Source organism: Amblyomma maculatum, chromosome 10 (genome assembly GCF_055883805.1).
Source record: "Amblyomma maculatum isolate TAMU_Amacu chromosome 10, ASM5588380v1, whole genome shotgun sequence".
NCBI classification, from domain to species: domain Eukaryota; kingdom Metazoa; phylum Arthropoda; class Arachnida; order Ixodida; family Ixodidae; genus Amblyomma; species Amblyomma maculatum.
Genome location: NC_139353.1, coordinates 144,217,407 through 144,470,798, shown reverse-complemented (window position 1 = coordinate 144,470,798; position 253,392 = coordinate 144,217,407). Strand labels below are relative to the sequence as shown.

Sequence of the window (253,392 nt, the reverse complement as noted above, 5' to 3'; positions counted from 1 at the left end):
GAGGTTTGTGTCCTTGCAGCGCAGTGCTCTCCTCCCGGTGGAGGTTGAGTGCGCGCTGCGGTGTTTCAGTGTGCGCGTGGTGACGGCTGATCGGGGCTTCGGCTCGCGCGACGCTTGAACCCGCGGTGGTTGGTGGCCTATGTCCAAGTAGAAACCACAAGGTGCGTCTGAACTGTTAGAATTTGTAATCTACATATCAAGGGAGGAATCCGGGCTTCAAGATACAGCACATTGTTGGCAACACATTTTGGAAGACCAAGACACAACCGAAGCGCTTCTCTCTCCAAGAGAACAAGCGGTCGAATTTTATAAGCTGCTGAACCAGAAAACCAGACTGAACCGAATTCTAATATTGGAAGCACATACATAACATAAACCATTAAAAGCACATCTCTCCGTATTCCAGTCCGGGGACGACTAATTCGGCGCAACATTCCCACGGCCCAAGCCATTTTTGTAGCAATATGGTTAATGTGGGGCTGCCATGAAAGATTATCATCATAAGTGACCCCTAAATACTTTATTGATTTAACATGTGGTATTATTTGCTGTCAACGTTCTGTATACATTATGTCAGCAAATTTGAACAACCATGCAGTGGCCACAGGATTGGAGGAGGTCAGTTTACATCCCCATTCCAAAGAAAGGCAGTGCCAAAGATTGTTCCAACTACCGTACGGTCACGCTTATTTCGCATGCTAGCAAGGTGATGTTGAAAACCTCTAAGGTAGGCTGCAGCAGTATGTGGATCGGAAGCTTCCGGACGTGCAAGCTGGGTTTCGCAAGGGCAGATGAACTAGAGACCAGATTTCCAACCTTCGCTGGATCATGGAAAAAGCAAGAGAGTTCCAAAAACCCATCTACTTCTGCTTTATTGATTATGCGAAAGCGTTTGACTGCGTAGATCACAGCAGATTGTGGCAAGCTCTCCAAGAGAGGGGAGTTCCAATTCACCTCATCTGTCTCCCCAGGAACCTGTATGAAGGACAAGAGGCCACAGTCAGAACTGGGCATGGTCTTACTGATTGGTTTCCGATTGAGAAAGGAGTGAGACAAGGCTGCATACTGTCGCCCTGCCTATTTAACCTATATGCTGAGTGCATCATGAGGAAGGCCGGTCTGGACGAGTCTTCAGCTGGAGTGAAGATTGCTGGGAAACGTATCAACAACCTTAGATATGCGGATGATACCACTTTAATGGCAGAAAGTGAAGTGGAACTCAAGAGACTTCTGATGCGCGTACAAGAAGAGAGTGAGAAGTTTGGGCTTAAACTGAACATTAAAAAGACAAAGATCATGGCGTCGTGCCCTATCAAGTCCTGGAGCATCAAGGGACAAGAAGTGGAAGTTGTGACAGATTTTCTCTTCTTGTGCTCTAAGATTAACCCGGAAGGAGACTGCAGCCATGAAATCAGGAGACGCCTGCTTCTGGGAAAGAGAGCCATGGCTAGCCTTGACCACCTAGTAAAGAGCAGAGGCATTAGTCTGCGGACCAAGATCTGTATAACTCGTACTATGGTCTTTCCAGTTGTGATGTATGGAGGCAAGAGTTGGACTGTGAAGAAGGCTGACCGCCGAAGAATTGACGCGTTTGAATTGTGGTGCTGGCGGAGACTCTTGAGAGTTCCTTGGACGGCCAGAAGGTCAAATCAGTCGATATTGTCGACCATAAACCCTGACTGCTCATTGGAGGGTCAAATTTTAAAGTTAAAGCTCAGCTACTTTGGTCATCTGATGAGAAGAGAGGAGTCTCTGGAGAAAGATTTGATGTTGGGAAAGATTGAGGGTCACTGGAGAAGGGGTAGGCAGCGAACGCGATGGTTAGATGGCATCCTCGAGGCCAATGGATAACTTTTTTTTTGTGCACTAAGTTAAATCTACGTATGTCCTGTGCCACATATATTCATCAAATTTGTAATTTCAAATGTGACAACTCATTTAAGAGCTTGGGTAAGCTTACCATTGTGAAACTATTTTCTTTTTCACCCCTTCAACAGCAATTCTAAGCACAAATCTAAGCACCGGGTCGGGCTGGGCTTGGGTTTGTAGCATTGGGACAGGCTCAGGCTGAAAATTTCGGCTCGTGCACACCTTTAGCAGGAACACGGCCAGCATGAATTTGTAAACAAAACAGCACCAATAACTAGTCAATACCAAAATTAGTAGTTGTGAAAAAATGTTTCGCCATTTCTACTCAGCTGTCATGTGTATGCATATGTGAGTCCAGCAAGCATCCGCTGTCAAGTCTATAGTCTCAGTTCACTGTCGGCCACCTCACTGCATGCAAGGAGCTGAAAAGCTGGGTTAGTTGCATTGAAGTCAATCTGGTTGAGGAATGTTACTGAAGTAACATTAAGCTATTTGAAGGAGCTAACATTTAAATCGTAACAACTTGAAGCGACAATCCTTGGCGATGCGTCGTGCCATGACTACGCTAACGCCTGTCGTTGCCACTGGTGCACACCGCACAAACGACGGGACTCTGCAACAGAGCGGCGCGTTTTCAGCTTTGCTCTGTTACTGTTGCCTCGCCGTTTGGTCTAGGGAAGTACAGTTAGGCTAATACTCCATGTCTAACACTTAACAGCGTGAAGTATGATATAACACTGATGAAATTTCATGTAACACATCGGGTTTCTAATGGAAACACCACATTGGTGCGTGGTGTGCTCCTACGCATCGATGCAGACTTGCATTGAAAGCAGTAACTTCCTCCGGTTGCTTTCGAAAGTTAATATGTCTAGGCACTCTGTAACCTTCATTTTCCATTATTACCCTACCAATCAACCGACTCGATGCCCTCGTATATGCTTGGACGAAGTGAAGTGATTGTCTGCAGGATCTTCCTTCGTCCAAACTGGATTATAGAAAAACTTCACTTGCAAAAATAGCCAGAACGGAAGTTGAATACCCCAAAGCCTTCTGCAATTGGCTGTCTCGCGATCTGATTCCGGGCAACATGCAAAATTTACTAAAAACCCAGAACCTGAACAACAGCAATGAGCGGCATTGGTTGGCGGCCCCCAGCCCACTGTGCAATGCTTTCGCACAGCGTATCGCCGCGAATTGCAGCCTCATGCGGTTACTGCTTAAAGGGCCACTGTCCAGGGAAGGCCCCTTTAAGCAAAGGAGCCCAGTGTTTCGATCAGGTACCGGAGATAGTCTGTGCAAAACGCTACAGTGACACGACGCTGCAAAGCATCGAAAATACAATTCAAAGCTCTCTCATGCTCTCCTTTAGGAAGCCAGCTTCCCCGTTTCCTGCGCTGGCCCGACGGGCCACAGTAATGACGTACGTACCGCGATCGACGTCCATTGGTCCGTCTCGCTGACTGACGGGAGAAGGATGGGTGTCTACCGCTCGCTGCGCGCTTTTCCCTCGCCACGGCCAGACTGAATCAAGCGGCGCGCGCTCCCTTGGCCGTTTTTTCTTTTTTTCGCGCTCGCGGAGTGCCACGCCCCACCTCCGCGGAGGAGGAAGGGGAATTTGTCTTGCGGAGGCTAGACGACCTCGGGCAGGAGAGTGAAAAACCTTTGCGAGGGAACGGAAGGAGAGAAGCATGACAGAATCGGGTGATTGCTGTGGCTGTAACTGCGTTATTAGTTACTCTTTTCAAAAACATTTTGCGGCCTTGCGTTCTAGGAGCGAAGTCTCACAGTCACCGGGAAAGAAAATATTTTCGACCGGAGGGTGGACAGTGGGCCTTTAAGGGGGGTGGCCACCCTTGAACACTAACTTTTTTATTTCTTGAGATATATGAATGAAATTTTCAGGGTATACGCTCATAGTACAGACATTTGAAGAACTACCAAGTTTCATGGAGCTGGGCTGATTTATTCTCAAGTTAGAGGAGTAGAAGATGGTTTACATAGGCCCCTTGGGGCAGGCCTGGAGAATTTGCAAAACCTGCTAGAACTATGAAATTTATTATGGTCATTCCTGGATAGTTACCCCAGGGCAAGACAATTCCCTTTTTCCAAATTTTCTCGCTGAAAAAGTTTAGCACAGTACCAAAGTCAGTACTAAAGTACCGAATCAGACTTGCATTAACCAAATTTTATTTTTTGTCATTAATTCCAGACACAATATCTTAAAAAAAAATGGTCTTGCCCTCTGATTTATTGAGGTATGGAATAAAAGAAACCTCATGAAAATCTGATAAGCGGTTCTCGATATACGGCTGTCCTACGCAGCCACACTAGGCAAAAAAGTGATTTTGAGAAAACTGCCCTAGAAGGCTGGGAGAACGCCAACTTTTTTGTTTGTCAAGATATCTCAATAAAATTACTAGGGCAGGCTCATAGCAAGACATTTGAATAATAAGTTTCATAAAGCTGTGTACGTTGGTTCTCAAGTTACAGAAGTATATAATATGGGTCACATGGGTACAGGCCTGTAGAATTTGCGGAATGTGTTGGCATTGCGAAATTCATTGAGGTAATTTCTGGATAGGTACCGTGGGGTAAGACTAGGGGCTTTTTTCTTTTTTTCCCTTGTTTTCTAAGTTCCACTGTAACAGATGCGAGGACGCTGCAGGCGTCGATGCAGTCATCGTCGGCGCGCCTCACCGTGAGGACAGCATTCGCTTCCGTGCACTGAACGCGTGTCGCATCTCGAGGCACCGCGAGCGACAACACAACGTTTAGCACGCTGCTCGAAACCGTTCCGAGGCGAGAGATCGTAAATCCGGCGAGCGAAAGGCGAACAGAACACACGAAGTACGACAGCAAAGAGCCGGAGCAGACGATGCGGTGAGGTAGTAGGCGGAGACAGACGCGTCGCCGGGCGCAGCAGCCAATAGCAGTCGCCCGATCTCCCGCGTTTTCGCAGAGCGCGCGCTTTGCCCAATTGCAGCTTTGAATTTCAGCGCGGAAAATTCAAAAGCCGCCGCGAGGCTCCCAATCGGAAGCAAGCCCCGCCTCGACCGCGCCAGCGTCGCCGAGGGTGGCAGAAGAAAGCGCAAGAATTCACAAACAAAACAAGACCAAGATGGTGGCACTCAGTTCGGCGGGAGAGGAATGGCGCGCACGCAAAGTTTGGGAATTTTCGGCGCTTGCTCGCTGCTCCGCGGCTGCCGCCGCTTGTTGTATAATTAATTTCGAGTATTTCTACGCAGAGTTGGGCATTGATGAGTGATACGTGGTAGCAGCGGTGGCGTAGCGGTAGAACATGCGCCTCGCATGCAAGAGGACCGGGGTTCAAATCCCGGCGCCGCGCAATTCTCCACCGAATAAAAAAAAAAAAAAAAAAAAAAAAAAACAAAAGAAAAAAAAACCGCGTGTTGTAGGAATCGCATAAACAGGTTTGGGGTGCGACCTGATGCCGGTGAACACATCCGGCAACGCACGCCCTCACCGGAACAGGAGTTGGCCACCCTGGTGCCGTAATTGGCCGCAACCTCTCATGATTAGCTCCAAAAAACCCCTGCCCTCATGCAGTCACCAGCGGCTGCGGAACAACTGACCACGGCGGCGGTGAGACCTGTGACGCAGCAGGGGGTGCTAAGAACTTCTGGCTCCGCTGGACAGGCCGCCATTGGAAACTGACCCTGGCAACGTTTAACGCTAGAACCTTAGCCAGTGAAGCTAGTTTAGCAGTGCTGTTAGAGGAACTAGAGGGCATGAAATGGGATGTCACAGGGCTTAGTGAGGTTAGGAAGAACTAGGATTTCGTTGTCAATAAGTATATAGCGGGTAATATAGATGAATTCTATACTATTAATGAGAGGGTGGCAGGCATCGTAATTCGGCTTAATAAGCGGTATAAACTGGAGGTTGTACAGGCCTATGCACACACATGTAGTTATGATTTGTTGATCGATTCACTGGTCACTGACCATGGTCAATGTTAAAACAAATGACGTTTCGGGAGCGCTACGGCTCCCTTGTTCACTAACTGCTACAAAAAGCCAGGCACGTCCGGCCGGTTGTTCATTGTGAACAAGGGAGCCGTAGCGCTCCCGAAACGTCATTTGTTTTAACATTGACCATGGTCAGTGACCAGTGAATCGATCAACAAACCATGATTCCTGACCAGACGGTATGCCGTCGAACCCTCGACTACATGTAGTTATGATGACCAGGCAGTTGAAAGCTTCTACAAAGATGTAGAAACGGCAATGCGAAAAGTAAAGACGCAGTATACTGTACTAATAGGCGATTTCAATGCGAAGGTAGGGAAAAAGCAGGCTGGAGGCCGCGGGCAGTAGGTGACTATGGCACAATTAGCTTTAGGAATAGCAGGGGGGAGTTACTATAGTTGAGTTTGCAGACCGTAATAGGTTACGAATCATGAATACCTTCTTCAGCAAACGGAAGAACCGGAAATGGGGATGGAAAAGTCCTGACGGGGAGACTAAAAATGGAATTCACTTCATACTGTGTTCAACCCCCGCCATTATGCAAGATGTATAGAGGTAATCGGGAAAGTGCGAAGCAGTGACCACAGGATGGTGAGGTCCTGAATTAGCCTGAATCTGCAGAAGGAACGCTACAGATTAGTAAGAAAGAAACCCATCAGCGAATTAGCGGTGAGGGGTAGGGCATAAGAGTTCAGGATCTCGCTACAGAATAGATATTCAGCTCTAACCGAGGATGGCGACATTACCATAGAAGCAATGAACAACATTTTCAGAGATATCGTTATTGAGTGCGCTGTAGAAGTAGGCGGTAGGATAGTTAGAGAGGATACCGGTAAGCTGCCCAAGGAGACGAAAGATTTGATCAAGAAACGTCAGAGTATGAAAGCTTCCAATCCAACAGGCCAGATAAAATTGGCCGAGATATCAAAGCTGATCAATAAGCGCAAGGTGGCCGATATATGGAAATTTAACATGGAGAAAATTGATCATGCTGTAAAGAACGGGGGAAGTCTTAAAGCGGTACAAAAGAAATTAGCCATAAGGCGGGCAACGTCATCACGAATATGGACAAGATAGTCAAAGTAGCCGAGGAGTTCTACACTGATCTCTACAGTAGCCGAAGTAGTCAGGACCGTAATGAGATTGGCGGTAGGAAAAAACAGTCAGACATTCCACCAGTGACGAAGGACGAGGTCAAGAAAGCATTAGAATCTATGAAAATGGGGAAATCAGCTGGAGAGGATCAGATAACTACACATTTGTTAAAGGACGAGGGGGGGGGGGGGGGGGATATCGTGCTAGAAAAACTGGCCATCCTGTATACGCAGTGCCTGGTGTCATCGATGGTACCGGAACCATGGAAGAATGCAAACATTATCCTCATTCATAAGAAAGGGGACTCTAAGGACCTTAAAAATTACAGACCAATCAGCTTACTGTCTGTTACGTATAAGGTATTTACTAACGTAATCGCTAATAGAATCAGGACAACCTTAGACTGCAATCAAGCTAAGGATCAAGCAGGTTTTCGGAAATCGTACTCTACTATCGATCATATCCATACCATCAACCAGGTGATAGAAAAATGCTCGGAATATAACCAGCCCTTATACATAGCATTCATTGATTACAAAAAAGCATTTGACTCAGTTGAAACCTCGGCGGTGATGCAGGCATTGCGAAATCAGGGGGTAGACGAGCAGTACGTGAAAGTGCTGGAAGATATATATATATATATATATATATATATATATATATATATATATATATATATATATATAGTGGCTGCACAGCACCATAGTTCTGCATAAAGAAAGTAACAAAATTCCTATAAAGAAAGGTGTTAGGCACGCCGGAGACACGATCTCCCCAATACTATTCACAGCCTGCTTAGAGGAAGTATTCAGAGACTTGGAATGGGAGCAGTTAGGGATAAGGGTAGATAGAGAATACCTCAGTAATCTGCGATTTGCTGATGACATTGTTTTACTAAGTAACTCGGGAGATGAACTGCAAATAATGATTGATGACCTATAGAGTCCTAGACAGGAAAAGTAGAAAGGTAGGCTTAAAAATCAATATGCAGAAAACTAAGGTAATGTTCAACAGCCTCGGGAAGGAACAACAGTTTACGTTAGGTAGCGAAACACTGGAAGTAGTAGGCGAATATGTCTACTTAGGACAGGTAGTAACCGTAGATCCGGACCATGAAAAGGAAATAACAAGAAGAATAAGATTGGGTTGGAGCCCATTTGGTAATTTGGTAAGCACTCACAGATTATGACAGCTTACCAGTATCGCTCAAGAGGAAAGTATACAAGAGTTGCATCTCACCTGTACTCACCTATGAGGCTGAAACGTGGAGGCTAACCAAGAGAGTTCTACTTAAGTTGAGGACAACCCAGAGGGCTATGGAACGAAAAATGGTAAGGGTAACATTAAGAGATAGGGAACCTGCAGAGCGGGTCAGAGAAATAACTAAGTTACCGACCATCTAGTGGAAATTAAGAAGAAATGGGCATGGGCAGGACATGTAGTGCAAAGAGAGGATAACCGATGGTCGCTTAGGGTAACAAAGTGGATTCCAAGGGAAGGAAAGCATAGCAGGGGGCGGCAGAAAGTTAGGTGGGCGGATGAGATTAAGAAGTTCGCAAGGGTCAAGTGGATGCAGCTAGCACAGAACCGGGTTAATTGGAGAAATATGGGAGAGGCCTTTGCCCTGCAGTGGGTATATTCAGGCTGATGCTGACGATGATGATGATGATGACAAGGACAGCGCTTTTGTTCACATTTAATGTGAGACGCAAGCCACACAACCAATTCTCAATAGAGTTTAGGTACGTTTCCAAGCGGAGATAAAGGAATTGAATATCTGATGCAGTTGCAAAAAACGCAATATCATCTGCATATACGTAAGTGCGAACGTCATGATTAACTGGTATTGAGCTGAGTAGTATGTTCAAAAGGACTGGTGAGAGGACTGCTCCTTGCGGCACTCCCCTGGCTTGCTTATATCTGCCAGAATGAACACCATTTAATGCACAGTAAAACTCTCGGTTTTGGAGAAATTCAGATATCCAGGCTGCTAAATAATGTGCAAACTGAAGAGCTTTTAATTTTTGCAATAGAATGCTATGTTCAACGCTATCATAGGCTTTGGCTATATCTAGCGTTATCAAGGCACCGTGCATTTTTTATCGCCGCGCTAAAAGAACTCGACTCTCGAGGTCAGCAAGCGCATTCCAGATGGAACACTTTTGATGGAAACCAATTTGACAAGGGCTGAGGATATTTTCTTTATTCATGAAGTCCGAAATACGTATAAGTATTACTCTTTCAATTAATTTTACAATGTTTGATGTTAATTCAATTGGTCTAACATTATCTATGGAAAAGGCACCGCCTTTATTCTTAAGTAAAGGAATCATTTTGGCAAGTTTCCATTCTGGGCGTATCCAAGCATGTTCGATGGAATGTAGATTTTGTGACTGCGGAATCTTTTTCCTCGAACGTAAGAAACCAAAAAGAGCAGTTCGGTTGCCAGATATGGCCAGGAAATCAAAATGCTTAACATCATACTCATCCTTCGCTTTTGCAACTGTACCTATATTGTGAGCGCGGTGCCAGAACTTTCACCTCTTTCACCTGTACATACGCAGCATCGTCATCATTTACCGGTGTTCGCAAGATCACGCGCAGCGTTCAAGACTGTGGCTGGAATAAAGACGTTTATTCGAGCGCTGGCTCCCAACATATACATTTATTCTTTTCTTTTTTTTTTTTTTGTTGAAGGCTTATGCTCATCCGCAACAGTGGTAATGAGCACATTTCGCTTTAGAGAAGTGCTCGAACGTTTGAAAAACAAATCTTTCCAGTACCTGTTACACTAAATATTACAAATACACGTAGATCAATGTACACTGGTAGCGCATTAGAATCATTAGAACCCCTTTTCGTCTGTACTCTTTTTTTGAGCGAACTGGTTGTTTCTGACAATGGGAGTAAAATAGCTTCATACGGCTTAACCATCGGTATTTATTTCGGGGATAAATACATATTTATAGTCACATGATAAGATGAACTCTATTTCTTTCAGGATAGTTTTATATGCGGCACCTGTTTTGGAAGTAAATGACAGAACCGCCCCGAGAGACTGTTCAGCAATAATTACAATGATAAGAAATCTTCAGCCTTCAAAATTCCTTGTCAGAACATGACAGCGACCAAGCGCAGTTTTCCTTTATTTTCAGCTACTGATTCGTAGCTTGCACTTTAACGTTACTGAACATTAATCGCTGATAGTCCTAAACTTTATCAAGTGTGTAAAAGTTCAATCACATGGTGAAATTCGTTGAAAAAAAAAAAGATAATAATTACACTACTAATTTACCATTTATAAGCATCACACACATCAGAAATTCTTTATACTTCTCTCGGTTTCAGAAAATCATTTAGAGTTATGTCACTAGTGCAACACTACCAGATTATTTGCCGCAAGAAGCATCCGCCTTGTTGTGAGCTCGGCACACTCAACCCACTCACTGCTCTACACGGGAGCAGTCAGCTATCATGTACGGCGAGATTTCCTGTACAGTGTCGGCGTAATCTCATATTTGGGAATATACTTGTGCCTGGTTGTCTAGACAGAGTAGATGTCCACTCAGTCTACGTCAATCCGCCGGGCAGTACGCTGCCAGTGCTGCATTTCACCTGCTTAATCCTAGAGTCAAGTACGATATAATAAACCAGACTGCCTCGATTCATTCTAAAGTATTGCAAGTCAGAGCACGAACCTTGTATCTCCGTGGGTGTAAGGTATCGCTAGGCGCCCCCGGATTGGCGGCTATGTCCTCAGTGCCGCGTGGTAGTTTTGCTGGTAGCATGAATTGATGCTAGCTGCGTGCAGACAAGAAGGCGCCGCGAGTGGCGAGTGTCACCGAGCGGCTGACGGGCAATCGAGTCCCCAAAGGGGGGAAGTTAAGCTGCCTTGTGTGTACCTCTTCATACGAGCCGACACGACAGCGCCGTCGCGGTTGAAACGTCCGTTCACAGACACGCCGCGTCTGTGAACGGACGCCTGTGAAAGCCCGAATTCCGGCAGGTGCAATCAAGCGTAAAGTCACCCCCGAGGTGCTACCTCTGCGGAAAACTAGGCCGTTATGCACCTAACTGCCGCAAACTAGCGACCAGTAATCCGTCCGCGTGTTGGAAATGCGGACAGAAGGGCCATAAAGCGATGTCGTGTCCCGACGCCGACAAAACAGCCCCGCAGGCGGCATGCGCGAGGGTTCTGTCAGAGCCTGGAGGAAGAAGATGCCGATGGCTTTGTTGAGCTCAAAAACGGCAAGAAAGTCCGCATGGTGCACGGCCAAGATGAAGAGGAAGCAGAGAGGGTTGTTGCTCCGAAGAAGGGCAAGTATATCTGGGTCTTTTTCTGTCCGGCTTCCGGACTTCACCCCAATTTTTGAGGCAGAGTTTCTGGCCGTGCTACTCGCTTTACGAAAATTAGACTCCTCTTTTTCTAAAGTGGCAGTAATTTCCGACTCTCTATCCTTGTGTTCATCTCTCTCTTCGTCGGTGGATTCTGCAATAGTAAAAACCTTTGTCTCCCTGATCCCTAGACATTTGAAAATTGTACATATGGTATGGGTTCCAGGCCACAGCAATGTGACTTTAAATGAATATGCTGACAATTTGGCAAAAGAGTCCCTTAATGGCCCCGTATTATCTATCCTTCCGGCGACCGCGTACATCACCGCAGCGAGGTTTCGAAGAAACGTCCTATTAAATATGAAAAATGGACATCTTTTAAGATCTGATGACTACCTGCATCTAAATTATTCTTGGAATAGAAAATTATGTCATTCACGGCAACTTGAGATTTCACTAACAAGGCTGCGATGCCGTATCCCACCTTTAAATTTCTATCTTTACAGGTCTGGTTTGGCACTGTCTCCCGTCTGCGCATTTTGCGGTGAACAAGAAACATTAGATCACTTTTTATTGTTTTGCCGCCGCTTTACTACGCTGAGAAAGCAGTTGATGGAAAGGCCATTGCAACAGCTTGGCCTTAGTTTAAGCAGCCCGACATTGTTATCACTTGGCGCCACAATCCTTGGGCACAGTCACAGGTCTGTGTTTACCGCCATGCAAAATTTTTTACTGGACTCAAATCGTTTACCTTGCTAAATATTTAAACATCACTTGTTCTAAAATTGTAGTGTCAATCTCCCGTGAGTGTTACCACTTTTCATTTTATATTTCACTTATTTCCCGTTTTGTTTCCTTTGCTCTACCCCTCAAATCATTTTTTTTTTATGTAAGTATATTAAAAAAAAAAGAAAAAAAAATCTTTGCTACCCAATTCTTGGCCGATCCCCCTCTGTGGGTATGTGCCATAAGTTATTTGGACAACAACAACAACAACAACATCTGGGTCTCCATCTCCATCACCTCAGTAACGAGCCTCTCCTTCTGCACCTGATTACCAACACCTCAGATGGCCTTGGCGTGGCCGCATGTGTGTTTCAAGGCTATGTGAAGGGTCTATGCGCTGCAGATTACCGAAACTAAATCTGCATTTATGTCGTTCGGGGCTATCCGCTACTAACCTCTGTGAGTCTTGCAAAGAAATTGAATCCATATATCATTTTTTTTTCTCTTCTGCCGGAGGTTCGCACCTCTCCGCAAAATTTACTTAGCAACTCCCCTTCCGAGAAATTAGGCCTTCCAATAACTAGTCAAGTTCTCCTCTAATTCGGGGCTAGCGTCAAGGGATATGCCTTAAAACCAGTGTGCGATTTTATTCATAATTACATAATTTCAACAGGTAGATTCCTATGATAGGTACGATTTCATTATCTTTTCTTTTCCTTTTTATTTTTTTCCAAATTCTGGTTAAACATCCATATTTATCTGAATACTCCAGTCCTTGAACATAAAATTTACAATCTACAATGCACCCTGGCCAATCCCCCGCCGTGGGTATGTGCCATTTTGCCTCAGGTCATCATCATCATCATCATCATCTGGGTGGTGAACGCCGTAGTACAAGCGCAGCCTGGATCTGCGATGAATCGCATGCTAGTTTCGAGGGGAAAGATAGGAGGAAAATCAGTCTCTGTGCTACGAGACACAGGTAGCAGTGCCGTTATTGTTAAACGAAGCTTACTTCAGGAGAGCGATCTGACTGGTGAGAATACCCTGTGAGGCTGATTGACGGCTCAATTCAGCTGCTACCGGAGGTTGAACTGTATTTGGAGGTGCCATACTACGAAGGAAAACTGACAGCACTTTGCACGGAACGCCCTATCTATGATTTGTGTGTTGGCCAACATCAAGGGGGCAAAATTTCCTGACGAGACGACCCATACGAAGTTCCGCGCCTGCGCGCTACAGTGAACCTAGAAAGAAAAAAAAGAAGGCGAGGAAAGCAAGGCCCCGAGAAGCCGGATGGAAAGCTCCGAGAAAACAATAAGGAAAAGGAAACACGTCAGGACGAAGCCCAAAAGAAAGGGACGAAACAGAAAATTGAGTCGGGAATGTCTATGCAGAATTTGGTGCAGGTGGCACATGCATTTTTTGTACTCGTGCATGCTCTGTTAGGAATATTCAACCTTCGAACGAAGGAATAATGGTGCCTAGGAAAGAGTACCACTACAGTGGTTCTTCTTGTGGATCTTGCGCGTTGGCATAGGTTCCCGCGTATCCGTGGACGCTACTGGTTGTAGGCGAATCTATCGGCACACATTGGCTGTGTGATCTCAAGGTGACTCTCAGTCATGCCTTAAGGAATATGCAGTAGCCTGATTTAAGAACATGGAAGCGCCCCAAATGCTAGAGCCTAGAGCGAAGACAGAATCCTTGACAGACAGAAGCGTTTCACGCACTGATAGCAAGTTGGAATAACGTTCGGAAACCTGATTTAGGTTGGGCTGGAACCCACGAATGAGTAACTGTGAAAATCTTTTATTTTATATATATTGTACGCTGCCGCATGACACGTGTAGTGTGAATCAAAGTGCAATGATCTGTACTTGAAGCTTTTCATGGTTGAGTTCGTGCGACTCTTGTAAAAGTGCGTCGCAGTGTTGCCGAGTAGCGGCATATGTTGGATGTATTTGGAGTTCAAGTGCCATGTTTATGGCTGGTATGTCACTGTGTTATGTGGTGGAAATTCAGTTGAGTTTTTGACGCTTATGTTTGAACATGAATATATGTGTGTTACGTGGACATTTGCCCGTGAAGTTTGTTAGCGCATGCATTTGCGCGCGATGTTCGTGTGTATTGAGAATATTGTAGAACAATATTCTTTAAGGCAGGGCAGTGTCACAAAATCGGCGCACATCTTATTAAGCCGGCGCGGCGTTATAGCGGTGTGAAGCCCGCGCGGCGCCGCATCCAAAGTTCGACGTCTTTCGAGAAAGCGTCCCTCTCCGCGCGAGAGAGCACGTAGCCTTGTAAGTTCGGCGTTACCCTCTTTCTCATCACTCGGCGATGGCGGTGACTCAACCGGCCGGAATGTGCTCGTCCTATCTAGAGTTTTCGACGGCGCCTGGCCAATGACGGCGCGCGGCTCGACGGGAGGAAAAGGGAACGCTTCAACAAGCGAAGCTGACTGTGTGTGCGCGCTAGCCCAACACCCTCTAGCTAGTCTAGAGGGTGTTGGCTAGCCTTGGCGCGCTGGAACAGAGACGCGGCGCGCCCTATTTATGGAGGCCGCGTCGCATGAGGGCTTGAGTCAGTAAGTCAGTGGCGTGTTCGCAAGTGCTACAGCAGGACTGTCGGGGATCACCCGCTGCTGGCATGCCCATAGACCTGCGAGGGAGCGGCGCTCGTCTTACATGGTGGCCACATCGTGACTCTCGAGTCGTCGGACTGCAACAGTGCCCGGTGAACATATGCTGTTGTGTTATTTCACTGTCTCGTGTATTGCTTTGTGTTGTAAAGCCTCTGTGTTATTGAATGCCTCTTTATTTGCATGCTTAGCGTTGTTTTCTGTGAATCTCTCGTTCGTGCATTTTTAGTGCTCGACTGTATCCTCTGTATCGTCTCTTGCTGTGTATAAAGTTTGTTATGTTTGCTACTTCTGACTCCGATCTTTACTCTGGCTTGAACCGGCGAAAGCTGGGCACCAAACGGCCACCCCCTTCTGTCACTACTAGGTAGTTGAATTCCGGCTGAGCTTGCCACGCAGGTCGAGGGCATCTCCTTTGCGACTGGAACAGCTACCCCCACTCACTCTGAGGGTGTCTGGGAGTGTGAAACTATTAAGGGCGCATCGTTAATAATTCCTTATAATTATTAACGGGTGACAGAGTAAACGACGGATCTTTGATCTATGCTCTATTACACAAGCTGTTAGGTAAGGGCCAATAAGGATGGCGAGTACAAAATCATTGTGCGCGTAATCTCCCATGCCCCGTCAGCGACAGAAGTGAAGGAATGAGCGGTGTGTCGCAAGCAACAAATACACTTCTTGCATTCATCCCACATGGATAAAAGCTATTCCGGCATAAAGCGACTGAACACAAAAGAAGACTGTTTCCACCCTCATGATACGACGTCATTACAGTCCACATTCTGAGAGAAACCCCCCTGCGTCTGTCCCGAAAATCCGATTGGTTGAGCGAGATCACATGTGCTCGTAACTTTACACCCCACCGACAAATGAGCGACGCAGCGCTCGATCATCTCACCTGACAGTGTAACTTCGTCATCCTGTCAGTTTCGTAACCGAGTTGGCAGATGCTGTGTCATGTGGAAGCATATCTGAGCGCTTTGGCGGAGTGTCTTTCTTCGCGATACCAAATGGCCGAGCCGACAAATGCTAGCCGGCAGGTCCTTTTGCAGAGTTGTGAAGTCATCCATAAGTCCGCAAAGTCAGCCAGACAGCATTACAAAGTGTTTCTGAAGAAGGAAAAGCATTTTCACCGAAAAGAAAAATGGTTATAGCGGAATTGCTCGGGTCGGGTCGCTAGTTTGGTATGCTACTTTTACACCAATGACCACCGGTAGTTTAGAAGCCTTACCCGAAGGCTTCACACCGTAGACAACAGCCACGAGTTAAGTTGCAGAAACGCATAGCTGGAATTATAAGTGGCGCCCTTCTAAATAGCACTAATACTCAACACTACTAAGTATACTTTTCTTCACTTTTTAGTACAGCTAATCAACGCTACTAATGAGGACTACTATGCGACCAATTAATACCGGCACTTATTAGCAAGAGCGCATAACGTGCCTACGCAAATGTTATCGCATCGACTTTAAAAGGCCACTTAAGTGCCCCTTGTCTGCTTTGTTGAAGTCGATATATAACGACGTATAATTACGTCTTTATATACCGACTCCGCTTTTCTCAGATAGTTCAGGCTTTGTTTCCCATTGCTTTGCCCCTTCCCCATGTCAAAACCCCAAGTATTCAGGCTAGTTGACAGCGCTCCCATGCAAGCCCGCAAAAACCCTTGGCAGTAATCATTGCCTGACTTTCCCATGGCCTACACAGAATACGGCTATATTCAATTCAATTCAATTTATTTTCAACTCAAGGTTGAAGGCCCTCAGGCGAAAAAAGCTGTTCTAGAACAGCTTGAAGAGTGCCTGAGGGCCCATACACGGCAGCAGTTGTCCCACAGTAAATTACAGTGTAGACTCACATCAATTTAACATCCGTTCAAACAAACTCTAACAAAAAATCAAAGTACAGTAGTTAACAAAACAGTAGTTATTCACGGAAAGTATAAGAAATTTGCGTTAGGCCTCAATTCACAATAAAAATTATAAAGCCCTACAGAATTCTAACACGTCAGTACAACTCTAATCACAAAGTGAGCATGGTTATTGAAACATAAGATATTGTTAGGGTATGCTCAAGTTCATACTTCACGTGACTGCAGTGGTTAAATCACTTGCGAGAACATCCCTGGAAAAAGATTCGATATATATACCGAAGTGTTATGTGCCATACTGGAGCACAAACGTCGGATCAGTCCTGGTGGAGGGCGCACGCATGGCGTACAGAATGTACAATACTAGATTGACCGTGAACAAAGTATTTTAGCGACATGATACTGGTTCAACGTTCAGTGCGGCAGTAGTTTCAACTGTCGACTACACCATACCGATGCATTAAACAGCAGGACTGGGATATACATAAGTACATTTCTATTTTATGCCCACCTAGGTATTTTTAGTTGCACATCAGGTTTCGAAGTGAGAGACCACGGCTCTCGTTCTAACGTTTACGACTTCTTAGCATGGAGGTTGCTGCCTTATATCAAGACTTGCCACTAATTCGCAGATGCCTATTGGGCGCCAGCGCCACCACTGTAGCGAATGGCGCTAGTGTCGACCTACGAGAGAAAGTGGGATCACGTGACTCCTCTTACTGCAGCTGAAGCAGACGCTTGATTGAATTTGTGCGTTTTAAAAGCTAATAGTCGCGTTTGTTTCTGTAGTTTGGGTTTATATAGAGTTCCAGCCTTGCACGTTTCGATCTTGTATCATTACTGAGGCTGCTGAAGTTTATTTAGGCTGTGGGGTCCGTTACTGCTCTGTATCCGGACGTAAGCGAGGGAACCCGGCTCAAGCTCCCATTGCTACCCGAAACATAAGCTTACAGAATTCTCCTTCCTTAATTAAAATTTGAATGGCAAATCAGCGAGTGTTCAATCTTATGATGTGCGCTGCAGACATTTCAGCGAGCGAGATTTTGTCCATATTGGTGGCGATAAAAGTTCGGTGAGCGGCAAAAGAAACGGCGCACGCGTTTTAATTTGCGCTTATCACTTGTGAATTCGAAAGATACTATTGCGGGAAGGATGGAAAAGTTGCTGGCTTCTTCATGGAGCAGTAACCTCCCAAAGAAAGGAGGGATAGTGCGAAGGCCAGGAGGTCTCAAATTATTCTGAATGAACACGTTGACATGGAAGTTTCACTGAAGTAAACTAGAAGATTCTGCCGCCTCGGGCAGCGGTATGCATGGTGAGTAGTCTCACGCAGCGTCTCCAGTACTGTAGTAATTTCAAATGACAGAGTCCGTGAATAAACGATAGATTAAGCATTGCATGCATGTTGTGATGTGCTGATCGAGATATGCTTGAAAAAATAATTAAAAAAACCTACTGTGCGCGGGCAAAACAAATATCCGCTCTAAAAAAGAGTGCCAATGACAGTAGTCAGTGCGGAAGAATTCGCTGTGTGAAACACGTCTTCACATTTGCTAAAAAAATAATCCATGTCATCCCTGTAGGTAAACTTGCTTGCTCTATACTACGTTCAAGGGACCAAGCGAACGGTGCCGCTTCCGCCGGCGCTATGCGAAGGCGCTCGACAATCTGTCAGGCTCCTGACAGTCTTCTGCTCTTGCACAGGAATCCCATTACCTGTGCACTGACTCCTTACATCTGACTGGTTGTGTGGTAGATTCAGTGTTCTTTTATTTTTTCATAACAGCGGAAATGCTGCAGCTGGTGCACGTCATCGTAGCAGTAAAGCTCGTCAACTTCAATAACACTGACTCGGTGAAGTGCTTTTTTGCCGAATGACTGGGTCTCATAACCTCAAAATAAGCTTATAGAAACTTAGACCGAGGTATACCTTAAGTAAATAAATAAACGTAATGCTAACGTGCAACTGAACTGCCTAGGAAAGCATCCTGCAGCAGCCGTTCAACGTGCGTTATCTCACTTACTTCGTCATGCGGGCGCTTCCGAGAGGTGGCGCCACGGTATGTCCTCACGCCCAATATTGTGCATTGAAAATATTTCAACATGCGAAATTTCACAGTGCGTTAATTATTTTGACGAGGCCGGCTGCTCTGCCACCGCGGACGTAATAAGCGGCAAACGGAGCAGCGAAAACACTATTTAACTGTAACTAAATCTTCGTTGCATGTAAACGCTTCAGGAAACACTGCGATGTCCGAGGGCTCAAAAGCAGAGAAGCACGCAATGTATTGTACATTACAAGCCGCTGTATGTGCTTTCTTTTTCTCCCTGGAGCCCACCACTCGGTAGGCTACTCTTTTCCTCGTGTTATTCATTTCATTCTGCTGTTTATATCTTGGCAGGTGCGGGTTACTTTCGCCAATGTTTAGGCTCTGTTTTGGGCATACGTTTGAGCCAGCAGTAAATATTTTATCAGTAATCACTGTGTAGAGTGCCGTCAAGGAAAACTGTGAAGTTTGTGATAGTAGCCTATACATTATTAAATTCATTTTTGCGTTTTACGTTGCTAGCCAGTGGGGGATGTGAGGATTAGAGCTGCCTAAGGAAGACCCCGAAAAGAAGAAGCCGCCTTTGTTTTCTATACAGGTGTGCAATCAGTTCCACGAAAACAGCGCTTAATGAGACAATAAATTCATTTGCACTCGGCTTCCAGTTTTCGGACTTGTTTTTTCAGAAAATAAGCTCCGCCGGTAAGGGTAAGACGCGGTGCTTATTCCTTTCTATTTTTATTTGTTTCATATTTTTGCTTATAGGTGACCAGGCGATGACGTCAGTGGTAAGCTCGGACGCATCGCTTCTTGAAACGTGATGCCTCACAGTGCGCTTTCAGCGAGACGCACTGTTTGCGTTCGATGCAACGCCGGAGGACTCCATGACCAATAGCGTTTCACACGCACGGACAATGTTTTTCACTTTTTTGCGTTTTAAATTCTTTTATACACCGATACTTAGCATCAGCAAACATTGTCTTCCCATTCTGAGCATTTTGTCCCCTTTGTACAGTCACAAGATTTATGGGCGTGAACAAGGCAAAGCGTGCCGCACTGTACAATCAGCATAGCACATCGAGAGATGGCAGGGAGTTCGCGTGCGAGATACCCCTCGTATCTTTTTCGCAAAGTCGCTTTCAGCGTACGCTAGCGCTAGGTCGCGCTGATTGCACAGCGCGACTTGCTTTATCGTGTTCACACTCATAGATTTCATGGCACTACACCTTCATTTTTCTAATGTTTAACTTTTCCCATTATTTCGATTAATTGATCAAATGTTTTTGATTAGCATTATCAAGCATTGTGTTTGCATTCCCGAGCATTTTACACCTTTGATTCCCCCTTTTTTCAATTTTTCATTTGAGTTATTTCAATTAATTAAGTGATCTATTACATGCTCTAAATTTTTTTATTTACAATCACTTTTCATTTTGAGGATTCTGACAACTTTGAACCCCCTTTTCCGGTTTTCATTTTTTTAAAGTTCAATAATTGATCAGTTGCACATTCACTACATTTTCTAATTAGTATCAGCAAGCATTGGCTCTTCATTCGGAGGAATTTGACACCTTTGAAGCCCCTGTTTTCTATTTTTGATCTTCTAGTTATTTCAATTAATTATTTCTTCAATTACACACCCTAAAATTTTAAATGATGTCATGGAGTATTGCCTTTTCATTTTTAGCATTTTGACACTTTTGAACCTCGTCGCTCCGATTTTTCGTTTTTAGTTTAATTAATCAATTAAAATTATTTCATTTCACGTCAATCAATCACCAATAACTAGGACCCCAAATTCCAATGATACGAATTTTTCATAGCACCCAATTATTTAAGACACGCGGTGCCGACAACTGCTGCTACTACGACGATGCCGACGAGGTTCCAGCGCAACGAGCTGCATAAGCTATCGCATAAAATGATACAGGGACCAGTGCGGCCAGAGCGCACATACAAGCGGCACGCCCAGTGTAAAAAAATTAGATTGTCTCTTAGATGTCTTAAGAGGAGTCTGGCGAAAGCCTATACCTTTCATCTATCATTTGTCGGCCATCTTTTGCCTTTCATCGGCGTTCGTCGAAGTGCTACGTATGACTATAATTGGTTTGCAAGAAAGGAAAAATGCAGTATATCTGTCGCTGTTTCTCCGGCAAGTATGTTTGGACGGTATACCATCGCTCCTGTCGCTCGCTGAAGTGTGACACTGCAGATGGCAGGAACGCTAGACAAGAACACATCTCGCGGAATCTCGCGGAAAATGACAGATCTCGCGCACAAATCTCGCTCACAACTCTCTCTCGCGGGATTTCGTTCCATGAGCCTAGAAAGGCTTTCACCTTAAAATGTTTTCAAGGCACTTTGGACCAAAAAGTGCGATGAGGCGAAAGCCTTTGTATGAAACGCCGTCGATGCCTGCTGCACTGCGTCTGTGCGGCGTTCGAGGCAGCACCAAATGAAAGGCGCCGCACGGACGTCTTGTTGGGATACCCGGCTGGGTCAACGAATCCTTGGCTGTGTCAGCTTCATCATCACCATCATCAGCCTGATTATACCCACTGCAGGGCGAAGACCTCTCCCATATTTCTCCACTTAACCCGGTTCTGTGCTAGCTGCATCCACCCTGCGAATGTCTTAATCTCATCCGCCCACCTAACTTTCTGCGCCCCCTGCTACGCTTTCCTTCCCTCGGAATCCAGTTGGTTACTCTAAGCGACCGTCGGTTATCCTCTCTTCGCACTACATGTGCTGCCCATGTCCATTTCTTCTTCCTAATTTCCACTAGAATGTCGGTAACTTGAGTTATTTCTCTGACCCACTCTGCACGCTTCCTATCTCTTAATGTTACCCCTACCATTTTTCGTTTCATAGCCCTCTTGGTTGTCCTCAACTTAAGTAGAACTCTCTTGGTTAGCCTCCACGTTTCAGCCCCATAGGTGAGTACAGGCAAGATGCAACTGTTGTATACTTTCCTCTTGAGCGATACCGGTAAGCTGCTAGTCATAACCTGCGAGTGCTTGCCAAATGCGCTCCACCCCAATCTTATTTTTCTTGTTATTTCCTTTTCATGGTCCGGATCTGCGGTTACTACCTGTCCTAAGTAGACATATTCGCCTACTACTTCCAGTATTTCGCTACCTAATGTAAACTGCTGTTCCTTCCCGAGGCTGTTGAACATTACCTTAGTCTTCTGCATATTGATTTTCAAGCCTACCTTTCTACTTTTCCTGTCTAGGTCATCAATCATTATTTGAAGTTCATCCCCCGAGTTGCTTAGCAAGGCAATGTCATCAGCAAATCGCAGATTACTGAAGTATTCTCCATCTACCCTTATCCCTAACTGCTCCCATTCCAAGTCTCTGAATACTTGTCTCTGTGTCAGCTTACTGGGGATGTAAACGGTCATGACATCATGTCCGGTCATGACCGATGACTTCACAAACTCGTAGTAGCCCGCGGAATCTCGCGAAGTCTGACACTTCCCGTGACCGGACAGTCATGACCTTAGCAAGGATTTTGTCTTAAAGGGAATCCTGCAGCGTTTCTCTCCCATCGTACCAATGCAACCAGTGTCTTTCAGTAAATCTCCCAGAAAGCCAGCGTCGCCTCATCGCAGCGTCAGCACTATAAGACGGGTTAGGGTCATAACACAGCTCCTACTTTTCTCACAGGATTACGCTCGCTGACACTCGCCGAATCAAAGGACGTTCCACGTCCTCAGCAGTGGAGGATGATGGCGCTGGCGAACACTCTCATGGATAGGTTACACCAGGAACGTTATATATAGAAGTTGTATATAGAAGATTTATATAACCCCCTTGGGTTGCATACAACCTAAATACATTTGGAAAGGAGGGGGCGAAACAGCCGTCTCCGTAGCTCAGTTGGCAGAGCCCCGGATGCGAAATTCAGAAGTCGTGGCCGAGTTCGGATCACACCGGCGGCATGTGGTTGTTTTTCTTCTACTGTCTAGGCAATTTTCTCCACGTTTAATTATTGCTTCACATTAGAAAAAAAAAATCCTCTTTGCTTTCCTTTGAGTCAGTGGCCATGCGTTCCCTTCATATATGTATGTCATAATGGCGCCCGTCATTTTCCCTACACTAGTTTAGATAAACAGAAAAAGGAAGCTCTTGCGCCAGTGCACAGCCACTGTCCGAAATCAAACTAGGGGAACAGTAAACATATTTTTACAAAATACACTGCCATTAATACCGAGAAAAATGAGCGCCAGCGGTACCCTTTCCCTTTTCCGGCTACATGCAGATGGGGGTCGATTAGCGTTTTATTAATGCGATAGCGTTGTAACTTATCGGGACGAAAATCCGGCGCTGACAAAGTTCCCCACTGCTCGGCTATGTGGTGACGTCATCTGATCTGATACTCAGGTCAATCGAGGCAGCGTCTATGTATTTCGCGGTGGTGAGTCACCCACGGAGTTGTGTCAGCCAAACCCAACTGCAGAGCGGTTGTGGAGAAAGAACGGCGATTGGTTCTCTTCAAAGAAAAAAAAAAGTGGTCCAACGGAGAAATAGACCTTTGTCCTTCGGGAGGTAGGTGACCAGCGCGGTTGTACCAGAACCACCGGTGGTTCTGGTTGTACACGCCGCCATCGTGAAGGGGGCGCCGATCAGGACTGGGGATGTTGCGGTACCTTCACCATTTTATATCATCCCTGCACTTCTCCATCTGCGATCCTGCACGCCAAAAATGATGAATGAGTGTTTCCAGAGGCGTCCAGCACGTGGCAAGTTCGCACTGTATATGACAGTTTGCCGTTAATACGCTGTATTTTTATTTTCTTTTTTTTTTTGCATCTCGTCAAGCTTTTACTAAGAAATAAAATGATGCATTCAAATGGTATAGTTGTAAACATGCCACACTGGTGGTTCCAACAGGAACTGCATGGTACACCTTCATATTGCTAGCTTCTATCGGTATATTGCCTCTTCGAAACATTTTCGTTAGTGTTATTTTTGCAGTCATAATTCATAACATATTTTTTTCTTAGCTCATTTCATCAGAACATGACGCATAATCAGGTCCTTTTTCGCTCTCTAAAAGACTAATTCAAAAATTTCTCTTTGAGCGGCACCAATTTTTTCTATATTTACTGCATCATATGAATTTCAATGTATACGATGCACTGTAACCAAATAACTAAAGTTGATACTTCCTCTTTGCCCCTAATATAGTCATTAATTCCGGGGATAGGATAGCATAAACTTTACTGCTCTATTTTAGAGGTATTGCCGACAGAGTTCCTCCATCTTCTTTGCGTCGATGGCGTGGCTCCGTCTCACAGGGTTGGCGCCCCTATTCCAGGGCACCACTGAGTTTTGCTGCTCGCTGGGCATGAATGACCAGTCCTCTTTACGGGAATTATGAGTAATTTGCAGTACGCCGGCACTCGTCCTTGGGCACTGAATGCAATACCATGTGCGATCTAATACTGCTTCTGATTTTTTTTTTTTCTCGAGCTACTTGTGCAACAGCTTTGGAATGATACAGTGGACCTACTCCGCTGAATAATCAGGGTGCTCTCTTTTTGTAAGTGTTCCTAACTTTATAAATAGAGCCATAATTGGTGCTTTCATTGCTATTCCAGGTGCTGTTACCTCTCTTTAAGTTGCTTTCAGTGACCCCAGAACTTCTTAGTAAGTGTCTGCGTCGCTTTGATGTCCGTCTTGTCATGACTCAAGTAATTGTAGGTTTCTTCTATGTTTAAATCGCGTAGTCACTATTTAACTCTTGCGCAATAACTTCTTCAAGAAAAAATGAAATTGTATGACAATTTCGGTTAATGCAAACTAAACTGATCTTTCGGTGGCAAGGCTGATTGCTTTTGTATATTTTAAGCTGTAATACCTGTCTAAAAAGGCGATGGTCCATTACCTTTTGTGATGCCTTGGTGGTGACCACTTTTTAGCACTATTGATTCACTTTATCTTTTCGGGCTCCAGCCATTTAAATTAGAGACGTAATATATAATGCAGTTTGAAGACACGTTAGAAAAAAGTATTTTCCCACCTTATTTTCCAGAAAACGTATTTTGAAAAGGAGGAAAAATTCGATTGCGCACAGCTTTTATACAACTGATCTATTTTTCCTTCAACGCCAAATAAATATCGTTCTCTTATAATTGCATCTATTAAGTCCCAATAAATCTCCGGTTTAAGAACCTACGCAAGATTTCTTGTCAATATGTCTGACGGACGTTCATTTGCATCAGTCTCCTCGATTCATTGCTCAACCCTTCGGTGCGCAACTGGACGCGAGCGCTCTCCTGTAACCCGTCGAGTACATCAGTGTCGAAATTCCCAAATCTAGGCCAATTTCTTTCACAGGCCGCACAAGACAGGGAACCTGAGGTACGCGACAGGATGCGGAACGCAGAGGCTGAATGGAGCAAACTACTTTTGCAACACCCGTAAAAATATTTCCAAAAGTGAATCACGGCCAAACCACAGCGAAAAATTGACTAATCACTGTAGAGTGAAGAAAAAGCCAATAGTCAAACCCAAAGCTTCGATATATGTCGAAACATGAAAAGCAAAGTGCGTAATTCGAAAGTTAGGATGGGAAGCCTTTACCAGTTCCGTCTGAAGGCATACTATCGCGATCAGACAGCGAAACCAAAGCTCGCGATCAAGTATTAGCCGCCTTGCAAACTAAATAACTATGTCAGGAAGGAGTCGTTTTTTAAAGGTTTTCCTAAATCGAAGAAACTGAAAAAGAAGACAAGAGCTGTTTCCTTTATTTTGGGTGTTTTTATTCGACCGAATACATCCATCTGCGAGCTCAGTATATCGCTTGCTCCCCAATGAAATGTCCAAGAATTTTGTTGCACTTCTCTTTCCGTGGAAATTTGCAGGCAAAAATTCAGTCGCAGAAATTTGAATAAGAGGAGGAAAAAGAATGGGGGGGGGGGGGGGGGGGCTTCGGCCGTGGGCTCTCTCAGGGTGTGAAGAAGATATAAAGAATATAGAAAGAAGTAGCGGAAATCACGATTTTCTTTTCTTTACTCCATCACTGATTTATTAAGTCCATCCAGCATATGCAGTACTTATGGCTGTTCTCACTGAATCCTGGCCAATCCCCCTCGAGGGTTTGTGCAATGAGCCAAGCAAGAAGAAGAAGAAAAAAAAGAATACATTGAGGACGGCCACAACGTCCTCATTCTCACAGGGGGCAACATGCCGGCGCAAGAGACACAGGACGCTCTCCCGCCGCCCGAAGATTGGGGAGTCCACGGTGAGTTGGCAGAAGCCTAGCGGCGGCCTTTGGGAACATAGCGTAGAAACAGCGCTGTTCGGTCATGTGATAAGGCATGCGAAGCAACGCCGAGGGAGAATCGGGTTCGAAGGAGGCCTATTTCATGACGTCGGTGTTCATTCGACTCTCTTGTGAAGCGGTACAAGTGGTCGGATGCTAGAGTATTGACCACCGTCATGAAAATGAGCAGACGGCATTGGCGCGACATAAGGGCCGCTTGCTTTTCCTTTCTGCCACTTAGGCATCTATGTATACCGCACAGTTTCAGCGGCACGAGCCGAGCCTTGTACCGAGGCTTCATTATATGGGCCACTTGCATGACTTGCCAGCATACCACCTTTGTTAGAGCACCCACTGCCGAAGGGAAGGTGGTTGTCTCATAGCTACCCTCAGCAGGGGGCGCTATTTCGGTTTTATGCAGGTCGCATGCTTGTAGATTCAATGCACATGGCGCTAAAGACAGGGACAGAGGAGAAGTGTCCGCTTCTCCTCTGTCCCTGTCTTTAGCGCCATGTGCATTGAATCTAAAGATCATCAACTAGCCCAACTGTCCGCTTTAAATGCTTGTACGGCGCTTACCATTCATTCGCATGCGCCTCTTGGAAACCTAGGATCCCGTGACAAGTTTTGGACGGCGTCCTGTTGGCTCATGTTTTGGCCCGTGTCTTCCAAAAAGCCATGCATGCATGTACTCTGACTGTTGCTGCAGGAGGCCGATAGTAATTATTGCCTTCACATTAAGCTGCGCTCATACTGTGCAAACAGCTTATCCAGGATTAAAATACAAAAAAGGCGACCGGGCAAATAACAATTAAGGCTGCGCGGCCACCTAGACACGAACACGCTCTGCTTCATAGCGACTAGCAAAAAGCGCGTCTCTGTCTTCGCTGCATCGTAAAGCTGCGGCTTTAAGTAGTGACACTTACGCTGACTCTGTCTAATACCTCAAAATTTTCGTCCAATTTTTCTTTACAGTGCCGTAAGTACGGGCATCTTTCCATATAAAAAGAGCGGTGATGGACATAATAGCAGCTTTGGCACTGAACTTGTGAACATTAGGAAGCGTTCTCTGTCTCTCTAGAAATGCCCCCCTCCCCGCCTCCGTCCATCAATAACACCCTTCGGGTCCTTTCAGAGGTTAAAAATATATAAAAGATATCGAAACAAATAATGTGACCTTTCCCTGAATATCAACGAGTATCCCAGGCATTTACGCGATTAGTTAAGTAATTAAGTCCGGCTCAGTTATACGCAAAGCGTCATCAGAGTGGCTTAATGAGAAGTTTTCCTTTGCACTCAATATTGTTACTGCAACATCAAATGCAACTAGCTCGTTTTAGCAGTCGCTGCGGCGATGTTATCAATGTTATAACTGCAGAAACCAGCCGATTGCTGTTCGTCCCGAAGGCACGTTATTCATCTCATCAAGGATCCTCAGTGAATTCCTTCTAATTACCTGGCTAGATAATGGGGGACGCTCTGTTCCTGCCGCATATGCCGCGGCAAGTTTGGCAGCGAAGTTTTTTTGAGACAGGCAGCACTGAAGGATAATCGCCTGGCCCGCTACTCTACAACTAGAAGATTATCTCGTATTAGGATGTGGTCATAAAGGAGAGATGAGAATGTAGTTAGCCACCTTTAGGATGTACGGCGCCTAACGACAACCACGACCCGTGTTAGCTAACTGTTCACGTTGGCTGCAGAGCTTTAATTCCAACCCTTTCTGGCTCCGATACAAAGTCCTCCTGCCCTCGAAACGCATTTGAGGAAGCGGCTAACGCCAGTTTCTCACCCACAAATACGGGTCGCATGGCAAGCGCACTGATCGGCAGCCTCAATGGCTGCACAAGCCAAAAGAGAGCAGAGATTACGTCAATCTGTTGTGTAAACATCGGCATCCGTCTTGGTGCATTATCTGCCTTTCTTCCAATGCCTTTACAAGTTTTGCTTTGATTCACAGTATGTAAAGGGGGTAAACAAATATTTTCACATTGCATGTTTTTCCCGACTGTTGATGCAGTTTTGTGCAAAAATGTTATTTGCGGACATTCTGTAGACGTCCATTACACTGAGGCGATAGGCCAGGACATCTGTTAGACAAAGCACACATATACTAAATGAGGTCATTCAAAACATCGTCCGCCCTGCCGGGGTGGCATAGTGTTACGGCGCTCGACTACTGTTCCCAAGGCCGCGGGATCGTATCCTGGCCTCGGTGGCCGCTTTTCCATGGAGGCGAAACGTAAGGCGCCCGTGTGCTGTGCGATGTCAGTGCACGTTAAAGAACTCCAGGTGGTCGAAATTTCCGGAGTCCTCCACTCAGCGGCGTCTTCATAGCCTGACTCGCTTCGGGACGTTAAACCCCACAAACCAAACCAAAAACATCGTCTATATCAAGAGGTACATCCACACAGTGATGAGCAGCCTTGAGAGCGTGCCGACGGCGCTCTGCGGAGCAAGTCAGCGGCATCTAACGTTATGCCCTGGGTTTGAGTTATGCGTCCAGCGTGCGTGCGCGGCTAATTAGATTGATTAATTGAAAACTTTACTACCACCGATATAGGAGGTTCCCCTACCTAGGTACGCAGACCCGAATATAGGGCTGGGACTCCACGGCGCGCAAGAATGCACTGATTCCTCGCGGCCTCAGCCGCCAGGCGGACGACTTCTTCTAGGGTCTCAATGTTTTCGCTTTGCAGAAGGGACTCCTAAGCTTCCGAATTTGGAATGTTTGTCATTGCTCCATGTGAAAAGGGGCATTACGAGATTGTGGTCTAGTGTACCTCTCTGTCCGGAAAATTAGAGGGATGCCTTCTCATTACTTCCTTGACCAGCCCCCGCCTTGCGAGTACTACCTTTCGTGCCGCTAGGGCCGCGCTACCTGCTTTTGTGATTTTGTGGTGGTCGCTAGGGCGTCGCGATGCCGCCGTGTTTCTCCAGTTTAACGAGACGGCCAGGCAAGCAAGCGGGAGTGATAGCGGATTAACGCGCGTTCCCGCATACGCCCACTCGCCGGCCCTGCGCTTTCGCGAGGAGCAAGTCAACTTCCCAGCTCTGTACGGATGTTAAATACGGTGTCCCTTGTAGCTGATCATCATCATCATCATCATCATCATCATCATCGTCGTCGTCGTCGTCGTCGTCGTCCTGGCTATACCATACCCACTGCAGGGCGAAAGCCTCTCCCATAATCCTCCAATTAATCCGGTCCTGTGCTAGCTGCATCCACTTGACCCCTGCGAACTCCTTAACCTCATCCGCCCACCTAACTTTCTGCCGCCCCCTGCTACGTTTTGTAGCTAATAACCCAGCGCAAAGACACGCCATCAAACAATACTCCTTCAACACAAAGTACCAGGCCCAATTCTCGCATTTTTTATCCTGGTGCGTGTTTGGAACGCGCGATCATCCGCTATCACTTGTACTTGCTTTTGAACCGAGCGATCCCATATATAGGTATATCACTTTCGCTTGCTTGCCTAGCCGCTTCGTGGTCCGCTCAAAATGCTTAGGTTTTCCGGCCGCTGTTACATGCGTACCTGGCGGCATGAAGCGCAAGCACTGATCTGAAATGAGGCAGAGAATCCACGAACAGGTACCGCTTTATTTTGGCCGCGCGTGCTCACGAGACGCGTAACTAACCTTTCATGCCGTTGACTTGCTACGCGGAGCACTGTCGGCGCGCTCTAGACAAGGCTGCTCACCCCTGTACAAAGGATGTAAAGCAGTTGTATGGAAGTGGCAGGGAGCCAAGTGAGGATACGAAATTAAGGTGCTTGCTGGGTCACATAGACCGTAAATTACCTCTGTTTAGCAAGGTACGGTTAATTATTGTATCAGAAATGCCATGGGGGCTCTGCTGCCCCCGATGCGCTGGAAAGTGCGTTTTTTTTTTAACGCAAGGAAAACAGCAGTTCTATCAAAGGAACACAGTAGAGGAAACAAAATTAGAACGTTGTAATGTGTAGTTCAATCAAAGGCTGCCTTTTTATTCTCGCGTTACATTAAACTGAAACAGCGTACGAACGGCATGGAATAGGAAAATTTGGTTTGGTTTCAGGGAGTTGAACGTCTCAAAGCGACTCAGGCTATGATGACGCCGTAGTAGAGGGTTCTAGGAAATTTCAACGCCCCTGGGGTTCTTCAAAGTGCAGTGACATCACACAGCACACATGCGCTTTGCTTTCCTCCTCCACCGAAAAGCGGCCGCTGCGGCCGCGATTTCATCCCGTATCCTTAGGACACAATAGTCGAGCTCCTTAACCACTGCACCACTACCGCGGGGAGGAATAGGAAGAAAGAATGCAAATCTCTACCTAGGCTTTTGTTCATCCTCCACCCCGTCTGCATTGGGCTGTATTTCATCAAACTTCATGCTTTTCAATTTTATACGTGTGCCGTTCTCTAATGAGGCCCAACGTATATATTCTCCTTAACTGAGCTTGCGAAGCAACGCACGAAGACAAAGCCAACTTCATCGATGGCGGCGTCCATAGCCTTCACCGAGGGTTGTCAAAGACGTCAAATGAATGAAGTTCATGGCGCCGTTCGTGGTTAGATTTGACGCGATGAATATGTTTGCATGTTCTGCCGCGCGGTGGCGCCTGGCACGTTTTCTTCGCGTACAACCCGAAAAATAGCGCTGAGTCTGCCCCCCGGTGGCGCAGCTTCACCAATCGAGCATCAACGACGCGAGAGTACATGGCCCTGTGCGCCTTCACCTATTGCCTGCCCGTGGCCGCCCTGTGCGCAGCCGTGCTCATCATATACGTCTTCATCGGTGAGTCTTCAACCCTTGCTCAAATATCCCTTACAAGTATACCTGCACGAAGCACATAGGCGAGGCAGTATGTAGATCGACAGCCGAACGGCCAATCCACGTACCATGCAGGGCGCTTGAGGTCCCAACTTCGTGGCTCAGCTACTTCTTTTCTGCTTTGCCAATTGTTATCTGATCGCTGGCATTCGGAATTTTTATATGCAATTCGCGTGCAAGTCGCATCCTCTGATCTAAATCTTTGACCAATTAACAAAATCTAAAGAAGTAAGCTGGCGCGCCCGAGAACTCACCCGCCAAACTACTAAAGGCTTTACTTGCAGCGGGCCAAAGACGGCAAGGGGAAATCTATTCGTCGTTTTGTTAGCCCGGAGAGTCACTTTTCGCGAACAAAGCTGGTGTGTGCTTAATTCAGGTTTTGCGCCGGCTCTTTGGATCACCTGACGAAAAGCGTCACTTCACAAATCAGCGCATATTGACAGCTGCCCGCAAGCAATAGCACTATAGCCCAAGGATGTATCTGCCAGGCGTTTCGTGTTACTTCCCATTGCTAATGTAAAATAAAATTGGGGTCTTGGAGTAAAAAAGAAAAGGTATACCCTTTGCCAAAATGATAATCGAGCTGGTAGACACCATGAAAATATCGAATCAGGTTAATTGGCAAGTATATTAACCACGTTCTTAACATTTTTCATCTATTCGAGATAGGTGCCCCGAGTTGTATCGGAAATTTGTAGCTGGCCTTCAGTAACGGCCCCAAATCTGTTATTAAATTTCGAGAACGATAACCCTTGGCGCTGCCACGAAACAAATATTGGCAATTTTTCGTTTGGTTCGAAAATCTCGCACCTTGCTGCGTGCGCGTCCCGATGTCTACCAAATCTCGTCTCTCTTGGTCACGTGACACCGTGGAGTGCCGTGCACTGGTGGGCGCTGCAGTGTGGGAAATGCGGAGGCGGAACTTTTGGACTGTGCGAGGCGCCAAAATTTAGTGAGCCGTGACACCCGGTATAATCGCGTTTTGGTAATAGTAAACGCTGATATGAATATGTGATAGTCATCACACAGCTTTAGTTGCAACTAGCTGCTGTGGTGGTTGACATCCTGTCTAAACTTGTGTGACGCGTGATAACCACAGTTGCTTTGAGCCTTGAAACTCAACGTTTCATCATCATCAGCCTGACTATACCCACTGCAGAGCGAAGGCCTCTCCCATATTTCTCCACTTAACCCGGTTCTGTGCTAGCTGCATCCACTTGACCCCTGCGAACTTCTTAACCTCATCCGCCCACCTAACTTTCTGCCGCCCCCTGCTACGCTTTCCTTCCCTTGGAATCCAGTTTGTTACCCTCAGCGACCATCGGTTATCCTCTCTTCGCACTACATGTCCTGCCCATGTTCATTTCTTCTTCTTGATTTCAATGTCAGTAACTTGAGTTATTTCTCAACTCGTTTATTCAACGTTTATTGGCACCAAAAGCGGGGTCAGGTCAGGAGGGTGGAAGGAACATGGAGTGAACTACGTGGGTCCTCGCGGTCTCACGATCCCTTGTGCTTCGGCGACCTAAGCGACCCAGCGCACCCGCCAGAGTTCAGCCTCCAGCTATGAGCATGAGTAGTGCGGCCTCTCGCTGATCTGCAACAGGGGTCCCAGACATGATGGTGCATAAAGCCTGTTAATGCATAGTGGCTACAAAAATAATGCCGCATGGGTTTGCTCCGCAGATGTGATAGGTGTGGGTAAAGTCAGCTTTAGGGTAGCCGCATAAGGAGCACTTTTAATCGTGGTTCCTTGCTCGAGGGAATGATTGAGTTTAGGGGTAGTGTGTGTAGGAACAGTTTCGGTTGCTGTGGACTCGAGCGAACAGCTTTCCCTATACTTTAGAGTGTGATGAGCTGGAGATTGTTGCTTTTTGCTCGGTTGACGGGTACTCAGGCGTAGTCGTTAGCGGTTGTGTTGCCCGTGTGGCCACAGTACGTAAAACCAAGAGGGGAGCGATTTGTTGCGGGATGAGGGGAATTGTACAGAATAGGCAGGGGCGTCAATCTGCCTGGTTGCGAAATTTTGTATGACGTGCATAATTCAGGCTCCTCATTTCCAAGTAATAGTTATAAAGTTAACTATTAAAATGCATTGAACGTTCTTTTCTATTTAACGGGATTACCCGTTTTCTTACTGACGTCCGCCAACGCTGGTATTTCTTTATCAAAAAGTAATATTCTTACCTCAAAACTTTTTTTAACATTAGTGGGGGGGCTTCTCAGAAAAGCCTCGTATACCGGCTGTCCCTCCGAATATGAACCAAGGCCTCGAAAATCCCTTCAACACTTGGAGTGATATCGGCTGCACATTGTTGGTAGACATCATGCGAACCCCATGCGATTTCTTATTTTGCAACTATTTGAATGGTTCATTACAATTATTGGACGAAATGATGACACTTTAATTTAAGACAGTAAAGATGTTTCGCAAGAAGAACATTCAGAAACTCCCGATTCCATATTTGCGATAGATACCACATGTGTATATTTTTCGCCACCTGTAAGGAAACCCCGCACAATGCACATAAACCTATGGATTAACGCATTCGCGTGTCGCTATTGTGCTATCCTCAGTGGTGGCATACGTCGACATAACCTGCCTCTGCAGCGGTTCGGTTGCTCCGTTGCATCTATTGGCCGATGTGTTGACGGTGCATGGTTGCTCCGCCAGTCAGTGCACTGAATATTTGAACGATACAGAGAGCGAAGCTGGACAGATAGAAACGCGACCGTTGTATGTCATGTCAAGGTAATGCAAGGAATTGTGGGCACATGTTATTTGAGCACGCAGCTAGAGAAGGCAATGCTGCTCTGTCTGCCCTTAGTTTCGGGAGGTTTCGTTTCGGGGACAGGGATAATTGGACCCTCTATCGCGAGAACAGCAGCTGAGCCCCAAAGCCACTGACCCATCGCGACTGGTCTCTACGACTGGGCTCTCGAGAAGGCAATGACGGTTTTCCTGGTTCCAATAGATAGTTTTTCGCATTTACTTGGGGATCCGAAGATATTAACAGCGACAGAATATTCCTGTTGGAATTCTGAGTCAAGGTAGCAATTATGTTGAGCGTAAAAGCTGCCCGAATGTCGCAGGATAATTTCCGCGATTAGAATAAGACTTGGCCGCGTCCCATGGGTGGCATCGTCGCAGAATTTCTTCAGCACTCCTTTCCTTCACATCTATATATGAAATGCTCGGAAAGTTACGGACACGAGTACTGTTTCCTAATTAAAGAAACATAACTGATAAGCAAGAAAGAGAGAAAATTGTAAGTAAATTAACTTTATTCTCGCACGTGTGTCTATAGGATCACGAGAGCTCATGACAAGCTATGCGTGCCTGACAACTACGTCCCGCGTTCAGAATACACCTAATGACGCGACAATGACAGCATCCTGTACATACCCAGTCATGCATTTTATATCTCCTTAGCCTCTTGTACTGAAAAGAAAAAAAAAGAATCCCCGTATTGGTGTAGATTTCCGGCATCGGTTTCTGTATCATTCCAGGAAGCGCGGCGCACTCGCAGCATGCAGGTGCGAACTGTGGCACGGGCTCACAAACCACTGTCAATATGTCAGCCTATCAACGGGGCCTGTCGAAATGTCAGCCTATCAAAATAACACTTGATTATTTACTTTATCCTCCAAGGACTGATGAGCAGCTCGATCGCTTCGCGCGAAAGCGCTAATCACGTGGGTGAGCTCTGCATTTTGCAGGCTTTGCTTGCAGCTTTGAAAAGCGGTGCACGTGAGATCGAAAATTATGAAATCGTGGGTAACATTACTAAAGTCAATATTTTTAAAATTTACGTAATTGCTATGAAGTCGCCAAATAAAGAGAACCCCTTAGGGTGTGCAAAGCAAATACCACCAACATAAAACCCGTTTCTTTTTTCTATTAGCAATGTTTTAATTTTCACTGCTTAAATAATCTTATTCGAGACACCCTGTGTAGCTCCAATGATAGTGGCACAAGAGGCTAGTCTCGTCTTATCAGCCGAGAAATTACGATGCGTTAGCGATCAGTTTGCTCGACCCAAATCTTCATCATTCGCAGCGAGGAAAACCATTTGGTTCGGTATGACCTATACTATATGTTCGGGATGTTTTCTTCCAAAGTATACATAATGGACAGCCTTAATAGGTTATCTATGGAGCAATGCTTATACGCTACACATTAGTTTATTGTTGAATTCCTTCTAATAATAAGGCTTACTATACACCACGCCGCCTAAGCTCTTAAACTTGGTGATTAACGCGAGTTTCGTGGAATGTATAATCGAATGGAAATGTTTAACCTCGTCGTTGCGGCAGGAATGAATTATACTTTCACATTACACCTTTAAATGTGACGTCTTCAGCGCATGAGTCTCGAGCCCTCAGTACGAAATGATCAACGACTGAATGGAAACGTTTTAACGCATCCTTCTCATTTTAAACGCTTCACCAGACCAACGTTAACCCGCTAACCGGTGTTCCTCCTTCGTTGCAGAAGAGACGCGCATATTCACGCCTTTCCACGACCGTAAGTGCACTCGCAGTTTGCGGCCGTCGCGCAATGGCGATCTTTTCTGACTTTCACTCTCGCCCTCCACGTTTCAGCAACGACGAAAACGGGTCAGTGCTGCATCCTTTTGCATTTGCGTCACTGGTGCCCGATTGCTCGCCAATCTGCTCGAGCCATCTTTCAATTAAGGCTCAGCCTCATTTCCAAAACCTTATTCGCCTAACACAATGAACTTTTTTTTTGTATCTTGCTGTTTTGTTTTACTTTTTCCTAGGTTACTCTATACTTCAAGGACGTTCTCCGAGTTCAAAATCACCTGCCTTTTAGGAAGAGGCCATTGACGGTGTCGCATGTGCCCATTGGAGCACGTGCAGAAACGCACGATTCGACGAATTGCCGCGGTGGCGCAGTGGTTAATACGACCGACTACTGAAGGGGGGTACCCGGGTTCGAACCCGACCGCCAGCGGCTGCGTTTCGATGAAGGCGAAACGGAGAAGCGTCCGTGTGCTGTGCGATGTCAGTGCACGCTTTTAGATATCACCAAGTGGTCGAAATTACTCCGAAGCGCCCTTCTCTACGGGGACATCAAACCCCGCATAAAATAAAAATGCCGATAAATCAAGCTGTCCTTTTTACCGGTTGCCTTCTATAAATACTGGTATGCGCTCCGAGACCATTTCCAGTTAGCTGCTAATGGCAACGCCTATCGAACAATGCATTTAATGATGGTTTCAGCAGCTCTGCATAGGCCCAAGTAAATGATACTTCTGTAGAAAGTGTTCAAATGTTGCCTCAAATTATTTCGTCAGCATTGTCTTCCTGCGCAGCATACATATATTGAAGCCTCGATCATCTCGATGTCCAAGTTGAACGGCTAAAGCGAGTATGTAACTGCATCATCGCGTTTTATTTTTCTCTTTTTTTTTTCAGTCCCGACAGTAAAGGAAGGTAAGCGCTATAGACCACTGAGTCGTTTGCCGCTCGTGACAACTATGCCTTGGGATCCTGGTGGCTGTAACCAGATCGATATAGGTGGCGGGTCGTAGCAACGTCTAGCTCCCTGATGCGACGGCGTTTTATTCAGCATAATGCGTTTACGGATCGCTTTATAAACTATTACTGCATGAATGCGTGGCCCTAATTTCTAGCTTCGAAGTCGACAGCAATGCAGACACATATTCTCTTCGACTGAGCCTGTTTGTGAGATAGCCTACTCGCGTTTTCGCGGACTTGAAATTTCAGACACCTCAACGGTTTCTCAAACGGCAGACTCCCAGTGTATGGATGAACCCCGGTGGGCGCAGTGCCTCTCCTCCTCCGCGGCGCCCTCTGGAGCCCCTAGTAGCACCTTCTACTTCGACCGGAAGCAGCAGCTGTGCTCGTCCCGGGAGCAGCTGCCCATGCCGTGCCTGCGCCAGGCAGCCGCCGTGTTCGCCACCAAAAGGGAATGCACTTACTCCTGTCCCCCCACCACTCCAAATTGTACGTATGTTGATGAACACAGCTGTTTTTGCCACCGCAGTAGCGGAGTGCATGGTACTGGTAATGTATTATCCTGTGCGAACCGAAGGCAGCTTGTGCATGCACTCTTTGGCCCAGCTGTCGTCGCTATTCATGCATTACGCTGCTACTGTATACGGAGTGTATGGAGAGCGACGAGAACCCGTCTGCGGCTACAGCGAACCGCAGACCGCGTCATACGCTTGAAGGCGGAGCATACGTGTCCCCCATAATTTTTTTATCTGGAAAACGGGTCCGGGCGGCACAAACCATTGGTGCAATATTCGCACTGTGTTGGCAATGAATTGGTCCTATGTTGGGCTGGTCATTTCTGGCACGGTGTCAATATTGGACCCATGGATTGTGCTGCTTGGGGGTCCTTTAACACTATCGCGTTATAACTGGACACTTCAGGGCTTTACGCAGTAACATTAGAGCGTCCCTTCCTGCTTACTTACGTAAATGCCGCACATGTATATTGCAATGTCTGGACTTTTGATTACGCACACGTTCAAGAACTCGTGTCGTCCTCAACCATGCAAGTTTAAGTACAGAATGCGAAGTCCTGGTACAATACCTGCGATGTGTCCACACTAAAAGAACATGTCTAGGTGATGTAGAGGCAATGTGCCTGGCTCAAGGGTTAAAGTTTCGATTCACAACCTAGCCACCCATATTTTTTTTTAAAAACAAATCGCTTTTTGAAGCCGCAGTATAGGCCAAGACCATTTTCGAACAATGATACTTTTTTTTTTGCACCAACGCGCAACGGCCACCCCAACATTTCGCCAGAATGGGATTTTAAACCTATATCTCTGGGGTGGCTAGATGTGTAGATGTGACGACTGGTAATCATCAGAGCGTAGTTGCGCGCGTCTCCGCATCATGACAAAAATGGCGCTCGCCTGGCGCCCAGATGCGGGTTGCCTGCTGCTCGTCACGATTGCATTAGACCTTTTGCTCACATGAATATCATCCCGCAACGTTATCCATTGTGTTGGCTACCAATAGACACGACCGATGAAGTATAGGATCGCTTATTTGGCAATGGAAGCGCAAAGTAGGAGACAGCAGCTGCTCTGTTTTGGTCTGTTTCGTCACCTCTATAGCGAAGCGCAGTTTGGTACAGGCATAGTGATTTATGCAAGTAAGCTTGAAGGAAACTGCTTATCCCCGGCTTAAACATGCCGATTAAGAGACGTAATTTTTCAATGCCGTGGTGCAGCGGTACTGGGAATAGTTTTGGAAATAGGAGTTGCTCTCCACCGAGCAGACATTTTAGAAACTACCACACCTCGCAGCTTTGTGTGTGTGAATGCCAGTACGAAAAAGTTCATCGAACACGTTTGTCACAGAAGGTGATGCTGTCAGCCTATCGAAATAATTTTCTATGCAGCACTCTATGTAGTATTAATCTTATAGGCTTAGTGCTAGTGTTTTTAATGGCTTAAAATGACACACTATTTTTATTTTAACCCGCGCTTTCCGAAGCTTCGCAATCGCATGCACTAGGATGTAAGGATGTACGAGCCTGCCTGACTTCCGATATAGTTTCGCCGCGTCCAAGGTGTCTTTAAAAGTCACTTTAATTAGATCAAATTGAACGAATGCAAGACTAGATCACGAACCATATCACAAACCTTCAATATATCGCCAGCTTTCATGTTTTTTTTTTTCTTGTTCAATATATATATATATATATATATATATATATAATCTGTTTAGGGGAAATATAATTAAACACAATGTAGAAGAAAAAACAACGTGCCGATGGTGGGAACCGAACCCACGACCTCCGAATATCGCGTCCGGTGCTCTTCCAACTGAGCTACATCGGCCGCTGTCCCCCCTGCTACTTGCTTGGGTATTTATGTTGTCTGTATACGAACCTTGAGGGTGTTCACCAGCGCCACCCTCAGCCATAGCGGCGGACGTGGAACGTCCTTGGTTACCGCCAGCGTCACGTAGAACGTGATCAAGAGCGAGGGCGAAAGCTGTGCTAGAACCCTCTTACGCTACCTATGGCTTCAAGACTGCCAGAACCGAGACCCCCGTAAGCTACAAGCAGATCAATTAAGGGGAAATGAGGGTGCTCGTTATAACACATGAAGGAAAGAAGCCAACAGTCGGCGAGGTCAAGGAAAGCGTCGGGGATGGTACTTTATGTCTTTTTTTAAATGTTTTCTTGGATAGTGATTATCGAAGATTATCCACACACACACACACACACACACACACACACACACACACACACACACACACACACACACACACACACACACACACACACACACACACACACACACACACACACACACACACACACACACACACACACACACACACACACACACATACATATATATATATATATATATATATATATATATATATATATATATATATACATATATATATATATATATATATATATATATATACCGTGCTCACGAAGGAAGTCGATGCCAAGAATAACATCACGAGAGCATTCGCGTAGAACGAGAAAAGTCGCAACAAATGTGCAGCCTCGCACCGTAACCCGGGCTGTACACATACCCAGTGGTGCAACCACATGTCCGCCTGCCGTACGTATGTCTGGTCCGTTCCATGGCGTCATCACCTTTTTCAGTGTCCTTGTAAGCCGCCCGCTAAGGATGGAATAATCGGCTCCCGTATCAACTAAAGCGCTGACCTCCTTCGTGTCGACGATAATAGGGATGTCCAGGGAGACCCGGCCAAGACCAGGGCCTGTTGACGACGGTTCGGAGTGAAGTGAGCGGTGTGGTGGCGGAAGCTGGACGGCGGTTGGGTGGTCTGCGTCGGGGCAATTTAAGCGACACGGCGGTGATAACTGGTCGGCGATGCGGACGACGTCGGGGCGATCTGGTCTGTGCGGCGAAAACTGGACAGGAATTCGGCGTTCAACGTCAGGGCGAATCGAGCGGTGCGGCGGTGGAAGCTTTACGGCGAATCAGTGTGCGGCGGCCTCGCCCCCAAAGGTCGCCGGAGCTAGTTTTCCCGATGAGGACTCGAGGAACCATGGCGTCCAGCGGTATACCGTGACCCAGAGGGTGAAGAGCGACGAGGCGAAGGCGAGCGCGACTCGCGACGAGGAGAATGTGGCAGACTGGCGGGTGACGTACGCTGGCGGGTTACGTACTCGGCGATGTCCTGAGGCCGCTGACCAGGCCGTGGACGAGGGCTGTCGGGGGAAAATCCCCTAAGGCCCATCTGACGATAAGGGCACTGCCGGTACAGGTGACCTGCCTCGCCACAGTGGTAGCAGAGAGGGCGGTTATCTGGAGCGCGCCAGAGATCAGTTTTCCGGGGCGCCTGGCGCCGATCTTCCCAAAGGGGCAGCGGTGCCGCAGCGTGCACAGCGACCTGAGGTTGCGTGTAAGGCGAAGGGGTGGGTAGCAGGGCTGGGCGGCGTGTGACATCAGCATAAGTCATCCGCTCGGTGGGGCCCGGGGGTGGTGGTGGAACGACTGTACTTGTTGGTGGCGTGAGTGCATTCTGGACCTCTTCGCGGATGATGCTGGCCAGGGAAGCTGCGCCAGGAGCTCCATGAACTTTCTGGAGCTCCTCGCGAACCACGGTGCGAATGAGGTCGCGAAGGGAGCTCATATCTGCCCCGGGATTGTAGTCGGTTCGGTCAGACGGCGGTAGTGTGGATATGGAATTCAGCGGCCGACCGTACTGGCTGCATCGCTGCTGTAACAGTTTCTCCATGGTCACAGCTTCAGCCAGAAACGCCGCGACGGTGGTGGGCGGGTTCCGCACGAGGCCGGAAAAAAGCTGTTCTTTGACGCCGTGCATCAGGTGCCGAACCTTCTCCTCACTCATGGACGGGTCGGCGCGATGGCAAAGGCGCATGACGTCTTCAACGTACATTGCGACCCCCTCGTTCTGACGCTGAACTCGAGAGGTCAGGGCACGCTCGGCATTCTCTCGGCGGTCACTGTTGGCGTACGTACCGAGGAGCTGACTTCGGAAGGTCGGCCACGTAGAGAATGTGGCCTCGCGGTTCTCGAACCATGTCCGAGCAGCGTCTTCAAGGCTGAAGTAGACGTTCCGCATTTTCGCAGCGTCGTCCCAGCCGTTAAACGTCGCGACCCTTTCATAGTGAGCTAGCCAGTCCTCGGCGTCTTCAAACTGCTCACCGTGAAATGGTTTAGGGGTACGTGGGGTCTGAAGGATGAGACAGGACGAAGGGGTGGAAGGGACAGTCATGGTACGGGCGGGCGGTGTCGTTGCCACAGCCAGAGTCTCTTCGTCAAGAGGGAAGGCCTCGGGGGACAAGCCTCGGAGCCGTCGGCTGGTACGATGAACCGGAGTGGTCACGAGAGGCGGCCGCGTAGGGTCGTCCGCAGGAGAAGGGATCATCGATCGCACCTCCACCAGTGTCACGACTGAAGTCAGAGGGAGCCGTGAAAGTACCACGTAGCCAAGGACCCGAGAATGAGGTCGGCTTGTCGTTTCGAACACAGAGTCACAGCGTCCAGCACCAGCGCGCTGCTCGTGCCAACCACCGCTTCGTTGTCGTCGGCACCAAACACGGCTGTCGCGCGGCGCTAGGCACGTGGCAATATTAAGAGATAGGAAGCTTGCAGAGTGGGTCAGAGAAATAACTCAAGTTACTGATATTCTAGTGGAAATCAAGAAGAGCAAATGGGCATGGGCAGGACATGTAGTGCGAAGAGAGGAAAGAGAGAGAGAGAGAGTCCGTCCGCCTGCTCGTCCCTTTGCCTGTAAGTAGACTGCAACGGCGCGCTGCGCATGGTTTTCACCTTTCGGTTGAGCCTCGCACGTTGCTTGACGTCCTTCTCTTTCGTTTTCTTGTTCTTCGTTCTCTTCCCATTTTTTTATCTCTCATATCTATTTCTGAGCACAAATAAAGATTACCATTATTATTAACTCTTGACTGAGGTTACCACTCATGAAAAGGATATAATGCACAATATAAGTTTTTTTCTCTTCCTTCTCCCCTTGACATGAAACTTATGCCTTCTTCACTGAGACTCATCAGATCATTGGCGATGGGTGGACACAAGTGACAAACGTCATGTAGGAACACATTAAATTGATTATATTGTGAGTTGACGCCAGTTGTACTGAAGTGCAAGAGCTCCTCGACGTTTGGCTCATGTCTGCGCAATGCGTGGCGCAGTGCACCTGCCGGCGGGCTGCCGCACTCTGACGCTGGTTCCGTGCAACATCAGTGACATCCTGCCGACGTACGTGCCGGTTACCGCGAACCAGTGCGAAGAGACGCAGGAATGCAGGGGCTCCCGGTTTGTCTATGCTTCGCTCGCGGAATGCGAGCAGGCTTGCGTCGGTGAGTGGACCGTCTTTCTTACGGCGGCCTCTTAAACACATTATGGGGAGGTTTTTCCTTGTCATAGGATGCACAGGGCAGTAACGTTGCTACAGGGAATATACCAGGTGTTTCAGCGAACATTTTCAATGGATGGATGGATGGATGGAAAAACTTTAGTTTCGTCAGAGAGCATGTGTGGACGATTCCGTGTTAGATGGCCATCATCCCATGGCTGACGGCGACCTGGGGGGCCCACTCCACGGCCCTGGTCTGTATGACCGGGTCTGAGCTGGCCAACACGGCCTCCCACTGCTCGATCGAGGGAAGGATCACGCATAATATCCGCCGGTGGCGGTGCTATGCTGCAGCTCCATAATATGTGGTCATAGGTTGCCAATTCCTGACACCATTTGCACTCCGGCTGAATGTCCGGGTAGATTTTGCTCAACACGTATGGGTTGAAGAAACATCTAGTCTGCAATCGTCGCCAGACGCATTTCTGCGCCTTCACCAATTGCTTGTCCGGGGGTGGGTAAATCCTCCGCTCAAGTTTGAAATGATTAGTAATGTCATGAAAGGATACCAGCCCATCTCTCGTGGACCTTCCCGGAACGTCCGGCTCACCTACTAGGCTGACGAAACCTCGAGCATTCATGTGAGCCGTCTCGTTCCCAGAGTTCCCAGAGTGTGCAGGTACCCAGACAATTTCCGCCTCCGTAGTCCCTCGCCCCGTGGCCCGATTCAGCACTCGCGCCGCTGTGACAGATATTCTGCCCCTCGCCAAATTTCGGATGGTTGTTTTTGAATCGCTGAAGATAAAGTCAGCATTACTACTAGTAATAGGTAGTGCTATCGCCGCTTCCTCTGCATTTCTGGGGAGTGGGTTTTGACTGATGCGGAGGCGATCAAGCGTCCCCGCCCGTCCACCACCGCAATTGCAAATGCGTTGTTGTCCTTATACTCGGCGACATCTACACAGACTGCCCCGTTGTACAGTACTCACGGATTGAAATAGGACACTCGGAGCGCGTGGCCGTCGCTGCATGCAGCGCCGCCCGTGGATGCTCATGGAACCAAGGTGCTGCATTGTGGTATAGCGCGAGGGGGAGGACATGTAAAAAGCAGAACTGCTCCTTCCGATCGCCAATAAACCGGCCTGTTGTTTACCACACTGCCTGCGTGGCGCTGCAAGGCTTGCGCTCCGAGTGTCCTATTTCAATCCGTGAGTACTGTACTTCCCGTACTTAGCATGTAAAGCTTTGGCTCTTGCCTTCCTGCGGTCCTCGTGATGTATTGGATGCATGTTCTTGGGCAAAGGTTTTATGTACAAGCCCTTGTGCATTTCCCGCCTAATCTGAATTTTAGTGTCACCAGCTGGAGCGTCAACTCCAATGCCGATCCTTTCCAATATGTCCCTTTCTGCAATATGTTCCTGCTTTTGTTTTTGAAAGCCTACCGAGCTGCATCACCAAGTGCGCCTCCCGTAGTTCTTCTAGGGTGTTGTGCACCCCCAATCCCAGCAGGCTTTCGGTAGACGCATTGTGAGGCAACCCAAGGGCCGCTTTATACGCCTGCCTAATCATAGCCTCCACCTCGCCTTTTTCCGTCGCGTCCAACTTCAAATAAGGCGTCGCATACACTATTCTACTGAGCACAAACGCCTGCACCAGCTTACAGAAGTCCTTTTCCTTAACACCTCTCTAACGATTGGTGATTCTCCTTATTAGCCTCACGGTAGCATTGACCGTATTTTTAAGCCGTTTCAAGGACTTGCTATTCTTACTGTTAGTCTGCAGATACATACCCAGGATGCTGATCGTTTGGACCTCAGCGACCGGTACTCCCCCCACTTTGACCTCTAAAGGCGGTGGCGGCGCATAGTGCCTCGCATGTATTCCTCTTGGTTTGTCCCTCAGCACAAAAAGCTCGGACTTGGGCTGAGAGCACGAGAGTCCTGCTGCCCCTGCTAGCTCCTCCACAATATCCACCGCGTGCTGTAGAGTTTCTTCCAATTGTGCGTCACTGCCTCTTGTTACCCAAAGAGTGATGTCATCAGCATAAAATGTATGTTTAAGTCCCGATATCCCTTGCAGCCTGGGTGGTATCTTGATCAAGGCGAGATTAAATAGGAACGGCGATAATACCGACCCTTGCGGTGTTTCCTCGTACTGCCTCATCTGTAGTTTTGCCGTGGGCCCCAGGTGCCAATTTTCTCACAACTCGCTGATTTATTTCTAACGCCGACTGGACTTCTGCCCTTAAAGGGGCTCTGAAACGTTACATTCTCCAACATTCCAGTGAAAGAAATGCATGGACGTGGTCTTTGTGAGTACTCGAGCCAAATTTAAAAGTCTTCCGTGGAGCCGGTAATTTACAAACAATGTTTTTTAAAGTATTCCTGGCGATCATTCGCAACCAATTAGGGCGACACGTCTCCCTCGTGAAAAACTCCCATGTGACGTCATCGGGGCTGCTGCTGGGTGCGCCCACTCATTGGACGCTCCCAGGTGACGTGGCGAAACGGAGCGCGGTGGGGCGCCATCACGACTTGTTTTACTTGTTTTCGACATTTTTTTTCTTCGCACCGGCGTGCATTGAGTCAAGGGGAGATCAAGGGGAATTTTTGATCGCCAATATTTTCGGTGTTAGTGACGCTAGCTCAAGAATTTTTGCATTGAGCAGAGAACTTATAAGAGACCTATTACTCGTATGCGTTTTCTAGTTTTAGTAAATAGCTTTTCAGGTGCGCTTTAAGTACGAAACAGCGTTTCCGCAGGTAAAAACTAGCACCATTCATCATCATCATCAGTCGGACTATGCCCACTGCAGGGCGAAGGCCTCTCCCATTTTGCTCCAATTAACCCGGTCCTGTGCTAGCAGCATCCACTTGATCCCTGTGAACTTCTTAACCGCATCCGCCCACCTAACCTTCCGCCGCCCCCTGCTACGCTTTCCTTCGCTTGGAATCCAATTTGTTACCCTAAGCGACCATCGGTTATCCGCTCTTCGCAAAACATGTCCTGCCCATTTCTTCTTCTTGATTTCCACTAGAATGTCAGTAACGTGAATTATTTCTCAGACCCACTCTGCATGCTTCCTATATCTCTTAATGTTACACCCACCATTTGCCGTTCCATTGCCCTCTGCGTTGTCCTCAACATAAACAGAACCCTTTTTGTTAGCCTCCCCGTTTCAGCCCCATAGGTGAGTACAGGCAAGATGCAATTGTTGTATACTTTCCTCTTGAACGATACCGGTAAGCTGCTAGTCATAATCTGCGAGTGCTTGCCAAATGCGCTCCATCCCAATCTTATTCTTCTTGTTATTTCCTTTTCATGGTCCGGATCTGCGGTTACTACCTGCCCTAAGTAGACATATTCGACTAACACTTCCACTGCGTCGCTACCTATTGTAAAGTGCGCTCCGTTCCAGAAGCTGTTGGGCATTACACTATCGATATATTGTTACGACCAAGCATCCGCATTTGCGCGCTCTATTGTTCGCCTGTGGGCATGGAAAAGTTTTGTGAATATGTGGTGATGGTCCATTGGCTCTAAGTGAGCCTGTTTCCAGGAATCCTGTTTTGTAAGCATGTTTTGCTTTGTGGACAACCTGCAAATGCCAAATTGGCCCTGTCAAGAGAACGTCTGGAAAAACACAAAGAAACGTCCCCCTGCGGGAAATAGCAGGAAGTGCTTTCTTTTGTTCACCCTTCCAGTCGAGAAGTGCTATCCTCCAGTGATGAATGCCTCCTATCCAAAGGAGACGACAGAGTGACATGTCCGCTGACGTGCAGGACAAGAGAAGAGCATGACTCATACGGCCATTAAGTGATTTCCCGGGAATGCAGGAAAGATTTGCAATTGTCGAAAAGGGACCATGTTGGGAGCCCTATGCGGCGCCACGTGCACTCGGGTTTCTGAGAAGTAAAACCCCCAGAACCAGCCTGTGGTTTCTTTGCTGAAGAATAGAAATGTACCTCCTCTCCTCGCCGTTCCCAAGCTTTTCCCGCCAACAAGTGATCACGCCCAACGAATGAATGCCGGACCAGTCAGTGCTTCAGACCATCAGTGCAGTGATGTGTTCGATTGGATGCCGATACCTGAGGGGCGTGCCCTGGATTTGGTTGGTCAGCATCTTCAGAGAGGGGCTGGACATAGGGGGTTTTTAAGGACGCTGCAGAGCACGAAATGTCGCTCTGGGCCCTGGGTAAACGGCTCATCCAGTCGCTTCTCGCTATGAACTCTTAACGCTTGTCATTTTGCTGATGTACCCTTCTTCTTCATGTAAATATTCTTGTAAATACGTTTTCTCAAAGTGCCAGTAAACCTGCTTGTACATATTTTACCAACTTCAAAGATTCAGTCCTTCTTCAACCCGGAGTCTCTGCACGCTACCAAGTGAAGGCCGGGTCGCCATAGCCCCAGCGTCACGACAACTGGTGATCAGCGTTGGGATCTGAATCTGCAAGCACAACGACTGGTGACCAGCGGTGGGATCTGAATCTACAAGCCACAACATCTGGTGATTGGAGGTGGATCTGAAGCTACAAGCCACAACACCTTGTGATCGGAGGTGGCATCTCAAGCAACAAGCAGGAGCAACAATCGGCCAACAAGAGGGCAGCTCGGAACATCGATCGCATGTGTGGGTGAGTGCTTGGCTTTTCTTCTGATGTGGACCAGGTTCTAGAACAGGGTTAGATTTTAGAACTGGTAAAGAGAGTGTGGAAACGCCTTTAGGTTTGGTAGTTTGCACTGTTGTTTTGGAAGTAGCCGACACTCGGAGCGATCATGGACCTACAAAAGCTGCAGAAACCGGAACTGTTGCAATTGTGTGAGGAATTGGGAATTGATACAAGTGGTTTGGCACGAAAACCTTTGATTATAAAGGCAATCACAGATTTGGGAGCCGATGATGAGGAGCTCAGTGAAGCATGGAACCTCATCGGTCAAAAAAAGGAACAGCTCAGACAGCAGAAGGAGCGGGAAAAAGAGCAGAAAGAGCGGGAAAAAGAGGAAAAGAGGCGTGAGCGTGAACTTGAGAGGGAAAAAGAGGAAAGGGAGCGCGAACGTGAGTGGGAAAAAGAGGAAAAGAAGCGTGAAAGAGAAGCAAAAAAGCTGGACCAAGAAATTGAGCTCCGGAAATTAGAACTAGAGTTGAGCAAGAGGTCGGGCAATTGTCCCCAGCTAGCGGTACCTCTTCTCAACAAGGAGGCAGATTTCAAGATGTCAAAGTACATGCAGCCATATGTGATATCAGGGGATATCGGTCTGTATCTGGCTAACTTTGAGCGAACCTGCGAAAAACTGTCCTTCCAGCGAGACACTTGGTCTCAGAGATTATTGACGGTTCTGCCCTGCGAGGCAGCGGAGGTTGTCGCGCGGCTAAGCAAGGAGGACGCGGACAACTACGAGAAGGTCAAAGCTTGCCTTCTGAGAAAGTATAGGCTTAGCGCCGAGGCGTTCAGACAACGTTTTCGGAAAGCTACTAAGTCCAGGGACGAGAGTTACCCTGAATTCCTGTACAATTTAAGAGTTAATTTGGGCGAGTGGCTAAAGAGCACAGATTCCTACAGTGATAGGGACGCTGTAGTCGAGCAAATTCTTTTGGAGCAGTTTTATAACTGCCTCCCAGAAAAAGAAAGAAATTGGTTACAGGACCGAGGCGAAATTAAGTCGGCAACTGAAGCTGCCGAACTTATTGAGGAGTATGCTTCGCGCCGACAATTCAGCAACCCAGCAGTGGATAGGCCCCGCAATCCCAAGTTCAGTATGAAAAACCGTCAGGAAAGGCACTTTGCTAGAGTTGGAAACGAAGAAATGAAGGTTTCTTCAGGCAAATTCCCTAGAAAGGACGGCAGTGAGAAAAGTGGGGAAGTGACCAACGTGCAGAACACAAAGAATAAGCTTGAGGCTAGGAAGCCGCTCACATGCTTTAGGTGTAATGAGCAGGGTCACATTGCCGTCAACTGCCGGAAAGAAAAGATTGCTTTCTCGTATGTCAGGGACTGCGATGAAAATATGCAGCTTTTAGAACCCTACCTGCATGACCTAGTAGTCAACGGGAAGCCTTGCAAGGTACTGCGCGATTCGGCCGCAACGATGGATGTTGTCCATCCGGCGTATGTATCGCCTTCCGACTATACAGGGCAGTGTGCATGGATCCGACAGGTAGTTGAGGAACAGAGTGTGTGCTTGCCGATCGCGAACGTGGTCATCGAGGGCCCTTTCGGCGAATTAACAACCGAGGCTGCCGTTTCAGGAAAGCTTCCTAAGTGCTATCCGTATTTGTTCTCCAACAAATCGGACATGCTGCTGCGAAAGAGGGGCATCCTTTTCGGAGACAGAGTTGTGCAAGCCTTAACACGTTCAAAGGCGCGAGAACTAGCTACACTGCTCATTCCAGAAAAATCCACAGCGGAGGAAACGGCAGTTAAAACAGTGGTAAATGCGGAAGATAGCAGGTCAGAAAACTTTGAGAGCGAGGCATCTCAGATAAGTCAACTTGAAAGTGAGCTTGATGAGACGCGGAATGAGGACGTTCTTGAGAGTAACCTCTTGCCGCCAGTGTCTAGTAATCTCACGAGACTTTTAAGTGGAACCCGAGAGGACTTAGCTATAGAGCAAGCCAATGATCCCAATATACAGGAGATAAGGGAGCGCCACCGCGCCACTAAGACAGCAAACAATATTTCTTTCGAGATGAGAAAGGGAGTGCTGTATCGCTTATTCAAGGATAAGCGCGGAGTAGAGCGGGACCAATTAGTCGTTCCCCAAAAGTACCGCGGAGACTTACTGCGACTTTCCCATGGCAGCTCGTGGTCATGTCACCTTGGAATAAAGAAAACAAAGCAGAGGCTGTTGCAAGAATACTATTGGCCTGGATGTTTTAAGGACACGGAAAATTTTGTACGGTCATGCGACACGTGCCAGCGGGTTGGAAAGGCGCAAGATAAGTGGAAAGCTCCGATGGTGTTAGTACCAATCATTACCGAGCCGTTTCACCGGTTAGTAATAGATATAGTTGGGCCACTTCCTGTGACCGAGTCAGGGTACCGTTATATCCTCACTATGTTATGCCCAGCCACAAAGTTTCCAGAGGCTGTTCCGCTGCGCGAGGTGACGTCCGAGAGTGTAGTGGATTCGCTGCTGTCAGTGTTTGCACGAGTTGGATTCCCTTCCGAGGTACAAAGTGATCAGGGTAGCGTTTTCACGAGTGTCCTCACCACCTCATTTCTCGAGCGATGCGGCATTAAGGTAGTGCATAGCTCGATCCATCATCCGCAGAGCAACAGCGTAGAAAGATGGCACTCTGTTCTCAAACGAGTCCTGAGGGGACTGTGCTATGAAAACAAGCGCGAATGGGATACCTGCCTGCCTGCAGCGCTTTTCGCTTTGCGGTCAGTGCCGCACGAATCCACTGGATTTAGCCCAGCCGAGTTGGTGTACGGAAGGTCACTGCGCTCACCTTTGCGAATGGTGCGCGAAGCCTGGGAGGGGCGCGGAGAAGACCCAACAGTAGTAGAATTCATTCTGAACCTCTTGAATCGCTTACATAACACTAAGGAACTCGTTGAGGCCAGCATGAAGTCAGCCCAGGCTCGTTCCAAGGTGTACTATGATAAGTCAGCCCGTCAAAGGACGTTTTGTATCGGGGACCAGGTGATGTTGCTGAGAAGTTCAAGGCAGAATAAGCTCGAAGTACAGTGGGAAGGACCGGCTGAAGTCGTTGCAAAGCTTTCTAACACTAACTACGCAGTGAAAATTCCCGGTAGGCGTAAAGAAGTGCGCATTTATCATTGCAATCTTATGAAGCCTTATGTGCAGAGGGAAGCCGTGGTAAATCTAACGTTAAACCTTCCCGAGGAGATGGGGGACAACTTGATTTGCCTCAGCGGAAAAGGAAGCAACGCTCAGGAGCTTCTCAAAAAGACGGAGCAGAGAGGAGAACTAAAGAAATCCCAGCTGTCCGATCTGGGCGAGATAATAACAGAGTTTGAGGCCTGCTTCGTGGACAGGCCAGGCAGAACTGATTTGACTGAGCACGATATTGAGCTGACTTCAGACGTGCCAGTGCGATCAAGGTGCTACCGATTTTCTCCAAGGCAAAGAGAAATTCTGGATAGGGAAGTAACTCGCATGCTGGAATTGGGAGTAATAAAACCCTCGGAAAGCGATTATGCTTCGCCTATGATCTTAGTAGAAGCTCCAGGTAAAGACCCTAGGCCTGTGGTAGACTACCGAAAGCTAAATTCTCTCACCAGGGATCAAGTGTATCCTATTCCGAATATTGAGGAGAGAGTAGAACAGGTCAGTAGAGCGGCATATGTGACTACGCTGGACCTTACTCGAGGATACTGGCAAGTACCGCTCACTGAACGCGCCAGCAGATACGCGGCTTTCGTCACTCCGACGGGCAGCTACCAGCCAACAATGATGAGTTTCGGGCTCAAAAATGCTCCATTTTGTTTTTCCCGACTCATGGATAGGGTTTTAAAGGGGTGTGAAACATTCGCGGTGCCTTATTTAGACGACATTGCGGTTTTTTCCGACTCATGGGCGGACCATATGGTACATCTAAGAGCTGTACTGAGCCTTTTGCGTCAAGCTGGACTAACCGTAAAGGCCGAGAAATGTTGCCTGGCAAGGGCGACCGTGGACTACTTGGGTCACAATGTAGGTCAAGGTTTCAGGAAACCCAGCGAGATTAAGATTTCTGCGGTAGCAGACTACCCGCGGCCGAGCACGAAGACGGAAATTCGAGCATTCCTGGGTCTGACTGGGTACTACAATCACTACATCCCTAACTATTCAGCTTTGGCTAGCCCTCTGACCGACGCTCTCCGCAAGACAGAACCGACAAATGTAGTCTGGGACGAACAAAAGGAAGCCTCCTTCGTAAACCTGAAGGCTGTGCTGATTAGCCGTCCGGTATTGCGAGCTCCAGACTATGGCCGAGAATTCACGGTCCAGTGTGATGCCAGTGATCGAGGGTTAGGTGCTGTTCTCTGCCAGAGAGATGACGACGGTAATGAGCACCCCGTGCTCTACTTGAGCAGAAAACTGAGTTCTAGAGAGAGGGCTTATTGCGCGTCAGAGAAGGAATGCGCTTGCATTGTATGGGCCATTCAAAAATTGCAGTGCTATCTTGGAGGGGCCAAATTCACCGTAGAGACGGACCATTGTCCCCTGGCTTGGCTGCAAACTGCGACATCGAAGAACAGTCGCCTTCTTAGGTGGAGCTTGATTTTACAGCAGTACAATTTTGAAATAAGATACAAAAAGGGGAAGTTAAATGGGAATGCGGACGCGCTTAGCCGCTCTTTCTAAGCGGTCCGAGATGTTCCTCACCATGTATCCAAATTGATAATCAGGTTTTTTTTTTTTTCGTGCGCTTGAATATAGATGACTATGTAAAGCAGCACGTTTGGTTTTCGAGGCATACGTGGGTCCTGAACGTCTTGAGAGTGGGCTTTTCTCGAACAACAATGGCAGTTTTCTTTTGACCTGGTCTCTTCAGACGGGAGCCGAGTGCTTGCTTCGACATGTGGTTGAGTTTCAGACAGCTCGAGCAATTTGGCCTACAACAATCAAGACAACGCGACAAGCAACAGCGAGCTTCAAGCGTTCACGTGCAGGCCATTAAGTCGTCTCTTCATGCAGCAGCTGCGGCTGCTGCCCTCCGAGTCTCTTCTGGCGGGGGAGGAGGCTGTTACGACCAAGCATCCGCATTTGCGCGCTCTATTGTTCGCCTGTGGGCATGGAAAAGTTTTGTGAATATGTGGTGATGGTCCATTGGCTCTAAGTGAGCCTGTTTCCAGGAATCCTGTTTTGTAAGCATGTTTTGCTTTGTGGACAACCTGCAAATGCCAAATTGGCCCTGTCAAGAGAACGTCTGGAAAAACACAAAGAAACGTCCCCCTGCGGGAAATAGCAGGAAGTGCTTTCTTTTGTTCACCCTTCCAGTCGAGAAGTGCTATCCTCCAGTGATGAATGCCTCCTATCCAAAGGAGACGACAGAGTGACATGTCCGCTGACGTGCAGGACAAGAGAAGAGCATGACTCATACGGCCATTAAGTGATTTCCCGGGAATGCAGGAAAGATTTGCAATTGTCGAAAAGGGACCATGTTGGGAGCCCTATGCGGCGCCACGTGCACTCGGGTTTCTGAGAAGTAAAACCCCCAGAACCAGCCTGTGGTTTCTTTGCTGAAGAATAGAAATGTACCTCCTCTCCTCGCCGTTCCCAAGCTTTTCCCGCCAACAAGTGATCACGCCCAACGAATGAATGCCGGACCAGTCAGTGCTTCAGACCATCAGTGCAGTGATGTGTTCGATTGGATGCCGATACCTGAGGGGCGTGCCCTGGATTTGGTTGGTCAGCATCTTCAGAGAGGGGCTGGACATAGGGGGTTTTTAAGGACGCTGCAGAGCACGAAATGTCGCTCTGGGCCCTGGGTAAACGGCTCATCCAGTCGCTTCTCGCTATGAACTCTTAACGCTTGTCATTTTGCTGATGTACCCTTCTTCTTCATGTAAATATTCTTGTAAATACGTTTTCTCAAAGTGCCAGTAAACCTGCTTGTACATATTTTACCAACTTCAAAGATTCAGTCCTTCTTCAACCCGGAGTCTCTGCACGCTACCAAGTGAAGGCCGGGTCGCCATAGCCCCAGCGTCACGACAATATATTGATTTTTAGGCCCAGTTTCTGCCTTTCCTGTCTATGTCATTATTGCTCTTCAAATGCATTTCAGCCCTCTTATCAGCTGTATTCCCTCAAAAAGCTCTGTGTATCATTATCGTGGCATCCCTTTGTCCCTTCGCCCTGGTGGCTTGTTCATGTTTTTCCATGTATACCTCTCCTTCGTTTGTCCATACCCCGAGATACTTATTTCCTGTCAGTCTTTGTATTTCACTTGTGAGCTTTTTATCAGGGAAATCGTTGAATACCATCAGACTCGACCTAATAGCGTTGAAAATTAAAAGAGCATCTCCTTCCTATTCACCAATACCAATGCTTGTGAATCTTCCTGGCTATCAAAAAAGCCGTTAAACCTTTATTCTACGTTCATACCGCCTATTTTACACGAGATATTAAAACTAAGATTGCTCTCTTGCAACGTACTTTCTATGGTCTTCATATAAATCATAAGCAGCAGCCGTGATAGTCGACAACCTTGTTTAAGTCCTCTGCACACCGCTAGAGTAGACGTACTTATTAAACCTCCCATGCAATTTCAACTTATCTCGGTTGGTTGGTTGGTTCATAGGAAGGGAAAGGCGCAGTATCTGTCACACTTGCTCTGTGGACACTTGAACCGCGCCGTAAGAAAAGGGAGGGAGGGTGGGAGTGACAATAGAAAGAGAGAAAGGGGAGCCGTAGTTGAGGGCTACGGAGTAATTTCGACCACCTGGGGATAGGGGTGGCTGTTTCTGGCCCTCTTATTATCTCGGTATATTTCTTTTGGTAACTGATTTTGGTGTGGATCGATGCCTTCAGATTTTAGCATGTTCCACAGAAGTTTCGTGCTTACACTGGCTTACGCATCGCTTACGCCCAGGAGGGCTAGATAACTACGGTTTGCTTTCCTCCTTGGCTCCTACCACTTCTGCAGTTATCCCAGTGCGTTATTACCTTGTATCTTTGCTCGAATTATCGATTTAGTGCCTGCATTGCCAGCCTGTAAGTAAATGACGGCATCGTTATCGGTCTAAATGATCTTCCTATCTTGATTCTACTAATTGATTCAAGTCTGTAACCGGCTGCCGTGATTTTGTTTATTTTTATGGTGGTTTCCAATTGCTTTACTAACGTATTCTTGATCCCTGGAACAAGTTCATTAAACAGTGATTACAGTTTCGTACATCCCTATTGCTGTACACAGGAACATTTGTCTCCGCCTTCTTGGAGTTAAGATTAGTGAGTTCTAAGCTCCCTTCTGTTATGGTTTCTGATACTGCTTCTGGATTAGACGAGGTTAGTTCATCATCGCACCTCATAGCTATATAGCTGATGTAATGTATCTTAGAGCGTCGTCCCCTTCTAGAAACTTTCCCTTGGGGTCCTGAATCTGTCCCTGCGCCTTTTGACTCTTTTTACACAGACAGCTTATATGGTTCCAAAATTTCTTCACAGCCCCCTCCCCCCTCCCGTTTATTTCTTTGCTTGGTAGCACACTTCAGTCATCTATGGATCGGTGTGCTGTTTTGTTTTATCCTGCACTGGGGATCTGCACTTCTAGTCTTATAGTTTCTTTTTCCAATATCGAATTCCCATTTTCTGCCTATTTCATATTTAAAAAACTGCGCCCTTGCTTCTCCGTGTTCTCTGGAAGCCATCGGTTTTCGTTTGATTGTCTGTTTAATTTCAACATTTCACAGCTTAGAGGCTTCCTCTCTATTTTGCAGTCATTTTACAATTGTCTTTTCTTATGCGGACGAGTTGGACAAACTTATTATATAATAACTCTTATACACGGCATTTATAATTTCCCCAAAGCTCTTGTTGCTTGTTGGTTAAAACTGAGTTTGATTTTTGAGCTTCCTGATTTTTTTTCCCTTTTGATCAGGCGTCCCATATGCAGGCTGATGCATTCATGGTCACTTCCTAGGCTGTACACCCATTCCTCATCTATTTCCGTTTTTGTGAGGACTGCAGATTATTGATGACATTAAGCAGTAATCAACGGTTGTTTGCCTGTTCCGGAATTCTTACGTGATCTATCGTTCACACATCGTTTGACAATTCATAGTAACTAAGTTGAGCTGCTCACAGAGTTCTAGAATTCATTTCCCGTTGCCGTAGGTGTATCCATCCTCGATGTGTCCATTCATGATCCTTGTAGGATTATCTCGGTCTCTTCTCGAAACCATTTGATACCTTTAACCAGATCCAAATGTTCCTGCTTGTATTTGTCCTCTGTCCATAAAAGGCTACCCATAGTCATGTATTTTTACTGCCGCTGTTCTTGAATCCCCGACATGTCCTTTACGAACCGGTTTTATGCTGTTCCGATTGGTCCTTTGGTATATCTGCGTAACAAAACCACTCCCTTCTTCTCCGTTGTTCTGTTGCACCCTTCCCAAACATATTTATCTATAAAGGGTGGTTCTCCTCGGTCCCTGAGGTGTGTCTCTCACAAACCATATGAAGTTACTTCACCATCTTTTGACTGCTGCACTATTTAATCATTTGGCTCTCCTCCTGCAATCTTGCACGTTTATGTAATTGATACCGGTCTTAAATTTACTTGTTTTCTTCAGTTCCCTTCCCCAACCTTTTCTTTTTTTTTTTTACCTATTGGTTGGGCTCGGTGTCCATTATGACTTTATTTTCTGCACTATTCAACAAGTCTGCCCCGTCACGTATTCGGAAATTTAAACATTTCTGAAAGAGTTTAGAATTTATGATCGCAGTCAGTAGCGATCAGCACCGTTGGTGTTGTGGCGCACTAGATTAGCACCCTCCTTTTGAATGCGGAAGATAGCATTTCGACCCTGGTGTTAGTTTAGCATTTTATCTCGTCCATTTTTATATAGATTTGAACAAAACAAATTATTATTCAGTTCTTTATGTCTTCAGTCTTTGTATGAAGACGTGTTACATTTTACTCTGCATTGTGAGATGATTATGTGCAAAAATCCAACCACTCTTTGTAATCCATTTGAATCTAATTACCAGACCCCAAACGGTTCACAATATTTTTTTTTCTCTCGAAGTGTACGTTGAAATTTCGTTTCTATCTAGAGGTCACCGCAGTGAATTTTTTAAAATCGTTCTTATGAATCTGGAGACTACAGCAATTTGGTGCACTCTGCTCTTGGCGGAATATAAATACGCGGCACAAGTCTTCATGTGTGTCCGTTGTTGCATCGTACGTGTTCAGATGAACAATCACAAACTAGAAACGATAGAGGGAAATGCAGCTATCGCTCAGTTAATCAGGCACCACACTCAACATTTCAGTCTCCACCGGTGTTGGCGGAATTTCAGTGCTGACGCTCACTGCTTGTCGCAGCGAACTACGCGGTGAACCGATGTGTGCCGCCTCCGGTGTCGCAGCACTGCGGAAACCTGTCTCGCTTGGTGCTGTGGTTCTACAACGCATTCACCAACGCGTGCGAGTACTACGACCAGCTGTGCCTGGCCGGTCGGAACCGGTTCGACACGCTCGACGACTGCATCAACGCCTGCCTGGTCACATGACGAACCCAGCGACCGGCGCACGTCCAGCTCAGCGCTGCACGACGTCGGCGAATCGGCGTCCTCTGCTCGCCGTAGAGCTACGCATTCTTTTTTTGCCAGAAGTTGGTCGCCTGCAGATGCGGTAGATAAAGACTGAAATCTCGGACTTATCTTGTTGCTTGACAAATGTCATTACAGTAAACGTTATTCGTCCAAGTCTTGGTATCCAGTACTGTCTGTGCGCGTTTATTGCTTCTCGCGGACAAAGGTTACATTCCGGCAAGCGATAATGAAATAGCACGAGGTATCATCGTGTTTTCTGCTTCTTGCACTACCTTTCGTACAGTCGTATACGTGACTGCCGAGGAAACCAGATGGCCAGAATAAATACGTCTCGAATGGTCGGTCGCAGCTCTATAGTCATTGAACGCGCCTTTCACCGGCACTGCCAGTCATGGCGTCTTCGCAACTTCGGGATTATTGATAAGGGCTTCACGTGAAGGTTCGATCCGAAAGCCTTGCACGGAAAGGTCTTGTGCCCGATGAAAGCAGGGCCCCATCCATCTTATATTTCTCGTTCCGGTAAGCTGCTTGTATTTTGTGTTGATAGCGGCCATTGACGCTAACATTGATTAGACTGCACTCGAAAGGGAACGAACGCGCGTCGTAAGAAAGCGGGACACAGATCAGAAGACAGCGAACAAGTGCAGTGTGTCAGACAGGTCGGTGACAGTAGAGCCAGTCGTTCGTTTTAGCTCGATTCTGGGGTCACGCTACTTGATGTTGTCTACTCCGATAAGCCAAATGCAGAATTCAGTCGTTTTAGTAATAATAAAATTGTTTGGGGCGAGGGGCTCATTTTCCAGGTAAATAAATCATTATCTGCTGACTAATTAAATAACACTTACCATTACAAAAGTAGTATCTGGAGTCGGCCGAATGGCTTGTGGTTAAATAATGCACGCACCGTGCTTGCCAAAAGCAAGTAGTCTTGGTCAATATTTAGGGGAAACCCCCAAGGTGAAGTAGATTTCTAATAAGGGAGTAATTACTCATTTACATCCACCCGAGCGCAGCCATAGGGGCTACAAAGGAAAGCTCGTAGTGATGGTTTCCCCTTAATATTTGACCAACACTATTCCCACTTCGAGTTGTAGATCAATTCGCTCTCGCCCTACCGTCTGATCCGCTAGCCGTCCTGGTTAGCTCAGTCGGTAGAGCGACTGCCCCGGAAAGGCGGTGGTGCCGAGTTCGATTCCCGGATCAGGAAGAATTTTTCGTGAACTACGAAGTTTCTGAGAAAGCTGTATAGCTTTCCTTTGTAGCCGTATGGCTGTGCTCGGGTAGATGACAATGAGTAATTACTCCCTTATTAGCAAGTAGTCTGTAAGGTCAGCATCTCAGTTGCAGAGGGGATCATTTATGCCACACATGAAGTGGTACATCGTTCAATATTAAGGCGAGCACATGTTCACATTTAAGACGCTTTAATTTTCTTGGTCATAGGATTTTCTTGGCAGGAAGAAAGACTGGAGTGGGTTGCCATTACCTTCGCCAGTGAATCGCATTTTATCAGAACTCTCTGCCGTGACCTGTCTATCTTGGGTCACGGCAGCCATGAAATTAGGACACGCCTGCTTCTGGGAAAGAGAGCCATGGCTGGCCTTGACCGCCTAGTAAAGAGCAGAGACATTAGACTGCCAACCAAGATCCGTATAACTCGTGCTATGGTCTTTCCAGTTGTGATGTATGGATGCGAGAGTTGGACTGTGAAGAAGGCTGACCGCCGAAGAATTGACGCGTTTGAATTGTGGTACTGGCGGAAACTCTTGAGACTCCCTTGGACTGCCAGAAGAAGATCAAATCAGTCGATATTGTCGGCCATAAACCCTGACTGCTCATTGGAGGGTCAAATTCTAAAGTTAAAGCTCAGCTATTTTGGTCATCTGATGAGAAGAGAGGAGTCGCTGGAGAAAGATTTGATGTTGGGAAAGGTTGAGGGTCACCGGAGAAGGGGTAGGCAGCGAACGCGGTGGTTAGGTGGCATCCTCGAGGCACTGCAGATGAAGGTATGTGATGTTAGGAAGATAGTGAGAGACCGGAAAGCGTGGCGGGATATGGTCCATAGGGTCACGAAGAGTCGGACACGACTGAACTGAACTCTTCTGGGTAGCGTAAAGAAATAGGAAGCGTGCAGAATGCATGATCACAGAAGTAATTCGCGCTAATGACATCCTAGTCTAGAAGAAATTGGCATGGGTAGGACATATGTAGTGCGAAGGGAGGATAAATGATGGTCGCTTGGAGTAACAAACTGGGTTCCAAGGGACGGAAAGCGTAGCAGGGAGCGGCAGAAAGTTAGGTGGGCGGAAGAGGCTAAGAAGTTCGCAGGGGCCAAGTGGATGCAGCTAGCACAGGACCAGGCTAATTGGAGGATAATGGAAGAGGCCTTCGCCCTGCAGTGGGTGTAGTACGGCTGATGATGACGAATCTTCTGAAAAGACTGAAGGGTTCCATAACGCTAAGCGGCAAAACACGAAGAAGCCTTGCTATTCTTGGCGCATACTGTATGTCTATTTCAAGGCAGAAATTAGTGGTGCAGAAACGTTTCGAATTACGAGACAGATTATCGATCTTGCGAGCAACGAATTACTGCTTTTAAGAACTAACTCGCTGTTTCACGCCCGCGAACCGCCGCACGCCCGTTCCAGCGTGGTGTGGCTGCTCCTACCGCGGTGCGCATCAAGAAAAGCCTCGGAAACGATGAAAGAGCAGCTTTGATGCGAGGTGGATTACGTAGAGGAGTGCGGGTGTTCCGCCTACGCTGTCTGTATACATGAGGTCCATTTTACACGTGTAGTATATTGCGCTATCCATCATATCGAGTCACGGTAACGCGAACTATCGGGTTTCATCCTTATCCGACAGTGCACATATGTCTTCACGAAGGGAGACAGAAGAATGAGACTGCAGACATGATAGCTGAGCGAAGAATACACACACAAGACAAAGTACGGGACGAGCGCAAGTCGCACTGCACTTTATTAGAACACAAAGTGCGAGGCAGGCAGCTAAAATGCACCAGGTGTCCACTAAAATGGCACGTAGAAAAAAAATTGCAGTAAAAAGAAAAACACATTCTGAAACTGCTGGTGCAAACAGAAAATGTGTGCAACCTGTTTCGTCATCAAGAGCACAATCGAATTCACCTCACAGCCGCTGCTTCATCTCGGTTCAAGAGAGGAGACACAGATTTCAGTCGATTAAGATCGTTATAGAGGTGACCTCTGCGGTCTTGATTTGGGGTGATCGCGCTCCTTCACCGCATGTTTCCTGCCGCTGAGATAGTTTGCCGATTCCTTCGTACAATCCATGATTCTATTATCAGCCATCAGTCCTCTGAGAGTGTCGTTATCGGTGGACTAACCACGCGGTCCTCTTGTCGACGTGGGGTCGCATGGATACGCGCCGCAGTGGAAAAGCGTAACACGAATACGTCATCTGACGTGTTTGTAAGCGTGCCGAGATGCAGAATGGAGAGGCGCGGGACAAAGGGGTGCTACGCCAGCGACCTGTTGATGGTGGAGAGCAGGACCTTCCAGGCGGCCGCGTTGAAGGGGCACTTGCCGCCGCGGTTGAAGGCGTCGCAGTCACCGCCGGCCTCGCCCACCTGGCGGGCACTGCGTAGGCCCCGGCTCAGCAGAACTTCGTCCATCAGGGTCAGGCTGCGATGGGGCGGACGTACGGGTCAGCACGCTCATTCCATTCTGTGAATCTAGGGCAACTCTAAATAGCTAGAAAATGCCTTGGAACAGCAGACGCTGCTGGGTAAATATTTTTTAAAGGAATCAGATATGCTCTTGAGCAGAAGTGGGCAACCTCACGACGTTTTAACCTAACCGCGTAAGGTTCTCCACGAAGCAAACCAATCATTTCGTCACCTGCAGCAACAGGACGACTCTGGACAAAGTTAGCCTGCTGCTCAACCGTATACCTTCAATGACGATGAATTACTCTTAGAGCTACATTTATAGCTACACAACATGGGGAACAATGGTATACAGAGGTGCGCAACCTCATAAGGTTTCACCCTAACCCCATGAGGTTGCCCATGTTGTGGGAGCTCTATTAAAATCTGCTACTGAAAAAACAAATGCTACAGATACCAGCTGTCCCAGCTACCCAGCCTAGCATCCTGAGAACAACTGAGACCTCCCGATCTTCGACTTTTTTTTTTTTTTTTTCGTTCGGCAAAGGTAACAGGGACTCCCTAAATAACTGTTTAATTATTCGGTTGATGAAGACGTTGTAAATTCAGAATTTTTGTAGATCGTTTTGAAAACAGCAAGCTGCAGATAGTGCGTCAAGGTAAAATTTGAGTATTTTTATTTAACAGCGTTAAAATAAAAATGTCACGTGACCAGCTGCTCGCTCTTATCTGATTGTCTCATCCAGTGCACACATAAAGCCCTGTCGGCGAGAGCGGTCTGAAAAAAAAAAAAGCGCATTTTATTCTCTGAAACGCATCTCGTCACTGTGATCGCGTGAAGGCCTTTTTATATTGTGCGATTATCTTTGATTCTTTGCAAGGGTTAAATGGATGCAGCTCGCACAGGACTTTGTTAATTCTAAGGGTATGGAAGAAGCCTTAGCCCTGCAGTGGGCATACCCAGGCTAGTGATGAAGATCTCTCAAGGCCGGTAAAAAAATTGTTGCATGTAAACGGCTGCCTGATGCAAGCATTTCACTCAGCTGGTTTTTAAAGTCCTCTACAACCTATGCGTCGAAACTTTGTCGCAAATCCAGTAATTAAAAACTTAGTAATTATTACAGTTTGGAGAACAAAAAGTTACTGCTGACTGAGCCATGTAACTGGAAAGAGCTTCACCCCCCCCCCCCCCCCCCCCCTTAGGCGAGGACATATCGGCAATTTTTAAACCTTGGTAGTACCAGGCTCTGCTAGCACATTTAGCTTGGACACACGGTATATAACCATTAACCCCAGCAAGTGTTGTGAAGCTAACCAGTTACACAAGCAATTTTTAATGCGAAAATACTACTACAGTTGAATCCCGCTATAACGAAATTCACGGTGCACGAAAAAAAATTCGTTCTCGCGGAACTTCGTTATCGCAAAAATTTGACGTGAAACGCAGAAAGAATTGCCCAAGCAGCAGCAAAGGCGTTTAATGCCAAAAATCTGTAAGCTTGGTTTGCTTACGCTTCACGGCGAGCAACGCCGTCACGCGATTTTCGCACTCGGTCAGCAAACCCATTGCAACATCGTCGTCTCGGACAGCAACGAAATTCCTGATGACATCAAAAGCGTCCATCACCTGTACGGCGGTTGCCGCAGCCGGCTGTCACCCGTTAATAATTAGGGGGGTATTATTAACGATGCGCCCTTAACGGTGCGCACACTCCCAGACACCCTTTGAGTGAGTGGGGGTAGCTGTTCCGGTCGCAAAGGAGATGCCCTCGACCTGCGTGGCAAGCTCAGCCGGAATTCAACTACCTTGTGGTGACAGAAGGGGGTGGTCGTTTGGTGCCCAGCGGTCGCCGGTTCAAACCAGAGAAAGGATCGGAGTCAGAAGTAACAAACAAAACACAATTTATGCACAGCAAGAGACGATACAAAGGAATACACAAGATCACTTGAAATACATAGACGAGAGGTTCACAGAATACAAACGCTAAGCATGCAATTACACAGGTATCCAATAACGTAGAGGCTTTACAACAGATCAAACACGAGAGAGTTACATAAACAAACACCAAATTGTTCACCGGGCACTGTTGCAGTCCGACGCCTCAAGAGTCACGATGTGGCCGCCATACGAGACGAGCGCCGCTCCCTTGAAAGTCCGTGGGCTTGCCAGCAGCGGGTGATCCCCGGGAGTCCAGTCGAAACACAGGCGAACACGTCGCAAAACACTTGACGAATTGACTGACTGACTGACTGACTGGCTCCTCAAACGGCGCGGTCTCTTTAAATAGGGCGCGCCGCGTCTGTTTGTTAACACGCGTCAAAGCTAGCGCGCACACACACATAGCTTCGCTGGTTATAGCTCCCTCTTCTCCTCCCGTTGAGCCGCGCGTCGTCATTGGCCAGGTCCCATAGAACCTTCTCGAAAGGTCTGGCACATTCCTGGCCGATGAACCACCGTCCTCCCCGGGAAATGGGAAAGAGGGTCACGGCAATGCGTACAAAGCTACGCGCTCTCCCGCGCGGGGAAGGGGCTTTGCTCCCCATGCCTTCCACGCGACGCCGCGCGCGCCTAGCGCTGTACCGGCTTGCTGAAAATGGGCGCCGATTTCGTGACACTGCCCCTCCCTTAAAGAATATTGTCCCACAATATTCACAACAACCACGAAAATCGCGCGCACATGCATGCGCTCACAAATATATGGGGCAAATGACCATATCACACACATTGCACAATTTTCACAAACTGTAATAACACCTTACAAAATTCACACATCAATGCCATGAAATTCACAAACATAGCAACATACTGTCGTTGGATACATGCCAAGGATCAGTAACATAGAAACACACAAATATTCAAATGTGAAGCACCCAAACCTAAGCCATGCTTTCGCCTATATTTCCACACTCGGGATGCACCTTCTTGGAACGTATCAGTTCCTCTCCAACTTTCAGGAAAGCGAATTCTCCTTTTTACTAGACACTGCCGTTTCTTCCTCCCGCGAGTTCGGCTCTTTTTCCGTTTACTATAGAGCCTTTTCCATTGCGAGTTGTTCTCGCTCCGGTCTTTACTCCTGAGTTCTGCTTCCCGATCGGAAGTTAGGCCAGATCTAACGCTACCTTGCCTAGCAGCGCTTCGAGCAGGCCGTCTCATTCTTTCTCGGTCTGGGCGGCTCCGCATGCGATTGCACGTCCAGGCGTTCGGCCGCTTCTTCCTTCCTTTTCTATAGGACATTTCCCTGTCGACTTTGTCTGACTTGGCAGGTTTGGATTCGTTTCTTTTTGTTTCCACTTTTATTCGCACCTTTGGCCGAGGAACGTTTGATCCAGTTTTACCCGCATAATCAGAACCTGGTTGTCTGAAAAGAACGTCCTTTTGAGAACTTCGTTCTCCCTCAATCCCAATTTTCTTTCTTTTCTTTACGATCTTCAGCCGTACCTTCTTGAAGCAGAGCTCAGTTGCAACTGGAGGCTCATTCTCCTCACTTTCAGTTACATCCCGTTTCTTAAAAGTTTCCTTAAAATGTTTCTTGAATCCTTTCATTGCAGTACAGTCTTCGCTTTCTTCCCTTCCTGAATCCTCAAGATTAGGATCTGTACCGTCACCTTTATCCCAGCTTTCGTGCTCACTGCAATTTGAAATCTCCTCATCCCGGTCACTCATGTACTCAGCCATGGTGTCATTTAATGAGGAGCTACAATCCTGCCCTTCTTCATCTTCAAGCTTTGAAAACACCGAGGTTTCTGGCTCGACATCTGCCGTTGCAGCTTCTCTGCAACCTGTCGTCTCGGAGGGCACAGTCTCATTTTTCTGAGAATTCTGAACTCCAATTCGGTCATCTGAAGTTTCTGTTGCAGGAACACGCTGATCCACAACCTCATTCTGGCTGCTGGAGCCAGTTTCTACAGTACCTGTGGCTGTCAATGTATCGCTTGGTTCACTGTACTTTATAATATAAGGAAAGGTAACCTCCGGAGGCTCGGTAATACCTTTCAAACGCCGAACTTCAGCCAGCTTTTTGAGAAGGATCTCTCTCTCTTTTAAGAATTCTTTTTCTTTTTCTGCCTGCCTCCTGAGCCATTCTTTCTCTCTTTCTTTCTCAGCCTCTTCTCTTTCCTTCTTAGCCTGTTCTAGAACCTCTCTTTCTTTTCGGTCCACCCATTCTCGCAGTTCAGCTCCTTTAAGACCCTTCTCTAGGCCTAAGGCAACAATCTCCTTGATATTCATCTTCAATCTGAACTGCCTAATGCTAACAAATAGCACTCTCAATGGACCTTACACAACCGCTTCAGCGCGGTACCTCTCGTTATCGCTCTGCTGTTACACTGTTTACGACCTCTTCGTAAACTCTTCCAACTCTTTCTCCGTCCTCTGAGCTCGAGTGCACCAAACGTCCTGTCGCGGACGCCAGATTAATTGTCACCCGTTAATAATTATGAGGGTATTATTAACGATGCGCCCTTCACGGTGCGCACACTCCCAGACACCCTTAGAGTGAGTGGGGGTAGCTGTTCCGGTCGCAAAGGAGATGCCCTCGACTTGCGTGGCAAGCTCAGCCGGAATTCAACTACCTTGTAGTGACAGAAGGGGGTGGTCGTTTGGTGCCCAGCGGTCGCCGGTTCAAACCAGAGTAAGGATCGGAGTCAGAAGTAACAAACAAAACACAATTTATGCACAGCAAGAGACGATACAAAGGAATACACAAGATCACTTGAAATACACAGACGAGAGGTTCACAGAATACAAACGCTAAGCATGCGACTACAGAATGATTCAATAACACAGGCTTTACAACAGATCAAACACGAGAGAGACATAAACAAACACCAAATTGTTCACCGGGCACTGTTGCAGTCCGACGCCTCAAGAGTCACGATGTGGCCGCCATACGAGACGAGCGCCGCTCCCTTGAAAGTCCGTGGGCTTGCCAGCAGCGGGTGATCCCCGGGAGTCCAGCCGAATCACAGGCGAACACGTCGCAAGACACTGACGAACTCACTGACTGGCTGACTGACTGACTCCTCAAACGGCGCGGTCTCTTTAAATAGGGCGCGCCGCGTCTGTTTGTTAACACGCGTCAAAGCTAGCGCGCACACACACATAGCTTCGCTGGTTATAGCTCCCTCTTCTCCTCCCGTTGAGCCGCGCGTCGTCATTGGCCAGGTCCCATAGAACCTTCTCGAAAGGTCTGGCACATTCCTGGCCGATGAACCACCGTCCTCCCCGGGAAATGGGAAAGAGGGTCACGGCAATGCGTACAAAGCTACGCGCTCTCCCGCGCGGGGAAGGGGCTTTGCTCCCCATGCCTTCCACGCGACGCCGCGCGCGCCTAGCGCTGTACCGGCTTGCTGAAAATGGGCGCCGATTTCGTGACACCGGCGCTTCCTGTACGTCGTCGTCTTCTTCATCGGAAGAGTCCTTATCATTCCGGGCAGCTTTTATGATCTGCTCATCACTCACATCTTCGTGAACAACAACACAAGCGTCAGCGCCGATGTATTCGTCGAGCTCGAGATTAGGCGGCACGGTTCCTATTTCTCCCAGCGTTTTCCAGGCGGCCGCGATCCCCGGAGCCGGTGACGCCTCTTCGTCGTCGTCTGTAACGCCTGGTGTTAGGCCAGCAGAGTGTACGGGTCGACCTTCGGCAAATCCGGCGTGCCTGAAACAGTTCACAATTACTGAGCGCCCCAGTGTGCTCCAGGCAGCAGACATAATCTGCAGTGCCACGTACAAGTCCACCTTCGTGTCTCGGCCGGTTTCAGTGTTAAAAAGCAGCCGCTGAATTAACCTCCCGCGGTAAGCGCGCTTCAGGCTAAGAATCACGCCCTGATCGAGAGGCTGTAAGACAGACGTGCAATTGGGAGGGAAAAACCTCAGCTCCGTGTTAGTGAGCTTGACTTCGTCGGAGTGATGCGCTGAACAATTGTCCAAAAGCAAGCAAACTTTACGGCCCTGCCGCTTCATGTCGCGGTCGAATGCCATCATCCACTCGGTGAAAATAGCGCGGGTCATCCATGACTTGTTGTTCGCCTTGTACTGCACAGGTAGGCTACGAGTTCCCTTAAAACAGCGCGGCTTAGCACTTTTGCCTATGACTAACGGCAGACGCTTGTCCGAGCCATCCATGTTTGTGCAAAGCAGCACTGTGATGCGTTTTTTGCTGTGTTTGCCGCCGTGACAGCGCTGCCCCTTGAAGTCGAGCGTCCTAGCCGGCAACATCTCGTAGAATAGCCCGGTCTCGTCGGCGTTGTAAATGTCTGCAGGCGCGAAGTTGCTTAAAATTCCGGCCATGTTACTCGCCTTCCAAGCAGCTGCTCCGTCCACGTCTGCTGACATTGACTCGCCGCACAACACTTTTCCAACGATGTTATGGCGGGCCTTGAAACGGTTTAGCCAGCCAATGCTGGCTTTAAAATCATCAATGCCAAGTAGGCATGCATAGTTCAAGGCTTTCTGCTGGACGATGCTTCCGGACAGGGGGACGTTGCTGGCTCGTGCTTCCACAAACCACGCATGCACTGCTTTGTCCAACTCTTCATGGAGGGGCCGCGTCACCTTTTTGTGCTTCGAGGATGTGCCTGAAGCAAGTGCCATTCTCACGCTGTCCTTATTGCCTAGAATCGTTGACAGCGAACTTGCAGGAATTCCGAAGTCTTCAGCAATTGCCGCTTTCTTCCTTCCGCTTTCTGCTTGGGCGATTATTTGAGCTTTTTGCTCAAGGGAAAGAGTTTTGCGTTTTTTCACTTGCGTTGCCATCGTGTCCTGCGGATGAAAACTCGTCGTTGTCGAAGAGAAAGGCAGCGAGTGAACAACGCGACCACGACACAAAGCCAAAATGGCGGAACTGCAATCACGTGATTTCATGCTTAATGTGGCTTTGGATTTGACTTGGACTTCTCGCCAATAAAACTAGTTTCGGTTTCGATTTTGAACGCGAAAATTTCGTTGAAGCGGAAACGCTCTGCAAAAATGGTTCGTTGTGCAGAGAAATTTAGGCCATTAATTCTTGTAGGATACTCGCGGGGAATAAAAAATTATTCGTTGTCGCGGAAATTTCGTTGTGGCGGTATTCGTTGTGGCGGGATTCACCTGTACACACATTAAAAGCCAGCTCTGAACCTTTTTGTGTCAAGCCTTTGCTGAGCTCAGGCGGAAAAGAAGAGCCCGTCGGAGCGAAGCCGATTCAAACCCAGAAATTTCTCATCAAACGTGAGTGCGGGGCCGATTAGCACGCAAACGCACTCGCGCTGTCTATTGGACGTCCTCGTCGACTTCCATCTGTGCGTAAAAGCTTTCGCACGCCCTACTCAGTGCGGTAAAATCCCAGTTTCTTAATAGGGAGCCTTTCTTGGCTCATGGGCTACTGAAATGTTCGCAGGAACTTACAATTAGAAAGATATCTGTCTCCACCGGGAATCGACCCCCATCCGAGCGCGAAACCACTACGGCACGCTGGCCTCGAGAGAACTGGACCGTAATTCTCATTGTCTAGGATGAAGACGATATTAGCGATGGCAATGACAATGAGCCCTTCCATTCAGCTGTGCCCACTCTGCGTATGAGCGGGTGATTTGACAACGGATGTTCTAACATGGGCAGCGCGGTATTTACCGCAATTTTTTGCTTTTTGTCTAACAATGTAAACACGTACGTCGACGAACTAGCAACTGACAGTTTATTTTGTTTACAGAGAGTTACTGAGGCCAACCGATGAGCACGAAGATTGTCATTAAATTCGCTCATGTTTTTTCAGCTCACTTTCGGCACATTCGCGTGAAGTAGTGCTTCACCAACTCGCCCAACAGTATGTATCAACGACGTCAAGAGAGCACATTTGCTATTACGTGTGGCTTTCGTCATGTCCCAAATGCCAAACAGTCAACAAACATGATACGGATGTTTGGAAAACAATTGGTCCACATTGAACTAACACACGTACGAAGCATATAGAAAACAAATGAGAAATCAAAATTTGTCACATCCAAAACTAGGCTATACTACACTGTTTCAGAAAGAGAGAATACCGACTGGATTATAAGTGAGTAAAGGTATTTTGAGTCTCTAGCTAAGAAAATTTGATGCATTAATGAGAAAAGCAATTTCCTAAATTCTAAAAAAATATATATTCTGCATGGAGGACCATTTTTATTTGCCTGCTTTAAAGGCCGCTATAACCAGCAGTACGTGGCTGCTAAGGCCTACGTTTATTTGCTCGATCAGCCCCGCGTGCACTCGCTAGCGTCTCCTCTCCAGTGGTATGTACTGTACTGCCAGCTTTGAGAGTTACATGGTGACCTCTGAGGCAAGCGCAGTGCACAAATGAACAGTCAACTTTCGATTAAGGTTTTCTTTTTTAAACAATTGCCGCTTCGCCCACCTGAGCATGGAGTCGAGGACTTCGACGGGCCCGGCCTGGCGTCGCTGCTTGCTCTGCAGTCCGGCGTCAGCGGCCTCCGCGGAGGAGGCCCCCAGGCGCCCCACCGAGCACATGGCAACCTTGAGGCAGGCGTCCGGGTCGATGTTGTAGCGCCTCAGGACGGACTCGAAGCGAGCCGCCACGCTGTCGTCGCTACGGTTGCCCGCCCATCCTGACGAAAGGGAGCACATGCAGCTCACGTCGCGTTCACGACTGAACGCCATACATACAGTCACGTCCAGTACTAAACGGAACAGTTAATTAGCACAAAACAAGCAATTCTCTTGTTGCGTCTATGCACGGAAGGGAAAAATGCCAAATGCACAAGAATTACCACTGTCCAAATGGAAAGAGATAAGAAATATAAAACACATGAAGGCTTGTTTCTCTCTAATATTCATGGAGGGATCATTAGTCAAACGCGAATAATGCGCAAAGTTTTTTACACTGCAGCTAATTGTACCGAGCACCGCTAAAGAAAGGACATGCCGAACATGCCGCTGTTCGTGCTTGACGCTTTCAGCGCTCATCTGACACGGCCATCTTCCGCCATAGTCCGCACTACGAAAAGTAACGTCGATATGGACCAATCTGGGTGGAGCACCACGGCAAAGGTCTTGCAAATTGGTGTGAAGCTAACAGACTCTTTATTACCCAATCGAAAACTTAGGTCAGCCCTTCTTTCTCTTTACACGACATCGCTTGTCATTGCGCCCATTGATCGCATTGTGTTCTTCGGAGTATGCCTCGATTTCCAGCATATCTTGTATAAAAGTTGCGTTCAGAATAAGAGCGTTGCTTCTGGCCCGGCTTTATTTTGACTTCCGGACTCTATCACCTATTTTACGCCAGATTTTGACAAGGTAATCGGGTGGGATAATTTGACCTTGAATACACCAGTTGGTTTAAAGTTAACTAGACCATTTAAATTGTGTTGATCAATTACTCCAACGACTTTGACCTTTTGACACGGAACCAATTCGAACAGAGCTCTCGATCTTTAAGTTTAGAAGGTTAAAGCTCCATAACTTTTTTTTTTTTCAGTTATTAGATACACAGTTATTCATCGGTATTGCATATCGTTCTGAGGCAGCACATAAGCGTCACAAGTTTGGCCACTGTTTCGAATTCAAAAACAGTCCACTGTCCGTATTTTTAATTTTCTTGCATTTCACCGCGTCTTCATATCAGCATTTTGCTCATGACATAGTATCTATACCTGTCGACAAGATATATTTTCTGTCGCCTGCTTATTATTTAGAATATTTAATAGAAAGCTTCAAATGCAAACATTTTTGAACCAACCATAACCAACAGGAACATGAGATTTTCACTGCAAATTTATCTACTCTTTTCAGCAGTTAAAACAAATTACGGAGAATAAATGTTGGCTTTCTGACGGCATATCTATTTGAAACAGGTTCCATTTTCTAGTCTAGCTTCAAAAAAGACAGCTTAAGGAATTCCTCTTTTAAGCGTGCTCTAATATATTCATTAATAATGATTGTTAACATCATGAAACGTTTTTTTTTTTTTAATATACAATATACGTTGAGGTTGTCTGTCCTGCCTGAGAACCAGTTATTTTATTGCCTTCTTTGTGCTATTGGCTGCGTTCTTATTCAATTTGTACGACAATGAGTTTCAATAGCCCCACCGGAGCGGCGCAGTGGTTACGGCGCTCGGCTACTCTACTCAAAGATGCGGGATCGAAACCCGGCCTCGGCGGCCGCTTTTCCATGGAGGCGGAAAAAAAGGCGCCCGTGTGCTGTGCGATGTCAGTGCACGCTAAAGAACCTCAGGTGGTCGAAATTTCTGGAGTCCTGCACTACGACGTCTCTCATAGTCAGATTCGCTTTGGGATGTTAAACCGCATAAGCCATACCAAATGAGCTTTAACATGCACTTTGACCTATTATGGTAATGTTCACGCACTGTATTGTGCTTTGTGACATATAACTTGTTTAATGGGTCTTTCCACTGTTCCACTTTGGAAACCCCCGCTGAATATTTTGGTATATAAATATTTTATTTCAAGCAACAGCAAACCGACTAATATATATATATATATATATATATATATATATATATATATATATATATATATATATATATATATATATATATATATATATATATATATATATATATATATTGTAAGCACTGTGAGTGACCTTCATCTTCATCTCAGCGTAATCATCATCGGTCATCGGGTCGTCGGGATACACATCCTACATTGAGGACGTACTCGCCCTTTGCCGGCGAGTTAACAATGGCATGGTCGAGGCTGAACGTGTCGGACATATTTTAAAAGGAATTGGCTCTTTTGCCTACGCAGCTCTAGCTGCCCAAAATCCCGTCACGGTGGCAGACATTCGTGCCACTTGCCAGCGACTTGACTATCTACAGTCGCGCCGCCTCAACAACACCTGGGATCCGAGCCAAATTCCCGAAACTGATCTGCGCACCATCATACGATCTATAATACGGGAAGAGCTCCACAATGATATTTCGTCGGTTCCTGCCTTCTCACGCCCACCTGCTCAATCTACTGGGTTGCGTGGCATTATCAAGGAGGAGCTTACTTCACTCAATCGTCCCATGGCTACAGAACCACCAGCCCCTCCCTACGTTCCGACGTATGCTGAAGTCACTGCGGCTCCTCCTCCTTGTCCTCCTGTCCATCACGCGCCTGTCCCACCCAGCCTCGCCGCCCTGTCCCCGCGACCACCGGTGTATGGTAATTGGCGGCCTCTCCCACCTCGTCCAGTATGTTTCTACTGCGGAATCCGCGGCCATGTAACACGCGTTTGTCGCCGACGACTGCGAGATGAGCGTGCGAGCTATGGGTACGTTCGACGTGACGACGCCTACCAGCTTCCTCCTCGCCAGTACTACACCGATAATGACCTCCGTCCCTCTTCCTCCCCGTCGACTTCTCCTGACCGGTCTAGGACAGCACGGCCATCGCGTCGTCGCTCCCCGTCACCCTTTCGCCGGACTTCGTCGCCCCTTCGCCCTCCATCTTCAGCTTCTGCCCGCCAAACGGAAAACTAACCTGTGCAGTTTCCGGAGGTAAAACTGCACCGCCTGTCGTCGCTCCAATTCCTCCTCTGCTCCCATCAAACATGTTGACTGTATTCCTTGAGGGACATGAACTGGAAGCTTTAATTGATACCGGCGCCGCTATTTCTATTATGAAACTTGACTTGTGTTTAAAACTGCGAAAAGTGCGCACACCTTATACCGGTCCTCCTTTACGTGCTGCAAATGGACAGAATATTAACCCTTGTGGAGTGTGTACAGCCCGAGTCACCATTGATGGCATCTTGCACTTCATTGAGTTTGCTGTCCTATCCTCCTGTGTCCATCAACTCATCTTCGGCTGGGATTTCCTCCAAAACGCCTCAGCAGTCATTACGTGTTCCCCTCCCACTATTGAAGTCACTGAATGCAACATTCTTGCCGATAGAGAACCACTTTCTTCCCGTGTAGTTATGCTTGCCGATCACGTCCTCTATCCGGGCAACGAAGATATTCTGTCTGTGACTTCTGACGCCGTCACCGATGGCGACGTCCTGATTACACCCAGCCCTCGTCTCCTGTCAAGAGGTATTATCATCATCGTGTCCCTTCTTCGCTTCTCCAGCGGTTCTTCTCTTCTCGCCGCATTCAACACCACATCAGAGCCCATTCTTCTGCGACGCGACTCTACTGTTGCATCAATTGCTTCCGCCCAGCCTGTCACACTTCTTCCCATTTCCACCTCCGATCGCTCTGATTCATCCCCTGCCTCGCTCAGTGCAGCACTTCGCCACACGATCAGCACCGACCTGACAACAGACCAGACAGACGCATTGCTCGCTGTATTGAACAAGCACGCAGACTCGTTCGACGTCAATTCCGGCACACTGGGTCAAACCGCTGCAGCAACGCATCGCATACTCACCGACGGATCAAGCATAGTTAGACGCCGGCCTTATCGTGTTTCTCCAACAGAGCGCAAAGTTATTCAGGAAAATGTTGCTGACATGCTTGCACGCAACATCATACGCCCATCGTCTAGTTCCTGGTCATCGCCTGTTGTGCTAGTGCAAAAAAAAGACGGTTCGGTTCGTTTTTGTGTAGATTACCGTGCTCTAAACAGAATAACTCGTAAGGATGTGTATCCCCTCCCTCGAATTGACGACGCCCTCGATTGTTTGCAAGGTGCCCAATTTTTCTCCAGCCTTGACTTAAGATCAGGCTACTGGCAGATCCCCATGAATGAAGATGATAAAGAGAAGACCGCCTTTGCAACACCGGACGGTTTATACGAATTCAATGTAATGCCTTTTGGACTCTGCAACGCTCCTGCTACATTCGAGCGTATGATTGACACAGTTCTCCGCGGCCTCAAATGGAAAACATGTCTCTGTTACTTAGATGACATCGTCATTTTTTCTTCGTCATTTCCTGATCACCTTACTCGTCTCGATGAAGTTTTGACAGCACTTTCCAGCGCTGGCCTACAGCTAAACACGAAGAAATGCCGTTTTGCATCAAAATCCATTAAAGTTCTTGGCCATCTCGTAAGCAGCGAAGGAATTAAGCCTGACCCTGAAAAAATCGCTGCTGCGCTGCACTTTCCCCGTCCAACTCGGGTCAAAGATCTCCGCAGTTTCCTCGGCTTGGCATCATACTTTCGCAGATTCATCCGCAATTTCGCCTCTATTGCCTCACCTTTACATGCGCTTCTTCACAACGACACGCCTTTCATCTGGTCTCCTGCTTGCGAAGAAGCATTTGAAACTCTGAAGCGTGCTCTGACTTCGGGTCCCGTCCTCTGCCATTTTGATGATAAAGCACCGACAATTTTGCACACCGACGCCAGTAGCCATGGCATTGGCGCTGTCCTTCTGCAACGCCAAAACACCTCTACAGAAAATGTTGTTGCCTATGCGAGCCGAACTCTGACTTCTGCGGAACAAAACTACACTATTACCGAACAAGAATGTCTCGCCGTCGTCTGGGCTGTTCAGAAGTTTCGTCCTTACCTGTACGGCCGTCACTTCACAGTCGTCACTGACCACCACGCCCTATGCTGGTTATCCACTTTGAAAAATCTGTCCGGTCGTCTCGGGCGGTGGATCCTCCGCCTTCAAGAGTACGACTTTACTGTCACTTACAAATCGGGCAAGAAGCACAAGGACGCCGACGCTCTCTCTCGTTGCCCTATTGCTTTGCCGTCGCAACCCATGTCCTCGCATTCCTCTCCTGTCCCAACGGAGTCAAGCCATTTAAACCCTACAGTTATGCAGTCTTTGAGCGCCGCCTCTATTGCTCCCATGCCAGATATACACTGCAATCTTGCTCACCACCAGAGTGCTGACCCTTACTGTCAAAAGCTGATTGATAGTCTCAGCGGTGTTATTAGACCTCCAAATGCCCGTCTCCGTCGTCGGCTCAAAAATTTCAAGTTACAGGATGGCACATTATTTTGGCACAACTACAGCCCACTGGGCCACACATGGGTTCCCGTAATTCCTTCTTCCCTGCGTCCTCAAGTTCTACAAGCCTTTCACGACGACCCCACCCCAGGTCACCTTGGGTACCACAAAACCTACGACCGCATCAAACGTCGTTTCTTCTGGCCTGGCCTTTCAACCTCAGTATTAAAATACGTAGCGTCTTGCATCCCTTGTCAACGACGCAAGCGGTCTACGTCGCCTCCTGCCGGTCTCTTGCAACCTCTCCCATGTCCTTCCACACCTTTCGAAGTCGTCGGAATCGACTTGTATGGACCCCTGCCCTTGACTCCAGCTGGCAACCGCTGGGTCGTTACTGCCGTTGACCACCTCACCCGATACGCTGAAACCGCAGCACTTCCTTCCGGCTCCGCTTCCGAAATCGCCAACTTCTTCCTCCACACCATACTTCTTCGCCACGGCGCCCCTCGCCTCCTCCTTAGCGATCGTGGCAAGTCGTTCCTCTCCACCGTCCTCGCCGCAGTGCTTCATGCTTCAGGCACGGTGCATAAAACTACATCTCCTTACCACCCTCAGACCAATGGCCTCACAGAACGCTTTCATCGCACCCTTTCTGATATGCTATCCACCTACATTCACCCTCAGCACAACAACTGGGACTCTTTACTCCCCTTTGTAACCTTCGCCTACAACACTGCCGTTCAACGAACCACCACCTACTCTCCGTTTTTTCTTGTTTATGCCCGCCATCCTACCTTCTCCCTCGAAGCATCTTTCTTCACAGCTTCTACTCCTTCTGCCGCGCCTTCCCACGAACAGTTCGTGTCTCGTATCGCCCACTGCCGTGATCGTGCCCGCCTTCAAACTGAAGCCACTCAAGCTTCCAGGAAAAGCACGTATGATGCGACTCATCGCTCAGTGTCTTTCCGCCCTGGAGACGAAGTGCTACTCTGGACACCTACTCGCATCCCCGGCCTGTGTGAAAAGTTTCTGAGCCGTTTTATTGGCCCGTACACGGTTCTGGAACAAACTTCCCCTGTAAACTATCTCATCACACCTGCATCGCCTGTTCGCGATCGTCGGTGTCGCGGCACCGAGATTGTGCACGTGTCGCGCTTGAAACCCTTTAACCGCCGACCTTAAGATTTAATTTGCGACCAGGATGGTCGCTTTCGTTCGGGAGGGGGAATGTTGTAAGCACTGTGAGTGACCTTCATCTTCATCTCAGCGTAATCATCATCGGTCATCGGGTCGTGCGAAGAAGACGAAGTGTTGCTAAGCTGTGGCTAGTCGGTAGCTGCTGCTTCGGCCTACCTGAAGTAAAAAGGTGAATTTGCTGGTGCGTTCTTCTGCCTCACAATATATATATATATATATATATTTATTTATTTATTGAAAACGAAAATATTTCTCCCACATTTTTACTATGATCAGACAAGCAGGCCGTACAAGAGCTCTCGTGTTACATTTCACGAGGGCTAGAAGACCTGTTCGTACATCTCAAGAAGGTGCGTGCAAACGATTAGAATTTTTAAGAAAATGGCGATCTCTTCGTCTTTTCTGAGTAGCCAACCCTCAGGTGGAAGCTCAAATATAAATGACGCGCGTACATGCTGCTCTGATCGGCTCGGAGGACTCCTGGATATAACGAATGTATGAGCGCTTTGTACTACACAGTAATAATGCTGCCTAAAAAGTTCAATAATATCACATAGTATAGGAAAAGAGTTTCAGATTGTTCTCATCTTGCCCTTGGCATTATGAGGCGAAAGCGATAACGGCTCGCGTGACAGCACCACTTGCAGATAACTGTTCGCGCATGCGCACTTTTCTACTGGCGTAATCGCTAATTCTTTATTTGTGCTCCTGTTATCTCAACTATACTTACTAGGAACCAGTCATAAGCTGCCTCATTATGCCAAAATAGACAAAGCACAGATTTAAGCAAGCTCTGCGAACGTGTCTGCGTGGCTCACGTGTTTTACGCATGATCAAATTGTCCCAATGGGTTCTATTCCCACCTCGCCGCTTGATCTCAAAGTGAAAGCCCGAGGTGGCAGCTCCTGTAACGTAGTCTGCCACGTGGTTTTGTGACGTCACACAACCCGGTGAACAATCAGTGCGTGACCATGAACGTCCCCTGCCAGATATCGCTTAGTGATTTCTCGCTCCCAATGTGGAATCTGGAGAACGTCCGAATTCCGGCCAATACGGATACCTTAACGTCGTCGCGTTGAAATTTTCAATTTTATGTCAAGCAAGAAGGCACTTTGGACGGACTACAGCGTAACCATTCAAACTGCAACATCATGGCAGTGGTTAGGCACGCGTCGAATTGTTGGTTTGGAGTGAATACGCAAGCTGAAAATGATTTTCTTCCTGGAAACGAGAATTGCTTCGAGGAAACTGCTTGAGCTAGAAGACACTATATGGGACTACCGATATATTCGTGTTTCGTATCTTTAGGCGGAACTCCAACGCATGCAATCTGCAGCTAGAGTTGAGGAAAACTGGTGTTTTTCGCGTAATGCTCCAAACAGTATTATACCTCATGACCCAAATGTGATTTTTTTATTTTTAGTGCAACATCTTGCCAACGCTAACGAATTGTTTATTGAACTTGTAAAGAAATGCTGCTGACGAAATAAATTTGCTACATGGTGTCACTTTTTAGATATTCAAATACATATAAAGTTTGCAGTAAACATATTTTTTTTTTTTGTGCTGGAGTGTAAAGGAGCATGTCAAGATAGAGAAAAAGTGCAATCGTAATTGTAACAGCCATGAATAAAAACAAGTTGAATACCTGGTTTTAATTCTTTTTCTAACACTCGTTTCAAACTGAATCTCAAATTCGAAGACGTGCTCAAACGTTGAAAAAAAAAAAAAGCCTGAAATAATCAAGCAGATTACTTTCTCTAAGCCACAACCACAATGAAAATTCTTAGAGAAATCAGAGGTGGTCGAGCGTCACACGTCGGAAGTTTGAGATGGAATGACCCAAAATTCGATGTACAGGCATCAACAGCTTGTAATGCTATCGCAATGCCAACATATATTGGATTCAGGTGTAACTGTGATTAAAAAAAAAACATAATTAGGCCTGTGATTCAGAGGTATTCGCTTTGATATCTTCCAGTCATCTCATTTCTAGTACTTAAACTAATATCAGCCTCTATGAACAACCACCAACGGTGAGACGAAATTAGTGTCAAAACCACTGTCTGACCGTGGCGGCGCGTTGCGGCCGGAGGATCAAGAAGAGGGGTGGTTTCGGTTTCGGCGGGTGTTTCCACGGCGATGGCGGCCGGAGGCGATGTCAGGAGGCTGACGTTGACTGCAAGTCGCACGTAGGGCAGCGGCCGGAACGAGCTACTCAGCATCACCGCCGGCCACACGACGCCCGCTACGAGACAAGGAGGGGCTCTATAAGGGGCACCGGACTGAAGCGCCGCTCACGCTCTACCACCGCCTTACTGAAGCAGCGGATAACCCTGCCCTTTAGGTCGCCCATAATGCGCGTAGTCGCGTTGAAGACAGGCATCGCTTTCATTGTACAAGTCGTCATCATCATTACCCCAAAAATGTCAGCTGTCTATTGCAGGACACAAACATCTTGTGCTGGTGTTCAGTCAACTTTGTCGCGGGGCCAGTACTACTCACACACTTCCTCATATAATCCGCACGCCATAGTTTCGGGCGCGGGCTGCTAGGCTTGCTTCCTCACCCAGTCTTATCGGTTATCTTAATTGTCTTCACATTACAAGGCCTATTCATAAACATTTCTTCTCATCGCGCCATACAACGTGAAGTAGCTTTATAATCAAGGGCAAAAAGTTATGGAGCGCTTTTGCAATCACCCCGGCTGGGCCTACATGCCACCGAATACCTTTCACGTGTTTTCAGTACAAACAGTGCAATACTTCCCAAACAATCCTTAAAGAAAAAGCGCACTGTTTACTTGTGAGAAATTAAGATGGATTAAAATTAAACGTCTCATTTAATTGACAGAAACTGAGCCGAGCGGCACCCCTGAATGCCTCACCGTCGTTTCAAGATCATCATTGTGCAATATTTTTAGCACGAAATTGTTCCAGAAAACGTGTTGTCTGTTACCACGCAGGGAAAAGAAACAATTATGACAAAGCAGTGAATGGTTCCTATAGCGTAACGTCTGCCGACCTTTGTTGGTGCGGAATACAATTCTGCTCAATAATCTCATTGGAAGACGGTGGCAACACGCTCCAACGAGCTGAGGCCACAAATAAATTTAGAGGCGCGTTATCGGCTAGGGGTTATTTTTACCGCCTAAATGCTGATTGGAATAGTCTGGTACTGCTGTCCACACGGACCACACATTCTTAGATGGATGCGTGACATGACACACCTACACAGATCTGGTCATGCGGCCACGGCTGCGCAGTTGATCACGATTGTGTAGAGTGTTCGAGCGGTATGCGGCGGAGCAAATTAGGTTAAATCTTAACGCAGAAGCTTCGTTAGGAGCAGTGAGTTACTTTGCGGCTGCGCATGAGCTAGTGTATGATAAGGTAAAGTCATTACCAGCCTTAGAGTTTCGCTTTACATCTTCCGCACAGTACCGCTCGAACGTTCAGGAGGTGTGATCGCTTGTACCTTTTCTTTCCGGTGTGAAAGTATTTATGGCGAACGAGCCATGCCTAAAGTCTGCCACCAATCTGTGCTACATTACACAGAAGAAGAGAATAGTGCAAAGAAGAGAATAGTAAGGAAGATCGGTGTGTGGGATTTAACTTTCTGAAAGATGCACGTAGAATATAATGGCGTAGGCCTCAGATTAATGCAGACCATCTGGGGTTCTTATAATTGCATCGGCATTTCTTAGCATAAGGGCACATTTGCATTTCTCTCACAAGGATGTGTGGCTAACGCAGACGGTATTCGATCGAGCCACCGTGGGCTCTGCAGCAGAATGCCACAGCCACGCACTCAACCGCTGTGACTCGTGAAAAACGGTCACCAACGAAACTATGAGTAAATGACTGGGCTGCTTGGTGTGTCATGAAGCAGAAGTGCATCGCACGCACGATGTATAACAGGCAACGTATACCGTACACACACGTGCATAACGCCTGTGCTCGTGCCGGCACCACCGGATCTTCGCTATAATTTCGCGGTGTTAATTGAGCGTCCTTAGTTTTAGAGCTGTGCTTCGCTTTCAGGCGGATCGCTCTCCCCTAGACATTATTAAGCCCAAAAGGGAGAAAAAGCGGAGTAGCAAGCATGTCCTGCCTTGTAGGAACACGGCATTCTCTCCAAGCTACGGGGCAGATTTTTATGGTTAGAAATACAGAATACCTATGGTCGGCAACGGAAAGTGGTACTCACTTCAAAATTTCCGAATCTCGAGCAGTTTACTTTAATGCATCCTCATTGGCAACCCCAAAAGCCTAGTGTAATTGCTAAAGTCTCATGTCATTGCTAATTGCATGAAATAAGTATGATTTGAGGAGGAAATGTATACCTCTGTTGCCAATAGTATAGCATTTTGGTAAATTTAGAGGTTAAAATCTACCTAGGGCTTAGAGAGAATACCGTGCTAGGGAGTGCACTATAGATGACGTTGCACCCTTTTTACGCGTACACCCTTGTAGGTTAAATTATTTTTAGATTACCCCTTCATTTTCTTAGGGACGATTGCTCAGTGACACCATAATCCTGCAATGCGTTTCTGGTGATACCCACACCTTTTGCGGTCACGCTGCTCCATGTCGTAAGTACCATGCAGATGTTTTTGAACAGCGACCAGAGGCAAGTCTTTCACGCAGAAATACCGCTATCGTAACATGTTTTTCAACTATATTTACACGTTGATGTATTAAAACTGCGAGCAGTATCTCTTTGCAGAAGGCCTGCACAGCGAGGCAAAAAATCAGCTAATCAACTTTTTTATTTATTACTTTAAGGGGTAATATTACATTAGGAAGTTGAAGGTCGTCAACATCAAATGTATGTCACCGTTTTAAATTTCCTCAATTGCCCTTGTTCATCAAAATACTGGACGTCAAAAATCGGCATCTCAAAACTCTGAGATAGCTTCCACGCATCGCACGCTTTGTCAACGACGTTGATTAGTGTGGTCACTGTTGTCATGATCATAATACCTTCTTGCACAACAACGAATACGCAAATGGCGCCCATTTTACTCCCATAAACTTCAAACACGTGTGGAAGCATGTCATTAATTAATTAATTAAATAATTAATTCATATTTGACAGTCAAATAATGAGAGCGACGCCAATAATAAATATAAATAGTTGAATAAAATTGAGAAGACTTGATTAGTTAATTTTAGTTAATAATGCGTTCAACCATTAAGCACTGTAACACATGCACATAGCGTGTGCCCTGTTGTACAACCCATCTGCACAGACAGGGGCGAGGCCTGCATCTGTAAGCGGTTAAACAAATCACCCGGAAAATGCCTCTTTTCAAGGAGCCCGGGTTTCATGGCCCACTCCTTTCGAACGTTATACAGAGGCCCCCTGTTCGCCCGTATTGTGGGCTGCGCACCCACCTGGCGTGAATCCCACGTAGCTCAGAGTTCCCGGGAACCAGAATACGAGCGCCGCCGCCGAGCTCAGCAGCACAGCCAGGGCGCCCACCGCGTTGTAGCTGAGGTGCCTCCGCAGCAGGGACAGCGCAGACTGCAGCGCCGGACGCAGCATGCGCCCAAACACCGGCAGTGCCTGGCGAACCTGCGCAGAGGGTGCTGGCTCGTTGATCCGCTCAATAAGGACGCTGGAGTGTGATTTTGTTGGGCACGCGCAGTTGGAAGACAGCAGTGATTGCCTTCTAAAGGGCTACATCACTCCCCGTAATACATTGACCCGCTGACTGGCAGTGAATTCTCCTTCCAGCTTCATCCATATATAGACTGCGTCAGACTCGCCCAGACTGCACCCGTGTTCAGAAATGGTATCTCCCAAACAACTAAAATGGCTGCATTGGAATAGAAACAAGTATTATTCTAGAGTGAATGATCATGATACAATTTTGCCTCAGCCACAGCCGCGGCGACCCTTCTATGGAGGCAAAAACGAGGCGCCAGTCTAGTCTGCGCACGTGCACGTTAAAGAACTGCAGGTGGTCGAAATCTCTGGAAAAGATCATGCGGGCGGTGCCTATATGAGTGCATTTTAGAGCTTTAATATGCCAGGCGTTTGACCCTCGTTTCTGTCTTCCTGCCAACGCTGCTTTAATTCAGCGAGTGTAAAATCTTCTCCGTCAATGCATTTTGGAGATGAATGCGACTCTAGCGAAGGAGTCACTCGGCAGCTGCCGCCGACGGTAGAGCAACGCATGCAACCGGAATGTCCCTACAGATGCGTAGTGTAACAGAGCGCCACTTGGGAAGAAGTGTCGTGCGAGCACGGGCTCGAACGCAGCTTAGAGGGGCAAACGTTTATGTGTCGCAATGCCGATCACCTGCAGTTATTTTTGGTCTTAAATATGCGCACTCCACTGTCGTCATAACTGTACGTTTAAAAAATGTTTCGCTTCAGCGCCTTCACGCACTAAACACTCTCCACATTATTTTAACGCGGGATGGCCCACCTCGCTCACGGCGTCCTGTGCGGCGAGGTCACCGGCAGACGTGGTCTCCTTGCCGGCATCGGCAGCTGGAAGCGCTACAGCAGCGCACAGCAGGCAGCAGGCCAGAGCCCAACGCATGGCCAGGCAGATTTTCGGTGTCGCGATCTGGGCAGGAGGATTCCGGCAGTGTTTCAGAGCGGGAAGTCGCGGAGCAGGCGTCTGCGAGCTGTGGATCGAGATCAGCACGTTACACGGCTTCAGGAAAAAAAAAAAAAAAAGAAGGAAGTACACGCAAAGCAACCTGCTGGCACCACAGGTAAATCAAACAAAGAAGCATTCAATTTACTTGCAGGCTGATTGAATTTGCGAAACATGGCAATAATACGGCAAGTTTCAGATTCAATTCAATTCCATCCAATTCAGTTTATTTACCAGTATATCTGGAAGGATTTCAGGGCTAAAGGCTGCCCTGAGCTGCTTGACGGCGTCATTAGATTGCTTTCCATTCGAGATTCGATTCCTATTGCACGATTCTTTCAAAACTCACACAGTACTCTTACGTGCTGGTATGACTCGTGGCTATACTGATGGTGAAGTTTCCTTACAAATGTTTTCCTCACAATGAAAAATATGAAAGCGGTGTTCGTCAAATGCTGCATTACCCATACGTTTCCTCAAATGTGACTTTCCGAATTGTTGCATACAAAGCTCCGAGAAACATTGGCCCAGTGGTGTAAGTATACAAATATATTCTCCCTTTCGAGCTGTTTATGTATCAACTGAGAGCGCCTTCTTTTACACCCGCTCTGCGCAGCACAAAGCTGCTGTGAGCAGACATGTGCTTGAGCTGAAAAGCTGCACGAGTCCTTCGTGCGTGGGGCCAGGGCCTGCGTGCCCCAAACTCCTCTGTTTAAAGAGGAGAAAGAGGAGATTTTACTTCTATTGTACTAACACGCAGTAATCCAACAGTTTTCGCTTATGATCAGTCCTTGCTGCTCACTTGTGAATGTCGCGCAGACGTTGATTTCCCATTTCCCGCACGCAATTCAGCCGTCCAAAGAGCGCGAGAGTCTATCCAACAGATCATTGACTCTATATGACATGCACATGCTCCGAACGTCACTTTATATTAAATTAAGCGATCTAAAGTAAACACCAATTCTAATCACCATTCGACAAATAGTCAACAATGAAAGGACTCGCCTTGTTTCAAAATCCGAAAACCAAGGGGAGATGATGGGTTTATCGAAGTCTTCTCAACGATCTGTTATTGGGAGGCGTTTCGACACGCTCTTCGGGGCCTTGGTACGAATGCAGGTCGCACAGGGTAGCGTAAACTTCGCGAAAGGTGCTGAGAGTGAGTGAGGCCCCTTTTCATCGCAGTGTCGTGAATGTAAGACCACAGCAGCAAGCCACGTGACCAGCGACGAGCTTTCTTTCATTGGCCAGCAGCTAAATAGTAACTCAGTGTCGTGGGTGGTGCAGCGGATGAGAAAAAAAAAAAAAAAGAACGGCAAGCACGGTGTCAGGCACAGGGTTCTTTCGCATCTGTCTGTACCTTAAGAGAGTTGAACTAAGCGGCTGACGCCGGTGAAGTTCGCCCATTTATCCAGCGTCGTTTCCTGTCGCGCAGCCAGCAGGAGTTCAGCGTAAATCGATGTCTTGTGAACTCCGTTTTCTTTGCTTCCTGAATGCGTCCCAGTGAGCGAGTTCCATCGCTGCGCCGAAGAAAGGTCGCCAGAGACCGCAGCGACACCGTGTCGCCAAAGGACTGTCACGGCGTAGGAAGATAACTGTCTCTATGCCTGTCAGCTGCACGGCGGGCGCCTGCGGTCAATCGGCGACAAAGTATTCGAAAATGGAATGCGCTCAGTGTACAGTCGTTCAGGCAAGCGTCCTTCAAGAGTCATCCGTCTCAGTCGCAGGGCAGACCTCCCACAAGTAGCAAGCTTTCTTTTTTTCTTCAGTCGGGCATTGAAAGAACACAAGCACAAGATCCACGTGCCAGACTGCACGCTGTGGGCGATGCGCGACCTGACCCACCGAGCGGAAGGGGGAAAAAAGGAACGGCGGCACGAGGGAGACAAACAGTTACGCGAGACAAGCAACCCCTTGGCGTGAAAAGACGCCATTGTTCGGCACCAACTCTTCGCAGCAGCCAGCGAGGGCCCACCGCGTAGGGCGGGCATGGGCGGTTCGCTTTCCTGGAACGCCGGAGCGGAAGACCTGTTGACTGGGAAGAAGGCGCGAAGATGGCGCCCCGTCGTCGTCGGGGAGGAGTCGCTGTAGTTCGCCAGTGCTTGTTATCTGTTCTGATCTTTTTCTTTGCTTTGCGCGGAAAGGTAAAAGAAGCTTCTGTCGTCGCCTTCAGAGAGTCGGGTTGCAATGCTTTGCGATCGCCAAACAGAAACCTTCCCAAGTCGCAAGCAGAAGGCATACGCAAGGACGCGGTTGTTTTTGTTGTCTGTGGAGGAAAGGCACACATTTACAGTGGGAGATTGGTCAGGGCTTGGTGAATATCTAAGCAGACAAAAACTTCGCCCTAACTTATTATCGTACGGGATTGAGAGACAGGAAAGGGGAGAGAAACAGAAATCAACCTAATGAAAGGAGAGGTGAAAAGGTCGGCTGGCGGTAAAGAAACCCTGGTTTAGTACTCTTGCTAGTCAGCCTTTACGAGGAAGCTGAATTAAGAATTTGGAAAAACGTGTAAGGAATAGAAATCGAGAAAAAGGAAGATAAAAAAGCTTTGCACAGTAAAACAGAGTAAAAATAACCGCTAATGTAAAAATATCGTATCTACAACAATATAAGACAAACTCACATTCCGGCTTTGGCACGCCCTTCGAGGTTGTACGAGAGGAAGTCGAGAATCGCAAAAGGCAGCCCAGACCGAGCGAGGAGGCTATACAAATACTTGTCTCTGGTTCGCAAGTCGTCTGTAGGGAAAGACGTAATTATCTATTATAAGGATTCAACGTCCCCGCATGATGCACACATTCGACGGAGTGGAACAAGACGGCATAAATATAGAGACGCGGAATTCTGTAGCGCAATAGCTTCGCATAAACCTCGCGCAGTTTTCAGCTCCATAAAATGAAGAGTTAAGCTAGTTGGCACATGTTTAAGGAACATGTTTCATCTCCACTGTACATGTTTCAGCTCCACTCCATAAAAATGTAATTCTCGAAGCTTGCTGTGTAAACATTGACTTATGGTTCAGACTGTAATGCAGTTAAAAACATCCAAAGGCCACAGTCAGCATGATAATACTAAAAAAAAAAAAAAAGAACGAGGAAGTCAACAGGACCACTGAGGTTTGGAGTCGCTAATAAATCGGTCATCACATTGAAGCAATGCCGCAATGCCCTGCAAAAAGGCGTTCAAATCCGATTAGGAAAGCGTGTTGTCGCGAAGCAAGCCGCACGCCAATATATATATATATATATATATATATATATATATATATATATATACGCACTATCCGTGCCTGTCCTTTTAATTTGTAAGCGAGCATTGTTCAATTTTCTCACAGATTCAAGTTGAAAGTGAGAAAACAGAATTTTGTATTTTAGAACACCTCATCTTCCTCCAAAACAGGACCACGGATAGTGCGTATATATATATATATATATATATATATATATATATATATATATATATATATATATATATATATATATATATATATATATATATATATATATATACGCACTATCCGTGGTCCTGTTTTGGAGGAAGATGAGGTGTATACGGAAGAAGCAGAAGAGGAAGAGGGTCGGCAAACTTCGGAACAAAACGCCGGAAATAGGAGCAAACTCCCCCAAAGCTCCCGAGCTGTTTTAACAATTTCGGCAGTTTAAAACAAGTAACAGCTTCAAAGCTTTTCGGATCAGGCCTGACCGCACCCTTGTCTATGAGTTCTTCAAAACGACATTTCTTGGACTTGAGTACCAGGCCAGCTTTCTCAATATACTTCAAGACAATTTCTAATCGACTGTTGTATTCCCGAAAGGTAGTTCCGAATATCCAAATAACGCATAAAAATGTGCCACTTCAGTCCGCGCAAAACTGTATCGATGAATCTTTCGAAGGTGGCTTGAGCGTTACATAATCCAAACGGCATCACAATAAATTCATACAATCCATCTGGGTGATGAACGCCGTCTTTTCTTTATCTTTCGGGTGCACGGGAATCTGCCAATAGCCTCATCGCAGATCAACTGAGGAAAAATAGTAGACGGAATGTAAGCAATCAATGGCGTCATCAATACGTGGCAGAGGATACACGTCTTTCTTGGTAACAGTATTCAGCCGTCGATAATCAACACAAAACCGCCATCTGCCATCTTTCTTTTTGACGAGTATCACAGGGGCAGCCCAAGGACTAGACGATTCCTGAATGATAACCTTACGCAGCATATCACGAACGTGTTCTTCGATTGTTTGGCGCTCTGATGGGGATACACGATAAGGCCTCTGACGGATTGGATAAGCAGTCCAGTATTGATTCGGTGCTGAGTATGGGAAATAGGAATCCGTGGTGGTGAGTCCCGAGAGAAATCGAAAACCGCGGTATGTTTCGGCAGAACTTCCACTAAACTGTGACGGCAACTTGTTGGCAGGGATTTGTTATTCATGGCAAGAAATTTTGTTTTATCTACTTTTGAGCATGCGGTATGCTAAGAATTGTCTGTGCTGAGCACTGCCACTGATCCAAAAGCGTCTTCGTCAAAGTTGGCAAGTTTTAGGCCACGTGATAATAGGACAGGTTCATTAGAGGAGTTAGTCGTCCACAAAGAAGAAATTTCTTCGTCACAAATGTATTATGTAATACGATATGTATAGAAGTTGATTTTACGTGTTTTGTACAAATTTTCATTTGATGAAATGTTTTATAATAGCGGCGGGCAAAATAACAAATAACAAAAACATGATGTAACCACGTACACAACTTCCACATTATGAGTGGTGCGCCACTGCGGCTACGCCATTCTCAGTTAGGGGGCGGTTGTTATTGTTCATGGTGTTCGTTGATAAGGGGTCTATGAATCATGGCCCGGTGTCAAATTTTAAGCATTTTTAAATGTTTTACTACTTTAAAAAGCAGTTCCCTAAACTTCGCGCTTGGAGGTTCCAATTTCTTTTTTAAAACATGTTTTTCAGTTGCTAGTTTCATACCAACGAATGCTTATGCGAGTGCACTTCGCTTTCCCGTTTAGCACTGCGTAGCGTAAAGTCTCTTTCAAGCTGCGAAGTGCACTCCGCGGAAGTGCAGCATTACAACGCGTCAAGAATGTCCTGGGCCAGGGTCACCAAGGCCAGCTGATCTTTCAGCTGGTCGGATGCTAACCAAGCCCGCCACGTTGGGTGAGGAGGGTGTGGAAAATGAGGTGACTCAATTGCAACAGGGCATGAAAACATGCAATGTTCTAAGTTTGCATAGTGTTCGGTTTCGTGAATCTTGTAATCGTCGACCACACATTCCGAACTGAGGAAGTGTACATTAGAGAAACTCTTCGTACACTTCCTCAGTTCGGAATGTGCGGCCGACGATTACAAGATTCACGAAACAGACTCTACGTGGGTTAAGCGGTTCGCCATCAACACCCCACAGTGTCGCCGCTCTATCCCAATCAAACATAACTTTATGACCAAGGCAGTCTTTAAAAGCGAGGCTCAAACAGAAATGGTTGCACCCGTGTCTAACAACTCCATAGCACGTCCACCGTCCACAAACACTTCAATTCGGGTCTTGAACATCGAAACGGGCAGAGGCAAAGGTAAGTTAGAATAACAGCTTGATTGTGTTCGTTGCGCCGCATTTCTGGGCATAGGTAAGCTAGAATAATTTGCGACCTCACCTTCATCCGCCGCACTGACTAGTTTCCCGGAGGTGACGACCGTTGTCGGGGAGAAGGGGAGTGTCGTGAGCGCCGAGATGGTGGTGTCAGGCTGTGGTCGGAGGCCGGTGATTCATTTCGGTTCAGCGCCGTTCTGTGCTCTTGTCGCCTTGGTGTTGCTCTGCACTCATTCCGGTCAGTGTTCTTCTATGTGGATCATCATTGTCAGCCGCAAATCTTGTACGGGAGTTAAGCCACTGTCGGCGATACTGCTGGTATTCATTTTATTATTTATGGATACTGCGATCTTGTACACATTATCATAACAGGTGGGAAACATCGTGTTAAAATATAAAAATACACACACATACAAACAAAACAGAATTGCACACAAAAGGGCAAAAAAAAAAATATATACCGCGGCAAGATCACCAACGACAATCATTTCAAGCATTCTTCAAACAAATGCAATGATGTCTGCCTGTCAACATCGACCGTGAGGTTATTCCAATCAGTGATGGGCCTTGGAAAAAAAGAATATTTAAAACAACTCGCGAATGTAATGGTGTTATAGAAAGAGAATGGCGATTTCTGGTTTGATATCCCCAGGAATAAGTAAGGATATTGGAAATGTTAACGTTTAAATGATTATTAATTAACTGAAAGAAAAACTTTAATCGACATGTGCGATTTCTGTTAAGAATAGAGGGTAAGCCACTTTTTTTGCGGATGTCACAGGCTGATGCTCGCCCGTAAGTGTTGTATATAAACCTTACTGCTTTGTTTTGAATTCTTTCCAGTTTATTTATGTTTACCTTTGTAAAATGGTCCCAGATAACTACTGCACATTCTATGATTGGTCTCATAACGGTGTTGTAGGCAAGGACGCGTGTGCCAGAGGTCGCTAACTTCAGCGAACGTCGTAAGAAAAACAAAGCTTTCGGAGTGCATTTGCTAAAACATAGTCGGTATGCTTGGTCCAAGGGAGGTTATTAGAAATCCATAGGCCTAAGTACTTGTATTCTTTATCTTCACGAAGAAAATTATCATTAGCAGCGTAGAGATACAAAAGAGGATTCTTTTTAAGTGTTATTCTCATAAATACAGTTTTCTCAAAATTAATTGACATTTGCCACTTCTCGCACCAATAAACTATTTTTGCAAAGTCATTACTCAGCCTAATTTGATCTTCAATTGAACTTATTTTCTCATACAGCACGCAATCGTCCGCATAAAATTTAATACTTTACGTCTTTAAAATAGAATTAATAAATATTAGGAACAATAGGGGGCTGAGCACGGATCCCTGGGGAACGCCAAAATCGACAGAAACATGATTTGAGCAGGTTTTATGTAGTTTAACAAACTGACGGCGATCACATAGGTACGATCGTATCCATTTTCCCTCCTAAAACTGCAGTGGTCAGTTTTCCGATAGGCAGGGGGTCGTCAGAGAAGCTTGACGGAGAGGCGAGGTTGAGCGGCGAAAAGGCGAAGGAGAACGGCGTCTTGAAGGCCTGTAACCAGCAGGCGGAGTGGGGCTTTCTGGCGGGGGTGATGAACGTCGGGTATAATCAGGGAATGAACGGTGGTTAGAGCCGGAAAAGCGAGGAGGGTAGTCTTCTTCAAATGTGTCGTAGCCGCGGCGTTCATTCTGGAGCCTGCGACGACAGAAGCGGGAAATGTGGCCTCGGTACCCGCAGTAATAACACACAGGGCGGGCTGGGCGCCAGTTGGGGTAGTATGTCGGCGCCGCGGCAGGCGGTGCCAATGCAGCGACATGAGCAGTGGTAGGCGCCGGTGGTGTAGGCGCTCCTACTGCAGGAGGCAAGGACGTGACCTAGGCGTACGTTGGCACCTGACGGATGGTAGGAGCGACCGATGTCGGGGGGGAAATAGGTCATTGAGGCCAGCTCTTCTTTGACAATGCTACGCAGGCCGGCACTTGAAGGATGTGGCTCAGATGCAGGGCGGCACAAATTACCTTGAGCCGAGAGCTCTTCACGAATTAATTCGCGAATAAGCGCACGGAGGTCAGCGTCGGCAGTGAAACCAAATGAAGTGGGATCAGGCTGCGGGCGTATTGACTGTAGTTCGTCAAGGCGTTGACAAGTCGATATGATGGCGTCGATTGTGGTAGGGTTCTGCACGGTCAGGGCGTTGTAGGCGAGTGGCCCAATACCTTTAAGGACGTGCCGAACCCGCTCGGCCTCTGGCATGGTGTGATTTATGCGCCGACAAAGTGCAAGTACATCTATATAAGAGGTATAGGTCTCATTGGACCGCTGAAGTCGGGCTTCTAGCTTCTTCTTGGCGGACTCCGTGCGAACAGTAGGAGTGCAGAAAATTTGCCGTAACTTTTGTTTCAAGGTAGCCCAGTCCGGAATCGTCGATTCATGATTTAGGAACCACGTTTTGGCCACGTCCGTCAAATAAAAGGACACATTAATTAGTTTAAGAGAATCGTCCCACCGGTTGAAAGCACTGACCCGGTCGTAGCTGTCGAGCCAGTCATCTGCGTCGTCGCCGCGGAGACCGGCGAACATCTGCGGGTCGCGCTGACGGCTGCTGACAGTCCAAGTGGCAAGGGGAGCTGGAGTCGAGTTGGTAGAAGCCGAAGTAGCGGAGTGGCCCTCTTGAGTCATGACGATGGTGGTCGGGGTCAAACGGCGGCCAGAACGAAGCTCCAGGTGGATGTAGGTGACGAAGCAGCGGGGAAATCAAGGCGCACCTCCACCACGTGTAAGGTAACGCGAAGGTCGGACTTGGGGGATCAGGCTTTATTGCAGACCTGAAGCCTTGGTCGCACACTGCAGCCAAACACACTCCGCGATGACGATGGGTATCTACAAGAGGGAGCAGGATGAAGATGAAGCAGCACGTTCAGCGGTGTGGAAGATGAAGCGCCACACAGTGCTCACACTATTAATATTTGCTTATTATTAAGGCATTACTGAGTTTATGAAGTAGTTCCTTGTGCGAAACTTTGTCAAAAGCTTTTCGAAGGTCCATAAAAATAACATCTGTTTGTGTTCCTTCATTTATTGCTCTTGCAAAATTATGAAGTATTTGGACCAGCTGAGTGCATGTTGAATAACCGCGGCTGAACCCATGTTGAACATCTGCTAGTACATTATGCTCTTCGAGGACATTTATTAGATGCTTACGAATGATATGTTCTAATAATTTGCACGTTGTCGAAGTTAACGATATAGGGCGATATTTTTCGATACACGTCCTATCTCCATTTTTATACAAAGGCTTAATTCTAGCAGCTTTTCAAATAACATGGCAAAACACCCTCTTGCAGAGATCGAGTGAATAGGACGCACAAATACTTGGAGAACTACTCTGCATACTGTTTAAGAAAGACATTTGGAATATCAACTGGTCCAGGAGTTTTCTCGACATCTAGTTTTAACGATAAATTTAAAGCACCTTCTTCAGAAATTATAGCATCAGGCATGGAAGAAAGGGGCATGCTAAAGGATGAGAGACGCCCGTAATATTTTGTGAAATCTTTCTTAAAATTGATATTAAATTCTGAGGAAGCCTGGGCATTATCACTTACATGCTGCCCATCTATAATAAATGTATCGTTAAAACGAGAAACTGGTGCAATTTACCGCCAAAACTTTTCAGGTGAGGTTCTTATAAAATCCTGAAGTTACATGTTGCAGTATTTTTGTTATCTTTTAGAATGCACTGTTTCAGTTGCTCTGAAACTTCGTAAATTTTGCCTTTGATTTGGCTCAGCTTGACTTTTTTACTGTTTTCTTTAGTCACTTTAGATTGCGCTGCAATTGCAAAGTTTCTCGTGTAATCCAGGGATTATGATTGTCTGACATTTTACATATGACTGGTACAAAACGCTGAATGCAGTCAGAAACAATGTTTTGGAAACAAGCTACAGGTCACCCACGCTACATGTGCTGTGTATAAAGCTATCATAATGAAGATCCAAGGCACATCAATGATTGATTCATTGTCAGCACGGGAAAAATGGGGAAAATGTGGAATGTCACCCTTTTGGTCCAATAATATTACAAAACATTGCTGCTGATGATCAGATATTCCGGGCACAACACTAAATGAAAATTTTTCTTTGATATTGTCGCGCACCAAGAATAAATCCAGAATTGATGCACAGCCTTGTTGGATTCTAGTAGGGTGCATTACAGTTTGTAAAAGATCAAAATAAAACATAATATCATGCAGTGCATCTCCCACTCCGTGCGGAGATAGAGCAGAAAAGGTAGCCCAGTTTATGTTTGGTAAGTTAAAATCTCCAATTAAAATTAACTTGTCGTCTGGTTTCGTGTAGCAATGAAGGTATTTCTTAATTTCATCCAAGACGGTGAGAGAGGAATCGGGAGGTCTATAAATAGCATCAAGGATATATCGGACATTGTTAGCGTATACTTTACAAAAGACAGCTTCAACTCCAGTGATATTAAGCAGTTCTAAAATTTGAAATGAGCTTTTGAACAGTATGAAGTTGATTTTGAGGACGGCGCGAAAGGGACGAGGACTAAGAAGGAACACGAAAACAAAAGGACAGGGGCCAACTTTCAACTAAGGTTTATTCGCGCGAACCCTTGCTTTTTTATTATGCACTCAATTCGTATCACAAAGGGCTATGACATAGTCATCCACAGGCAGCATTCAGATAACTTGCGCTACTGGTCACAGGCCAGAAAAAACTTCATCACAGCACAGCCTGCCAGTAAAAAAAAAATTATAGGAATTCATCACAGTATAGCACGCCAGGCTTTCTTAAGCAACTAGTTGGAAAGAGTCCCAAGATTATCCGAGCGCACAAAAAAAAAAAAAAAAAAAAAACAAATAACAATCAGGAGCTTGAATTGAACAACACGCCACAGATGCGATCGTCCCCAAGACAAACACGGCGCGGGATTTCTTTCTCCTCGCCCGTATTAACGAAACCAGGTGACAATGATTAACAAAAAGACCAAGAGAAACTCCAAAAAAAAAAAAAAACAGGTGACATTGGTAACAAAATGGCCAACATAAACTCGAAAAAAAAAAAATGCACATGAAAGAGAATCATTCAGCGTCAACGTAAGGCAAAATAAAAGCTTCAAAAGGAGTAATTAACCGAAAAGGCTTATCAAGAGCAAGGACAAAATTAAAGAGTACTGCAGAATCTGCATTGGAGTAATGCGAAAGCACGGATGATGCTGTTGGTTGTTTCTGGTTGCTTCTAGTTGCTTAATTTACTTCTTGTTTACCCATTTTAGTCTTGATACTTTCAAATTGCGCGCCAATCCCTTCCTATGCTTTTTTTCGGCTCTACTTCCGGTTGTGTGGCATCACATCCTTGACTTCAGCCTAACTGACTGCCTTAATTAACTACTTTAGTATTTGGTGCTTTCAAATTGCGCGCCAATCGCTTTCTATGAACTTTTTTGGCTCGACTTCAGATTGCGTGACGTCACATCCTTGACGTCACCTTAATTGACTGATTTAACTATTTTAGTATTTGATCCATACAAATGTGGCGCCAAGCCATTGGCTAATGAGACAATTTTAGCCTTTACTTTTACATTTTTGCATCCAATTATTTCTCTAATTAACTTATTGGCCTAATTATATTTTTCGGACACAACATAACGTCACCCTCTATCGATTGACACCACTCATTAAAGGGCAACTCCGGAGGTTTTTTGACCATTCGAATATTCTAGTAAAAATTTTACCACAGGTTCTCCTCTCCATCCTGACGCATTCTACAAAATTTTGGCGCCGTACGATAATCCGTTCACGCGCAACACGCCTTTAAAATATGCCGTTTTCATGGCTTAAGTTGAGATTATTTCTGCTGGCAACACTGAGTTTCTGACGTCACAAACAGTATATACCGGCGTTACTGTCCACTTCCCGCGTGATTATGAAATTGTGAGGCTTATTGAACTACCTCAGACATTTTATGCAGTGCGTCATGATTTCCATACTTTATTTTCACCATCCAACGCACGTACGAGCGTTTTTCTAATGCTGAGTGGGCAGTCACCATTTCGTCAACTGGGACGTCGTTTCTGGCCGTGAAAGCAGTTTCGGTTTCGATTTGCTGTTTTTTGTTTTTAAAAATACTTCTAATTGGAATTTCGAGAAACGGTTTTTTGTGTTGGAGTCAGGACATTCTAAGGAACGTAATTAAACCAAAAGCACAAAATAGTGAAAAACCACCGGAGTTGTCCTTTAACCTCTACCACTTCTCAATTACTCACAAATGCTGCGGACACAATTTTGCTGACGCGGTCTGCGAACAGAAATATATGAACATAGCGAAGTAATGCTTTCGCATGTAGAAAAGCCGCTTCAGCTTCACTGATCGATATGGACGGCCTGCTAACGCACAAACTTCCGGCCTTCTTAATGAAATAAGCCTCTACAACTTCTCGCTCTACTTTATCTCTACCAGATTTAAAAAAAAAATCGTGTTTTCTAGTTCCGGACGACACCCTTGGCAGGCTTTGCAGTGGTCTGCTAGGAACCTTCCATGTTGATTGCGCACATTCCGCACGTGTTCACTGGCACGCTCATTGAAACACCTACCGGCTTGCCCTATGTAAATCAAACCACAGCTAAAAGGAATCTCGTACACAACTCGTGACTTACATTTGGTGAATTTCTTTTGATGTTTAATAGTGCAAACCGGTCGTTTCTCTGGCTTATTCATGGAGCAAAGTTTATAAAGTTTAGAATGTGCAGAAAACGCAACTTGAACCTGAATTTTACTTGCAACTTTTTTGATGCCATGTGATATTTTATGGATGTAAGGAATGACAGGCACAGGCTTTATTCTTACTTCCGGACTTTTCTCAACATGAAGTCGCTTCAACTTTTGAAGCAACATTTCGGAAACGGCTAAAATCACCGAGGGCGGGTAGCCTGCTTCTTTCAGCCTCTGAACTTCGGCGCCAAAACTCCCAGTCACATGTGATGACATGATTTTTCTAAAGCGTTCTGAAGGAAATTCGCAATTATAGTTCTTTTGACGAGCTTCTAGTGGGAACTGTCAATAGGTAGCAATCCTTTCTTAGACCTGGGATTATACGCCCAGCAAATATGATCATTCTTAAAAAAAAATGCCTGAAGTCTAAGAACTGCAGTTCGTTGGTAACTGGTACTTCCTATGTGTAAAGGTGATGCCCTTGCTATGATTGCAGAAAACGGATAGCGCCTATATTTACAGCCTCAGCTAAATTAGACTGTGGTGGCCCCTTCAGAATAATAAAAAAAAGGCATCAACATATCTAAAAACGGAAGCAACATTCGGGTCATTAAGTTGACTTCTGATTTGATTTCCAACAGCTGACAAGAAAATGTCACAAAAGAACAGGTGCTACAGAAGACCCAATACAAACACCTCTTTTTTGAACAAAGAAGCCACTTTAAAAAAAAATGGCGGTCGAGTTCAAGTGAAATTTTAGCAAGGCTACAAAACTGTCGCTGCAAATATTTGCAAATTAAACAGCCCATGTGTTCATTATCTTGTCTCTGACCGCACTTAGGAGTCCTTGATGAGGAACGGAATAATGTAAATCTTCAATAACGACGGACAAACTATTGTATTTCAGGGGAGGCAAAGATTCAAGTTGTTGTACGATGTTCGAAGAACTGCGCACAAGGAAGGGATCATCGCTCACCAATGTGCCAAGGTGCCTCTGCAGATAGCAACTGACAACAGGTCGCCATGTTCCTCTTTCCGAAACAATCATGCATAGTGGCATTCCAGGCTTGTGGGTTTTTACCGTAAAGAACCCTTCAAGGAAGCCTCTATCTTCGTCGTCTGCCCTTTTCTTGACAGCGTCCAAATGCAAATCATCTAGAATCTTTAAGTGCTTGTCGTTTCCTAGAAAGTGCGTTGAACTTGACGCTTTTGAAGTTCTTGTTGACGGCCGCAGTAGCCTTTCCCGCAACAAACCCGTCGTAAACAAAGCGAATCCATCGTCCTTGTCAGCTTGGGGCGCTAGATCATTTTCCTTGAAAGCTTGCGACACTTTTTCAAGCGGCGGTTGTTTCGGGTGGTTAACCCCAACGCATATCCTCACGCAGGCGATGCCATTACCTATTATCCTTTCTTTTTCTCGCTCCGGTGCATGGCCAGCCACTCTCCCGAGCATAGCCAGCAACTCTTGACGTTTGACGGCGCCTTTGTACACAACGCTACGGCAATTGATATTAGTTATTGTGAATGCCATCCTATTTTCTTTTTGTGGAATTTCTTTCTTCCGAAATCTTGTATCGAGCATTCTTCGCTGAGTCCCAAGCAAACATTTTACCATCCACACACATCATGCTAAAAACAAGCTGGGCCTTAGCTCCGTTCAATCTTTCTCCCGCTGAACTTTTCCATAACTTTTTGTAATATTTCTAATGGCGAAAGAAAAGTCTTCCGTGACCAAAAATTTCGTTTCCTTGAGCTTGTAGCAAGCTTTTAGGAGGGAATTTTTTTCTCGGTAGTCCAAGAAGTTAATGATTACTGGGTTACCATTTTCGCTCGAATTTCTTCCCTGTGACATCTCTATGCCTTTAACAGCAACATCTAATTTTTACCGGAAAACCGTCTTTTGCACCTTCGTGATGAGAGATTCAGCAGTTTAATCGCTCTCCTCTTTCATTCCGAACACAGTCAAGTTATTTCTCCCGCTCCTGTTCTCTAGTTCACCACCCTTGTCTTGCGGGTGCGTCACTTTATCTTTCAGCTCAGCCGTTGTTGATTTTAACTGACAAATTCGCTCTTTTAGTTCATTCAAGGATGCCACCTGAGCTTCTAACAATTTCATCCTTTCATTAAGTCCTGTAATATCTGCTTCAATCTTTCCTTGATTGGTCAAAATGTTGTTGATTGAAGCTGTCATTTCCCTCTGGCCAGAAGGAATCTTCTTCAACATTTCCTGGTCAGTAGGACCTGGATTTGACTCGATGAGGCCAAAGTTCAAAAGGCTCTTCTTGAATGAACACACATCCAAAAGTAAATTTATTATACCAAGTGGGCAAGGCAGCAGCAGTAGGAAACGATGATCACTGCGATAACATTTGACTGGTTAGAATGCACTAACTCGCACGACAGAGTAGAACGGATTGACCATCGCGTCCGATGTGCTGCATGCCGAACCCACTGATTCCGAACGCCAGGCTGCTGCTTCGTATACCCGCTGGCGGATTTTGGTTCGTTGTACAACTTTTAATTCCATCGGAAATGGACTTCCTCTTCCCCGCCCCCGCCACGCGTGCCGGGGAAGACGGAGAGTCGTGCGCCCGCTGGTGGAAGCCTATGATGCGACGTCACTGATGCGGGCGCATGCGTAGTGGCCACGATGAGTGGCTAGAAGATACTGTCTACGGGGCAGTGATTGTCTTGTGCAGATATGCCGATGTCCAGACGCTGCATGGCAATTTCAACTTCTGCACAGGTGCACAGCGCTCGCATTTGCAGCAAGGGAGCTGGGAACTGCACGACAAAGCAGAACGGGTTAACCGTCGTGTCCGATGTGTTGCTGCCGAGCCCATTGTTGTACACCTGATGATGATGATGATGATGATGATGATGATAATAATAATAATAATAATAATAATAATAATAATAATAATAATAATAATAATAATAATAATAATAATAATAATAATAATAATAATAATAATAATAATAATAATAATTGGTACACAGGAAAGGAAAGACAGTATCTGTCACACTTGATTCTGTGGACGCCTGACCCCGCCGTAAAGGAAGGGAGGAAGGTGGGAGTGAAAGTGGAAAGAAAGAGAAACCGTAGTGGAGGGCTACGGAGTAATTTCGACCACCTGGGGGCGATATTCCGTTCTCTCAACGGTGGATGGATGGATGGAATATAGGAGCGTCCCCTTTGAAACGGGGTGGTAGCAGTAGCTATCATGCTCATTTTTCTTCCCATATCTTAATTATTGTTTTAGATTGGTTAACTACGCCATCGTTCTATTTTATAAATTTTTGTTTCTAAATTATTAACATTATGTCACTTTTCTGCTTTTAAGCCACCAATCTTCCAGTCGTTTTTTGCTAGCTTCCACCGCCGTTTTTTTCACCCGGCCACTGGTATCTCTAAACCCCAGAGCTTCAGGAAGAGTGACTGCGCCTACATCGACTTCCGGATGGATACCATTACATTCGAGTGTATAATATGGTCAATTGTTTCACTGGAGTTACCACATACAGCACATGCGTCATCTTCATTGTTAAATTTCGTTTTGTAGCTGCGTGTTCTAAGGCACCCTGATCTAGCTTCAAAAAGTAGGGCACTGCCTCTTGAGTTATCAAAGAAAGCTTCCTTCCTGATCTGCCTTTTCCACTTTTGGTATAATTCCAGACTCTGTTTCTTTTCAATCGAATTTATCCAATTTTTACCTTCTGTGTTTTCACCTGTTGCTTAACGCTCTTTATTTCTTCGTCCTTGTTACCAGCATACGTTTACTGGTTAGTTTCTTAGTTCTTTTCCTCCAATGTGAGTCAACGCTTTTTAGGTATAGCTATTTAAATGGGTCCTCTGAGCAGCTTCACCTGGCGACAGATAGCGGAAATATTTTAAAAATGAATAAGAGCGCATTGAAAGCCTGCTTTCTCGTTGCTTCAGTGGCGCAATGGCTTGACACTACTTACCTTAGCTATGAGCGAATGAAACAACTGTTCGAATCCCGTAACTTTAAACGCAACGTCAAAATAAGCTACCAAGATCTTTCCAGGGGGCTGTTCCCCTTTAGGTTGCATTATATGCTGTTTTTAATTATTAATAGCCGCAAAAACCAGCCGTGAGCAGAACAACGAGGTGACGGCATGACAACGGTAACACTATTCAGTTAGCTTCAACGTAATCATTTCCTGCCTTTAGTGAGTGTATGAACGCAACCTAAAGGTTGCTGTTCAGAGACACCTCTCGGTAACAATCGTCGTTTAACCCGCTCAGAGGCAACCAGTGAGGAGAAAGAGGTTGCGGGGCCCTACCGTTGAGGAGACGGAATTACGCCACCTCGGGAGCTTGTTGTTGTTAAGAACTTTATTTTTCCACCGATGTAGGAGGAGGGAGGTGGTGAAGGGTGGCTGTTACTGGCCCTACGGGGCTGGAACTGGTAGGTCAACGCCGCTTGCGGCCGGGGCTAGCCTGCCACCGAATTTTTATCTGTTGTAGGCCGTCATTGCACCCGTCACCGCTTAGGTGGTGGACGACGGCTGTTACGGCGTGCGTCGTTTTCTCCCTCTTCTTTTTCTTCTCGACTTTCTCTCTTCAGTACGCACGAGGCAGCGGAGGTGGCTCAGCTACAGAGCCAGTAGCAGGCCTGTAAATTTTTGTTTTCCTTCTTCCCACAGCCACAACAGGTGGCTCAGCTACAGAGCCAGTACCAGGCCCGTGCATTTTCGTTTCCTTTTTCCTACAGCCACAAAAACAACACCGATGTAGGAGGCCCCATACTCCCCATCCTCGCACGCAGGCCTATGGGACGAAGGCCGGGGCTTCCGTGACTAAAGACAGGCGGAGCAACAGTGTTTCTTCGCGGCTTCAGCCGCCAGGTGGATAGCTTTCTGCTGTTTGGCGGGGGACTCGTTCCGTAGCAGCAGTTCCCATACTTCTCTACTATTCGTTTTCCTTCGCGCCAGGGGAATCAATAATAATAATAATAATAATAATAATAATAATAATAATAATAATAATAATAATAATAATAATAATAATAATAATAATAATAATAATAATAATAATAATAATAATAATAATAATAATAATTACGCTGTGCCGCGCGGTGTTGCGCATGTGAAAGAAGAAGACGAAGTGGTGGCGCGTAGACTCGTTCGGGAACAAGCTTTACTGAGACAGTGCTTTAGACTTACTCTGCGTAGCTTTGATGCATTCCCCGTGTATTTTGTAAATATTAAACCCCTTTCCCCGTAACAACTTGGTGGAGTGTGCGGGATAGTCCTGGAACCTTTCGAACATCATCGACGAAGCAGACGCTTGGCCATGCTCCCTCCTGACCTCACAGCCATGGCAAGTCACGACCACGACAGAGAAGGTCGCTCTTCCCGCTCAACTGGAGCTGCTTTTAATTCAGGCCAGGAGCACCAAGTACCGTCCAGCTCGTGGCCGCATCAGCGGGAGCCCAGAACATTTTCTGGTCTGGCCGATGAGGATGTCGAGGACTGGCTGACGCACTACAAACGTGTCAGCAAATACAATCGCTGGGATTCGGCCATGCAACTCGCGAACGTGGTATTCTTTCTCGCCGGCACGGAACTACTGTGGTTTGAGAACCACGAAGACATCCTTTCCACCTGGAACAAGTTTGTGGAAGAGATAAGCAACTGTTTTGGAAGCTCCACATCAAAAAGACGTAAGGCTGAGTAAACCCTTTCCCAACGAGCACAGTTACCTGCAGAGACTTGCACGACATATATAGAGGAAGCCCTGAAGCTCTGTCGGTGCCCGGTGACGCATGCCCGAAGAAGACAAAGTTGGCCATCTCTTAAAAGGATTCGCCGTAGATGTTTATAATTTCCTTATCACAGAAACCCTAGCCAGTACTGCTGTACATTTTAAGCTTTAAAAATGCGGCGTATTGTACCCAAATTTGCACGCCTCTCCAACGTCCCAACAGTTGCCTGCGTTGACTACACTGTGCACGACGATCTCGCCTCTCTGGTCCGCAGAGTTGTGAGTGAAGAGCTGGCCAAGCATCTGCAAGGCGCCGACGCGCGACCTGTGTACTCGGAATGCGCAGTTCAGCCACAGCAGGCTGAACATTCAGCCTCAAGGCGTGTCAACCGGAACTTCCGCGCTACTTCTACGGCAATGAGCGCGCCTATTCACCTCTGACCAGCCGCTTTCCTCCACATTCAAACGTGCGTCATGCAGCTCCCATCGTCTCTCAACCACCGTCGAATTCCTCCGGATCCAGCGCCTACGCTTTTCGTGAGTCGCCCGTTTGTTACAACTGCGGCCACCGCGCGGCACAGCGTAGTTGACGTAACAATATCATAGTAATTAATATAGAAGGAGGGCCGAAAGCGCGAAAAATCAAGAAAAGCAATATCACTGAGTGGGACAAGTTTAGAAACTGGAGAATCGCCGACGAAATTCCCCCCATAAACAGCATCGGAGAATGGTGTCACAGGCTTTAACAAGACGTCCAAAGCATACCGAAATTGTACAGGGGGAGGATGCTCCAGAGGTGGTAGAGAGCCGGCTATTGCACATGTGGGAAGCCAAGCAGAGTCTCGAAAAAAGACTCAAGAAACAAAAATGGAACAGATGTCTTAGAAGGAGATAGCGAAGCTTAATTAAGAAATAGAAGACCACGCAAAAATCTATGCGAGCAAAACTGGGGAGACAGGTGCAATCAAATGGAAAAAGAAATGGGCATGGCTAAGACATGGAGCATAATGCGACACCTGCTAGACCCAGAGAAAACTAAAACGCAAACTTCTATTAAGTTGATAAAGGCTAGGCACCATCATGGAAGCAGCGATGATGACTTCCTTAAAGAACTTAAAGACAAATACATCGGAGTAAGTAAGGAAAGATAAATTAGAAACCTGCAAAGGACACCCAAACCAGAGACTAGATGCCCCCATAACGGTAGCTGAAGTGGTAGTAGAAATCCGTAGACTAAAGACAAATTTGGCCCCAGGACCGGATAAGATAATAAACAAGATGCTAAGGAACTTGGATAACGACTCGGTTGTCATCATCATCATCATCATCAGCCTGATTATACCCACTGCAGGGCGAAGGCCTCTCCCATATTTCTCCACTTAACCCGGTTCTGTGCTAGCTGCATCCACTTGACCCCTGCGAGCTTCTTAATCTCATCCGCCCACCTAACTTTCTGCCGCCCCCTGCTACGCTTTCCTTCCCTTGGAATCCAGTTTGTTACCCTCAGCGACCATCGGTTATCCTCTCTTCGCACTACATGTCCTGCCCATGTCCATTTCTTCTTCTTAATTTCCACTAGAATGTCGGTAACTTGAGTTATTTCTCTGACCCACTCTGCCCGCTTTCTATCTCTTAATGTTACCCCTACCATTTTTCGTTCCATAGCCCTCTGGGTTGTCCTCAACTTAAGTAGAACTCTCTTGGTTAGCCTCCATGTTTCAGCCCCATAGGTGAGTACAGGCAAGATGCAACTGTTGTATACTTTCCTCTTGAGCGATACCGGTAAGCTGCTAGTCATAATCTGCGAGTGCTTGCCAAATGCGCTCCATCCCAATCGTATTCTTCTTGTTATTTCCTTTTCGTGGTCCGGATCTGCGGTTACTACCTGTCCTAAGTAGACATATTCGCCTACTACTTCCAGTATTTCGCTACCTAATGTAAACTGCTGTTCCTTCCCGAGGCTGTTGAACATTACCTTAGTCTTCTGCATATTGATTTTCAAGCCTACATTTCTACTTTTTCTGTCTAGGTCATCAATCATTACTTGCAGTTCATCCCCCGAGTTGCTTAGCAAGGTAATGTCATCAGCAAATCGCAGATTACTGAGGTATTCTCCATCTACCCTTATCCCTAACTGCTCCCATTCCAAGTCTCTGAATACTTCCTCTAAGCAAGCTGTGAATAGTACTGGGGAAATCGTGTCTTCTTGCCTAACACCTTTCTTTATGGGAATTTTGTTACTTTCTTTATGCAGAACTATGGTTGCTGTGCAGTCCCTATATATATCTTCCAGCACTTTCACGTACGGCTCGTTTACCCCCTGATTTCGCAATGCCTGCATCACCGCCGAGGTTTCAACTGAGTCGAATGCTTTTTCGTAATCAATGAATGCTATGTATAAGGGCTGGTTATATTCCGAGCATTTTTCTATCACCTGATTGATGGTATGGATATGATCGATAGTAGAGTACCGTTTCCGAAACCCTGCTTGATCCTTTTCTTGATTGCAGTCTAAGGTTGTCCTGATTCTATTAGTGATTACCTTAGTAAATACCTTATACGTAACAGACAGTAAGCTGATTGGTCTGTAATTTTTAAGGTCCTTAGGGTCCCCTTTCTTGTGAATGAGGATAATGTTTGCATTCTTCCATGGTTCCGGTACCGTCGATGATACCAGGCACTGCGTATACAGGGTGGCCAGTTTTTCTAGCACGATATCCCCCCCGTCCTTCAGCAAATCTGTAGTTATCTGATCCTCTCCAGCTGATTTCCCCCTTTTCATAGTTTCTAGTACTTTCTTGACCTCGTCCTTTGTCACTGGTGGAACATCTGACTGTTTTTCCCTACCGCCAATCTCATTACGGTCCTGACTACTTTGGCTACTGTAGAGATCTGTATAGAACTCCTCGGCTACTTTGACTATCTTGTCGATATTAGTGATGACGTTGCCCGCCTTGTCCCTTATCGCATACATCTGGTTTTTGCCTATGCCCAATTTCTTCTTTATACTGCTTTAAGGCTTCCCCTGTTCTTTACAGCATGCTCAATTTTCTCCATGCTGTACTTCCTTATATCGGCCACCTTGCGCTTATTGATTAGCTTTGATATCTCGGCCAATTCGATCGGGTCTGTTGGATTGGAAGCTTTCATACTCTGGCGTTTCTTAATCAAATCTTTCGTCTCCTTAGACAGCTTACCGGTTGTGGAGCTACCTAATTTCATGCAGATGTTCTGGGAAACAGGGGAAATCCTAGAGCAATGGAAATTTGCTGAGACAGAGCTAATAACCTAAACCGGAAAACCTCTGACGGTCGATAAATTCAGACCAAAATCGCTCACATCATGTATAGGTAAACTATTCCAACATGTGATTCAGAGAAGACTACCAGATACATGCAGGAGAATGAGCTATGGCCCCGGGAGGTCATAGGGCCCAGGCAATATCTTAGTACGCAAGATATTATGCTCAGGATACACTATGATATAGTAAAAGATCAAAAGATGGTAAAGTTATCTTAGGATTTGACCTGAAGAAGTCATTTGACAGCGTAAAACACGGTGTTATTCTACAGGGCCTCACGGAACTAAACATAGGGGAAAGGATACATGAATATGTAAGAAGCTTTCTAACGGACAGAAAAGCAAAAATAAGATACCCGGGGATAGAATCTCAGATATTCGAACTGGGGAGTAAGGGCACAACGCGGTGTTATCGCCCACACTTTTTAACATCGCCATGCGTGGACTTCCAGAAAAGGTAAGGAAAATAGAAGACAAAATTCAGCCTATATGCAGATGACATAACCACCTGAACAAACAAAGGTAGCGATGCTGAAATCGAGCACAAATTGCAAGAGGCGGCAAACAACACTGTACAATATGCAAAAGAGAGGGGCATGAAATGTTCTCGGAAATCGGAGAAAAATCGGAGTTGTTTATGTACAATCCGAAACACCTAAGGCAAAAAATAACAAGTGTACGTAAATATAAAAGTGGAGGGACAAGCAGTCCCAAAAGTCGAGCAAAAGATGGTGCTAGGAATGTTCCTCCAAACAAACGAATACAATGAAGAAACGATAAAGAAACTGGAAGGACAGGTCATACAAACGACAAACCTTATAAGGAGAATAGCTGATAAAAAATTAGGCCTTAAGGAAAGTAACCTATTAAGGCTCATACAAGCTTTCGTAATAAGCAGGGTCGGGTATGCCACGCCATACTTAGATCTGAAAAAGGCCGAAAAAGACAGGATCAATAGCATGATTAGAAAATGCATTATAAGAGCACCTCACCTCCCAGCAAGTACCTCCACGGACAGGCTAATGATGCTGGGAATACACAAACATTAGATGAAATAATTGAGGCACACTAGCTACACAACAAAGAAGGCTAGAGAAAACTAAGGGTAGAAAGAACATATTGCGGGAAATAGGTATATAATCGAAGGAATACTGGGACAAGACAGAGGAAATGAGAGGGGAGGTCCGGCAACGAATCCATATCCCCCCATTACCAAAGAACATGCACCCTGAATATAATAAGCAAAGATGAGAGAAAAGGGCACAAACACAGACACGGAGATTCGAGGCAGGAAATCCAAGTAGAAGCTGCAAAAGCACTGGCTCTTGCTCAGTCCGAGGCAAAATACATAGTCAGTGACAGCGAAAGCGCAATCAAGAACTGCACCGCAGGAGTAATAGCAAAGATCGCGCGTAAAATCCTCGATCAAAAGCGAATAGATAGAGGCGTCACCCTTGTTTGGACGCCAGCCCACGCAGGCGTGCCCAGAAACAAGGCGGCACACAAACTAGCCCGAGATTTCACACACCGGGCTAGAGGAGTGCCACCGGAGCAAGGCAAATAAGAGGACCTGACTAACTATAGCGAAATCACAATGCACTACAGACTGAGCAGGAGGATCCTACCACTACCAGACCCCACGTTAGACAAAGAGGAAGCAGTAGCATGGAGAAAGCTACAGACAACTACATACCCGAACCCAGTTCTAGTCAACCATATATGGCCGGAAATACGATGTAAGGAAAATTCATTATGTAAGGAAAATGTAGCACTAGATCACATAATATGGGAGTGTGCGAAGTCACCAGGCAGGGCTAAAAATATAAATATAGCCACCTGGGAGACCCTTCTGCTAAGCCCAGACCCAAGAGCCCAAAGAGAAATTGTTCGACTGGCCGAAGATGCCGCCGGAGTCCAAGAACTACTGGCCTGCAACTAAAGCGACTGTCCCACCTTCCGGGTCTAACCTCCGATGAGCGGGATAATCACTCTGTTGGACAAATAAAAATTCTCTCTCTACGGCTGCCCGGAAGTAGAGAGCTCGGGCTAGCTCGTGCGCCGCCTGGCTGCCGTAGACGGATTGGTGCGCGGGGATCCAAATAATTAGAATCTTTCTAGTTTTTCTTTCTCTAGAATTTTGGCTGCCGCCTTCGAGACCCTCCCTTTCCAAAGTTCCAGACAGCCGTTTTGATGTCACTAATAACTCTGCTGGCTTTCGTTTTAACGCAAGCGAATGCTATTCCAACTTTTTTGGCCGAGTCTACATTTTGGCTTCGAACGGTCGCGGCGGCGGTGGGTACACCGCGGCCGTTGACGACCGCAGCCACCGCCGCCGCCGACTTCCCGCTAGCCGCGTCCACGTAGGCGATCTCCTTCGGCTTCATTTTCCCCGCTCTCTTTGCGAGCGTCTCGGCCTTCTTTTGTCTCCTTCTTTGTTGTATGTAGGGTGCATGTTTTTAGGTGTGTGTGTGTGTGCGTGTGTGTGGAGGTGGGGGGGGGGGGGGGCATTCGTGACACTTTCGTGGAATGTCCACTTTGTCACATGCTCCTCTATCTGACTGCAGTCCCACCCAGCCGAGGATGGCTCTGCCCGTGGTGGTCCTGCTCAATCTTTCTAGTTGCGCCATGCGCACAGCTTCCGCTAATTCTATCCAATTGTGCCTCCCCATTTAGAGCAGGCGTTCAGTCGAGGTCGCGTTTAGTAGTTCCGCAGAGCCCTTTTCGCGCATTGTCTGATGAGTGCGTCTATTCTCTGCTTTTCGTTTGATCTGATGTTTAGGAATGGCGTGGCGTAACATATCCGGCTAGTAATGTAAGTCTGCATTAGTTTAAGGAGGCTTCGTTCCTTAAGCCCACGACCCTTGAGTGCGATTCGCCTGAACAGTCCCGTAACTTGCGTGGCATGCATAGGGAAATTGATGGAGCGTGGAGTCCAACGCGACTAACGCGTTTCATGGAGCTTAACGACCTGTGTCCGCACGAAATGGTCGGGTTCCGGCCCGGCCTGTGCACACAAGACATAATGCTCTGCTTGAGACATGACATCCTAGAAAGCAAAACTAGAGACGCGAGGGTTCTGCTAGGTCTAGACCTGACAAAGGCCTTCGATAACTTAAAACACGCGGCGATCGTCTCCGGCCTCCAAGAATTGGGGGTCCGAAAGAAGACGTACGACTGCGTAAAAGACTTCCTGTCGGGTAGAACGATAAAGATGAAGTTTCAGGACATTGAATCCTCCACCGCAAGCTAGGAAGCAGGGGCACTGACATCGTACAGCACACGGACGCCACTTCGTTTCGCCTCCATCGAAACGCAGCCGCCGGCGGTCGGGATCGAACCCGGGAACTTCGGCACAGTAGCCGGGCGTCTTACCATTGTACCACCGCGGCGGGCCTACACCACTGATGACGTTATTAATTTCAAGGTACGACATAATACACCACTGATGACTTCATCAATTTCAAGGTAAGACATAACATACAACTCATGACGTCATCATTAACTCTAAGGTACGACATACTGCACCACTGATGATGTCATCATTTATTTTAAGGTACGACATGCTGCACCACTGATGACGTCATCGAATTCAAAGTACGACCTAATATACCACTGCTGACGGCATCATTAATTTCAAGGTACGACATATTACACCACTGATTGCGTCATCATTTATTTCAAGGTAGGACATACTACACCCCTATTAACGTCATCATTAATTTCAATGCACGTCATCCTACGCCCTTGATGACGTCATCAGTAATTTTAAGGTACGAGATACTTCACCACTGATGACGTCACCAATTTCAAGGTACGACATTATACACCACTGATGACGTCATCATATTTTAAGGCACGACGTACTACACCAATGAAGACGTCATCATTTATTTTAGGGTACGACATACTACACCACTTATGACGTCATCAAACAAGCATTATGGACGGATGGACACGATCGTGGCCGCGAGCATGAGCCATTAAAGGCTTTCACCTTAATAGTTGATAAATTAGAAAAATTGCCTTAATTACTAAGTAGCTAATTGCAAAAATAATTGCGCGCCAGATGGCTGCCAACTGTATAAAAGTGGTTTATTTTTTAACCATCGGCTAAAGCTGGCTTGGGCACCTTGTATACAGTGCTTAGTAACGGTTCCGCTAATATATACTTCTCCCCGACAAATGCCCCATCCAGTACCGTTTGAATACATCAATCGGATAACGTTGTGGCTCTATAGCAGAGAGACCGGAGTGGTGTATGACGATTAGCTGGGTGAGTACGCGTAAAACGACTAGTCTAAATCTGCTCTCGCTATGATATGGTAGTCGCACCTTCAACCTTAGGGTGTCGAAAATGGTCCCAATTCGCGTTGAGAGGGGTGAGGGATACATATCTTGGTAACCACTGGCCACATGCGGGGTTTCCGAACGTCTCAAGCTAGCGCTTTGCCACTTTTCTGGATTTCTTAACCTCTGTAAGAATTTTGTGATCTCGTTCCCGTCATCCTTTGGAGTGGCAGGCGCACGACCCCTGTGCCCACCTGCCACCATCGAGCAGGCCGCGGTATATTCGCCGAGTTACCTGAACGTCGCGGACATGGAGCTTCCAGATTCGGCAGATGAATCTACAGTGACTGAGATGGACTCCGACAGCGGCTAAACGCCTGTTCAGTCGCGCCTCCTGAAAAAAAGAGCTGCTCAGAACGTCACCCATCAAAAAAGAATGCTGACAAGCAAGGGATCTTTTCCATGGCCTTCGTACCGTACGAAAGGCGATGATTAATCTGAATGCTATAAACAGACAGCACCTGACCCAGTTTTTTGATCAGCTGGCGCCCGGCCAAGTCGACGAGGTCAGAATTAATCCCTGAAAGAATGTCCTCACCGTGAATGTCAAATCCCAGGCTACAGTGGACAAACTGAAAAGAATTGGTGGGCTAGGAAACATGTTGGTCCATTCCTTTCTTGCTCATGGGAAAAAGACTACCTTCAAGTGTAATTACGCATGTTGACCCTGAGATACGTGAAAACGATCTCTGCACGCTGATAAAATCTGCGGTCCACATTTTGGACGTTCATCGTTTCGGCCACTCGAAGTGTTGTATTCTTTGAAACTGAATAGCTCCCATCCCACATTAAAGTGGGTTATGTGAGACATCCAGTACGGATGTATGTTCCAAGGCATGTGGACATGTGAGTGCCGTTTGTCGAAACGAGATATGCTGTAATACGGAAGGTTGAGCTAGTTGGTACATATGCTGCCGTCGATGCGGCGGTAAATACCAGCATGATACATGCCAGACGGAGACTGCTCGGGTGACCATGAAGCGATGGCTAAGGACTGCCCGAAAATGCAGAACAAAAGATATATTAAAAAAAATATGGTGAGACAATTCGACTCATCAAGAAGCAGCTGCAGCTATTCCTCGCCGCAAGCGCCGTTTCCGACGCCGACACAATGAACCAGAAAGCAAGCCTAGTCTCAATAAGTCAACTGTACGGTTAATGTCAGCTCAGGTGCCACAGCATGCAGCTTGCGCCTAATCGCGATGAGACGTTCGCTGCAATGTCACAGACTAATGCAAAGTATCAGTCAGAAGCTGTTGTCTTACTTGCCTCCTCTGACGTTCATCAAAGACCATTGCCATGACTCATCGCAATTTGGTTGCCGCATGTGCTGACAACCCCGACAGCCAGCAGTTGAAAGGAAAGCTGAAACAGCTTGGGCATTCAATGCGGGTGCTGCTTTCTAGCATGAACACGCAGACAGCGAGGATTACTGTTCAGTTTTTGGACGAATTGGAGCCGCTATTGGCGTTACTGCAATAATTCACAATGGCACAACAAACTAACACCACCTATGTGTCGATGCACGTACGCCGTAGTGTAGAGATGCAGTGAAGCCTGCGTGGTCGTCTGAGCGCCTTTCGACCCCGGGTACAGCACTATCGCTTTCCTGTGGTTGTGATCTGTGAGCCCAATATGCCGTCTGCCTTCTACCTTTCTGGATGTGTTCTGCTATGGTCTCGAGAAACAAAGGAAACAAGCAAAGTGTTGGTGTGTGAACGCCAAGACATTGCGCACGTCTGCCATGCTCTGCTGCCCCACAACACGAATCACTACACGTGTTTGACATTAACCCTAAAAGGATGACGCTTATCTGTAATTGGCGCTTAATTCCACCGAGCGATTGTTTGGATCAGTCGTGCCTTTTTTCAACAATGCAGTGTTGTGCAGCTCCTCATATTATTGTGGGTGACTTCAATGCTCACCACCCTCAGTGGGGTAGTGCCATAATGAGCGATCGAGGAAAAGACCTGGCAGACTTTATGCATACGCAAGATTTCGTCAATATAAACGATGCGGCATCGAAACGAACATGCGCGTCACCAACCCATTCGTCTTTCTGCTCCAGGTGAGCAAACGCTTTTGCAAATGCTTCCGAAGTGACGACTTGTTTCTTCTGGTGCTGCCGTGCCCACATGGCAGGTGTATTTGACACTTCACAGTTATATGCTATCTTTGGAGCATCTTCTAATGCTTGCTGGGGATATAGAAAGCAAACCTGGCCCTAACATGCAAGAGGTCTTAGCTGAACTTCGAGGCATGGCTGCTGACCTTAAAACCATAAAGAACGAAAATAAGAAAACGCACGAGTCTTTGGAAGCCATCAACATTAAACTGGACACTCTTGCGCAGCTCGAGGTCAGAGTAAAAGATGCTGAAGACAAAATTGCACACCTTCAAATGAGCGTGACATATCTGGAGCATAAGGTAGAGGACCTAGAAAACAGAAGCAGCCAGTAAAATCTGATTATTTTTGGCTTAACCGAACATGACGATGAGACAACTGAAAGCATAGAACAAGAGGTAACTGATAAGATCCTTCAAGAAAAACTTGGTGTGACTATCTCGGGGATGGAAAGAATGCATCGCTTTGGGAGCAAGACGGGAAAACAAAACTCGTCCTGACATTTTTAAACTACTTGATTACAGAGATAAAGCAAAGATTATAAGCTTAAAGGCTCAAATTTCTCGGTTAGTGAAGACTTCTCCCAGGGAGTACGCAACATTAGAAAAACTCTGTGGGATAGCTGCAAGGCTAACCGAGATAAGCGCAGCAAGGTTTCACTCGTGTACGACAAAATTAAGGTTAATGGACAGCTGTTCTTGTGGGATGCTTCTAAAGAAGAAAAAGTACCCCTATCAAAAAACATGCCTGCCCACAACAGAGACCACGAAGGAACGGCCCAGCCGACTACTCATAGCAAACGTAAACGCTGGAAGTATATAGTGAATAAATTAGTAGAACTAGAAGCGTTCCTTCTTGAATACCACGCAGATGTTGTAACCATCACTGAAACGTGGCGGTCCTTACACGTATCCAATACTTATTTCCACCAGGTTATCTTATTTTGCGTAAAGACAGGCATTCTCGTGGTGGTGGGGTCGTGATTTTAATTAGGGAGGACCTACATGCTATTCCCTTATCTGATGTCGAAGGCGCAGAGGCACTTTGGTGCAAGATTCTTGTTAACGAAACTCCGCCCACCTGACAGCAGTGTAGATACTTTGCTCTCTCTGTCTGATTGCATGCAGCGTCACCTTAATCAGTCCAAAAAAAATAATTCTTACTTTATCCTTCCAGGTATAAAGTGATACTGGACTCGCTGATCAAACTATTGCCGAAGCACTTCTTGACATTGCATTTTTAAATCGTGCAGGAACCCACCCGTATTAGAGCGACGAGCCAGAGTGTCCTTGATTTAACTTTTATAAGTAATAGCTTTGCTGACTGTACATTCTCTTACGAAATACTTGATGGAATATCAGATCACAAAGCAACCATTTCTTCATTATTGATGACTGCTGCGCGCTCATGCCAAAAGAGTGATACAACTTTGATTGCCAAAATGCTGGCGATGTTGGTGTTCTTGATGCCTTTGAATGCTTTTATTCAAATTTTGCTGCTACGTACGCGGACTCGTCGGCATCATGCAATGATCTATGGTTGACATTTAAGCTCAAAGTAGAACACTGCTTATCACTTTATGTTCCTGTAAGGGTAAAAACTGTAAATAAACTTAATCCTGGGATAACTCGGGACATCATACACATGAAGCGCAAACTGTCACGACTAAGCAAACTTAAACGACTCAAACCGATGGCAATACACATTGAACAGGTTCACAAACTGTCACATGACCTAAAGCAAGCAATTAAAACTGCAAAGCATAAATATACAAACATTACCCTTAGCAATTTCATCAAAACCGCCCCCCAAAAATTTTGGAGATATCTGAACTCTCGAAAACACAGACAAAGAAAGCCATGTACCCCCGCAAGATGCCTTAAAGAGGGCTAATGAGTTTAATAAGTATTTTCAATCGATCTTCACGCTTGACGATGATTCCATGCCTCACCTAGAATCAGAAATAACGTCCTGTAGACTAAATCTAGACGAAGTGAATCAGGTATATTCGCTCTTCTCCTCAATCTTGATGAAAAGAAATCTGGCGGTCCAGACAATATTCCAAATCCATTTCCAAAAATATACGTACAGTGGGTATCCAAATACTTGTTCCTCATATATAAGAAGTCCCTTGAAAACGCAGATGTGCCGCGAGATTGGAAAATCGCTGAAGTAGTTCCCGTTCATAAATCTGGTGACACCACAAATAAATCTAACTATCGCCCTATTTCACTCACCTGTGCTGCATCGAAGGTCCTCGAACATATGATTCTGAACCATATCGTAACTTTCCTTGAAAAAAAAAAAAAAAAAATCTGCTCAGTCCGAACCAACACGGCTTTAGGAAAGGGCTGTCAACCACAACTCAGCTATTAGAAACAATCCACCATCTCGCATCCGCTCTCGACTAACGCAGTCAGGTCGACATCTTATTTCTAGATTTATCAAAAGCGTTCGATCGCGTCTCGCACCCGAAACTGATGTTTAAGCTTCACAATTTCCTTGGCTATAATAAAGTAACGAACTGGATACAAGATTATCTTTCAGAACGCTACCAGTATGTGTGCATTATGACGGTTGCGCATCACAGCGTGTTAAAGCAATGTCCGGCGTACCCCAGGGAACAGTATTAGCCTCTTGATTTCTTAGCCTCTACTTTACATTGACTTTACTTATCTACTTAGGTGTATCTTCCCTTTTCTTTCTTTCCTCCCCAGCAATGAGTGGCACGTGTTACTGTGTGTTACTGCCTATGTTATGACCTAGCTTCCCATTTAGGAGGCTGTTTCTCTCTCTTGTTTTTTTTTTTTTCTTTTCCTTTTGTTTTTTTTCTGTTATTTTTTTTTTTCAAGTGACCTGTATTTATTACGTGCTTCAGCAATAAACCCTGCAATTTCGAGTTAGCGCTTGTCCGCGTCTTACTTCCTTCCGTTCTTCGTGTACCTTCGCGCTATTTTTCATCATGAATGTTAACCAACTCGCCCAACTTTCGGCATTACTTAACAGTATTAGCACCTATTTTATTTCTTCTTTACATCAATGATCTAACACAGTCTGAATGTTCGCAGATGACTGCATTATTTATAAAGAAATTAAATCACATGATTAAACAAGGCACTTGGTCAAATAGCAACATGGTGTCGGGAATGGCAGATGACTCTGAATCTAGAGAAATCAGTTTTCATGACTGTGTCAAGAAAAAGGAACTCGCTAGTTTTCCCGTATGAAGTTGGAAATAAACCATTAAAAGCAGTCCAAGAATACAAATATCTCGGTGTCCTTATCTCTTCAGATTTGAAATGGAAAAAGCATGTGCGATATATAACATCAAAAGCATTTTCCGCGCTTTTTTTTTCTCTTAAGCGATCAATCCCGTCTGCCTCTCCCGACACCAAGTTGCTAGCATATTGTCTCCTTGTCCGGCCTGTGCTCGAATACAACATTTTTTGCTGGTTTCCGCACACACAACAATGCATAAATAAATTAGAGTGTCCAGCGGAAAGCAGTAAGGTTTATTTTTAACAAGTAGCAACGTAACGACTCCCAAACTGAACTTTTAAACAGCGCGAACCTTGCCAGTATTAGTAACCGCGCACGAACTTCACGCCAAGTTCCTCTTCCTTCTGATAAATGGTGCTTTAAAGGCCCACTGTGCACCCTCCGGTAGAAAATATTTTCTTCCCCGGTGACTTTGAGACTTCGCCCCCAGAACGCAAGGCCGCAAAATGTTTTTGAAAAGAGTAACTAATAACGCAGTTACAGCCACCCCATCACCCGATTCTGTTGTGTTTCTCTCCTTCCGTTCCCTCGCAAAGGTTTTTCACTCTCCTACCCGGTCGTCTAGCCTCCGCAAGACAAATTCCCCTTCCTCCTCCGCGTTTGGCGGGAGGTGGGGCGTGGCAATCCGCCTGCGCGAAAAAAAAAAAAAAAAAAAAAGAAAACGGGCTAGGGAGCGCGCGCCTCTGGATTCAGTCGGGCCGTGGCGAGGGAAAAGCGCGCAGCGAGCGGTAGGCACCCATCCTTCACACTCAGACAGCGAGACGGACCAATGGACGTCATTCGCGAAAAGTACGTCATTACTGTGGCTCGACGGACCAGCGCAGGCAACGGGGAAGCTGGCTTCCCGAAGGAGAGCACGAGAGAGCTTTGATTTGTATTTTCGTTGCTTTGCGGCGCGCGTGTCACTGTAGCATTTTGCACAGACTATCTCCGGTACCTGATCGAAACAACTGGGCTCCTTGGCCTAAAATGTCCTTCCCTGGACAGTGGCCCTTTAAAAATGGATTCCGAGCTTTACCTAGTCCCTTCACCTAAAAGAAATACTAAACTAAACGTTCACAGCATTTAGTAGAGTATAAGTTTCATACTGACACCTTTCGTTATTCATTCTTTCCGCAAGAAATTAGGGAATTGAACATGTTACCTGAGGGTGTTGTTGGCTCTGAATCTCTACAAATTTTTCTTTCTAACCTGCCGTAATCATTTTTTCCCGAACATGATAATCTAGCATTTGAGTACTACAATTGTTAATAAATATTACTTCACCTGTACTCATGTTGCATTGCATATTACACTACAGACTTTGGCAGTACCGCGCATGATGTCTACTCAATTTTCGACGTTATTCGATAGTCTTTGTATAACTTGTGACGTGTTACTAATTACCTATCATGATGTACCCCAATCCTGCTACAGCCTCGACAGAGGCTAGCAGTATGTTCAAAAAAAAAAAAAAATAAAATGGCTCACCGACATGTCTACGTAGAATAACCTGCAGCAGCTGTTTGGATTTGGCGTTTATTTTCAGAAGCCTCCATCCCTCTGTTTATTGGTGCACTAATATGGAAACACATGGTAGTGATCACATACCAACGTACGTATGCATCAAGTGGTTGCATCAGCCACTTCATCTCGTGTGCGATACACAGATTAGACCGCCTTTAGGGCAGCGAGGCAAGCGCGCCAACGGCCGGGATGGAGCTTGTTTTACTGATCGACAGATGGCGTATCATGTCAAAATAGCTTTTCGACTCTCTTCTGCGAAAATTGTGCACGCCGCCGAGAGCAGTTTTTCCTCGATTTTGGAAATTCTAGGAAAGTACCAATGTTGAATCACTTATCAGATAACGTAGACGATATTTTGCTACTTTGTGAACGTTATTTCAGCTGGAATGGGGTAGTAGATTTTGCATAGGAATTTTTTAAATATCAGCCCCCAAATATTCAAGACCCTTTACTTACCACTGGATCCCCGTAAGCCACTTTGGCGTATCTGGAATGTTGCGAGAAGCTTGCACTCACCTCCGCAAGAAAGGCGCCATTTTCGTGCCCTGGCCCTTCATCAACGCCGCAATGAAGTTGACGTAGCTGACGATTTCTGTAAAATGGTTGCGGTACAACCCAGGCTAAGTCACAAATTTCAGAGGATTTTGCTCCACCTTCGCCGAATTACCAATACGACTTGCCCTTTTCAATACCTGAATCAGAAGCCGCTCTTGCTTCTTGTCGGCATTCATCTGCACCTGGTCCTGACGGGATTATTTATTCAACATTATCAAGCCTATGTAAGGATGCTAGAACTGCCCTGCTTAAATATTTCAGTGATTATAGTACTGTTCCTGAACACTGGAAGATTAGCCACCTGGTTGCTCTTTTGAAGCCTGGAAAGCCTCCTCTCGAACTTACCTCATACCGGCCAATTGCCCTGGCAAGCTCTGTTGGAAAAGTTATGGAATGAGAGGTGCTGGCGAGATTTGAGTGGTTTCTAGAAACTAATCATTTTTATACCAATATGATGACTGGATTGCGTCGGGACGCTGTTCCATCGACCGCGTCATTGACCTTGTGGCGACAGTAGAGTACGAAAAGCGTCACCGTCGAATTGTAGCTGCTGTCATTATAGATATAATGGGAGCTTACGACAACTTCGTCCATGATGCTACTCTTGACGAACTTGACGACTTGGGAGTGGTGGCTGGCTTTACCTATGGATTGTGAGCTATCTCGACGGGCGGTCTGTTTACATGACTACGTCTGGTGTAGATACTGCCGCCATGAGGTCAGTCGTGGAGTTCCATAGCGAGGAGTCCTCTGCCCAACTTTATTGAATGTTGCGCTAATTGGCCTGGTGAGTGAGCTGCCAACTGAGATCCACATCAGTGCGTATGCTGACATCAGCATCTGGGATTCTGGTTCAACGCGCCCACAACTACGTGCGAGATTGCAACGAGCTTTGTCATGGACGTCGATGTACCTACTGCGTCAAGGTTTGCTTTTAGCGGCAGAAAGGTGTGCAGTGATTGCACTTACGGGGAAATGTGTCAGCCGCTACCCGATGATACCGTATGTCTCCAATCACAGATTATTGGGAGTAATTATCGACCGCAGACTATATTGGTCGAAACATATTGATAAAATTAGAGGGTCTCTTAGATGTCTCTAAAGAGGAGAATGATGAAAGCCTACCATTCCTCTCCTATGACTTGCCTCTCATCATTTGCCTATTAGGTGGTGGTGAAAACATTTATTAGGCTGTACAAGAGGTTATCTGTGTCAATTGGTTTGCCTGCTTTAGGGATAAATGTTACGAGAGCCGTTTTCCTGTCGACTGGCAGGGGACTATCCCCGTGCTAAATCGCGTTGATGTAGTCCAGAAGGGAATGGTATGCTGAGTTGGGGAAGTTCGTCAAAAGCTTGATCGTAACCTTAACTCTTCCCAAGGCAGTGCCCCATTTCATTTTGGCGAGAGCCGCCCGCAGATCATGGAGCTGGAAAGGTTTGTCTAGCTCCGTGTTCTCTCTGCCTGCATAATATATGCAGATTCACGAAAGTCCGGCTGTACACAGATACTGGTCTAGGAGTTTCTGTGCCAGTTGCGCCGTGTTGCTGGGGAAAGCGTCCATGGCTCACTGCAGATGTTTTTGTGTTTCGGTTCGTGTTTGGGTTGGGTCGAAGAGGGCTCGAAAGAGGGGCCATGTGTTGCGGCTGGACATTTGTCGCGCGGCCGTGTTGCACCTATCCAGCCAGCTGGAATCGGCGAGTTCGACCTCATCTTCTCTTGTCTCCATTTCTGGGCGTTACAATACATTACTTTTGCTCCCAGTGTATGCGCGTGAACGAAACGTGCTAGCCGCTTCCTTCAAGCGTTTGGACAGGAGGCCTCTATTGGAGGAGTTGCTGCTGTGCGCTTGGCAGGACAAGGGGATGGGTGTCCAGGCCATGTGGGCTCTGAGCCACGTTTTGTGCGACACGAGTCTTGACTCGCGCTGGTAACGCAAGTTGCCGTGCCTGTATATATTTTCATATGCCTTCTCCCACATCATCACCCATTATGATCCTCTTTCTTCTCCCTTTCCTCTTCCCCAGTGCAGAGTAGCAGGTCATATTTTAATCATTCGGCCAACCCCTCTGCCTTTCTTGTCAGTAACCCCATATATCTACCAAAAACGATTCGTCTCGACGAGATCTAAGCAAAATGAGGTTGCGATAGACGATAACTCCGAGTATTACATTAATTCATTCATAAACTTTTATTCATGAGGATGACCTGAGGCCTAGAGGGGAAGGGGATGGGTTAGGTGAGGTTGAGGGCTCCAGACTCCGACATGAAGTCTAGCAGGGCACTAAGCTTGCGCTTGGCGTTGGTATTGGGGGCTGTCCATTCTTCGTAACTCTGAGTGTGGTGAGCAGATGTGTAGCGTGCGCGGAGGCCAGCCGTGCCAGGGCAGGTCCAGATCAAGTGCTGCACGTCAACGGAGTCAGCAGGGCAGTTGATCTTGGTTCGGCGCCATTAACTCAGGGTGTCCGGTGTGTACGCTGCACCGGCTCGCGCCTTGTGAGTTAGAACTTGGGCAGGACGAGAGAGGCCGGAAGAGATCGGAGGAGTAATATCGGGGACAAGGTCCAGCAACAAACCCTTCCGCTCATGTTTAAGCCGTGTGATGACTGAGTCCGGTATGATGAAGGAGACGGGAGAACAGTAAGGGCGGTCCGAGTTTGACGGGCCCACATCAAGGCTATGCCGGCGGACTTTCTCTAGCTGCGCGCCAGCGGCCTCGTGGGCCGTTTTGTTCCCGGTTCCTTGTGCGTGATGTTCAGGTGTCCAATGAATCCATATCGAGACTTGTGAGGTCTCTCGCAGGTAGCGGCAGTGCCGTTTGATGCGGTGTTGTACTGAGGTCTTGTAAGAACAGGCTTGCAGAGTTTAGCCTCTTGACTGTCGGTGTAGATGTGGATGAAACGATCTGTTCCTTTGGTGCAGTGTTGAAGGGCCTCGTCGATGGCCGTTAATTCGAGTTCAGTTGCGGACCACTGTCGCTAGTAGCGTACAGCTGTGAACCCTGGTAATAGGCGGTGGTTGCAAACATGATGCCGGTGTCGTCATGATATAGGGCGGCGTTGGTATAAATGCGGAGACCGATGTGCTGGTCTTGTGTATCAATTATGTGGCGTTGTTCGTGATCTCTTCCTGGCCCTTTGGTGTTGGTTGGAAGTGGTTCTGGATCCGTTGCCAAAGTTTCTGTCCATGGTGCTGTAAGATGGTCAAATATGGGCAAGTGAAGGTTTGCTTCGTCAAAGATTCGAGTGAGGAGGCGACGCCCGTTGGGTGTGTGACGCAGGCGAGTTTCATTATTGGCTCGACGCGTAGCAATAAGTGCATCCACTGGTGGGAGTTGAGCAAATCTGTGAAGCTCCGTGATGCGTGTGTGTACAGGTAGACCGGTTGTAACCCTCAAAGCAGAGTTATAAAGTAAGCCAAGTGTCTTGTAATTGGCTGCGGTCAAGTCAAAGTAAGGGGCAGCGTAGCGGAGCTTAGCGAGCAGAATAGCGACGGTGAGGCGACGCGCTACCTCCGTCCCTGCACCGCCCCCACTCTTCCTGCTGAGTCGTTTGATTATGCGGAGCGTTGGCTTTGAGATTTTAGCTGTTGGATCCAATCCTTAGCAGTACCATGTTGATTGATGGGAGCGAAGTATCCGGAGATGACCTTCCGGGGGTCGTTCGGTGCTTTGACCGCCGAAGTGAAGGTTGAAGTCCACGCCGCCAGGCGGTGGATGTATGACCAGAAATTTTGTTTTTCCCGGGGATTTTGTTTTTCCATGGTGCTAGTTCCATGGGGGCTAGTTGCGGCTCGAGAACAAATCGATAGAATACGGAGTGGTGAAATCCAGGTTCTTCCGATGCCCCATAGAAGGCGCTTTACTGGATGCCGAGTTGGTGGCTTAAAAGCAGAGAAGTAACATAATGGTAGTAATGTAGCAACAAAATTTAATAAATAGAATGATGGTTTAGTTAACCATTCTAAATCAATAATTAAGATATAGGGAGAAAAATGAGCATGATAGCTACTGCTACCACCCCGTTTCAAAGGGGACGCTCCTATATTCCATTCATCCATCCAGTTCAGAACGGCTTTAGCAATGGTAGGTGCTTAGATGATAGCCAGTTCGGGCTTACCCAAAGCATCGAAATATCTAGAGTGGAAAATAGACCTTTGTATTTGGCCTTCCTCCACATAAACTCAGCGTACGACAACGTAAACAGGGAACTCCTGTGGAACATATTAAAAGAAGGTATCGGTCATGAGATAAGATGTCCTGGAGGAAATATATCGATATAACAAAGTAGAAATTACATGGGAAGGGTAAGAAGTGCGGACGCTGCCAAGGTATGCAAATGATTAAGACAAGGCTGTCCTATATCACCGCTGCTGTTCATGCTTTATATGATAAATATATGGAACGGAGGATACAAGAAAGTAACCTAAGTTTTAACCTGTCATATAGATTAGGCGGAACGGCGGTAGAGCAGTGCTTCCCCAGTTTAGCAGATAGCCAGGAAGACTTGCAAACTCTAGTGAAGTATTGAGGAGACGTTGGGGACGCTCTAGGCCTCAGTTATGCGCAGTAAGTCGGGTCTGATGATCTTCAACAGTTCAACTGATCAGGGTCTTAAAATACAAGGCCATGAAATACCCAGAGTGACAGAATATAAATATCTCGGAGTATAGGTGAACGAAGGATTGGCATACATGGAAAAGCATGAGCAATCACTTAGGGCGACAGGACGAATAAATGCCGGTATAATGAAGCATAGGGCATTGTGGGGATACAACAGGTATCAGGTGCTGAGGGGTATTTGGAATCATGGCGCCCGAGCTTACTTTTGGAAATGCGATTTTGTTCCTAAGGAAAGAGGTACAGTAGGCATTAGAAATAAATCAGAGAGCCTGCAAAGTGCGCTTCTCCGCATCCCTTGGCACATTTTGGCTGCAAACCGCGTGACGAGGTAAACGTCGGATCCACTTTACATGTGCTCCGGCATGAAAAGCTTATTTCTTCTTCTTCTTTTTTACTTGCGCAACACTGCCGTTATGCGGAAAACCCAACGTTCAATGCAACAATGTCTTCAGGCGTTTCTCTCGCGGCCGGCTTCGCTGAAATCGACTGAGTTCTTAATTTAGTTATTGTGCTTACATGCTTTAATTAGACCAGAATGATCTGCGATGACGTTTTCGAAAGCACCGTGCACTGCAGCTTCGATGTGAGCCCCAACTCCAGCGGCGCTCGGGCCTCTGTTCCAGGCACACGCTCGTGGCTACCATGCGGCACGTAATGGTGCGCCGCCCCTTCCGACTCCTGGTGGCCCGTGGGAGGCGACGCTCCGAGTGCGGGTTCGCGCTTGCAAGCATGCACGTGGCTGCAGGAACCGCGCTGCTGAAGTGGGTGCACCGTATTCACACTTCTGGATTGCTGAGAAGATCACGTTGTGTCATGTTTTATACTATATCGAATTAACATGTCAAGCTATTTCGTGACCCCCTTCGAGTTCTATATATCTGGGATCAACGTGTTGGAAAGATAGTTTGGGTGCATTAAAAAAAAGTTTTAAAAAATGTCCCATTGTATGCTGGTTTATTTGCTTCAATTCACATTACTTTCTTCTTTTCGTCGGAATCATGAACTCGACACTCCACTACAGTGGAGGGTTCTTCCGAGCTTTTAGCCATGGGACGCTTCCGGGTTGTTACTACCGGATGTTTCCTGAGGAAACAAAGACCGTGGCTAAAGGTACGTCGGAAGGACCCGGTAAACTCTTTATCGGGCGACTTCGACCGCTGTAGTACTTTGGTTATAGGCTAGTTGGTTCGACATGTTTGAAACAGAAAAACGGCGCGAATGAAACAAGGACAAGAGAACGAGTTTTTAAGGTACGCTTGCTCCTTCGTTTAGAGTTCCTTTTGGTCATTTTGTTTTCCATTGCCGCTTGTTTTGTTATACAAACAGTTCAGCTTCATGCGCACCTTTTTTGCACGTTCTTGTTGGCCATTTTAGTTTTGCACTTTCACTTTTGTTTTTTGCAGGGAAGCTCAGAAAAGTTAAGGGAAATTGCCGTGGTTTATTTTGAAACGTGCGCTTGTGCTTTCACGTTAGGCGCTTTTTGATTCTTATAAACTGACTTGTTTGTTGCAATGAAGTATTTTTCCTGCCGGTCACCTCGTTTGCCTGTAATCTGTATGGCGATTGTGATTGATAGCTTTTGTTGCGTTTGGTTACGGTGGTATGGCTGAGTGCTGTGTATAAAATGCAGGGTGTGGTGCAATAAACCTTAGTTGATAGTTGGCACCAGTCTTGTTCGTTTTCGTTCCTCATTGTCCTTGTTTCAGTCTCAAACAATCGAGCGCTATGTTTTGATACTGTGCCTAAAAACGCACCCGGCACTTTTTACAAAAAAAAAATAAAAATAAAATAAATAATCGCGTTATAAGCGGGTATAAGGGATACGACATATCTGCCGTATCACGCCAGGCTTCCGCGTAGGTTCGGTACCACGGAAATGATTGTGTTTCGATCGACTACTGCTCGTAACTAACAGAAAAAAAATCTAAGTTGACTCAATTGCACAGGTGCGAGTCGCGTCGTGGCTAGCTTCAGCAACTGTTTTTCCCATGCCTGCACATTGCCTGAAACAGCGTGAATGGCGTCCGACGCGCATACTTCGAGTGTGCCAGCAATGTTTGTCACAGTCTGTGCCAGCTGCTATACGTACGAGCGAAAAACGGCGAGTCTTTCGGTTTATACTGCTTGACACAAGTTGCTGGGCGTCAGCGTTGAACGGCAAATTTACTCCTGGCTATTCACATGTCAACACGTGATTTTCTAGCGTATACGTGTAGCGAAGTCCGATGCTGCCATATATTTCGCTTATCTGTGACGACGGCTAAGCGGGGCCCGTTCGATCGGCTTGCACTCATGTCGAACCTACGCAGTTTAAACTCCATGTAAGCGAAATTCAACGACAAGACAAAATGTGGAGGTTGATCACTCGTCTAGTTCTCTTCTGAAGACACAAAGAACATTGCTGTTTGTATGGTAGCGCATAAATCGCGCTTCCGGCTTTCAGCTTGTGCAGCTAGAAGCAATATTAAAGGGAACTTGGGAGCGCGTGGAATCCGCACTTTGCAAAGCGCTGCCATTACCATAAGACGAGAATCGGTGGCACCAAGGGTATGCTCGGAAAGAGCAGCCGACTAAGCTTATTTTGGCTTACCAAGCTTACTAAGACTAAGCTTACCAATGATTCTCCACCTGTCGGTGACAGCGCCACGCGCTCCCGTGTTCTCTTTCATCTATGCCTATGCTGGAGTGGGTGGTGGCCAGTGGAATCGCCACTTCCTCCAACATTAGCGCGTCGTTAGTTTTTGCTGAGAGCCCGTTCACCTGCTTTCCTTTGTGCACAACAGCAATGGTGCAAAAGCAGTCCTCGGTGGGACCCGCTGCATACACGTGTATGCAGCGGGTCCCACCGAGGACTGCTTTTGCACCATTGCTGTTGTGCACAAAGGAAAGCAGGTGAACGGGCTCTCAGCAAAAACTAACGACGCGCTAATGTTGGAGGAAGTGGCGATTCCACTGGCCACCACCCACTCCGACACAGCGTACAATAATGTCGGCTCGCAACAGGCCTGCCGAAATTACGTGAGGGGTAGGATAGCGCCACTTGACCGCAGAGTATTGTTGACACATACGAGCAATACTAGTAAAAAAACAGATATCGGTGCCCGGTCACCATAAGGTGGAGGTGAACGAGACCGCTCATGCGGCTGCCCGAGTGTTCCTCCCCGGGGTTCCGCTCAATCCTCCGGTTCTACTGCGGATACCATCCCGCTCATAACTTATGCGGGATTACAAATCATTTACGCCTCTGCAGGAGGACACTCCCAGGACCCGCCAAAGGCCTCGACAGTACTGAGGAGTGCCACCTTATACGGCTCCAAACTGGGCGTTTTCTAAATCCCGTCGTAATAAAACACACGAACCTGACATTCACGGGTAGGTGCAAATTCTGCGGGCAGTATGCTGACCTATACCACATGGTGTGGGCCTGCCAGAGAAACAGTTATGCCAGCCAAATAGGGAGGCTGCCCCGTCCAGCTCGGACCTGGAGGCCCAGCGCGCCCTGGTCCAGAGCTCGGGCCGCGGCGGCGGCCAATGGCGTCTCGGAATAGGGTCTGCCACCCAGCGCCATAACATTTTACGCATCTCCCTTTCCCAAATCATTTCAGTGTCAAATGTTTTCTCTTCCTCCTCTCCCTCTCTCGCATGCGCCTGTGCTAAACTGAGGGAGACAGTGACGAACGAAACAGACGCGTATGAGTGGTCCCTCTTTTAATGAGTATCAGTACTGGAAGCTGCGTTGCGTCTGTATGTCGTCCAGTATCTGCCGGAGCTGGTCGTCCTCGAAGCGTCCCTCGAGGCTGGGCACCAGGGCGCGGGCCTCCTCCGGGTTGTCGGGGCACAGGTTGGCCAGCTGGGCCAGCTCGAAGCGGTGTAGCTTCTTCTGCGCCAGCAATTGCCGCACCGCGCTGATGGTCTCGCGGTTCTTGAAGCGGCTGAACCGCTGACAGTAACCCAACGTCTTCATGAACACCTGCATCGGCGTAAGAAAAGAATACTCGTCTCGCAAATAAAGGAAGCGCTCTACCCATTCTCTGTCTCGCTATGTGACCTTTTAAACACTCGCAATGCCGCACACGGTACAATGCCAAGCCCGCTTCAGCTTCCGATGACGGCCGCAGTCATTTTGCGGCGCTGAGAGGGACACCTTGGGGCTTTACACCTTGCCGCTATCTGAGAGTCTGGAAGAAGAATTGCAAAATGTAGTTAAGTATTGCGGAGGCGAAGGGGATGTTCTAGGCTTCAGTTTCAGCGCAGTTAAGTCGGGTCTGATGATTTTCAACGGCTCAACTGATCAGGTCTTAAAATAAAAGGCCTTGAAATACCTAGAGTAGCAGAATATAAATATTTGGGGGTATGGGTAAACGAAGGATTGGCATACATTGGAAAGCACGAGCAATCACATAAGGCCAAAGGGCGAATGAATGCCGGGATAATGAAGCATAGAGCATTGTGGGGATACAACAGGTATGAGGTTTTGAGGGGTATTTGGAAAGGAATTACGGTGCCCAGACTTACTTTCGGAAATGCGGTTTTGTGCCTAAAATCAGAGGTACAGTCGACATTAGAAATAAATCAGAGAGCCGTCGGACGATTAGCACTAGGGGCCCACGGCAAAACCACAAATGAGGCGGTACAGGGAGATATGGGCTGGGCATCTTTCGAAGTGCGGGAAGCTCAGAGTAAAATATTATATGAGGAACGCCTGAGGAAATTGGACAGTAACAGATGGGCAGCTAAAGTATTTAAATACCTGTACGTAAAAAGCGTTGACTCACAATGGAGGAAAAGAACTAGGAAACTAACTAGTAAGTATGCTAGTCACAAGGACGGAGAAATAAAGAGCATTAAGCAACAGGTGAAAAAAAAACAGAAGGTAAAAATTGGATAAATTCGATGGAAAAGAAACAGTGTGGAATTATATCGAAAGTGGAAAACGCAGATCAGGAAGGAAGATTTCTTTGATAACTCAAGAGGCAGTGCCCTACTTTTTGAAGCTAGATCAGGGTGCCTTAGAACACGCAGCTACAAAAAGAAATTTCACAATGGAGATGATGCATGTGCTGCATGTGGTAACTCCAGTGAAACAATTGACCATATTATACTCGGATGTAATGGTATCTATCCGGAAGTTGATGCAGGCGCAATCACTGTTCCTGAAGCTCTGGGGTTTAGAGATAACAGTGGCCGGGTGAATAAACCGGCAGGGGGAAATTAGCAAAAAACAACTGGAAGATTGGTGGCTTAAAAGCAGTGAAGTGACATAATGTTAGTAATGTAGAAACAAAAAATTTAAGAAATAGAATAATGGTTTAGTCAACCAATCCAATCCAATCCAATCCCATCCCGTCCGTCCGTCCGTCCATGCCGGCCAAGCAGGAGGCAAGGAGTAAGTTTTATGCGGACATGCCTCTGAAAAGCGTGACAGCGAATGTGCTTCTACAGGGAAGCAGCACCGGCTACCCCCCCTCCAGAGGGAGGAAGGCATGAGGCCAACACCTGCTGTACAGGAGCATCGAGTACATTGAGCCCCAAGCCAAGTGACCAGAGACATATTTCTAACAGCGTCCGCTTCGCCCCCCCCCCCCCCCTTTTTTTTAGAACACATACAGTGGCTCAATGCTGGCTTTTGGGGCTTACGAAAGCGAAAACTGAGCGAACAGTACACAGATAAGGTAATGCCGCTCACACCGAACAAAGTAGCTCCACAGAGCTATCACTATTAAGGAAAAAAAAATTAGATCTCTTAGATGTTTCTTAAGAGGAGAATGCTTACCCTTCTTCTCCTATATAAAAGCATAATATAGGAGAGGAATAGAATAATAATATATTAAGAATAATTTAAATAATGGAGAAAATATATATGCGATTAAGAATAGTTGTACAATTACTACCATTTGCTCCTGTTTTTTTTTTTTTTCTTAGGGCCTAATCGCAGGTTTCTTCGCTCCGCTTGACCTCGTCCTCTTCCCTGCTTTTCAAGACCGGAGTCCCGACCTTCCTTGTCACCGCGCAGCCCGTAGACCAGGTTACTCATTAGTTACGTTTTCTCTGAATAGTGCACTTCCAGCTTTCAGTGCCACCTTTCTAGACCGTCTTAGGTATTTGCATCAGTGATGGTGAACAAAGCAATGAAATGCATGCGGCAGGGGCCAAAACAATAGCACACCAGACAGAGCTTGTGAATTAATACCTCTACCAGTGATTCCACTCAGTTCCTTGCTCCACCCAGTCTTCCCATTTTTTTTTTCAATTTATTTTTTCGGAAAGCTTCTGAAGGGTCACCTGGGCTAAAAGCTGTCATGTCAGCTTGACAAGGCCCAGGTGCCCGAATGTACAAGGCAGGGCATGGTGGCCTACCATGCATAGGACAGTACAATGAAAAATAAAATACACAAAATTCATGGTACAGATTTGTACATGTGAAAATATCAACTATGATAGGACAAAATAGATACATGTTTGCAACAAAACAGCAATGACGTCATTCAAAGAATAGATGCGAGAGAGGGAAAAAAAAACATCTAAAGATGCAATACAAATAGTGCTTCTAAAGTGAAACATACAGGAAACAAGTACATTTTCATAAATAACGGCTTCTGAAAATCAGGATAGCAGGAAATATCACCCACTAAAATCTAATGGGATAAAAAATACTGCCGTAATCGGTTGAGGTTGGGGCTGCTAAATTCATCATACTTATTGAGAATTTGTGGAAGATTATGTTTCAAAGACTGTAGTTTGTAATTGGTGCGGAAGCGTGGAATCAGCCAAACATCAGTGCTGCATGTAGAGGCATTGCTTTGATAATGTTGTAAGGATGCGATAGACGTAATGAACTGCCTGAAAGCGGGTGATGATAAATAAAATGAGCGCAGCATACGAAATTCATAAATGTTTTGTATCGGGACTATATTGTATTGAGGAAAATACTGTTCAGTTGAGGAGAAGTAGTCAATGTTAGCTATAATGCGCACAATCTTCTTTTGCAACATGCAAACCTTCTTAGTGTTGCCTTTAGTTGTTGTCAACCACACCAAACTGCAATAGTTAATGTATGAGAAGAACAGCGCCTGATATATTTGAAGTTTAGTGTGCACTGGAAGTAATGAGCGGCAGCGAGATAAGGCCCCGGTTGTTTTACTGAGTTTTGCGCAGATATTGGTGATGTGCGAGTCCCATGTTAATGAATCGGAAAACGTCACTCCTAGAATCTTATGTTCTTTTACAACTGAAATTTCTTCACCATCACAGTGAAGAGTGGTAGCCAAGCTTACTACTTTATTTCTCGGCCGAAAAATAATTACTTTTGTTTTTGCCGGATTAATTTTCAATCGGTTATTCTTTGACCAGAAAACCAATCTTTCGAGCAAGTCGTTACATTGTGTTGCCAGACTGTTTTCTTCTGGGCCAGATAAAAGAATGCTACTATCATCAGCATAAATAATAAATTTTCCCTCTAACCCAGTCGTCACAATGTCATTAATATATACATTAAAAAGAAACGGCCCTAAAATACTACCCTGTGGAACTCCAGTTGCAATGGGTAAAAAAGAGGACTGTCTGTTACCCAAGTGTACGCACTGACTTCTGTCTCGAAGGTAAGATCTGATAAGGTTTAAAGGTGTTCCTCGAATTCCATACAAAAATAATTTATCTAAAAGGATATCATGACTGAGTGAATCAAATGCCTTGGAAAAGTCAATAAATAGACCAAGAGTAAGCAACTTATTTTCAATATTCTCCAAGATCTTCTCTTTGAGAATCAGCAGAGCATGCTCTGTCGAGCGCCCCTTTCTAAATCCAAACTGGGCATCAGAAAAAAGCTTCATCTGGTCAAAAAATTCTGTCAACCTTACGGATAAAATTTTTTCGAACCCTTTTGAGAATATTGGTATAACAGATATTGGTCTGTAATTTTTAGTGTCATTTTTGTTGCCGCCTTTGTGTATGACGGTTACTCTAGACTTTTTCATTTCGTAAGGAAACTCGCCATCCTCAATGATCAAATTGAAAATGTGCGTGAGAACAGGAGCAATGGACGGTAATACATACTTTACAGGTTTGATTTGCAAATTATTTATGTCAAGAGCTTGGCTATTCTTAAGTTGCATGAATGTTCTTGAGACTTCTGCCTCTGTGACAGGGAGACAAACAAAACTGTTTATAGGGCTATTAATGTCAGGGGTGAAAATGGGAGGCTATGATCCGTCGTTATGCTGTCGATAAATACTTGATTGAAGTGATCAGCTAGAGCTTGACCAGAAAGTTCACGATTATTAACTAATATCTTCTCAGGTGCGGTGTTCTTATTCCGAAGGCCAAGGACCTTATTTATGGCTTTCCAAGTGGCTTCTGGTTGATAATTGGTAATATCAACGAAAATATGTTCAAAATATGCCGTCTTTGCACGCCGAAGCTCAGAATTCAATATATTTCGAGAAGCCTTGAAATTTTCGAGCGCCATCTGCGTACGCGCATTTAGAAATGCATGAAAGAGCTTATTTTTCTTTCTTATCATGCGTAGGTGAACTGTGGTAACCCACGGCTTTTTTATCTTTTTTGATGGACGGAAAGTTCTGAAGGGAAAGTGCGCAGCATATATTTTTACGAAAATTTCAAGGAAACTCGAGTAGGCATCGTTTGCATTTCTTTTCAGAAATACAAAGGACCAGTCATATGTGCCAATGTCTTGCTCAAAAGATAACAGAGCTTCGTCTGAAATATATTGCATTGTAATAAAATCAGGGCGACTTTTGTTTGCGCTCGTAGGGGAACTATAAAACATAAAAATAGGGCAATGGTCACTGATATCTGCAGTGATCGTACCGGCAAGGGACACGGCTGTTTCAGTGTTTGTGATAAGTAAATCAAGGGTGGAAGATGAGGACACTGTAAGACGGGTGGGCGTTGTTATAACATTTGTGAAACCATTTGCACAAAGTCTTGTCTCAAAATCATGGACACTGGCATTGTCATCCTGCATATTCAAATTGAAATCTCCACCACAAATCAAGTGAACATCGAAGCTTCACTCCTGGCATAGTTTAACTTGCCATGACAAACAAGCAGTCATCGCTAGGAGCAAAAGGACGAGGAGACAAAATTGGGTAATCGACTGATGGAATCATCTTCATGCTAAGTTCAGATACAACTCAAGAACAGACCAGTAAACTGCTGCACAAGGAAGCCTTCCCAACATCAGCATCGGCTTATCATTCTTAAGCCTGGGTGAATCAAATTGTATCTGCTGGCATCACATCGCGTACGACTGCTATGCACGTTTCATGCGACTTGTTGTGACGAAGTCAAACGAGGGGAAAATAAAATGATTTGGGTAACATGTTTTTTTAACAGATTTGTCATTTTGTCTTTGAGTTGTACGTGGTTATATATGTAATTATCTGAATATGCAACTCAAGTTGCGAATGTTATAGACTGTTATTTCACAGCATAGGTTTTCGAATGGGGCAACTTTCTCTATGAGTGGCACCGTTGCGCAGTGCAGCGGCTACCCATGTTTAGGATGAAACGGTAGCCCGAAACCAATAATTGGAGCTATGCATGCGGCAATAGATTTTCCTCTGTTCTTCTCATCTATTTGCAAGGGACGACTTTCCAATATCATATGGTGGTGATGTTGGCGGTGTGCATTGGCGCTTTTGAAATAAGCAAGAAGAGCGCTTTGCAAGCAGCGATATAAGAAAAATAATAAAAGTAAGTTGCCAGCAAAAGTGAGTCGGAACCGCACCGCAAACCAGTTCGGAACGTTCCTCCGATTTTTTTGGGTTCGGTTTCAATTCTAAGACGGTAGAAGAACTCAGGTTCGGTTCCGGTTCGACACTCCGCACAAAGTACAAGGATGATATCTTTGAAACTGAAGCCTGCAAGTACTTGTTTGTTTTTTAACGGTATTAGCATGACCTATGTCGTCGACGGAATAGTACCAGTGACCGCTATCGAACAGATGCAGTGCTGGAGAAACGGAACGTGACAGCATGCAGAAATTAAGAAGCGGCAGCTCGGATTAAAGCGCGCATATGGTACTAATGCGTGGACAGCAGCCTCGACAGGCAAATAACGCCCAAATGCGGCTTTCTCGATGAGAAGTAGCCCGCTTCGTATCGGACCTGCTGACGCCATCCTGTATGTGATACACACCACTGAATTAAAACCAGTGGAGTGCGATTTCTGCAGCAATATTTTCTTCTCCGTACACGAACAACGTTCGACTGAGTTGAACCTGTAGCAAAGTTGAGCATGAAAATTTTCGCGACCGTCACATGTGAACACGTCCAAAGGGCGCTTTCACAACAGCGCCAGACAAGTACTTGAGTGTCAATAACATTCCAAGAATTTCTCAAACGAGGCGACGGGTGCTTAGGCGTGGCCACTATGTTCGCAGCGTACTTATCTAGCAAACTGCTAAAGCTAATATTTACGTAACGTTTCAATACCATAGATACAATCACGCTAATTTCAAGAAGAAGAGAGCAATAAAAATCTCTGAAGGCAATAAAAAAAAACAAAAAAACACATTTTTGATTTTTGTTAAACTTTGTCCACCTTTTCTCCTCTACGTCAGCTTTGAAGATCATTAAAAACGTACTGCATAATATTGATGTGCTATTAATTACGGCCGCTTCAATAAGGTTCTCGCGCAAGGATTAACAATCGTTGTAGATCCGGCTTCTCACCACTAAGCGTATAGATGCAGACAGGATTGGATTTCAGGTTCTTAAAGAAAGCCAAGCAGTAAGGAAAAGATGTCGGCGGAACTGAGGACGTTAATTTCGAGACAATTTGGTCACTGGAGCGGCCGTGAGAGCGGGAGTATGTGCTCCCCAGACTCTGGTTTTAAGAGGCAGCGCAGTGCGAGCTCGTTTTCGCGTTCTCGGACCAATAGAGTTCGAAACGCTAGTAACCTCTTGGGTAGCTGTTGATGCATGAGCAATGGAGCTTCGCTACTCTATCGTCCCTTTGTTCGCACCGCAGCCAGAAGCCGATAACATGGCAGTGAGGGAAGCAAAATCAAAATGCTAACGGGGAGCTTTGAGCGTCCGCTTCACCCACGCGGGCGACAGCCGCTGTCACGAGAAACTGCTGCGTCAGGTGCGATCGGCGGAAAGCATGAAAGTGGCGCTCCAGTGCAAAACGAAATATTGAATGAAAAAACAACAACATTGGTGTCACGACGCAGCCAGAGTGTCACGGTGTCATTGGCGTCACGACGCAAGAAGAAGGGGCGCTTGAGCTTGAGAGGGTACTGTAGCTTGTCCCACAAACGGCGTTGCGCTTCCCGGTGAGACGGGGGTTCGGCACTCCGGGGGTGCCGAGGCTCGGGTTTCGGGTTTCTCGGCCGAAGCGGTCGAGAAGCATGTGGTTGTCTTTCGGAGACGCTCTGTGCGCGAGGCGACTAAAGAAATGGCCAGCACCACGTAACTGTGAATGTTTTCTTTTTGGAGTAGCTGGCCAGGGCGGTGAGCAGCTTCGCTTGTGTGTGATGTTGTGTCTTATTTTTCTTTTCTATATGAAGTATTTAATTCGGGAGAAAGTGGCGGGAAAACTGTTCACTGGTTGTGGTGTTGCGAGGGGGTTGTCAGTGGCTGAACAGTAAGTTTTGGAGAGAATTGCTTGAGATCGGGGTGCGGGAATGAGAGTTTAACTATTAACAGATTTAACAGTTTAACTGGCGCAGCCGACAGGATCGAAGACGGGGGACCGCTGCTTTGCAACGAGACTGGAGAAGAGATAGGCAGCGCAGGGTGAGACGAAGACAGCTACTCAATTTTTGAAGAAAAGTTTGCCCCTGGGTGGAGAAGACAAGAAGAGGAGATTTGAAATTGTCAAGAAACGTTTGCCCTTGGGTGGTGAAAAGAAGAGATACGAAATTGCCAAGAAACTTTCGCCCTTGGGTGGCGAAGAGAAGAAGAGGTGCAGCGCCAAGAAGAGAGCACAACGACGACGACGGAAGAAGAGACTGCAAGCGGGTCGCCACCGAAACCCCTCATAAGCATAAAAGCAACAAGAAAAGAGAGTAGCGCTGTTCGCTCACCGTTTTCCGTTCACCGCCATCTCTCCACAGTACGTTAGCCTGCACGCGTTCCAAAGTTCTTTTCCAACGAACTTCACGCACGCACGCCGGCAGTCCTCGTACTCGATGCCGCCATGGCCACACTCCCAAGTCCTCTCAAGCGTCCTCCGTTATTTCACTGTCACAGAACCAGGTTCCTCTTCCCACCTGCACCGATGTCGCGATTACGATGGTGCGGTGGCTTGCCGACGTTCTATTCCGCATTCAAACATAGCATGGGAAGGGGAAGTCCTCGAAGCACGCACCAAGAAAGCAGCGGTGTTCTAGGCTCGCCTTTTGGACAATTGTTGTTGTTTTGTTGATGCACATGCATGTTTGTCGTGTTAATGTGCGTTTCAGGGTTGTACTGCGCTGTTTTGAGGAGTATCGTGAATTTATGTACTTGCATGTCTGTATTTCTTTTTCGCTATTTTATGTACAAAACTGGTGCCACGAGGGAAAGATTTAGTGCATCTCAGCGCGAGGGGGCAAGTGCGGTGGCACTAGGCGTTTCGGTGGTATTTCTTGTTTTGTGTAGGATAACTGTTCCCTTCGAATTGGCCGAAGAAGAAAAGAAAAAAAAAAAAGAACGGCGAAGGCGGGAGGTGTCACGACACAGCCGGAGTGCGTCGTGGAGAAAGCAGAGGGAGGAAAATAGCGCACGCCGGCTGAATGAGGAAGGAAAGGCAGAGCGGGCTGGACCACTGCGGGGACACAAGGAGAAGGGGCGCTTGAGCTTGAGAGGGTACTGTAGCTTGTCCCACAAACGACGTTGCGCTTCTCGGAAAGACAGGGGTTCAGCTCTCCGGGGGTGCCGAGGCTCAGGTTTCTCGGCCGAAGCGGTCGAGAAGCGTGTGGTTGTCTTTCGGAGACGCTCTGTGCGCGAGGCGACTAAAGAAATGGTCAGCACCACGTATCTGTGTATGTTTTCTTTTTGGCGTAGCTGGCCATGGCGACGAGCAGTTTCGCTTGTGTGTGATGTGTTTTGTTTTTCTTTTCTATATGAAGTGTTTAATTCGGGAGAAAGTAGCGGGAGAATTGTTCACTAGTTGTGGTGTATATAAAGAAAAGTATATAACAGTTGCATCTTACCTGTACTCACCTATGGCACTGAAACGTGGAGGCTAACCAAGAGAGTTCTACTTAAGTTGAGGTGACGACGCAGAGGGCCATGGAACGAAAAATGGTAGGTGTAACGTTAAGAGATAGGAAGCTTGCAGAGTGGGTCAGAGAAATAACTCAAGTTACTGACATTCTAGTGGAAATTAAGAAGAAAAAATGGACATGGGCAGGACATGTAGTGAGAAGAGAGGATAACCGATGGTCGCTTAGGGTAACAAACTGGATTCCAAGGGAAGGAAAGCGTAGCAGGGGGCGGCAGAAAGTTAGGTGGGCAGATGAGATTAGGAAGTTCGCAGGGGTCAAGTGGATGCAGCTAGCACAGAACCGGGTTAAGTGGAGAAATATGGGAGAGGCCTTCGCCCTGCAGTGGGTATAGTCAGGCTGCTGCTGCTGCTGCTGCTGCTGCTGCTGCTGATGATGATGATGATGTGGTGTTGCGAAGGGGTTGTCATTGGCTGAACAGTAAGTTTTGGCGGGGATTGCTTGAGATCGAGGTGCGGGAATGAAAGTGCGGGGCTTTTACTGGACGGCAGCTGTGCGGGCCAGTCGTATGTGACTGGTGGTGGCTCGGGGCCATAGGTAGGAGACAACATGGTTGAAGTAGGGAGGAAGTTCATGGCGGTGGCCGATAGTAGGCTCAGCGCCGTGTAATCTGTATGTAATGAAAAGTGCGTTAGTTCTGCTTGTTTTATTTTGATTTAATAAATGTTTAGTTAGCATCGGACGGAGGTCACGCATTTGATGGACGACATGCGCTCAACTCTGCAACTGTCAGTCGCAAAGTAAGTCCCCCAGGGTCCGGCACGAGGCCCTCCTCTCGCAACCATCACCATCGACCAAAAAGGGAAGCCCTTCCGCCGACTAAACAATCAGTCGAGGTGGAGGGCGTTCGTTGTAATATGCATTTAGCTATTGGTAACTGGATGTGCGCGCCTGTCTCAGATGACGGCAGCCAGACAGCTGTTGTTGATTGCAGCCCTAAACATAGAGTTTTAAAGAGGCAGTTCTCTATGACCTTCACAATTTTTCCATTCCACTAAAAATTATTTGGAATATGTTGCTGGCTCATTCAACTTTATCATATTCTTGTGTAATCCGTGGTAGGCGAAGGTGAAATGCGAAAAACGTTTGTGTGGTGCCCGATGCCAAAGCACATCAGGAACCCCACGCGTGCAAAACTGAACCATTCACTATAGTGTCTCTCACAGCTAATTTGCAACATTGAGACAAAAAATGACTAGATAAATATTATGCCAAAAATGAAAAATCGCAGGCGATTCACAAATGTCGTACAATCATAAGACCTGCGTGGTGCGCTGAGCCTTGTGCAAGGGCCTCATTGAAGTGGCCGTAATTACCAGCGCTACAAAATTATGCAATATGTGGACGAGAATAGATGGACAAAGACAAAGTTACAAAAATGTTTTCTTTAATTGCCGTCAGAAATATTCATTGTTCGCTCTTTTCTTGAAATTAGCGCGATCGTATTTTTGTACTGAAACGTGATATAAATACAAGTTTGAACAACAGTTTGATAGTTAAGAATGCTGAGAATATTGTGTGGAATTATCGCCACTCTGCCACAACCCAACCCCCCCCCCCCCCCCCTTTTTTTTTTCAGATAAAAGTCTGCAAAGTAGGTAAAATTTTGTTTCGTGGGCCGATTTTGAGGAATTCCATAAAAATATCTTCACTATCCAGAAAAGCCAAAAATAACAGAATACAAACAAAAACATGCGTATATTTAGTCAGACAACTTTCAGCTACCTAACTTTATTTTTTTTGTGTGTAATTCATAACCAAAGTTGTCCACAAAAGCAGAAAAAAAGTGCAGCGCTCCACCTCTTCCGTCATCATTAATTCCCTGTGCCTCGAAAAAAATTTTGGCAGCAAAACGAATTGCAGATATCTTCTTTCCAGTCATCAGGCAACAATATATAACATTTTGAAATAAATATATGTCGACCGATCATGCTTTGTTCGATTTTATGTGAAAGCGCCCATTAAATATAGAACCGTGATGCCCCCCCCCCCGAAAAAAGTTGTACCATATTGAGTAACACAGAAACAGTCCAGCCCAGTGCTTTCTCAAAATTATCTCGACGAAAACGAGATGGCACTGTCTATGACAGTCTTTTAAACAGCACGCATCTGCCATGGGAACACAAGGATGCGTATGATTTGAATTAGACATGGCTAATCTCTGGCCAATTAAGCGAGTTCTGCTGCACAACTGCAGCATTCGACAATGCTCCCATGTGTGTGCCTCTCACTCCTTTCATAGATATATAAGTGGATGTTGGTGCTAGGTTAGCATGGAAACTGTCAAACAGCGCATAGTGATGCTGCATGTTTCATTTTGCTTTTCATTTTTTACTATGCGCTTTTCTATCTGTAATATCTACTTAAGTATTTGTTGTGCTTAGATCTGTAAAATGATCTGCTGTATGAAATAAATAAATAAACAATTAAACAAAAGTAGGGCAGTTATGATTATGAATGACATTGCGTTTCCGCTAAGCAGGCATAAAGTGTCCAATTCCTGGCATTCTCATGCCTCTCCATGGTGGGCAAGCTATCCGAGTGTCTCCTTTTACGCCTGCTACTACATAACCGATTAACTATCAGTACTGAAACCATGCTAATCCTTCTACAGATCATTGACAGTTGCCACGGACACACGCACGAACATGCCAGCGAGTCATGAGATATTAAAAAAGCTTTCGCCTTAATAATGCAGTCATGAAAATTTATTACAAAGTAAAAGAAAACATATCTACATACTGGTGGTCGGGTTCAAACCTACGACCTCCAATTTTTGCCGATACTGCTACTACTTAGATAACGAGCATTAAGATAGGTTTGAACCATACAGGCAACTGAAAACAACCTCATCTGGCATGGAATGAGCATACGATACCGATAATTATCATACGGGGCCTTCCGGTATGTGCACTGGAGAGAATTCCATTCTTTCGAAAGGTACAGCTATGGGTAGAAATTAAATTTAAAATTCTCTCAACGAGTTTTATTGCAGGAAACCAGGAGAAACCAGGTTATCCTTCACTAAAGTGAAGCATAACTTCAGCTGAGCACCGACTCCTTAAATGGAGCTTCTGCCCAGCCCAATGCTGGGTAATTAGTTCTCAGTCACATGGGCAATATCCAGGGCTTTGAGTCAAGATCCTCGTTCCAGCTACGTGACAAAATGAATTGTCGCTGAGAGATTCCATCACCAACATGTTGAAGCTGCCAACAATAAGGCATGCAAGAAATCATCCTCAAGTTTAACACAAAAAGGGTAAAAACAAAATGTCTATTTCTTACACTAACATTCATCACTCATTAGTTTTTATGTTTTGGAGAAGCTTTTTAGCACTGTTTTCTTTTTTTTTTGGAAGCTAGTATCGGTTGTTCTTGAAAAGCAAAAAACAAATATTAACAATACTGTGCTTGCTGCAGCGTTCTGAAGCCTAGCCTATCCTATCCTTTTCTTCTTTTTTTTTTTTTTTTGCAATATAAGTTGTGTGTTTTGAGGTTCCACAATTTTTCAGTCAATACACTGCTGTAGTTTCATTTCCAATCATGTTGTTATGAGCCCTCCGCGCCCGGGTGTATGCTGCTGCTAATCACAGGTTTCCGAAATTTCGATAGAGGTTGATGTCGCTCCATTGACTCGATGCCACTGAAACTGCCCATGTAGCAGTGCTCAATGACCTTTCCGAATCAACAGAGTATCGGCTCAAGGTCCTTCAACATGTGAGTGTGACAGGGGTATAAGGCAGTGATTTGGATGTGTTCATACTTATTAATGGTTTAACTGGGCAGAAGGCAACGCAGAACAAAGGGCACACATAATACAGCACTTGTCTCATGTATGCCTTATTTATCATGTCTTTCCGCACTGTTAAACCATCAATGCTACCTTTTATTTGAGTGTGCTTGAAACATTGTATTTTTGATGGGTCCTAAACTTTACTGTGTTGCTTTTGTTCGGATGTTATATGTAACTGCAACTAACGCATATGTATCAACAAGAACTTAAGCATGGGAAAAGTAAACCTTCAGAATTAGACACATGTATTTTAGCTATGTACGCTTCTGTACACGTTCTTTAACGTGTGCTGATATCACCAAGCACAGGATTGTTTTTGCAACTTACCTCCACTTACCACAGTGGCTCAGGGGTTAAGACACTCGGCTACTGAACCCAAGTACCCGGGTTCGAACCTGACCGAGGCTGTGTTATGATGAAGGCAAAGCCCAAGGTGTCCGTATGCTGCGTGATTTCACAAAAGTGGTCAAAGTTTTACTCCATAGACCTCCATTACAGCGCCTCCCTCTTTTCCTCCCATCTCCCTCCTTTCCCTTATAGTGCAGTTCAGGCATCAACCAAGAAGTGTGACAGATACTGTGCCTTTCATCTACTGTAAACCAACTTAATTATTTACCAATTTCGCATTCCCTGAAATGTGGCAGCTGCGATCGATCTTGCAACCTTGAGATCAGCAACTGAATGCCAAGCTCACAACTGTCTAATGAGAGGCAGAACACATATATTATAGCTATATAAGTCCGTCGTGCAGGTACACCCATGTAAGGCATTTGAAACGCACTTGTTGGCTGATTGAAAAGAAATGTTCCTCATTTCGACATAACATATAACAATGGAAGTGTTGCCCATGCTGTGTCCTTCTGCTTTCTTTTGCATGCATAAAAGACAGTCCTGTGATTCGTTTTCACTTTTCTTAAGCTGAGAATCCTTATGTTTCAGAAACATGGGAAATAGGCTCTGCAGTGGCTATAAACATGCGCACCCTCTACCTTTTCAAGGCAAAAGCCTTTAATGCCTCATCATTGTCAGCAGAAGCTGTCGGCAGATGCTGTCAGAAGAATGTGTCACGCTTTCGAGGGAGATAGTTAAACCTTGTCTTTACCGCGAATCGAACCTCTATCCTTTGGATCCCCAGCCGAGCGCATGACCCCCTGACAGCGCGACGCTGCGGATCGTGAAACCTTCATCATAATTCCCTTTGTCTACCGTGAGGATAGCGGGATTCCGCGAGCGACAGATACTGATACGACTTACAGCCCTGTAAACTAATTATAGAACGTCGGTGAACTTTGATGCATTCAATGGAATGCTGATTGTGTTCGCCTTTCATTTGGCGCTTCCTCGCACGCCGCATTACACAGCAAACAGAAGCAGACATAGATGCCTAGGAGGCGTTAGTACAGCACGCATCAGCAGCATTTCAAATTGATTTACAGGACAGAAAAGGCGCAGTATCTGTCACAATTCTCTGCGGACACATGTATCACGCCATAAAGGATGGGAGGAGGTGGGAGTGAAAGAAGAGAGGGAGATAAAGGTACCACAGTGGAGGGCCATGATCCACTGTGCTTAACGGCTTTCACCTCATCACACTTTAGCAGTCCAATGTATCCTCTAGAATTTTTAGATGTTGTGCTTGCTCTTGATTATTAACTTCAGGTTATTCATCGCTACCTACCTACGGGGTCACCTTGTCAACTGCTCATCACATGCTTCCCATTAAAATTATTGCCTGAGCACACGAAAAGTGCTTCAGTGCTTTTTGGCTTACATTCCCATTTGTGTTGAACCGGTTCTTTGATTTTCGACTGTCACCCTAGAAGTGTAGTAGCTGCATTCTCAATTGCGAAAATAGTATTTACTCAGTGGGATATATTCTAATTTTGTGTGTGCTTCGTAACAGCCTTCCCAGTTCACGCGATTGTTCGATGACCTGCAATTTTGTCATTCACGTTACTTCTACTTCTTTCCATCAGGCATTGAGCTTCAAAATCCGCACCAGTGCCATATTCTCCTGGAATAAAAATTTTAATGGCCGGTCTGGCTTTTAAATGGTTTAAACGGTTTGGTCTACAGCCCACAAGAGTAATTCTTAGCAGACTGCGCAAGCGGAAAGTTGACAGCCAGCGACCATTGGCGTTCAATAGCACGAAGTAGCTTTATCGAGCCCGCTACCCATGAGGTCAGGACACCCCGATATCATCACGAAAAACGGCATTGGGCAACAAAGCGTGCTGCGGCCAAACACTGCGCAGTAGTTACTCGTTGTAGGCACATGTATACACACGCAGGGAATCTGTCACCGGCAAATGCGACGCCGACAAAAATGAAAAGCAGCGCGCGCGCATGGCCTGACCTCAGAGAGTTCCTGCTCTTCTTCGGCGCTCTCGTTCTGCTGTTTGCGGTGCTCGAGCAGCATGTGCACTTCGCTGATGAGCAGCGTCTCGGCGTTCTCGAACTCCTTGGGGAACTGCAGCTCCGACGCGTCCTCCTCCACCTGGTCGAGCACGGCCGCAGCTGCCGCTGGGACATTAGCCATCACTGCAGGCACGGCTCTAATTACAGCAACTAATCACGCACGTAGTAAAAGCAGTACAAAGACACTGAAATCCGACGACAAACACTAGACGATGCCTGCTTGCGGTGAACAAGTGACATGCGATCAACCAACGACCATTTTCCCCCACTACTGCTAATTAGACGAGTGGAGACATGAAGCAATGAAGCACATGAAGGACATGAAGTACATTTGTTTAACGGCCTTTAATCAAGATTATGGTCCCTGGAAAAACGTATGTAGAATGTCGTGTAATGATGGGCAACAGAGAATGCAGGAGAATGCTTGTTGAGGCAAACTAAATGGGCTTAAAAGCACGAATTAACTGACTCATTTGATGTACAACCTAATATTTTTCTCAATAATACTAAAAAAAGAACTCGACTAACGTTTTTAAAGGCGGTAAAAAAATCATCTTTTTTTTTTTTTGCAAAAATGAGCTTAGAAGAAAAAGCAGAAAAAGTTTTCTGGTGAATCTCCTCACATTCACTGCCTTCATCTCTCTCGTTACGGCATGGCGATCTGCGATCTGCGCATGGCAGAAATAGAACTCCGCGCGGCTTTGCCGTGCAAGTCACGCAGGTTTGTTTGGTAAACTTCTACACTGTTTGCGCATCGTGTCATAAGCTAATGTTACCGCAGTTTTTGCTAAACAGGATCAGGGTGCATGGGGCTGCATATGTAACAGTGTCTTCTTTCTACGATCCTTTTTGTTTTCTGAAGTCTCATGTCGCGACTTCCAAGCGACCCATCCCATCCACCACAATTTCAACAGAGCTCCCCGAAATGTGCAGTCCAAAGCCAGTGCGCCTCTTTGTTTCCTCTTGAATAATCGTTGCTACAAGTCACCTACTCTACCAAAAATAGGCGAACCTCTTGAAGTTGCGTTTGCTGGACCTGAGCGTGGCCGGCGTCCGACCGCCTTTGAACATGCTCGTCTGCTCGCCGGTTCGGACCCATTTCAGCGAGTCATATGCGCCGCGCAGAGTGAACCTTTGCCGGTGTTCTGCTGTAGCATACTGCTAGGCGTCTTTGCGGCGTGTTTTTCCGGCCGACATCGTCGGGGATCATTTACAGTCCTTTGTTCTGGCGGCGTGGAGCAGACTCGCAGTATCATATTACGTCGCGTTGATTTAGGCTTGAAGCTTCCTTCGGACTCGCTGAGACTTCACCCAAAGACCTCTCCTATATCCTTCCAACTAGCCCTAGTTTTCAACTACTGTGCCAGTTGTGAGCACTGTATCCCCATAAAGTTTCATCGGCCCACCTCGCTTGTCTTATCTCGGAATCTAGTCTGTTACAGTTAGCAACCATCGGTTATCTTGCCAGCATTGCGCTTACATGCCCTGTCTGTGCCCATTTCTTCCTTCTTGATTTCGGTCAGAATGTAATTAGCCCCTTTTAACTCTGCGCTACCAGTGTATTAACGTTACATTGGCATTTTTCTTTTGCCTTTTTGCATTGTCCTCAATTTAACCCTTTTCGTTAGTCTCCGTGCTGCTTACCCACTGAAGGTGAGAGGTGATGTACAGTTTTACATAAACTTTTCTCGTGAGCATTACTTGCTTGGTCACTGCATGTCTGAAGTATATATGTATTTCCTTGTGTCAAGTGTTTCACTGCGTATCATAAACTAGCACTCCCTTTGAGACTCACCAACATTAGTTTACTTTTCTGCTTAATTTATTAGGCCAGCCATTCTGCTTTGCCTGTCGTGAGTTCTTGGTCATGCATTTAGTCTCCCGAATTCAAGGCAGTGACATGAGTGAGTTGTAGATGGGTGATGTATTCTGCATGAACTCTCTTCCCAATCTACATCTGTCAGCACCTCCTGTAACCATAAGTCTGTGATGGCTGTGCAGTTATTATAAATTTTTTCATGTGCTTTTACGTATGCCTCTCTACAGCATGCTTTCTTAATGCCTGCTCGACTACCAGTGGTTTATGTGTCATATGCTTGCTCTCAATCCATGAAGGCTCTTTATCGGGGCTGGTTATATTTCCTGCATTTGTCGATCACCTGATTGAGGATGTGAACACGGTCCATTGTTGTGTAGCCATTACCAAAGCCTGCTTGATCATTTGTCCAAGGTTGCGCTGATTCTAACCCACCCTTGCAGCTTGCTTATGCTGTTCACCGAGATAAACATGCAGGGTAGTTGGTTTGACACAATTTGTAGTGTGATGCAAGATTGAGGCAAGGTTAACACAATGTTCCTTGTTTCCACCCTTGCGGCACACTACAGCCATGTTCGCTCTTTTTTGATGCTGTCATTAAATGATGCATGGTTTGACTACTACAACATTATCTTTGTCCCTGTTTCTTGAGGATATTGTCAGATTTTAAATAAAGCAAAGGGCATCAGAGAAGCACAGATGATTGAAATTGGTGTCTAGCTGCACTGCTTCACACACATTTTGAGTCTATGAAGCAACGTTCACAGTACGCCTTGACGCAGGTGGTACCGAGCCTGTGACGTCGCACATCCATGGGGATGGGAAAGAGAACTGCGCCGTCACCCACCCTGGACAGGGCAGGCTGCTTTAAGGTAAGTGAGGCGGTGTCTCTGCAGATGCCTTCAAACAAGGTATGGGGCCTTCCCTTGTTCACCAAGTAAGCTTCGAAAAGTGGGTCCCCCCCCCCCCCTCCCCCCTCAAGTTTTTAGATGCTACACACACAGCTGTGTTTGTGTGAACGCAGTTTTTCCGACAGTGTGCCCTAGGCTTCTCTGTTTCATGTACTGCGCCCCCTTTTTATGTAGCCTGGCAAATGCATTAGGTAATATTTGACAAAGTTCATCGTGCGCCTCGGCTTGCACCATTTGCATGTAGCCTGAATATGCCAGCAATAAAAATATTTAGTGTCGTGTGTGCACAAAACAATCTCGGGAGTGTTAACAACTTCTGGCATTTCAGCATTCTCATTCCCCACTATTGTTTGTGACACTTTGTGCAAAAATTTATACATCAAAGTGTCAGCCACTGGTGTTTTAAATGAGAAAACTGATGTATTAGCTTCCTTTCAGCCTGTACATTTATTTAGGCAAGGAAGTGCTTATTCTGGATTGAAACAGATAGCACTGCTTGGAGAGGTTATTGCGCCGATAGGGAATTCCTTCTTGCAATTGTTGTTTCTTCTGACTTGCAGGCTTCATGTAGACTTGATAAGTTAGTTAGCCAAGCATTTATGCAGAAGGAATATGGTAGTTATCAGAAGTGGGCAAATGCCTTCACTTTGGTCTTTGTTCCCTTGCCCTGTGGTTTCTAAGTGGGCATAGGCCACCAACCACCGCGGGTTCGAGCGTCGCGCGAGCCGAAGCCCTGATCAGCCGTCACCACGCGCACACTGAAACACTGCAGCGCACACTCAACCTCCACCGGGAGGGGAGAGCAATTCGCTGCAAGGACACAAGCCTCCAAGTTCACAAAGGAGACATTTATTGAAACGTCATCCTCCAGTGGCACACACACACATGCACACACATACACATATACAAACGCACATACCACGGTGGAAGAATAGACTAGGTGTCCGAACGAGGCTGCCGCGCCGGCGATTTTCTTGGTCGTGGTTTACGTCTCTCTCGGTAGATGGCGCGGGTCATTGGGGGGTCAACCACAGCCTCTGGCGCGGCGCGCGGGGCACCTCAAACTTGCTCTCGCGTTAAAGAATCGCTTGTAAATAATTCCATATATGCCTGTGTACCAGTCTAAGGTTCTGGCGAGCTTTTGGGAAGCAAATTAAGGTATATCTTTTTAAATATCTAAGCTTAGTAGCCCTATCCAGGCCTAAATGTGCTTCGAAAGTAGTGATCCACTGTAGAGACTGCGTGTTTACTATTGCTCAGCTTCGTTACGAATGCAAAACAATCCGCCTATTGCGCAATGTAAAATGCTTGGGAAGCAGTTTCTAACTGCACGCGATTTGGATGTCGAGGCTGTCTCTAGCCGCGCATGTCACACTAACGGGCTCCTGCTAAATAAAAGAAGGCGCACACGTTTTTCTCTCTCGCATTATTCGTCAGAGGCCTGTAGGTGCCTTGATTTGCAGCTCCATATTAACGCAAAAATTACGACCTTGCGCGAGCTCCAGGTAGCCGCATTTTTCGAATACTTGCGTCGCCGATGCTGCGTGTTCACTGCGAACGCACACCAAGTAGAATTTGCAGGCCGTGCCTTTGAAATTTAACGCAACATTGCCAGGGATACAGAAAAGGGACGTTTATTCACATGCATGGTAGCACATGAGGAAACGGTTCTGCAAGCTCTCAAAGATATTCATCCTAGGTTAAGCTTAGAAAGCTTCCTGAGATGCTACATGTTTGTCTTGTATTCCATCTTTCTTTGTTTGCAGACCTGTGTCATCCTCATAGCAATATAGTAGTGCAACAAATTTGCCATAATGTCTTCTTTGTGGTCCCTGCATGGGAACGAGAAGGTATGATTTTCCAGCATAGCCTCTACTGTCAGCTCATATGCATTCCTGAGTGTGGCTTGTTGCTGAAACTCTCTTTCAGCCACCTGCAGTAAAGAAAAAATTCTACACTTTGGATGTAGGAGGCCACCTCTCGTTTTAGAATTCAAGAGTATGCTTTCAGGCTGAGCATGTATCTCACTCTCTTCTATGAGGCTCTGTCGGCACACTGAGCAAGTTGAATACTTGAGAATTTTTCTGCACATAAAACCAGCCAAGTAATAGACAATGCAGTCAACTGCCTCTGGCTCTGAGTAGATCTCGTCAAAAGCCTCATCACACTCAACCTCAGCGGCAACCAAACCATCCATTTTGCATTTCAACTGCTGAAGACGAGTCTCTTGATTTTCGTCTGCCTGAAATGCAAACTTGAGATCAGCCAATGTGAGCACATGTGCTTCTCGAGCTTGCTCCACCTGGCAATTTCCAAACTTTGGCGGTTTAATCTGAGTGTACACTGAAAGCATATTGTACAACTGAAGAAAACTGGGCAAGGAGGGATGGTCATTCTGACCTCCTGCTTGGCGGATGGTCCCAAAAAAACGCTCCAGTATATCTTGGTTAAATTTGCCAGTCAAAACATACTTAAAGCCACAGTGTTTCAGCAAATACCTTGTTAGCTCTAAAGCTGAAAGAACTGTGACACGCAGCCCTGTTGCAGTCTGTTCGGTCAAAAAATGTGCACGAGATATCCTCCCAGCCACCACTTCTCCCTCCCACTTGTTCAACCAGTACAAGAAAGAGGCAAGAACTCTTAAGTCCTTGCTTCCTGCAGTGATTCCTTCTTTAGGATGATTCCGGTTAAGAGCATCGAACAGATCATTAAATTTCAAAGTGAATTCCACAGTTTATTTAACATTCTCTAGTCCAATTGTCTTTCTGTGCGAGTAAAACTCCAACCCGCAAGCCACACTTCTACTGAACAGCTGGGTAGAGAGCTTTACTCGCATTTTCTCAGTATTTGATGGATTTAGATGAGCATATGTGAGCTTGTGGCAAACACGCAAGTGCCCAGGCTGCTTTCTGTCCTCAACAAACAGCATGACAAAAAACGTAATGGACAAAAAAAACACACACACGTGGCGCAAAAGTGCAGCGATCACTGCTTCTCCACCAACTGCAGCCGCCCACGCCCGCGCGCTTGTGCTGCCTGCTGACCAGTGTGTACTCGAGTTTGTCCGCTTCGGGTTGTACCTGAAAGCACAGCTCGAGCCTGTCGATCGTGATCTAACCTGCCAGCGCCATCTCACGGCACTTCCTGAAAACACGACCCGGTGGTCGTCAACATCGCCCTGTGGAGAGGCGGTGCTGTTCAGGCACCTAGTCTATTCTTCCACCGTGGCACATACACACACATACTCAGTCACCGTGTCCCGGGAGCGCGCGAGGAGCAAGTCTCACCTGCGCGCACGAAGTGACACGGAGTGCGCGCCGCAAGCACGCAAGGGCGTGCTGTGATCTCTCTCTCTCGCAGTGACCAAAGAGTTCCTTTGAGAGAGAGTGGGCAACCACCGCAAGGTACGCCTGTCGCGGATCGTTGGATCACGATGGACAGGCTCGAGCTGCGCTCTCAAGTACGACCCGGAGCGGACGAACTCGAGTACACACTGGTCTGCGCGGACAAAGGCCGGCAGACAAGAACAGCAGCGTACTGTCGTGACGCTAGGGCTAAGTCGACCCGGCCTTCACTTGGTAGCATGCAGAGACTCCGGGTTGAATAAGGATTGAATCTTTGAAGTTGGTAAAATATATACAAACAGGTTTAATGGCACTTTGAGAAAACTTATTTACATGAAAAAAGGGTATATCAGCAAAATGGCAAGCGTTAAGAGTTCATAGCGAGAAGCGTCTGGATGAGCCGTTTACCCAGGGCTCAGAGCCTCATTTCGTGCTCTGCAACGTCCTTAAAACCCCCTATGTCCAGCCCCTCTCTGAAGATGCTGACCAATCAGTTCCAGGGCACACCCCTCAGATATAGGCAACCAATCGATCACATCACTGCACTGATGGTCTGATGCACTGACTGGTCCGGTATTGTTTCGTTGGGCGTGGTCACTTGTTGACGGTTAGAGCTTGGGAACGGCGAGGAGGTACATTTCTATTATTCTGCAAAGATCCGATATCGTGGTGCCGGCAAGTAGATTTCCTTCTCAGAAACCTAAGTGCACGTGCGCTCCACATACTGCTCCCAGGTTCCGGCAATTGCAAATCTTTCCTGCATTCCCGGGAATTCCTCTAATGGCCATATGCGTCATGCTCCTTTCTTGTCCTGTACGTCAGCGGACGTCGTCTCCTTTGGACAATAGGCATTCCTCACTTGACCATAGCGCTTCTCGACGGGAAGGGTGAACAATTGAACGAAAGCACTTCCGGCTATTTCCCACAGGGCGACATTTCTTTGTATTTTTCTAGACGTTCCCTTGAAAGGGCCAATTTGGCATTTGCAGGGTCTCAACAAAGCAAAACAAGCTCACACAAAAGGATTCATGGAAACAGGCTCACTTAGCGCCCTTGCACCAACAGCACATATCCACAGCACATATCCATGCCCACAGGCGAACAATAGAGCGCGCAAGTGCGGACCATGCACGGTCATAACAGCCTCCTCCCCCGCCAGAAGAGTCACGGAGGGCAGCAGTCGCAGCTGCTGCATGAAGAGACGACTGCACATGAACGCTTGAAGCTCGCTGTTGCTTGTTGCGTTGTCTTGATTGTCGTAGACCAAATTGCTTGAGCTGTCTCTGAAACTCAACCACATGTCTAAGCAAGCACTCGGCTCCCGTCTGAAGAGACCAGGTGAAAAGAAAACTGCCATCGTTGTCCGAGAAAAGCCCACGCTCAAGACGTTCAGGACCCACGTATGCCTAGAAATCCAAACGTGGTGCTTTACATAGTCACACATATACAAGCACACGAGAAAAAAACGAAAACAAAACCTGATTATCAATTTGGATACATGGTGAGGAACACCTCGGACCGCTTAGAAACAGCGGCCAAGTGCGTCCGCATTCCCATTTAACTTCCCCTTTTTGTATCTTAGTTCAAAATTGTACTGCTGTAAAATCAAGCTCCACCTCAGAAGGCGACTGTTCTTCGATGTCGCAGTTTGCAGCCTAGCCAGGGGACAATGGTCCGTCTCTATGGTGAATTTGGCCCCTCCAAGATAGCACTGCAATTTTTGAATGGCCCATACAATGCAAGCGCACTCTTTCTCTGACGCGCAATAAGCCCTCTCTCTAGAACTCAGTTTTCTGCTCAGGTAGAGCACGGGGTGCTCATTACCGTCATCTCTCTGGCAGAGAACAGCACCTAGCCCTCGATCACTTGCATCTCACTGGACTGTGAATTCTCGGTCATAGTCTGGAGCTCGCAATACCGGACGGCTAATCAGCACAGCCTTCAGGTTTACGAAGGAGGCTTCCTTTTGTTCGTTCCAGACTACATTTGTCGGTTCTGTCTTGTGGAGAGCGTCGGTCAGAGGGCTAGCCAAAGCTGAATAGTTAGGGATGTAGTGATTGTAGTATCCCGTCAGCCCCAGGAATGCCCGAATTTCCGTCTTCGTGCTCGGCCGCTACCGCAGAAATCTTAATCTCGCTGGGTTTCCTGAAACCTTGACTTACAATGTGACCCAAGTAGTCCACGGTCGCCCTTGCCAGGCAGGTATCCCATTCGCGCTTGTTTTCATAGCACAGTCCCCTCAGGACGCGTTTGAGAACAGAGTGCCATCTTTCTACGCTGTTGCTCTGCGGATGGTGGATCGAGCTGTGCACTACCTTAATGCTGCATCGCTCGAGAAATGAGGTGGTGAGGACACTTGTGAAAACGCTACTCTGATCACTTTGGACCTCGGAAGGGAATCCAACTCGTGCGAACTCTGACAGCAGCGAATCCACTACACTCTCGGACGTCGCCTCGCGCAGCGGGAACAGCCTCTGGAAACTTTGTGGCTGGGCATAACAGAGTGAGGATATAACGGTACCCTGACTCTGTCACAGGAAGTGGCCCAACTACATCTATTACTAACCGGTGAAACGGCTCGGCAATGATTGGTACTAACACCATCGGAGCTTTCCACTTATCTTGCGCCTTTCCAACCCGCTGGCATGGGTCGCATGACCGTACAAAATTTTCCGTGTCCTTAAAACATCCAGGCCAATAGTATTCTTGCAACAGCCTCTGCTTTGTTTTCCTTATTCCAAGGTGACATGACCACGAGCTGCCATGGGAAAGTCGCAGTAAGTCTTCGCGGTACTTTTGGGGAACAACTAATTGGTCCCGCTCTACTCCGCGCTTATCCTTGAATAAGCGATACAGCACTCCCTTTCTCATCTCGAAAGAAATATTCTTTGCTGTCTTAGTGGCGCGGTGGCGCTCCCTTATCTCCCCGCAGGGGGCACCTGTTAAAGCAGGTGTTTGTGTGTTTTGTGCGCCACCACGGACCCCGAGCACCCACGCTTAGCCGTGCGTGGCATCGTCGTGCCTGGGGAAAAGGGGATCCTGGTGGTTGAGCCGATGCCGAGTGTTTGGACCTTTAAGGCCCCTCGGCGGAGGCAACACACCACTTTGGCCCACGCTTCCCATAGACGGCACCTCCGGCCTGACCCGACCGTGGGAAATCGACAGTCGCCTTTTCCTGTCCTCCCCTCCATCTTTTGCTTTCCTGTCTTCTTGCTTACAACTTTCCTGTCTCCTCCTCTTTTCTTGGATTTTTCATTTTCCAGGCGGCAAGGGTTAACCTTGTGTGGCTAACCACCCTGTGTTACGCCATATTTGGTTATAGTCAGGGTGTAAGGCTGGCGTGGGCTGGACTTTCTCGGAAGCTCCCGTCCCTTCCCCTTGTTGGGCTCGGTGGTGGGCGGCCGCCACCCTGGCCGAACATCAACATAATTTTTATGGCTTCTTTACTCTCACATGATCGATCCCGAAAAAGGGGTCGCACCGACGAAACCTCTAAATTCTTCCTGAAAAACCCAAACAGGTTCCCACGATTTCATGTAGTACACAGTGACAACGCTGAGAAAACGGCTAGACAAATCTCACCTTTCATAGTGACCAAGACACTGACAGAAGTAATAGGTCAGGGTTACAACGTAAAGAAACTCCCGAACGGAGACCTTCTGTTGGAAATCTTCTATAATCATCAACATGATAAACTGTCCACATTAAAGTCTTTTGGAGAAATCCCAGTGACCATCAGTCCACACCGTTCTCTGAACACTGTCCGCGGAGTTATCTCTGACGATGACCTCAGATCCCTAACCGAAGAGGAACTTCTAGAAGGCCTCAAAGACCAAAACGTAACAGATGTTTACAGAATAAAAATGAGGCGTGATGACAAAGAGATTCCGACCAAGCACCTTGTCCTGACATTTGCACAAAGTATCCTCCCCGAATCAGTCGAAATAGGTTATGTGAAACTTCAACTCAGGAAATATATTCCAAATCCTCGCCGCTGTTTCAAGTGCCAACGCTATGGTCACGGCTCCCAGACCTGCCGCGGCCAGCCGAGATGTGCAAAATGTGCTTCCCATGAACACGATTCCCAAAAATGTGAGGTTCAGACACATTTGTGTGCCAACTGTGAGGGTAGTCATCCTGCCTATTCACGCACCTGCCCAATATGGAAACAGGAAAAGGAAATCATTACTATCAAGGTCAAAGAAAACATAACTTTCTGGGAAGCATGAAATCGTGTTCTGTCCAAAAAACCGGCCTATTCTGTTGTGGCACAACAGGGCACTGAGCCACAACAGACTCTGGCACCTGCCCAGGTTTCACACAGTGAACCGGGAGCAGGGCCATCCGTGCCCTTGGTGGCTGCGGCCAGCGCTGCGCCACCACCAGAAAAACAGGCTGCACAGACCCCCAGGTCAGCCGGCCTCAAGGCCTCTCACCATGCGGTTAGGGGAAATACAAACGCACCTGTGCGGTCCGCACGGGCATCCAGCGTGTCAGAAGACGCGATGGACACAAGCCAAGGCAGTCCTGTGCCGTCGACGTCAGACGGACGGCACAGCTCCTTGGATAGACAAAAACGAGAAAAGCCCCGAATCAGAGGGCCTGAAAACAAAACTTAACTTGCTCTACTCATTTAATACAAAATGGCTTTTTTACAATGGAACTGCAGAGGACTTTTAACTAATATAAATGACATAAAACACTTATTGGCCACTCACTCACCACTAGCCTTGTGTTTGCAAGGGACAAATTTAGGTCCCAAACATAAGAACATACTCAAAAACTATACAGTCTTCCGTCGCGACCGAGAGCAAGCTCTCAGGCTCTCAGGTGGCGTTGCCATCATAGTAAAAAATGGAATAGCAGTTCGAGAACACAAACTAAAAACTAAGTTTGTAGCTATAGCGGTAACCTTACAGGCTTTTAAAACTATAACTGTGTGCTGCATATACTTAGAGCCGCACCTTAAATTTAGTAGTTATGAATTAGAAGATCTTTTAAAGCAGCTTCCAGAGCCATTTTTAATAGTAGGAGATTTTAATGCACATTCCATCCTTTGGGGCAGTAGAAAAACAGATACGAGAGGCGAAATCATCGAGGATTGTATACTATGTAATAATATCTGTCTTCTTAACACCGGAAAACCAACCTACTGTTCATCTAGTTCAGGCAAAATGAGCTGTATTGATTTATCCCTCAGCTCACCATCAATTTTTACAGATTTTAAATGGGACGTTTTAGATAATCCACACGGAAGTGATCACTTACCTATACTAATCAGCTTAACATCTTCATCACAAATCATCCCATCCAAGCCGCGACGCTGGAAGCTGCATTTAGCCGATTGGGCACTGTTCCGAGAGAAGGCCAGCCTAGAAAAAATTACTCTAGATAAATATAATATAGATGAACTAAATGATGCTTACACAAATTGTATCCTTACTGCAGCACATATAGCAATTCCTCAGTCTTCAGGAGTGGTGAAACAAAATCACAAAACCTGGTATTCAAAAGAATGTAAACAAGCAAAAAAAGAACAAAACAAAGCATGGGGAATTTTTCGCAGATACCCAACACAGGACAATTTCGTCAAGTTTAAAAAAAGCAAGAGCAAAAGCCCGCTACATCCGCCGCCACGCCGAAAAAGCCTCCTGGCAAAACTATGTAACTTCTATAAATAGCTCAACAACAACAAAACAAATGTGGGAACAGGTTAGAAAGCTAAATGGCAGCTACTCTCCATTTACCATTCCCCTTCTAACAGCCCCCGGAGTACAGACAACTATACAAGAACAGGCCGACATTTTAGGTGAATACTTTTCTGAAGTTTCCAGTTCATCACACTACACTCAAACATCCCTAAAACACAAAAACATAGCAGAGAAACAAAAACTCCCTACAAGTAGTGGTACAAAAGAACCCTATAATAGCTTAATTACACTACAAGAAATAAAAAATGTCCTAGCTGCCGGTAAACAAACTGCACCTGGTCCTGACCAAATTCACTACAAAATGCTCGCCCACTTATCCGAACCTGCCATAGAGGCACTATTAAACTTTTTTAACAAAATATGGGTCCTAGGAAAATTGCCAGAGGCGTGGAAAAAAGCTGTTGTCATACCTTTTTTAAAACCCGGAAAGGAGCCGACATCTCCTGGTAGTTATAGGCCCATTGCTCTCACCAGCTGTTTAGCAAAATCATTTGAAAGTGTTTTAAACATCAGACTAACTTTTGTTTTAGAATCTCATCAACTTTTAAACATTCATCAGTGCGGTTTTAAAAAAGGATGCTAAACAACTGACCATCTCGTCCGTCTTGAAAACACTATCAGAGAGGCTTTTATACACCGACAGCATTGCCTTGCCGTTTTCTTTGACCTTGAGAAAGCATATGATACGGCTTGGAGGTATGGGATATTGCGCGACCTAGCAGATCTAGGCATATGTGGCAGAATGCTAAAGGTTTTAAGTGACTTTTTGTCACATCGGTCGTTTCAAGTACGTCTTGGGACCACTTTATCAAGAACCTTCCTGCAGGAGAATGGTGTGCCCCAAGGGTGCATTTTAAGCACCACACTTTTCGTGGTAAAAATGAATTCGATTAGTAAAGTAATACCAAATTCCATAATGTATTCACTCTATGTGGACGACCTTCAAATAGCCTACACATCATGCAACATGTCCACATGTGAGAGACAGATCCAATTAACAATAAATAAGCTAACAAAATGGGCCAGTGAAAATGGGTTTAAATTTTCTCCGCAGAAGACAGTGGCAGTTATGTTCTCGCTCAAACGAGGCATACAGCCCAATCCTATTTTGCACCTAAATGAAATCAAATTGCCCATAAACAATAACCATAAATTCTTGGGCATTACTTTTGACAAAAAACTCACTTTTCTCCCTCACATACAAGCACTAAAGAAGAAAGCCTCCAAATCCCTAAACATCCTAAAAGTCCTTTCACGCAAACATTGGGGATCTGATAGGGCATGCCTTTTGCATATATATCGCTCTGTTGTGCGCTCCTCCGTGGACTATGGAAGCATAGTTTATGGATCAGCTAGGCAATCATATTTAAAGAAATTAGACCCAGTGCATAACTTAGGCCTCCGCCTTGCTTGTGGTGCATGCAGAACGTCTCCTGTGCATAGCCTATATGTTGAAACTAACGAGCCTTCTCTGAAAGATAGACGAGCTTTACTTACATGCGCATATGTCCTCAAAATAAGGACACGGAAAAAACACATCTGTTACCCAATTGTCACAACTTGCCCCTCCCGAACAATATTCTCAAATAAGCCTCAGACAACAAGACCATTGATAATGCGATTTGAAGACATTTGCCATGAGCTCCATATTCTGGACACCTTGCCTGATGTCGCTCAAGAAAATAGGCCCCTGGCCCCATGGTACAACTTTCCAACAGTCTGTGACCTCACTCTTACACAGTTCAAAAAGAGCGAAACTCCTACAGAACATATATTACAAGAATATCACGCACTAAAAGAGAAATACAGCAAATGCACACAGTTTTACACAGACGGATCAAAAACTGCCTCCTATGTGGGCTGCGCTGTAGTGGATCGGAACTCCGAAAAAATTATTCGACTTCCTCAATGTGCATCAGTATTTGCAGCCGAGTGTTATGCTGTCCTGGTAGCTGTAGCAAAAATTGTGTACGAGGGTACTGAGAACAGTGTTATCTATAAAGATTCACTGAGTGTGCTCACAGCTCTAAACTCCAGAAATGCAGTCATGCCATTACTCGGTAACATAATACACGATGTAATAAAGATATCAGCCCAAGGACATAACATAATATTCTGTTGGGTTCCAAGCCACATGGGCATTGAAGGAAATGAGAGAGCGGACGTGTGTGCTGTTCAAGCAGGCAGGAAAGAAATAGAGAAAGTAAACATACCTTATAAGGATTGCATAAAGTTAATTAAACGAAAACAAAAGGATATATGGCAGTCTATATGGAATAACCAAGAAAGTAATAAATTGCACCTCGTAAAGCCTATAATAGAAGAATGGGAAACAAGCACTCATCAGGAACGCTTCATGGAGGTTACAGTATGCCGTCTGCGTATCGGGCACACACATCTCACACATAATTTTTTACTAATGAAACAAGATAAGCCTACGTGTGGAGAATGCGGAGAAGTACTCACAGTCAACCACATCCTGATTGCATGCCCAAAACTAGAGACACTACGGAGAAAGCATTTCACTATTTTTTATGATCATGCCATCCCTTTCCATCCCAAATTACTTTTAGGAGAAAGAGCAATAATAAACTTAACATGTGTTCTTAGTTTTTTAAAAGAAGCAGACGTTCTGAATAAACTGTAAACTTAAACGAACCTTCTTCCCCTTTTCAAATAAGAACAGATTTTAACCTTGCTCTTGGCGCATGATAGCCTCAGTTGCTTATGCGCCATAAAACCCCAATACAATACAATACAATACAATGCTCCCTTATCTCCTGTATCTTGGGATCATTGGCTTGCTCCATAGCTAAGTCCTCTCGGGTTCCACTTAAAAGTCTCGTGAGATTACGAGACTCTGGTGGCAAGAGGTTACTCTCAAGAACGTCCTCATTCTGCGTCTCATCAAGCCCACTTTCAAGTTGACTTATCTGAGATGCCTCGCTCTCAAAGTTTTCTGACCCGCTATCTTCCGCATCGACCACTGTTTTAACTGCCGTTTCCTCCGCTGTGGATTTTTCTGGAATGAGCAGTGTAGCTAGTTCTCGCGCCTTTGAACGTGTTAAGGCTTGCACAACTCTGTCTCCTAAAAGGATGCCCCTCTTTCGCAGTAGCATGTCCGATTTGTTGGAAAACAAATACGGATAGCACTTAAGAAGCTTTCCTGAAACGGCAGCCTCTGTTGTTAACTCGCCGAAAGGGCCCTTGATGACCACGTTCGCGACTGGCAAGCACACACTCTGTTCCTCCACTATCTGGCAGATCCATGCACACTGTCCTGTATAGTCTGAAGGCGACACATACGCCGGATGCACAACATCCATCGTTGCGGCCGAATCGCGCAGTACCTTGCAAGGCTTCCCGTTGACTACTAGGTCATGCATGTAGGGTTCCAACAGCTTCATGTTTTCATCGCAGTCACCGACATACGAGAAAGCAATCTTTTCTTTCCGGCAGTTGACGGCAATGTGACCCTGCTCATTACACCTAAAGCATGTGAGCAGCTTCCTAGACTCAAGCTTGTTCTTTGTGTTCTGTGCGTTGGTCACTTCCCCACTTTTCTCACTGCCGTCCTTTCTAGGGAGTTTGCCTGAAGAAGCCTTCCTTTCTTCGTTGCCAACTCTAGCAAAGTGCCTTTCCTGACGGTTACTCACACTCAACTTGGGATTGCGGGGCCTATTCACTGCTGGATTGCTGAATTGTCGGCGCGAAGCATACTCCTCAATGAGTTCGGCAGCTTCCGTTGCCGACTTAATGTCGCCTCGGTCCTGTAACCAATTTTTCTTTTTCTGGGAGGCAGCTATAAAACTGCTCCAAAAGAATTCGCTCGACTACAGCGTCCCTATCACTGTAGGAATCTGTGCTCTTTAGCCACTCACCCAAATTGACTCTTAAATTGTACAGGAATTCACGGTAACTCTCGTCCCTGGACTTAGTAGCGTTCCGAAAACTTTGTCTGAACGCCTCGGCGTAAGCCTATACTTTATCAGAAGGCAAGCTTTAACCTTCTCGTAGTTGTCCGCGTCCTCCTTGCTTAGCCGCGCGACAACCTCCGCTGCCTCGCAGGGCAGAACCGTCAATAATCTCTGAGACCAAGTGTCTCGCTGGAAGGACAGTTTTTCGCAGGTTCGCTCAAAGTTAGCCAGATACAGACCGATATCCCCTGATATCACATATGGCTGCATGTACTTTGACATTTTGAAATTTGCCTCCTTGTTGAGAAGAGGTACCGCTAGCTGGGGACAATTGCCCGACCTCTTGCTCAACTCTACTTCTAATTTCCGGAGCTCAATTTCTAGCTCCAGCCTTTTTGCTTCTCTCTCAATTTTACGCTCACGCCTCTTTTTCTCTTTTTCCCACTCTTTCTGCTGTCTGAGTTGCTCCTCCTTTTTTTGTCCGATGAGGTTCCATGCTTCACTGAGCTCCTCATCATCGGTTCCCAAATCAGTGATTGCGTTTAAAATGAACGGTTTTCGTGCCAAACCACTTGTATCAATTCCCAATTCCTCACACAATAGCAACAATTCCGGTTTCTGCAGCTTTTGTAGGTCCATGATCGCTCCGGTGTCAGCTACTTCCAAAACAACTGTGCAAACTACCAAACCTAAAGGCGTTTCAACACTCTTTACCGGTTCTAAAATCTAACCCTGTTCTAGAACCTGGTCCACATCAGAAGAAAAGCCAAGCACTCACCCACACATGCGATTGATGTTCCGAGCTGCTCTCTTGTTGGCCGCTTGCTGCTCCTGCTTGTTGCTTGAGATGCCACCTCCGATCACAAGATGTTGTGGCTTGTAGTTTCAGATCCACCTCCGATCACCAGGTGTTGTGGCTTGTAGATTCTGATCCCACCTCCAATCACCAGATGTTGTGGCTTGTAGATTCAGATCCCAACGCTGGTCACCAGTTGTCGTGACGCTGGGACTAAGTCGACCCGGCCTTCACTTGGTAGCGTGCAGAGACTCCGGGTTGAATAAGGATTGAATCTTCGAAGTTGGTAAAATATATACAAACAGGTTTAATGGCACTTTGAGAAAACTTATTTACATGAAAAAAGGGTATATCAGCAAAATGGCAAGCGTTAAGAGTCCATAGCGAGAAGCGTCTGGATGAGCCGTTTACCCAGGGCTCAGAGCCTCATTTCGTGCTCTGCAACGTCCTTAAAACCCCCCTATGTCCAGCCCCTCTCTGAAGATGCTGACCAACCAGTTCCAGGGCACGCCCCTCAGATATCGGCATCCAATCGAACACATCACTGCACTGATGGTCTGATGCACTGACTGGTCCGGTATTGTTTCTTTGGGCGTGGTCACTTGTTGGCGGGTAGAGCTTGGGAACGGCAAGGAGGTACATTTCTATTCTTCTGCAAAGATCCGGCTGCGGCGCATCCTCCTCCTCCTCTTCCTCTTCGTCGCCACTGTTGTGCGCGTCTACACACTCGGCCACGATCTGGTCGATAGTCATCATCTCGGAGGTGGCAACGGCATCATCTACAGACACGTAATCGTTGTACACGATCCCGTTCGCGCCAACCGCTTCCATGGCCGTGTCCAGTTCACAGTCCTCGGGGTTCCGGGGTTGTCCACGGTTCCTGGTTCTGCTGCGCTGTCTGCGTCGCCGAAGCACTTCGCAAAGCAATTCCTGACCGTTGTGGCGGTGACAGCACTCCATGCCGTGGCCAGATAGTGCATGGCATCCAGGATCGTAATGCCAGTTGGCTGTTGCCCGCGGTCCACAGAGGCCAGGGATCGCTTCACGATGCATTTCCTGTAAAAATGCTTCACGTTTTTGATGATGCCAGCATCTAAGGGTTGAAGGTGGCTGGTCGTGTTGGCCGGAAGGTAAACCACCTTGATGTTCCGCAGCGACGTAGTGTCCTTAGGATGCGCGGAGCAGTTATCTAAAAAAAGGACGACTTTTCTGTCCTGACAGCCCATCTTCGAGTCCATGTACGCGAGGAACTCGTCAAAAATTGCGCACGTCATCCAAGCCTTGCTGTTGTTCTTGTAGTGGCAGGGCAGGTAACGTATATTCTTTAGGCAAAGTGGGTTTCGAAATTTGCCGATGACCCACGGCTTCATCATCTCGGAGCCATCCGAGTTGCAACACAACAAAACGGTGAGACGGTCTTTGCTGCATTTTCTGCCGTGGCAAGCCTCGCCTTTCAAGCTAAGCGTCTTCGAGGGCTGTACTTTGAAAAAGAGGCCCGCTTCATCGGCATTGAAACTGTCCCTAGGTTCGTAGCCGTCAATAATGCGCGCCACGGTCTCTTTCCAGCTGCCTACAGTAGCCACGTCCACGCTTGCGGCCTCCCCATTCACGGTTCGGTAGCAAATTTCGTGCCTTCGTTTAAATCGGTCGATCCAGCCGTTTGACGCACTGAAATCGACGATCCCGAGCTTGTCTGCTATCTCCAGTGCTTTTTCGCGCAAAATGGTGCCATCAAAATTAACACCTGCAGCTCTGGCTTGCTTGAACCATTTGTACACCGCCTCGTCAAGCTGCATGTGCTCCGCACCGCGGGCTTGCTTGCTTTTGATGTCAAAGGACCGGGCATTTGCTTCGATTTCGTTTCTTTTCGAAACAATAGAGTTGAGGGTGGATGGCGTAAGTCCCAGTTCCTTAGCGATGCACACCCGCTTCCGCGTTGGGTTTGCATCCACAGTGCGGAGAATATTCAGTTTATCCTCCAAGGATAGCGCTTTGCTCTTTCTTGATGCCATCTTGCTCTATTTACGTGCTGAACGGTTGGCACGCGCCAGGTGGGCGATTGAGTGCGCTGGACGCGTGTGCACACGACCGCGGAACGAATTCACAGTAGGAAAATACACGCGGAAAGAGTCCTAAGCTCGGCAATCGTGAAGTCAGTCGCACACACACCAACCACACAAAGGATGGAGCATGGAGTAATGAAAGACAGCAAGACGCAAAAAAAAAAACGCAACTACTGACGCAGCCTGCCCAAGCGTCACTAGTGCCCTCTGTAGACACGCCAGCAACGCTAGGCCAAGCCAGGCCAAGTCAATTCGCCGAAAAAGTAAACATGGCCGTCGCTGCTTGTTTTTCGGGTTGGCTTGGGGTGCGAGTTCACAACGTATCATGCGGGAATGTGTCCCAAGCTATGACGTAACAGCGGGGTTTCTAATACATGGAAGTCTATGAGAGTCATGCTGGGACTCTACCACAAGGACGTAGCAGCCGGGAAAACGCAGCACCCGGGAACGCAACAGCGGGGTTCTACTGTACTAAGTCGAATAGGCGCAAACTACTCTTCTCTGCGTCTGCTTTCGGCGGTGAGTTGATCATTTAGCAATCCAAATTTCTTGGAGCTGACAATGGACTTAAAAAATGACGGGGCTGCATTCATCCTGCAGCGAATCACTGGCTGCTGCTCAGCAGCTGTTGAGAATGAGATATGCACTGCGCAGGAAAACCAGGGGCTGTGAAAAGTGCGAAGAACAATTCGAACAGTGCCCTAGGCATGTCAATCAAAGGCGAAACTTCGAGAAGGAAGGAAAATAACCACTGGCATAGTTTACCGGGCAGACCTGTCCACCGGTTCATACTCGATATGTTTGAAGGAGATAGACAAAATACTCTACACCGCATGAGGAAGGAGGAGATACGAACTTCTAGCCAGTCGCAGACAGAGAAAGCATGAGGCATATACGGCATATTGGCAACAGAACAATGTAATTCAAGTAACAGGAAAACGCTATCACACAGAAGCATAAATTACGAGGGGGTCGGAGGGGTCCTGACCCTCGTTCGCTTCACTGAGGGGTGTGGGATGGGGGGACATATAGCATGCAACTCTGGGACTGCGCGGCAGTTTCAGATTGGCATGTACGTGTAGTGTCATTTGGGAGACGCCGCGTAAAAAAGCCGTTGTTTGGACACGGTGCCCCAGGTGCCACCGATGATTTTTCGCAAACGCTGCCTCAGTAGTGCCTAAAATCGTTTTTTTTTTGTTTTCAATTTCTATTGGTTATAGACCATCTTAGTTTCGATGCCTGGGCGCAGCCATCTTTATTTTACGGTGGCGCCCCGTATGAGCCAAACGGGGAAAATCCGCGCTGATTCCACCCGATGCCATCTTGGGCTGTGCGTGCGCCGTTGGTGCTGTGGTAGCGGGAGTGTCCAAAGGCTACTGCACGCTGCTTGTGGAAGCTTTTCGGCATCGTGGCCCTATTTTGTGTTTTGTTTGAGTGCGACATCAAACCATACCATCCGTTTTGCATGGCGGAAGCTGTTAGTTGTCCCCAGCAGTCGGCCACAGGGACTGCGAAGAACTGTGCTCCGCCTCCGTAGACCGAACTTTCATTATGATGAGAGTCACAGTTAACTACGACGATTTCTCTGTTTTCAGTTAAATTTTGAATTCTAGTGGTATCTGTAGACACATACGCACAGCGAATAAACCGTACCGGCAGCTACCGAATGCGGGATTTACTATACGAGAGATGCTTTCCAATTATCGTCGCACTGATTTACTGTCCCATTTCATGTCTTGTATTTTACTTCGACAGTGCCTATTCGATATTTTGCTGCCTTTCCATTAAAGGTTTTGAGGCTTGAATAAACAACTGTCTGGTGCATGCCCGTTATTCAGGGGCGCGGCGCTCTCGGGCCGTGCGTGGACTTCGCCTACGCACAGAGCTGCGGTAAATGACCGAAAACGAAGGAGACTCCGCTCCCTCGCGTGGAGCGCACGTGCATCTGCAGCACACAGCGGCGAAATAAGGTTGTTGGCGGTGGTCTATGATACATGGCGTCTAGGCCGGGGAATTCTCAAAACTGCATTCTAACTGCAGTTACTTTGTATGCGGGTACATATTAATGAGGTTTTACTATGATAGGTTGGGATGCTTTATTTACGCAGTCGTGCAAGTCAGGACATTTTGTCGAGACATGACACAGACATGCTTAGATATTCTAAGAAGCTCAGAAGATTGGTTGAAGCCCCACAAAAGCCAAGATGAACAAAGGGTTTTGGCTAAGTCGCAGTCTGATTCCAATCAGTAGAATTGTCTTTGGGCAAAGACTGGTCCACCTGTTTAAGTATTGGTGACCAGGTTCAGGCTGTTTTCTACCCCAAATTCGGTTTGCTATAAACCCAAGTAAATGTACTTACTCTTCATGGCTAGAGTTGACGCGCAAATGGCTGGAGGAGTTGTTTGTCGCTTTTGTTCTTTTACATGCCCTATCAAGACTCTTCCATTTTCAGCCTGCAATGGGCTCACATTGAAGTCGAACTTCTTGTTTACTGCGTTGGCAAGGGCTTGCCACAATGCCATTTTCGTCCTAAAATATAGAGGAAAAAAAATATATATATATATTGTTACGCGTGACAATAGGATACAATATATATATATTTCATTTAATGCAATAATGGCTAAGCAATAGGAATTTCTCAAGATGTCTGTAGTCCAATAGAGACTGCTGAAAGCATTTAGGGGCTTCTGGACTGATGTGATGAACTCTATTGTGGACTCTCAAGGAGCAAGAAAAATGATCTTGCTGCCATTTCATTACTTTAAAGGTCCAAATAGGCATTATATAAGAAAGGAACCATCACCATAAAAATCTTCAGATCTACTAACAAGTTAATACCAGATATTCAAACCAAGCCAAATGCACCAGTACTTTGCTCTCAAGTAGTGGAGGGAATTGCTCAAATCATGGTCAGTAAGCTTAGCTAACCGCTCAGTATTTTGGAAGACATACAGAACCCCATACTACTGTTTACTTACCGGAAGCCACCTGTTTTTCCAAGAAGGGTGTAGAAAATGAGAGATACATGTGTTTTAGAAAACGCTACACATAAGGGGCACCAGATGGGCGCAGGAAGAAGAAAACGAGAACACAAAATGGCTTCCAGGAATTATGGTCTGCACTTCGAACGCGCAAACGAAACCCGAGCCGAAGCTGCAGATGGCCCGCTCTTGCCCCGCGAAGACCAGTGATTTGTGACATCTGATGTGACCTGAGCATGCCAAAGCCACAGCAGACAGCCCTCTCCCTCTCCCCCTTTTCTCCTTTCATGTTTCTCTCCTCTCCGGTGTCGTCCCACTCTTGTAAAATAAACCTAGTCCCGTAACCGTTACCCAATGTGTGTGCGTCGTTCTTTTGAGGCTCCTGCATTCGCGGCCCTGCCGTCCAAACGAGTCACGCACAGTAAAAGAGAATCGGGGTGCGACCTTGCTAGCTTCGTTTCGTGGTGCTAGCTGTACAGTGAAACTTTTGACTAACCTAACAAAGAAAAACTAGGAACTCTACAAAGGGCTTTTTTCTGTTTGTAATCAAATATCAGGAACTGTGCTTTGCTGTCAGGCCACAGTTCACAGGTGTCAATATTCGGCACAACCTGTGCCACTTCTGGGTGTCTATGTGTCACACTTGTGGGATTCGGGCTTGCCGCGGCTGCCCTTTGCGCGGCCGCCGCCCTCTTCCCTGTTCTCCTCTTTCCCTTTCTCCCGTCTTAGGCGGCGGAGAGATGTCCGACGACTTGTCACTGTCGTTCGGCCTCAGCTACGCCCCTGCGTCCCGATGGCTTATCTCATTGGTGCCTTTTGGCGGGAACACGGCGCCGCTTTGACGGCCGCGCTCGCGTGACCGTCTGAGCGGGGCCTAAGAAGAGAGACACCTCTGAGACATCGCTAGGTGCGTACACTACTGTTCTTGTCTGCTGGCCTTTGTCCGCGGATGAACGCCTCTTGGGATCATCCGGCACAATCACACATTTTTCATAAAGGAAAGGTTAATAGCACTATGCACCAACTAGCCCAGCAATCAGTTTTAATTAACGCTACATTTCCACTAAGCACAGTGTGAGGCTCTCTCCTGAAAACCTTGGTGCAGAGTTTTCTTTCCCAGTATACACTTCCAAATTTGTATGAGAAGACACTCACGCACAAAAGTACGAATATTTTATGCCCCTATTTTTTAAGCTTCATTGGGCAGTACTGCTTGAGGGAGCTTCGGCCTTTGAATGGTATGATCTGTTCGTCATTCAACAAATGCTCTTCAAGAGGTATCAATGACTGCTGTTTATTGATATCATCAATCAGAGGGCGAACTTTTGCTGCTGATCTCGTCCTAGGTCATTTTTTGTGCCTAGTGTGGCATTGTCGACAAAGTGGATATGATGCTTGAGTTTTTTGAAGCGAGCTAGAGGAAAAGTATCAGCTACCTGACTGACCCTAGTCGCTGCACTCCAGTAGCGTCTTGTGTTTTTCATTTGAATGATGGACATCCACATGGCAGTTCCAATAAACATTTCAATTTCTTCTGTAGTTGTGCAAAGATAGCATGGACAAATTACTTTGTCTGCTATTAGGGACATCAATGAACTTGGGAATAGGAACTTGAAGTACTGCAGTGGTGTTGAAAGCTCTGAAAATCCTTCTGAAAGCTCACTTTTTTTCAGTGAATTGGACTTCATGCGGATCCCTCATCAGGTTCGCTTTTCTCCAAATGACTCTCTTATTAGCTGTACTAGACAATTGCTCGTGAACAGTCGGTCGGATTTAGTTGGCCAACTTTACCAGCGAGTTCTTGCTGACCAGCGGTGAGTGCTTGGATGGCGCTTGTGATGGAGGAGTCGGTAGGCATCATAGATTAGATGCATCGAGCGTAGAGGGCTTTGTAGCTGTGTGCACGGATGTATTCCTGAAGTTTAGCTGGCGTGATGTGTTGCGGGTCATTGCCGTTTGGGGCAGCGACATAAGTGGTAGCCCCGGTTGTCTAACTTGACCAATGGGATCTGGCGGAGCTGGTCTGCCAGTGGGGCGCAAGGATTGCTGGCAATGGCCGTTTGGTGCGGTGGTGAATACGGCGCACAGCTTGAGAGGAAGTGAGACCGCTGCAGTTGCAAGCGGTAGCGATGCCACAAGCAAGAGTGCGATGCAAGGTGGGACGAGGTTCAAGCCGTCACGAGGTCGGAAGATCACTGTATAGTCGGCTTCTAGAACCATTGCCTTCCCACCAAAAAAAAGATCTAAACCGGATAACACATACACACAGGGACACTTTACACCAAACAGATTTCTCCCTTGAAACAGAAGTCTAGTTAGGTGGGCCACGAGCACACGCACCTTCCCCCCTCCCAGCTGGAAACAAAAACAAGTAAAGGTCCCCCCTTGGGTACAGTCAGCATTCTGTGCCAATGCCTTGCAGGACAGCTCTTCGAATCACAGGAAGGAAAAGAAACGGGAGCGAGGTTGTGCTTGACGTTACACCAAGTCTGCTGTCATGTCATCACCGAGCCACAGCTATGGGAGCGATTATTATTTATGTGGCTTTTTACAAGAAGAACCCAACTGAAAACTAACACAAAAATAGACTAGTTGGCTGTCTCTGCAGCCTGGTTCAGTATTCTAATGCGAGAGCAAGCTGCTTGCCAGTCCACAGATTCTGTGTTATATGTGCAGTTCGTTATTCCCTATCACATACCACACATTTCTTACCACATCAATGAAATTCTTTCTGTGTCGTGTGACCTTAAAATGTTAATTTAGTTAACTTGTATTTCAGAATATAGGAAAAGACTTTAAGGATCAAACCTTTAGTTGAAACAAGTTTGAGAAGCTGTTTCTGGAGCTTTAAGTTCAGCTTTAAGTGGAGCACTTCTCTTTTTTTAATTTTTCGATTTCTTCCACTCTGCGGGGGCATTCAGCATACTGAACTGGGCTTTCCACCAGGTCATCTCCTGCTACTTGCTTTGCCAGGGTACGCAGCTTTTTGACACTGAACCTGCAATACAGTTTTCAAGAAAATGTCAAAACATGTTTATCCACATTTTTCTTTGGAATCCAGAAAAATGAATTTAAGAAAACTTCCATAATGCAGCAGGTAGCACATGTCATTATTAACCTGTGAAGCATACATTTCATTACCGAATTCGCTTTTCGATTTCTTAATTGCGCATACTGACTTTTCTTTTCTTGTCTGCTGGCCATGAAAGAAAACATAAAAAATTGTTATTTACTCTGGCTCTTTCAGTGTAATTACAGCACTGCACCACAAAAATGCAATGGAGCCCTTAATTGGAGATATCATCCACAATGTCGTAAAAGCCGATAAAAAAGGACAGATTATAAAAATATGCTGGGTCCCCAGCTACGTGGGGATCAGGGGGAATGAAAAAGCGGGCGAGTGTGCATCACGCACACATAACACTGAAATAAATCACGCCAACATAACCCGTAAAGATTGCACAAAATTTATGATGATTAAACTAAGCTAAATGGCAGGCTTCATGGGATAGTGAAACAAATAACAAGCTACACTTAGTAAAGCCTATTTTTCAAGAATGGAAGTTATCGAGTCATAAAGAGCGCTTTTTTGAAGTGATCCTGTGTCGCTTCCGCATTGGACATACACATCTCACACACAACTTCATACTCCTCGGACAAGAAAAACCTACATGTGAGACATGCAATGAACAACTGACAGTAAGCCACATTTTAATATCATGCACAAAATATGAGGAAATCAGGGGGAAACATTTTATCATTTTATGTGTTTCTTTAATAAACACATTCCATTTCATCAAAGTCTTTTGCTAGGAGAGAATGCCATTGTCGAAATTTCTTCTATTTTTGATTTTTTAAAAGAAGTAAAGCTAATAAACAAACTATGAGTTAATTTTAACAAGAACTGCTTTACCCGGAGTTTGGCGCATGATGGCCTTAGTTGCCTATGTGCCATAAAACCGAACACAACACAAAACATCATCTTTTTTTTTTTTTTTGTTCAGCACCTTACCACGGTGTCGATCGCCTGAAATTAGCTCATTCATTTCTTTAGATTCTGCAGGCAGAAGAACTGGCTTGCAGGGGCACATTCGCTCAATTTTCTGTACACTGCTCACAAAAATAAATAAAAGCACTCGAACATTTGAGGGCCACTTCTGTTCCGACTGAGTATATTGACAGTGGTAAACAGACCTATATACTTATGCATAAATGTATTGACTCAATACATCGAAAATATAGCCGAAAAAGCAGTTGGCGACTCAGCGGCGCCACCGCTGCCTCATCTATCAACCGCGTGCAGTGGATAAATGCCTTATTTGTGCTAGTCCACAAGTTTCTTTGCAAAGGTATTTTATGTGATCACTCAGCGACCTCAGAGCCAATTGTAACTTTTCTTTGTTCCTTCAGTATTTTATGAGGTACCCATTGTTTAGACCTCTGACAAAGTTCAATGCCTTATGCTAGTGCCTAATAAGAAACGCATAGGCTGCAAATGCGGGGTCCACCTGTGATTCGTTGGCATCAGTGCAGACATTAAAAGGCGGAAAGATGTTTGCTGGAAGGTCTTTCAGAGGCGAGACTTTTTTAAGAACTTTTTTATTCAACATATAAACCATACATCATAAGCTGTTGGGCCCATAGTCATACAAAGTTGGCAGCACAGAACAGACCAGTAATGTAAAATTAAGAAAACACCGCTTGTGTCTGCAGCATTTTATCAAGAAAAAAATCGCCTCATACCCGGCCTGATGACAGGGCCATCTGGCACATGCCTGAGAAGAACAGAGTGAAGCTGTTCGTTGTATCCAATGTCGTATAGCATGACCTGGAGCGACGCCACAAACCGACTGACGGACGTAGCTGCCTGGTCATGCAAGAGTTTTTCCACAACCTGTACAGGTACCCAATAGGTCCTGATCTCACCAATTCTGACGTACCGCCACTGGAGGAACTCGAGATGGGAAGGGTGCAGGTTGTGGTGACTGGGCCAAAGGCGCGGTTCATGGTGGTGTCAGAGCTCTGCAGTCTCACGCCTGAGGACTAGTCCATGAAAATCATCCCCAAGGATGTCAAACTGATGCAAGTACTCCTCTGTTAAGGCCCACTGGCTGGCCAGCAGGTCCAGGATGTACTTGACCATGAAGGAGTGTTGCTAGGTGTTGCCATCTGCTGTAAGATACGACCCACACCCAATGCAATAGGGTTCATAGAACACCTTGCAGCCGTGAACCTGCACAGGTAGACAACCGTAGTCAGCTAGCGCAGGCGACAGTTCCCAGGCGACAGTTCAGAAAGGTCAGCATAAACAAGGAGGATGATGACATATGCCTAGAAATTCACGGGGCCAGGGGAGGCCTTTCAGGCCATCTAGTCTGACTCGTGGCCATAGACAGCCTCCAGCCAATTGAGAAAGCAGCACCAGGATTTCCCCGTGCATCTGTGGAAAATGTGAAACCAGCGCTCAAAGATGATGCGAGAGGCCCCCTCCTGGAAGAACATGCTATTGCGTACCCTGACATAATACAAATATACATTTATTACATTACAAATACTAATATGATACTAGTGAATAAGTATTTAAATTGACACTTGTGGTATACTAGATAAATATATTTCGTCTAGTACTATGTGTTCTATTGATTTTAAGGCATTAATAGCACCTGAAATAAGATCTCGTGCAATAGATATATCTGCCAGACTCATGCTCTTCAAGTGTGAAATTCCCCTGAATGAAAAGGCATTTACATAGAGTTGCTTCATTTCCTTAGACCAATGCTTTTTGCATTTTGAAAAGTGACCAGAGCCTGATTTTGGGCTTTGACCACTTCAAAATTGTGTTTCTTCATATTCTCCCCAAGTCTTTCGCATACTTTTTGCAACGGCTTGTTAACTTTAAACATTTTTTTATACCATGGCTGTATATCCATGACGTGTTTTACCTGGCTGCTTTGGTGTCTGTGTAAACATTTTTTTTTATACCATGGGTGTATATGCATGACGCATTCTACCTGGCTGCTTTGGTGTCTGTGGTGCAGAGGTTGGCATCGTCTTGGGCACCATGCTGTCTGAAAGGCCATTGCGACTAGGTTGAGCTAACAAAATAATGGGTATTTTAGCTTCACAGCCAATTTTTAGTTGCAGATAGAGAAAGGGCTTCTTTGCCTTGCTATCAGAGGAAAATCTATGTTGGCAAGCTACAATTTCTTGTCATTCAAAGAGGTCAGCAGCATGTGGGTCTGGGGCTCTGCAGTTTGTAGGGATAAATATATATTTGTGGTCACAAATTTGTAGGGATAAATATATATTTGTGGTCACATTAAGAAGGTCAGCAATCTCCATATACACAATATAAATTGGTCAGTGGGCCATAACAAACAATTGCTCATGAAGGCAACAGGGCAGAGCTCTTTTGCTACACCGGCCCTTTAACCCTTTCTGGTTCGAAACTTTTACCCTCTTTCCGGCTGTCCTGGTCTGAAACTATTTTGCCAGTTTGTTGTGCCACAAAGAAAAATAAACTACGGAAGAAAAACTCACCAAATATTTATTTTATCTCTTACATTCTGCAGGCAACTCCTCTACCGATACTTGAGCAGCGTGTGATACCGCTCAAAGCATTCTCTTGGGTTCAGGGCAGGGTTGTTACGGCAGGTTTTGCAGAAAAACTGTTTCCCTCCTGCTTGCTTTTGTTTTTCGATCGCTACAAATAGCACAGTCCTTGCTTTTTCGGCCTGGGAGCTTGTAGATGACATGGCTCCTTCCATCTAGCTTTTCCTTGCACTCTTTTCGTGCAGATGGGCCCCACTTTTGGCTCTAGCCCTCACATCACCCACTAGTTGTTGGATGAAGTTGCGGCAGTACTGCAGGTGTTGCTGTTCTTTCTCACCATGATTCTGCAGCTGTATGCACCTCAAAATAAAGCTATTCACAATGGAAACCTCTAGAAGCCAGAAAAAAAGTTTTCGCCACCATTTCATTGTCTTTCGACAAATTGTGTAGCTTGCACAGTAATGATCCGCACGGTCAACTTATGTCCTTTTGTGTTCTGTATAGTCACATATGACCACTGGTTTTTTCATCACTTTCTTCCTGCTTGTGTCCTTGTCACTTCTTTTAGACATGCACTGTGGGCAGAACTAAGCATCATCACTTGACGCTTGTTCTCGCCAAGCAAGCACCATGTAGGAGTCTCCTTTTCTGTAAGCTGCTACTTCTCCCTTTTTTGGCTTTTTCTTGACCTGCTGCATTTGCTTGCGACTTGGCATCACGGTATCAGTCAATAGTACTCTCTGTAGAAGTAACTTCTCAGCAAGCATTGGCAAAGTGTAATAAATATTTGTCTGTGTGGAGGTGGTAGCAACTCCCCGGCGTAGCTTGCTGCACTTTCTGGAGCAGGTGGAAAACAATCCGGTGGGTGAAGGGGGGCTCAGGGCAGCTGAGACTGTAAGTTGTTGTGCTGCCATAGTAGGCTCAATTGCCGAAATGTGCCCCATTTGGCAGTCTTGTGCTAGTAGAGAAAAAAACCCTAGCTTGGCTATTGAATAATCTCTACAGTACAATTCCCACTGCAATTTATATTCTTATGCACCTTCACTGCTGAATGCTGTATGCAACACCGAGTCATTTCAGCAATTTAGACAACTGTGCGGATGACTACTTGCAGGCTATCTTCATAACGATTGCTGATCAACCCACATTTGCTTTCCCACACACGTACAGCATCATCCTCTTGCGGTGGTGGACCACACATACCATTTCCGGTACATAAAGTTAGGCAGTTTGGTCAGATGCCATGATGCCAGTGTTCGGCCGATACAAGCTACATACATTGATTGAAAATGGGACCTTCAGCTCTTCCATGGCATTGATAGAGGGCGTCAATGTTCTGCCAATTTTTTGTGTGATCAAGCATTCTCCCTGTCACCAAGTTTGCAGAAGCCATTTGCCAGTGGTCACCCTGGAAGCCGTGAAGCGGTATTTACAATCTTTCGAAGAAAGGTTTGTTGAGAAGGTTTTGGGAGGCTGAAGGCACTTTCGCTTCCTAATGAAGAGAACGGTGTACCAACTGACGAAGGCTAAACTGGCTATTCGAGCTGCCTTTGTGCTTCACAATATATGGAGGCAATGAAAGGCAGTGTAGAGCCGCACTTTGAAAGTGAGGCACAATCAGGGTTTGTATAAAATGTATCGGGAACGTTTTTTGGAAAACAGATTTGTTAGAGATATTGCTACAATGCTTCAAAAGTCTTCAAAGTATATCCCTTGAGCGTCGACACACATTTTCGAACGGCTTTTTCTGACTCTAAGGCTCCCCAGTAGACTGATTTCGAAAGGTCCTTAAAGGCTGCCGTGCAAGCATATTGACGGCGCTTAATTTCCCATGGCCGTGTGTAGCATCGCCACGGCCGCCAGCGGCGCGCCAAGGAACAGAAGCCATGCCGGTCAGCAAGAGAGCAAAACCTCGGTTTATTTGCGAAGTAGGCTCGCCTTTTTATAGGCATGTGTCACGTGAGAAAGGGAAAGGGAAAAAGGAGGGAGCGGCGATAGCGGCCACAGCGCCAAACGCTGATGCGTGCGTAACGGAAAAACTGCTGAACAGAATATGCCACACTTCTTTCTCCTTAAAATTGGAAACGCTGCACCGGTCTGCGTTACCTCGTAGAACGCCTAAGGGCTTGTTCGGGGCTTCTTGCGGCTTCCTCTGTCTGTGCTGGTTCGGTCGTAGGCTGACCTGGAGAAGCGACGCCGGGAAACTGTTTCAGAGAGTTTGAGCCGCTGGGAATGCAAGTCGTAGGAGTAGTATGGTCTGCAGTCGGTGAGCTAACTGGGGGGTCTTGCTTGCCCACATGACTTTCGAGCTGGTGATCATCCGATGTACAGCTGCGTGGCAGGCGAACTTGATCTGCATGTCGTCGGGCCAGGCCCATTGGGATTGACACTGTGGCCATCCTGGAACCGGACACCGTCGTGAGCCGTCCCGATATCCACTTGTCCCCGCTACCATAGCCCCACACGTAAACATTTGACTCTGGCAGTGGTGTCCAGGCATCTTGCGGTGGCTCTGCAAGCATAGAAGGAAAACACGAGTCCAGCCAGGATCATAATTGGTAACCCAAAAGCATCTCCGCGGGGGATTTTCCACTTTTCTGCGGAGTCCTGCGGTAGTTGAACAACAGTTGTACTAGATTGTCCTCCAACTTCGCTTCTTTCATTTTGCAAAGCCCGTCCTTCACCGTTCTCACAGCTCTTTCTGCGGCTCCATTGGACTGAGGGTGGTAGGGGACGCACCGTAGATGCACTATATTATTTTTTTTGCAACTGCAACGGGCAACTGCTTTTATAGCCGACGATCCTTGGTGCGTCACATGCAGAAGACGCAACACCCTTGTACGAGCTTCTTTGGGTATTACCACACGATTTGTTCCAGTACACTAGCTCATGCGCCACTGACAATTCCAGCTTCCGGTCAAAGAATGGCAGTATGAAATGGTTTAATGAGTTTGCGGTTCTGGGTCACCCGTTCATAACGTAACATTTAATCTGCCAGCACCTTATCCATCTTTCTCTGGAAAATTGCCGGTGCCGATGCTATTCCGAATGGTAGCCTATTAAAACAGAAAAGCCCTTTATGCATGCTAATGACGTAGACTTTCTTGGCCGCTTTGTCAAGTGGTATTTGGCTGTATGCATCTCTGAGGTCCAGCATGCTGAAACAGTCACCATCACTTAAACGGGCTAACATGTCATCAATAACGGGCAATGAATATTGCTCGGTGGCACAAGCTGGGTTCAAAGTGGCTTTAAAATCGCCGCAGATTCGGACCGTGCCATTTTTCTTTAACACAACTACAATTGGTGTTGCCCATTCGGAATGCTTCACTGGCAACAGCACGCCAATAGAAACTAGCCTGTCCAACTCCAGTGTCTCCCTATCGCGTAAGGCATAGGGAATGGGCCAGGCCTTACAAAATCTGGGAATGACTCCCTCTTTAAGGTGCAGACTAGCGGGGGTCCCACTGATAAGGCCTAGATCGGTAGAAAAGATGTCCTGGTAGTCTTCGAAAATGCTGTTGATGCGGTGGCTGCTTTTGCGGTCTTCCGGCAAGATGTCTTGGGCTGCTGTCTGCAAGATTGGAGCTCCTGCATTGTTGAGTAGATTAAGCAAGTCACGTCCACAGAGGCTCGGTCCCGCACAATCTAACACAGTTAAAGGGCAGCCCACGGACGCCCCTTGGTAGCGGACGCGTAACTGAAGTTCACCCAGGACAGGGACGCGGCCTATGTAGATGTAGCAGGCCAACTTCATGTTTGATGCTTTCAGACTTGGCTATTGCTTGCGGTACTTCTCATAGAGTTTGCGAGGGATGACTCAAATTGGTGACCCGGTATCTACCTCCACTCTCAATTCGACGCCTCCCCACGAGAATACTCTGCGAACAGGTGGCTCCAGAAAGTTTTTTCTTTCAGACGTCAGTGTCCAAATATGCGACGTCTCTGTTTCATCGCTCGACAAGCCTTCTGCGACAGCCAAAGTGTTGGTTCTCGCCGCCCGTGTCTTGTCTGCATGCAACACACAACTTCAGCACTTCCGCGCAAGATTACGTTTCCGCCTGCACCAGTAACACCGAGACTTGGCCCACAAGCAGGGGTTTTCGTCGTGTTTCTCACTGCCGCATCTACTGCAAGTTTCTGTGATGAAACGCTTCTGTTCAACTCTATCTGGCGTCTTTCCGCATGCCTCTACTTTGGGTAGTGACGTCTCCTCTGTGTTCATCCTTTTTACATCGGTTTCTGCGGCTTCTACTGCCATTGCTATTGCCTCCGTTTCTTGTAGCGTTAAGTCCCTTCTAGACGAGCTGTTTCTGTAGTGCACTCGACCTCACACCACAAGCAATACGATCCCGTAGCATCCGGTCCAGACTGCTTCCAAAGTTGCAGTGATGCGCAATCCGCCGTATTTCCACCAGAAACACCGTGTGCTTTGAGGAAGGATTTCCCCTTTAGAATTAGGGAATAGTCTGCTATGTGCTGCTATGGCATGACATCTAAAATCCAGCACAGCCCAATTCAGGAACAGAGAACAGAAGAGAAGCTTACAAGGGCGGCAGGAAGAAATAGCCATATCCTTACCTGGAAAACTAGCTGTAGTGCAGCAGGTGACAGGGCAACAGAACAGCCACACACAGCAAGAGCACTCGTGCTGTGTGTCTGTACTCTGTTGTCTCGTCCTTTGCTGCACTACACTTTACTTTTCAAAGCAGCGCTCAAACAAGTCCAGGATGCTGCTTTTATCTGGCTAAGCAATATTTGAAATTCAGGCTTGAATAATCACAGGTTAATGAAGGACTGCGAGTGCATATCTCCTGTCGAAAATTATCTAATTCTCCTTGCACATCTTCTGCACGATTTCGAGCAGCTTGTCTTCTCGAGCTTCGCTGCGCTTCAATATTTGAAGCTATTCCTTTGAATTATAAGAGTTTTAGCTCTGTGCCGATCCAGGGAGTATTGCAGTTGGCATTGTTCATCAAGGAGCTGTGGAGGCAGCCTTTTTTTCTCTAGCTTTTGATGTAGCTTGGGATGCTGTAGGCGCTGGTCCAGCTTTACACTCCAATGGGGAGTTGTGCCCCTCTCGGAAATGGAAGCTTTCTGCCAGAGGCGGTACCTGAGACTCGTCTACTCCGCCCTCCACCATGCCGTTGAAGGGCTGCAGAAAGAGCAAAAATAGGTTGCTGTGTTCAAGAAAAGTGCAAGGATAAACCAATATCTGTGAACAACATACGTGCTCCCAATGTGACGGCTTCTACCACTTTACTGACAATAAATCAGTTCAGCGCTTATCCTTTTAATCAGTGTTGTTTGTGACGTTCCCTCTAGAATGATCATAATGCCTCTGGGTTGCACTTTTTCTGCTTAAGCGAGAAGAAACGAGCCAACACACAAAGTTCTGCAAAACTTAATTTATTTTTTTCTCTGCCCGATGGGGAAGGCTGAAGGTGTGATCACCCACTGATTTGTTGGACTAGTTGGTCAGGATCCTGTCGCTCACTCTCGTCAGGCGGGGTGGTGTCCAACTCGACGACGCTGGTTGCGGGCTCGGCGCTTGACTCGGTTGCTTCTTTTTCCTTGGGCGTCTCTGCAGGAGTCGATGTAACAAGTCAGAGCTTTGGTCTTGTCAGACGTGTTGGCTGGCGGTCAGTTTACAATGGCTCTTGGGAGGGCTGGCATCATTGACTCGGCCAGTGCGATCTTGCGTCTTCTTAGCCCGTCTCTGCCCGACTCCACTTGTCTTTTCCTCTGCACTTCAGAGGTGGCCGCGTCGTCCCCCTTGCTAGCATTTGTTTCTACCTCCCGCTGCAGAGCGGTGGTATTGTGTTGTTAGGGATAGCCTCTTGTCAGCCTGTAGTGCGCACCGCAGTTGTCTTCAGCGGCTTGAGTAGTGTTTTGTTTCTTTAAGAATGGAAACGGCACGACTGCTCCTTGCTACTGCCGGCTGGCCGGCCGGCACCGTGCTGCCCTTCAAAGCTCCGCTCCCCACCAACACTGTCGAAAACGCTAACAGGGTCGTACCTAACGAAACCTGGCTGGCCTGGTCACCACTTGTCGGCAGTAGTTCTTGGAAACCCAACGGGCACAACCATGTGCTGAACAAGGTAAAGCGCGTTCAGGTCACGGAGATAGGTTTCAGGCCTTCACATGTTCGTTTTCATTTCATTTATTTCATTTCATTTATTCCATTTCATTTATTAATACTGTCAGCCACTATAAGGGGCTGTAATAGGAGTGGAAAATACAGAATGAAAAAATGAGCAATATAGAACACGATGAAAATCAATAGTCAATCAGAAATTGTCTCTGAATGCACACACAAACAAAACAAAAATGAATTACACAGAAATCGGAACAACAGCCATCCCACACAGCAGCAATAGAACCTCATCACCCTGTGGTAGTGCCATAGATGAAATTTTCTAAATGGCGTACAAATTCAGATAATGATGATGATCGAACAGCAGAATCTGGAAGAGAGTTCCAGTCCTTACAAGTTCGCGGAAAATGAATGGAATGAACCTACTATGATGGCAATGGAATGAACCTACTATGACGATGCCTTGATGTCTCATTAGTTTTGATCTCAAAGTAGTCTGATTTATTAATTTTTAGATAATTATTGATAATGAGGTAAAGAGTTTTTAGTCTTTCATACCTGGTTCTGCTTTCTAACATTGGTAGTTGGGCTTGTTGGCAGAGGTCTGTTGAAGAATGGTTACGGCGGTATTTATTATATATAAACCTTGCAGCGAGCCGCTGAATCCTATCTAGCTTGTGAATGTTAGTTGCTGTGTGAGGATCCCATACTACTTTGGCATATTCGATAATTGGTCTGACTAGGGTTTTGTAAGCCAGGCACTTTACATCCGGGGTAGCACTGTGCATTGTGTGCCGCAGGTACCATAGTGTTTTAAAAGCTTTGGAGGTGACATTTTCAATGTGGGTATTCCATCGTAGGTCTGATGTAAAAGTTAAGCCTAGGTATTTATACTGATCAACTCTTTCGAGCATGTAACCATTTATTTGATAATTGAAATTAAGAACATTCTTTTTCCTAGTTACTGACATGAACACAGACTTTTATAAGTTTAACTCCATCTGCCAGTCGTTACACCAATTGACTATTCTTTGTAGGTTTAAATTTAATCTGATCATCAATCGTATTTACGCTACTGTACATCACGCAGTCGTCAGCAAACAGTCTTATTGGAACATCAATGCTACTTTGCAAATCATTAATGAAGATGAGAAAGAGGAGTGGGCCTAAAACGGTACCCTGCGGCACACGAGAAGCAGCAGGAAGAATGCTAGATTCACAACCTCTAACAAATACATACTGTTCACTAAAGGATATATACGTGGAAAACCACTGTGTGAGTGTTTGATTTCTAAAGACTGCATTAACCTTATATGACAATTTTTGGTGTGAAACTTTATCAAATGCTTTCGCAAAGTCAAGGTATATAATGTCTGTTTGACCACGTGAATTTATTGCTTCTGTGAGGTCATGAACTATTTCTATCAGTTGGGTAGTTGTGGACAGTCCTTTTCGGAAGCCATGCTGGCGATAATACAGGATATCATGCTGGTCGAGGTAGTTGAGCAGGTGTTTAGATATGATATGTTCAAGCAACTTCGAAATTGTACTAGTGAGCGAGATTGGGCGATAATTGCTAACAGAATTATTTCTGCTTTTATGGACTGGTATAACTTTTGCTCTCTTCCAGTCAGTTGGGAAGCATCCGCTAGTAAAAGAAGACTGAAATATATTGGTCAAGTATTTAGATACCCATTCAGCGTACCTATATAAAAACTCGTTAGGGATACGATCTGGACCTTGGCTTTTCTTGATGTCGATATGTAATAGCAGATTTAGAACACCTTGCTCATCAATTTGTAAGTCAGTAATAGGAGGCAGTACACCATTATCACGTATGTAAACAGATGAAAAATATAAATTAAAATCTTCGGCACGTTTATGGGCGTTCTCCTCGGTCTCAGCATGGTGCAGAACCTTTGACGGATTTATATAGCGCCAAAATTTACCAGGTGACTCGCGAAGAAATTTCGTGAGCGTCACATTATAGAATCTGTCTTTTGATTCCTTAAGAAGTCTCTTTAAACCCTGGCTCATGCGGCGAATACAAAGTTTATTTTCGGGGTTTGGGTTGTGTGAGGAAGCCTTACGTTTACGTTTAATTCTTCGTTTGAGATGAAGAATGTCTCTAGTTATCCAGGGACTCGTTTTATTGGTGCTCTTAAATTTCTTAGGAACAAACTGATTAAGGCACCGCTCTGCTAATTACGAAAAGAATTCCCATAGTTGGTCAGTACTAGCATCAGAGTCATACAGCTGCACAAAATCTTCATATGAATAATCGAGGCAGTCAATCACAGCAGCATCATCAGCGTCATGAAAATTAAAGAAATGTTTTTTGGACAAAGTACCTGTGGAATCTGGTGATGCCTTTAAGGATAACAAAACCATACTATGATCGGACAAGCCATCCAAGATCTCACATTTACAGAGAGAGGTTTGTATACGTTCAGAAACAAAAATCAAATCCAGTATAGATTATGTTGTAGTACATATCCTTGTGTAATCAGATACAACTTGAACTAAATTATGACAAAAAGCCAGATCAAGTAACTGCTCACAACTAAGCACTTCTCGTGTTCCAGGTAATTTCGAACACCAGTCAATGCCGGGTAGGTTGAAATCTCCTAATAATAGCATCCTACTATCGTGAGGCAGGTAGGAGTCCATAAATGTTCGCAGATTTACCAAAACGTCTACCGGGGCATTTGGGGCCCTGTAAACGCCCCCGATGAAGACTGTTTGTTTATCTAGTTTTATTTTGACCCATAGCGCTTCTACGCCATTTACATCTGGAAGTACAGAAAAAGCTATGTTGTCCTTGATAATTAATGCAACTCCCCCACCTCTGTCTTCTCGGTCCTTTCTCACTATTTTATAGCTAGGAGGAGTAACTTCAATGTCGAGTATACCCCTATGCAGCCATGTTTCGGTTCATATTCTATGATTATGCTTTCTAATTCGACAATTTTATTTAATATGTTTCTGGCATTAACATTTATGACTGAACCGTTTTGACCCTGTGTTCCTGCGTCAATCGCTACTCCCAGAAGAGGTATGACATTTGTACCTTTGTTTCGTAGTTTCGTCCCAGGCTTAAAGGATTTTGTTCACTTTCATCTTATCGAATACCATCTTAACCTTGGCCCCATTTTTCCTTTCGTCTACAGTGGAATTCCAGAGATTCTTCCGTATATCATGCACTCTTTTAGAATAGTCCTCTGAAATGCTTATTTGCCCTCCTTTAAGCTTGTAGCAATTATTCATAATCTTAGTTTTTTCCCTAAAATCACCAATCCTAAGGATAACTGGGCGATGCTTTCCCGGAGGCAACTTACCAAGACGGTGCATTCTCTCAATGGTACTTAGCGTCTCTCCGAGTTTTACCTCAAAAACTTCGTCGTTTACTTTTCTCAGCAATGGTTCTTCGTTTTCATTTTCTTCTTCCAGTATACCTCTTACAATCAGGTTGTTCCGCCGGGACTGATTTTCCAAGCCATCAAGTTGTTTAGCTAGTGCAGCGATTTCCGCCTGGCAATCACTCACAGTAGTCTCAATATTAGATAGCCTTATTTGGGATTCCTCTAGGACCTCGAGCTTCGCTTCGATGGAATCGAGTCTTGTTTGCATTTTCACTATACCTGCCTCAGACGATGTTTGTTTTTCTTGAATAATAGTAACTGTGGCCAATATTTCTTTTTGAGTTTTGAGAATTTCATTTAGGATAGCTTCTGAAACAGGCCCAGGGTTTTCCTCTACATCCCCTGAAAGCTTCAGCAGCATGCATACCAATGAAAGACAGTCGTTGACATAATCAAGCAGTACTTGTGGACACGGCAGCACAACTAGACAGAGGTAATCGCTACGAAAACCGTATCTTTTTGCACTAACCTGCACAAACAAAGGTACTTGAGGTGACATCATCACGGCAGTGCTGCCGTGTCCACTGGTGAACGTTGGTCGGGGCAGCAGATTTATAGCCGGCAGGCTCCGTGACGTATGTTGGTGGTGTGACGTCACTGTGCTCATCGAAGGTGCGCAGAGGACGTTTTCCACGAGGCAATGATCGTCCATACTTGGTGCATGGCGAGAGGCATCGGCGATAAATCCAGGAAGCCGCCACAGCGTTTCGTTGATCGCAGCTGGGGAATAAGATTGCTGCTGTCCGACGGCCTTTATAACTGTCGGTGTGTCGGAGACTAGGATCAGGAGCGATGCGCAAACCTGCACAAACAAAGGTACTTGAGGTGACATCATCACGGCAGTGCTGCCGTGTCCACTCGAATACTGTTTTCGAATATGTAGTTGGCATGAACTGATTTTACAAAAACCTGAATTTTGAGCCAACAAGACATCTCTTGCAATTAATGTAAATTTGACAGCCAGAGTATGATACTGTATTAAAACTCGACTGGCTGACATCTGCATTAATTACTGATGAATGCCGTTACAATGGATACCTGTTTGGAGTGGCACAATCGATGTCACTACAACCACTGTCTTCTATCAAACTGTGATCACTTGCTGGGAGCCAAAAAAACTATGAATGTCCCAATAGAACTTCCATGGTATGCCCCCAGATCCAGTTTTTGTACCTGTCCTTGTCAGTAGCCTAAAATAGAAGGGAAAAATGACTTCGCAGGTTGTTGCAGTGTTTCCAGATGTGAGCAACCACAAGAATACTTTTTTTGTAGATTTAAAGAAGTCTTAGAGTGATAGTGGAAACAAACTATTGTCACGTGGTGGTGACAAGGTCGATGACACAAATGAAGAGTCAGTGATTGCTCTGAAGAAACTCTTTATTGGGCTGACTTGCGCCCGCAAAAGAACTAAGCAACTCGGCGGCGGCGATAGCAACAAACGTGCTCGTCGATCATCGAACAAAGAATGCCCATCGCACTCGTCAACGCTCAATTTAAAGGCTTCTCAGAACAATCTAGATAATGTCGCAAACTGCTAGTAGCACAACCTGGAACATTGTAGAAACATATGCGCGTAATTGGAATCTTCGAGACAGATCTCGGCGCAGCGTTCGCGACAAAGAAAAGGATAACGTGTCGTATCGCGACAACGAGCATGAACAAACACGGGATACAGAATTGATAAGTGCGCCAGAATAACAATGATAAGGTCGCATGCCACGGCTGTCGAACAGGAACAACTAAAGATTTAAACAGTTTGCGGCATTACTCCCCCCCTTAAAAAACATCGCCTCAATGTTTCAAAATAAACATACATGAATTAACATAAACATTGCAAAGCAAACATGAATAGCCTTTAGCACGCGTAATATGGCTTTAGGTGTACAACATGCACACTTTCTGGACGCACTCGGCGCCGCTGCGATGCTGCCGCGCCGTCGGGAACAACCTCGTAGTTCAGTTGTCCTAGTTGGTGAAGCACCTTGTAGGGGCCGAAGTATCGCCGTAAAAGCTTTTCGCTCAGTCCGCGGCGGCGAATCGGCGTCCAAACCCAGACTTGATCTCCCGGCTTGTACTCAGCATCGCGTCGTCGTAAGTTGTAACTTCGAGCGTCAGTTCATTGCTGATCTTTAATGCGCATTTGGGCGAGTCTTCGGGCCTCCTCTGCACGTTGAAGGTAGGCGGCGACGTCCAGGTTATCCTCATCGGTGAAGTTTGTTACCAGCACCTGAGCTTGTCCTCTCCGGAATTTCGCGATGCCTCTTGTGATGCCGGCACCTCGTTCTAAGAGCAATTGGATATTTCCTTCGACGATGCCTTCAGCGGTTTCGATGTCTGCGCTACCTACACTGACTGCGACGCTTGATCGAGGCGGCACGGTCAATTCTTCGTCGAGGACGTTTAGAGTGACGTGTTGCGTCGAAGTCGTCATAGCAGGTATGGCTTTGTCTGCAGAGAGCTTGATGAGCTTGGATCGGAGGTCGATGTTAGCCCTATGTTCATTTAGGAAGTCCATGCCTAAAATCACGTTTCGGGAGCACTGCTGCAAGACCACAAAGCTGGTAGGGCAAGTATGCGCATTTACGGTTATTCTTGCAGTGCATCATCCAGATGGACTAATCAGGTTGCCACCAGCGGTGCGAATCAGCGGGCCATCCCAAGCGGTGGTAACTTTCCTGAGCTGAAAGGCTAACGGTCCACTGATGACTGAATAGTCAGCTCCGGTGCGACCGTGGACATCAACTTCAAGGTCGCTTATTCGCGTCCTCGCATTGCACGTGGGCCTTGGTGTCCGATCTGGGCTCCGTCGTTTCTTCAGGTCATGGCTGGGGCATACTGTTGTTACTTCGCTGGGCGGCGGTGTCGGCTTGCACTCCGGTCGTGTTGTTGTCAATGTCTTCGTGTGGAGCGGCAGTGAAATGGCTGCGTCGTCGTTAGTGGTCGTCGGCGGCGGAGGATCTTCGTCTTTTCGTCGTTGAGCAACCTCACCTCCAAAGGTTTCTGCCTTTAGTTTCCCCTACGGGGGCTAGGAGACTGTCCTTGCAAGTAACCGCGGCCTGGCAACGCAAATCGGGCATCGGGGAGCGTGACAGACGCCTAGGCGACGAGTGCTCTCCGTTGCGTAGGAAGTCGTTGATTTCCTGTGGTCGCTCGCCAGGATGGGGTCGTGGGGCGTCGACAGCGAAACCACGAAGGCGAGTCCGCCTGTACGGGTTGTGACAGAGGATGTGTCCTGCCTCACCACAATGGAAGCAGAGCGGTCAGTTGTTAGATGTCCTCCAGGCGTCGCATTTCCTGGGGCTTGAAAATCGTTGGTAGACTTGGCGGGCGGGGGCCTTGGGCTGCTTTCGGGGGCAGGATGGTAGCAACAAGGGCTTGAGAGGTCGCGTCGGGGTGCAGGACGACGTAATGCAGCAGCATAGTTCATCGCTGCTGATTCATGCACTGGAGCCGTCGGAGTCGTCGCTTGAGGAACGCCCAGTGCCTGCTAGACTTCTTGACGTACAACGTCCGCGAGTGCCACCACTTGGGGTTGTTGTGATGATGGCAGCAATCGGCGGAGCTCCTTGCATGATCTCCCGGATGAGGTCCCGAAGATTCTCTCCGCTTGCAGATGCGCTGGGGTAGGGGCTTGAGTAGTCTGGTTGAAGTGGTCGCCCGTAGTGGCTCATCCGGGTGTCCAACGTCTTCTCGATGGTCGATGCTTCACTTTAAAATTCGTCCACAGTTTTCGGCGGATTCCGGACAAGCCCTGCAAAAAGCGACTCTTTAACGCCTCGCATTAAAAATTTCACTCTCTGACTTTCGGTCATGTTAGGGTCAGCGCGGTGAAACAGACGCTTCATCTCATCTACGTAGACCAGAATGGGCTTGGTTGGTAGTTGAATTCTTGATTGGAGGAGGGCCTGAGATCTTTCTTTTCGGACAGAACTTGCAAAGGCCATCAAATCAGAAACTGTGCTTTGAATATCCCCCAATCCTTGAAAGAAATCTCGTGATTTTCGAACCAAACTCTGGCATGTCCTTGGAGAACAAAGTAGACTTGCCTGAGTTTCGCAGTGTCGTTCCAGCCGTTGAATTGCTGGCGTTGAACGCCAGCAAAATATGAGCATTTTATGCCCCATGGCAAGAAAAAAAAAAACATCCAGAAAACTAAAACGATGAATAGATGCAATAAATCAATTGCCACAGGCAAAACACTAGTGCAATACGGGTGTCAAGTAAAATATAAATGAGGTGTTACGTGTACTTGTTGCTCATATTCTGGATTTTTTTCATTTCCTTTGTGTTTGTTTGGAATTCCTAGTGCACGGATATGCTTAGCTATTGTCATATACACTTTCACATTTTTTTCGCTGGGTACGTCCCTCAGTACATCTTCCCAGATATTAACGTACGTGTCTCCTCATCAGTCTACGTCCTCCGTTCTTTGCTTTGGCAGCCTTCTTCATACTTGTCTGCTGCCATATCTGCAACACTTGTTTCTCCGCAAAAACGTTTCGAAACAAGCAGCGTGGTCAGTATGCGTTCACACCAAAATAATAAATATGAACTGAATGAAGCTGGCGACATTGCAGTGCTGCATCCATGACCGCATGTCGCATCACACTCTCACTGTTAGTTGCGTACAGAAGAAATTCTCGCTTCTTTATTGTGTTTCGCTTCACGCTAAAACTGAGTAGCTTTAATAAACACTGGTAAATAACTAAATTTAACCTCTGTACCCTTTTTTTACGCACTACATTTTGTACCAATGAAATCACTGGAGACAAGGCTCCACACTCGGCCAGTAAGTGTGTTCCCGACAACATACTTTAAAGTGTACTTTTCTGCAAGATCACTCCACTTGTAGCGTTTAGATTGGGCAAAGTGTAACACTCTTCGTAAGTGCACTTGTGCGCTTGACAAGGGTATTAGTCTACACATCACAACATGGATGTATCGCTTAAGATGTTCTCCCAGAAAATCGTGCGATGTCTCAAGAACCAAAGCGTCTGCATCTGGTGGTCTGTAAAATGGAACCGATAAGGATTCTGAAATGACAAAACCGAAGAATGATCCAAACCATTCTGATGCTTTTGTTATGCGAAATTAAGGTGCAGTCCAACCCTTTTTTAATAATAGCTGTGCCCCCTCCCCTGGTGTTGTGATTGTTCCCAACTATTTCATGTGTGGGGTATTACATCTGCATCCGGAATTGTTTCATTTAACCATGTTTCTGTTATGTAACGTCAGGGTCGTGTGATTAAAAGACCTTCGATTTCATCAGCTTTATTCCACATGCTTCTGGCATTGATATTGAATAGAGAAAATGGTGTTGGAATGGAGTGGACTTGTGATTGTTGGCTGGGCGATTTCGTTGAGTGTGCATGATCAGAATTTAGGCACCTTCAGGTACTTTTTTCTGGCAGGTTTCGTCCTATCGAAATGGCTTTGCATTATATCTAGTTTATCGAAGAACAGCACTACCTTATCGCGGTTCTTGCGTATCGACTTAAGTTACAGTGAAAAATCTTCCGAGATACTGTAATTTTATCCTTTAGGTTACTTAGGTTGCTGCTGCACTCAAAAATCTTTTCCTTGTCCTTCCGTCCATGATTATGGGGCGGCATTTGTCTTCTGTGGGCCTACCAATTCTATGAATTCGCTCGATGGCCACATTAAACCCTTTTTGTAGGTCACCGAGAATTTCTTCAGACAAACAGCTTTCTGTAATTCATCGGCCCTCTGGGAGTTTTCTGTAACTGTTGAAGTGAGTTCGTCGAGTTTTCTCTCAATGAGGCTATCTTGTCAGATGTTTTGCCTAAATGCTGATTTACACAAGTGGTTTTCTTAAGGTCACTGAGTTTTGTGATTATTTATTTAAGCATTGTTTCAGTGTTAGGACCCGAATTAGATTCCACATCACCACAAGAACACAGGTCTGCGAAACAATGGTAAGTTGCCAAGAGCACTGTGATAATGTGCCACGAACACGGCAGAAGCAAAACGCAGACATCATCACTGCGAAAAACGTTACCAGGACGATTGTCCTGACCTGGATGAGAAACAAGGGCCTTTAAAGTGTACGTTCCTTGAGCTTAAACCATGCCCACTGACCGAGCAGTAGCTGGGTTGATATTAATATGCATCGAAGTCGCTGACATAGACTACGGTGGCCCACGGAAAGTATTCTGTAGGGTCCAACTGCATAGGCCTGTGTATTCAGCTTCGCAGGCGTCCGGCAGAAAGCTTGTCCAGGTAGCGTGTTGCTCGTTCGCACCAACAGAAAAATTGAGGCATGGGTTACCTGATGACAGCTTCACAACGACGAAATGTACGGCCTGGATGAGAAACAAGAAAGGGCTTGTAAGGTACATGTTCATTGAGCTGCAACCATTCTAAGCAGCAAAGGAGCTTGTTGCTCAGCCTCCACAGCATGCTGGAGAAATAACTGCTTACACAGATAGGGGCTCCTATCTCATTCCCCAGGGACAAAGAGGTTCTCACCTCGCATGTTGGACATAGTCTATGCTGTGGCTCCTCCTCAGCCCTATCCTTCAGAAGACATGTTTATGCCACCCATTTGGCAGAAAGCACTTTAGTGTTGGAAAGGGTTAGAATGCATCATAAAACCGCTCAAGAAGACAAGGGACAGAGAAGAAAGCGATGGGACAAAGTGCGGAGCTTGCTGCTCAGCCTCCATAGCATGCTGTGGAACTGCCTGCAGGAATAAGGGCTCCTACTGCATTCCTCATCGACGAAGAGGTTCTCAGTCTATGCGACGGCTCCTCCTCGGCCCTGTCCTTCAGAAGACATGTTTATGCCGCCCATTTAATAGCAAGCACTTCCGTGTTGGAAAGGGAGCTTGCTGTTCAGCATCCACTGTATGTTGTGGAGCTGCCTGTAAGAATAAGGACTCCTACTGCATTCCTCAGGGGCGAAGAGGCTCTCACCTCGCATATTGCACATAGTCTATGCTGCGGCTCCTCCTCGGCCCTGTCCTTCAGAAGACATGTTTGTGCCACCCATTTGGCAGCAATTACTTTAGTGTTAGAAGGGGAGCTTGCTGCTCAGCCTCCACAGCATGTTGTGGAACTGCTTGCAGGAATAAAGGCTCCTAATGCATTTCTCGGGGATGAAGAAGTTCTCACCTCGCATGTTGCACATAGTCTATGCTGTGGCTCCTCCTCTGCCCTGTCCTCCAGAAGACATGTTATGCCACGCATTTGGCAGCAAGCATTTTCGTGTTGAAAGGGAGTTTGCTGCTCTGCCTCCACTGCATACCAGATAGGTCCTGATCTCACCAATTCTGATGTGCCGCCACCGCAGGAGCTCCAGCACTCACCTTTGCTAGGCACATCAAAGATGGAAGGGGTGCAGGTCATGGTGACCGGGCGAAAGGCACGGTTCATGGCGGTGTCAGAGCTCTGAAATCTCACGCCTGAGGACTAGTCCACGAAAACCATCCCCAAGGACGTCAAACTGACACAAGTACTCCTGTTATGGCCCCCTGACTGGCCAGCAGGTCCAGGATGTAGTTTGCTGTGAAGGAGTGTTGCCAGGTGTTGCCATCAGCCATAAGATACGACCAAGACCCAATGCGACAGGGTTCATGAAACACCTTGCAGCCATGAACCTGCATGGCAAGACAACCGTAGTCTGACAGCTGACAGCACACGGCTCCGGAGCCTGAGGGCTCTAGGCGACAGTTCAGAAAGGTCAACATGAACAAGGAGGATGATGATATATGCCTAGAAATTCACGGGGCCAGGACAGGCCTTCCAGGCCATCTAGTCCGACTCATGACCGTAGACAGTCTCCAGCTAATTGAGAAAGCAGGCCTAGGATTTCCCCGTGCGCCTGTGGAAAACTCGAAACCAGTACTCAAAGATGGCGCGCGAGGCCCCCTTTTGGAAGGACATGATATCGCGTACCCTGACATAATACAAATATGCATTCATTACAATACAAATACTAATATGATACAAATAATACAATTATTCAAGTTGACACTTGTGGATACTAGATAAATATATTGCGTCTAGTACTGGGCATTTTATTGATTTTAAGGCATTAATGGCACCTTGAACTCGTGCAATAAGTATGTTTGCCAGACTCATGCTCCTCAAGTGTGAAATTCTCCTGAATGAAAAGGCATTTAGATAGAGCTGGTTCATTTCCTTAGACCAACGCTTTTTGCATTTTTAAGAATGACTAGAGCTTGATTTTGTGCTTTGACCATTTCAAAATTGTGTTGCTTCTTATTCTCCCCAAGTCTTTCAGGTACTTTTTGCAATGGGTTGTTAATTTGAAACATATTTTTATACCGTGGGTGTATATCCACTACCTGGCTGCTTTGGTGCCTGTGGTGCAGAGGTTGGCATTGTCTTGGTCACCTTGCTGTCTGAAAGGCCACTGCGACCAGGCTGAGCTGACAAAATAATGGTTATTTTAGCTTCACAGCCAGTTTTTAGTTGCAGGTAAAGAAATGGCTTCTTAGCTGTGCTATCAGAGGAAAATCCATGTTGTCAAGCTACAATTTCTTGTCATTCAAAGAGGTCGGCAGCATATGGGTCTGGGGCTTTGCAATTTGTAGGGGTAAAGATATACTTGTGGTCACATTAAGAAGGTCAGCAATCTCTGTACACATAATATAAATTGGTCAGTGTGCCATAATGAACAACGGTCATGAAGGCAACAGGGCGGAGATCTTGTGCTACACTGGCCCTTTAACCCTTTGCGGTCCGGAACTTTTACCCACTTTCCGGCTGTCCTGGTCTGAAACTCAGAGCTTTGTGTAGGAGATGTGGAAAGAGATCCATCTTGTGGGCAAAACATTATAGCTATGGAGGGCTGCACTGTTCATGAAGCTGCAGGTGTCGAGGGAGAGACCGTAGCAGTTTGCACAGCATGAGTAATGTGAGCTTTCAGAATGCTGGATACGCACTCTGTGACAGTTGTCAGAATCCTATTAACGATTTTGGCCATGGTCGCTTCCTCAGCAGTTACTATGGCTTTAGACAGCGGGGAATCTAATGTGGCTCCAGAACGGGCTGACAAACCTGCATATCAGTGAGCTCTCTCTTAATTCCTTGTATTGCCTCACGCTGCGAGCAGCGTTCTTGGTCAACTATGTCTAAAACTTGCACTTCATGAGCCATAGAAGGGCAGTCCAAAGAATTTGCAGAGTGAATTTCATCGCAAAGACAGCATTTGACGTTTTGAACTGTACATAAATTTGATTTATGGGCATGAACTACCAGCAGTAGGCCATAACGACAGCAATGGTTGCACTGTAGAGGCTGTGATGATACGAGATCTACACGGAATATCAAAAGCCACGCTTGAATCTCTGGTGGACATACAGTACCAGAAAGTACAGTTTGTGGTGCTGCGAAGAAAAATAAACGATGGAAGAAAAATTCACAGGATATTTATTTTTTCTCGCATTCTGCGGGCAACTCCTCTACCAATATTTGAGCAGCATGTAATACTGCTCGAAGCATTCTCCTGGCTGCAGGGCCCTTAAGATTATTATTGCAGGTTTTGCTGAAAAACACAGCACATCCTGCCTTCTTTTGTTCTTCGATCACTACAAAGAGCACATTCCTTGCTTTTTCGGCCAGGGAGCTTGTAGATGAAATGGCTCCTCCCATCTAGCGTTTTCTCGCATCCCTTCCGCACAGACGGGCCCCGCTTTTTGGCTCTAGTCCTCACGTCACCCACCAGCTGTTGGATGAGTTGCGGCGCTACTGCAGGTGTTGCTGTTCTTTCTCACCATGATTCTGCTGCTGTGCGCACCTGAAAATAAAGGTATTGACAATGGAAACCTCTAGAAGCCAGAAAAAATGTTTTTGCCATCGTTTCATTGTCTTTCGACAAAATGCGTAGCTCGCACAGTAATGATCCACACGGTTAACTGTTATGTGTTCTGTATAGTCTCATATAACCACTGGTTTCTTCATCACTTTCCTCCTGCTTGTGTCCTTGTCTCTTCATTTAGACATACATTGTGGGCAGAACTAAGCATCGTCACTTGACGCTTGTTCTCGTCAAGCAAGCATCATGTAGGAGTCTTCTTTTCTGTAAGCTGCTACTTCGCCCTTTTTGGCTTTTTCTTAACCTGCTGTGGCATTTGCTTGCAATTTGGCATCACGGTACCAGTCAATAGTGCTCTCTGTAGAAGTAACTCAGCGAGCATATGCAAAGTGTAATTAATATCAAAATTTACATATACCTGTTCATTGCAAATCGGGCGATTTTAAGACAAAATGTGAAGTGAAGTTCAAAGAAATTAAGGTTGTAGGTAGGAGCAGGGATAATCTTTCCCGTGAGCTGCTAGAAGCCTCGTTTATAAAAAGACTTGGTTCAAAATGTATTAGTGAACCATCTCTCTCACTGTATAGTAGTGAAGGTCGTGTTTCTGGCTTTTGCGGGAGCATTTGGCTGTTGGAAGAAGTTTGTATGTGATGTTCCGAGAAAGAAGTTGGAGTCAGCGCCGGTCCTGTGTGTCTATTTGTGCCTATTTGTGAGTGTCTTTTCGCGCTATTAACCTTTCCTTTATGTGACTATGCACCAACTAGCCCAGGAATCAGTTTTAAGAGTTGTAATAGTAGTTGTAGTAGCTCCTTCAAGGAGAGGTTATATATATATATATATATACCTTTTTCTTTGTAAGGGAGAGACGACATCGACGACAGTGTCACATTTTTATTTTATTACTGTATTAACGCCTCCGTAATATAACGCCGCTTCAGCGGCCGCTACGTTAGTAACGAGACAGGTTTTTAACTGGTTAATTCTTTTGATTTTGCACTGAAAGGCTCTGTCTGGCGCCGCATGCTTGCGCTCGTGCTGCCTGCAACCGCTGCTTCTTGATCCGCCTGCCCCAAGGCCGCCAATTCCTTTGCGTGATCGTCTGTCTCTGCCTTGGTTCTATAGAGTTGAACAAATTGGCCGTGGTGCGTGAGACTATCTGTGGTAGTGTGAATTTTGTTATTGGTATGATGCAGGTATGGGTCCTCGTTCGTGCCGCGCATAACGGGATGACCAGCCACGCTGTCGATGTAACTGTGCACCACTAGTTCCGTGCCCACTTTAAAGAAAGCTGCAACGTCTTGGAACTTGTCTTTGCTGCTGGGATCGTCTTTGTTGGATTTGGGCACAGCTAGTATGCCAAAGCCTACGCTGGGTTGTGCGCTTTGCATAACCATAGAGCCAAGTCCGCTGCGGAAATAGTCCCTATCCATGGAGTCTAGGTATTTGAGGCGGGGAATTTAGTTGGGGCTTATGCGCATAGCTTTATCCATTGTCGGCTCGTGTGCTGAGGAGTCTGTGTGGGACAGGTTGATCGCCGTAAATCCCGCGTCCCGGGGGTTCACGGGTAGTGTAGAGCGCGTGTAAAATTCGTTACCTCCGTCGTACGAATGCCCCTTGCGAAGCCAGACGTTTTGGAAAGTGTGCTCGTTGTTTATTATTGGCGTTCCTACATGTCCTTTGAACGGAAACTGGTTAACAAATTTTGTCAAACGGGGGCTGACGTCACACACATGAATAAAGTCGTAGGCAAAATTGTGTCTGGGTGCACCCATGCTTGTGCATACATCAGTACTGTCATCGCCTTCGCTTTCCTCTGTGCCTGGCTTAATTTTAAGTCCCCCAGTAGCTTTTTGCGAGCTGAGCATGGTCACTTTTGGAGAACGGTTGCATGCTCACTGCCTTCATTGGATTGCCGGTCGCGCCCTGTATTATGCGACACATACCCGTATCCATGTGCAATCTCAGTCCAGTGCTAGCAACACCGTAAACTAACATATCGGAGTTTACTGGTGGTACTACAGACGCGCCAGTTTTCCACAGGGTATGCAGGCCGTGCGGAGTTACTTTTACAGCGTATTTTACCGCTCTAGTGTGATCCAGAAGGTTGTCAAAATTAGCCTTGGGCAAATACAAGTACGGGCGATCCACCGGTAAACGCGAAAAACTCGCCAGCACACCGGAAAAGGTCTTATCTGCGTTGTATTTCAGTCCGATTGCTAACATTGCGTAGCCCCAGGTTGTCATAATCTTGCTGTCATGAAACACTTTGACCACCCCATGGTCTCGAGGAATTCTGAGTTTGTGTAACGAGCTCGGGCGCATGGATCAGTCACCTCCAACTCTGGCTTCTCCCTGCTGCTGCTGACTTGGCAGCGCCGCGAGTCTCCTCCTGTCATGGAGGCTGTTGGAGACTGCCGAATAAGTCTCGTTGGATTTCTTCGAATGGACAGTAGGGTCTGGATTGCTTAAGGAACTTTTTTTCTGGATGACGTTTTCGTCCGCTTGACATTTCATAGTTGGGCCGCCCCAAGATCTTTTCTTCCAGCACGTTTTTAGCGCCTAAACCTAACGGCTCCTAAAGCAGAGTGCCAATAATTGCCTGTGTTTTTAAAGTCCTTGAAGAATGCCTCTGTAGAGATTCTGTCTGCTGCTGTAACTTTAAAGAGTGAAGCTTCTTCTCTTGCCATCATGTAGCCATCATATTGTTACTGCCTTACTATGCCAAAGAAAAATTCGCAAGGTGGATGTCCCAACTGTGTCCAGGAGTGCTTCCTTGAAAGTTCAGGAGAGGAGTGGGAGGACTCCTTTGTCATTCATATGCGATTTTTTAAATAAGCTATTTATTTTGCAGCTATCCTCGCCTGAGCTCTGATAGAGCCTTTCATTGGACTGGTCTGCTTGGCTCTTGATGCCTGTTGGTCATGGGGGCCCGGAAGGCCTGATCCGGTGAGGCAAGCCTCTGCCCTTGCGACCTAGGCATGGATTCCTGATGCAGCCAGGCCTTGCTTACACTGAGGCATATTACATTCGTCATGGCTTCCTGTCCATTTTTTGGGCAGTCTTCCAGTTGCTTGTGTAATTGGGTGCCTAGAGAATGCAAGGCAAACATAACTCTTGTAAAGGAGAGCATATGACGTCGGCGTACAACACATTCTTTACCTCTCTGACATTTAAGTGAGTGTGGAGGTGCATCCTCGCAAGCACCTTCTGGTGTGCATGCCCATGGGATTGTTGTGATGCTTTGGTTTTCAAGCTAATTGGAGCTGCTTTGTGCATCAGAAAATTTTTGATGTAAATGAAGGGTATCCATATCCTTTTACAAAAAAAAAGAAGACCAATTGGACAGCTTGTGGACAACTTCATTATCATCTGGATGATGAAAATTCGATAAAGCCTGCACATTTTTAGTGTCACGCCACTGATGCGTAACAACGCTTCCTTTTTATCATCAGATATATTCTTTCTAGAGTTTGTTGTCCATTTTCAACTCTCAGGAAGATCCTTCCTGCTCATGCAGACTGTCATCTAGGCTGGCGGGTAGAAGTGAAGAAATTGTCGAAGTACAGATCTGTGCCAGGTTGAATGCCTTCTGCCAATGACAATACGGCATACTCTCCAAGTGCCTAGATTGCAGGATGCGTCGCATTCTTTCCTTCATGCACCTGTAACGCAATCGGGTAGCCGGCTTCTGAACAATTACAATCCATAAATACACCAAACTAATATTTAACCTTGAGCTTGGTGCATGATAGCCTCAGTTGCTTATGTGCTATTATAACAAGCACAAACACAAGCATACTCTCATCTATAGCTTGATCAGCCAAGAGAGTGTACTCTTTCAGAAAATGTTTGTTCAGAGCATCGATAAGAGGTGTACTCTCATATCCATATTGGCCTCTTTTTTTTTTTTTCGTGCTTTCAAATGCAAGCTATTCATGTTGGGTTGGAACCGCTTGAATGACATGCAAGTTTTTTTAAAACTACTCAATATTTTAGTGTCATTTAATAGCTAATGGGCTCGAAAGTAAAAACAATCATTACTTGTCTCTCTATTTCTTCTATTTCAACATTTCTTATGCAGCACTAAACACACATCAGTAAAATTGTGAACTAAACTGCAAAGCTACAGACGGCGCGCTTTGAGAGAGATAAGCTTGTTACGATGGTTTCTGCATTCTCCGGTCAGCTGATTTTTCATCGCACTGTAGCAAACAGAGTGAGTCATTACCCATATAAAATGTATAAATGTTAGTGACACTTTGAGTGCAACGTCGCAAGTGACAACCGAAGCAACCCGCCTTGCTGTCGGAACATCACAAGCTTCATGCCGTCTGACAAACTGTACGTGTGCATGTCGTATGCGATTGGCCTCAAGCATGCCACGCGAGATCTGTGTTCGTACGACACAAACATGTTATTCATTAATAAAACGACGCGAGGAACCTCCGTGTTTGTAACTAAATCTATTGTAATTCAAGTTATCCAGCGAGATTGTTTGAGTAGCTTTTAAGCACATTTTTTATTTCATCATATGGCTGCATTATCACTCTTGTTCTGTTTAGATTGTAGATGAGAACAAGTCAGTGGTGGAGGGCTATTTGGGTGCTGTAATGCTTTCAACAAATGTTGAGTGCAGCCACATGCATCTGCCTTTTTCTACTGTTCCTTATCTGGGTATGGTGAAATGTAGGAAATTTTAGCTATTTCACCCTAAATTATTTTATTTTCCAAAGCGCTATTAGTTATTTCTGATGGAATTCTTGGGACAGTATTTTCTGGATAGTTGGTCATCATCTTGTGAAGCAAAAAAAAAAAATGCCATAGCACAATTCTTGAGCTTGGCTGTGTTCATTTTGTCTTTGTGTTTTTTATGTGTCCTGTTTTTTTAGCTCTACTTGTTATGATGGTACTGTGAAGAAGTTCCGATTAAACAGACAGATCATCGAGAAAGAGGAAGCACTAGCTGTCTACAAGTTAAGCCACTCCCGCTCCAGTCTTGCTCGCTACCAGTGCCTGAATCCCCGTATAACACTTGGTGGAGGTCGCGGGATTTATCTTCCATTTCCTTTCCCTGGAGCTCCGCAGCCGCCGAATTCCGACCTCTTCACGCCGCGTGGAATGTGATGGAACTGTTCATTGCCGCTTTCTGCGGTGCGCGCGGCAAAACAGAATGGGTCACCGCGGCCTTAGACGCCCCATCATAAGAGGATTGCTGGGCTTTTTTGCCCAGTGAAGCCGAATACATACAAAAGGCCACGACTTTTCATCCGCTATAACGCAATTTACACGCACAGTTTCTGTTCAGTCCTTGGGTGGCACAGATCACATTCAGAATAGGTCACATTTCTTGTCACGTACTGTCTAACCAGTACATTTCTCGTGCACAGTGACTGCATAGCATGCATCACATGTCACGATGGTCAAATCCGGCAAGTGTTCTTTGCGCACTATGATCGTCACTCTCTGCTCACGAGCGCACACACTTTCATGCACAGTCGAGTGGGACCCCCCACGCCCACCGGCGATATGCGGCTCATGCTTGTACAGCAGCTTCCTCCCACCAAGATATATCAGGCAGCCGGGAAAGTGCGTCAGCATTGCCGTTAGATGATCCCTTTCTGTGACTAACTGTGACGTTATACCGTTGCAGTGCCAGTGACCACCTGGTGAGCTTCGCCCCGTGTGGAGCACTTGTTGTTAGGTAGGCTAAACAGTTATGGTCCGACACCACGTGGACCAGTGCTCCAAATATCCAGTGGCCAAATTTGCCTAACGCCCAAATGATGGCGAAAACTTCCCATTCTATTGCTCACCATTGCGACTGAGTCAAGGTGAAACGGTGACTGGCGAAAGCAATTAGTTTTTTATACCATTATTTTCTTTCTGAGCTAGGCAAGCACTGGCTGCAATCTCAGAGGCATCCGTAAAGCCAGAATGGTTGCTCTAAATTGGGCGTTTTCAACGAAGTTACCCTGCAAACTCCAGCGCCAGCTGTGCGTTGTCGTACAGCGGGATTGGGTTAGGCACTCTCCTCTTTGTCAGTTCCATCAAAGGTGCCGCTACTTTAGTGTAGTCTTTTACATATTCGTGGTAGTAGCCGCAGAGTCCAAGGAGACTTTGAAGTTGTTTTTTTTGTGTTTGGAGGAGCCATATCTCTTGTAGCCGCTTTCTTTTCTGTGTCTGGCCTTTGCCTACCTCCGCCCAATATGCGTCCTAGATATTTGATATGGTCCTGGGCTATCTGACACTTTTGTGGACTTACTCTAAAGCCTGCTCACGCAATAGACCGAGGATCTTGGCGAGGCGAATCAAGTGGTCTTGCCAGGTTACCGAGAATATCGCGATGTCATCAAGGTAAGTTGTAGCGTATTCTTGATACTTAGCTAGCAATGAGTTCATTGAAAACTAGCAGCTGCATTTTTAAGAGCTAACAGCATGACCCGCCATGCGTATTTGCCTTCATGTGTGACAAAAGCTGTCAGGTGTTGGCGCTCCAGAGCCCTACAGCCTTTGTCAGAAGAATAGAGCCCGGGGGTGGAGGTCCTTCCCATAGGAGAGGATAGGGCAAAAAATCTTACTCTCAAGAGATTTGGAACATTGTAAACACATTGCAAGCCGCATGAAGTGGCTCAGAAACAGACCCTCTGGGCTCTAAACTTTTGACAAAGACTTTACTTGCCAGTACCCTCATCGTAGGTCAATTAATGTGATGAATTTGGCATGCCCAACCTTCAATATAAGGTCCTGAGGATGAATGAGCCATGGGGAATGCATACGCGCAAGTTATGGCATTTAGCGCACCGTAGTCTATGCACAGACGGACTGATCCGCCTTTCTTCCTACGCATACAACCGGATGCGCATACTCACTCTCCACCTTGTAGATGAGACCAAAGTCTAGGAACTCGCTCACTTGGCGACTAACCTCCGCTTTCAACAACTCCGGTACTCTGTACGGGAAGGATCATTTAGGTATTTGTCCCTCTTATTCTATGCGATGCTTCCCTACTTTGGCTATACCTGACGTCTCGGTAAACAGGTCCGAGTATTTGGCGAAGACTGCTTTAATCTCCCTGTGCTGTGCAAGGTGTGCATTCCAACTTGCCAAACGTATCCTCCTCGAACACAATGCTGACAAGACAAATTCTGGCATAATGCGGTTGGAGCCGATTTACGTGTACTAACGCTTTTACGCCCTCCTGTGTCTATCAATACGATAGGAATGCTGTCTTTCATGACCGATTACTGTAAAAGGCCCCTGCCACTTCGGTGTCAGTTTCTTGTCGCGGTCCGTGTCGAAGAGGAGAACGCTGTTTCTTATTTGAAATGATTTGTAGCGCGTTGCCTTGTTATATGCTCGTGCGTAGCTGCTCTGCCGGGCACTGGTTGTCAACCCTGCTACATGTGCTGCGACTTCGAGCTGTTCGCGCAGCTGTTTCAGATATCGAGCTGTCTCCTCTATTAATGTCCCCGGAAAGGGAAGTTCAGCTATCTACGTTCGTTGCACGGTTGTTAGTGGGCCCGTAGGATTTCTACCGTAAAGCAGTCCGAATGGCGCGACCCCGGTCGTGTTGTGAGGGACCCCCTATACGTCCAGTGTATGTAAGAGATTAGCTTATCCCAATTTCTTGGGTATCTGAGCCATATGATAAAGCATATTCTTAAGGACGCAATTTCAGCGTTCGACTGCCCCGTTGCTTCTGGGTGCTCGGGAGTTGAGAAACGAGGCGCGCATCCTAGTCTTGCTATTAGCTCCTGCGTCAACTGCACTTTAAAGTTCTTACCTTGGTCCGAACATATTACTTTCGGTATTCCGGTGCGGCTGAATATCTCTAGCAGGGCATGACAAGTTGCCTTTGCTGTTAACGACTGCAGATGGACTACTTCGGGACTAGTGGGTGCAGAGATCAACAAGGCATAACGCGTATTTGTGTCTTCGTGCCGAAGGGACGTCGAGAGGCCCAATAAGGTCGACGTTTACTACTTGGAAATCCGTCCTGGTTCTAATTCGGTTTCTCATTTCCCCTTTTCTGTGTGTTCCTTCTGCCTCCTTGCATCTGGGGGGGTTCTAAAAGACACGCTGGATTAACCACCACGCATCGCCCTCTTACCGCTCAGTGTTATTCTACTGCATGTCGACACCACACACCTCCCGCTCCTAACGCCCAAGTCACACACAGCAACGGATGCAAGAAATCCTGCTCACCTGTGCAACGGTTGTGCCTTCTTTGCCGCGTCGCTCCTCGCTGTGGTGCACTTCCGATCGTCGCTGCCTCTGACCGTCACCGCTGGGGGTCCCTGGGTTTTGCTTGCGTCGATGAAACTCCTACCCTGAACGACCGGGAGTTTTCGGCACCTTAGCAACGGTTGCTTCTTCCTTGCCCCGTCGCTCCTCACTGGTGGACACTTCCTCCTGCCGCTGCCTCTGACCGTCTCCTCTTGGGGTCCCTAGATCCTTGCACGTGGCGAAGCTCTTCTATCTTTAACGGCCGGCAGACTCAGATGAGTGCCGATAACTTTGCGATGGCTCGAGTAACGGGCTGGGCTTGCGGAGTGCTGCAGCTGCCGAATCGAACTGTCGACTGCGCCAGTAAAGGTCAGGTTCGTTCTTCAAATTTTCCCCACCTCTCCAAGGTGCTCGACGATTCGGCATGCGACGTTCAGATCACACACACACTGAATGATATGTAGGACGACGAACTTGCAGTAACACGAGGCAGAGAGGTGACACACTTTACAAATGGAGACTGAGCGAACGACTAACTGCAAAATGAGCTCATATCTCTTTTTCTGACTTCTCAGTTGGGGCCTGCCAGCTACACTGTCTTCGTTGACGAGAACCAGAACCGCCGATAGCTGCACGGCACGCTCTTAAATAGCCAGCATAGAAATTTCCAAACGCAGAGGAGCGGAAACAGCTTAGCACTGCCAATGTTATGCCTCCTCCCCTCTGCTTTTTAGAAAAAACTGGAACCAGACAGACATTTTTTTCTAAGTCGCCCTGCAGAACAGACATATCGACATGTCATTTTACTCTGCAGATAAGCATCTCAGGCTCTCGCTTGTAAAGATATGAGATTGATTTGGAGTGCAAAAGATGTTTTTCTAAGGCATTGCTCACTGCTGATGCGTAATCACAGTTACGTTTAAATTCGCACGCTGCGAACGGGACACGGCAACGCTTCCTTGGGCTGAGTGGTCGAATGCAGTACAAGAAAAAGCTTGCTGTACATATTGCCTAAAGACATAAGGTCTTTACGGGTCTTCAGTGATTATGCGCGCACGCACACACACACACACATATACAACCCTTTTAAATATTGTCAGGCATGCGAACAGAAGAGAACAAGGAAGTGCAAAAACAGGCTCTCCAGAATAGAAGTGGAAAAGAGGAAGCTCACTATATCTTGATTAGCACATCAGGCTAAAGGGCAAAACCACTTTGTAAATAAACCTTAACAATATGATATAAATATTTACTACAAACGACTAAAGGTCCCTACCATATAGCATCCGGAAGGGCGACGCACCGGTTGTGTCATGGGGCACCTATCGATATGCCCACAGTAAAAATGCAATGAATCTGTCCCAGTCTCTAGCATTCTTCTCAATAACATGAAACAGCATGTTTTTGAACACACTGTTCTATTTTTCCACCAATCCGTTACTTTCTGAGTCGTCAGGAGTAGATAATCGTAGAGAACAACCCAATCTCGCAAGAAACTCTCGTCAGTGCGGCGGTAAAGTTGGTCCTGCAGTCTGAACATACCACCTCGGCAACGCCTATGTGGCTGAAGATGGTCAATAAGGCCTCGCAGGTAACTTTAATGGACAACGATATCAGACAAGCTACTGCCAGCCAGTGCGTGCACAGGTCAAATGCCGAGAGCGCATAGCAATGCCCTCTTAAAGTTGGATTGAGCGGTCTGATCACATCAACATTCACCTTCTGAAATGGCACTTTCGACCGCATAAGTGGTGCTATTGGCACTCGATCAGATTTCCTCCTGTCGTAGCGGAGCTGACAGCTGTGACAACTGCTGCAGTGGTCTCGAATGTCTTTCTCTATGGTTGGCCAGTGGAAAAAGTACTGCGCACTTTAGTTTTGCGGGCACCAAGGTGGCCTCCCCAATAAGATTCGTGGGCCAGACTAAGCACAGCTTTGCTGCACGATGCACATAGTCTCTGTAATAGAGAAGCCCATCAACTGTAAACATTCCCGCCCTGCCCCTTTTTGCATCTTGCCAGGCCTGACGCAAGGAATCGTCGTTCCTTTGTTCATCACGGAACTTCTGCGCGTCGCGCCTTTGCACCGGCTCAGCTTCGCACGCCTCTCTCCGTACTTTTTCTACTGCCTCTGACGGAGTCGCTATCCTAGGTGAAAATTTCCAGTTGATAATCAGTTGGTCCCAACTCAGCTGTTTTTTTTTTACCAGCAGCAGCTTGTCCCAGCTGCTGCTGGGCACAGCAGCAGTGGTCTCCCCAAATCTGCACAAAAAAGGCGCCAGCAAGAAACACGCACTTCATAGTGCTGCTTTTCAGGTGCTCCAGTTTCTTTTACTGCGTTAGTTCTTGTGCAATTTGAGGAATCTTAGTCGCGCTTCAGGAAAAAATATTTATTAGAAATTCTGCCAAGCAAACACAGAGCTTGCTGGGTTCTCTCAGCAGGAAATGAGAACAGATACTTCTCTTTCAAGATGGCTCCTTTATTTGCCTTTTACTGGCCACTCTTTCGTGCAAATTTGATAACATCTTGAATCTTTTCGGTCAAAACCCTGTTGAGGTTCTTGGCCACAGGCTCCACATCTACGCCCTTCTTCTGGCCCCAGTAGTTGAGTGCGGCTGTAAAGTTTTTATAACCATTGATAAAGTAACATGGATATTAGTTTGGGCATGAAAGAGGGAAATGTCTACTTTTCCAGATGCCCAAAGTTTCAGTGCTTGCACTTATACCGGCTAGCCTTTATATTGTAGTCATGCTATTGCAAAATTGAGATCCAGGCCAAAGGCCAACATTTTAGCTGTACAAATTATGGTTAAACTAGAGGCTAAACAGTAATTTATTTTGGGTCGAAATCAAATTACTAAACACTGTAGAAAACTATTTTCCTGAGCATGCGCAGTTATCTCCACCTTGGTCTTGCCAACATAGTTATAACATCTGCATAGTAAGTTTTCTTCTTGCTTTAATGTGAAGTGTGATGACAATCGATAAACAATTTATAGATTAAAGCATACCCAATATGATATTGATCTTCTCCGGCTTCAATGGCTTCTTCGGCTTTTCATTTAAGGCCTTCTTAGTGGGAGCACTGCTCCCGTGACGCTCCACGTTGAAGGACCTCAGCGCCCCAAATTGTCTGTGCTGCGTCTTTGCATACCAAAGTGCCCTTCTTATTATTCAAGAGCTTTTTGGCTCCTGCTGCACATTGTGAAGCCTTTGGCTAGATGAAACTGGGAAAAAATATGTTTACAAGGTCACATCAGCATAATTAAAAGCTATTGCATCACTTGTTAGCACAAATCATGCAATGTAGGGCACAATTCAAGTGTAGATACTGTAGCATTCACTCGTTTTTTAGTTAACACAGCCTCAAAAACATGCGCCCTAAGAAATAAAATAAAAAAAAAATGAAAATAGGAAATTAAGCGTTTCCGGATATTTGGTTACTTCGAGAAAGCTGATCTTGCATAGATATAGATATGTCTTGGCTAGGATGGCATGCTGAAGCAGCAAAGAAATTGAACTGCCATTCACCGAACCATCTTCCAGGTAGGTAAACTCTGGTATTTGTGATATAAATGGGAATTTAAAGACATTATTACTTGGGCTACAGTAGCCAGGAAATTCTACACAAGGGCTAACTTACGGGAAGCTGAGTGCTCTGGCCCTGCTGTGAATGGAACTGCAGGTTGTGCTGCAATGAAAACATTTTCAAATATTAATGACCCCTTGTAATGAAATTTCCATAAAAAAAACTTACATGTAGGAATCTCCTCTTCAATTATTCCCGTGTAAGAAGGGCCTGCTGTAAAACCAAATTACATCAGTTATATTTTGAATTGTTAGCTTCTCTTCCTAGGATGCAAGCCAGTCACATGTAGTTGTGGCTCCACTTGCAACAGACGACAAGCAAGTGAATATCTGAAACAAAATGAGTAACCTTACATTTGAAAGGAGCCCAAACACATTCTATAGCCAAGGTGCCTTACACACAAAGTCGCAGTCAGTGCAGTAGCAAAAGCTCTGCTTATTTGATGAGATATCAGGTACACTGCTCAGGTCACATATGTGAAGAAAAGGCTCCATCAAATTAATGCTAAATTTGCCTACTGTTTACTCAAGAACTGCATTGCGAGAATTGTTTAGCAATTTACTAGACTTTGGAATTTCAGTATTAAAATGCAATCACCAACAAATAGCCGTGAAGGAATCCCTGGGAAAGTATATGCTAGCAATATGGTCCCAGGATTGATTTTCAAGGAAAACTGGATATGACACCCATCGAAATTGAAGAACTGTTGCTTAAGATACAAATCAGCAGGGGCACAACATGGCGAATATTAAAGCCAAGCGGAAGCAGTCCAGTCTGTTGATACAGTAAAAGCTCGTTAATTCGAACCGCAAGGGGACGCCATCTCAGTTCGAATTAAACGAAGTTCGAACTAACGAAAGCAATGAAGAAAAACAGGACACTGCGACCAGGAAGCAGCAGGGCATGGCGCCAGTTCAATTTAATGTTTGAAAAAATCCGTAATTGTGGTCTGCATTTTTTCTTTGAAGGCAACAGCAAGCACTTTTTGCTCTAAAGAGCGAATGTTGCGGAAGGCTTCCTCTTCGCTTTCTTGAAAACTGAAGAACAGGCGGGCGGCATTAAGTCCGGCCATGACTTCCGCAGCGGAGGGCCGCACCGGTGCCTCGTCTTCCTCGTCGTCGTCACTGGCAGCGACAGGCTCTATGTTTTTAACTTGGGAAATGATGTCCTCGTCTGTGGTCACACCACAGACAACTGCGCTCGCATCCACGTCTACGTAGTCGGCAAAGGAAAAGTCTTTCAGAACGTCCGACATGGGAGCGGTGACGCTAGTGACGCAGTCTCCGTGCGCAGGTGGCTCGTCCACGTGCTCGCCTTGCGTGGTGAAGCCACAGTGGCGATAGCAGTTCTCTATTGTAGCCCCTGTCACTTGTTCCCAAGCACGCACAAGCATAGGCAGTGCACTCAAGAGCGTCACTTCGTAATTCTGGTGTAGAATAATTCTTTCTAGTATGTGGCGCCGATAAAATGTCTTCAAATTTTTTATAATGCCCTGGTCCATGGGCTGCAGCACTGCCGTTGTGTTGGCTGGAAGAAAGGCCAACTCAACGGCATTCGTTCGAACTTCAATCTTGTGCGCAGAGCAGTTATCGACAAGAAGAAGGATTTTGCGGCCACAGTGCTTGAACTTCTTGTCTACCTTCATGAGCCACTGCTTAAACAACTCTCCAGTCATCCAAGCCTTCCTGTTTGCCGCGTAGTCTGTTGGGAGGAACCTGATGTTCTTGAAGCAGCGAGGATTGCTCGACTTTCCTACCACGAACAGTGGTAGCTTTTCACTTTCGGTCATATTTGCCGCAACCATCACCGTTACTCGCTCTTTGCTTCGTTTACCCCCCGTACACTTGTCATCTTTGTACGTGATCGTTTTGGCGGGCAGTAACTTGAAAAATAAGCCTGTCTCATCAGCATTAAAAATGTCCTGCGGAGAGTACTTCCGTAGGTAGCCTTGTAGGACCTCGGAGCGCCAACCTTCACGTTTCCAAGTTAACAGCCTTCATCTCCCCTGACACCGCACGAAACACAAGGTCGTACCTTTCACGCAAGCGGTGCAGCCACCCATCTGAAGCTGCGAAGTCGTCGTAGCCCAGCCGCAGGGCGAAGCCCGCTGCCTTCGCCAATATGACGGGGCCACTCAGCGGTATGTCCTGAGCACGCATCTCCTTAATCCAGAGGAGAAGCGCTTTTTCGAGGCCGGGGTACTTTGCCAGCCGCATCCTCTTCTTTTCGCTGGCAACTTCTGCCTCTAAGGCGTCTTCAATCGCCCTCTTATTTTTTATGTAAGTGGACAGCGTGCTCTTCGGCATTCCATGCTTCTTGGCGATTTCTTGTTTCGACAAGACTCCGGCGTCCACTTCCCGTAAGATGTCGCATTTATCCTTCAGTGTTTTGGCGCGGTATTTACCGCGGACGCACGCCATTCTGAAACCGCACGTCAGCACAGCGAAGCACACCACCGAGGCCTAACTTTTCAAGCGATCCGCACAACAAAGGTCGTAAGCGCGCCGAAAACCAGAAAACTCGAGGCTGCCGAAAGCGGCCGAGACCACCGCGAGTTCAGGGCAAAGACGTTGACGAAGGCTCCTCCTATTCGTTCAGTTCTCGAGTGCTAGCGGAGCTGCGATGTACTGGATTCGCTGTATTTTTTTGTGCTGGTTGCGCCATCCGTCGGTTAACAACTGCAGCTATATGACAAGATTCTTAGGCCTCTGAGATCGGTGGCTCAAAACCGGAAACCGCAGTTCTCGGAGGTAGAGAGAGGGCGTAGCTGTTGCCACAGCTGCCACCCCTTGCCCTCCAGCCTCTGCGCCGGGTGCTGGCACCGGTTTTACCCACTTTTATCTTCTCTCCCCATTTTGGAGGCAACTCAGCCGCTGCAGCCTCGTGACAAGGCCTGCTCTGGCCATGTATGTGCCAGGCGGCACGCCGCCCAGGCGCGGCGGCTTGTAGTTCGAATTAACCGTGGCAGAACCAACTCACGTTCGAATTAACGGGCTTTTTTATACATGGATCTATGGAGCTAGGCCGGACCAAGTAGTACGGTTCGAATTATCCCAAAATTCGAATTACTGAAGTTCGAATTAACGAGCTTTTACTGTATTTGGTGCCCTGAATGTCAGAGAAGTATTTGAAACTGCCATTTGCTATGTGAAAGTCTACCACTTCAAGAATCTCATGTTATCCATACCATATACCACTCATGATAAAGCCACGAATGGCACATAAAAATTAATTTGACAGCATAGATCAGGGGTGCAACAGCAGAAATAGTATTTGTAGCAATGTTTGGAGCAACAAAATCGTTTGGAGCAGTAAAGTTCGTATTTAGAGCAGCTCACATGAATAAAAAAACTTGCACTTTGCAGCATGAATTTAAATTTTAGAGCTGTTAACCAGGTAACCAGTGAAGAAACCTTGCCTTTGGGAACACAAACAAAAAGGATGTGAATATCGGACCGTATGGATGTGATAGAAAAGAAATCTAGCAAGGGCCACCTATCACTGGTGCTTGGCATATTTTGTTCAATAATCCGGCATGCACATCTTGCATGCCTTTTTTACCGCAAGGCATGGTATCAAACACCGAAAAAAAGAATGTGAGCCATACAACCAAGGAGGTTAATTTCTCGAACTTCACGGCTCAAAAAAAAGATGCAAAAAAGGGGTTCTTGCAAGACTCTTCAAACAATGTTTTACTGTCTGCGAAATCCACAGCTTGTGTCGCATAACGGCAGCTCTGGTGGAGCCCAATTCAATGCTGTGACTGCTATCAGCCTGTGCTTCTGATATCGCGAAAAATAGCGATTAAAAGGCGAAAGGGTAAATGCCAAAAGCAGATACGAAAGCAAGTCGTAAGCAAAGAAAAGTGATGAGCGAACATGTCCTCGGTTGGTGATATATGCTTTCTTGCGGGTGGCGATGACTCTGGTTTTGACTCAATATTTTCATTAAGGGGAGAGGGCAATGACTCATTATATTAGGCTATATTTCGTGCACAGAGCAGACTTTACACTAATTCGATGCTCGGGGATCTGTAGATGTTAATTTTGACAGTCTTGGGCTGCACCGCAGTGTAATGGAATTCAAAATCTAGCTGCTGCGCGTTTCCCGACATGCTGACCCCCCCCCCCCCCCCCCCCTTCCAATAAAAAATCACGTGTACCATCTTAAGTTATCACCAGCAGAAGCCATAACTGATGCATATCCTATTCTATCTGACGGTAGGAAAGTGAGTCTTTAGTCTCAGTGGGACTGCATAAAAACAATCTTGCTGCACATGAACGGCCCAACAAAATACAGAGAACTTCCAGAAGTCACATAAAAAAAAACTAAATACATCCATAAAAAGCGTGCGGTGCTTAAAACAAGGCAAGGAAGTATTACTCCATAATCAGAAATACTACCACGGTTATTTTTGCAGTGCAACGCAAAAGTGGTGCCTCGTTACAAATGGTCCCTTTGCATTAAAAGGATGCTAACCGCACAAACTGTGACCCATGCGTTGAAACATCCTCAAACTGCAACAGTTAAGCGTACTCTGAGTGGAGGAAGCACGTGAATGCTAGAAAAGAAAATATAAGTAGGCTTTAGAACGGCATGACGCCATCTCAGAATAAAAATAAAAGGCCAGTGACGCGCTCTGGAGTGTGAAACGTCGCTACTGGCCATATCACGGTTGCAGAAAGTTGTCCCTGAGCATGGCAAACTTGCGGCTGTTCAGCACATTTTGGCGCAAATTCAACAAATTTTGCGCTTATGGCGCATAAATATGCCGCTGTATCAAGATGGTGCAATTGGCGCAGCTGTTGCACAAATAATAAAATATGCTGAAATTGAAACAAACCTGCCCTGCTTTTTCCACCCAATGTGGCTTTTTCTTCAGGACCACTGTGGTGTGCATCCATTGCATGAAACCAAATGGCACTTTTGCAACCACAGTAATGGAAACCACTGAATCAAAATGAGAAGAGCAGATCATGTACAATCATACACAAATGAGGACTGCGAGACGTGGACAACAGGAGTTCTTATGCTGTCTACATCTTATTACGCTCCATTTGTGTGCGCCTGTACATTGTTTTCAGCAGAACACAATCATGGCTATCAGTTAGCTCTTTCAAACAAAAGAAGTACAAAAATTTGATCACAAGTAAGGAAAACACTAAGATAAATGAAGCAGCATTACGTTGAAGAATCTTTGTCTCCAGGCATCTCTGCAGGCTGGAGACTTGGTCTCTGAGGAAAACCCTCTCCTCTAAGTCTTTCGCCCTTTTTCGCCAAAACTGCTTTTGGCGAAGAGCTTCTCGCAGCTCATTTTTTGAGCACTGCGAATCATCGCTGTTCGAGCTGGATTTCTTTAGCTGAAAGAAGTCATTCATGATTATCAATGGTTTATGATTGGACACAAATGTTCCTAATAAGCCAGTGGTCACACTCACCGGTTGGCAGCTCAGGTGCATGCTGTGTCATTGCTGCCTTGCTCTTCGCACTGCTGAGATCTTTTTTTTTCGGGATATTCTCGTAGGCTGTTTTTCTGGCAGCCATCACCATTTGCTTTTGCCTCTAAAGCATTAGAAAAAGGACATAAAACATGTTATTCTTATGGAATGGAAGCACAATTTTGTTTCAGCCTAAATTTCTCTGCTAAATGTAGACATCTTGCCTGCAATAATATATGTTAAACTGCCCTAGTCCATGCATGTGGGACGACTGGAGCTATTGTATAACCGCCTATCAGCGCATATGACTGAAGAAGCCTCTTTATATATAAGAGCTGCCGGGGATCGCCCTTTGCCTTCGTGGTACGTGCCAAACTGACCACGATCGAACCAGTTAGTTGGTGAATGCACCAGAGTCCTTTTATTGCTATCACAAGTTACTGTTTCGGCGAAACTTACTGTGTATATAATATGCCTCCATTATGATGCATATCTACAATCCTTAAGCAGCATGCAAAGCCTTCACAAACCTGGACTACTTTCGCCGCGACTGAAACAGGCTCACTCGCTCAGACACTCTACCCGAGAAGGGCGTGAAGTTGCCAGTCCCCGATAGATTTCACGGAAAAAAATAAGTGTTCCGTGGATATATGTGGGGTAAACATGCAGCTAGGCCCAGGACATGAGGTCTCCTGTCACTATATATGCGTTTTTGTGCAAGTCTACCTTCATTATTTCTGCACAACAAGCCGCTTCGACGCTATTTGTTCGATATCGTCTTCCGTTTCTGTAACGAAAAGTGAACGTAACATTACTACAGGGGAAAACTTTCATGTAGTAAGTAATAAGACAAATGAAAATAGCCTTTACCTCCTAGCATTAGGACTTGAGCGCTGTAGATGCCACTGTTTTCTTCATTGACGGTATCCATCCAAAACGCCGAGCACAGGGCCCGCTTATTAAAATCGTGAATGTCATTCGGGTGAAAATCCGAAATGGCGTTTGCCGCGATGACATGTAATTTTTTGTCGATATCGTGTGCGAATCTGACCAGTGCTTTCATGGCGTAAAAATGCAAGGATACCCCGCAGGGTAGAATAGCCACAACCACGCGCTTTCTTCCCACGTGAGCACGAAAACACAACTAGCAACTAGCACAACATTCGACAAGCAACTGACTTCGTTTTGGTCTTTATTTCGGTCGGGCGGCAGCTTGCGCCATCTAGCCTAAATGTTTTGTTTTCAACCTAATCTTTTTCATATTTTTCAAAATTCTACTCCTTACGCAACTTTTCTGCCATTTTTTAACTTCAGTTACTGGATTATAAATTATTCGCGGATACTTTTCGACAGTAAACTCTTGACGCTCGCTCTATGCACTGAACTATAGCCATATCGCTAATGTCATCGAGCAGTGGCAGCTGCAGCAGTGTACTGAGCAGGTCGTGGTACTGAGGATAATGCAGGTTTGGTGCAGATTTTTGGCTGTGCATTGGAAGTCGGCGATGTGATCACACGGAATTGAGAAAATGGGCCCCAAGAAGAAACAGTACCTTGAATCTGGTAGCCGCCTTGGCCTTCCGCATTCCACAGCGGCTTATATGCGATCATCTACATGCTCAACATTGTCAGCCCACCATCGCCAGTTATAACCATCACCACCTCCTCAGCCAGAGCTTCAACAAGCCCCATTGCATTATGACGAAGGTGACCACAGCAGTCAATCAGAACCAGTGGCTTGCACATCTTCAAGTGATCAGATGCCATTGTGTGGTTATGGCCACGAGGAGTCTGATTAGGCAGAAAACAGTGGTATGAGTACTGACGACTTACTGGCTCTGACAGTAAATTTTGTCCTCTAATTTGGATTATCTTTGAAAGCAGTAGAAGCACTTCAGAAATTCATAACGCACATTCTGCTTAGGTGTGATGTCCCATCTACAAAGTACTTTTTCAAGAAAAGTGTGGGAATTGGAATCCAGAATGCACAGTTTCATTTTTATTGTGGATAGTGCAAGATCCTTGTCAGTGAAGTTTCAGTTGTCCCCGCCAACAGGAACAGTGTGCACGGAAGCTGCTCCAATTGCGGGTGGGTGTCATTACAGTGGCCGGCAAATGCTACTTGATGGACATTTGTTTATAACTCTCCCTGTATAACAGCTTTCATCCCCCCTTGTAGAGAAGTCACTTGCCAACGTGCTTTACGGGAGGCTTCAGACTGTGAGCTTTACAATTGCTAACCCGGAAGGCAAAGAATGTACAAGAGGATAGGACGGACTACAAGTTACAGTTCATGAAGTTTAATATATAAATACACACACTGTACAAGGGTAAAATATTGAGCACCATTTCACACAACGAACTGCTCGCACACCCGCTCAGACACACACTGCCCGTTTCGCCCGTCTTCCGCACTCCTCTCTCCGCACAAAGAGGGTGCTCTGCTCTTCATCAAAGTTGTTAGTCTCGCACTTGAAAGTTGAAAAAACACACTGAGAGAAGGTACGCACAAGTGCAAATGTCCTCTTCTGAGAAACTTTGGGGTGCGAGTCGTCCTGCGTACGAGCCAAGGTCGCCTTCTCGGAATTGGCAACACTGCGTTGGGCCCCTCGCGCGCACGGACTCTCACACAAAGAACCTCACCCCCTTTTGGTCATAAAATAAGAGGAATGGCCATTACTAGTGTGAACACACAGAAAGAAACAGATGCCCGCTACACTTCCTTACAACACAGTCGAGCTTAGTCGCCAAAAAGACATGGACGAGATGTCTGACATTACAGATGGATCATTGTACAAAGATTTCAGTCGCAGCTTGACCTCAAAAATGATCTGACCTTACCTTCAATGCCGATGGAAGCCAGTATTTAAATCGTCAAAATACTCCATATGGCCTGTACAGCTAACTTACTCATCATTGGCAATCTTATTTAGCATAAATGAAACCTCAGCATCACGGCACTTTAAAAGTCTTAAAAACCCTTGTATTTGCTGCGAAACATTGGTTCTTCCGCCCACCGACTAGAGTTATTCAAGCTGTAATGCCACCATGCTTCAAAATGCACTATCCAGGTTGCACTATGATAATTGATTGCACTGAAATCCTTACAGAGCAACTACCAACAATTCAGCAACAAAGAACGCTGTATTCTATGTATAAAGGCGGTTACACACTGAAATTTCTCGTTGGCATATTGCCATCTGGAGTTATTTGTTTTCGCTCAAAAGCGTACGGCGGCAGAATGTTTGACATGCACGTCACTGTTGATTCTGGCTTTCTAGAGGTAATCGAGACTGGTGATCTAATTCTAGCAGACAAAGGTTCCCTGGAGTCCGCACAGTTTTAGGGACACGAAATGCTGTGCTCGTAACGCCACCATTTCTACAAGGTCCCCAGTTCACTGCACAGGAGGTGAGGGACGCCTACAATGTAGCTAGTCAGGGTTCATGTTGAGAGAATGATCCAACGAATTAAAATACACATTTTAAACAATATTGTACCAGTTGAGCTAATTTCACTTTTTTAAAAATATTTAATGGCATTATTTTAGTTGTTCATTTTTTTACAAGCTATGCTCATTTACCTTTTTTTGTCAACTTTAAGAACTGTAAATCAGTTTGGTTTGGTTTTGGTTTGTGGGGTTTAACGTCCCAAAGCGGCTCATGCTACGAGAGACGCTGTAGTGGAGGACTGCGGGAATTTCGATCTTCTAGGGTTCTTTATCGTGCACTGGTATCACACAGCACACGGGCGCCTTGCTTTTCGCCTCCATCGAAAAGCGTCTGCTGAGGCCCCCGCGCTTGTGAACAGTAATTGAGTGCCGTAACCACTGGGCCACCTCGGCAGGGTGAGTGTAAATCATAGAGCTTTATGTCCAAAAGCAATACATACGCTATGAGGTATGCCATATTGGAGGGATCCAGGCTAATAAAGCCACCTAGGCCCACGACATCGCACAGGCATTTTTGTATTTTGCCTCCATCGTTATATGAGAAACATCTACCTTGTGAGCATTGAACAATTAATTACACTGCAGTAGGAATTTTCTGCAAAAAAAATGTTATTGAAGCCACTGTCTTTTCTCGAGCTTCCGGAACTGATTGCTAGTATGATTCTCTGATGGCTGCTGCTTTGTTTCCCTTCCCTGAAATCCACTCAGGCACACACAAAGGTGTTATCAGCTATTACATGCCCTGCCTTATTACATACCCTGCCCAATTCTCCTCATTGATTTCATCTAGGGTATTAACTGTTATTTGTTCTTAACTGACTTTGCTTTCTTCCTGCTAACAGCTGATTGGAGGTCAATCTAAAAGAGCCTTTGAATAGCAGTGAGTATGAAGTCCCGTGATGTGCTGGTGAGGTTGAAATAAGTTTCAATAACTTGGTTATATTTCTGTTGTCTAACAGCCAAAGTTACAAGGTAGCATTCTACCTTCAAGTTGCCTACAATGTATTGAACACAATGTCTGTGTTTTTATTTCTTTGCACTTTCCCAAAAACAAGAAATTGCAAGTGAGCCAAGTCATGTTCCTTTTTTGTTCCTTAAAAAAGTACTTTTATTGTTCCAGTTTGTACACTAAGCAAATGTGATGATTTATTGTTCTTTGCTACATCTTTACAAACATGTTCATTTGCTTTATGTTAAGTTTGTGCTTTAAAGAGTGTTGTTTGCAGTATGTTGAAAGTGGAAATGATGCACATACTCAATAAATATGAAGGAAGGCTTTCATGCAAAGAAAAAAAAAAGTATCCTGCTGCTTTACGAGGGCTGGCAAAAGCCACTTGAAGTAATACTCTTCAAGGATTGGGATAGCTTGCTGGAGAAACAAGTCACCTCTGCTAATAGAAACAATGGCACTTTGCTTCCTAGAGTAAACAAAGAAAAAACTGCTTTGCATTAAGCAAATAAAGTAGTATTTGCACCTGTGTGTAGTATTTATGTGACTTCTTGAGCATCAGTTGGCCACCAGTGTGCTGCAAATACTCAACAACACTTTTTCCACAAGCATTTTCTGCAGATGTTGCTGCTGCTGCTGCAATTTCTTCTTTTCCTTTATAATTTGGCTCCTAATCTTTTCTTCATGAATATGGCCAACTCGCACATTGCAAAAATGTCACTATACAAGGTTCACTGGATTCCGTGAATCTTGTGCGAGAGTTTTTCTCAACTCAGTCATGTACTGCTCATCTTGTTCGGTAGTGGGGTAGTCAAGGGTTTGACGAAGGTTCGTCTGGTCAGGCATTGTAGTTGAGTAAAAAGAGTTGCAGTCACTGACCAAGTCAACATGAAAAAGGAAGACGTTTCGGAACCTCTACGGGTTCCTTGATCACAATGAGGCGGACAAGGCGAGGGAATGGAAATTTAAAGGCGAAGCTGGTGACGTAATGATTGTGAATAGATTAATGGCATGTTTCCGGTTGTGCGATTCATGACTCCGGTTGTCGTCTGGATGAAAGACTCAAGCAGTAGCCGTATTGTCAGATTCTTTTTTTTTTTAAACTGAAATTGTGTGTCGAACACCCTTCATCGTGAAAAACTGTCAGGTACAGACAAGGGATCTAGTGGGTTCAAGGTTTCTCTTGGCCTGGTGCTTTGCTTCCCTCAGCCTCTATAGGTCTATTCTTACATCGTGCCACAGAGCTCTGCAGCAAGGCATCGACATAATCTGCAGAGATAAGTGCACTTCAGCATTGATATGCATTTTTATTTTATTTCCATGTCCCCCTATTAATGTAAAAGGGCTTGAAGTTCAAGGCGACCGACCAGCATTTTTGTTTCTTATCACAAGCAATTATGTTAACGTTTTCACCTGCGAGTAATCCATTGTAGCCTGGTTCTATTACCTGCCTAGAAGCTCAGCCAACATTTCTAATTGGGCTAGTTGGTTATTGGAATCACATTGTGGCTAGTGCAAAAAAAAAAAAAGACAAGAGATTACAGGCCACACCCTAGACTTGATGGAATATTCTGGAGGAAGAAGGTATTTGCGCAGATTTTTCTCTTCGTTCTCCTTCTTTCTTGTATTCTGCTGTCACCGCCTATACTTGCAGTCTCATTGAGAGGTGCTAATGGAGCCACCAGAAACATTGTAGTAAAAAAAAATTCTTTTACGAACGTGCATTTCTTATAAATGACAGCTGTACTGGAGGTACCAGCCCCATTCTTGAAAGGAAATTTCACCGTAATGTCGACCCATTTGAAATTAGTGAAAAGAAGCATTATGCTGAAATGCATTTATGGTGCTCTAAACACTCTTGCACTCACAATTCTGGGCATTAGGTGGCACGGCTGAGAAATTATCTACTGGATAAATGTTTGTGTCCGTAGCCAAGAGCCTCGTTAGAGAAGTTTATAAAGAGGCTAACCTTAAAGACACAAAAAACTTTCTTCATAAGCAGTCATGTTCATCTCATCTGCCTTTTGTCCTGCTCCTGAGTATTTGTGTGAGTGTTTTAATGTATCTTTATTTGCATTTTCCTACTAAGGGTGAAACATAGGTTGTGTCGTTCTCTCCTTTTTACTCTCGTCCTTATCACAAATGCTCTTCTGGCTATAAGTTTTAGTGGCAGTTCTGTTTGATGTTCCATGGTTTTCATGCTTTTAACACTTATACTGCGTGGTCTAGTATGTTAGCAAACTCTACCTTGCCCTTTGCAAGCTTTCTTCAATGCCATAGTTACTTGCTCGTGGTTGATGCTCTTCCTTTTTCTCTTTCTTTGGGATCTAATATCTTGTATTTACCTTTCTCTTGTTAGGCATCATTTGTTTTGCATTTTGGCCCTTATCAGGTTTAGTCCTTGTCGTGATTTCAATACCACCTCTTGGCGTGACTGCAACTGAAGACAGAGCAGCGGCACAAGAAAAATGAGAAGGAAGAAAAAAGGTGTGCATAAATACTTCCTCTTTATGTAGTAAATTTTAATTGCAAATCTAGTTAGTGTCCTGCTGGCTCTTTTTCTTTGTGTATATTCCTTTTGCACTAGCCACAATGTCGGAATCTAGAGAGAGAGAGAAAACATTTATTGCTCTAAAATGTTTCTGGTTTTAGCGGCGGGCCGATGTCTTCATATCTTCAGCCTCTTCACAAGGTCGGCGCCCCTATTCCAGGGCACCGCTGAGTCTTGCTGCTTTGCAGGCGTGCCGCACCAGTGCCCTTTGGGCCGTGAGCTCGCTGCTGGTCAGCAGACCATCCCATTGTTCCGCACTCGGGTTATTTAGTTTGTGGAAGGCTCTGTTTCGTTCGCATTCCCATGTGATGTGGTATAGTGTGGGGGTTGCCCCGCACCACGGACATGTGTTCCTGTATTGTGTAGGGAACATTTTGTGTAGTATGTATAGATTGTGGAATGTCCCTGCTTGCAGTCTCCGCCAGCAAACCGCCTCATGCTGTGTTAATGATGTGTGGGGTGGTGGGTATTTGAATCTCCGCCCTCTGTGGCAGTTTAGTATTTCTGTATACGTTGGTTCCACTGTTATGGGGTCCTCCAGGGCTTCTGACTGCCCTGCTCGGTTCGTGATCTCGCGAACTAGGCTGTCTACCCTCGAGTTACCCTCTATCCCGGTGTGCCGGTATCCAGAAAATCCTGTGTCTTAAGGTCTTATTTGGAAGCCTTGCTTCGAGGAGGATGCTCAGCGCTTCCTTGCTTATTTTGCCCCGTGTGTAGTTCCTGCATGCTGCTTTGGAGTCTGTTAGGATTATGAGAGACTTGTTCTTACGGTAACCCTCGGCCGCCGCTAGAGCTACGGCAGCCTCCTCCCCCTCCGTTACCGTACAGTTTCTTAACGTCGCACTGCTGATTGGTTCCCCCATGTGGTCTACCACTGCTGCCGCGACTCTGAACTTTCTGGTCCTGCGGTCCCATGGGTATAGGGCCGCGTCTGTGTATACTGTATTTTCCATTGTGGCTAGGTTCCGCTGCACATAGTCTGCCCTGGCCTGCCTTCTAGCGCCGTGGAGGTTGGGATCCATGTTTCTCGGCAGGGGGCTGACATCCAGTGTTTGACGGACCTCGTCTGGAATGGTGGCTGTTCTATCTACGATCCCTTCTACATCTTGGCCTAATCTCTCTAGGAGCTTGTGGCCGGTGACTGTCTGTTGGAGCCTGACTATTTGCACACTTAGCTAGGCGTCCGTTAGTTCTTCGAATGTGTTGTTTAGGCCCATTTGTAGCAGCTTTTCATTTGATGTGTTTTTTGGTAGGTGGAGTGCCGTTTTGTACGCTATTCTTAGCAGCGCCTCGTCTGTTCTTTGTCTTTCTTGGTCATGCGGTGGTATGGCAACGAGTACGTCACTCTGCTGACTATCAGGCTTTTGACGAGCTTGATCGTGTCGCTTTCCTTCATCCCGCTTCTGTTCTGCGATACCCTCTTTATCATGCGGCTTACTTGTTCTGTTGACGTCTTGAGTAGACTGATTGTGTGGGTACATCTTCTGCTTCCTTGGATCCACATGCCTAGGATGCGTATCGTGCCCCTTTCCGGTATATTTCGGCCTTCTAGCCTCACTGTCAGGTCCACCTTGGTGGGGTTGGACCCTACCCTAAGAAGTTCCGACTTCTCCGTAGCTCAGGGCTCTGTTTATGGAGCAGAAACAGCTTTCAACCAATATATTTATTGAGTGTCCCAAAATTGTGTCCTGGCTGAAACTGTTTCCTACATTGCATGTACTAAGTGAAAATTAAGTTTTGTTTTGCTGTCATCTGGTGTTTACTTACCATAAGTGGGCTGCTCTTTCAGTGAAGTGCCCCTTTCTTGCTTTCGAGGACTTCACCTTCCACTGTTTCTCTCCTTCCTTGGTTTCAGCTTGTTCTCAGTTGTGGGATTTTCTACGGGGCTACGGCTCCGCTTTCAGAGCAAACAACGCTCCGCTAGCTCAGACCACAGTGGTGGCCCCCAAGAACAACACGAACACCGAGGACCAAAGGGTAAACCGTTTTAATGGTTTTCCTCGGCCGCGCGCGCGCGATCAACCAATTCAGTTCACCTGGTTCCAGTCCCTCTTTTCCGGACGCGTCCGCACTGCTGGCCCGTCCGGTCCACTCTGCCCAGGCCGCACACCACCACACCCACACACAGCGCATGCCTCTCTCGCCACAGCAGTTGAGGGAGAGAGGGGGGGAGGAGGCTGCCACGTGAAGTGGAGAGGAGATGCAGCGCCTGACCCTCGCCGCCTCGCTGTAGCCAGGAGGGAAGGAGTGGTAATATGTGCCTTCCCACACCCCTCCTACCTTAATTAGGACGCCTCCCCCGCGCGCGATTACAGATCGGCCAGCAGGTCATTCATCTCGGCAAACTCCATGGCAGGCCCATGCACGGGGTCCGCGTTGTTGGGAAACACAGGGGCCGTGTAGGCAGCAGCGGCTGCCACGGCCTCCGCCGCTTGCCCGTTGTCGCAGGTGGCGTCCACTGCTGGGCGCCCGTCGGTGTGGAGCTCTGAGGCTTTGTGGCGTCGTTTAGAGAGCAGCAGCCCTCCACACTGGCCGCAGTACCTGGCACCAGCGTCAGGTGCCATTCCCGAGTTCGGGAACGCCTCCTCGTGGTCCTGCAAGGTGCGCCCGCGGAAGGGATGGGGCACGGCGTGCAGGTGAAGCCTCGCTTCCACCTTTCACTGCACCTTCCACGGGGCGTCGCTGTAGTAGGTCAGCGGCGGTGAACCCCCCTCCTGGGAGGTCCACGTAGCCACGCTGCGGCGGTCCCCAGCCCGGCGAGCGCCTTGGTGTGACGACGATCGCTGCTTCTGCTGGCGGTGTTCAAACCGGCGGGGTCCACCCGTTTGGCCCGCGCTGGTATTCTGCAAGCGAGGGCGGTCCCCAGCCCGGCGAGCGCCTTGGTGTGACGACGATCGTTCCTTCTGCTGGCGGCGTTTAAACCGGCGGGGTCCACCCGTTTGGCCCGCGCTGGTGTTCTGCGAGCGTGAGCCGCTGCGGGCTTGCCCTGGATGGGCAGCCCGGCTGCTGTGGCGGCCCCAGCCATCCCTGGATCGCTGGCCAGCAGGACGCCGACGGCCGTCGACACCAGCCCTGCCGTTCTCTCGAAGAGGTGCGTTCGTGTTCATCTCCAGCTCGAGTCTAGCTGGCGGGCCTCCGTCTGCGAGCTCCGTGATTGCGCTGGGGGGTCTAAGTGCACTAGCATTTCCTCGCCCTCCCGCTTGTGATATATTCGTTCGAGCTGGAATGCGAGCTTCTCCAAGAGCGAGTTCGAATTCGAGCTGTTCCGGGAACCACTGTATGACTGCGCAGCCACTGGGCTGCCAGACTAAACATCACCTTCGCCGCTCATCACCGCCTGAACGCAGACAGCGTGGCCCATGCGCCCGGAGTGCCGGTGTCATAAAATAAGGCCAGTCGGCGGGCTATGTCCCTCTGAACGTGCTCAGTACAAGCTTCGCGTAAAGGAACACTGCCGGCTTGTGTATCGACACGCGCCGGATACACGAGACCTCTCGTGCCCTTGCAGTTGACATTAGGCAACTTCGTCTACCTTCCGCACTGTAACATCGCGGAAAGGACTTCCTTCCCTTGCATGCGCTTGCGCGCGAACTCGTGCGTCTGGCGTTCCTCCATCAACAGCTCGAATGCGAACTGTGCAAGCAAGGACCGCATTTGACGCCTGTATGTGCACTCTCACGCATGCGGCCTCAATGATTTCGCTGGCTGCGGGCGTTATAGCGATGCCGATAGAGACTGCTCTCAGCATCGCCCGCCTCGGCGCTCTCCGGAACGAGAGGTGTTTCAGCTTCCGCAGCTCTCCCACATGAATGGGTCCGCTTATTCGGCCCGAGTGCGGGTCTTTCAGTCGGTAAATCAGCCGCGACCGTTTCTCTGCGATCACAAAGGGCCCGACCCATCGGGGCGCAAGGCCGGCCGCGAATCCCATGGATGCATCGTTGAGAACATGATTTCGCCTCAGAACCGTGTCTCCCAACTGGAACTCAAGGTCCCTGTGGATTTGGTCGTAGCTCGCCTTTTGGCTTGCCCTGGCCTTCTCACGGCTGCGGCTCGCCTCCTTAATGGCATTGGCCAAACGCTCTCGTAATCGCTGTGCGTAGTCGTTGACATTGGCCTCGACTTTGCGAACATCGTCCGACCTATGGGTCAGGACCGTGTCCGTTAGCGTGTTCAGCTGCCTGCCAAACATGAGAAAAGCCGGCGTGAAGCCGGTCGAGCGATTTACACTCGTGCGCAGAGCAAAGGATATGGCGTCCAAGTGCTCATCTCAATCATTATGCGACCGCACATATGCGCCCAGGAGCGGCTTGATATCCCGATTGCGGCGCTCGCTCACGTTGGACTGGGGATGATAGCACGTGGTTTTCTGCTGCCGTACACCCATTGCCGCGCACGTATCACGAAACACCTTCGACGTGAAATACGTGGCGTTGTCGGTTATCAGTTGCACTGGAAAGCCAAAACGACAAAACACCTCCGACAGCTTTCCCAAGATCTCCCGGGCAGTAGCTTTCCGCAGCGGGTACAGTTCAGCGAAAGCGCTGAAATGGCACGTAACGACGAGCACGTATTTGTATCCCTTTTTGCTGCGCGGCAGTGGCCCCATCAAATCGCACGTCAGGATTTGCCATGGCTTCGTGCATGGCATGTTCGCACGTAACGACATACGTCAGCCTTCATTCCGGGCCAGGTAGCGAAACGACAAAGCTTCTGCCATGTCTTTGGGGCGCTCCCATGACCGTCGGCGTCGTGATAGTGCCGCATAGCGGCGCGGCGCAGTTTGCGCGGAATCACAACTTTAAAGCACTCACTGGAGGCTTCTTTGTCTGGCACATATTTTAGCAAAGCTCCTTCACAGTCCAGCAGGAAGTTCTCCAACTCACTCGTAGCAATACCAGCTACACTAGAGTTAGCGCCAACCACACTACCAGTGGCTTCACAGCGCAATTTGGCCTGAGTTGTCAGAGCATCCGTCTCTTCGTTAAGACAATTGATTAACTCCTGACAGTACGAGTCCTCCTGCTGAGCTCTGGAAGGTCTTCTCTGCTGAACGCAACTTCGAGGCAGACTACTGCTCCCACAAAGCGCACGTGCTTTCGGGGCTCCGCAGGCGGGGTGCTGCCCGCTGCACGCTCCCTATGCAGAGGGGGAAACAGCTGCCCTTCCGTCTCCTCCTCGTCTTCGCCTGCCGGTTGGGTGTCAGTGACCAGCGCCCGTGACAGCGCGTCCGCGACTGCATTGGCAGTCCCTTTTCGGTAGCGCACTTCGAACTCGAAGCGTTGTAGTGTCGGGGCCCACCGCGCAAGCCGACCGCTGGGCTCGCGCAGGCGTTTCAGCCATGTTAAAGCCATGTGGTCGGTCTCGACCGTGAACCTTGTTCCTTCTACGTATATTTCGAAACGTCGCAGTGCGTAGATAATGGCCAAACATTCCGTTTCCGTCGCTGAGTAATTGCGTTCTGTCGGCGAGAGTGCGCGGCTCGCAAACGACACTGGTCGCAGCTGATCCCCATCCATCTGGAGGAGTACAGCGCCCACTCCGATATCACAGGCATCGGTCTGGATAACGAATGGCTTGTTTAGGTCAGGCAGCTTCAGTTGCTGTCTCAGCGATGGCGTGCGAGAGCTGGCGAAAGCTCCTTTCCTGCTCATCTCCCCATTGCCAACGGAAAGACTTTCTTAGCAATGTGCCAAGGGCACTTGCAGGCACGCACAGTTTGGAATGAACTGTCGGTAGTATCCCACCATACCGAGATATCGGCGAACAGCGCTGACACCTGTAGGCGCAGGAAACTCCAGGATCGCCCGAAATTTCTCTGGATCAGGAGACACCTGCCCCCGTTCAACTCGATATCCAAGCAAGCTCACCTGAGCCTGGCATATCTGCGCCTTTGCAAGATTGAGCGTAAGGCCAGCAGACCTGAGCTTTCCCAGAACGTCTCTGAGGTGATCGAGGTGTTCCTCGAATGTGTGGGAATAGACGATGTGGTAGGCGAGGGCGTGCTGCCATCGGGCATCGCCGAGTACGCAGTCCATTAGTCTTGGCATGTGCTTGGAGCACCGGACAATCCAAAGGACATTCTTTTGAAGTGGAAAAGTCCTCTGTGACATGAGAATGCTGTTTTGTACTCATCGCCTGGTCGCATTTTGACCTGCAGATACCCCTTGCTGGCGTCAAGTATCGAAAAGAACTGAGCGCCGCCAAGATTGGAAACAATCTCGTCTATTCTCGGAAAGGGGTCTCCGTGACCTCGTTCAGACGCCGATAGTCCATGCACAAGCGCCAAGTGCGGTCTTTCTTTGGCACGAGCACCACTCGGCACCACCCCCTTGGACTTTGAGAACGGCATATAAGACCAGCATCGAGCAACTCCTGGAGCGCCTCATCGATCGCTTGCCTTTTAGCAGCGCTGACGGGCCTTGGGTTACATTTCCAGGGCAGTGCGTCACCCGTATTTATGCGGTGCTGCACCAGATTGGTACATCCCAGCTGGTCTGTGAACATCTCGTCAAAGTTGTGTAGCAACGACAAGAGTCGGTCACATTGGTGCTCTGTCAGCGCACTGGCATCGGCCAGCAATCTCGGCATTTTCTTTTCCGAATGCGGATGAAAAGCGTGCTGACAGGCCGCCGCTGCCGATCGCGGCAGCTAACACGGAAACCCACAGTCTCTTTTTTCGCCGGCATTGGCCGGGGTTGTATGCGTTTTCTTCTCAGACTGCGGAGAGGGAGCATTGAGACGGGCCGCCCTAACCGAGCTCGGTCGGAGGTGCGAGCAGCGCTCATAGGAGGTATGCCTCCCATCTACGAGCGGATCGGCCGTGTGCGTTAACAACGATTGCGTTGTAACCAGCGGTTCGGCGAATTGCCTGAGCGGGGCACACGGGCTCTCCCGATAACCTTCACTGGCGATATCAATCACCAGTCCAGTTTTAGCCAAGAACTCTCGGCCTAGGATAATTGGTACTGTCAGGCCAGGCAGGTGAACAAAACGCATTCTGCGTACACGCCTATCGAAGCGCACTACGAGGCGAATGTCACCGCAGGAGGGGCGTTCTTCGCTGTCGTATTCGAACGGACCGCCGTCGGAGCTGGGAAACGACCGCGTCTCCAATCAGCGAAATACTTGCACTGTGTCCAGCAGTGCCCTAAATGTTGCTCCCGCTAAGGCGAGGTCAACAAAAGGCGCTGGCGTGTTAATTGGCTCTCCAACTTTGAATGTGGACGTGACGGGTACAGGCTTCCGAGCGTTTTCAGCCTCCGCCGGTGCTGCTACCGGCGGCCTGCCTCGTTTCCCGATCTCGAGGGGCAGTTTCTGGCTGTGACCAGTTTGGCCACAGCTAAAACAGCGCACAGATCGCCATGCTTGTTGCTGCGACGCTCGGCGGGTTTCAGAGGCACTCCGACTGTCTGGCCGTATGTGGCCCTCCGGGGGTGCATTCTGAGTAGGTGCGGACTTTCGCGGCTGAACCCCGGTGAACTCACGGGGGTTGAAATCAGCACTGCGCAACCGGTACCCAAAGGGATCCAGGGCGCGATCCGATATTTCAAGCGGCAACGGCTCGCTCGTGAACCCACTTGCCTCAGGAGTGTACTCACTCCTTACCGTTGCGGCGCCGCTTCAGGCACACCTCGGCTCTAGTGATTCTCTAGCCGGTGGCGGGGGCCGGTATTTACGGGCCGCAGAAATCTGAGCCTGGACTCTGCGAGCTTCAATGGCAAGCTCGTCCAGGTCGCTGCATCGGCAGCTACTCAAGTAAAGGGCAGATGTGGGGTGGCACTGGCAGAGGACGCATTCCACTCGCTCCGAATGCGAAGCTTCCGTGTCGGCGTACTCGTACAATTCCTGCGTCGCTCGTATGAACTCTACAAGCGATTCATCAGGTGCCTGTGTCCGCAGCTCCAGTTCTCGCCGCATTCGCTGCTTGTAATCGTACGGAAGGAACTCCTCCCTGAACAAGCGTCGAAAGTCATAGTGCTCGCTTTGTGGCCTACCAATAGGTACCACCGGGCGGCTTGATCGACGAGTGCAACTGGTAAAGCTCGTCTCAGAATATTGCTCTCGCTCAGGTCATTCGCAAGCTCATACCGGCGCAAGGCCAGTAGGAAGTCATTTGCGCTCTGCGTGTCGCTGTAGCCACTGTATGTCGGTATCGGTACGCCGATCCGAGGGCCAGGCGAGTGCACCTGCTCCAACAGCTGTTGCAAAGCGGATGCAAGGACGTTTGCGGCATCTCCCTCCGGGTGATATACTGCGCGCTTACTAGCCATCGGGTGTGATGCGCGTGCTGCTGTCGCGGGCGTTCTCCAATCGGGACCAATGGGCCATTCCGACTGAATACTGGGGGGAATAAAGCCTTCGCCAACGGGCGGTAGCTTGTGATGCAACTCGGGATCTCCCGATGCTGAGTACGCTGCATGCCTCTCCGTCAAAGGATGGGGAGCGCTCGCCGCATTGGCGGGTGTAGACGCAATTTGGCCACCGGGCCAGCCTGCGTGCGCAGCGGGTGAAAGGAGCGAAGAGTAGCCGCCGCCGACGGGCGATGGCTGTACGAGTAATTCAGGATTGCCTGTATTAAGACACGTTTGGCGAACTGCATTGGCAGTCGCACCTGTTACATGGCGGAGCGATTGGGCCTGGAAGCCACTGCCACTGGGTACGGGCTTCGGAAGCTGGCCTGGAGTTCGCGGTGCGAACATACTAGCGCGAGCCGCATCGGCGGGTGTGCCAGGGGACACGTTCAAAAGAACGGAACTTCTATAGCCACAGCCATCGGACTGTTCCGGCTCGATGTGCTTACCGGGAATGCCCGGCGCAACGTTTCGGACGGTAGCCGCGCCTGCGGCATCATGCAACACGTCCAATTGACCTCCCAACATCGCATCGGCGGTTGGATTTGATGTAGCCAAATGGCTAATGCTCGAGATCTCCCGAGCTTGACCGCAGACGTCGGCCAACATCATTAGGTCAGACAGCCCATAGCGCGGGCTGGTCATGTAGTTCATACAGAGCTAGCTTTCCCCGCTGAAACGCCAACAGGGACCCACGTTGGTGCGCCAAAATGTGGGATTCTCTACGAGGCTACGGCTCCGCTCTCAGAGCAAACAACGCTCCGCTAGCTCAGACCACAGTGGTGGCCCCCAAGAACAACACGAACACCGAGGACCAAAGGGTAAACCGTTTTAATGGTTTTCCTCGGCCGCACGCGGGCGATCAACCAATTCAGTTCACCTGGTTTCAGTCCCTCTTTTCCGGACGCGTCCGCACTGCTGGCCCGTCCGGTCCGCTCTGCCCAGGCCGCACACCACCACACCCACACACAGCGCACGCCTCCCCCGCCACAGCAGTCGAGGGAGAGAGGGGGAGGAGGCTGCCACGTGAAGTGGAGAGGAGATGCAGTGCCTTACCCTTGCCGCCTCGCTGTAGTCAGGAAGGGAGGAGTGGTAATATGTGCTTTCCCACAAAGTGCAGTACAGCGAGCCGGGCCCTGAAATGGTTAAAGGGAGTGATATGCTTGCATACTACCTCTTAAGGCTATAAGTACCTTGCTTGCATATCTGGTGAAAAAGCATTTGTTTTAGGAGCAAAATGTATCAGCATGCTGTTGGACTCCAGTGAGAATGTTTGAGCCTCTGGAGATAGCTGGTGAAGGTCATGTAGTATAGTAAAGGGGCTTCCACAGCTGCTTTTAGGCTCTTGAATGCATCCGATTCTGCACAAAGGTAATTGGAAGTGAAGCTTGGCAAATTAATTTTGCAGCACAAAACACTGCTCACGGTATGCATAAAGACCATAGATGCAGTGTATATAAAAAGTTCTTAACATTTAGGAGTGTACCAATCAAGAGTGCCTGAATTTATCATTAAACAAGCAAATTCATAATAGCGGTCTGTTATACTGTTCACAATGCATTATATTGGCATGAGAGCAAGCAGCCAGGATTAGTTACCTACAATATCCAGGTAATTTTGAGTGAGCTCCTTGGATCTGGAGATTGTTGACTGTAGTGGCTCAGTGCTTGTTGTTATAATAAAATATGCTTACTTTTGGTATGGGTATTGTGGTTACATGCGTGTTGTACAAAGTTCTGTTGTTTGTGATGCAGTGTTCGGTGGAAATTATTTTTTGATTGAGACTGTATCCTAAAATTGCAAAATAAAAAAACTTAATATCTGAGAATCACTCGCTTGGCTTCATCCAGTGCCTGTCCCCCATGGGTGCATGTAAGCACTTGTACAGCCCTTCGTGACCCTCGTGAATATTGCAGATGTGGTTCAGCAGACTTATCCACATGCTGACCCCAAGGGCCCCATTACCTTGACTGGCAACAGCAATCGAATACAGATGATTGATGATTGCCTGCACCCAGTGTGCAATAACAGGGTACTTCTTGCTGAGAGCCCATAGCTTTTTCTTCAGGCCTAAAATGTATGGAAATATTTATAAAAAAATGTCACTTTTCCTCACTTAACTACCCACCTTTAGCAACATGCCAGACATCAAACAGGTGTCTTATCTGTGGCCTGCTGACTCTGCAGTAGCGCTTCACCCACGCCTGGGTGCCGGTCTGGAAAAGTAATGTGCAACTTGCCACATGCATTTATGCTGGCTAATAGTTCCTATGTTACCCATAAAACCAAAAATCTTCCACTAATAAAAAGGTGGTGTTAAGAGGTAAACGTTTATTACTTGCCATTCTTTATATACATTTGCATCTAAAATTAGCTCATGCCATTCACCAAAACCAAACCACTAGCAAGTGGGAACATTATGATGCTGGAACAGGTTTGTATCAGCACAACCAAGATTGGCAGTAGCAAACTGTACCTGTGGCTAGGGAACTTAACACGATCCCCTTTTGGTCAAGTGCATCCAGGCACTTAAGTCCCTGCTTTTCCATGGACACACTGTTTGGGACTACAAAGGCACACAAATGAGCGTTTTATATTTGCCCATGTGAATATGCTTGAAAGATATGGTTTCAGAAACACCTCACTGACCTGTATTTGTGCAGTGTGATTAATACGTCCCAGCTGTGCAGCACACTACGTGTATAGTGGGTGGAACAGCGCGAAAAGACGAAACACTCAAAAAGAGACGCACAACAGACGAGCATCTCTTCCTGTGTGTTTCATCATTTCGCGCTGTTCCACCCACTATGCAATTGTACCAACTCGCCCAACTGTCCATCCTACACTGTACGTCATGTATTTGGCACTGTAGCCTGGTGAATCGCACCTCCCATCGCCTGCTAGGTCCACCTTCACACCATTCAGTTCAGCCACCAGGAGGGCCTGCTGCTGCTCAAATAGTTGTATGCAAAATTATGATTCAGTCTTTCTATGGCAAATAAAAGGCGTCATTGAATTTTGGGCTAGTTGATTCATAGTGGATTGAAATTTTGTACACACAAGACAGCAAGAAAGAGTGCACACAGGACCTTGTGTGTCCGCTTGTCCTGTCATGTCCACAAAATTTCCATCCAAAATGGGACCCCTTAGCGTGCATATATTAATGAGATTTACAAGTATGTATCACTGTTCAAATTACCTGTACTGTAGCATTCACATTTGCCAGCTTTTGCAGACCAATGCACAACTAACAATATGGAATGTGTATAAAATGGCTTACTTTTCATAGCATGCAGCAAGCAAATGGCATAGTCTACATGATTAGCAAAGAGCCAAACCTCATAAATAGCAGACAAAAGGAAGCCCCGCTGGTAGTTGTAGAAGGTGCGCTGTGAGATTGCACATTTATGAACTGCGGGCAACGGAGTGATGCCACTGGGCAGCCAGAAAACAGGATGCTGGCAGCCAGGAGAATGTTGCCAGCTGGGTTGCCGCCTAAGAATGGCTGGCTCCTCCACTTGAAGCGGTGACCTTGTGAACATGCACCCTCCACTGTCAGTAGGGTACCCCGTACTTTAAACACACGGCGGCACATGAGGCTGCACTTGCGGCATGCACTCACAAGGTCTCTGAGGCAGCTTTCAAATATGATATATTTCTTTTCGGCATAAACAGGTGCCTCGGCATCCAGTTCTTGGTCACTGCAAATAAAAGGCAGTAATTTACGATTCGTGCATATTGTTTTCACTCCTCTAGGCTCTCTTACGTACATGCAACATTACAGTGCACATTTTCCACTTTCTTGCAAATTTGAGTTTGGGCCACTGTGTTCAACAATAAATGGCATCAAGGTGTCAAATAAGCCTTCACTGATTTCAGGATTCTGATTGGGAAGATACATCAAGAATAATAAAAAAAAAGAATCCTTTGCATCTCATGAGAACTATGTGGAGGATGAAAGTCTGAAAGGCATTGGATTTTGGGCTGAAATTTAAGCGTGGTGCAATCTATTAATTGCCTACTTATTAGCACACAATATAGAACTGAAGTCCAACTTTCATATGGATAAGTATATGGCCTGAAAGACCACTCGATCTTGTAACAAGTTTTTAGCTTAAGTGGCAAAAGTACTTTTGCATACCTGCAGAAGCTGTCATTGAATGGCGGCATGTATGTGGTGTCCAGTTCTGTCCTGCATTTTCGCAATCCTGGCTGTCGTTCAATGATGCCTCGGGCTCTGGAGACGGATGGCAAGGCAATCGGGGACACGAGTGCCAATTCGAGGTCAGGTAGAGGTGTTGAAGCAATGGTGGGCAGTGGGGTTGAGGATCCTTGGGACCTGAAGTGTGTAGGCGACAGTAAGAGTGCCTCAGTGTGCTCTTCAGGGGCCTCCTAAAGAGCACATGGCTGAGTCTGAGTCATAGCTGCAACCTGCACCTTCAGGCCCAGGTACACCTGCGTTACTACCACAATGCAGAATAAGTGTTAGTACATCTAGTAGTGCAGGTATTTATACGTTGTACAGGGTGCCTCTTTTTTTCACTGTTTACTAGCTTGTGTGTATTACAAAAAGTATGATGGATATGCCTCCTTTCTGCGGCACAAGGTGACCGAAGAGAGTATACCTATACATGATAAGAGACCATGCACAGGAGGGTACAATAGCCCGTTCACACTACAGGAGCTGAAGAGTGCACTAGACACATGCAAGAACACAGCAGCTGGTGCTGACAGGATCACATATGCAATGCTCAGGCACCTCCCTGTGGACACCCTCGAAACCCTACTCTGCCTGTATAATAAAATATGGACCACAGGACGCTTTCCTCAAGCATGGAAGGAAGCAATCATTGTCCTGATATTAAAACCTGGCAAAGAACCCACACTTTCAGCGAGCTATCGGCCCATCGCCCTAACCAGTTGCTTATGCAAGCTTTTCGAAAAAATGGTAAACCGTCGTCTTGTTCACTTCCTAGAATACAATGGCCTTCTTGACACAAACCAAGCTAGTTTTAGGGCTGGGCGATCAACATACGATCAGCTCATTGCATTTGAGTCCTATGCAAGGGATGCTTTTGTACACAAACAACACTATCTGTCTTTTTCGATCTTGAAAAAGCATATGATACCACATGGCGCTATGGTATCATCCGCGACCTCTTCTCTCTCGGTATCACAGGGAACATGTTGAACACGTTAAAAAGCTACTTGTCTGAACGAACCTTCAAAGTTCGTGTTGGCAATACATACTCGAAGCTGTTTATACAGGAAAATGGTGTCCCTCAAGGTGGTGTCCTCAGCTGAACGCTTTTTATTGTCAAAATGAACTCTCTAAAAGGCGTGCTGCCAAGAACCATCTCTTATTCTTTATATGTCGATGACGTCCAGATAAGTTTCAAATCTTGCAACCTGGCCATCTGTGAACGCCAGATTCAACTAGGCGTCAACAAAGTGTCTAGGTGGGCTGACGACAATGGGTTTAAGTTTAACTCTGCAAAGACCGTCTGCGTGCTTTTCACTAAGCAGCGTGGCATTAGACCTGAGCCCAACATTACACTGAGTGGTCAGAGCCTTGCAGTTCAAAAAGAACATAAATTTCTTGGTGTAGTTTTTGATGAAAAGCTTTCCTTCATATCACACATAAAACAGCTGAGATTAAAATGTCTGAAGGCAATGAACCTGCTAAAAATTCTGTCCCACCAGTCCTGGGGCACAGATCGTGACTGCCTCTTGAGCCTTCTGAATAGCGTAGTTTTGTCTCGTATTGACTATGGCTCAATGGTTTACGGGTCAGCATCACCTTCTGCCCTAAAAATGCTCGATCCAGTGCACCACCTTGGCCTTCGCCTTGCCACGGGTGCTTTTCGAACTAGCCCAATTGCTAGCCTCTATGTTGAGGCTAACCGATGGTCATTACAGCGAAGAAGACAATTTACTGCTGTAAGATATGCTACCAAAATATTGTCTCAACTGGACCATCCTTGTTGCCGGCTCCTGCTTGACACAGCTAACACAGAACTTTTCACAAGAAAACCGTCACTAACACCACCATACCCAATAAGACTAGCCACTCATATTGAATATCTGGACATCCCGGTTGGCAGCCTCCATACAACTTCCATAAAAGACTTCATCGCTCCGTGGGAAATGCACGCTGTTAATTGCGACCTAACATTCCTTCAAGTCGGGAAACATGCCCTTCCTATAGCCATACAACAGCACTTCATGTCTCTGCAGGCAAAATACATTTGTAATGAGTACCCCGCAGGGGGCACCTGTTAAAGCAGGTGTTTGTGTGTTTTGTGCGACACCACGGACCCCGAGCACCCACGCTTAGCCGTGCGTGGCATCGTCGTGTCTGGGGAAAAGGGGATCCTGGTGGTTGAGCCGATGCCGAGTGTTTGGACCTTTAAGGCCCCTCGGCGGAGGCAACACACCACTTTGGCCCACGCTTCCCATAGACGGCACCTCCGGGCTGACCCACCCGGGGGAAATCGGCAGTCGCCTTTTCCTGTTCTCCCCTCCATCTTTCACTTTCCTATTTTCTTTCTTAGAACTGTCCTGTCCTCTCTTACCTTCTTCATTTCTTCCTACTTCCAGGCGGCGAGGGTTAACCTTGTGTGGCTAGCTACCCTGAGTTACGCCATATTGGGTTATAGTTGCGGTGTACAGCTGGCGTGGGCAGGAATAGACAATTTCTGTCCCGTCCCCTCGTTGGGCTCCATGGTGGGTGGCTGGCACTGCAGCCGAAAAATACACTTTTTATGGCATCTAAACACCTTAACCCCGATCGTCCTCCTTCTAAAAGGGGGCGCACCGAGACCACCATGTTCTTCTCAAAGAACATAAACAACTTTCCTCGTTTCCACGTGGTCCACAGTGACCACGAGGAAATCACTGCACGACTTGTGTCCCCATTTGTTGTTTCTCGAACGTTGACTGAGGCCATTGGCCAGGGCTATAAGATAAAGAAACTTGGAAACGGTGACCTGCTACTAGAATTAATATACAACCATCAGTATCAGAAGCTAAGTGCAGTCGAATCATTTGGAGAAATACCGGTACAGATTAGCCCGCACCGATCACTAAACACTGCCCGAGGAGTCATCTCTGATGATGACCTTAGGTACGTCAGTGAACAAGAACTTCTTGAAGGCCTGAAGGAACAAAATGTCACAGATGTTTACCGGATAAAGATCAGACGAGATAACAAAGAGATAGAAACAAAGCACATTGTACTCACCTTTGCTGCAAGCACTCTCCCAGAATCAGTCGAAGTAGGCTACACAAAGATAAAACTGAGGCCCTACATCCCTAACCCACGCCGCTGCTTCAAATGTCAGAAATATGGCCATGGCTCTCAGAGTTGCCGTGGCCAACTCACATGTGCAAAGTGTGCCTCGCACGAACACCCTACAGACAACTGCGAAGAACAGCTGCTTCTCTGCTCAAACTGTGAAGGTAACCACCCAGCTTATTCACGCTCATGCCCATACTGGAAAAAAGAAAAAGAAATAATTACACTGAAAGTCACCGAAAACATATCTTACGGAGAGGCACGAAAGCGGCTTTCTCTTCCTCAAAAGCCACAATACTCCGTTGTGACGCAGCAGGGCGCGGCATCACAGCGGTCATTGGCACCTGCCCAGGAAGCACACAGTTCTTCCAGGGCAGCGCCACCTGCGCCCTCGGTGGAGTCAGCTAGCGCTACTCCACCACCACCCGCAAAGCTGGCTGCGCGGACCCCCAGGTCAGCCGGCCCAAAGGCCTCGACCCATGAGTCGAGGCCTAAAACTGACAATCCTGTGCTTTCTGCACAGTCGTCCACCGCATCTGAAGATGCGATGGACACAACTTCTTCACCCCAGCTGCCTAGGCGGCAAAGCTCACTGGAGCGAAAAAGAAAGGGAAAAGTCCCAATAACAGGTCCCAAGGACCTACAAACCTAAATTTAAACTTGTCCCTTAAATAACTTTTAATTATGGCGCTCCTCATTTATTGGAACTGCCGAGGACTCTTTAAAAATTTAGATGATATATATGAAATTCTTGCGGACTATCAGCCAAACATACTTTGTCTGCAAGAAACCCATTTAAAACCAGCAGACTCAAATTTCCTTAAGCAATATAATGTATTCAGGAACGACAGGCAAGGCAGCTCTCACTCCTCTGGTGGCGTTGCCATTGTAACACAAAAATCAATCCCCTCTCGAAACATCTCACTCAACACAGACTTAGAGGCAGTGGCAATCAGAAGCTTAGTTTATGGCAAAATAACAACCGTATGTTCCCTGTATATTGCTCCAACTTATAAGCTAAGTAGCGAAAGTTTTGAAAAATTGATTGATCAACTTCCGGAACCTTGGTTGCTGGTCGGAGACTTTAATGCTCACCACCCATTATGGGGATGTACAAGAACGGACTCCCGAGGTGTTCTAATCGAAAAATTCTTATTGTCCTCGGGATCATGCTTACTAAACACGAAACAGCCAACTTACTACAATATAGCTTATAACTCTTACACATCCATAGACCTAGCCATTGGCTCCTCGATGTTCCTGGCAGCTACAGAGTGGACTGTCATTAACAATCTATACGGAAGTGACCATTTTCCGATCTTAATAAAATATACTGGGAACGGAAATGAAAATGTGTCGAATCCCAGAAAATTCAAAGAAAATGCAGCCAACTGGAAGATGTTCAGGGAACAGTCATCATTGGCCAGTTCATCAGTTACTGACTTAGGCGTTGATGAAACTCAACGCTTAATCACGCTGCACATCATAGAGGCAGCAGAAAAATACATTCCACAGACGTCAAGTAAGCCACGAAATAAACGAAGACCCTGGTGGAATGCAGAATGTAAGACTGCTCGTGAAACTCAAAACAGGGCATGGTCGAAACTACGCCGATACCCCACAGCCGAAAACCTAATAGCCTTTAAGCGTGCAAAGGCAAATGGCAGGCGTATTCGACGCATCTCCAAGCGAGAAAGCTGGTCATCATTCCTGTCTTCAGTGAACTCCTATTCTGACGCACACAAAGTTCACAACAGGATAAGAGCACTTAAAGGATATAGCACAGTCCCAACGCCCCTTGTCAGCACCAGTGGTGACTCTCTTGAACATCAAGCAGACACACTAGGGCAACACTTTGAATACATATTCAGCTCAGCACACTATACAGATTCCTTTTTGCGGCACAAGGCAAGAGAGGAGAGGAAGCACATACATGATAAAAGGCCATCCTCAGGAGGATACAATAGCCCATTCACCATGCAGGAGCTGAAGATTGCACTAGACACATGTGGTAACACAGCTCCAGGTCCTGACAGGATCACATATGGAATGCTCAGGCATCTGCATGTGAACACTGTTGAAACCCTACTCTACCTGTATAATAAAGTATGGGCCACAGGACGCTTTCCTAAAGCATGGAAGGAAGCGATCATCATCCCAATATTAAAACCAGGAAAAGAACCCACACTTGCTGCTAGTTATCGGCCTATCGCACTAACCAGCTGTCTTTGCAAGCTTTTTGAGAAAATGGTAAATCGTCGCCTTCTCCATTTCCTTGAATACAATGGTCTTCTTTATCAAAACCAAGCTGGTTTTAGAGCTGGGCGATCAACAGCTGATCAGCTCATTGCCTTTGAGTCTTATGCAAGGGATGCTTTTGCACATAAACAACATTGTTTATCTGTCTTTTTCGATCTTGAAAAAGCATATGATACCACTTGGCGCTATGGTATCATCCGCGACCTCTTCTCTCTTGGCATCACAGGAAACATGTTGAGCACAATTCGAAGTTACTTGTCTGAACGGACCTTCAAAGTTCGTGTTGGCAATGCGTATTCAAAGCAGTACATTCAAGAAAATGGTGTCCCTCAAGGTGGTGTTCTCAGTTGCACACTTTTTGTAGTCAAAATGAACTCTTTAAAAAGCGTGCTGCCAAAAACTATTTCTTGTTCTGTATATGTTGATGACGTCCAGATAAGCTTCAAATCTTGCAACTTGGCCATCTGTGAACGACAAATTCAGCTAGGTGTAAACAAATTGTACAGGTGGGCTGATGACAATGGGTTTAAATTTAACTCTGGAAAGAGTGTTTGTGTACTTTTCTCTAAGCAGCGTGGCATCAGGCCTGACCCCAACATTACACTGAATGGCCAGAGCCTTGCCTTTAAAAAAGAACATAAATTTCTTGGCGTAGTTGTTGACGAAAAACTTTCCTTCATTCCCCACATAAAACAGTTGCGACTGAAGTGTCTCAAAGCGATGAATTTGCTAAAAATTCTCTCTCACCGGTCATGGGGCACAGACCGCGACTGCCTTCTGAACCTTCTGAATAGTGTAGTTCTATCACGCATTGACTATTGCTCGATGGTTTATGGGTCAGCATCATCCTCTGCGCTAAAATTGCTCGATCCCGTGCACCACCTCGGCCTTCGCCTCGCTACAGGCGCTTTCCGAACTAGCCCAATTGCTAGCCTCTATGTCGAGGCGAACCGATGGTCACTGCAACGAAGGAGACAATTTACTTCTCTAACTTATGCTATGAAGGTACTATGCCAACTGGACCATCCATGTCGTCGGCTCCTGCTTGACAAAACTGGCACAGCACTTTTCTCAAAAAAACCATCTCTAACACCACCATATCCAATCAGAGTTGCCACGCACATTGAATACCTGAATGTTTCGGTTACCAGTCTTCATACAACTTCCATAAAAGACCTAATTGCTCCTTGGGAAATGCACGGTGTTAATTGCGACCTGTCGTTTCTTGAAGTGGGCAAACATGCATCCCCTATTGCCATACAGCAGCATTTCATGTCACTTCAGGAGAAGTACACTTGTGATGAATATTACACTGATGCTTCGAAGTCTGCTCAAGTCTCCTGTGCAGCACATGGACCACAGTTTTCACAGTCAAAAACCCTGAACAGAAATACTAGTATATTTACCGCTGAATGCAATGGTATCCTTTTAGCTGTGAGACACATTATAGAAAATAAAATACAGACGTCGATCATCTACACAGACTCCCTCAGTGTTTTAAAGTCCCTATCCTTTTGGAAATGGCAAAATAATAACCCAGTACTGAACTCTCTTTATAACACCCTTATGTTTGCCCATGAACAAGAAATTAAAATTACACTGTGTTGGGTGCCAGGCCACCGCTGTATACCTGGTAATGAGGCAGCTGATAGGCTAGCTGCTTCAGCTGCCCTTAGAAATGACACAGACATTGATAAGATAACTTATCATGACCTCAAACCACACATAAAAAACATGATTCGACAACAATGGCAAGAGGAATGGGACGCAGCATCAGAAAATAAACTACACACAATAAAGGCAAAAATAGGCAGGTACACCACAGAAAAACAACACAGATTTAAAGAAGTAGCCCTGTGCAGGCTGAGAATTGGCCACACATACATAACCCATACATATCTTTTAACCAACTCTCCTGCACCACACTGCTCGAGATGTGGTGATCGACTCACTGTCATACATGTTTTAATCATATGTGCACAACTGGAACCAGAAAGAAGACGTCATTTTCCCTCCTTGTTCACTCATCAAATACCTGCACACCCATCCATTTTTATTGGTGACAACCCAATGTTTCCTTTAAAACAGGTGCTTAAATTTTTATCACAAGTAGGCTTTTTACATGAAATTTTTTATCGACGTGGGTCTCAGCCCGCTCCTCCTTGAGAGGACGGATGAGATCTTTTAATACATCTACTTATACATTGCGCATCCATTATATATCACAAATGAATTTTAGGCCCTATACACCATTGTTTTTAGCGATATTACAGAGCGAATACATTTTTAGGCCCTATACACCAGTTTTTTATCCCTTCATGAAAAATCACAACTATTCCATCATATAAACTTGAGTGCACCATTAACCTTGAGTTTGGCGCTCTTTGGCCTGAGTCGCCCTTGCGCCATTAAAATCCATCATCATCATCATTTGTAATGAGTATTACACTGATTCTTCAAAGTCGACTCAAGTCTCATGTGCCGTACATGGACCACAATTTTCACTAACAAAAACACTGAACAGACATACAAGTATATTTACTGTAGAATCCCACGGATCCTGTTAGCTGTAGAAAACTATAGAAAACAAAATACAGTCATCGGTCATCTACACAGACTCTCTTAGTGTTTTAACCTCCCTAACCTCTTGGAAATGGCACAATAAGAACCCAGTCCTGAATACTCTATTTAACAACCTTATCACTGTGGCCCATAAATTACAACTTAAAATTACACTTTGCTGGGTGCCAGGCCACCGTAGCATACCAGGTAACGAGGCGGCTGATAGGCTTGCTGTGTCAGCTGCCTGTCGAAATACTACAGACATCGACAAAATAATATACCAGGACCTCAAGCCACACATTAAAAACAAAATTCGACAACACTGGCAAGAGGAATGGGACACAGCGACTCAAAAAATAAACTACACACTATAAAACCTATCATAGGCAGGTACACTACAGACAAAAGAGACAGATTCAAAGAAGTAGCCTTGTGCAGGCTGAGAATAGGTCACACACATACTACACACTCATACCTTTTAAAGAACTCTCCTGCACCAAGCTGCTCGAGATGTGGTGGTCATCTTACAATAATACATATTTTAATTGAATGTCCAACACTTGAAAAACAAAGGCGACATCATTTTCCCGAAATACACAAAAAACATATACCGAAACATCCGTGCATATTTCTCGGCGATGACCCAATGTTCTCACCCGAAAGAGTTCTTAAATATTTTTCAAAGGTAGGCTTTTTATGTCAAATTTTTTATCAACGTGGGCTTCAACCCGTCCCTCTTACTTAGATAACTAGCGTTTTAACATTTACATTTCTTCTTTTAATATTTTACTCAGACCACTATACATCTCGGAAAGTATACACCACAGTTTTTAGAGATCATACACTGCAAACGAACTTTTAGGCCCTATACACCATAGCTTTTAGCACATCATCATCATAATCGCCAAAGCTATCACATCAACCGGAGATGGCATTTCACCTTGTGTTTGGCGCTCTTTGGCCATAGATGCCCTTGCGCCAGAAAAAGTCAGTTCATCATCATCATCATGATGGATATGCCTATGGGGTCTGTGCAGGTGGGTTTTACAGCTAGGCTGACATTAGGGTGATAGATTTTGATAATTAAACAATTGGCTGAACAAATGAAATGCACTTTTTATTAAGGGACAATATTGTGAAGTTCACAATCATCAACTTCAAAGGTGAGCCCTGTTTGTAATTATTTTAATGGGAATTGTCGTTGAAATATTAAATGTCAAAATGTTCATTTGAAAACTCATTGCTGGCTGCCTGAAATTACATTATTATATAATGGCCTTTCACAAAATAAGGTTGCCAAAATCACCCTAGAATGTTACATTATAAAACACACAAACTGTTTGCATTTGGTGCATAAGAAGTGCGACAGACGGCATATTCCAAATGTGCGAAGCCAGAAAGACAACTCTGCAGGCTTTCATATGTGTATTTTCGAAGTAAAATATTTTAACCCTAGTAGCAGAAATTGTTGCTGAAACATTGAACCAATAACCAATATTACCTTTTTAGGTTGCACCAATGAGGCTAGCGTCTTCCTTTGGCAATGTCAAGACAACATACATAAAGAAACATTGCTGCAACATCATCCGCAACATTGTGTCCACGTTTAGCATATGTACAACAACATTGCAGCAAAGTTTAGTCCTCATTCATAAAACATTAAAGTCAAACGTTACTCACGTCACCACAACATTCAGGGGACATGCTTTTCTGGCGCACATGCAGTTCATACTAGACGAAGTTCCACGAAAGTATGCTGCACTAAAAGACCACACTAAAGGAGGGCATTTAGAAACATTGTGGGTGCTGTTTACTGTTCATTTTTAACGCAGTTCTTTTTACATAATGCAGCCTTTTCGAACGCATTGCAGGAAGCGGTAAAATGATAGCTAGTTTAATAAGTGGGGTTTAATGTCCAAATCACAAAGGTGCTTGGGCTGAAAGAGATCATAGTTGTGTTCTCTGGATAAATTCGACCACCTGAAGTTCTTTAATATGACATTGCGCAATACATAGGACATTGCATTTTCATCAGAATATGGCTCTCGTGGATAGGATTGAACCCACATTTTGTGACCAATACCAAGTGCTCTAACCACTGCTGCAGGGTGGTATGAAATGTATAAACTTTTGCTGGGAAGAAAGATATTTATTATGAACGAGTTTTCCTGTCAGTTATGAAATATAAAAAGCATGAATAATGCTTTTATGATCTCAACCACATATTAATACTAAGTTGGACAATGTGCAGCAAGGTGTAATTGTAGCAGAGAAAGGTTTGGTTTATGGGGTTTAACGTCCCAAAGCGAATCAGGCTATGAGAGACGCCGTAGTGAAGGGGTACAGAAATTTCGACCACCTGGGGTTTTCTAACATGCATTGACATCGCACAGCCCATGGGCGCATTGCTTTTCGCCTCCATCGAAAAGCGGACACCATAGCCAGGATTCGATCCCGCATCCTTAGGCGCAGTAGTCGAGCGCTCTAGCCACTGCACCACCCCGGCAAGGCTGTAGTAGAGATAGATTGAAATACAAACAAAAATATTTATTCGTCAAAAAAAAATGTTTGGCACTGAACAAATACAAAGACCAGAAAAATACCAACAAACCCTGCCGTTGGAAGTTGAAAACTAGTAAAGAACACAAGGAAAACAGCAAAACTAAAGCGCTCATTTACAGTTGCATGAGAAGTACTGGTAAAAAAAATGCAAACACCAAGTAATGTAAGGCAAAATTCAAGAAGATACTGACTGACAGAACCATTACAAAATACAGGTTAGGGTAAACGAACCATACACTGGAGTTGGTGAAATAAAGCTTGGGAGCGATTTGCCATGTTACAGACATGCCTAGTATACCTCCAGTTATATTACTACATTCACTAGGAAACAAAGCACAGCAAAATTTTTCAACACCGATAAACACGAACAATATAAGCAATGATCAATTCAAATAGAAAGCAATGAAATTACCAGAGCATGAAATTTTGATTGCATTACTACAGCGAGTTTGCTGGTGATGCACTGTAGGAAGCAAGGGTGCAGTGGAAGGGGCCAGTAGAGCCAGACAACTACATCATCACACCGTCCTCAGGTGGTGTTTGGGACCAATCGGAGTGATAGGGACCCTTTATTACCTGCCAGCCAGCACGCCACTTTCCTACACAAAGAGCTCTCCAACAGTTATCTTATTCCAGATGCATAAACAAATGCAGGCTTTCCTGCATGCACAAAGCACAGTGCAGCAAAGAAGCAATGGATGTTATATAATCATCATAGTATGAATAGGTAATAACAAATCTTGGTCGAAATGATGCTGATTCCCCTCACCAGTTAAATACTGCTGCTAGAGGCTAGAGGCACTGTCAAGCAGCAGATTTACTAAGAAAAATTCAGATTATTCTTTTATGAAAGAAAAAGGCTGGCTTGTTTACAAAACCGAGCAGACAGCAATGGACAGTATATTAATAGCACAGCGTGAAACTGTAAGGATAAACATTGACTGTGATGATAATGATTCACCAAAATCACCAAAATTCAATATTGCTGCTACGAACTGGCGGTAGTAATAACAAGTAGGTGCATTGAAAAAACTTATCAATGCTCTTTTGGGAAAAAGAAAGATACGATACAAGCTTGCTTAAAAGAAACGCAATAAAAATCATACAAACAGCATAGTATAAAGTTGTAATAATAAATATTGTAATGGTACCAGTTTACTACACCATTAAATATTCCTTCAAAAGACTAGAGGCAGTGACTAGCAGCACATTGAAAAAACTTTTCGAAAAAAAAAAGATATAGTATGATACAAGCTTGCTTAAAAGAAATGAGAGAAGCACACAAACAGCATAGTATAAAGTTGTAATAATAAATATTGTAATGATACCAGTTGACTACACTGGTTAAATATTCCTTCTAAAGACTAGAGGCAGCGACTAGCAGCACGTACACAAAAAAAAATTAAGATTATTCTATTATGAGAAATAGTGCCGTCAGGAACTAGAGATAGTGATAGCAAGTAGGTACACTGATAAAAAATCTAAATACACTTGAGAAAGAAAAATAGGAATACAAGCTTGCTTAAACAATGAATAGCATACATACAGCACAGCATGAAGTGTTAATAAATAAATGTTGCAATGATACCAGTTGACCACACCGGTTAAATACTGCTGCCAGGGACTAGAGGCAGTGGAAAGAACTCTTGTGATCACTGTTTCATGAATAAAAAAAGATGCAAGCTTGCTTCCAGAAAGCACAGTGAAGTAGAAACTATAAACAATACACAAGAAGTAATACTAAATCTTGTATGCAATAGTAGTTTCACTACACCAGTTATCGCTGCTAAATAATGGAGGTAGCAACGTTGCCGGCATAAACCTTGACTTTGACATACTGCTCTTCATTCTACTGGTTCCATGTCAGCTTCAGCTTGTACCAATCTGGTAATCTCCCTGAAACATAAAGGAAACAAGCTGCTTGTTGAAAGTAATGATGCCTTCTGTGGCACCAAGAATTAACATGTATACCTCATTTTAAGCTTTGACAGGTAACCAGAAAAAAGTGTAGCTTTATATTAAGCAGTTGAGGAGTGACCTATGCAATAATATATATAGTAGCCTATGAAATTCTTATAAACTTACTTTTATGACCATGCTGCAAAGTGTGGACTCGAATGTAAGAGCCCCCGCAGGGGGCATCTGTTAAAGCAGATGTTTGCGTGTACTGTGCGACACCACGGACCCCGAGCACCCACGCTTAGCCGTGCGTGACATCGTCGTGTCTGGGGAAAAGGGGATCCTGGTGGTTGAGCCAATGCCGAGTGTTTGGACCCTTAAGGCCCCTCGGTGGAGGCAACACACCACTTTGGCCCACGCTTCCCATAGACGGCACCTTCGGGCTGACCCACCCGGGGGAAATCGGCAGTCGCCTTTTCCTATCCTCCCCTCCATCTTTCACTTTCCTATCCTCTTTCTCAGAACTTTCCTGTCTTCTCCTCCCTTCTCGCTTTTTCCTTTTTCCTGGCGGCGAGGGTTAACCTTGTGTGGCTAACCACCCTGCGTTACGCCGTATTTGGTTATAGTCAGAGTGTACAGCTGACGTGGCCAGGACTCTTTGTACAAGCTCCTTTCCCGTCCCCTTGTTGGGCTCCATGGTGGGTGGCTGCCACTTTGGCCGAAAAATATCACATTTTATGGCTGCTTCTCTTTCTGTAACTGATCGCCCTCTCAAAAGAGGGCGGACCGATGTAACCCATGAATTTTTTCAAAAAAACAAAGAAGTTTTCCCAAAGTACTATGTGATACATAGTGAAGAAGAGCAAAAATCAGCAAGAATTATCTCCCCATTCATAGTTGAGAAATCACTGAGAAGTGCACTAGGTGCAGGTTACAAGGTGAAAAAACTGGCAAGTGGAGACCTACTGCTTGAATTGAAAGACTACATGCAATACTTGAAACTGTCCAACATTGAGTGTATCGGGGACATACCTGTCTCGATCACTGCTCATCGATCACTGAACACTGTCCGAGGTGTGATTTCAGAAAATGATTTCATACACTTGACAGAAAAAGAACTGTTAGAAGGACTTGCTGATCAGAACGTTGTAAATGTCCAGAGGATTAAGATAAGAAAAGAAAACAAAGAAGTCCCGACAAAGCACATTGTCCTTACATTTGCTTCCAGTGCTCTCCCTGACACCATTGAAGTAGGCTACCTGAAGATAAGTGTAAGACATTATATACCGAACCCTAGACGATGCTTTAACTGCCAGAAATTCGGCCACGGCTCACAGAGTTGTCGCGGTCGCCGAACTTGTGCGAAATGCGCTTCAAAAGAACACTCAACTGATGAATGCACCGAAACCACATTGCAGTGTGCTAACTGTGAAGGAGAACACCCTGCTTATTCAAGGTCTTGCCCCACGTGGAAAACTGAAAAAGAAGTAATCACTATCAAAACAAAAGAAAACTTGTCATATAAAGAAGCGCGACAAAAACTGGCCACTACTCCTGCTTTTCAGTTCACTGCAAAACCAAGTTATTCTGGTATGGCACAACAGCGCGGGGTGCCACACCAACATATAGCACCTGCCCAGGCCACACAGAGTGAGCCTCGGGCAGGGCTACCCGCGCCCCAGGTGGAAGTGGCTCATGCTGCTCCCCCACCTCCATCTCAAAAGAAGGCTATGCAGCCCTCCGGGTTGACAAACCTGAAGGTCTCTCCTCATGAGGCGAGGCCTAACACGAAAGAACACTTATCTGGGGCGCGCTCCTCCGCTGCCTCTGAAGACGAGGCAATGGACACGAGCCCCGGTAGGGCTGTGCCTTCGACGTCAGACGGACGACGGCACAGCTTAGACCGTCAAAAAAAAGACAGGCCCCGAGTCGTTGGGCCAAAAAAAAACCTAAGCTAGTTTTTCACATTTTTCATAAAATAAGATGGCTTGTATAATACATTGGAATTGTAGAGGACTACTAAATAATTACAGCGACATAAAGGACATCCTGGCTACATTCTCCCCATTGGCTTTGTGTCTCCAGGAAACCAACTTAGGTCCTCAGAACAAAAATTTCCTTAAAAATTATAAAATCATCCGCCGGGACCGGGAGCTGTCCAGCAGACTCTCGGGTGGTGTAGCCATCGTCGTGAAAACTGGAATCGCTGCTCAGGAGCTGACTCTTAATACCAGACTTGAAGCGGTAGCAGCCACATTATTAACACATAAAACCATCACAGTATGTTCAGTATACCTCCAACCACACATGAAGATAACACTAGATGATTTAGAAGACCTTTTACAACAGCTTCCCGAGCCGTATCTTTTAGTTGGTGATTTTAATGCTCATTCGTGTCTTTGGGGCAGCGAGCAAACAGATACTCGTGGTCAGCTTATAGAAGATTTTATTTTATGCAGCAATGTGTGTCTCCTAAACTCTGGCAATCCAACATACTACTCCCCAGCCACAGGCAAAGCGAGTTGTTTAGATCTGTCTTTTAGTTCACCTTCTATTTTTACAGATTTTAAATGGGAAGTTTTAAATAATCCGTACGGAAGCGACCATCTTCCTGTCATGATCAGCTTATCATCCTCACCATCAGTCATCCCGACAAAACCCAGGCGGTGGAAACTGCATTTAGCTGACTGGTCTTTGTTCAGGCAAGAAGCCAGTCTAAATGAAATTTATTCAGAGAAAATTGATATAGACAAAATGAATGAAATATTTACAGCATGCATTCTTGCGGCAGCACGTCTATCCATTCCCCAATCCACAGGAGTAGTGCACCAAAACCACAAAGTCTGGTGGACACAGGACTGTAAAGAAGCCAAAAAAGAACAAAATAAAGCCTGGGGTATTTTTCGGAGATACCCAACATATGAAAATCTGAGTTTTTAAAAAAGCAAGAGCCAAAGCTCGATATATTCGTCGTAATGCCGAAAAAAAATCATGGCAGAAGTATGTTACATCTATAAACAGCTCCACAACATCAAAAAAAATGTGGGAACAAATTCATAAACTAAATGGCAGCTTCTCCCCATTCACAATTCCAATCCTCACAGCTCCTAATACACAGACAAGCATCGAAGAACAAGCTAATATATTAGGTGTGCATTTCCACAAAATTTCGAGTTCTGCACACTATACAAAAACATTCTTAAAGTACAAGGACAGGATTGAAAAATATAGACTTCCTACGAGGGGCAGCACGAACACACCTTACAATAGGCTGATTACGCTGCAAGAACTGAAAGATGTTCTCGCTTGCGGTAAAAAAACTGCACCTGGTCCTGATGAGATTCATTATGAGATGCTCGCCCATCTATCAGAAGCATCTGTAGAAGCGCTTCTAAAGTTTTTTAACAAAATCTGGGTACTAGCTAAAATACCGGAGACTTGGAAAAGAGCCATAATTGTGCCGTTCCTAAAACCCGGCAAGCCGCCGACCTGTCCTGGGAGTTACAGGCCTATAGCCCTAACTAGTTGTTTAGCAAAATCTTTTGAAAGTATTTTAAACACTAGATTAACCTATATTTTAGAATCAAGTAAACTTCTTAATATTCATCAGTGCGGTTTTAAGAAAGGATGCTCAACTACGGACCACCTAGTACGCCTCGAAAACACTGTCCGCGAGGCGTTTATACATAGACAGCACTGTCTCGCTGTTTTCTTCGATCTAGAAAAAGCATATGATACAACTTGGAGATTCGGCATCCTACGTGATCTAGCAGCTTTGGGCATCCGTGGTCGAATGCTCAGTGTTTTAAAAGACTTTCTTTCACATCGTTCATTCCAAGTGCGCCTCGGTACCACCTTGTCGAGAAGCTTCATTCAGGAGAATGGGGTACCTCAGGGGTGCATTCTAAGCACAACGCTTTTTGTTGTAAAAATCAATTCCATTACCAATGAAATCCCAAATTCCATTATGTGTTCACTCTACGTAGATGACCTCCAGATAGCCTGCACCTCTTCCAATATATCAACGTGTGAGAGACAAATACAAATAACAATAAATAAACTAGTGGCATGGGCCGACAAAAATGGGTTTCAGTTTTCCCCCCAAAAGACGGTGGCAGTTATGTTTTCACTCAAACGGGGTATTCAGAACAACCCTGTCTTGCACTTAAATAGAACCAAATTACCAGTTAAAGAAGAGCACAAATTCCTAGGCATTACTTTCGATAAAAAACTCACATTTCTACCTCACATAAACACACTAAAAAAGAAAGCCTCAAAATCTCTTAACATACTGAAAGTTCTTTCGCGGAAACATTGGGGTTCCGACAGGGCATGTCTTTTACATGTATACCGTCCTGTTGTACGCTCCCGCGTGGACTATGGGAGTATAGTGTACGGTTCAGCTAGGCCTTCATATCTAAAAAAACTGGACCCTGTACATAACTTAGGTCTGCGCCTTGCATGCGGTGCATACAGAACATCCCCTATAAGCAGCCTGTATGTAGAAACAAATGAGCCTTCACTGGAAGACAGACGAATAGCCCTCACGTGTGCTTACATTCTAAGAATAAGGTCACAGAAAAAACACCTCTGTTATCCAGTTGTCACAACTTGCCCCTCTCGATTAATTTTCACAAATAAACCCAAAGCAACAAGGCCACTGATCATGCGATTCGAAAGCATGTGCAGTGAGTTGCAGGTCCTGGACACCTTGCCTGATGTCGCACAAAACAACAGCCCTCTACCTCCATGGTACAGTCTTCCTGAAATCTGTGACCTCACTCTCACACAGTTTCCAAAAACCAAAACCCCACAAGAGCACATTATTCAGGAATTCCTAAATTTGCAGGAAAAGTACAAAAACTTCACAGACTTTTATACCGATGGATCTAAAACTGCTGTGTACACTGGAAGTGCAGTTGTGCAAGGAGATTCTGTGGAAATCATAAGACTTCCACACTGTGCGTCTATTTTCACTGCTGAATCCTATGCCATTTCTGTTGCCGTAGAGAAAATATTAAAAGAGAATGTCATAAACAGCATTATATTTACAGACTCTCTAAGTGTTCTCACAGCTCTAAATTCCAGAAATGCAGCTGCTCCTTTACTTGGAAACATAATACACAATATAACAACAGCCATAGCTCGAGGATACAACGTAAAATTCTGCTGGGTCCCGAGTCACGTGGGCATTAAAGGCAATGACAGAGCAGACACATGTGCTGCTGAAGCCCGCGACAAGCAAATAAAGAGCATAAGCATACCTTACAAAGACTGCACGAAACTTGTACATCTCAAATTAAAAGAAAAATGGCAGTCTACCTGGGACAGTGAAGTGGGAAATAAACTACACTTGGTAAAGCCCATTTTGGGAGAATGGATGTCGTGCCGGCATAAGGAGCGTTTTATAGAAGTGATCCTATGCCGTCTCCGCATTGGACACACGCACCTGACACACAATTTTTTGTTGAAAAAAGAAGAGAAACCACGATGCGAAAAATGCGGAGAGGAACTAACTATTAACCACATTTTATTCACATGCGCAAGTCTTGAAAGGATAAGAAAAAAATTTTTTGCAAAGTTTTACAAAGAATACATTCCTTTTCACCCTAAACTGATTTTAGATGATGATGGACTTGTTGATTTATCTTGTGTTTTTAGTTTCATAAGGGAAGCAAATGTTTTACACAAACTGTAGGAAAAAATGAAACATACGTCACTAAGAGAAACTGAAACCTTGTGCTAGGCACATCATGGTGTTGGCAGCTTAAGCGCCATTGGATCTAAAACAACCCAAGCTTTTAAAAGGAGATTTTTAAACAAATTAGTTTTTAACACACTCATTTTCCCATTTCTTGCAAAACAAAACTTTCACCTTGCTCGTGGCGCATGATAGCCTTAGTTGCTTATGCGCCAAAAAACCCAACACAACACAACACAACGAATGTAAGAGCAAGAGCATGTTTACATTTTCTTAACTAAATATGCCCTGTTAGATACCACTGACAGAATGTGCTGTAGGTAATGCTGCAGGAAGAAACACAAGGAATACCCAGTGCATTTGCAGCCTTTAGGAAGTATGCACACACCCTTCAGTCTAGTGCGTGGCTTAAATGAGCTTGCAGCTTGGGTTCTTTTGGTCCAACATAAATGCAGCAAAGAGGTGACAGCAAGAGAAAAGACAACATAAGTAGCCTCTATTTGTTGTTTTAACCAGAACCACATACATTGTCCTTCTTTTAAGCTGCTTGTCATGAACTTCTGCTTCTCGAAAAGTTTTTCTATTGATATAAAACAGCACAATTTCTCGACTTCTGTATTACTTATGCGGATCATTCAAGAGCAATTCTTCATGCTGCATGGCAAGTGCACAAGTAGCATATAGTGGAAGCTCATTAATTAACCAGTGCCATGACAAGCACGGCAGCTGCCTCCTCCCTACCCCTCTTGAATTTCAATACATGCAACTACAGTAAAAGCTCATTTCAACCCCCATTAATTCAGATATCAGAGTAATTCAAATTGTCAGCATTGCCCCGCAGCCAACACCCATCTACTATGTCTGGAATGCTTGCCAATATAGGCATTACAGGTCTCGCAATGATTAATTCCAATAAGATCCCAAAAGCAGGTCAAATCTAGGTATTATGCGCACAGAACTGATTGTGAAAATAACTCTTTTCAATCAGGAACTGCATTCTGCAGAGATGACTGTAACTCTCTCTGACATGTGCACAACAGCAAGAGTGACAAATGGATGACCTTGATTCTGACCCAAAGTACGTCAAACACTTAATTTCGGCTTCATTTTTAAGAGCTGCGGCTACTGGTAGTGCATCAGCAAGCCAACCAAGCCTAGCTGCATGCCATTTTGGATGCTCGCCGACAGCCATGTTGGTGGCATTGATTACTTCCCTTCCTTCCATCCGCATGGTTATTTCAATACGCCAACACTGTGTGTTCATCAAGTGCCGGCCAGACGCCCTGCAGTAAAGGCTCCTCACACACGGTGAAGCCCCTTATGAGAGGGTACCACCACTATTGTCTTGCACTAGGTATCATGCCAAGGAGGCTTGTACCATTTTACAGCAGTTTTGCTCTCATATCTAGGCAGTGTGTGCACAAAATAGAATAAATGCAATGCAAAAAATTGCTGCTGTCAAGCTGTTCTCCAGCAGGCGACCATTTCTTAGTCTTTCGCCAAATATATATATTGCAAAGCAAGCAGTTCTTGTAAATTTTTTCAAGGTATTGGATAATTCAAGCTTCAAATAATTTAGGTTTTTCCACCCTCTGAAGTTTCAATTAATGAACCTTACTGCATACAAATGACTATAAGGCGAAGGCAATAAGCCTCAGAACTATTCTTAAGCAAAAGCAATGACAGAAAGGTAGAATTTGTGAAACCATACAGCGTGGTAGAACAATAAAGAAATATGCAAACAGCAGCATTCATCTTAATCTGTTCAAACTCTGATGCCATCTTCATTTGTGCTTGTGTGTTTTTGGCATAATTTGCTGTAAGGAGATATCAAAGAGAAAAATACTGAAAAAATTTCATGCCGCTTCTTGCATCTTGAAGGAGCATGTCGAAGCCAGTCTGCTACGTACATCTGGATCTGACAGTTCGTTGCTTTAGGAAAGGAGCTTCGAAGTGTCTCTGCAAGGAATAGCACAATTGCTTCCGGATATCGCTGGAGTACTTGTGCTCCATTACAAATACTTGCACAGTTGAAGAATATACTACTGGTACAAAGTTTGACCACTTTCGTACGAAAAAACTATTCAGAAATGTTAGACATTAAGAAACAGTCAGAAATAGACAATTTATTTTGCACTATTATCAAAGCTACTTACTTAGTGCTCAGAATGGTGTTTCTATATCTACAATATGCCTTTACTGCTCAATGCAGCAAAACATACTCTGTGCAGTGTTCTTTCATGAAAATTTTTCATCAATGCCATGCAAGTCTATTTTGGAATGCTACAAGGTGAACCTGGTTTTACATGCTTGTAGCAAATATGACAGCAACTGTACATGCACTTAGGTACAAAGTTTGTGATCATTCTGGTAAAGCAGTGGTAGCCAACATGAGGCGCGAGAATTTGCTAAAAGGAAGACAATGTGATGTGACATCCCTACATACAGAACATACAGTATTTTTCTTCCAAATTTCCTTTTAGTGCAACAGGACCATATTAGATCAGAAAATTCCAGAATTCTACTGCTTTCCAGTGCTCTAAAAAGTGAAGTCCTCGTGGTCTTCTTTTCATATCGCTAGGAGCAAAGGAAGCAAAATTTTCCACCCTCCCAGAAACACTCAGCTTCGATGCATGGTTCATCTTAGAAAAGCAAGGTCTCGTAGATGTCCAATGTTGCACAAACAGCCTTTTCATGACACCTAGACATACCATGTGCATGTAATCCAGTGGAAATTGGCTAACAACGCCAATGGACCATTTCGGAAAGTTGCGCGCGCCCCCTACGCGACCGCCGCAAAGCAGGCTGGGAATTGTGAGCGTGGCTTGCCGGGCAGGATCCGGCGCAGGAGTGGTTCGACATGGACGTCGCGCAAAAGCAGGTAAACAAAACTTTTTTTTGGGATGCTAGCAATGCTTTTGTAGCATGCTTGCGCCGCGCAAGTGATCTTTGCATTGCCGTACAACTTTTTTTGTGGTTTTGCAGCCGACGCTACGAGCGCGAAGCGAGTATTTTCGCACGTGAGCACTCGTGAAGCGCGCACATGTGCCAGTGTATAGTTTTAGCTATGCTTCAGAAGGCACGAGCGCGATCCTACGGCTAGCAGGCGTGTTTTGCTGGTAAGCGCGCGCTAACAGTGCATTTATTTACTGGTCGCCCGTCGCGAACCTTCAAAGTTTCTGCGGCTGTCCCGGCGGCAGGCGTAGTACGTAGCGTACGCATTCATGTTTGTTGCAACAGTGCGACATAGTCTTGTGAGAATGTACGCGCTATATTTTAGCAAAATACGTCGTTATCGCGCACTGCCCATTCAATCTTTTGGTTATAGCGTGCTATTTAGTCTACGGACGAGTCTGAAACAAGTATATCGTCGAAAGAAACGGACAGCGCATTCGTTCAATGAGTACATCTTGGAAGAAAGTAGTAGTTGAGTTGGTGCTTAGCTTGTGCGAGCGCATTTTCTTGCCTATAGTGCTGTTCGAATAGCACGCAGCAAGTGCGAAGCAGAACCAACAAGCACTGTTACATTGTGTGTAGCTGAGCATATTTTTGCGATACAAATAGTAGTTGCTGTCTGTGCCATATTCAACGAGTTTGACGGCTCGTACTATCTCGGTCGCGGTGTCCATTTGTTACTACCGTGGAGTGCAGATAGGCGCAGCCAAAATATGAACGTGCCTCGGTGGCTACAAGTAACGCGAACGCGGTCGAAAAAAACTGCGGCGGATATTTTGCTAACGTGAAAAACATGGACGCGCCAGTACCTTGTACTTGGGCGGCCTCGGAGTTTTAGTTAGCTGGTGGTTTACCGAGGCCGTCCTTGTGCAACATTCTTCACGACCGCGCGTAGTAAATGAAATGGGTTCAGCGTTGCTTTTCAAGCATGCTTGCCACAAGTAACCAAGACACAATGAATGAATACTTTATTTCAAGATCGCATTGGTGATGCCATGATCAGCTGTGTATGCTTCCATGCTCTGTTTATATGTGGAGTGCCAAAGAAAACATTTTGACACTTGCTTATACCCATGTTGCAGGTCCCCGCAGGGGGCACCTGTTAAAGCAGGTGTTTGTGTGTTTTGTGCGACACCACGGACCCCGAGCACCCACGCTTAGCCGTGCGTGGCATCGTCGTGTCTGGGGAAAAGGGGATCCTGGTGGTTGAGCCAATGCCGAGTGTTTGGACCCTTAAGGCCCCTCGGTGGAGGCAACACACCACTTTGGCCCACGCTTCCCATAGACGGCACCTTCGGGCTGACCCACCCGGGGGAAATCGGCAGTCGCCTTTTCCTATCCTCCCCTCCATCTTTCACTTTCCTATCCTCTTTCTCAGAACTTTCCTGTCTTCTCCTCCCTTCTCGCTTTTTCCTTTTTCCTGGCGGCGAGGGTTAACCTTGTGTGGCTAACCACCCTGCGTTACGCCGTATTTGGTTATAGTCAGAGTGTACAGCTGACGTGGCCAGGACTCTTTGTACAAGCTCCTTTCCCGTCCCCTTGTTGGGCTCCATGGTGGGTGGCTGCCACTTTGGCCGAAAAATATCACATTTTATGGCTGCTTCTCTTTCTGGAACTGATCGCCCTCTCAAAAGAGGGCGGACCGATGTAACCCATGAATTTTTTCAAAAAAACAAAGAAGTTTTCCCAAAGTACTATGTGATACATAGTGAAGAAGAGCAAAAATCAGCGAGAATTATCTCCCCATTCATAGTTGAGAAATCACTGACAAGTGCACTAGGTACAGGTTACAAGGTGAAAAAACTGGCAAGTGGAGACCTACTGCTTGAATTGAAAGACTACATGCAATACTTGAAACTGTCCAACATTGAGTGTATCGGGGACATACCTGTCTCGATCACTGCTCATCGATCACTGAACACTGTCCGAGGTGTGATTTCAGAAAATGATTTCATACACTTGACAGAAAAAGAACTGTTAGAAGGACTTGCTGATCAGAACGTTGTAAATGTCCAGAGGATTAAGATAAGAAAAGAAAACAAAGAAATCCCGACAAAGCACATTGTCCTTACATTTGCTTCCAGTGCTCTCCCTGACACCATTGAAGTAGGCTACCTGAAGATAAGTGTAAGACATTATATACCGAACCCTAGACGATGCTTTAACTGCCAGAAATTCGGCCACGGCTCACAGAGTTGTCGCGGTCGCCGAACTTGTGCGAAATGCGCTTCAAAAGAACACTCAACTGATGAATGCACCGAAACCACATTGCAGTGTGCTAACTGTGAAGGAGAACACCCTGCTTATTCAAGGTCTTGCCCCACGTGGAAAACTGAAAAAGAAGTAATCACTATCAAAACAAAAGAAAACTTGTCATATAAAGAAGCGCGACAAAAACTGGCCACTACTCCTGCTTTTCAGTTCACTGCAAAACCAAGTTATTCTGGTATGGCACAACAGCGCGGGGTGCCACACCAACATATAGCACCTGCCCAGGCCACACAGAGTGAGCCTCGGGCAGGGCTACCCGCGCCCCAGGTGGAAGTGGCTCATGCTGCTCCCCCACCTCCATCTCAAAAGAAGGCTATGCAGCCCTCCGGGTTGACAAACCTGAAGGTCTCTCCTCATGAGGCGAGGCCTAACACGAAAGAACACTTATCTGGGGCGCGCTCCTCCGCTGCCTCTGAAGACGAGGCAATGGACACGAGCCCCGGTAGGGCTGTGCCTTCGACGTCAGACGGACGACGGCACAGCTTAGACCGTCAAAAAAAAGACAGGCCCCGAGTCGTTGGGCCAAAAAAAAACCTAAGCTAGTTTTTCACATTTTTCATAAAATAAGATGGCTTGTATAATACATTGGAATTGTAGAGGACTACTAAATAATTACAGCGACATAAAGGACATCCTGGCTACATTCTCCCCATTGGCTTTGTGTCTCCAGGAAACCAACTTAGGTCCTCAGAACAAAAATTTCCTTAAAAATTATAAAATCATCCGCCGGGACCGGGAGCTGTCCAGCAGACTCTCGGGTGGTGTAGCCATCGTCGTGAAAACTGGAATCGCTGCTCAGGAGCTGACTCTTAATACCAGACTTGAAGCGGTAGCAGCCACATTATTAACACATAAAACCATCACAGTATGTTCAGTATACCTCCAACCACACATGAAGATAACACTAGATGATTTAGAAGACCTTTTACAACAGCTTCCCGAGCCGTATCTTTTAGTTGGTGATTTTAATGCTCATTCGTGTCTTTGGGGCAGCGAGCAAACAGATACTCGTGGTCAGCTTATAGAAGATTTTATTTTATGCAGCAATGTGTGTCTCCTAAACTCTGGCAATCCAACATACTACTCCCCAGCCACAGGCAAAGCGAGTTGTTTAGATCTGTCTTTTAGTTCACCTTCTATTTTTACAGATTTTAAATGGGAAGTTTTAAATAATCCGTACGGAAGCGACCATCTTCCTGTCATGATCAGCTTATCATCCTCACCATCAGTCATCCCGACAAAACCCAGGCGGTGGAAACTGCATTTAGCTGACTGGTCTTTGTTCAGGCAAGAAGCCAGTCTAAATGAAATTTATTCAGAGAAAATTGATATAGACAAAATGAATGAAATATTTACAGCATGCATTCTTGCGGCAGCACGTCTATCCATTCCCCAATCCACAGGAGTAGTGCACCAAAACCACAAAGTCTGGTGGACACAGGACTGTAAAGAAGCCAAAAAAGAACAAAATAAAGCCTGGGGTATTTTTCGGAGATACCCAACATATGAAAATCTGACAGTTTTTAAAAAAGCAAGAGCCAAAGCTCGATATATTCGTCGTAATGCCGAAAAAAAATCATGGCAGAAGTATGTTACATCTATAAACAGCTCCACAACATCAAAAAAAATGTGGGAACAAATTCATAAACTAAATGGCAGCTTCTCCCCATTCACAATTCCAATCCTCACAGCTCCTAATACACAGACAAGCATCGAAGAACAAGCTAATATATTAGGTGTGCATTTCCACAAAATTTCGAGTTCTGCACACTATACAAAAACATTCTTAAAGTACAAGGACAGGATTGAAAAATATAGACTTCCTACGAGGGGCAGCACGAACACACCTTACAATAGGCTGATTACGCTGCAAGAACTGAAAGATGTTCTCGCTTGCGGTAAAAAAACTGCACCTGGTCCTGATGAGATTCATTATGAGATGCTCGCCCATCTATCAGAAGCATCTGTAGAAGCGCTTCTAAAGTTTTTTAACAAAATCTGGGTACTAGCTAAAATACCGGAGACTTGGAAAAGAGCCATAATTGTGCCGTTCCTAAAACCCGGCAAGCCGCCGACCTGTCCTGGGAGTTACAGGCCTATAGCCCTAACTAGTTGTTTAGCAAAATCTTTTGAAAGTATTTTAAACACTAGATTAACCTATATTTTAGAATCAAGTAAACTTCTTAATATTCATCAGTGCGGTTTTAAGAAAGGATGCTCAACTACGGACCACCTAGTACGCCTCGAAAACACTGTCCGCGAGGCGTTTATACATAGACAGCATTGTCTCGCTGTTTTCTTCGATCTAGAAAAAGCATATGATACAACTTGGAGATTCGGCATCCTACGTGATCTAGCAGCTTTGGGCATCCGTGGTCGAATGCTCAGTGTTTTAAAAGACTTTCTTTCACATCGTTCATTCCAAGTGCGCCTCGGTACCACCTTGTCGACAAGCTTCATTCAGGAGAATGGGGTACCTCAGGGGTGCATTCTAAGCACAACGCTTTTTGTTGTAAAAATCAATTCCATTACCAATGAAATCCCAAATTCCATTATGTGTTCACTCTACGTAGATGACCTCCAGATAGCCTGCACCTCTTCCAATATATCAACGTGTGAGAGACAAATACAAATAACAATAAATAAACTAGTGGCATGGGCCGACAAAAATGGGTTTCAGTTTTCCCCCCAAAAGACGGTGGCAGTTATGTTTTCACTCAAACGGGGTATTCAGAACAACCCTGTCTTGCACTTAAATAGAACCGAATTACCAGTTAAAGAAGAGCACAAATTCCTAGGCATTACTTTCGATAAAAAACTCACATTTCTACCTCACATAAACACACTAAAAAAGAAAGCCTCAAAATCTCTTAACATACTGAAAGTTCTTTCGCGGAAACATTGGGGTTCCGACAGGGCATGTCTTTTACATGTATACCGTTCTGTTGTACGCTCCCGCGTGGACTATGGGAGTATAGTGTACGGTTCAGCTAGGCCTTCATATCTAAAAAAACTGGACCCTGTACATAACTTAGGTCTGCGCCTTGCATGCGGTGCATACAGAACATCCCCTATAAGCAGCCTGTATGTAGAAACAAATGAGCCTTCACTGGAAGACAGACGAATAGCCCTCACGTGTGCTTACATTCTAAGAATAAGGTCACAGAAAAAACACCTCTGTTATCCAGTTGTCACAACTTGCCCCTCTCGATTAATTTTCACAAATAAACCCAAAGCAACAAGGCCACTGATCATGCGATTCGAAAGCATGTGCAGTGAGTTGCAGGTCCTGGACACCTTGCCTGATGTCGCACAAAACAACAGCCCTCTACCTCCATGGTACAGTCTTCCTGAAATCTGTGACCTCACTCTCACACAGTTTCCAAAAACCAAAACCCCACAAGAGCACATTATTCAGGAATTCCTAAATTTGCAGGAAAAGTACAAAAACTTCACAGACTTTTATACCGATGGATCTAAAACTGCTGAGTACACTGGAGGTGCAGTTGTGCAAGGAGATTCTGTGGAAATCATAAGACTTCCACACTGTGCGTCTATTTTCACTGCTGAATCCTATGCCATTTCTGTTGCCGTAGAGAAAATATTAAAAGAGAATGTCATAAACAGCATTATATTTACAGACTCTCTAAGTGTTCTCACAGCTCTAAATTCCAGAAATGCAGCTGCTCCTTTACTCGGAAACATAATACACAATATAACAACAGCCATAGCTCGAGGATACAACGTAAAATTCTGCTGGGTCCCGAGTCACGTGGGCATTAAAGGCAATGACAGAGCAGACACATGTGCTGCTGAAGCCCGCGACAAGCAAATAAAGAGCATAAGCATACCTTACAAAGACTGCACGAAACTTGTACATCTCAAATTAAAAGAAAAATGGCAGTCTGCCTGGGACAGTGAAGTGGGAAATAAACTACACTTGGTAAAGCCCATTTTGGGAGAATGGATGTCGTGCCGGCATAAGGAGCGTTTTATAGAAGTGATCCTATGCCGTCTCCGCATTGGACACACGCACCTGACACACAATTTTTTGTTGAAAAAAGAAGAGAAACCACGATGCGAAAAATGCGGAGAGGAACTAACTATTAACCACATTTTTTTCACATGCGCAAGTCTTGAAAGGATAAGAAAAAAATTTTTTGCAAAGTTTTACAAAGAATACATTCCTTTTCACCCTAAACTGATTTTAGATGATGATGGACTTGTTGATTTATCTTGTGTTTTTAGTTTCATAAGGGAAGCAAATGTTTTACACAAACTGTAGGAAAAAATGAAACATACGTCACTAAGAGAAACTGAAACCTTGTGCTAAGCACATCATGGTGGTGGCAGCTTAAGCGCCATTGGATCTAAAACAACCCAAGCTTTTAAAAGGAGATTTTTAAACAAATTAGTTTTTAACACACTCATTTTCCCATTTCTTGCAAAACAAAACTTTCACCTTGCTCGTGGCGCATGATAGCCTTAGTTGCTTATGCGCCAAAAAACCCAACACAACACAACACAACCCATGTTGCAGGTACCACTGCAAGCCATTCATAATGCACTTCCTCTCCAAGCAAGGCTACCGAAAGGGCCATGGACAAAACAGTTAAAAGACGTTCCAGATGGGTTCTCAGAGCAAGGAATCTTGGCACATCAGAATTCACGTGGTGCTCAGAAGCATACTGTAAGCGGATACAGGATGTTCAAAGCAGAGAAGGTGCACAATGTTCTTATTTGCAAGGCTGACAGATCCACTTTTCTTAAAGCAACAGTGGAGGCATCATTCTCTTTGGCAAAATTATATAACACTGCTGCTGTGCTCTCGTCAAATGGAACTGTGGACGAAGGAACCTGCAACTGCCGGGCTGGAGCTGCAGGTGTTTGTAAACATGTAGTAGCAATTCTATGGTTTGTATTAGACCTGAAGCGCTCTGGGGCAGCCTACGTGCAAGACACACAGTCGTGTACAGACAAACCCAGAGCATGGGGTACTGGGGCAAAGAAGGCCAACGTGCACACACGCGAGTTCTCAAAACTGCGTTTTGTGAAACATATGCCAATGAAAGCTGGCAGGTATGCAACTCAAGAAACCACAGTTTCTCTGACAGTAACAGAAGACCATATTAAGAGAATGTATCAGACACAGAAAAATATTCCAAACGCCATGCTATGCAAGACGCTGGAGGACAACCACTTTCAGCCCGTACAAGTGAAAAGAACACGTCAGGAGGAGGCTCTCAGCCAGATGCCAATCAGGTTGCCGGTGCAAGCCCTGTGGGTTGAGCATGTGCCAGCTGGGTACACGTTCGGCTCCTGTGAGCTTACTTTAGAAGACTCATGGGCCCTTGAGCAAGCGACTAGGATGCAGAGCGGCTCTACAACATGGAGCTTCGAGAGATCCAAGCGCCTGACTGCTTCACACTTTGGAGATGTGGTGTCACGGAAGAAGCCAGCTGATGAGAAGTTTTTTAAGAGGTTGTTCGGGTCTAGCCAGATGCAGACCAAATACATGGCTGATGGTTTAAGGAATGAAGATGCAGCCGTGCAGCGTTACATAGACAAGAAAAAGGTCCCAGTTAGGATTTACTGTTGTGGGTTGTGCGTCAACCCTGGTGTCCCTGTTCTTGGTGCAACGCCTGACCGTGTTGTAGAGCAGGGAGGAGATTTTGGTCTCCTTGAAGTTAAGACCCTCTCAGCTGCCAAGGAACGGGGTGAGGAATTAGAAAATGCTGTGAATACGGCACCCTACCTGAAGAATGGAGTTCTTAAACCAACGCACAAGTACTTTTACCAGGTCCAGGGGCAAATGGCTTTGACTGGACTCTCCTGGTGTGATTTTGTGGTTGATAATGGCACAGACTGCACTCTTCAGAGGATCACTTTTGACAGCTCGCTTTGGATTTCCAAAATGCTGCCACGTCTCCTGGAATGTCACAAGAACTACCAAGAGCACTGTGCTTGTGTGTGAATTTCAATGACTTATTTTATGTTACATTGGTCTGCAGGACAAAGATGCTCGGACTCGTAACATGCTTTGGCATGTGTTCATACTTATGTATATTTGTTTCTTAAATATCTTGTATTGCATTTTTTTCCATGAAGAAAGTGTTTTTCTGCGTAATATCGTTATGGCGATGTGCACGTTGTGCCACAACCCATTTAAATGTGTGTGCCACTAATCTGTGTGTAAAAAGTAAATGTCAAGCACCACACGTCTTGCTGCCTTGTCCTCCAACTTCCTGTCTCTACATTTGTCGGCTACCTTCCTTGTGATTTTTCCCTTGTCCTTTGCCTGAATTTTTTTTTTTGAACCAACTTTTTTTCTCGTGTTGCTTGTCGATAAGAAAGTCGTGCTCTCTTGGCAGACAGAGGAAAGGTATTTTTTGGATTCCTTGTCCACTGTCGTTTCCTGCCACTTGATTTTCCCACCTCCATTTGCTAACCTAACCTAACTATGAAGGAGCATTTTCACATTTCAAATGTGTTTTGAATACCAGAGCATCACTCCTCATCGATAATTTTGTAATAAAAAGAAAGCGCTTAGGTTTAGCCAATAGGAGCAGTGCGACCTTTAAAGTTGAAAGTCAGGTTTGATGAAGGAGAAACACTGTGCAGCCTGATGAGGTTAAGGTTTGTGTTCATCTGTTTTGTCTTGGTATCAATGCTCATTAAGTCTGTTGGTCTGTCGGGTAAACTCCTAAGAAAAGAATGTAGCCACTGCGTAGCAACATCACGCACCTTCCTTACAGTCGTTGTAGCTTCTCCATCTGTTTTGCCAAGGTTTCATGCGACATCTGGAATTTAATTCATTTTCACTGCACGCAATTTTCTCTTGTAGCTTGACAGTTTGGTAATTGTTTTATCAACCTCACTTGTAAGGGTAAGGAGAAGCTGAACTCAGCATTGTCTGAAATGCCTTCAAGTAGTAGTGAGTTAAATTCTAAATGCTCTATTTTTTACTTCATCCAGTCATCACATTGTGAAAGCTGATTTGGTTCGACACACATCATTGCTATGTTTTGAGTCGAGCCTACGTTTTTCTGGTTTAACATCCTGTAGGCAACGAGGGACATGGGGATGGAGGGCTCCCAAACAGCTTTGACCA

The 253,392-nt window shown here is 46.2% G+C and overlaps 4 protein-coding genes, 1 long non-coding RNA gene and 1 pseudogene across 5 annotated transcripts in view; 3 read left to right on the top strand and 3 right to left on the bottom strand.

The window, feature by feature from the left end:
* Positions 1-36,316: 36,316 nt before the first annotated feature.
* On the top strand, positions 36,317-120,291 carry LOC146177626 (uncharacterized). The gene is made up of 3 exons (XM_084581168.1): positions 36,317-36,664; positions 41,853-42,020; positions 119,987-120,291. The coding sequence occupies exons 1-3, from the start codon at positions 36,463-36,465 to the stop codon at positions 120,016-120,018; spliced, it is 402 nt and encodes a 133-aa protein (XP_084437294.1). The 5' UTR covers positions 36,317-36,462; the 3' UTR covers positions 120,019-120,291.
* Positions 59,269-81,576, bottom strand: LOC146177627 (uncharacterized). The gene is made up of 4 exons (XM_084581167.1): positions 81,383-81,576; positions 80,343-80,523; positions 68,279-68,489; positions 59,269-59,916 (listed from the first exon to the last, which is right to left on the bottom strand). The coding sequence occupies exons 1-4, from the start codon at positions 81,497-81,499 to the stop codon at positions 59,751-59,753; spliced, it is 675 nt and encodes a 224-aa protein (XP_084437293.1). The 5' UTR covers positions 81,500-81,576; the 3' UTR covers positions 59,269-59,750.
* A 2,765-nt stretch (positions 120,292-123,056) lies between the features above and the next one.
* Positions 123,057-139,110, bottom strand: Polr2D (RNA polymerase II subunit D). Its single transcript, XM_084580519.1, has 2 exons — positions 138,747-139,110; positions 123,057-123,333 (listed from the first exon to the last, which is right to left on the bottom strand). The coding sequence occupies exons 1-2, from the start codon at positions 138,927-138,929 to the stop codon at positions 123,082-123,084; spliced, it is 435 nt and encodes a 144-aa protein (XP_084436645.1). The 5' UTR covers positions 138,930-139,110; the 3' UTR covers positions 123,057-123,081.
* Positions 139,111-139,445: 335 nt separating this feature from the next.
* On the top strand, positions 139,446-176,429 carry LOC146177624 (uncharacterized). The gene is made up of 3 exons (XR_014701054.1): positions 139,446-139,529; positions 141,407-141,496; positions 167,146-176,429. It is a non-coding gene; the product is annotated as an uncharacterized LOC146177624 (long non-coding RNA).
* Positions 176,031-177,254, bottom strand: LOC146177623 (uncharacterized; annotated as a pseudogene).
* A 66,531-nt stretch (positions 177,255-243,785) lies between these two features.
* LOC146177622 (uncharacterized) overlaps positions 243,786-253,392 on the top strand; it is a 10,047-nt gene continuing 440 nt past the window's right edge. Inside the window, exons 1-2 of the mRNA XM_084580518.1 lie at positions 243,786-243,936; positions 250,822-253,392. The exon at positions 250,822-253,392 is cut by the window's right edge and continues 440 nt beyond it. Coding sequence (XP_084436644.1) covers positions 243,916-243,936; positions 250,822-252,255 — 1,455 coding nt within the window. The 5' untranslated portion in view covers positions 243,786-243,915 and the 3' untranslated portion in view covers positions 252,256-253,392. The remainder of the gene's footprint in view (positions 243,937-250,821) is intronic.

Excerpts from the sequence above, each read along its gene's own strand:
- Polr2D (XM_084580519.1), bottom strand. The coding sequence starts at position 138,929 with ATGGCTAATGTCCCAGCGGCAGCTGCGGCCGTGCTCGACCAGGTGGAG. Across the intron at positions 123,334-138,746 it reads AAGAGCAGGAACTCTCTGAG|GTGTTCATGAAGACGTTGGG; the intron begins GTCAGGCCATGC and ends ACGCCGATGCAG.
- LOC146177626 (XM_084581168.1), top strand. The coding sequence starts at position 36,463 with ATGGATGAACCCCGGTGGGCGCAGTGCCTCTCCTCCTCCGCGGCGCCC. Across the intron at positions 36,665-41,852 it reads TCCCCCCACCACTCCAAATT|TGCACCTGCCGGCGGGCTGC; the intron begins GTACGTATGTTG and ends TGCGTGGCGCAG. Across the intron at positions 42,021-119,986 it reads ATGCGAGCAGGCTTGCGTCG|GCACACGCTCGTGGCTACCA; the intron begins GTGAGTGGACCG and ends CCTCTGTTCCAG.
- LOC146177627 (XM_084581167.1), bottom strand. The coding sequence starts at position 81,499 with ATGCGTTGGGCTCTGGCCTGCTGCCTGCTGTGCGCTGCTGTAGCGCTT. Across the intron at positions 80,524-81,382 it reads CACAGGACGCCGTGAGCGAG|GTTCGCCAGGCACTGCCGGT; the intron begins GTGGGCCATCCC and ends CCCTCTGCGCAG. Across the intron at positions 68,490-80,342 it reads CTACGTGGGATTCACGCCAG|GATGGGCGGGCAACCGTAGC; the intron begins GTGGGTGCGCAG and ends CCCTTTCGTCAG.